This window comes from Petromyzon marinus, chromosome 74 (assembly GCF_048934315.1).
Source record: "Petromyzon marinus isolate PM22_M1 ecotype Great Lakes invasive population chromosome 74, UKy_Petmar_22M1.pri1.0, whole genome shotgun sequence".
Lineage (NCBI taxonomy): Eukaryota > Metazoa > Chordata > Hyperoartia > Petromyzontiformes > Petromyzontidae > Petromyzon > Petromyzon marinus.
This window is the reverse complement of record NC_133740.1, coordinates 12,103,017-12,385,516: the sequence shown is the minus strand read 5'-3', so window position 1 is coordinate 12,385,516 and position 282,500 is coordinate 12,103,017. Positions and strand designations below refer to the sequence as shown.

Below are 282,500 nucleotides of genomic sequence, written 5' to 3'. Positions count from 1 at the left end.
TCCCTCCACTCACACTCACTCACTCACACTCACACTCACTCACACTCACTCTCACTCACTCACACTCCCTCGCTCTCACTCACACTCACTCACACTCCCTCCCGCTGCACACACACACACAGGGCGCCCAGGTAGCCTCCAGCGCAGTCGGGGCAAGTGTCACTCACACTCACTCACACTCACACTCACTCACTCGCTCACACTCACACTCCCTCCACTCTCACTCCCTCGCTCTCACTCACACTCACTCACACTCACTCACACTCACTCCCTCACACTCACTCACACTCACTCTCACTCACTCTCACTCCCACTCACTCACACTCCCTCCACTCACACTCACTCTCACTCCCTCGCTCGCTCTCACTCACACTCCCTCTCACTCCCTCCCGCTGCACACACACACACAGGGCGCCCAGGTAGCCTACAGCGCAGTCGGGGCAAGTGTCACTCACACTCCCTCTCACTCCCTCGCTCTCACTCACACTCACTCACTCACTCACACTCCCTCGCTCACACTCACTCACACTCACTCACACTCCCTCCCGCTGCACACGCACACACAGGGCGCCCAGGTAGCCTCCAGCGCAGTCGGGGCAAGTGTCACTCTCACTCCCTCGCTCTCACTCACTCACACTCACACTCATTCACTCACACTCCCTCTCACTCCCTCGCTCTCACTCACACTCACTCCCTCGCTCTCACTCACTCACACTCCCTCGCTCGCTCTCACTCACACTCACTCCCTCACACTCCCTCACACTCCCTCGCTCTCTCTCACACTCACTCACACTCACTCACTCACACTCCCTCACACTCACTCACACTCCCTCCCGCTGCACACGCACACACAGGGCGCCCAGGTAGCCTCCAGCGCACTGTCGGGGCAAGTGTCACTCACACTCCCTCACACTCACTCACACTCACACTCATTCACTCACACTCATTCACTCACACTCCCTCTCACTCCCTCTCACTCCCTCTGACTCCCTCGCTCTCACTCACACTCACTCACACTCACTCACTCACTCTCACTCCCTCGCTCACTCACACTCACTCCCTCACACTCACTCACACTCCCTCCACTCACACTCCCTCACACTCACTCACACTCACTCACTCACACTCACTCACACTCACTCACACTCCCTCCCGCTGCACACGCACACACAGGGCGCCCAGGTAGCCTCCAGCGCACTGTCGGGGCAAGTGTCACTCTCACTCACTCTCACTCACTCACTCACACTCACTCTCACTCCCTCGCTCTCACTCACACTCACTCACACTCCCTCACACTCCCTCACACTCCCTCCACTCACACTCCCTCACACTCACTCACACTCACACTCCCTCACACTCCCTCCACTCACACTCCCTCACACTCACTCACACTCGCTCACACTCCCTCACACTCACTCACACTCACACTCACTCACACTCCCTCCCGCTGCACACGCACACAAAGGGCGCCCAGGTAGCCTCCAGCGCACTGTCGGGGCAAGTGCCGGCGGCACTCCCTCGTACTCCCTCGCTCTCACTCACACTCACACCCACACTCCCTCTCACTCCCTCACACTCCCTCCCTCACACTCCCTCCCCTCACACTCCCTCCCCTCACACTCCCTCCCCTCACACTCCCTCCCCTCACACTCCCTCCCCTCACACTCCCTCACGCTCCCTCACACTCCCTCACACTCCCTCACGCTCCCTCCCCTCGCACTCCCTCACGCTCCCTCCCCTCGCACTCCCTCACACTCCCTCCCCTCGCACTCCCTCCCACTCCCTCACACTCCCTCACACTCCCTCCCCTCACACTCCCTCCCCTCACACTCCCTCCCCTCGCACTCCCTCACACTCCCTCACACTCCCTCCCCTCATGCTCCCTCACACTCCCTCACACTCCCTCACACTCCCTCACACTCCCTCACACTCCCTCCCCTCACGCTCTCTCACACTCCCTCGCACTCCCTCACCGTGAGGCTCTGGGCTGAGACCCCACACTCCCTCCCCTCACACTCCCTCACACTCCCTCACACTCCCTCACACTCCCTCCCTCACACTCCCTCCCCTCACACTCCCTCACTCACACTCCCTCACTCACACTCCCTCACTCACACTCCCTCACTCACACTCCCTCCCTCACACTCCCTCCCCTCACACTCCCTCCCTCACACTCCCTCCCCTCACACTCCCTCACTCACACTCCCTCACTCACACTCCCTCACTCACACTCCCTCACTCACACTCCCTCCCCTCACACTCCCTCCCCTCACACTCCCTCCCCTCACACTCCCTCCCCTCACACTCCCTCCCCTCACACTCCCTCACACTCCCTCACACTCCCTCACACTCCCTCACGCTCCCTCACACTCCCTCACACTCCCTCACACTCCCTCCCCTCACACTCCCTCCCTCACACTCTCTCACACTCCCTCGCACTCCCTCGCACTCCCTCACCGTGAGGCTCTGGGCTGAGACCCCACTGCTGCAGGAGCCGCTGCCCGTGCAGGAACGGCTCCAGCGCCGCCTGCAGGTGCAGCAGCGCCGCCAGGAACAGCTCTCCTCCTCCACCCTCACGCTCCACCGCTCCACCCTCACGCTCCACCGCTCCACCCTCACGCTCCACCGCTCCACCCTCCTCGCCCAGACGGCGCCACAGCCCCGGCACCACTCGCTCCTACGGCCACGCACGCACCCCGTGGTAGCGGTAGCGGCACGGGCAGTGGTAGTAGTAGTGGTAGCAGTAGTAGTAGTGGCAGTGGTAGTAGTAGTGGTAGTAGCACGGGCAGTGGTAGTAGTAGTAGTAGTGGTAGCAGTAGTGGTAGTGGTAGTAGTAGTGGTAGTGGTAGCAGTAGTGGTAGCGGTAGTAGTAGTGGTAGTAGTAGTGGTAGCGGTAGTAGTAGTGGTAGTAGTAGCGGTAGCAGTAGTATTAGTAGCAGTGGTAGTAGTAGTGGTAGCGGTAGCAGTAGTAGTAGTGGCAGTGGTAGTAGTAGTGGTAGTGGTAGCAGTAGTGGTAGCGGTAGTAGTAGTGGTAGCAGTAGTAGTAGTGGCAGTGGTAGTAGTAGTGGTAGCAGTAGTAGTAGTGGTAGCGGTAGTAGCACGGGCAGTGGTAGTAGTAGTGGTAGTAGTAGTGGTAGTAGTAGTGGTAGCGGTAGTGGCAGTGGTAGTAGTAGTGGTAGCGGTAGTAGTAGTGGCAGTGGTAGTAGTAGTGGTAGCGGTAGTAGTAGTGGCAGTGGTAGTAGTAGTGGTAGCGGTAGCGGCACGGGCAGTGGTAGTAGTAGTGGTAGCGGTAGTAGTGGCAGTGGTAGTAGTAGTGGTAGTAGTAGTAGTAGTGGCAGTGGTAGTAGTAGTGGTAGCAGTAGTAGTCGTGGTAGCGGTAGTAGTAGTGGTAGCGGCACGGGCAGTGGTAGTAGTAGTGGTAGCAGTAGTAGTAGTGGCAGTGGTAGTAGTAGTGGTAGCGGTAGTAGTAGTGGCAGTGGTAGTAGTAGTGGTAGCAGTAGTAGTAGTGGTAGCAGTAGTAGTAGTGGCAGTGGTAGTAGTAGTGGTAGCAGTAGTAGTAGTGGCAGCCGTAGTAGTAGTGGTAGCGGTAGCGGCACGGGCAGTGGTAGTAGTAGTGATAGCAGTAGTAGTAGTGGCAGTGGTAGTAGTAGTGGTAGCAGTAGCGGTACGGGCAGCAGTATTAGTAGTGGCAGTGGTAGTAGTAGTGGTAGCAGTAGCAGCACGGGCAGTGGTAGTAGTAGTGGTAGCAGTAGTGGTAGTAGTAGTGGTAGTAGTAGTGGTAGCAGTAGTGGTACGGGCAGTGGTAGTAGTAGTGGTAGCAGTAGTGGTAGTAGTAGTGGTAGCAGTAGCAGCACGGGCAGTGGTAGTAGTAGTGGTAGCAGTAGTGGTAGTAGTAGTGGTAGCAGTAGTGGTACGGGCAGCAGTAGTAGTGGTAGCAGTAGCGGTACGGGCAGCAGTAGTAGTAGTGGTAGCAGTAGCGGTACGGGCAGCAGTAGTAGTGGTAGCGGTAGCAGCACGGGTAGCGGTAGTAGTAGCGGTACGGGCAGCAGTAGCGGAACGGGCAGAGGTAGCAGTAGCGGTACGGGCAGCAGTAGTAGTGGTAGTGGTAGCAGTAGCGGTACGGGCAGTAGTAGTAGTGGTAGTGGTAGCAGCACGGGTAGCGGTAGTAGTAGTGGTAGCGGTACGGGCAGCAGTAGTAGTGGTAGTGGTAGCAGTAGCGGTACGGGCAGTAGTAGTAGTGGTAGTGGTAGCAGCACGGGTAGCGGTAGTAGTAGTGGTAGCGGTACGGGCAGCAGTAGTAGTAGCGGTAGCAGTAGCGGCACGGGTAGCAGTAGCAGCACGGGCAGTGGTAGTAGTAGCGGAGCAGTAGCAGTATGGGCAGCAGTAGCGGAACGGGCGGTAGTAGCGGTAGCAGCACGGGCAGTAGAAGCAGCATGGGCAGCAGTAGCAGCACGGGCAGTAGAAGCAGCATGGGCAGTGGTAGTAGTAGTGGTAGCAGTAGCGGTACGGGCAGTGGTAGTAGTAGTGGTAGCAGTAGCAGCATGGGCAGTGGTAGTAGTAGTGGTAGCAGTAGCGGTACGGGCAGTGGTAGTAGTAGTGGTAGCAGTAGCAGCATGGGCAGTGGTAGTAGTAGTGGTAGCAGTAGCGGTACGGGCAGTGGTAGTAGTAGTGGTAGCAGTAGCAGCATGGGCAGTGGTAGTAGTAGTGGTAGCAGTAGCGGTACGGGCAGCAGTAGTAGTAGTGGTAGCAGTAGCGGTACGGGCAGCAGTAGTAGTGGTAGCGGTAGCAGTAGCGGTACGGGCAGCAGTAGTAGTGGTAGTGGTAGCAGTAGCAGCACGGGCAGTGGTAGTAGTAGTGGTAGCAGTAGCGGTACGGGCAGCAGTAGTAGTGGTAGTAGTAGCAGTAGCAGCACGGGCAGTAGCAGCAGCATGGGCAGCAGTAGCAGCACGGGCAGTGGTAGTAGTAGCAGTAGCAGCACGGGCAGTAGCAGCAGCATGGGCAGCAGTAAGCGGAACGGCGCACAATTGGAACGGTTTGTAAAATGTAACACAATAACGCAGTGCATTTAAATGCCCATACGGTCAGTGTTATACAACGCGTTATGGTTCAACAGCAAAGGGAAGCATAGTTCAACTCGCAGATAACAAATATTGTACATTTGAACCTACTGGGGGTGGGCACACCGGATGGTGCGAGGTTCATTAAAAAATAAAAATAAAAGATTTTTCGCAATCATTATTTATTTTCCACACCGAGTCGCAAACCCGATCAGAAAATCTTGCGGGGTGGCGGTGGTGCATCAAATTCGGTTCTCGTGATGCGGAAGCGGTCGGAAAACGAGCGTTTACACGAGCGGCCGAGCACGAATCTTCACAGTCTGTTGCCGTACAGCGGCGACCCAGCCAGCCGACGACGACTGGCCGGCTCCGTGTTCCAAAGGCGACGTTTATACGAGCGACCGGCTGAACACGAAGCTTGGGCCCTCATCTTTACCTCGTGGGTCTACAGCGGCAGCCGCTCAGTCAGCGGCAACAGCCGGTCCTCGTCAGCTGCGTCCGCAGCTGACGAGGACCGGCGGCGACACGCCGGGGCGGTGCGCCACCACCACCACCACCGCGTCCGTTTGCGCGCCTGCCGAACCAAACGGTTCCCCGCGGGTTCGGTTCGCAGGCGCGAGCGGCGGACGCTTTAATAAAAAAACACACAAACGTCTTCACGGAGGACTCGTCCGTAAGTCGGGGCGGCGGGGGGGGGGGCCTTCGTTAAAGTCGGGGACCGGCGGCTGCACCTGCAGGTGCTTCTGCAGCAGCTCCAGGAAGCAGGGCACCAGCAGCGACTCCACGCCGCTCGCTCGCAGCGCCGCCAGCGCCGCCTCCAGCTCGACGGGCGGGGAGCGCGGGTCAACAACCCCCGGCAGCAGCTACGATGGGGAGGGGCGCGTGACGTCACAAAGAGCGGGGTGGGGGTGACGTCACAAAGAGCGGGTGTGGGGGTGACGTCACAAAGAGCATGCTTCGTGCGGCGGCGGCGGCAGCGACGCGGCAAAGATCCCCTGCGTACTCTTTGGTTCTATTGGGTAAGGTCACTCCAGCGCTGTCCTCCAGACAGTCTCGTCCCTTCGCCTGATGAAGGCCGCTTGTGTTGTGGCCTGAAACGTCGCGATTCTTTGTTATTTTATTTTCACCTACGTGACTCTACCCAATAGAACCAAAGAGTATGGATCCTAGCAGTCACGAAAGCTCTAAATCTAGAATCCCCTGCGTAGCTCACGCAGGCTGCAGGGGAAAGTGCTGTTGGCGGAGAGCGGCGAGTTATCCACTGAGTATGTACGCACGGAGCGGGCAGGGGGGTTTAACCCAAACGCGTTCCCTTGCGTATGGGGGGGGGGGGGGGGGGGGTCTACTAACAATGTACGCATTGGAAACGAGGGGGGGGGGGTGAAGCCTCGATAATAATAATAATGCAGCCGGCGGTGGACTGTTTGCTTAAACACATTCATATTAGTAATCCTTGATCGTTTCTGCGTGGATTAAATATCGGCCGTTCTATGGAGGGGGTGGGGGGTGCATCAAGCGAACCTACACGGGGGGGGGGGGGTGGGTGGTGTAATAAGTCCGCGTGCCTACAGGGAGAGCGGGCGAGGGGTGAAGCTTTGACAGATATTTGCGATGGATGGCCCCACTAAGGTTGGTCTGGCTAGAGGTCTGGCTCGAGGCACCACAAGCGGTGAGGCCCAACGCTCTTTGCCAGCACCTATGAAGGCCCACATGTGGCACCTCTGAACAAGTGCGGTGGCTAGGAGATGTTAACTACCTCGCCTGGTGTACAGGAGGTCGTGGGTTCGGTTCCGACCCTGACGCCTGCTGCTGTGTATTTGGAGTTTGTGTCCCTCTCATCATCACGGTGGCTAGGAGATGTTAACTACCTCGCCTGGTGTACAGGAGGTCGTGGGTTTGATCCCGACCCTGACGATGCCTGCTGCTGTATATTGGGAGTTTGCGTGTCTCTCTCTCTCATCATCATCACGGTGGCTACGAGATGTTAACTACCTCGCCTGGTATACAGGAGGTTGTGGGTCCGATTCCGACCCTAACACCTGTTGCTGTATATTTAGAGTTTGCGTGTCTCTCTCATCATCATCACGGTGGCTACGAGATGTTAACTACCTCGCCTGGTGTGCAGGAGGTCGTGGGTTCGATTCTGACCCTAACACCTGTTGCTGTATATTCGGAGTTTGCGTAAAAGTAGCAGCATTATTGTACAGTAGCAGCAGTAACAGTAGCAGCATTAGTGTACAGTAGCAGCAGTATTAGTAGCAGTAACAGTAGCATGACTGTACAGTAGCAGCAGTATTAGTAGCAGTAACAGTAGCATTACTATACAGTAGTAGCAGTATTAGTAGCAGTAACAGTAGCATTACTATACAGTAGTAGCAGTATTAGTAGCAGTAACAGTAGCATTACTATACAGTAGTAGCAGTAACAGTAGCAGCATTACTGTACAGTAGCAGCAGTATTAGTAGCAATAACAGTAGCAGCAGTAGCATTACTGTACAGTAGTAGCAGTATTAGTAGCAGTAACAGTAGCAGCAGCAGTATTAGTAGCAGTAAGAGTAGCATTACTGTACAGTAGTAGCAGCAGTATTAGTAGCAGTAACAGTAGTAGCAGTATTAGTAGCAGTAACAGTAGCAGCAGTAGCACTACTGTACAGTAGTAGCAGTAACAGTAGCATTACTGTACAGTAGTAGCAGTAACAGCAGTAGCATTACTGTACAGTAGCAGCAGTATTAGTAGCAGTAAGAGTAGCAATACTGTACAGTAGTAGCAGTATTAGTAGCAGTAACAGTAGCAGTATTAGTAGCAGTAACAGTAGCAGAAGTAGCACTACTGTACAGTAGCAGCAGCAGTATTAGTAGCAGTAAGAGTAGCATTACTATACAGTAGCAGCAGCATTAGTATCAGTAACAGTAGCATTACTATACAGTAGCAGCAGTATTAGTAGCAGTAACAGCAGTAGCATGACTGTACAGTAGTAGCAGTAACAGTAGCATGACTGTACAGTAGTAGTAGCAGTAACAGTAGCATTACTGTACAGTAGTAGCAGCAGTATTAGTAACAGCATTACTGTACAGTAGTCGCAGCAGTAACAGCAGTAGTACGAGTAGCAGTACTGTACAGTAGTAGTAGCAGTAGTAGCAGTACTGTACAGCAGTAGTACCAGTAGACGGAGCACAACACAATCAGTGGGTTGCCACAATTTGGTACCGGTTGTATCGACCCCGAGAGCAACTGACGATGCTGATGGTGATCCCGCCCGCACGCACGCAAGCCCCGGGCTCACCGCTTCACGTGGCACCAGGGTGGTGAGGACGGAGCTCCAAGCCGCGCTCACCACGCCGGTGGAGTCCATGGTGGGGAGGGGAGACGGGGAGACACGCGGGGAGACACACAGGGAGGGGAGAAACACAGAGACAAGCCGGGAGAGAGAGACACAGAGACACAGAGAGTCGCGGCCTCCTCCTCGACTGGGAAGCCGCGAGGGCGGGAAATTCACACGCGGAAACCACGTGTAGGTCGCGCGGCCAATCACAGGCCACACCGCCGCCCCCGCCGCGGCGTCACGTTCACGCGAGCGGCCAATCGGGGGAGGCGTGACGTCACCCGGCGAGTGTAAACAGCTGAGACAGGGGCGCAGGCCCAGCAAGTGCCGGCTGATATTAATATTACTGTACACTATTACTGTACACTATCACTGTACACTATCACTGTACACTATTGCTGTACACTATCGCTGTACACTATTACTGTACACTATTACTATACATTACTGTACACGCTTACTGTACACTGTTACTATACACTATTACTGTACAGTGTACACTATTACTATACACTGTTTCTGTACACTATTACTGTACATTATTACTGTACACTATTATACACTTTTACTATACACTTACTATACATACTATTATAACTATTATAATTGTAACTATTATAATTATAACTATTATAATTATAACTATTATAACACATGATTACACTATTATGATTACACTATATTATAACACATTATTACTACACACTTATTATAACACACTATTATTACACCATTATTACCCTATTATTATTACACACTTTTATGTAACTTGCCCTGCTGCCTGTTTATTATATTTCCAAATCTTTGACGCTTATTCTCTTCGGATCTATGAAGCCACTAACGAGCTAAAATGTTGTAAACACACGCTCGTCATTGTATTCTGCGTGGCAATTCAAGATTTCATACTGGTAAGGAACCTCCTGGTTACACCAGCCCACAGAGGATGACGGGGAGGAGGCCGCGGGGTGACCAGCGGCTGGTCACCCTGTGGTGCCCTTATAAAACTCAACGTGTAACCTACTCACGCCGGCTTGTGCCCGCCCCTCCACCACGTGGTGCCGCCGCTGTTGACCCTGGCCATTGACCGAGCAACCCGACGTTCCTGCCAGCTCCCTCCGCAGGAGAATTGTGTTTTAAAGACCCGCCCGATCCTGGGGACTTTTTATTGCAGTATTTAAAATATACAGGGTGCTTCCATAAAATGTTAAAACATACTTGGAACTATCGTTTGCAATGGAAGAATACACTGTGACATTACGAAAAAATGTTATGTTAATAGCCTCAAAAAGTCAGTCCCCATTTGTTCGCCGTCGTTGTCAACCACGTGACGGGAATCTTCTCGAGGCACATTTCTCGTGATATTGTTGCAAATTCTCAGAAGTGTTTACAAGTTTCCGAAGCGCCCTGTGTTAGGATTATCCGGGCAAGAGCGAACCACTGTTATTGTCCGAGGAGGTTGGAGGGAGCGAGACAAATTTGAATCTTGAGATCGGAGGGAGCGTGTAGGGGCATCGAGAAATGAGAGGAGAGAGGTAGGGGGTGGGCAAAGACCGTGCAAAGCTTCGAAGACTTAAGGCGAGGATTTTCAAAAAGACAGCGGTGATAGCCAGTTAAGTTGTTGAAGGCGAGGAGAGCAGTGAGATGTGTAGGGAAAGGTTTATTACAGCGCATACGAGAGGGATGAGACGCGTAAGCAGGGAGACCGACCCGGAGCGAGTTGCAGTAACGAAGATGAGTTTGGCAAGCGGTCGTGGTGGTGGTGGTGATGGGGCGGATTTTCCCGATGTTGTGCAGATGGTAACGACGGCGTGTGAGAGTGGTCGTGGCGATGTGGGACGTGAAGCGAAGAGTGGAATCGAAGGTAACACCGAAAGTGAGGTTGGAAGAGTTTGGGAGGAAGTTCAGTGGGGGGGGGGGGGGGAAGAAACGGAGGGTGCAGGAGGAGGCGGGGGAGGAAGAAGGCACCGAGGTTTTGGAAGGATTTAGTGAAAGGAAGTTTTGGGTCATTCAGGCTCGTATGGAGACAAAATGACATGAGGGAAAGACCGGGGGTGAATGATTGGAAGGAGAAGGAAATTTGTGTGTCGTCAGCAAAGAGGTGATAGGAAATATCAAAGGGAGAAAGAATAGACTCTGGGGGGAGGATGTCTACGGAGAACAGTGCCGAGCCCTGGGGGACACTATCCGTGATGGAGGAGGAAGAGCAGCGGTGGAGACAGTCGATGAATGAATGGGAAGTTAGGAACGCATCGTAGAAAGAGGGGCGCATCTGACACCGAGGTTGGCGAGAATGAATAGGACGGACGGAGTGGTCGAGGGTGTCGAAGACAGATCGGGAGAGATGAGGAGGGATGATTGATCAGAGTTGGTGGCCAGGCGGTTGTGGATGTGATGGGAGGGCGGTTTCAGTGAAACGGAGAGGGCTGAACCCAGACTGGTGGATGGGATACGGCGAGTGGGAAGAGACGTCGGCTGAGAGACGGGCGTGCAACAAGCATTTAGAGATAGAATAAGTAATATTTAAACAAAAACTTTTTAAAAACACGCTTGAATGAAATGTACCGTACTAGTGATGGGAAGAACTCCACAACTCCATTAAGTGGCCCCGAAGCTTGCCACAACGTAAGGGGCCCGTGGTTATTTACAGCCGTTAGTTGAGCGTGGACAATTCGACCCAAGCCGAAACATAACATATAATAAAGATGGTTTTAAAATATATATTTTGTATTTTTAATGATAGAATATAGTATTGTCATCAGTATGACATAAGTATACCGAGTTTGCAGTCGATACCACATTGGGAAGTGGGTAAAAATTGAGTTACAAGATTTGAGGATACAACAACAGACAGTGAAATTTTTATGTAAAGCTTTCGTGACTGCAGTGATTCATATTCTTGGTTCTTTCGGTAAAGTCACGTTGAAGGGAAAAAATAAAATACTAAAATATATAAAATAAAATTCTCACGACGTTTCGACTGTAACACAAACAGTCATCATCAGGTGTGAAACCCAACGGCAAGAAACATTTTAAAGAAGTGGCGGTTTGTATTAATTCATTTTTAAACGTTAGCACCACGGACAGCGATTTGGCAGTTTGTTTAGAAGGACGAGTCCATCTATGTTCGGAAAAGAGGAGGGAGGAGACGAAAAATTAATGTATGCTGTCTAAAAGCCACCGTAAGCGTGAACAATCAATTAAGACCTGAAATGGTTTATCAAATCCTTCCTTGATTGTTCACGCTTACGGTGGCTTTCAGACAGCATACATTAATTTTTCGTCTCCCCCCTCCTCTTTTCCGAACATAGATGGACTCGTATTCTTAGCTCTTTCGGTAAAGTCACGTTGAAGGGTCGAAACGTCGTGAGAATTTTTATTGTTTAATATATTTTATTATTTTAGTTTCCCTTCAACGTGACTTTACCGAAAGAGCTAAGAATATGAATTACTGCAGTCACGAAAGCTTTAAATCAAAATATATATGGACTCGTCCTTCTAAACAAACTGTCAAATCGCTATCCGTGGTGCTAACGTTTAAAAATAAATAAATACAAACCACCACTTCTTTCAGATGTTTCTTGCCGTTGGTTTTCACACCTGATTACTGCTTGTGTTAGTCGAAACGTCGTGAGAATTTTATTGTTTTATATATATTTTATTGTTTCCCTCCAACGTGACTTTACCGAAAGAACCAAGAATATGAACACAGTGAGTTAAATAAAAGCGTGTAGTAATAATACAAAATAAAGCAAAGGAACGAGGGCAATAGTGCGTGGGGCATAAGGATCTCGAGAAGGCTTTTTTGAGGAGCGGGTTTTGTAAGGGTTGGGGAAGATGCCGGAAGAGAGGATAGAGTTCAAGAGAGGCGAGAGAAATGGAATAACAGCGGTGAGAATGGATGGGAGATGGGACACAGCGTTGGTGTACGGTGCTATTTCAGGAATATTTTGATATTTTTTTTCCTGTATTTTCTGTTTGCACAGTCACATAATCACTTTAAGATGTTTTCTTGTTCATGTTTTTTGTTTGTTGCGGTTGCACCCGATTCAAGAGCCGAATGGCTCACAGGGCTATACCAAATAAATGAACTACGAACTAAGGCAGAAGGGACACAGGGAGGAAAAGGTGGGGCAGGCTTTTGGAGACGGGTAGACGGCGAAATCAATAGTTCGCTCATAAAACCGCGTTGTCACGGGCCGCGTGTTCTGTGTTATATTATAACGGCACGCGTGCTCCCCCATTACATTTGTTCGGGGTTATAACGGAGCGCGCGTTGTGTGAAGAGTGTTCATCCCCTCGCGAAAGAACCACGTGAGAGCGACCGCGCGTCACGGCGCGAACACGTCCACGTGTCGAGCCAGGCACTTTGCCCTTAACGGGGTTTTCTACTCGCATGAAATCACTAATCGGACCTGTTTATTTGAACAAAGTGGTACACGAACATTCGGATATAAAATATCAACGTTGCTTCCGACCAAACACCCACGCACTGGCGGGGAAACAGCACGAAGCAAGACAGTATAGCGATGTCACCCACCCCTCACAATGTACAAAACATTTAAACAATATATATTTTAAAACTTTAGCCAACATATTTGTGTCATCTCTCTTAAGATTGACTTTTCAAGCAGAACACATCTTTGCGAAATATTTTTAACGGTCTTGCCCCTGTACACCTCGACACATCTTAATCACAAGGGGCTATATTTTGGTATTCCACGCAATTCTTCTAATAAATAGAGGTCGAGGATATCGTGGGAGCAGGTTTGCTTTGTTACACAGGCTGGTATCGTCTGCCAATTTGGGTCAATGTCGCAATGTGTTATTTTGTCCCAATTAAGTGATTGGGATTACTGAATTGAGGCGGGGTACAGAGTGGAGTCAGCCCATGATCTCCCTGGGATGGGTGAAACGAGGAGCACTTTGTGGGGAATTCAAGCCATCTTGCTCAAGCAAAGGCTCCCCCCCCCCCCCGGATCAAAAGGCTGTAAATGGCAGACAAGCACCAACGCGCCTTCAATCAAACAATGCTCATTCGAGCAGGAAATCACCTTTTTTATAATAATTGTTATTATATGATTTATCCTGGCAAAGAAATTGGGACACCATCTTGCCTGGGAAGGGGATGTGTGGTGGATAGAAAGCTGCCCAAGTTATAATATTTTTTTTTAAATGCATATTGATATACAAATAAAAGATATATGTAAAAAAATAAGATATTTACAAAAAAATAATTGTATGAGGTAGCACCTCATCTCTCTCTCTCTCTGGTACTATCTGCTGACCTCGGATGAGAGGGCCACCCTACTCACACAGGACTGCGTAAGCCGAGCGAAACGGCCGAGCGGTCAGCAAGTCGCGCGCAACTGAATCGCCCCAATGTCGGCGCAACCCCGTTGTGCAACAATTGTCCGACTGTCGCGCGAATTCTCGCTCGGATGCGGGCAAAGCAGTCGCGGGCGACTGACGATTTACACGCTGCGCCTATTGGCGATTTAGAAGCTGCGCTATTAACTTCGAGAGCCATTTCAGTTCTGCGCAATGACCTCTCAAGCGTGGACTGTGGCTTAAGGGACAAAGAGCCCAGTGGAGAGGGATCAGGTGAAAGCTCAGGACCGGCCTGGTAGGAGTAATTATAGTATGATAACACGGTTCGCTGTGGTCATGGAAAAACGCGGCATCGCTCGGCGTGGGGTTCACAATGGCCGCGTCGGAAGAGGCTGACGAGGACGCGGCAAGGCCGTTCGCTGGCCATACTTCACCGCGCCGGTCAACGTGGGACGGCGAGCCTAGACTTTGGAGGCACAGAAGCACAGTACAACAACAGGGCAAGAGCTGGGAGCACAAAACTGACTGGAGAAAAACCACAGGCAGTCGTAATTCGGGTCCCAACCCGGGAGGCTCAGCTGTGATGGCTTGCCGTCCCTGACACGGCCTCTCTGTACCCAGTTACACACACAGCTCACTCCGGGCCTTGAACCGAAGGTGCTCAATGGTGTTTGTGCAATCTCTGAAACAGCCATTGGGCCAACCGACCAAATCCATGCGGTAGCTTATATTTAACAAATTATGATTGAACATATTTTATGTTCAACATGGAAAGTAATTATACAATCCTGAGATGCAACTGGAATATTAATGTTACCCTATTCTCCAGATGATTCTCTGTGCGCGTGTCTGTGGTGTGTTAGTGGCGAGCAGTCGCGGTTAGCTACAATGTGTGGTTAACATCACCAACAGGGAGGAAAAGGCGGCCGGGCGTGTGTGGTGCTGGCCATCCACCCCCTCGTGTGCCGTGCCGATCTTTATAGATGCTCGCTAACAGCACGTGCCCCAACAGTCTGTTGAGGCTAAACGGGGGAATCTTTCACTTTTCAGCCAGAAGTATTTAAGTGCACCTGCGTGTGTGACCAGATTTGAAGTTTTCATGACACTGAGTCTTGATTTTTAGAGCGTCTTATGATCTGGATAATACGGTAAACGCCACAGGAACTTTTCTGACAATAACATTTGGAACGGAATTAAGGAAAATGCATTACACAAACCCTCGCCATCATCCCTCCCTGTACACATAAAGCCTTTTGTCCATCGACTGGCATGCGGGGGTCACTTGACCATACTTCACCACGCTGGTCACTGCAGATTGGTGAAGACAGGGAGCATACGTAAGCGAACAGTACAATGGATTTCGCTACTCTCTGCTTCCCACAATTTAGCCCTGCGCCAGGTACTCGCACGAAGCCGAGTCGACCTCGGGGAGGCCCACGAAGCAGTTCAGATAATCGTCACTGGTGGCGATCGTGAGGGGGTAAGAATCTAACTCGGGGTCACGGGGTTCGTAGCGCAGGGTGCTAACCACTGCGCCACCGCTCCCCACTCACGCCCTTTGTTCCCTTGATACACACGCGCGCAGGCAAATAAAACTCCTTGAAAACGGAACGGGCTCAATATGATCGCCGAGACTTTGCAGAGGCTGTTCTACACCAGGGGTAGGGAAACGTGCGGCCCGCGGGCCGTGTACAGCCCGCAAAATTATTTAGGTGTGGCCCTGCCAAGGCAAACCGCAGGCGGGACTCGAAATTCAATAAATCTAGGGAGCAAACCTGGAAAAGCAGTGGCGAGTAGCAACAACAATACCAGCTAACATCACCACACGCCTCGCCAAAGAGAAGCAGTTCCAGCCATCGCATTAGGGGCGAGTTCATTAAATGTTTGACCAAATATAACGCGGGCTAATTTTGCAAGTTGATAATTTTGCATGGCCCGCGAATGAGGTTATATAAATATCCAAATGGCCCTTGGCAGAAAAAAAAGGTTCCCCGCCCCTGTTAATGAGCGCCGTTGTTACAATGGCAACACTGTCGTCACGACGACATCGCCTGTGTGAGTGAGTGTACATTCTCTAACAGTGTGCTTACTACCAGGGTACTCACCATGACAGTGTTGTCTCTGACACCCAATCGCCCAGACTCATGCACTCACCAATTCAATCACACCGCGTGCGTTTATGCCGCTGTGTCTGTGTGTCTCTCTGTCTCCATGTCTGTGTTTGTAGCCTCCTATCCTACTACTCACCCACCCCTCACTCACCCACCCACCCACCCGCGCCCTCACTCACTCGGCCACCCCTTCTCTTATTCACCAACTCCCTCACCCACCCACTTACCCATTCCCCCCCCCCCCCTACTCTCACTCACCCAACCCCTAAACCCACTCACCCTCTCACTTGCCCACACAGCCCCTAACTCACCCAGGCACTTGTTCATTCACTCACCCACCCTACTCCCTCGCTCATTCCTCCACTCATTCACCCACCCACCCACTCACCACCGGCCCTCGCTAGGAGCACCCACAGTGGAAGTCCCCGTGCTCGGGGCGGTATGCCACGCACGCCATGTGGAACCAGGCGTCGCACGCGTCGCACTGCACCCAGTCCAGCGTCTCATCCTGCGGGCGCAGGCAGCGGCGCGCGGCGCAAGCCTCCCCACCCCCCACCGCGGCCACAGAGGCCACCGCGGCCACCGCCCCCTCGTCATCACTCTCCTCGTCCTCCTCTTCAACCGCGGCTCCACCGGCAAGGCCCCTCGCCGCGTTCCACACCGCACCGCGCACAGACGCGACCGCATCCTTTGCCGTGCTTTTTACAGCGTTCTTCACCGCCGCTCCGACAGGGCCCCTGGCGGCCGCTCCAGTTTTCTTTGAGGCCGCTGGGCTCTTTGCCGCTGCTGCTGCTGCTGCTGCTGCTGTGAGCGATGGTGGGGTCCTGCTGGAGAACGCTGGGCTCCAGCCGAGGGATACGGGCGGCGACTGGGCGAGTGGCTTGGGGATCCTGACGAGAGATGCCGGCGTCTTGGAGTAAGAACTTGGGGTCCTGGCGAGCGACGCCGGCGATGGCGCCGCCGCTGCCAGTGGAGAGGAGTTCTTCCTGGGGCGGCCCCGCGGTCTCCTGAGATGTCAGGGGTCAGTCACACGGTGCAGGGGTGAGCGAGTGAGTGGGTGCCGAGCGTGCGAGGAGGAGTGGGTGAGCACGTGAACGGTTGAGTGAAGGGTGGTTGCGCTGGGTGAGCAATTTTGAGAGTGAACAAACAAGCGTGTGAGTGAAAGGGGTGGGTGAACAGGTGAGTGCGGTGTTCCCAGCACGGCCATTATGAGCCAACCCCCCACCCTTACCCGGTTCCAGTGGTGCGCTGGCAGCTCCCAGCATTCCTCCTGGCGCCTCCACTTCCTCTGTGGGCTCCGCGCCCCCCCTGAGGTCTCCCCGCAGCCCCCCCAAATCCCGCTGTGCGCGACTCCATCAGGCGCCGCTCCCAACCCCGTCCCTCCATCGTCTCCTCCTCCTTCACCACCTCCTCCTCCTCCTCCTCGTCATTACCACTGGCACCGTCACCGTCGTCCACATCGTCATCGTCGTCGTCAGACGAGGAGCGAGACCGCGGCGACGGCGGCGGCGATGGCGATGACGACGGCGACGATCGTGATAATCCGTCCGAGAGGAGCCTCCGGGTCACCGTGACTTCTGGGCAGCGGAGGTCGCGGTGGGGTCGGCTCGCGGTGACCTCCGTGTCCAGGTCGCGCCGCACCGTGTGCACCGGCTTGCGCTGCCGCTTGCGGGTGGGCGCCAACAGGGGGTCTGTGTGTGCGGGGGATGGAGGTGGGAGGGCAGAGGAGGGGGGAGAGCGTTTAGAGTCAGGCGAGTGGTGTTAGGGTTACTGGTAGGAGAATGGAGTTGGTGTTTGGGATAGTGATAGTGTTAGTGATAATGTGTTTGAGTAGTGATAGTGTAAGGGGTGGTGCTAATGTGTTATGAGTAGTGATAGTGTTAGGGGTAGTGCTAATGTGTTGTGATAGTGTTAGGGGGTAGTGCTAATGTGTTATGAGTTGTGACTTTGTTATGGGCAGTGTTAATGTGTTATGACTAGTGATAGTGTTAGGGGTCGTATTAGGAGATGGTGGTAGTGATAGGAGTGGTGCGAGTGTGAGAGGCACTTATCGTGGTGATGGTGTTAGTGAAATGAGTTTGGAGTAGTGTCGTTAATAAGATGGCAGTGTTTGAGTTATGTAAGTGCTGGAGGTAGCGTTAGTGCTTGTATTGGAAGTAGTGTTTGTGTTAGGGGTCCTGTTAGTGCTACGCGTTAGTGTCAGAGGCAGTGTTAGTATGAAGGGACTGTGCCAGTAAGAGTGGTAGTGATAATAGTAGTGGTGTGTGTGAGGTAGTTGTAACGGTGGTGTTAGTGATAGGAATTAGGTGTCAGTGTATGGGTTATGTTAGTGTCAGCGCTAGGGGTAGTGTTCGTGCGCACAATTAGTGCTAGCGGCAGCGCTAGTGTCAGGCATTACGGTCAGCGAAAATGCTGGCGATAGGGGCGGTGGTGCCAGCAATGGTGCGAGTGTCGTGGCTCGAGGGCCGACGTCGGCAGTTCGTGGTTACGCACGGCGCAACCACGGCACGGCCGGGCACGCGGGCACCGGCGAATCGCACCGACCGACGCTGTGAATCTACGACCCTCGGCGGTTACCACTCGCGACCCCTCCAGTGAAACTGCCACTCACCGGACTCGGAAGCCGGCCGCTGCCGACGCTGCTGCTGCTGCTGCTGTTCCGTGCCGGCTGCGTCGGCGTGGCCGACCGGGTCAGTGGGAGTGGCGGCGGCGGCGGCGCCACCGTTGGTGCCGCGGCCCGGGTGGTAGGTGAGCGAGGACGCCTGAAGCTTGCTGATGCTGCCGATGGAGGTGAGGATGAGGGCGCGTGGAGGCGGTGCCGGTGTCGGTGTCACCGGCGTCGTTGGGGCCGGGGTCGTCGTGGCGGGAGGTGTGGCCGGTGCGGAGTGGCGGCGACGCGGCGGGCAGCTCGACATTGGGATCGCGTCGAAGTCGTCCGGCCTCACGTCCACCTGGGGTCAACACGAGGTGGACGGGAGGGGTGGGGAGAGGAGGTGAGGAGATGGGAGAGGTAGTAGGGGAGGAGATAGCTGGAGGTAGGGAGAAGGAAGGAGAGGTGTGGGGAGAGAGGTGAAGAGGTGGAGGAGGAGGAGGAGGAGGAGGGAGAATAATGAATGAGCAGGAGAGGGGAAAGTGGAGACGAGAAAGGACGGAAGCATAGGAGAGGAAAGTGAGGAGAGCAGGAGAGGGGAGACTGAACTTAGTAAAAACGGTTCAACATATACATACTGTATAGCGATATACCATGTTTGGTCTTCCATAATCCTATATCATTGTAACCGATATTAATCCTATACAACGATCATAAAGATCCCCCGTATAGCCTCAACAGGCTATTGGGGCAAGTGCTGTTAGGGAGTAGCAGCAGCGCCTATGAAGGCCGGCACATAGCACAAGGGGGTGGGTGTCCAGCACCTGGCCCGCCCGGCCGCCTTTGTCTCCCCAGTGGCGATGTTTACTGCACACCGCACCAGCTACTCATTTGATACAGAGTCGGCCTACGAGGAGGCTCGGGACCGGTTCTCAGATAATTAATCACCACTAGTGTTGATGGTGGTAGCCTTGAGCAGGAATCGAACTCGGGTCTTTGCCGGGTTTGCCGCGCAGCGTAGCGCTAATCGCTGCGCCACCGCTCCCCATTAATCCTATACACCCGTCGTCGCACACCACCGCCAGAGTACCGCGACGTGAACGCACGGCGAGATGAACGATGCGATCCGGCCGAGCATCAAGCGCTGCTCTTGTTTTCATCGCCAAGTTCGTGAATAAAAGTAACACGTGCTGTGGAGAGGCGGTGGTGGTTGTGTTCTTTCGGGGATGAGGAGGAGGAGGAGGAGGGGGAATCTCTGCACCTTCTGGAAGAGGAAGAGGAACTCTGAGTCTGCGCCACGAGCGTTTGTCTGAGCGGGGCCCAGCAACACAGTGTCTCCATCGTGCAGCTCCACCCGGTCCCCCCGCTCCACTCGCCGCTCGTTCACGCTCGTGCCTGCGCACGCAGAGACGCGCGGGGCAGGGACGCGGGGACACACGTAGAGAGAGGCACGTTAATCACTCGTACCGGTGCCTGCACACGACCGGAGAGGCGGGGACACGGGCAGAGGCACGGGGCACGCGCAGAGACATGGTGGGTCGCACAGAGACGCGGCGATCATTCGCACCGATGCCTGCACACAAACCGAGACACGGAAACGCAAGCCGAGACACGGCAGCACAAGCGGGAGACACGGCATGGTGGTGTTGGTGGTGTACACTCACGCTTGTACACACAGAGACACGGCGATCATTCACACCGATGCCTGCACACAAGTGGAGACACGGCAGCACCCAGGGACACAGCGATTATTTACACTCACGCTTGTACACACAGAGACACGAGCGCAGATGGAGAGATGACTGTGCAAGGGCTATATGGATTGATTACATGATGACATGTTCGTGACAGATGGTGATTACGTGGACAGCCCATGGATAAATTTCGATTTAAAGCTTTCGTGCCTGCAAGGATTCATCTTCTTTGGTTCTTTCGGTAAAGTCACCACGTAGAATGAGAATAAAATAATAAAATAACACAATAATATTCTCACGACGTTTCGGCCACAACACAAGCGGCCTTCATCAGGTGAAGGGGACGAGACTGTCTGGAGGACAGCGCTTGTGTTGTGGCCGAAACGTCGTGAGAATATTATTGTGTTATTTTATCAATTTATTATTTTATTCTCATTCTACGTGACTTTACCGAAGGAACCAAAGAAGATGAGCCCATGGATAATTGTGTGTTTTTTACTTGAAACGAACCACCTAGTGCTTCACTTTACTCAATTTGGAATCACACAGCAGCAATAATCAACCCCGACTGGCCGATTCTCCTCTACCCTGTGGTCTCTCAAGCTCTCGCCTGGTTGCACAGGAATCAACCTGAACTCGCCCATTCATTAATTCACTCACTCAAATCGTTCACCCACTCGCTCATGCAAACGAGGCTCCTCGACCCTGCCTCTCTCGAGAGAGAGAGAGCACTTACCTGGTTACAATAACATCAACCTGAACTTGCATTAGTCACTGACCAGGGCCGCGCCTGACCCGTGCCCTCCCCGTTTCGCCGAACCGTGCCTTAAAAAGAATAACATCGCCCACCCACGTTGTAATGCAGTCATTTGTGTGTGCTTTGAAGGACCGTTGCCCGAAACGTCGCCGGTTATATATTTACTCTGAACGTATTTTTTTTACACGTGTTGACGTAGTGTTGTCAGTGGTGGGATGCATTCGGCTTGCAATGCCACAGCATCAGCCATTATCAATCCACTGCTGGATGAACGCCTCCCCCCCACCATAGCATCAGCCATTATCAATCCACTGCTGGATTAACGCCTCCCCCCACCATAGCACCATCGATGATGAATCCACTGCTGGATCAACGTCTCCCCCCACCATAGCACCACCAATGATGAATCCACTGCTGGATGAACGCCTCCCCCCCACCATAGCACCACCAATGATGAATCCACTGCTGGTTGAACGCCTCCCCCCCCACCATCACAGCACCACCAATGATCAATCCACTGCTGGATGAACGCCTCCCCCCCCACCATCACAGCACCACCAATGATCAATCCACTACTGGATGAACGCCTCCCCCCACCACCATAGCACCATCCATGATCAATCCACTGCTGCATGAACGCCTCCCCCCACCATCACAGCACCATCCATGATCAATCCACTACTGGATGAACGCCTCCCCCCCACCATAGCACCACCAATGATCAATCCACTACTGGATGAACGCCTCCCCCCCACCATAGCACCACCAATGATCAATCCACTGCTGGAGGAACGCCTCCCCCCCCCACCATAGCACCACCAATGATCAATCCACTGCTGGATGAACGCCTCCCCCCACCATCACAGCACCACCAATGATCAATCCACTGCTGGATGAACGCCTCCCCCCACCACCATAGCACCATCCATGATCAATCCACTGCTGGATGAACGCCTCCCCCCACCACCATAGCACCACCAATGATCAATCCACTGCTGGATGAACGCCTCCCCCCACCATCACAGCACCACCAATGATCAATCCACTGCTGGATGAACGCCTCCCCCCACCACCATAGCACCATCCATGATCAATCCACTGCTGGATGAACGCCTCCCCCCACCACCATAGCACCACCAATGATCAATCCACTGCTGGATGAACGCCTCCCCCCACCATCACAGCACCACCAATGATCAATCCACTGCTGGATGAACGCCTCCCCCCACCATCATAGCACCACCAATGATCAATCCACTGCTGGATGAACCCCTCCCCCCACCACCATAGCACCACCAATGATGAATCCACTGCTGGATGAACGCCTCCCACCGCACCCCCATGGATGATGACGATGGTGACACACGCATACAAAGCTCCCCCGTGTAGCCTCTAACAGGCTGTAGGGGCAAGTGCTGTTAGTAGCGAGTAGCTCACACACAGACAAAGATCCCCCGTGTAGCCTCTAACAGGCTGTAGGGGCAAGTGCTGTTAGTAGCGAGTAGCAGCAGCAGCACCCTATGAAGGCTGCCGGCAACTGTGGTGACACGAGGGGGTGGGTGGCCAGAAACCACGGCCTTTTCTAACACACACACTGCACAAGGTTAACTCGTTTGAGGCCGAGTCGACCTAGGGGAGGACGCCCACAGGACCGGGTGGCGCTCGTAGCCGACTTCGTAGCGCAGCAGCGCTGAGCGCGACCCCACACGGCGCCCAACACCCCGCTGCTCACCGCTGGAGCTGTGGTCCGTGATGTAGACCCTGTACCTCCGTGACCCCGCTCCGCCACCGCCGCCGCGACCGTTGCCGCAGCGCTCGGCCGTGAGGGAGGCGTGGAGGCGGGACAGCAGCGCGGGCCGCGACGCCGAGCGAAGGCAAACGTGGACGCGGCCCTCCGCGCGGCCCAGATCCGCCGAGCAGCGCTCGCCGCCCGGCACGAACGTGTAGAGGTCGCGCACGCCGTGGCCAGACGCCGGCGCGCCGATGCGGAGCAGTTGGAAACACGGCTGAACGTTGGGGAACATCGTTTACCTCAGGCTTTTTTTTATATTTTTAAAATCTCCCTCAGGAGTTGTGTGTTTTTTTTAATTCGCCACCACTCTCAGGCCGCCATGACGGTTCGTCTTTGAAATTTGGCGGGAAAAAAGCCGGGGGTGGGGGGGGGGGAAAGGCCCCCGCGAGGGAGAGAAAACGCGCGGGAAACTTCGGCCGCGCGCGCCCAGGTGGGCAACTCGCGCTCCCATTGGTCCGCGCCACGCGCGAAGCCCCACCACCTCGGCGCCGATTGGTCGACTCGGTGTTGCCGAGGCGGGGGGTGAGGAAACGAGACGCGGGAAACGAGCGCGTGGGGTGAAGTTGCCCCCCCCGCCCCCCCCCCGGCCCCCCCCCGGCCATCTGCCGCTGTGATTGGATGAGAAGGTCCCAGGAGGGGCGGAGCAGTAAGTCGGTTTAAGTTCCCGCCACGGGAGGTTCATGGGGGGTGTGTGAGGGGTGCGTTTAAATAAGAATTAAAATAACATCCACCAACACCGTGGACTTATAACGTTACAACAAGAATGCACAGTATAATATAACTTACTATACAATGTAAGTTATTTTTGTTCAGTCAATAGCCCATCCGTGTGCGATGAAGAAGGGCCCATTGTCTATAATGCTCCTTGTAAGGTCACGGTATTATTTTTCTTTCAAATAATTGCGGCGGCTGATTGGTTGTAGAGGACCAGTGGGCGGGGAAATGTGTAGCCACTCCCTCCCCTTAGTGGGCAGGAAACGTTAAAAGCTCCACCCCACTTAACGCTGATTGGTTAGAGGGGGACAGTGAGCGTGGAAATGTGTAGCCACCCCCCCTCTCTTAGTGGGCGGAGAAAGTATTGAAGCTCCACCCACTTAACCGTGATTGGTTGACGAGTCATCGATTGACCCCGCCCCTCGCCCCTGATTGGCTCTCGGTAACATTGAAAATTCCCGATGCAGGCTGGCCAAGCTCTAGATCCACTCGGCCAGAAAACCCCATTTCAATCAAGCGTCACGTGACTACACCCTCTTCAGATTGATAAGTTTTTATTTCAATATTCAGTTTCTGATACATTTTTCAGTTTCCTTGCAATTTGTCTGCTGGTAATAAAACAAAACGTTCGTAATTAGTGAAAGATTAAACATTAAGAGTAAATAGGACAACGCTGCTAAATAACGTGTTAGTGTCTACGATAGAACAAGAGTCAAGTTTGAAGCCATGGACCACGTGAAATTAATCGGCCACGATCAATCTACTGCTGGATGAGGACCCTCCCCAAGTCACCACCACCACCATCAGCCACCATCAATCTACTGCTGGATGAGGAACCTCGGCGAGCGAGAATGGGGCCGTCCATAAATGACGTCACGCGATTTTGGAGATTTTTTACCCCGCCCCCCTCCTTCGTCACGCGGCGTCACAAAAAGTCAGACCCCCCCTCAAATATGACGTCACAAAGCTCTGCCCCCCCCCCCCCCCAAAAAATAAAACATGCTTCAAATCGATTTTAACTATTGTAGTGCGTATTTAATGTGGCGCTGCACTCCGATGTTGTAGGAGAAAACATTTATTTAAAAAGTTAATTTAATTAAGTAGAACGTGTTGTCTGTATTTATTTATAAAGTTGCGCGATTTGATGTGACGTCACATTTCTCAAACCCCCCCCCCGTCACGTCACACATCGTCACAAATGTCTGACCCCGCCCCCCTCCCCCTAGGTGCGTGACGTCATTTATGGACGGCCCCAATCCCGCGGGGCGAGCGAGAATTCCCGGCTCCTCCTACGCCGCCTCCTCCCGCAGCCAGTCCAGCAGCTGAGGCACAAAGTAGGTGATGACGATATCGGCACCTGCGGACACAACACAGCCAAAGATAAAGATCCCCCGTGTAGCCTCCGGCAGGACGCTGCCGGGGAAAGTGCCCGGCGGCGATGTTTTCGCACCGTAACCAGGTGAGGCTCATTTGAGGCTGAGCCGGCGTAGGGGTAGGCCCAGGACCGGTTCAGATAACCGTCGCTGGTGTGTGGCCGAGAGCGAGAATCGAACTCGGGCCACCGGATTCAGAGTGCGGCGCGCTAGCCAAGACACCGCTGCTCCCCACTCGCCCTGACTCACTCGCTCACTCGCTCACCCACTCACCCCCACTCACTCACTCACCCCCACTCACTCACTCGCTCACTCAACCCCACTCACTCGCCTACTCACCCCCACTCACTCACTCGCTCACTCACCCCCACTCGCTCACTCACTCACTCACCCCCACTCACTCACTCGCTCACTCACTCACCCCCACTCACTCGCTCGCTCACTTGCCCACTCACTCACCCCCACTCGCTCACTCACTCGCTCACTCACTCACTCACTCACCCCCACTCACTCGCTCGCTCGCTCGCTCACCCCCACTCACTCGCTCACTCACTCCCACTCACTCACCCCCACTCACTCGCTCACTCACTCCCACTCGCTCACTCCCACTCGCTCACCACCACTCACTCGCTCACTCACCCCCACTCGCTCACCCCCACTCACTCGCTCACTCACTCCCACTCGCTCACTCCCACTCGCTCACCACCACTCACTCGCTCACTCACCCCCACTCGCTCACCCCCACTCACTCGCTCACTCACTCCCACTCGCTCACTCCCACTCGCTCACCACCACTCACTCGCTCACTCACCCCCACTCGCTCACCCCCACTCACTCACCCCCACTCACTCACTCACCCCCACTCACTCGCTCACTCACCCCCACTCGCTCACTCCCACTCGCTCACCCCCACTCGCTCACCCCCACTCACTCACTCGCTCGCTCACCCCCACTTGCCCACCCCCACTCACTCACTCACTCGCTCGCTTACCCCCACTCACTTACTCGCTCGCTCACCCCCACTCGCTCACCCCCACTCACTCACTCACCCCCACTCACTCGCTCACTCACCCCCACTCGCTCACTCCCACTCGCTCACCCCCACCCCCACTCGCTCACCCCCACTCATTCACTTACTCGCTCGCTCACCCCCACTCGCCCACCCCCACTCACTCACTCACTCGCTCACCCCCACTCACTCACTCGTTCACCCCGCCCCCCCCCGGCTCCCCCCTGGCTCCTCACCGGCACGTGACAGGCAGGTGATCGCCTCCATGACGGCCGAGCGCAGCTGGAAGGCTCCGTGCGTGGCTGCGTGGTGCAGCATGGCGAACTCTCCCGACACGTGGTACACGGCCAGCGGAGTGTGCGGGTACTGCACGCAACACGCACGCACGCAGCACACACGCAACACGCACACACACACAGCACACACACAGCACACACACAACATGCACGCAGCACACACACACACGCAGCACGCACGCAACACGCAGCACACACACACGCAGCACGCACACACACACAGCACGCACGCAACACGCAGCACACACACACGCAGCACGCACACACACACAGCACGCACACACAGCACACACACACACGCAGCACACACGCAGCACGCACGCAGCACACAAACACACACAGCACACACGCACAACGCAAGCAAAGGTTGCCTTCAACGGACCGTCGGGGCAAGTGCCGTTTCGCGCGTAGCGGCGATGCCTCCTACGGAGGCCGGCACGGTGGGTTGGGTGGCACAGCGGGTTGGAGGCAGAGTACACACACACACACAGAGTACACACACACAGAGTACACACACACACAGAGTACACAGAGTACACACACACAGAGTACACACACACAGAGTACACACACACACAGAGTACACACACACACAGAGTACACACACAGAGTACACACACAGAGTACACACACACAGTGTACACACACACACACAGTGTACACACACAATGTACACACACACAGAGTAGACACACAGAGTACACACACACAGAGTACACACACACAGAGTACACACACAGAGTACACACACACACACAGAGTACACACACACAGAGTACACACACACAGAGTACACACACACACACAGTGTACACACACAGTGTACACACACAGTGTACACACACACAGAGTAGACACACAGAGTACACACACAGAGTACGCACACAGTGTACACACACACAGAGTACGCACACAGTGTACACACACACAGAGTACACACACACACACACAGAGTACACACACACAGAGTACGCACACACAGAGTACGCACACACAGAGTACGCACACAGTGTTCACACAGAGTACGCACACAGAGTACGCACACAGAGTACACACACACAGAGTACACACACACAGAGTACACACACACACACACAGAGTACACACACAGTGTACACACACACACAGTGTACACACACACAGTGTACACACACACACAGAGTACGCACACAGAGTACGCACACAGTGTACACACACACAGAGTACACACACACAGAGTACACACACACAGAGTACACACACACAGAGTACACACACAGAGTACGCACAGTGTACACACACAGAGTACACACACAGTGTACACACACAGAGTACAAACACAGAGTACGCACACAGAGTACGCACACAGAGTACGCACACAGAGTACGCACACAGAGTACACACACAGAGTACACACACACAGAGTACACACACACAGAGTACGCACACAGTGTACACACACAGAGTACACACACAGAGTACGCACAGTGTACACACACACAGAGTACACACACAGTGTACACACACAGAGTACAAACACAGAGTACACACACAGAGTACGCACACAGTGTACACACACACAGAGTACACACACAGAGTACACACACAGAGTACGCACACAGTGTACACACACAGTGTACACACACACAGAGTACACACACAGAGTACGCACACAGAGTACGCACACAGTGTACACACACACAGAGTACACACACACAGAGTACACACAGAGTACACACACACAGAGTACACACACACACACACAGAGTACACACACACAGAGTACGCACACACAGTGTACACACACACAGTGTACACACACACAGTGTACACACACAGAGTACGCACACATAGTACGCACACAGTGTACACACACACAGAGTACACACACAGAGTACACACACAGAGTACACACACACACAGTGTACACACACACAGAGTACACACACACACACAGTACACACACACAGAGTACACACACACAGTGTGTACACACACACAGTGTGTGTACACACACACACAGAGTACACACACACAGAGTACACACACACACAGAGTACACACACACACACACAGTGTACACACACACACACAGTGTACACACACACAGTGTACACACACACAGAGTACACACACAGTGTGTACACACACACACAGAGTACAAACACACACAGAGTACACACACACACAGAGTACACACACACACAGAGTACACACACACACAGAGTACACACACACAGAGTACACACACATAGTACACACACACAGAGTACACACACACACAGAGTACACACACAGAGTACGCACACAGTGTACACACACAGAGTACACACACACACAGAGTACACACACACACAGAGTACACACACACAGTGTACACACACACACATAGTACACACACACAGAGTACACACACACAGAGTACACACACACACACAGAGTACACACACACAGTACACACACACAGAGTACACACACACACGCAGAGTACACACACGCAGAGTATATATACACACACACACAGAGTACACACACACAGAGTATACACACACACACACACAGAGTACACACACACACCTTATCCTTGACCTCCCGGACGATGTCGATGTACGGGAGGCCGGGCTTCACCATCACCACATCGGCTCCTTCACGCACGTCACGCTCCTGCCACACAGCGGCACGACGCGTATACACACACACGTCACGTACACACACGTCACGTACACACACACACACACACGTCACGTACACACACGTCACGTACACACACACACGTCACGTACACACACACACGTCACGTACACACACACACACACGTCACGTACACACACACACACGTCACGTACACACACCTCACGTACACACACACACACGTACACACACACACACGTCACGTACACACACACACGTCACGTACACACACACACGTCACGTACACACACACACACGTCACGTACACACACACACACATCACGTACACACACACACGTCACGTACACACACACACGTCACGTACACACACACACACACGTCACGTACACACACACACGTCACGTACACACACACACACGTCACGTACACACACACACGTCACGTACACACACACGTCACGTATACACACGTCACGTACACACACACGTCACGTACACACACACGTCACATACACACACACGTCACGTACACACACACACGTCACGTACACACACACACGTCACGTACACACACGTCACGTACACACACGTCACGTACACACACGTCACGTACACACACGTCACGTACACACACACACACGTCACGTACACACACACACACGTCACGTACACACACACGTCACGTACACACACACACGTCACGTACACACACACACGTCACGTACACACACACACGTCACGTACACACACACACACGTCACGTACACACACACACGTCACGTACACACACACATCATGTACACACACACACGTCAAGTACACACACGTCACGTACACACACGTCACGTACACACACGTCACGTACACACACACACGTCACGTACACACACACACACACGTCACGTACACACACATCACGTACACACACACACACACACGACGTACACACACGTACACACACATCGTATACACACACACACACATCACGTATGCACACACATCACGTACGCACAGATGTAACGTACGTACACACACACATCACGTACACACACACACATCACGTACACACACACACACGTACACACACACGTCACGTACACTCACACACACACGTCACGTACGTACACACACACACAGACGGCACCGTGCGGCTCTGTAGCCGCGTGCGGTTCTCTAAGAGCCTCTCCGTGACGTTGCCCACCAAGGGACCGCCACCACCACCACCACCGCCGCCGTCATCCCGTCCGTCTTCCGTATTCACGTCGCATCGCGGCTCTTTGGAGCATTGTGAGGTTGGTTTTTCCGTCTCTCACTCGCCGAATTCGACAACGTTAATTCTCTTCTCGTTATTTCCGATTTGCCGACGGCTGCCCTGGCTCGGCTCGGCCTCGACCGAGGGCAGCCGGCGCCGTGCGCGCGTAGCAAGCGTCGCCGCCGGGGGGGGGGGGGGGAGACAAAGGCGGTCGGGCGGGCGTGGTGCTGGCCACCCACCCCCTGCTCGCCAACAGCACTTGCCCCGGCGGCGCGCGTTAGAGGCTACGCGTTGTCGTGGGTGGGTGGGGGGGGCCCTTTGTCTTTGTTGTCGTGCGGCTCACCACGGCCCTCAGGGCGAGGCCCCTGGCCCCGGGAGGAAGCTGGTAGCACTTCCGGTCTCCAAACGCCGGCGCCGACTTGGCGGCGTCCCTGAAAGACCACGAGGGATTCGTTAGCGTCCACGGTGGCTAGGAGATGTTGACTACCTCGCCTGGTACGCAGGAGGTCGTGGGTTCGATCCCGACCCTGACGATGCCTGCTGCTGCTGCTGTGTATTTGGAGTCTGCGTCTCTCTCTCATCATCATCACGGCGGCTATGAGATGTTGACTACCTCGCCTGGTAGCAGGAGGTTGTGGGTTCGATCCCGACCCTGACGACGCCTGCTGCTGCTGTGTATTTGGAGTCTGTGTCTCTCTCATCATCATCACGGTGGCTAGGAGATGTTAACTACCTCGCCTGGTATACAGGAGGTCGTGGGTTCGATCCCGACCCATGACACCTGCTGCTGTATATTTGGAGTCTGCGTGTCTCTCTCCCCGTGGCTGCGTGGATTTTTCTCCGGGTCCTCCGTTTTTTCCCTCCACGTTTAGAATCGACGTCACCACGCGTTTTAGCGTGCTTGGCTGCTGCTGTACATTTCCACGTGATGGTGATGATGATGATGATGATAAGAAGCCACTTTCGTTGAGCTGCCATTTGCGATGGCTTCTGAAAAAGGGCTACACAGCTCAGTGGACCCTTACCTGGTACAGTAAACAAAGTTAAAGGTTAACGTCCACTCTGATTGGCCAGAGACCACGAGAGATCGTTAGCGTCCACTCTGATTGGCCGGAGACCACGAGAGATCGTTAGCGTCCACTCTGATTGGCCGGAGACCACGACAGATCGTTAGCGTCCACTCTGATTGGCCAGAGACCACGACAGATCGTTAGCGTCCACTCTGATTGGCCGGAGACCACGAGAGATCGTTAGCGTCCACTCTGATTGGCCAGAGACCACGAGAGATAGTTAGCGTCCACTCTGATTGGCCGGAGACCACGAGAGATCGTTAGCGTCCACTCTGATTGGCCGGAGACCACGAGAGATCGTTAGCGTCCACTCTGATTGGCCGGAGACCACGATAGATCGTCAGCGTCCACTCTGATTGGCCGGAGACCACGAGAGATCGTCAGCATCCACTCTGATTGGCCGGAGACCACGAGAGATCGTCAGCGTCCACTCTGATTGGCCGGAGACCACGACAGATCGTTAGCATCCACTCTGATTGGCCGGAGACCTCAACAGATCGTTAGCGTCCACTCTGATTGGCCGGAGACCACGAGACATCGTTAGCGTCCACTCTGATTGGCCGGAGACCAAGAGAGATCGTCAGCGTCCACTCTGATTGGCCGGATACCACGAGAGATCGTTAGCGTCCACTCTGATTGGCCGGAGACCACGACAGATCGTTAGCGTCCACTTTGATTGGCCGGAGACCACGAGAGATCGTTAGCGTCCACTCTGATTGGCCGGAGACCACGAGAGATCGTTAGCGTCCACTCTGATTGGCCGGAGACCACGACAGATCGTCAGCGTCCACTCTGATTGGCCGGAGACCACGAGAGATCGTTAGCGTCCACTCTGATTGGCCGGAGACCACGACAGATCGTCAGCGTCCACTCTGATTGGCCGGAGACCACGACAGATCGTTAGCGTCCACTCTGATTGGACGGCGCGCGTTACGATTCCCACAAAACATCGCGCGAGCGATCGGGGGACTTCCCAGTGGGGTGCCGCGGCTGGGTTGGGACTCCAGCTCGTTCAGAATGCGGCTGCTCGAGTCTCTTACGCGCACACACTGTTGTGCGAGCCCACATCGCCGTCATCACCACTGTCATTGTCTCTCACACACACACACACCGGCTCTCTCGTCTGTGCAATGCCTACCGGTCAAGTGCCAATTCTGTCTGTCTTGTGGGTGAGTGAGCGGGTGAGTGGGTGTAAGTGTAAGTGGGTGAGTGGGTGGGTGAGTGGGTGGATGACTGAGTGGATGATTGAGTGGGTGAGTGGGTTAGTGAGTGAGTGGGTGGGTGAGTGACTAAGTGAGTGAGTGAGTGGGTGAGTGGGTTAGTGAGTGGGTGGGGGCGAGTGAGTGGGTGGGGGAGAGTGGTTGGGTGAGTGAGTGGGTGGGTGAGTGGGTGGGTGAGTGGGTGGGTGGGTGAGTGAGTAGGTGAGTGGGTGAGTGAGTGGGGGCGAGTGGTTGGGTGAGTGAGTGGGTGGTTGGGTGAGTGAGTGGGTGGGTGAGTGAGTGGGTGGGTGAGTGAGTGGTTGAGTGGGTGAGTGACTAAGTGAGTGAGTGGGGGCTAGTGGGTGAGTGAGTGACTGAGTGAGTGAGTGGATGAGTGAGTGGATGGGTGGGTGAGTGCGTGGGTGAGTGGGTGAGTGAGTGAGTGAGTGGAGGCTAGTGGGTGAGTGAGTGGATGAGTGAGTGGGTGAGTGAGTGGGTGAGTGGGTGAGTGAGTGAGTGAGTGGGGGCTAGTGGGTGAGTGAGTGGGAGCTAGTGGGTGAGTGAGTGGATGGGTGGTGAGTGAGTGGGTGAGTGACTGAGTGAGTGAGTAGGGGCTAGTGGGTGAGTGGGTGAGTGAGTGAGTGGGTGAGTGACTGAGTGAGTGAGTGGGGGCTAGTGGGTGAGTGAGTGGGTGAGTGACTGAGTGAGTGAGTGGGGGCTAGTGGGTGAGTGGATGGGTGAGTGGGTGAGTGGGGGCTAGTGGGTGAGTGAGTGGGTGAGTGGGTGAGTGGGGGCTAGTGGGTGAGTGGGTGAGTGAGTGAGTGGGTGAGTGAGTGGATGGGTGGGTGAGTGGATGGGTGGGTGAGTGAGTGGGTGAGTGACTGAGTGAGTGAGTGGAGGTTAGTGGGTGAGTGAGTGGGTGAGTGGGTGTAAGTGGGTGAGTGGGTGGGTGAGTGGGTGGGTGACTGAGTGGGTGACTGAGTGGGTGAGGGGGTGAGTGAGTGAGTGAGTGGGGGCTAGTGGGTGAGTGAGTGGGTGAGTGACTGAGTGAGTGAGTGGGGGCTAGTGGGTGAGTGGGTGAGTGGATGGGTGAGTGGGTGAGTGGGGGCTAGTGGGTGAGTGAGTGGGTGCGAGCGGGTGAGTGGGTAAATTGGCCCTGCTGCAATTTACCCACGATGCACCACTCACCGGAATGGGCCGTAAAAACAGGAAGCGAACTTGGCGCTGTAGCTCATGATGGAGACCTGCGATCGGATGGACAGAGAGAGGAATCGGGGGGGGGGGGGGGGGGTGGGGGGGTCAGTGTACCACGCCGCGCAGATGAGTTCCCATGGCAACCGCGAGTCGGCTGCGCAGAGGTTACCGTGGCAACCTGAATCGGCAAACGGCGGCTGAGCTGAACGCTGAGGCCAAGGATTTGGACTTGGTGCTCACCGGGTGAGCACGTGGGAGGCTAGCGTGGAGGAGACTCATTTGCAAGAATGAGTTGAGTGGGTGATTGGGTGGGTGGGTGGATGAGTGAGTGGATGGGTGAGTGAGTGGGTGAGTGAGTGGGTGGGTGATCGAGTGGGTGGGTGAGTGAGTGGGTTGGTGAGTGAATGGGTGGATGAGTGAGTGGGTGGGTGAGTCGGTTTGGTGAGTGAATGAATGAGTGGATGAGTGAGTGGGTGATCGAGTGGGTGGGTGAGTGTGGGTTTGGTGAGTGAATGAATGAGTGGATGAGTGAGTGGGTGATCGAGTGGGTGGGTGAGTGTGGGTTTGGTGAGTGAATGAATGAGTGGATGAGTGAGTGAATTAGTGGGTGGGTGAGTGTGGGTTTGGTGAGTGAATGAATGAGTGGATGAGTGAATTAGTGGGTGGGTGAGTGTGCATTTGGTGAGTGAATGAATGAGTGTATGAGTGAATGAATGAGTGGACGAGTGGGTGGGTGAGTGTGGGTTTGGTGAGTGAATGAATGAATGAGTGGATGAGTGAGTGAATTAGTGGGTGGGTGAGTGTGGGTTTGGTGAGTGAATGAATGAGTGGATGAGTGAGTGATTAGTGGGTGGGCGAGTGAGTGGGTTGGTGAGTGAACGAATGAGTGGATGATTGAGTGAGTGAATAAGTGGGTGGGCGAGTGAGTGGGTTGGTGAGTGAGTGGGTTTGGTGAGTGAATGAATGAGTGGATGATTGAGTGAATTAGTGGGTGGGTGAGTGGGTTTGGTGAGTGAATGAATGAGTGGATGATTGAGTGAATGAATTAGTGGGTGGGCGAGTGAGTGGGTTGGTGAGTGAACGAATGAGTGGATGAATGAACGAGTCAGTGGATGAATGAGTGAGTGAATGAGTTTGTGACAACATTGGGGTGAGTGTTAAGCGTTGTGGTCAGTGTTATTGTGAGTGATATAGTCGTGTTGAGTGTCAGTGTTCGGGTTAGACGGGGCTCATTTGCAAGAGTGGGTGGGTGGGTGAGCGAGTGGATTGGTGAGTGAATGAATGAGTGGGTGGGTGAGTGAGTCAATTCGTGCGTGGGTGGGTGAGTGAGTGGGTTGGTTGGTGAGTGAATGAATGAGTGGGTGAGTGAGTGAGTGAGTCAATTCGTGGGTGGGTGATTGAGTGAGTGGGTTGGTGAGTGAATGAATGAGTGGGTGGGTGAGTGAGTCAGTTAGTGGGTAGGTGATTGAGTGAGTGGGTTGGTGAGTGAGTGAGTGGGTTGGTGAGTGAATGAATGGATGAGTGAGTGAATTAATGGATGAGTGAGTGAGTCAATTAGTGGGTGGGTGATTGAGTGAGTGGGTTGGTGAGTGAGTGAATGAGTTGGTGAGTGAGTGAATGAGTGGGTGGGTGAGTGAATGAGTGGGTGAGTGAGTGAGTGAGTCAATTCGTGGGTGGGTGATTGAGTGAGTGGGTTGGTGAGTGAATGAATGAGTGGGTGGGTGAGTGAGTCAGTTAGTGGGTAGGTGATTGAGTGAGTGGGTTGGTGAGTGAGTGAGTGGGTTGGTGAGTGAATGAATGGATGAGTGAGTGAATTAATGGATGAGTGAGTGAGTCAATTAGTGGGTGGGTGATTGAGTGAGTGGGTTGGTGAGTGAGTGAATGAGTTGGTGAGTGAGTGAATGAGTGGGTGGGTGAGTGAATGAGTTGGTGAGTGAGTGAATGAGTGGGTGGGTGAGTGATTGAATGAGTCAGTGCCAACATCGGGGTTCGTGTTAAGCGCTGTGGCTCAGTGCTACAGCCGTGCCGAGTGTCAGCGTTAGGGCTAGACGGGGCTCCGGCACCTGATTGGCCATGCCGTTGTCGATGAGGATGCGCTTGATGGCTCCGATCCTGCCGTCCATCATGTCGCTCGGCGCAATCACCTGGCAGCCTGGCTCACAACATCCAGCAGCGGCACGGCACGGCACGGCACGGCGTCAACCGCGTCGACAGCCTCCTCCTCTTCGTGCCTCGGTCTGTCGAGCCGATGTGTGAGTGTGTGTGTCTGTGTGTCTGTGTGTGTGCGAGTGTGTGTCTGTGTGTGTGTGTGTCTGTGTGTGTGAGTGCGTGTGTCTGCGTGTGTGTGTGTCTGTGTGTGCGAGTGTGGCTGTGTGTGTGAGTGTGTCTGTGTGTGCGAGTGTGTGTCTGCGTGTGTGTCTGTGAGTGTGTGTCTGCGTGTGTGAGTGTGTGTCTGTGTGTGTGAGTGTGTGTCTGCGTGTGTGAGTGTGTGTCTGTGTGTACGAGTGTGTGTCTGCGTGTACGAGTGTGCGAGCGTGTGTCTGCGTGTGTGAGCGCGCGAGTGTGTCTGCGTGTGAGTGTGTGTCTGTGTCTGTGAGTGTGTGTCTGCGTGTGTGAGTGTGTGTCTGTGTCTGTGAGTGTGTGTCTGCGTGTGTGAGTGAGTGTCTGCGTGTGTGAGCGCGCGAGTGTGTCTGTGTGTACGTGTGTGAGCGTGCACGCTGCGTGCGTGTTTGGCAGGAGTCTCCCCTGTGAAGGAGGCACCGCTGTGGCCCGGAGGCTCCACTCACCGGCTTTGGCGTAAGCCAGCGCCACCTCAGCCAGACGCTGGCACGAAGCTTCGTTGTCCAGAGTCCCGTCCGCTCGCAGGATGCCTAGGTCACCCACGGCGCGCGGCACACGCATGGCACACGACACATGACACACGCACGGCACACACGTCACGGAGCGTGAGGAGCAGCGTGAGAGAGGCCTCTGTGGAGGAGGAGGCTCGTGAAGGACGCTACCGGGCAGTGCCAGGCTAGGTGCACTCTGATGCGACCGGGCGGTTGGAGGCAGTCGCCCTGCGGCAACAGCGGAGGGGGCGGAGGAGCGACGCTCACAACAACGAGCGGAGCGCCGGGCGGCTAAAATGCAGCGAGTTGCCACAGTATGGGGCACGGGTGGTGCATTATGCCAGCCATTACAGTCAGTCGACCCGCGGCAGCACGTGGATCTGTCCCGTGGTCCTCCTGCCCGCGGCGAGCCTTCCACACTTCATATCATGACCTCGAAGTGCACCTTCACCACCACTCAACGTGTAAGGCCGAGTGCGAGTGTCAAGTGGTGGCGCAGCGGTTAGCCCACAGCGACACGAACCCGGCGGCCCGAGTTCGAGTCCCGCTCACAGCCAACATCGGTGACAAATATCCGAACCGGTCCTGGGCCTCCCCGAGCCTCAAATGAGTAGCTGGTGCAGTCTGTGAACATCAGCACTGGGGAGACAAAGGCGGCCGGGCGTGACGAAGGCCAATCGCCCCTCGTGGGCCGTGCCAGCCTGCGTTGTTGATCGCCAGCAGCATTTGCTCAAACTGCCCGTTCAGGCGATACGGAGGAATTTTTGTCTTGATATACGAGTGTGTGTGTGTCCAAGTGCGTGTATGTGTGTGTGTTGGCACAGTAGGGGGCACAGCTGCTGTGCATCTGCCAATCATCTCAGTCAGTCGACCCATGGCACCTGGGTCTGTCCCGAGACCTCCTGCACCTAGCCTGGCACAGTAGGGGGCGATCCAACGTACGCACAGGAAACGGGGGGGGGGGGGGTGAAGCCTCGATAATAATTTGTCTACATTGGCCTTCAAATGAGTTAAGATAGTCTGGCGGTGGACTATCTGTTTGCTTAAAACACGTTCATATTATTAATCCTTGATCGGTTCTGCATGGATTAAATATCGTCCGTTCTATAGGATTCGGGGGGGGGGGGGCGGTGCGTCAAGCATACGTACGCAGGTGGGGGGTGTAAAAAGTACGCGTGTCTACAGGGACGGGGAGAGGGGTCAAGTTTTGACAGATTTTTGCGTACGTACTAAATGGATGGCCCCCTAGGGGGGTAGAGCTGGAGCTGCATCTGCCAGTCATCTCGGTCAGCCAACTGATGTCACCCGCTGGGTCTGTCCCGTGACCTCCTGCACCTAGCCTGGCACAGTGGTGCACCTGCCAGTGATCTCGGTCAGCCAACTAATGTCACCTGCTGGGTCTGTCCCGTGACCTCCTGCACCTAGCCTGGCACAGTGGTGCATCTGCCAGTCATCTCGGTCAGCCAACTAATGTCACCCGCTGGGTCTGTCCCGTGACCTCCTGCACCTAGCCTGGCACAGTGGTGCACCTGCCAGTCATCTCGGTCAGCCAACTAATGTCACCTGCTGGGTCTGTCCCGTGACCTCCTGCACCTAGCCTGGCACAGTGGTGCATCTGCCAGTCATCTCGGTCAGCCAACTAATGTCACCCGCTGGGTCTGTCCCGTGACCTCCTGCACCTAGCCTGGCACAGTGGTGCATCTGCCAGTCATCTCGGTCAGCCAACTAATGTCACCCGCTGGGTCTGTCCCGTGACCTCCTGCACCTAGCCTGGCACAGTGGTGAATCTGCCAGTCATCTCGGTCAGTCAACTGATGTCACCTGCTGGGTCTGTCCCGTGACCTCCTGCACCTAGCCTGGCACAGTGGTGCACCTGCCAGTCATCTCGGTCAGCCAACTAATGTCACCTGCTGGGTCTGTCCCGTGACCTCCTGCACCTAGCCTGGCACAGTGGTGCACCTGCCAGTCATCTCGGTCAGCCAACTAATGTCACCTGCTGGGTCTGTCCCGTGACCTCCTGCACCTAGCCTGGCACAGTGGTGCATCTGCCAGTCATCTCAGTCAACTAATGTCACCCGCTGGGTCTGTCCCGTGACCTCCTGCCAGCATCAGCGAGCCCTCGACATTTCGCGTGATGGCCTCAAAGTGCACCTAGCCTGGCACAGCAGTGCAACCGATGTCACCCGCTGGGTCTGTCCCGTGACCTCCTGCACCTAGCCTGGCACAGTGGCCGCGGTGACGCCACCGCCGCTTTTAATGGCGGCCGTCGTTGCCGTCGATGCGTCCACGTGCACGGAGAGAGCGATGGCGTCGTCGCTGATCCCGCTGTGCGGCGTCCAAGTCGTACCGCAGTGCCCGTGGCTGGTGTAGGGACACAGGCAGACGTCGCACGCCACCAGGAGGCCCGGGAAGAGGCCACGGAGCGCACGGGCGGCGAGGATGGCCGGGCAGGTGGGGCAGTCGGCGCTGGAGCCTCTGTCATCCTTCGCAAGACAAAGACAAAGGCGCCCCCCGTGGAGCCTGCAGCAGGCTGTTGGGGCAAAGCACCGTCAGCGAGCGCCTGGGAAGGCCGGCACCGCGGCTCGCGCACGAGGGGGTGGGTGGCCAGCACCACGCCCGGCCGCCTTTGTCTCCCCAGTGGCGATGTTTACGCATCGCACCAGGTAAGTCATTTGAGGTTGAGTCGACCTAGGAGAGGCCCAGTACCGGTTTATAGTCACTGGCGGCGGTGGCCGTAAGCGGGAATCGAACTCGGGACGCCGGGTTCGTAGCGCAGCGTAGCGCTAACCGCTACACCGCCGCTCCCCACATCCTTCACACACACAGACACAGGGGGGCACATACACAGGGTCTCGGAGGACACTCCAGAGGCTCACAGAGATACAGAGATACACAGAGGCTCACAGAGACACACAGAGATACACAGAGATACACAGAGGCCCACAGAGATACACAGAGATACACAGAGGCTCACAGAGATACACAAGAGGCTCACAGAGATACACAGAGATACACAGAGGCTCACTGAGATACACAGAGATACACAGATACACAGAGGCTCACAGAGATACAGAGGCTCACTGAGATACACAAAGATACACAGAGGCTCACTGAGATACACAGATGCTCACTGAGATACAAAGAGATACACAGAGACTCACAGAGATACACAGAGATACACAGAGGCTCAATGAGATACACAGAGGCTCACTGAGATACACAGAGATACACAGAGACTCACAGAGATACACAGAGGCTCACTGAGATACACAGAGGCTCACTGAGGCTCACAGAGATACACAGAGATAAACAGAGGCTCACAGAGATACACAGAGATAAACAGAGGCTCACAGAGATACACAGAGCCTCACTGAGATACACAGAGATACACAGAGGCTCACAGAGATACACAGAGATACACAGATACACAGAGGCTCACTGAGATACACAGAGGCTCACTGAGATACACAGAGATACACAGATACACAGAGGCTCACTGAGATACACAGAGGCTCACTGAGATACACAGAGATACACAGAGATACACAGAGGCTCACAGAGATACAGAGGCTCACTGAGATACACAGAGGCTCACTGAGATACACAGAGATACACAGAGATACATAAAGATACACAGAGGCTCACTGAGATACACAGAGGCTCACTGAGATACAAAGAGATAAACAGAGGCTCACAGAGATACACAGAGGCTCACAGAGATACACAGAGATACACAGAGGCTCACAGAGATACACAGAGATACACAGAGGCTCACAGAGATACACAGAGGCTCAATGAGATACACAGAGGCTCACTGAGATACACAGAGGCTCACAGAGATACACAGAGATACACAGAGGCTCACAGAGATACACAGAGGCTCAATGAGATACACAGAGGCTCACTGAGATACACAGAGATACACAGAGACTCACAGAGATACACAGAGGCTCACTGAGATACACAGAGGCTCACTGAGATACACAGAGGCTCACAGAGATACACAGAGATACACAGAGGCTCACAGAGATACACAGAGATACACAGAGGCTCACTGAGATACACAGAGGCTCACTGAGATACACAGAGGCTCACAGAGATACAGAGATACACAGAGGCTCACAGAGATACAGAGATACACAGAGGCTGACTGAGATACACAGAGGCTCACTGAGATACACAGAGGCTCACTGAGATACACAGAAGCTCAGAGATACACAGAGGCTCACTGAGCTACACAGAGGCTCACTGAGATACACAGAGATACACAGAGGCTCAGAGATACACAAAGATACACAGAGGCTCACTGAGATACACAGAGGCTCACTGAGATACAAAGAGATACACAGAGACTCACAGAGATACACAGAGATACACAGAGACTCACAGAGATACACAGAGGCTCACTGAGATACACAGAGGCTCACTGAGATACACAAAGATACACAGAGGCTCACTGAGATACACAAAGATACACAGAGGCTCACTGAGATACACAGAGGCTCACTGAGATACACAGAGATACACAGAGATACACAGAGGCTCACAGAGATACAGAGGCTCACTGAGATACACAGAGGCTCACTGAGATACACAGAGATACACAGAGATACACAAAGATACACAGAGGCTCACTGAGATACACAGAGGCTCACTGAGATACAAATAGATAAACAGAGGCTCACAGAGATACACAGAGGCTCACAGAGATACACAGAGATACACAGAGGCTCACAGAGATACACAGAGATACACAGAGGCTCACAGAGATACACAGAGGCTCAATGAGATACACAGAGGCTCACTGAGATACACAGAGGCTCACAGAGATACACAGAGATACACAGAGGCTCACAGAGATACACAGAGACTCACAGAGATACACAGAGGCTCACTGAGATACACAGAGGCTCACTGAGATACACAGAGTCTCACAGAGATACACAGAGATACACAGAGGCTCACAGAGATACACAGAGATACACAGAGGCTCACTGAGATACACAGAGGCTCACTGAGATACACAGAGGCTCACAGAGATACAGAGATACACAGAGGCTCACAGAGATACAGAGATACACAGAGGCTCACTGAGATACACAGAAGCTCACTGAGATACACAGAGGCTCACTGAGATACACAGAGGCTCACTGAGATACACAGAAGCTCAGAAATACACAGAGGCTCACTGAGCTACACAGAGGCTCACTGAGATACACAGAGATACACAGAGGCTCACAGAGATACACAAAGATACACAGAGGCTCACTGAGATACACAGAGGCTCACTGAGATACAAAGAGATACACAGAGACTCACAGAGATACACAGAGATACACAGAGACTCACAGAGATACACAGAGGCTCACTGAGATACACAGAGGCTCACTGAGATACACAAAGATACACAGAGGCTCACTGAGATACACAAAGATACACAGAGACTCACAGAGATACACAGAGACTCACAGAGATACACAGAGATACACAGAGGCTCACTGAGATACACGGAGCCTCCTAGGAGACTCACAGAGACTCACAGAGAATGCACTGAGAGAGAGAGACGAGACACCCAGACCCAGGCCCCGTGCCCAGGCGGTCACCTTGGGGAGCTTGGCAGGGACACCGAATATCAGCACGGCCTTGAGGCCGTTCTTGATGAGGGGTTCCAGCACAGGCCCCAGCCTGTTCACTCCATACCTGACGAAGACACCCGCCCCCCACCCCGCACAGCCTGCTCAGGAAGGCGACGTTCGCGAGCAGCACCCTCGGGGGGTGGCACACGGCGTGGGCGGGCGGGCGGGCGGGTGGCCGGCGTCCCGGTGTTTCACAGACGCACCGCACCGGCGGGACACTCGGTTTGGGGACGAGTCGAGCGAGAGGCGGTGCATGTCCTGGGTTGGATGATCGTCAGCGGCGGTGCGGGATGAAGCGAGTGCGGGGCCTGTAGCATTTGTTGTTATAAAGGTGCCCTAAAAAAACTGGCTTAAATATTTAAAAGCACGCATGTTGAACTTGCACAGTAAAGTAATTGTATTGTTTTTATTTGCTATACGGCCAGACAGTACGACAAGTCACCAACCTTAAACACACGGTCGTTCGTGAAAGTCGAAGGCGGTATAGTACTGTAGTAATAGAGCAAGTGCAGTATCACTGAACCGGAGTTGATAGCTTGAAAGCGTTTAGCGCGGGGCCCTTGAAAGTGCGGGGCCCGTAGCTACTACACGTGTAGTAGTAGCTACTACTAGCTACTACTACACGTGTAGTAGTAGTAGCTACTACACGTGTAGTAGTAGCTACTACTACACGTGTAGTAGTAGTAGCTACTACTACACGTGTAGTAGTAGTAGCTACTACTACACGTGTAGTAGTAGCTACTACTACACGTGTAGTAGTAGTAGCTACTACTACACGTGTAGTAGTAGTGTAGTAGTAGCTACTACTACACGTGTAGTAGTAGCTACTACTACTACTACACGTGTAGTAGTAGCTACTACTACACACTCATTAACACACACAGAGATACACACAGACAAAACACAGACACACACACAAAGACAAAGATCCCCCATATAGCCTTAACAGACTGTAGGGGCAAGTGCTGTTAGCGAGCACCTATGAAGGCCGGAACGGTACACGAGGGGGTGGGTGGCCAGCACCACGCCCGACCGCCTTTGTCTCCCTAGTGGAAATGTTTACACACCGCACCAGGTACTCATTTGAGGCTGAGTCGACCTAGGGGAGGCCCGGGACCGGTTCAGATAATCGTCACTGGTGTTGGCCGTGAGCGGGAATCGAACCCGGGTCGCCAGGTTCATAGTGCAGCGTAGCGCTAACCGCTACACTACCGCTCCCCACACACAGACACACAAGCACAGACACACACAGAGACACACACACAGACACACACACAGACACACACACACACACGTTCCACTCACCTGGCCAGCCCAGGTAAACTTGGAATGGGCTCAAGCCCATCAGCATCATCCCTGCGGGAGAGAGAAACATCACAACCTGAGTTCGATTCCTACTCGTGGCCACCGTCATTGGCGACGCTGTGACTTCGCTGCTGTTGAGCGACATCAGAGCTGGTCCTGGGCATCGCCTAGGTCGACTCAGCCCTAAATGAGCATCGTGTGTGATGTGGACACTTCAGCATGGGAGACTTGAAGGCGGTGACTGGGCGTGGTGCTGGCCACCCACCCCATTGTGCGCCGTGCCGGCCTTCATAGGCGCCGCTCGCTGACAGCACTTGCCCCGGACAGTGTTACAGGCTACACGGGGGATCTTTGTGTAGGGGGAGCGGTGGTACAGCGGTTAGCGTTACGCGACGCTACGAACCCGGCTATGACCCGAGTTCGATTCCCGCCTCGCAGCCAACACCGGTGACGATTATCTGAACCGGTCCTGGGCTTCCCCTCGGCCTCAAATGAGGAGTGACCTGGTGCGGTGTGCAGTAAAACATCGTCACCGAGGGGAGACAAAGGCGGCCGGGCGTGGTGCTGGCCACCCACCCCCTCGTGTGCCGCAGCACCGGCAGCCTTCACAGCACCTGCACCAACAGCCCGTGAAGGCTCTACACGGGGGGGGGGGGGTCTTTGTTTTGGGGAGCGGTGGCACAGTGGTCAGCTCGTGCTGCGCCATGAACCCAGCTATGGCCCCAGTTCGATCCCCACTCACGGCCACCACCACCAACACCACCACCAACACCAACACCACAACCACCAACACCACAACCACCAACACCACCAACACCACCAACACCACCACCATCAACACCACCACCACCATCAACACCACCACCAACACCACCACCAACACCACCACCAACACCACCACCACCAACACCACCAACACCACCACCAACACCACCAACACCACCACCACCAACAACACCAACACCACCACCAACACCACCAACACCACCACCACCAACAACACCAACACCACCACCAACACCACCAACACCACCACCACCAACAACACCAACACCACCACCAACACCACCAACAACACCACCACCACCACCAGTGGCAGTTACCCGAACCAGTCCTGGGCCTCCCTCTCGCTCGACTCAGCCCGGTGCGCTGTGCGGGGTGCGGGGTGCGGTAAACCTCGGCACTGGGGAGACAAAGGCGGCCGGGCGTGGTGCTGGCCACCCACCCCCTCGTGTGCCACAGCGCCGGCAGCCTTCATCGGTGCTCGTATTCGGCTGCCCCCAAGGTGACTGCCTGGGTTCGAGCCCTGGGTCTGGGCGTCTCTCTCAGTCAGTTCTCTTTGAAGCTCGAAATCTCTGCGAGTCTCCGTGAGTCTCTGCGAGCCTCTGCGAGCCTCTGAGTCTCAGTGAGCCGCTGCGAGCCTCTGCGAGCATCTGTGTATCTCTGCGAGCCTCTGCGAGCCTCTGCGAGCCTCAGTGAGTATCTGTGTATCTCTGCGAGCCTCTGCGAGCCTCTGTGAGTCTCAGTGAGTCTCTGTGAGTCTGTGTTTCTCTGCGAGCCTCTGTGAGTCTCAGTGAGCCTCTGCGAGCCTCTGTGAGTCTCAGTGAGCCTCTGCGAGCCTCTGTGAGTCTCAGTGAGCCTCTGTGGGCATCAGTGAGTATATGTGTATCTCTGCGAGCCTCTGCGAGCCTCTGCGAGTCTCAGTGAGCCTCTGTGAGTCTCAGTGAATCTCAGTGAGCCTATGTGAGCCTCTGTGAGTATCTGTGAGCCTCTGCGAGTCTCAGTGAGCATCTGTGAGCCTCTGTGAGTATCTGCGAGCATCTGTGTATCTCTGCGAGCCTCTGTGAGTCTCAGTGAGTCTCAGTGATTCTCTGTGAGTCTCAGTGAGCATCGGTGAGCCTCTGTGAGCCTCTGTGAGCCTCAGTGAGTATCTGTGTATCTCTGCGAGCCTCTGTGAGTCTCAGTGAGCCTCTGCGAGCCTCTGTGAGTCTCAGTGAGCCTCTGTGGGCCTCAGTATCTGTGTATCTCTGCGAGCCTCTGCGAGCCTCTGCGAGCCTCTGCGAGTCTCAGTGAGCCTCTGTGAGTCTCAGTGAGTCTCAGTGAGTCTCAGTGAGCCTCTGTGAGCCTCTGTGAGCCTCAGTGAGCCTATGTGAGTATCTGTGAGTATCTGTGAGCCTCTGCGAGCCTCTGCGAGTCTCAGTGAGCATCTGTGAGCCTCTGAGTATCTGCGAGCATCTGTGTATCTCTGCGAGCCTCTGTGAGTCTCAGTGAGTCTCTGTGAGCCTCTGTGAGCCTCAGTGAGTATCTGTGTATCTCTGCGAGCCTTTGTGAGTCTCAGTGTGTATCTGTGAGTATCTGTGAGTCTCTGTGAGGCTCAGTGAGTCTCAGTGAGTCTCTGTGAGTATCTGTGTATCTCAGTGAGTATCTGTGAGCCTCTGTGAGCATCTGTGAGCCTCTGCGAGTCTCAGTGAGTCTCTGTGAGTCTCAGTGAGTCTCTGTGAGCCTCTGTGAGCATCTGTGAGCATCTGTGAGCCTCTGTGAGTCTCTGTGAGTCTCAGTGAGTCTCAGTGAGTATCTGTGAGTATCTGTGTATCTCTGTGAGTATCTGTGAGTCTCAGTGAGTATCTGTGAGCCTCTGTGAGCATCTGTGAGCCTCTGTGAGTCTCTGTGAGTCTCAGTGAGTATCTGTGAGCCTCTGTGAGCATCTGTGAGCATCTGTGAGTCTCAGTGAGTCTCTGTGAGTCTCAGTGAGTCTCAGTGAGTATCTGTGTATCTCTGTGAGTATCTGTGAGTCTATGTGAGTCTCAGTGAGTCTCAGTGAGTATCTGTGAGCCTCTGTGAGTCTCTGTGAGTCTCTGTGAGTCTCAGTGTATCTCTGTGAGTATCTGTGTATCTCTGTGAGTATCTGTGAGCCTCTGTGAGTATCTGTGAGCATCTGTGAGCCTCTGTGAGTATCTGTGTATCTCTGTGAGCCTCTGTGAGCCTCTGTGAGCCTCTGTGAGTCTCGGTGAGTCTCTGTGAGTATCTGTGTATCTCTGTGAGTATCTGTGTATCTCTGTGAGTATCTGTGAGCCTCTGTGAGTATCTGTGAGTCTCTGTGAGTCTCAGTGAGCAGCTGTGAGCCTCTGTGAGTCTCTGTGAGTATCTGTGTATCTCTGTGAGTATCTGTGTATCTCTGTGAGTATCTGTGAGCCTCTGTGAGTATCTGTGTATCTCTGTGAGTATCTGTGTATCTCTGTGAGCCTCTGTGAGTCTCAGTGAGTCTCTGTGAGTCTCAGTGAGTATCTGTGTATCTCTGTGAGTATCTGTGTATCTATGTGAGTCTCAGTGAGTCTCAGTGAGTCTCAGTGTATCTCTGTGAGTATCTGTGAGCCTCTGTGAGTATCTGTGTGTCTCTGTGAGTATCTGTGTATCTCTGTGAGTATCTGTGTATCTCTGTGAGTATCTGTGAGTCTCAGTGAGTCTCTGCGAGTCTCAGTGAGTATCTGTGTATCTCTGTGAGTATCTGTGTATCTCTGTGAGTCTCAGTGAGTCTCTGTGAGTCTCAGTGAGTATCAGTGAGTCTCTGTGAGTATCTGTGTATCTCTGTGAGTATCTGTGTATCTCTGTGAGTATCTGTGTATCTCTGTGAGTATCTGTGAGTATCTGTGTATCTCTGTGAGTATCTGTGTATCTCTGTGAGTATCTGTGTATCTCTGTGAGTATCTGTGTATCTCTGTGAGTATCTGTGAGTCTCAGTGAGTCTCTGCGAGTCTCAGTGAGTATCTGTGAGTCTCAGTGAGTATCTGTGTATCTCTGTGAGTATCTGTGTATCTCTGTGAGTATCTGTGTATCTCAGTGAGTATCTGTGTATCTCTGTGAGTCTCAGTGAGTCTCAGTGAGTCTCTGTGAGTCTCAGTGAGTATCTGTGTATCTCTGTGAGTATCTGTGTATCTCTGTGAGTATCTGTGTATCTCTGTGAGTATCTGTGTATCTCAGTGAGTATCTGTGAGCCTCTGTGAGTCTCAGTGAGTCTCTGTGAGTCTCAGTGAGTCTCTGTGAGTCTCAGTGAGTATCTGTGTATCTCTGGGCCTTCATAGGGCGCTGCTGCTGCTCCTCGCTAACGGCACCTGGCCCCTCCCTCCCCCCAGCAGCCCGTCCAGAGGCTGCACGGAGGACGAAGAGCGGGTAGACGAGGTTGTCTTACGTGATGAAGAGTGCGTAGACGAGGTTGTCTTACGTGATGAAGATGGGGTAGACGAGGTTGTCTTACGTGATGAAGAGTGGGTAGACGAGGTTGTCTTACGTGATGAAGATCGGGTAGATGAGGTTGTGTTACGTGATGAAGAGTGGATAGACGAGGTTGTCTTACGTGATGAAGAGTGGGTAGACGAGGTTGTGTTACGTGATGAAGAGTGGATAGACGAGGTTGTCTTACGTGATGAAGAGTGGGTAGACGAGGTTGTCTTACGTGATGAAGAGCGGGTAGACGAGGTTGTGTTACGTGATGAAGAGTGGATAGACGAGGTTGTGTTACGTGATGAAGAGTGGGTAGACGAGGTTGTCTTACGTGATGAAGATCGGGTAGACGAGGTTGTCTTACGTGATGAAGAGCGGGTAGACGAGGTTGTGTTATGTGATGAAGAGTGGATAGACGAGGTTGTGTTACGTGATGAAGAGTGGGTAGACGAGGTTGTCTTACATAACGAAGAGTGGATAGACGAGGTTGTCTTACGTGATGAAGATCGGGTAGACGAGGTTGTGTTACGTGATGAAGAGTGGGTAGACGAGGTTGTCTTACGTGATGAAGAGTGGATAGACAAGGTTGTGTTACGTGATGAAGAGTGGGTAGACGAGGTTGTCTTACGTGATGAAGAGTGGGTAGACGAGGTTGTCTTACGTGATGAAGAGTGGGTAGACGAGGTTGTCTTACGTGATGAAGAGCGGGTAGACGAGGTTGTCTTACGTGATGAAGAGTGGATAGACGAGGTTGTGTTACGTGATGAAGAGTGGGTAGACGAGGTTGTCTTACGTGATGAAGAGCGGGAAGACGAGGTTGTCTTACGTGATGAAGAGTGGGTAGACGAGGTTGTCTTACGTGATGAAGAGTGGGTAGACGAGGTTGTCTTACGTGATGAAGAGTGGGTAGACGAGGTTGTCTTACGTGATGAAGAGTGGGTAGACGAGGTTGTCTTACGTGATGAAGAGTGGATAGACGAGGTTGTGTTACGTGATGAAGAGTGGGTAGACGAGGTTGTCTTACGTGATGAAGAGCGGGAAGACGAGGTTGTCTTACGTGATGAAGAGTGGGTAGACGAGGTTGTCTTACGTGATGAAGAGTGGGTAGACGAGGTTGTCTTACGTGATGAAGAGTGGGTAGACGAGGTTGTCTTACGTGATGAAGAGTGGGTAGACGAGGTTGTCTTACGTGATGAAGAGTGGGTAGACGAGGTTGTCTTACGTGATGAAGAGTGGGTAGACGAGGTAGTCTTACGTGATGAAGAGTGGGTAGACGAGGTAGTCTTACGTGATGAAGAGTGGGTAGACGAGGTTGTCTTACGTGATGAAGAGTGGGTAGACGAGGTAGTCTTACGTGATGAAGAGTGGGTAGACGAGGTTGTCTTACGTGATGAAGAGTGGGTAGACGAGGTAGTCTTACGTGATGAAGAGTGGGTAGACGAGGTAGTCTTACGTGATGAAGAGTGGGTAGACGAGGTTGTCTTACGTGATGAAGAGTGGGTAGACGAGGTTGTCTTACGTGATGAAGAGTGGGTAGACGAGGTTGTCTTACGTGATGAAGAGTGGGTAGACGAGGTTGTCTTACGTGATGAAGAGTGGGTAGACGAGGTTGTCTTACGTGATGAAGAGTGGGTAGACGAGGTTGTCTTACGTGATGAAGAGTGGGTAGACGAGGTTGTCTTACGTGATGAAGAGTGGGTAGACGAGGTTGTCTTACGTGATGAAGAGTGGGTAGACGAGGTTGTCTTACGTGATGAAGAGTGGGTAGACGAGGTTGTCTTACGTGATGAAGAGTGGGTAGACGAGGTTGTCTTACGTGATGAAGAGTGGGTAGACGAGGTTGTCTTACGTGATGAAGAGTGGGTAGACGAGGTTGTCTTACGTGATGAAGAGTGGGTAGACGAGGTTGTCGGCGCTGAAGGCGGCGCCATTCCCCTGCCAGCGCCGCAGCACGGTGTGGTGGTAGCCCCCGTGCAGCAGGGACCGGGGGTCCATCGCCTGAGCAGCAGCAGCAGCAGACACAGCAGCAGACAAAGCAGCAGCAGACACAGCAGCAGCAGACACAGCAGCAGACACAGCAGCAGCAGACACAGCAGCAGACACAGCAGCAGACACAGTAGCAGCAGACACAGCAGCAACAGCAGACACAGCAGACAGAGCAGCAGACACAGCAGCAGCAGCAGAGCAGACACAGCAGACACAGCAGCAGCAGACACAGCAGCAGCAGACACAGCAGCAGCAGACACAGCAGCAGACACAGCAGCAGCAGCAGACACAGCAGACACAGCAGCATACACAGCAGCAGTAGCAGACACAGCAGCAGACACAGCAGTAGCAGACACAGCAGCAGTAGCAGCAGACACAGCAGCAGACACAGCAGCAGACACAGCAGCAGTAGCAGCAGACACAGCAGCAGCAGACACAGCAGACACAGCAGACACAGCAGCAGACACAGCAGCAGCAGCAGACACAGCAGCAGACACAGCAGCAGCAGACACAGCAGCAGCAGACACAGCAGCAGCAGCAGACACAGCAGCAGCCACAACAGCAGACACAGCAGACACAACAGCAGTAGCAGACACAGCAGACACAGCAGCAGCAGACACAGCAGCAGACACAGCAGCAGCAGACACAGCAGCAGCAGACACAGCAGCAGCAGACACAGCAGCAGCAGACACAGCAGCAGACACAGCAGCAGCAGCAGACACAGCAGCAGCAGACACAGCAGCAGCAGACACAGCAGCAGACACAGCAGCAGCAGCAGACACAGCAGCAGCAGACACAGCAGCAGACAGAGCAGCAGCAGACACAGCAGCAGCAGACACAGCAGCAGTAGCAGCAGCAGCAGACACAGCAGACACAGCAGCAGCAGACACCGCAGCAGCAGATACAGCAGCAGCAGCAGACACAGCAGCAGACACAGCAGCAGCAGCAGACACAGCAGCAGCAGACACAGCAGCAGACACAGCAGACACAGCAGCAGACACAACAGCAGACACAGCAGACACAACAGCAGCAGCAGCAGACACAGAAGCAGACACAGCAGCAGCAGCAGACACAGCAGCAGCAGACACAGCAGCAGCAGCAGACACAGCAGCAGCAGACACAGCAGCAGACACAGCAGCAGCAGACACAGCAGCAGACACAGCAGCAGACACAGCAGCAGACACAGCAGCAGACACAGCAGCAGACACAGCAGCAGCAGACACAGCAGCAGCAGACACAGCAGCAGACACAGCAGACACAGCAGCAGACACAGCAGCAGACACAGCAGACACAGCAGCAGCAGACACAGCAGCAGACACAGCAGCAGCAGACACAGTGAGGCTCGCAACCGCACAGGGAGATGATGACGTGTGAATCAGAATCTGTGTTTATCCTGAAGAAATCCGATGAGCTATGAAGCTCTTTTTCACAGACGTCTAGTAGGGGCGGGTCAGAAAGTCACAGCAACAATACGAAAAAAATCGATAGAGGTGCAAAGTATAGGAAAGGTAAACAAATCAATAATAAGGGCCCGCTGAGCTATGCAGATTTTTTCAGAAGCGACCTGGCCACAAGAAATGTAAGTTCAACGAAGTGAGTGGCTTATCATGGTGCGGATATTTATAGCAGCAGGAGCCGAATACACACAAGCACAGCTAACGCCCGGGCAAAACGAGCGTCCTACTTACGAGCGTCTCACTTACGAGCGTCCCACCTACGAGCGTCCCACTTACGAACGTCTGACCTACCAACGTCCCACTTACGAGCGTCCGACTAACGAGCGTCGAGCTTACGAGCGATCCGTCAGGAGATGCCATCGCTTTAGAACCGCGGCGTTTCGGCTCACCTCACGAACTCTGTTGTTGCGTCAGAGAAAGCGGAGTCGTCTTCCCCTCTCTCTTTCCCCCCTGCTTTATCTACAACACGTATCTCTCTTATCTCTCTCTGTCTGTCTTATCTCCTCGTGCCAATACACTCATCCAGCATCACCAACACTCTGGGTCCGAGCCCTGGGTCTGGGTGTCTCTGTTGGTGAGTTCACAGTGGCCATGTCAGCGACACAGTGACCCTGGGTCTGGGTGTCTCTCAATGGGTTCACAGTGGCCATGTAAGAGACACTGAGTCATCTACACTGGGGACCTGGGTTAGAGACCTGGGTCTGGGTGTCTCTCTCAGTGGGTTCACAGTGGCCATGTAAGAGACACAGAGACCCTGGGTCTGGGTGTCTCTGTTGGTGAGTTCACAATGGCCATATCAGAGACACTGAGACCCTGGGTCTGGGTGTCTCTCTCAGTGGGTTCACAGTGGCCATGTCAGAGACACAGAGAGCCTGGGTTCGAGCCCTGGGTCTGGGTGTCTCTCTCAGTGGCCTCACAATGGCCATATCAGAGACACAGTGACCCTGGGTCTGAGTGTCTCTCTCTGTGGGTTCACAATGGCCATGTCAGAGACACAGAGACCCTGGGTCCGAGCCCTGGGTCTGGATGTCTCTCTCAGTGAGTTCATAATGGCCATGTCAGAGACACAGTGACCCTGGGTCTGGGTCTCTCTGTGGGTTCACAGTGGCCATGTCAGAGACACAGAGATCCTGGGTTCGAGCCCTGAGTCTGGGTGTCTCTCTCTCAGTGAGTTCACAGTGGCCATGTCAGAGACACAGAGACCCTGGGTTCGAGCCCTGGGTCTGGGTGTCTCTGTTGGTGAGTTCACAGTGTCCATGTCACAGACACAGATACCCTGGGTCTGGGTGTCTCTCTCTCTCAGTGGGTTCACAATGGTCGTGTCAGAGACACAGAGACCCTGGGTTCGAGCCCTGGGTCTGGGTGTCTCTCTCTCTCAGTGGGTTCACAGTGGCCATGTCAGAGACACATAGACCCTGGGTTCGAGCCCTGGGTCCTGGGTGTTCACAATGGCCATGCCAGGGACGCTGAGCCAGCACCGCTGAGATCCAGGATTAAAATTCCCCTCTCGCCTCGCGCGTGATTAATCCGTATCTGATGGGACCGCCGAGCAACAATGTCACAATAATAGCAACTGCCACAGTTACTCAACCTCGCTCGCTCGCCCCCGCGTGCTCACCCCCGCTCACCCACGGTGGTGGCGCCATCATCACCGGCCGTGGTCTATCCACTGCTGGATGAAGGCCTCCGCTAGGCACCGCCATCGTAATCACCGGCCGTGGTCTATCCACTGCTGGATGAAGGCCTCCGCTAGGCACCGCCATCGTAATCACCGGCCAGGCTTTATCCACTGTTGGATGAAGGCCTAAGCCGCCGCCGCCTGTTACGATGCACCCAGCTCGTTTACACGAGGCCGATATCCCCGAGCCAGTGGTGGAAATTCCACATTCCTATGACGGGGGAAAAGTCTCGGTGGGTTCACAATGGCCATGTGCAACACCATCACCACCACGATCCGTGAGCATCCCTTCGAGCGACGCCGTCACGATGGCGGTTACTTCAGGGGGGCTGAAGCTTGCCGGTGAGTACCGGCGAAGCGGAAGCCCGCGTCTTCCTTGACACTGCTGGAAGGTTTCGTTGTCCGACGTTCAAGGTGTGAGCCCGTGGTGCATCACGGCCGGGCGTGGTGCTGGCTGCTCCATCCCTGATGTGTCTCTTCAGTTTCAGTTATCTCCACATATGTATAAAAGGCAAAGTTGTGATTGTGTGTTGTCTGTTTAAAATGTTTAGCGTACTTCCCGACATGCAACAAACTTGAAATTTGCCATGTGGGTACTTTCCAGACTGTACACCATGCAACAATTATAAAAAAAAATACACTTTTAATGCATTTTTTTGCACGGCAATTGAGCTGTGACGTCAAATCTGTCACGTGACCCTCGCACGTGGAAGCGTAACGGATTGTAGCGTAGTGGTTAGCGCGCTGTCTGTGTGTGTGTCTGTGTGTGTGCCTGTGTGTGTCTGTGTGTATGTCTGTGTGTGTGTGTATGTCTGTGTGTTTGTGTGGGGGGAGCGGTAGTGTAGTGGTTAGCGCTACGCTGCGCTACGAACCCTGCGACCCGAGTTCGATTCCCGCTCACGGCCACCAGCGGTGACGATTATTTGAACCGCTCCTGGGCCTCCCCTAGGTCGACTCAGCCTCAAACGAGTAACTGCTGTGGTGTGTGAACATCGCCACTGGGGAGACAAAGGCGGCCGGGCGAAGCCGGGTCGTCTAACTAGTTAAGTATAACCCTGTGAGCCATGCGGCTCTTGACTCAGGTGCAACCACAACAAAACAAAAACATGAACGAGAAAACATCTTAAAGTAACTACACGCAACAGAAAAACCATAGGCGCTGCTACTCGCTAACAGCACTTGCCCGAACAGTCCATTAAGCCTACACGGGGGATCTTTGTCTGTGTAATGATGCATCGTGTGTGAGAGCAATGTCACCACCCACTCACTTCGCCACTCACTCACCTCGTCACCCACCAATTCCCTCACTCACCAACTCACTCACCCACCTACTCATTCACCTACTCACTCACTCACCTAGCCACCCACTCACTCACCAACTCACTCACTCACCTAGCCACCTACTCACTCACCAACTCTCACCCACCTAGCCACCCACTCACTCACCCACCTACTCATTCATCTACTCACTCACTCAGCCACCCACTAACCAACTCACTCACCCAGCATCTCATTAACTTAATCACTCACTCACCTAGCCAAAGATCCCCCATATAGCCTTAACAGACTGCTGTTAGCGAGCACCTATGAAGGCCAGAACGGTACACGAGGGGGTGGGTGGCCAGCACCACGCCCGACCGCCTTTGTCTCCCTAGTGGCAATGTTTACACACCACACAAGGTACTCATTTGAGGCTGAGTCGACCTAGGGGAGGCCCGGGACCGGTTCAGATAATCGTCACTGGTGTTGGCCGTGAGCGGGAATCGAACTCGGGTCGCCAGGTTCATAGCGCAGCGCGCTAACCGCTACACTACTCACCTATCCACTCACTCACCAACTCACTCACCCACCTACTCATTCACCTACTCACTCACTCACTCACCTAGCCACCCACTCACCAACTCACTCACCCACCATCTCATTAACTTAATCACTCACTCACCTAGCCACCCACTCACCAACTCACTCACCCACCTACTCATTCACCTACTCACTCACTCACCTAGCCACCCACTCACCAACTCACTCACCCACCATCTCATTAACTTAATCACTCACTCACCTAGCCACCCACTCACCAACTCACCAACTCACTCACCCACCTACTCATTCACCTACTCACTCACCTAGCCACCCACTCACCAACTCACTCACCCACCATCTCATTAACTTAATCACTCACTCACCTAGCCACCCACTCACTAACTCACTCACCCACCTACTCATTCACCTACTCACTCACTCACCTAGCCACCCACTCACCAACTCACTCACCCACCATCTCATTAACTTAATCACTCATTCACCTAGCCACCCACCAACTCACTCACCCACCTACTCATTCACTCACCTAGCCACCCACTCACTCACCAACTCACTCACCCACCTACTCATTCACCTACTCACTCACTCACCTAGCCACCCACTCACCAACTCACTCACCATCTCATTAACTTAATCACTCACCTAGCCACCCACTCACTCACCAACTCACTCACCCACCTACTCATTCACCTACTCAATCACTCACCTAGCCACCCACTCACCAACTCACTCACCCACCCACCATCTCATTAACTTAATCACTCACTCACCTAGCCACCCACTCACTCACCAACTCACTCACCCACCATCTCATTCACCTACTCACTCACCTAGCCACACACTCACCAAATCACTCACCCACTTACATAACCACTCACCAAATCACTCACCCACTTCCATAACCACTCACTCACCTGCTCACTCACCTGCTCACTCACACACCCATTCATTCGCCCATCCCTATACCTCTCATCACCTCCCCAAACGCCGAGATCAGCACGGCAAGTACAACGCACCTGGCACGGCGCTTACCTGGCTACAAGCTGTAGTAGCTGCTGTAGCTGTAGTAGCTGCTGTAGCTGTAGTAGCTGCTGTAGCTGTAGTAGCTGCTGTAGCTGTAGTAGCTGTAGTATAGTGGTAGCTGTAGTAGCTGCTGTAGCTGTAGTGTAGCTGTAGCTGCTGTAGCTGTAGTAGTGTTGTAGTATAGTAGTAGCTGCTGTAGCTGTAGTAGCTGCTGTAGCTGTAGTATAGTGGTAGCTGTAGCTGCTGTAGCTGTAGTATAGTAGTAGTTGTAGTGTATCTGTAGCAGCAGCTTCTATGACTAACTCGGAGTCAAATTCAACGCGAAGGGGGCCGCAGTCGGATGACGTCACCGGAGATGGGCGGTGGGCGGGGCCTCACCCCGCAGCCAATGGGAGCTCAGGAGCCCCCAGATCACGTGCGGCACAAGGAAACCTGCTTCACGACAATCGTCGCGACATGTGGAACCTGCTTTACGATAACCGTCGCGACATGCAGACCTGCTTCACGACAGCCCTCGCGACAGAGATATCTACTTTACGACAACTGTCGCGACACGCAGACCTGCTTTACGACAGCCCTCGCGACGCGCAAATCTGCTTTACGGCAGCAATAACTGCTTTACGACATTCATTTAAAGTTTTCGTGACTGCAGGAATTCATATTCTTGGTTCTTTCGGTAAAGTCACCACCACGTAGAAGGGAAACAATAAAATAATAATACAAAATAAAAAACAATAAAATTCTCACGACGTTTCGACTGCAACACGAGCAATCCATCATCAGGTGTGAAAACCACAGCAAGAAAATTTGAAAAAAGTGGCATGTTATTTTTTAACGTTAGCACCACGGAGAGCGATTTGGCAGTTTGTTCAGATGGACGAGTCCATCTGAACAAACTGCCAAATCGCTTCTAGATTTAAAGCTTTCGTGACTGCTAGGATCTATACTCTTTGGTTCTATTGGGTAAAGTCACGTAGGTAAAAAATAAAATAACAAAAATCACGACGTTTCGGCCACAACACAAGCTGCCTTCATCAGGTGAAGGGACGAGACTCCAGCGCTGTCCTCCAGACAGACGAGTCCATCTATTTTGATTTAAAGCTTTCGTGACTGCAGTAATTCATATTCTTAGTTTTTTCGGTAAAGTCACGTTGAAGAGAAACAACAAAATAACAAAATATATATAAAACAATAAAAAATTCTCACGACGTTTCGACCATAACTCAAACGGTCATCATCATCAGGTGATGACCGTTTGAGTTATGGTCGAAACGTCGTGAGAATTTTTTATTGTTTTATATATATTTTGTTATTTTGTTGTTTCTCTTCAACGTGACTTTACCGAAAAAACTAAGAATATGAGTCCATCTATGTTCGTCTCCCCCCCTCCTCTTTTCCGAACATAGATGGACTCGTCCATCTGAACAAACTGCCAAATCGCTCTCCGTAGTGCTAACGTTAAAAATAAACCGCCACTTTTTTTCAAATTTTCTTGCCGTGGTTTTCACACCTGATGATTGCTTATTGTGTTGCAGTCGAAACGTCGTGAGAATTTTATTGTTTTTTATATTTTGTATTATTTTATTGTTTTTTTTTTCTACGTGGTGGTGACTTTACCGAAAGAACCAAGAATATGAATCCCTGCGGTCACGAAAATTTTAAAACGAAACTCAACACAGCTGTTTTGTTGCCAGAGACAAGGGGCCGTCCGTAAATGACGTCACGCACCTAGGGGGCGGGGTCAGACATTTGTGACGATGTGTGACGTGGGGGGGTTTGAGAAATGTGACGTCACATCAAAATGCGCAACTTTATAAATAAATAGAGACAACGCGTTCTACTTAATGAAACAGACTTTTTAATAAATGTTTTCTCCTACAACATCAGAGTGCAGCGCCACATTAAATACGCACTATAATGACAATAGTTTAAAGCGATTTGAAGCCTGTTTTATTTTTGGGTGTGGGGGGGGGCAGAGCTTTGTGACGTCATATTTAAGGCGGGGGGGGGTCTGACTTTTTGTGACGTCGTGTGACGAAGGGGGGGGGTCAGAAATCGTCCAAAATCGCGTGACGTCATTTATGGACGGCCCCAAACATTATCATATTTTGGTACCGGCAAAGGAGGTCCCATGTTGTTGTTATTGTTGTTGTCTAGTTAGCCCATCTGTCCCCCCCCCTCCCCAAACAACAACATCCTCTTTACACAACGCCACTTTACTCCTCCATTTAACAACTGGCGTGGGGGATGGATGGCGAAGCACCATCCACCCCCCCCCCCCCCAAACCGCGGGGGCGTGAAGGAGGCCTTCATGCAGCAGTGGATCGAACAAGGCTGTGAACTTTTATTTTAGTCCATTCGACGATTCCGACAGCTGTTTAAACCGCCCCATTGTTGGGAGTCGCTCCACTGCCTTCCACAAAGACAAAACATCCCCTCCCTCCCCCCGTGTAGCCTTAACAGGCTGTAGGGGCAAGTGCTGTTAGCGAGCAGCACCTGTGAAGGCTACCGGCACTGTGGCACACGAGGGGGTTGGTGGCCAGCATCACGCCCGGCCGCCTTTGTCTCCCCCAGTGGCGATGTTTACTACACACAGCGCACCAGGTTATGAGGCTGAGTCGACCTCGGGGAGGCCCGGGACCGGTTCAGAGAATCGCTGTCACTGGTGTTGGACGTGAGCGGAAATATCGAACCCGGGTCGCCAGGTTCATAGCGCAGCGTAGCGCTGACAACTACACCACCTACTCACCTACCCACATAATCTCACACTCACCCACACAGCCACTCACCCACACAGCAACCACACTGCAGGTCACAATCATCATTCACTCATCCACACACTAACCACACTGCAAATCACAACAACCACCCACCCACCACACTGAAGGTCACAACATCCACTCACCCACCTACCCATCCTCTCACCCACTCACCCACCACACTGAAGGTCACAACATCCACTCACCCACCCACCCATCCTTTCACCCACCCACCCATCCTCTCACCCACCCACCACACTGAAGGTCAAAACATCCACTCACCCACCCACCCATCCACTCACCCACCCACCCATCCACTCACCCACCCACCCACCACACTGAAGGTCACAACATCCACTCACCCACCCACCCACTCACCCACCCACCCACCACACTGAAGGTCACAACATCTACTCACCCACCCACCCATCCACTCACCCACCCACCACACTGAAGGTCACAACATCCACTCACCCACCCACCCACCCACTTACCCACCCACCACACTGAAGGTCACAACATCCACTCACCCACCCACCCATCCACTCACCCACCCACCCACCACACTGAAGGTCACAACATCCACTCACCCACCCACCCATCCACTCACTCACCCACTCACCACACTGCAGGTCACAACATCCACTCACCCACCCACCCACCACACTGAAGGTCGCAACATCTACTCACCCACCCACCCATCCACTCACCCACCCACCACACTGAAGGTCACAACATCCACTCACCCACCCACCCACCACACTGAAGGTCACAACATCCACTCACCCACCCATCCACTCACTCACCCACCCACCACACTGAAGGTCACAACATCCACTCACCCACCCACCACACTGAAGGTCACAACATCCACTCACCCACCCACCCATCCACTCACCCACCCACCCACCACACTGAAGGTCACAACATCCACTCACCCACCCACCCATCCACTCACTCACCCACTCACCACACTGCAGGTCACAACATCCACTCACCCACCCACCACACTGAAGGTCACAACATCCACTCACCCACCCACCATCCACCCACCCACTCACCACACTGCAGGTCACAACATCCACTCACCCACCCACCCACCACCCACCCACTCACCACACTGCAGGTCACAACATCCACTCACCCACCCACCCACCCACTCACCACACTGAAGGTCACAACACCCACCCACCCATCCACTCACCCACTCACCACACTGCAGGTCACCTCACCTCTCTGCTTCTTCCCTCGCCCTGCTCTACTATCTAATTCCCTCCTCCCATCACCACCGTCTCGTCCTCCCACCCTCCCGCCAATCTCTTGTAACAACAACATCATCATATTATTGGATCTTTCGGTAAAGTCACATAGAAGAGAAAGAAAATTTGAAAATTTTCTTGCTGTGGTTTTCACACCTGATGATGATTGCTTCTTGTGTTGCAGTCGAAACGTCGTGAGAATTTTTTTATATTTGTATTATTTTATTGTTTCCCTATCTACGTGGTGGTGACTTTACCGAAACAACCAAGAATATGAATCCCTGCAGTCACGAAAGCTTTAAATCAAAACAACAACCTCGTTCAACACAAACGAGTTACACTCCTATCTGCGATCTGTTACAACCTCCATAACGGTGCTGTTTGTTGCTGGCCTTGGAGGCCCCCCCCACCCCACCCCCCGGTGCTCAGCAACTGTAACGCGAAACCTCCGACCGGCGTCGACGGAAGAGTAGGCCAAGGTCCTGCGCCGTCGTTTTGGCCGCCCCCTCCATTGGAATCCTCGACGGCTCACAACTCCTGCACCAGTACCCCGGGGGGTCGCCCGCCCCCCCGCACAGCCCCCTCCTCGTCGTCCTCGTCGCCCGCCCTCCTCCTCCTCGCCCGCTCCTCCTCCTCCCGCACGGCCCGCGCGAGGCCGGGCAGCTCCGCGCCCCGCTCGGCCGCCCACGCCAGCAGGAAGAGGCACTTCTTGTGGGCGCGGAAGCACGCGGACGACGAGGCGGTGGGCCCGGAGCCCTCCTGCCCCTCCGCCTCCCCCCCTCCCCCCCTCGGCGCTTCGCGAGGCCTCCCGCGAGACGGCGCCGACGCGGCGGTCGCGGTGCCGTCGGTGTCGGCGGCGGTGACGTCGGCGGCGACGTCGGCGGCGACGTCGGCGGTGACGTCGGCGGTGACGTCGGCGGACACGTCAGCCGCCGCCGCCGCCACCCCCTCCGCTCCCCCCGTCTCCCCCCCCGCCCTCCCCCGCCTCCTCATCTCTCTCCGCGCGCGCACGAACACCTCGCCGGCGTGCGACAGGGCGGCCAGCGCGTAGCGCCGGCGGTCTCCGCTCCTCGGCCCCTCCAGGATCCTCCGCACCGCGCCCAGGCAGCGCGACCACAGCGCCTCCCCGTCGCCGCCCTCCCCCGCCTCGCGCAGCAGCGCCGCCCGCGCCGCCGCCAGCGCCGCCGCCAGCGCCGCCGCCAGCGCCGCCGCCGGCGGCGCCGCCTCCCCGGCGCCGCCGCGGACGGCGCCCGCCGGGGGGTCGCAGAGCCGCAGGAGGAGCCCCGCAAAGTCGCGGGCCGGGGCGTCGTCGCCGCGGCGAGCGAGCAGCGCCGCCGCCGCGTAGGCCAGCAGCAGGCTGACGAGCGAGAGGGGGACGCAGGGGGCCGGCCCGCGGCTCGACAGCGAGCGCAGCGGGGGGATGAGCGCGGCCACCGGGGGGATCCGGGCGGTGCCCTCCTCCTCCTCCTCCTCGTCGTCCACCTCGTCCTCCTCGTCCTCCTCCTCCTCCTCGTCCTCCTCGTCCTCCTCGTCCTCCTCATCCTCGTCCTCGTCGTCGTCTTTCTCCGCCTCTGTCGACGCAGCGCGGCGAGCGGTCACGTTTGCGTTTAAGACGCAGCGGGGGGCTTGCGCCACCTCCGTCATTGGCGATCGAGGTTTAGATCCCGTAGGTGTATAAGAGAGCGCGTCGTGACCCTCCACCACCCGGCGCAGCCAAGCGGCGAGGAAGATTCGTCGCGCAAACAAAACGCGCCAACTGGTTTACTCCCGCCGGCCCGCCGGCGTGTCACGAAAGCCCCAGAGAGCAAGCAGTGCCTCGATTCGAAGCTTTCGTGGCTGCGGGAATCCACACGGGCAACCGATCCCCACACGTCGTGGGTCTATCATTGTTTCTACCCCCCATGCGACCTTACCGAAAGAACGAAACAGTTGGGGCGGCGGCGTGAACGTTTCGCCGGGCAATTACATCGGTCGGCATCATCACCGGGTCGATTTTGCCAGAATGCCCGCGACCCCCGTCGCTCCGCCCGTGACCCCCGTCGCTCCGCCCGTGACCCCCGTCGCTCCGCCCGTGACCCCCGTCGCTCCGCCCGTGACCCCCGTCGCTCCGCCCGTGACCCCCGTCGCTCCGCCCGTGACCCCCGTCGCTCCGCCAGCGACCCCCGTCGCTCCGCCCGTGACCCCCGTGGCTCCGCGTGACCGTGTCACTGTACCGTGTTCTGTGTCACAACGCGTAACGTGCGTGAGTGAGTGGGCCAGCGAGTGTGGTGCGAGTGTACATGTGGAACGCTTTGATGTCTGCCGGCCAAGTCGCACCCCTGTGAACAAGAACTACTTAGCTCAATGGGCTTTACACTCCTGAATTTCTCTTTAACCCCCGAGATGTATACAGAAGGTCGTGGGTTCGATCCCAACCCTGACGACGCCTGCTGCTGCTGCTGTATATTTCGAGTTTGCGGTGTCTCTCTCTCATCATCATTATCACGGTGGCTAGGAGATGTTAACTACCTCGCCTGGTAGGCAGGAGGTCGTGGGTTCGATCCCGGAGTTTCTGCTGTCTCCTTACCTGGTAAAATAAAATAGTTTAATGTTAGTTTAGTCTGTGGGTCTCTATGTATCTCTGTGGATCTCTATTCATCTCTCTGCATCTCTGTGGGTCTCTGCGTGTCCCTATGCGTTTGCAGTATTTGGCCTAAAATATGGCTCTAGATTTTGGTGTTATAATTTATTTACGTAGTTTATTGTTAAAAATTCGGTCACAGTCCCTATGATCACTGTTACATTGCATTTATGGCTTTTATTTTGGTGATTTCGCAAAGCTTTTTTGGTTTTGGCCATGTTTTTGTTTATTTAGTACGGAGTTAGACTGATGGCCTTAATCTTAGTTGTCTTGTGGTTGTTGTTGTTGTTGTTATTTGACTTGCATCCCACTGGGATTTTTGCACACAGCGTTGGTGTACGGTGCTATTTCAGGAATATTTTGCTGTTTTTTTCCTGGATTTTCTGATTGCACAGTCACACAAAGTCACTTTAAGATGTTTTCTTGTTCATGTTTTTGTGTTTGTTGCGGTTGCACCCGATTCAAGAGCCGAATGGCTCACAGGACTATACCAATATAAATGAAACTATGAAACTAACTATGGAACTATGAATTCCACACGATGATGGTGATGACAAACCACTTCGCCGGGCTATCATCTGTGGTGGCCCGGCCGCTTCTGAAAAAACAGCTACACACAGCAGCTCAGCGGGGCCTTACTCGGTAAAACAAAAAGTTGAAAGTTTAAATTCTTAATTCTTTACCTCTGCGTAGCTTCTGTCCCTTCTTCTCCTCTTCCTCCACCGCCGCCGCCGCGACGCCCGCGAGACGCTCGGCCCGGCGGCCGCGGTCTCCACGCTCCCACCACGGCCGCCAGGGTGGCGGCAGCGGCGGCGGCGGCGGCGACGACGACGCAGCGTGGGCCGAGTCCACGAAGTCGTGGAACTTCCTCCGCTCGGCGTCCGTGAGCCTCTCCCAGACGAGCCGCGAGTCCGTGTCGAGGTTCAGGCCCCGCAGTCTCACGGCGAGGCTGCTGGGGTCGTCGTCGTCGGTATCGTCGTCGGTATCGTCGTCGGCATCGTCGTCGTCGTCGTCAATATTGATTCCCACATTTGCGTGAGCAGTGGCGCCGTCGCCACCAATCGTGCCGATCTTCATCATCTCCTCTGCTTGCTCGTCAACATCATCACTGTCATCGCTGTCATCACCGCTCTTCTTTCTCTCGGCTTCCATCATCATCATCTTCTTCTTCTCCTCCGCGTCCCAATCTCCTTGCTGCTCCTCTTCCTCTTCTTCCTCCTCCTCCTGCTGCTGCTGCGTCCGGAGCCTCCTCAACATCCCAAGCATTCGCTCCACTCGCTCGGGCGACGAACAGGAGGAGGAGGAGGTGCGTGACGATGACGCCGGATCCGTCTCCCCTCCTCCTCCTCCCCCGCGAGTCATCTCGCCCAGGACGCAGCGGCGGTAGAAGTCCTCGCTGCAGGCCGCGTGGCTGGGCGCGCGGTAGCAGCGCGCGCTGCAGTAGCGCGCGTTGCAGCGCGGGCACGTGTAGGGCGGACGCCCCGCCACGCCGCACATGGCGCACGTGGCGCGCGCGGCGAACATGACGGGCGCGCGTCTCGCTTTACGACGGACTCGTTCCGCTTTGCGACGGGCGCCCGATCCGCTTTACGACGGGCTCGAGTTGCAGCTTTACGATGGGCGCGCGCGTTCCGCTTTACGACGAGCGCGCGTTCTGTCTGAATGTACGACGACGAACTTTGCCGAACCGTGCCCGGAGGTGCGGCGGACGCGTCTCTCTCCCGAGAGATGGCTCCAGAGGCCGCTCCTCCCACCCGCAGCAGCACTTGCCAGGGGCCTTGCTCCTACTACCCCCGCTGCCCCTACTACCCCCGCTGCCTCTACCCCTCCTCCTGCTCCTACTCCCGCTGCCCCAACTACCCCGCTGCCCCTACCCCTGCTCCTGCTCCTACCCCTGCTCCTCCTGCTCCTACCCCTGCTGCCCCTACCACTCCTCCTGCTCCTACCCCCGCTGCTCCTACCTCTGCTCCTCCTACTCCTGCCCCTACCCCTGCTGCCCCTACCACTCCTCCTGCTCCTACCCCTGCTGCCCCTACCACTCCTCCTGCTCCTACCCCCACTGCTCCTACCCCTGCTCCTCCTCCTCCGGCGTCTCAGACAATCGGCGACTGTCGATGCGAGCGAGGAGGCGGCGGCGGCTCGCCGCCTGCCGCCCGCGGTGCTGCGGTGGTGGAAGCGGCGAACTGCCGACCTGGAGCCGCTGGATCGGGCGAACAACCAACAACAACAATAAACAACAACAATAACAACCAACAACAATAACAACAATAACCAACAACAACAACAATAACAACCAACAACAACCAACAACAATAACAACCAACAACAATAACAACCAACAACAATAACAACCAATAACAACCAACAACAATAACAGCAGAGGCGGTGGTGGCGGGAGGAGACCGGTCCAGGAGGCTCCCCACGTGACACGGCGCACGTGCTTCCGGGTTTTTGCGACTGCGACGTGTGCCGTAAAGGCCACTAACTTTTCACTACCTTTACGGCAGCTGCTGTCGTAAAAAGAAGAAAAGTTACAAAGACAAAGGTACCCCGTGTAGCCTCGTAATTGACTGTTGGGTGGTGGGCAAAGTGCTGCGAGATTTTGATTTCGCGTTCCATCTCCTCCCCCCGGAGCCCCCCCTCCTAGCCGCCCCCTCTCTGGAATTTGACGGCACAGACCCCCCGGAACCAGGCGGAAGAGTGGTGCATTGTATAGTAGTGTAGTGTATAGTGTAGTGTATAGTGTAGTGTGTAGTGTATAGTGTAGTGTAGTATATAGTGTAGTGTATAGTGTAGTGTGTAGTGTATAGTGTAGTGTAGTATATAGTGTAGTGTATAGTGTAGTGTATAGTGTAGTGTAGTGTGTAGTGTATAGTGTATAGTGTAGTGTATAGTGTAGTGTATTGTGTAGTGTATAGTGTAGAGTATAGTGTAGCGTATAGTGTAGTGTATAGTGTAGTGTATAGTGTAGAGTATAGTGTAGTGTATAGTGTAGTGTATAGTGTAGTGTATAGTGTAGTGTATAGTGCAATGTATAGTGTAGTGTGTATAGTGTAGTGTATAGTGTGGTGTATAGTGTAGTGTGTAGTGTATAGTGTAGTGTGTAGTGTATAGTGTAGTGAATAGTGTAGTGTAGTGTATAGTGTAGTGTATAGTATAGTGTATAGTGCAGTGTGTATAGTGTAGTGTATAGTGTAGTGTATAGTGTAGTGTATAGTGTAGTGTATAGTGTAGTGTGTAGTGTAGTATGTAGTGTATAGTGTAGTGTATAGTGTAGTGTAGTGTATAGTATAATGTAGTGTATAGTGTAGTGTATAGTGTAGTGTGTATAGTGTAGTGTGTATAGTGTAGTGTATAGTGTAGTGTATAGTATAGTGTAGTGTATAGTGTAGTGTATAGTGTGTAGTGTATAGTGTAGTGTATAGTGTAGTGTGTAGTGTAGTGTGTAGTGTAGTGTATAGTGTAGTGTATAGTGTGGTGTATAGTGTAGTGTATAGTGTAGTGTATAGTGTAGTGTATAGTGTGGTGTAGAGTGTAGTGTAGTGTATAGTGTAGTGTATAGTGGAGTGTGTAGTGCAGTGTATAGTGTAGTGTATAGTGTAGTGTGTAGTGTATAGTGTAGTGTAGTGTGGAGTGTAGTGTGTAGTGTAGTGTGTAGTGTATAGTATAGTGTAGTATATAGTGTAGTGTATAGTGTAGTGTATAGTGTAGTATATAGTGCAGTGTATAGTGTAGTGTGTAGTGTATAGTGTAGTGTGTATTGTAGTGTATAGTAGTGTAGTGTATAGTGTAGTGTATAGTGTAGTGTGTAGTGTAGTGTTGAGTGTAGTGTATAGTATAGTGTGTAGTGTAGTGTATAGTGTAGTGTATAGTGTAGTGTATAGTGTAGTGTGTATTGTAGTGTATAGTAGTGTAGTGTCAAGTGTAGTGATAGTGTAGTGTATAGTGTAGTGTATAGTGTAGTGTAGTGTTGAGTGTAGTGTATAGTGTAGTGTGTAGTGTATAGTGTAGTGTGTAGTGCATTGTATAGTGTAGTGTATAGTGCAGTGTATAGTGCAGTTTATAGTAGTGTATAGTGCAGTGTATAGTGCAGTGTATAGTATAGTGTATAGTGCAGTGTGTAGTGTAGTGTGTAGTGCAGTGTATAGTGTAGTGTATAGTGTAATGTAGAGTATAGTGTAGTGCATAGTAGTGTAGTGTATAGTGTAGTGTCTGGCGTAGTGTATAGTGTATAGTGTAGTGTATAGTGCAGTGTATAGTGTAGTGTATAGTGCAGTGTATAGTGTAGAGTATAGTGCAGTGTATAGTGCAGTGTATAGTGTAGTGTTTTAGTGCAGTGTATAGTGTAGTGTGTAGTGCAGTGTATAGTGTAGTGTATAATGTAGTGTATAGTGTAGTGTATTGTGTAGTGTATAGTGTAGTATATAGTGTAGTGTATAGTGTGGTGTATAGTGTAGTGTATAGTGTAGTGTATAGTGTAGTGTGTAGTGTATAGTGTAGTGTAGTGTATAGTGTAGTGTATAGTGTAGTGTATAGTGTAGTGTGTAGTGTAGTGTATAGTGTAGTGTATAGTGTAGTGTAGTGTGTAGTGTATAGTGTAGTGTATAGTGTAGTGTATAGTGTAGTGTGTAGTGTATAGTGTAGTGTATAGTGTAGTGTATTATATTGTGTAGTGTATAGTGTAGAGTATAGTGTAGTGTATAGTGTAGAGTATAGTGTAGTGTATAGTGTAGTGTATAGTATATTGTAGTGTATAGTGTAGTGTATAGTGTAGTGTATAGTAGTGTATAGTGTAGTGTATAGTGTAGTGTATAGTGTAGTGTATAGTGCAATGTATAGTGTAGTGTGTATAGTGTAGTGTAGTGTATAGTGTAGTGTATAGTGTAGTGTGTAGTGTATAGTGTATAGTGTAGTGTATTGTGTAGTGTATTGTGTAGAGTATAGTGTAGTGTATAGTGTAGAGTATAGTGTAGTGTATAGTGTAGTGTATAGTATAGTGTAGTGTATAGTGTAGTGTATAGTAGTGTATAGTGTAGTGTATAGTGTATAGTATAGTGTAGTGTATAGTGTAGTGTATAGTGCAATGTATAGTGTAGTGTGTGTAGTGTAGTGTATAGTGTAGTGTATAGTGTAGTGTATAGTGTAGTGTATAGTGTAGTGTATAGTGTAGTGAATAGTGTAGTGTAGTGTATAGTGTAGTGTATAGTGTAGTGTATAGTGCAGTGTATAGTGTCGTGTGTATAGTGTAGTGTATAGTGTAGTGTATAGTGTAGTGTGTAGTGTATAGTGTAGTGTATAGTGTAGTGTGTAGTGTAGTGTAGTGTATAGTGTAGTGTATAGTGTAGTGTATAGTGTAGTGTATAGTGTATAGTATAATGTAGTGTATAGTGTAGTGTGTATAGTGTAGTGTATAGTGTAGTGTATAGTGTAGTGTATAGTATAGTGTATAGTGTAGTGTATAGTGTGTAGTTTATAGTGTAGTGTATAGTGTAGTGTAGTGTGTAGTGTAGTGTATAGTCTAGTGTATAGTGTGGTGTATAGTGTAGTGTATAGTGTAGTGTATAGTGTAGTGTGTATAGTGTAGTGTATAGTGTAGTGTATAGTGTGGTGTAGAGTGTAGTGTAGTGTATAGTGTATAGTGGAGTGTGTAGTGCAGTGCATAGTGTAGTGTATAGTGTAGTGTATAGTGTAGTGTGTAGTGTATAGTGTAGTGTGTATAGTGTAGTGTAGTGTGGAGTGTAGTGTGTAGTGTATAGTGTAGTGTGTAGTGTATAGTATAGTGTAGTATATAGTGTAGTGTATAGTGTAGTGTATAGTGTAGTATATAGTGCAGTGTATAGTGTAGTGTAGTGTGTAGTGTATAGTGTAGTGTGTATTGTAGTGTATAGTAGTGTAGTGTATAGTGTAGTGTAGTGTGTAGTGTTGAGTGTAGTGTATAGTATAGTGTATAGTGTAGTGTATAGTGTAGTGTGTAGTGTGTAGTGTAGTGTATAGTGTAGTGTGTATTGTAGTGTATAGTAGTGTAGTGTCAAGTGTAGTGTATAGTGTAGTGTATAGTGTAGTGTGTATTGTAGTGTATAGTAGTGTAGTGTATAGTGTAGTGATAGTGTAGTGTATAGTGTAGTGTATAGTGTAGTGTATTGTTGAGTGTAGTGTATAGTGTAGTGTGTAGTGTATAGTGTAGTGTATAGTGCAGTGTATAGTAGTGTATAGTGCAGTGTATAGTGTAGTGTATAGTGCAGTGTATAGTATAGTGTATAGTGCAGTGTGTAGTGTAGTGTGTAGTGCAGTGTATAGTGTAGTGTATAGTGTAGTGTAGAGTATAGTGTAGTGCATAGTAGTGTAGTGTATAGTGTAGTGTCTGGCGTAGTGTATAGTGTAGTGTATAGTGCAGTGTATAGTGTAGTGTATAGTGCAGTGTATAGTGTAGAGTATAGTGCAGTGTATAGTGCAGTGTATAGTGTAGTGTTTTAGTGCAGTGTATAGTGTAGTGTGTAGTGCAGTGTATAGTGTAGTGTATAATGTAGTGTATAGTGCAGTGTATAGTGTAGTGTATAGTGCAGTATGTAGTGTAGTGTGTAGTGCAGTGTATAGTCTAGTGTATAGTGTAGTGTAGAGTATAGTGTAGTGTATAGTGCAGTGTCTGGCGTAGTGTATAGTGTAGTGCATAGTAGTGTAGTGTGGTGTATAGTGTAGTGTCTGGCGTAGTGTATAGTGTAGTGTATAGTGTAGTGTATAGTGCAGTGTATAGTAGTGTATAGTGCAGTGTATGGGGCAGTGTATAGTGTAGAGTATAGTGCAGTGTATAGTAATGTAGTGTATAGTGTAGTGTATAGGGCAGTGTATAGTGTAGTGTATAGTGCAGTGTATAGTGCAGTGTATAGTGTAGTGTATAATGTAGTGTATAGTGTAGTGTATAGGGCAGTGTATAGTGTAGTGTATAGTGCAGTGTGTAGTGCAGTGTAGTGTATAGTGCAGTGTATAGTGTAGAGTATAGTGTAGTGTATATTGCAGTGTATAGTGTAGTGTAGAGTATAGTGCAGTGTCTGGCGTAGTGTATAGTGTAGTGCATAGTAGTGTAGTGTGGTGTATAGTGTAGTGTCTGGCGTAGTGTATAGTGTAGTGTATAGTGCAGTGTATAGTGGTGTATAGTGCAGTGTATGGGGCAGTGTATAGTGTAGAGTATAGTGCAGTGTATAGTAATGTAGTGTATAGTGTAGTGTATAGGGCAGTGTATAGTGTAGTGTATAGTGCAGTGTATAGTGCAGTGTATAGTGTAGTGTATAATGTAGTGTATAGTGTAGTGTATAGGGCAGTGTATAGTGTAGTGTATAGTGTAGTGTATAGTGCAATGTATAGTGTAGTGTGTATAGTGTAGTGTAGTGTATAGTGTAGTGTATAGTGTAGTGTATAGTGTAGTGTATAGTGTAGTGTATTGTATTGTGTAGTGTATTGTGTAGAGTATAGTGTAGTGTATAGTGTAGAGTATAGTGTAGTGTATAGTGTAGTGTATAGTATAGTGTAGTGTATAGTGTAGTGTATAGTGTAGTGTATAGTAGTGTATAGTGTAGTGTATAGTGTAGTGTATAGTGTAGTGTGTAGTGTATAGTGTAGTGTAGTGTATAGTGTAGTGTATAGTGTAGTGTATAGTGTAGTGAATAGTGTAGTGTATAGTGTAGTGTATAGTGTAGTGTATAGTGCAGTGTATAGTGTCGTGTGTATAGTGTAGTGTATAGTGTAGTGTATAGTGTAGTGTAGTGTATAGTGTAGTGTATAATGTAGTGTGTAGTGTAGTGTGTAGTGTATAGTGTAGTGTATAGTGTAGTGTATAGTGTAGTGTAGTGTATAGTGTAGTGTATAGTGTAGTGTATAGTGTATAGTATAATGTAGTGTATAGTGCAGTGTGTATAGTGTAGTGTATAGTGTAGTGTATAGTATAGTGTATAGTGTAGTGTATAGTGTGTAGTGTATAGTGTAGTGTATAGTGTAGTGTAGTGTATAGTGTAGTGTATAGTGTGGTGTATAGTGTAGTGTATAGTGTAGTGTGTATAGTGTAGTGTATAGTGTAGTGTATAGTGTGGTGTAGAGTGTAGTGTAGTGTATAGTGGAGTGTGTAGTGCAGTGTATAGTGTAGTGTATAGTGTAGTGTATAGTGTAGTGTGTAGTGTATAGTGTAGTGTGTATAGTGTAGTGTAGTGTGGAGTGTAGTGTGTAGTGTATAGTGTAGTGTGTAGTGTATAGTATAGTGTAGTGTATAGTGTAGTGTATAGTGTAGTGTATAGTGTAGTGTATAGTGCAGTGTATAGTGTAGTGTAGTGTGTAGTGTATAGTGTAGTGTGTATTGTAGTGTATAGTAGTGTAGTGTATAGTGTAGTGTATAGTGTAGTGTAGTGTGTAGTGTAGTGTATAGTGTAGTGTATAGTGTAGTGTATAGTGTAGTGTGTAGTGTATAGTGTAGTGTGTATAGTGTAGTGTAGTGTGGAGTGTAGTGTGTAGTGTATAGTGTAGTGTGTAGTGTATAGTATAGTGTAGTGTATAGTGTAGTGTATAGTGTAGTGTATAGTGTAGTGTATAGTGCAGTGTATAGTGTAGTGTGTAGTGTATAGTGTAGTGTGTATTGTAGTGTATAGTAGTGTAGTGTATAGTATAGTGTATAGTGTAGTGTAGTGTATAGTGTAGTGTATAGTGTAGTGTAGTGTATAGTGTAGTGTGTATTGTAGTGTATAGTAGTGTAGTGTCAAGTGTAGTGTATAGTGTGTAGTGTAGTGTATAGTGTAGTGTGTATTGTAGTGTATAGTAGTGTAGTGTCAAGTGTAGTGTATAGTGTAGTGATAGTGTAGTGTATAGTGTAGTGTATAGTGTAGTGTATTGTTGAGTGTAGTGTATAGTGTAGTGTGTAGTGTATAGTGTAGTGTATAGTGCAGTGTATAGTAGTGTATAGTGCAGTGTATAGTGTAGTGTATAGTGCAGTGTATAGTATAGTGTATAGTGCAGTGTGTAGTGTAGTGTGTAGTGCAGTGTATAGTGTAGTGTATAGTGTAGTGTAGAGTATAGTGTAGTGCATAGTAGTGTAGTGTATAGTGTAGTGTCTGGCGTAGTGTATAGTGTAGTGTATAGTGCAGTGTATAGTGTAGTGTATAGTGCAGTGTATAGTGTAGAGTATAGTGCAGTGTATAGTGCAGTGTATAGTGTAGTGTTTTAGTGCAGTGTATAGTGTAGTGTGTAGTGCAGTGTATAGTGTAGTGTATAATGTAGTGTATAGTGCAGTGTATAGTGTAGTGTATAGTGCAGTATGTAGTGTAGTGTGTAGTGCAGTGTATAGTCTAGTGTATAGTGTAGTGTAGAGTATAGTGTAGTGTATAGTGCAGTGTCTGGCGTAGTGTATAGTGTAGTGCATAGTAGTGTAGTGTGGTGTATAGTGTAGTGTCTGGCGTAGTGTATAGTGTAGTGTATAGTGTAGTGTATAGTGCAGTGTATAGTAGTGTATAGTGCAGTGTATGGGGCAGTGTATAGTGTAGAGTATAGTGCAGTGTATAGTAATGTAGTGTATAGTGTAGTGTATAGGGCAGTGTATAGTGTAGTGTATAGTGCAGTGTATAGTGCAGTGTATAGTGTAGTGTATAATGTAGTGTATAGTGTAGTGTATAGGGCAGTGTATAGTGTAGTGTATAGTGCAGTGTATAGTGCAGTGTGTAGTGCAGTGTAGTGTATAGTGCAGTGTATAGTGTAGTGTAGAGTATAGTGTAGTGTATATTGCAGTGTATAGTGTAGTGTAGAGTATAGTGTATAGTGCAGTGTCTGGCGTAGTGTATAGTGTAGTGCATAGTAGTGTAGTGTGGTGTATAGTGTAGTGTCTGGCGTAGTGTATAGTGTAGTGTATAGTGTAGTGTATAGTGCAGTGTATAGTAGTGTATAGTGCAGTGTATGGGGCAGTGTATAGTGTAGAGTATAGTGCAGTGTATAGTAATGTAGTGTATAGTGTAGTGTATAGGGCAGTGTATAGTGTAGTGTATAGTGCAGTGTATAGTGCAGTGTATAGTGTAGTGTATAGTGTAGTGTGTATAGTGTAGTGTATAGTGTAGTGTATAGTGTGGTGTAGAGTGTAGTGTATAGTGTATAGTGGAGTGTGTAGTGCAGTGCATAGTGTAGTGTATAGTGTAGTGTATAGTGTAGTGTGTAGTGTATAGTGTAGTGTGTATAGTGTAGTGTAGTGTGGAGTGTAGTGTGTAGTGTATAGTGTAGTGTGTAGTGTATAGTATAGTGTAGTATATAGTGTAGTGTATAGTGTAGTGTATAGTGTAGTATATAGTGCAGTGTATAGTGTAGTGTATAGTGTAGTGTGTAGTGTATAGTGTAGTGTGTATTGTAGTGTATAGTAGTGTAGTGTATAGTGTAGTGTAGTGTGTAGTGTTGAGTGTAGTGTATAGTATAGTGTATAGTGTAGTGTATAGTGTAGTGTATAGTGTAGTGTGTAGTGTAGTGTATAGTGTAGTGTGTATTGTAGTGTATAGTAGTGTTGTGTCAAGTGTAGTGTATAGTGTAGTGTATAGTGTAGTGTGTATTGTAGTGTATAGTAGTGTAGTGTATAGTGTAGTGATAGTGTAGTGTATAGTGTAGTGTATAGTGTAGTGTATTGTTGAGTGTAGTGTATAGTGTAGTGTGTAGTGTATAGTGTAGTGTATAGTGCAGTGTATAGTAGTGTGTAGTGCAGTGTATAGTGTAGTGTATAGTGTAGTGTAGAGTATAGTGTAGTGCATAGTAGTGTAGTGTATAGTGTAGTGTCTGGCGTAGTGTATAGTGTAGTGTATAGTGCAGTGTATAGTGTAGTGTATAGTGCAGTGTATAGTGTAGAGTATAGTGCAGTGTATAGTGCAGTGTATAGTGTAGTGTTTTAGTGCAGTGTATAGTGTAGTGTGTAGTGCAGTGTATAGTGTAGTGTATAATGTAGTGTATAGTGCAGTGTATAGTGTAGTGTATAGTGCAGTATGTAGTGTAGTGTGTAGTGCAGTGTATAGTCTAGTGTATAGTGTAGTGTAGAGTATAGTGTAGTGTATAGTGCAGTGTCTGGCGTAGTGTATAGTGTAGTGCATAGTAGTGTAGTGTGGTGTATAGTGTAGTTTCTGGCGTAGTGTATAGTGTAGTGTATAGTGCAGTGTATAGTAGTGTATAGTGCAGTGTATAGTGTAGAGTATAGTGCAGTGTATAGTAATGTAGTGTATAGTGTAGTGTATAGGGCAGTGTATAGTGTAGTGTATAGTGCAGTGTATAGTGCAGTGTATAGTGTAGTGTATAATGTAGTGTATAGTGTAGTGTATAGGGCAGTGTATAGTGTAGTGTATAGTGCAGTGTATAGTGCAGTGTGTAGTGCAGTGTAGTGTATAGTGCAGTGTATAGTGTAGTGTAGAGTATAGTGTAGTGTATATTGCAGTGTATAGTGTAGTGTAGAGTATAGTGCAGTGTCTGGCGTAGTGTATAGTGTAGTGCATAGTAGTGTAGTGTGGTGTATAGTGTAGTGTCTGGCGTAGTGTATAGTGTAGTGTATAGTGTAGTGTATAGTGCAGTGTATAGTGGTGTATAGTGCAGTGTATGGGGCAGTGTATAGTGTAGAGTATAGTGCAGTGTATAGTAATGTAGTGTATAGTGTAGTGTATAGGGCAGTGTTTAGTGTAGTGTATAGTGCAGTGTATAGTGCAGTGTATAGTGTAGTGTATAATGTAGTGTATAGTGTAGTGTATAGGGCAGTGTATAGTGTAGTGTATAGTGTAGTGTATAGTGCAATGTATAGTGTAGTGTGTATAGTGTAGTGTAGTGTATAGTGTAGTGTATAGTGTATTGTATTGTGTAGTGTATTGTGTAGAGTATAGTGTAGTGTATAGTGTAGAGTATAGTGTAGTGTATAGTGTAGTGTATAGTATAGTGTAGTGTATAGTGTAGTGTATAGTGTAGTGTATAGTAGTGTATAGTGTAGTGTATAGTGTAATGTATAGTGTATAGTATAGTGTAGTGTATAGTGTAGTGTATAGTGTAGTGTATAGTGCAATGTATAGTGTAGTGTGTGTAGTGTAGTGTATAGTGTAGTGTATAGTGTAGTGTATAGTGTAGTGTAGTGTATAGTGTAGTGTGTAGTGTATAGTGTAGTGTATAGTGTAGTGAATAGTGTAGTGTATAGTGTAGTGTATAGTGTAGTGTATAGTGCAGTGTATAGTGTCGTGTGTATAGTGTAGTGTATAGTGTAGTGTATAGTGTAGTGTAGTGTATAGTGTAGTGTATAGTGTAGTGTGTAGTGTAGTGTGTAGTGTATAGTGTAGTGTATAGTGTAGTGTATAGTGTAGTGTAGTGTATAGTGTAGTGTATAGTGTAGTGTATAGTGTATAGTATAATGTAGTGTATAGTGCAGTGTGTATAGTGTATAGTGTAGTGTATAGTATAGTGTATAGTGTAGTGTATAGTGTGTAGTGTATAGTGTAGTGTATAGTGTAGTGTAGTGTGTAGTGTAGTGTATAGTGTAGTGTATAGTGTGGTGTATAGTGTAGTGTATAGTGTAGTGTATAGTGTAGTGTGTATAGTGTAGTGTATAGTGTAGTATATAGTGTGGTGTAGAGTGTAGTGTAGTGTATAGTGTATAGTGGAGTGTGTAGTGCAGTGTATAGTGTAGTGTATAGTGTAGTGTATAGTGTAGTGTGTAGTGTATAGTGTAGTGTGTATAGTGTAGTGTAGTGTGGAGTGTAGTGTGTAGTGTATAGTGTAGTGTGAAGTGTATAGTATAGTGTAGTGTATAGTGTAGTGTATAGTGTAGTGTATAGTGTAGTGTATAGTGCAGTGTATAGTGTAGTGTAGTGTGTAGTGTATAGTGTAGTGTGTATTGTAGTGTATAGTAGTGTAGTGTATAGTGTAGTGTATAGTGTAGTGTAGTGTGTAGTGTTGAGTGTAGTGTATAGTATAGTGTATAGTGTAGTGTATAGTGTAGTGTATAGTGTAGTGTATAGTGTAGTGTGTAGTGTATAGTGTATTGTGTATTGTAGTGTATAGTAGTGTAGTGTCAAGTGTAGTGTATAGTGTAGTGTGTAGTGTAGTGTATAGTGTAGTGTGTATTGTAGTGTATAGTAGTGTAGTGTCAAGTGTAGTGTAGTGATAGTGTAGTGTATAGTGTAGTGTATAGTGTAGTGTATTGTTGAGTGTAGTGTATAGTGTAGTGTGTAGTGTATAGTGTAGTGTATAGTGCAGTGTAGAGTAGTGTATAGTGCAGTGTATAGTGTAGTGTATACTGCAGTGTATAGTATAGTGTATAGTGCAGTGTGTAGTGTAGTGTGTAGTGCAGTGTATAGTGTAGTGTATAGTGTAGTGTAGAGTATAGTGTAGTGCATAGTAGTGTAGTGTATAGTGTAGTGTCTGGCGTAGTGTATAGTGTAGTGTATAGTGCAGTGTATAGTGTAGTGTATAGTGCAGTGTATAGTGTAGAGTATAGTGCAGTGTATAGTGCAGTGTATAGTGTAGTGTTTTAGTGCAGTGTATAGTGTAGTGTGTAGTGCAGTGTATAGTGTAGTGTATAATGTAGTGTATAGTGCAGTGTATAGTGTAGTGTATAGTGCAGTATGTAGTGTAGTGTGTATTGCAGTGTATAGTCTAGTGTATAGTGTAGTGTAGAGTATAGTGTAGTGTATAGTGCAGTGTCTTGCGTAGTGTATAGTGTAGTGCATAGTAGTGTAGTGTGGTGTATAGTGTAGTGTCTGGCGTAGTGTATAGTGTAGTGTATAGTGCAGTGTATAGTAGTGTATAGTGCAGTGTATGGGGCAGTGTATAGTGTAGAGTATAGTGCAGTGTATAGTAATGTAGTGTATAGTGTAGTGTATAGGGCAGTGTATAGTGTAGTGTATAGTGCAGTGTATAGTGCAGTGTATAGTGTAGTGTATAATGTAGTGTATAGTGTAGTGTATAGGGCAGTGTATAGTGTAGTGTATAGTGCAGTGTATAGTGCAGTGTGTAGTGCAGTGTAGTGTATAGTGCAGTGTATAGTGTAGTGTAGAGTATAGTGTAGTGTATATTGCAGTGTATAGTGTAGTGTAGAGTATAGTGCAGTGTCTGGCGTAGTGTATAGTGTAGTGCATAGTAGTGTAGTGTGGTGTATAGTGTAGTGTCTGGCGTAGTGTATAGTGTAGTGTATAGTGTAGTGTATAGTGCAGTGTATAGTGGTGTATAGTGCAGTGTATGGGGCAGTGTATAGTGTAGAGTATAGTGCAGTGTATAGTAATGTAGTGTATAGTGTAGTGTATAGGGCAGTGTTTAGTGTAGTGTATAGTGCAGTGTATAGTGCAGTGTATAGTGTAGTGTATAATGTAGTGTATAGTGTAGTGTATAGGGCAGTGTATAGTGTAGTGTATAGTGTAGTGTATAGTGCAATGTATAGTGTAGTGTGTATAGTGTAGTGTAGTGTATAGTGTAGTGTATAGTGTATTGTATTGTGTAGTGTATTGTGTAGAGTATAGTGTAGTGTATAGTGTAGAGTATAGTGTAGTGTATAGTGTAGTGTATAGTATAGTGTAGTGTATAGTGTAGTGTATAGTGTAGTGTATAGTAGTGTATAGTGTAGTGTATAGTGTAATGTATAGTGTATAGTATAGTGTAGTGTATAGTGTAGTGTATAGTGTAGTGTATAGTGCAATGTATAGTGTAGTGTGTGTAGTGTAGTGTATAGTGTAGTGTATAGTGTAGTGTATAGTGTAGTGTAGTGTATAGTGTAGTGTGTAGTGTATAGTGTAGTGTATAGTGTAGTGAATAGTGTAGTGTATAGTGTAGTGTATAGTGTAGTGTATAGTGCAGTGTATAGTGTCGTGTGTATAGTGTAGTGTATAGTGTAGTGTATAGTGTAGTGTGTAGTGTAGTGTATAGTGTAGTGTATAGTGTAGTGTGTAGTGTAGTGTGTAGTGTATAGTGTAGTGTATAGTGTAGTGTATAGTGTAGTGTAGTGTATAGTGTAGTGTATAGTGTAGTGTATAGTGTATAGTATAATGTAGTGTATAGTGCAGTGTGTATAGTGTAGTGTATAGTGTAGTGTATAGTATAGTGTATAGTGTAGTGTATAGTGTGTAGTGTATAGTGTAGTGTATAGTGTAGTGTAGTGTGTAGTGTAGTGTATAGTGTAGTGTATAGTGTGGTGTATAGTGTAGTGTATAGTGTAGTGTATAGTGTAGTGTGTATAGTGTAGTGTATAGTGTAGTGTATAGTGTGGTGTAGAGTGTAGTGTAGTGTATAGTGTATAGTGGAGTGTGTAGTGCAGTATATAGTGTAGTGTATAGTGTAGTGTATAGTGTAGTGTGTAGTGTATAGTGTAGTGTGTATAGTGTAGTGTAGTGTGGAGTGTAGTGTGTAGTGTATAGTGTAGTGTGAAGTGTATAGTATAGTGTAGTGTATAGTGTAGTGTATAGTGTAGTGTATAGTGTAGTGTATAGTGCAGTGTATAGTGTAGTGTAGTGTGTAGTGTATAGTGTAGTGTGTATTGTAGTGTATAGTAGTGTAGTGTATAGTGTAGTGTATAGTGTAGTGTAGTGTGTAGTGTTGAGTGTAGTGTATAGTATAGTGTATAGTGTAGTGTATAGTGTAGTGTATAGTGTAGTGTATAGTGTAGTGTATAGTGTAGTGTATAGTGTAGTGTGTAGTGTATAGTGTATTGTGTATTGTAGTGTATAGTAGTGTAGTGTCAAGTGTAGTGTATAGTGTAGTGTGTAGTGTAGTGTATAGTGTAGTGTGTATTGTAGTGTATAGTAGTGTAGTGTCAAGTGTAGTGTAGTGATAGTGTAGTGTATAGTGTAGTGTATAGTGTAGTGTATTGTTGAGTGTAGTGTATAGTGTAGTGTGTAGTGTATAGTGTAGTGTATAGTGCAGTGTATAGTAGTGTATAGTGCAGTGTATAGTGTAGTGTATACTGCAGTGTATAGTATAGTGTATAGTGCAGTGTGTAGTGTAGTGTGTAGTGCAGTGTATAGTGTAGTGTATAGTGTAGTGTAGAGTATAGTGTAGTGCATAGTAGTGTAGTGTATAGTGTAGTGTCTGGCGTAGTGTATAGTGTAGTGTATAGTGCAGTGTATAGTGTAGTGTATAGTGCAGTGTATAGTGTAGAGTATAGTGCAGTGTATAGTGCAGTGTATAGTGTAGTGTTTTAGTGCAGTGTATAGTGTAGTGTGTAGTGCAGTGTATAGTGTAGTGTATAATGTAGTGTATAGTGCAGTGTATAGTGTAGTGTATAGTGCAGTATGTAGTGTAGTGTGTATTGCAGTGTATAGTCTAGTGTATAGTGTAGTGTAGAGTATAGTGTAGTGTATAGTGCAGTGTCTTGCGTAGTGTATAGTGTAGTACATAGTAGTGTAGTGTGGTGTATAGTGTAGTGTCTGGCGTAGTGTATAGTGTAGTGTATAGTGCAGTGTATAGTAGTGTATAGTGCAGTCTATGGGGCAGTGTATAGTGTAGAGTATAGTGCAGTGTATAGTAATGTAGTGTATAGTGTAGTGTATAGGGCAGTGTATAGTGTAGTGTATAGTGCAGTGTATAGTGCAGTGTATAGTGTAGTGTATAATGTAGTGTATAGTGTAGTGTATAGGGCAGTGTATAGTGTAGTGTATAGTGCAGTGTATAGTGCAGTGTGTAGTGCAGTGTAGTGTATAGTGCAGTGTATAGTGTAGTGTAGAGTATAGTGTAGTGTATATTGCAGTGTATAGTGTAGTGTAGAGTATAGTGCAGTGTCTGGCGTAGTGTATAGTGTAGTGCATAGTAGTGTAGTGTGGTGTATAGTGTAGTGTCTGGCGTAGTGTATAGTGTAGTGTATAGTGTAGTGTATAGTGCAGTGTATAGTGGTGTATAGTGCAGTGTATGGGGCAGTGTATAGTGTAGAGTATAGTGCAGTGTATAGTAATGTAGTGTATAGTGTAGTGTATAGGGCAGTGTTTAGTGTAGTGTATAGTGCAGTGTATAGTGCAGTGTATAGTGTAGTGTATAATGTAGTGTATAGTGTAGTGTATAGGGCAGTGTATAGTGTAGTGTATAGTGTAGTGTATAGTGCAATGTATAGTGTAGTGTGTATAGTGTAGTGTAGTGTATAGTGTAGTGTATAGTGTATTGTATTGTGTAGTGTATTGTGTAGAGTATAGTGTAGTGTATAGTGTAGAGTATAGTGTAGTGTATAGTGTAGTGTATAGTATAGTGTAGTGTATAGTGTAGTGTATAGTGTAGTGTATAGTAGTGTATAGTGTAGTGTATAGTGTAATGTATAGTGTATAGTATAGTGTAGTGTATAGTGTAGTGTATAGTGTAGTGTATAGTGCAATGTATAGTGTAGTGTGTGTAGTGTAGTGTATAGTGTAGTGTATAGTGTAGTGTATAGTGTAGTGTAGTGTATAGTGTAGTGTGTAGTGTATAGTGTAGTGTATAGTGTAGTGAATAGTGTAGTGTATAGTGTAGTGTATAGTGTAGTGTATAGTGCAGTGTATAGTGTCGTGTGTATAGTGTAGTGTATAGTGTAGTGTATAGTGTAGTGTGTAGTGTAGTGTATAGTGTAGTGTATAGTGTAGTGTGTAGTGTAGTGTGTAGTGTATAGTGTAGTGTATAGTGTAGTGTATAGTGTAGTGTAGTGTATAGTGTAGTGTATAGTGTAGTGTATAATGTATAGTATAATGTAGTGTATAGTGCAGTGTGTATAGTGTAGTGTATAGTGTAGTGTATAGTATAGTGTATAGTGTAGTGTATAGTGTGTAGTGTATAGTGTAGTGTATAGTGTAGTGTAGTGTGTAGTGTAGTGTATAGTGTAGTGTATAGTGTGGTGTATAGTGTAGTGTATAGTGTAGTGTATAGTGTAGTGTGTATAGTGTAGTGTATAGTGTAGTGTATAGTGTGGTGTAGAGTGTAGTGTAGTGTATAGTGTATAGTGGAGTGTGTAGTGCAGTGTATAGTGTAGTGTATAGTGTAGTGTATAGTGTAGTGTGTAGTGTATAGTGTAGTGTGTATAGTGTAGTGTAGTGTGGAGTGTAGTGTGTAGTGTATAGTGTAGTGTGAAGTGTATAGTATAGTGTAGTGTATAGTGTAGTGTATAGTGTAGTGTATAGTGTAGTGTATAGTGCAGTGTATAGTGTAGTGTAGTGTGTAGTGTATAGTGTAGTGTGTATTGTAGTGTATAGTAGTGTAGTGTATAGTGTAGTGTATAGTGTAGTGTAGTGTGTAGTGTTGAGTGTAGTGTATAGTATAGTGTATAGTGTAGTGTATAGTGTAGTGTATAGTGTAGTGTATAGTGTAGTGTGTAGTGTATAGTGTATTGTGTATTGTAGTGTATAGTAGTGTAGTGTCAAGTGTAGTGTATAGTGTAGTGTGTAGTGTAGTGTATAGTGTAGTGTGTATTGTAGTGTATAGTAGTGTAGTGTCAAGTGTAGTGTAGTGATAGTGTAGTGTATAGTGTAGTGTATAGTGTAGTGTATTGTTGAGTGTAGTGTATAGTGTAGTGTGTAGTGTATAGTGTAGTGTATAGTGCAGTGTAGAGTAGTGTATAGTGCAGTGTATAGTGTAGTGTATACTGCAGTGTATAGTATAGTGTATAGTGCAGTGTGTAGTGTAGTGTGTAGTGCAGTGTATAGTGTAGTGTATAGTGTAGTGAATAGTGTAGTGTATAGTGTAGTGTATAGTGTAGTGTATAGTGCAGTGTATAGTGTCGTGTGTATAGTGTAGTGTATAGTGTAGTGTATAGTGTAGTGTGTAGTGTAGTGTATAGTGTAGTGTATAGTGTAGTGTGTAGTGTAGTGTGTAGTGTATAGTGTAGTGTATAGTGTAGTGTATAGTGTAGTGTAGTGTATAGTGTAGTGTATAGTGTAGTGTATAGTGTATAGTATAATGTAGTGTATAGTGCAGTGTGTATAGTGTAGTGTATAGTGTAGTGTATAGTATAGTGTATAGTGTAGTGTATAGTGTGTAGTGTATAGTGTAGTGTATAGTGTAGTGTAGTGTGTAGTGTAGTGTATAGTGTAGTGTATAGTGTGGTGTATAGTGTAGTGTATAGTGTAGTGTATAGTGTAGTGTGTATAGTGTAGTGTATAGTGTAGTGTATAGTGTGGTGTAGAGTGTAGTGTAGTGTATAGTGTATAGTGGAGTGTGTAGTGCAGTGTATAGTGTAGTGTATAGTGTAGTGTATAGTGTAGTGTGTAGTGTATAGTGTAGTGTGTATAGTGTAGTGTAGTGTGGAGTGTATAGTGTAGTGTGAAGTGTATAGTATAGTGTAGTGTATAGTGTAGTGTATAGTGTAGTGTATAGTGTAGTGTATAGTGCAGTGTATAGTGTAGTGTAGTGTGTAGTGTATAGTGTAGTGTGTATTGTAGTGTATAGTAGTGTAGTGTATAGTGTAGTGTATAGTGTAGTGTAGTGTGTAGTGTTGAGTGTAGTGTATAGTATAGTGTATAGTGTAGTGTATAGTGTAGTGTATAGTGTAGTGTATAGTGTAGTGTGTAGTGTATAGTGTATTGTGTATTGTAGTGTATAGTAGTGTAGTGTCAAGTGTAGTGTATAGTGTAGTGTGTAGTGTAGTGTATAGTGTAGTGTGTATTGTAGTGTATAGTAGTGTAGTGTCAAGTGTAGTGTAGTGATAGTGTAGTGTATAGTGTAGTGTATAGTGTAGTGTATTGTTGAGTGTAGTGTATAGTGTAGTGTGTAGTGTATAGTGTAGTGTATAGTGCAGTGTAGAGTAGTGTATAGTGCAGTGTATAGTGTAGTGTATACTGCAGTGTATAGTATAGTGTATAGTGCAGTGTGTAGTGTAGTGTGTAGTGCAGTGTATAGTGTAGTGTATAGTGTAGTGTAGAGTATAGTGTAGTGCATAGTAGTGTAGTGTATAGTGTAGTGTCTGGCGTAGTGTATAGTGTAGTGTATAGTGCAGTGTATAGTGTAGTGTATAGTGCAGTGTATAGTGTAGAGTATAGTGCAGTGTATAGTGCAGTGTATAGTGTAGTGTTTTAGTGCAGTGTATAGTGTAGTGTGTAGTGCAGTGTATAGTGTAGTGTATAATGTAGTGTATAGTGCAGTGTATAGTGTAGTGTATAGTGCAGTATGTAGTGTAGTGTGTATTGCAGTGTATAGTCTAGTGTATAGTGTAGTGTAGAGTATAGTGTAGTGTATAGTGCAGTGTCTTGCGTAGTGTATAGTGTAGTGCATAGTAGTGTAGTGTGGTGTATAGTGTAGTGTCTGGCGTAGTGTATAGTGTAGTGTATAGTGCAGTGTATAGTAGTGTATAGTGCAGTGTATGGGGCAGTGTATAGTGTAGAGTATAGTGCAGTGTATAGTAATGTAGTGTATAGTGTAGTGTATAGGGCAGTGTATAGTGTAGTGTATAGTGCAGTGTATAGTGCAGTGTATAGTGTAGTGTATAATGTAGTGTATAGTGTAGTGTATAGGGCAGTGTATAGTGTAGTGTATAGTGCAGTGTATAGTGCAGTGTGTAGTGCAGTGTAGTGTATAGTGCAGTGTATAGTGTAGTGTAGAGTATAGTGTAGTGTATATTGCAGTGTATAGTGTAGTGTAGAGTATAGTGCAGTGTCTGGCGTAGTGTATAGTGTAGTGCATAGTAGTGTAGTGTGGTGTATAGTGTAGTGTCTGGCGTAGTGTATAGTGTAGTGTATAGTGTAGTGTATAGTGCAGTGTATAGTGGTGTATAGTGCAGTGTATGGGGCAGTGTATAGTGTAGAGTATAGTGCAGTGTATAGTAATGTAGTGTATAGTGTAGTGTATAGGGCAGTGTTTAGTGTAGTGTATAGTGCAGTGTATAGTGCAGTGTATAGTGTAGTGTATAATGTAGTGTATAGTGTAGTGTATAGGGCAGTGTATAGTGTAGTGTATAGTGTAGTGTATAGTGCAATGTATAGTGTAGTGTGTATAGTGTAGTGTAGTGTATAGTGTAGTGTATAGTGTATTGTATTGTGTAGTGTATTGTGTAGAGTATAGTGTAGTGTATAGTGTAGAGTATAGTGTAGTGTATAGTGTAGTGTATAGTATAGTGTAGTGTATAGTGTAGTGTATAGTGTAGTGTATAGTAGTGTATAGTGTAGTGTATAGTGTAATGTATAGTGTATAGTATAGTGTAGTGTATAGTGTAGTGTATAGTGTAGTGTATAGTGCAATGTATAGTGTAGTGTGTGTAGTGTAGTGTATAGTGTAGTGTATAGTGTAGTGTATAGTGTAGTGTAGTGTATAGTGTAGTGTGTAGTGTATAGTGTAGTGTATAGTGTAGTGAATAGTGTAGTGTATAGTGTAGTGTATAGTGTAGTGTATAGTGCAGTGTATAGTGTCGTGTGTATAGTGTAGTGTATAGTGTAGTGTATAGTGTAGTGTGTAGTGTAGTGTATAGTGTAGTGTATAGTGTAGTGTGTAGTGTAGTGTGTAGTGTATAGTGTAGTGTATAGTGTAGTGTATAGTGTAGTGTAGTGTATAGTGTAGTGTATAGTGTAGTGTATAGTGTATAGTATAATGTAGTGTATAGTGCAGTGTGTATAGTGTAGTGTATAGTGTAGTGTATAGTATAGTGTATAGTGTAGTGTATAGTGTGTAGTGTATAGTGTAGTGTATAGTGTAGTGTAGTGTGTAGTGTAGTGTATAGTGTAGTGTATAGTGTGGTGTATAGTGTAGTGTATAGTGTAGTGTATAGTGTAGTGTGTATAGTGTAGTGTATAGTGTAGTGTATAGTGTGGTGTAGAGTGTAGTGTAGTGTATAGTGTATAGTGGAGTGTGTAGTGCAGTGTATAGTGTAGTGTATAGTGTAGTGTATAGTGTAGTGTGTAGTGTATAGTGTAGTGTGTATAGTGTAGTGTAGTGTGGAGTGTAGTGTGTAGTGTATAGTGTAGTGTGAAGTGTATAGTATAGTGTAGTGTATAGTGTAGTGTATAGTGTAGTGTATAGTGTAGTGTATAGTGCAGTGTATAGTGTAGTGTAGTGTGTAGTGTATAGTGTAGTGTGTATTGTAGTGTATAGTAGTGTAGTGTATAGTGTAGTGTATAGTGTAGTGTAGTGTGTAGTGTTGAGTGTAGTGTATAGTATAGTGTATAGTGTAGTGTATAGTGTAGTGTATAGTGTAGTGTATAGTGTAGTGTGTAGTGTATAGTGTATTGTGTATTGTAGTGTATAGTAGTGTAGTGTCAAGTGTAGTGTATAGTGTAGTGTAGTGTATAGTGTAGTGTGTATTGTAGTGTATAGTAGTGTAGTGTCAAGTGTAGTGTAGTGATAGTGTAGTGTATAGTGTAGTGTATAGTGTAGTGTATTGTTGAGTGTAGTGTATAGTGTAGTGTGTAGTGTATAGTGTAGTGTATAGTGCAGTGTATAGTAGTGTATAGTGCAGTGTATAGTGTAGTGTATACTGCAGTGTATAGTATAGTGTATAGTGCAGTGTGTAGTGTAGTGTGTAGTGCAGTGTATAGTGTAGTGTATAGTGTAGTGTAGAGTATAGTGTAGTGCATAGTAGTGTAGTGTATAGTGTAGTGTCTGGCGTAGTGTATAGTGTAGTGTATAGTGCAGTGTATAGTGTAGTGTATAGTGCAGTGTATAGTGTAGAGTATAGTGCAGTGTATAGTGCAGTGTATAGTGTAGTGTTTTAGTGCAGTGTATAGTGTAGTGTGTAGTGCAGTGTATAGTGTAGTGTATAATGTAGTGTATAGTGCAGTGTATAGTGTAGTGTATAGTGCAGTATGTAGTGTAGTGTGTATTGCAGTGTATAGTCTAGTGTATAGTGTAGTGTAGAGTATAGTGTAGTGTATAGTGCAGTGTCTTGCGTAGTGTATAGTGTAGTGCATAGTAGTGTAGTGTGGTGTATAGTGTAGTGTCTGGCGTAGTGTATAGTGTAGTGTATAGTGCAGTGTATAGTGGTGTATAGTGCAGTGTATGGGGCAGTGTATAGTGTAGAGTATAGTGCAGTGTATAGTAATGTAGTGTATAGTGTAGTGTATAGGGCAGTGTTTAGTGTAGTGTATAGTGCAGTGTATAGTGCAGTGTATAGTGTAGTGTATAATGTAGTGTATAGTGTAGTGTATAGGGCAGTGTATAGTGTAGTGTATAGTGTAGTGTATAGTGCAATGTATAGTGTAGTGTGTATAGTGTAGTGTAGTGTATAGTGTAGTGTATAGTGTAGTGTATAGTGTAGTGTATTGTATTGTGTAGTGTATTGTGTAGAGTATAGTGTAGTGTATAGTGTAGAGTATAGTGTAGTGTATAGTGTAGTGTATAGTATAGTGTAGTGTATAGTGTAGTGTATAGTGTAGTGTATAGTAGTGTATAGTGTAGTGTATAGTGTAATGTATAGTGTAGTGTATAGTGTAGTGTATAGTGTAGTGTATAGTGCAATGTATAGTGTAGTGTGTGTAGTGTAGTGTATAGTGTAGTGTATAGTGTAGTGTATAGTGTAGTGTAGTGTATAGTGTAGTGTGTAGTGTATAGTGTAGTGTATAGTGTAGTGAATAGTGTAGTGTATAGTGTAGTGTATAGTGTAGTGTATAGTGCAGTGTATAGTGTCGTGTGTATAGTGTAGTGTATAGTGTAGTGTATAGTGTAGTGTGTAGTGTAGTGTATAGTGTAGTGTATAGTGTAGTGTGTAGTGTAGTGTGTAGTGTAGTGTATAGTGTAGTGTATAGTGTAGTGTAGTGTATAGTGTAGTGTATAGTGTAGTGTATAGTGTATAGTATAATGTAGTGTATAGTGCAGTGTGTATAGTGTAGTGTATAGTGTAGTGTATAGTATAGTGTATAGTGTAGTGTATAGTGTGTAGTGTATAGTGTAGTGTATAGTGTAGTGTATAGTGTATAGTGTAGTGTGTATAGTGTAGTGTAGTGTGGAGTGTAGTGTGTAGTGTATAGTGTAGTGTGTAGTGTATAGTATAGTGTAGTGTATAGTGTAGTGTATAGTGTAGTGTATAATGTAGTGTATAGTGCAGTGTATAGTGTAGTGTAGTGTGTAGTGTATAGTGTAGTGTGTATTGTAGTGTATAGTAGTGTAGTGTATAGTGTAGTGTATAGTGTAGTGTAGTGTGTAGTGTTGAGTGTAGTGTATAGTATAGTGTATAGTGTAGTGTATAGTGTAGTGTATAGTGTAGTGTATAGTGTAGTGTAGTGTATAGTGTATTGTAGTGTATAGTAGTGTAGTGTCAAGTGTAGTGTATAGTGTAGTGTGTAGTGTAGTGTATAGTGTAGTGTGTATTGTAGTGTATAGTAGTGTAGTGTCCAGTGTAGTGTATAGTGTAGTGATAGTGTAGTGTATAGTGTAGTGTATAGTGTAGTGTATTGTTGAGTGTAGTGTATAGTGTAGTGTGTAGTGTATAGTGTAGTGTATAGTGCAGTTTATAGTAGTGTATAGTGCAGTGTATAGTGTAGTGTATAGTGCAGTGTATAGTATAGTGTATAGTGCAGTGTGTAGTGTAGTGTGTAGTGCAGTGTATAGTGTAGTGTATAGTGTAGTGTAGAGTATAGTGTAGTGCATAGTAGTGTAGTGTATAGTGTAGTGTCTGGCGTAGTGTATAGTGTAGTGTATAGTGCAGTGTATAGTGTAGTGTATAGTGCAGTGTATAGTGTAGAGTATAGTGCAGTGTATAGTGCAGTGTATAGTGTAGTGTTTTAGTGCAGTGTATAGTGTAGTGTGTAGTGCAGTGTATAGTGTAGTGTATAATGTAGTGTATAGTGCAGTGTATAGTGTAGTGTATAGTGCAGTATGTAGTGTAGTGTGTAGTGCAGTGTATAGTCTAGTGTATAGTGTAGTGTAGAGTATAGTGTAGTGTATAGTGCAGTGTCTGGCGTAGTGTATAGTGTAGTGCATAGTAGTGTAGTGTGGTGTATAGTGTAGTGTCTGGCGTAGTGTATAGTGTAGTGTATAGTGTAGTGTATAGTGCAGTGTATAGTAGTGTATAGTGCAGTGTATGGGGCAGTGTATAGTGTAGAGTATAGTGCAGTGTATAGTAATGTAGTGTATAGTGTAGTGTATAGGGCAGTGTATAGTGTAGTGTATAGTGCAGTGTATAGTGCAGTGTATAGTGTAGTGTATAATGTAGTGTATAGTGTAGTGTATAGGGCAGTGTATAGTGTAGTGTATAGTGCAGTGTATAGTGCAGTGTGTAGTGCAGTGTAGTGTATAGTGCAGTGTATAGTGTAGTGTAGAGTATAGTGTAGTGTATAGTGTAGTGTGTAGTGTATAGTGTAGTGTATAGTGCAGTGTAGAGTAGTGTATAGTGCAGTGTATAGTGTAGTGTATACTGCAGTGTATAGTATAGTGTATAGTGCAGTGTGTAGTGTAGTGTGTAGTGCAGTGTATAGTGTAGTGTATAGTGTAGTGTAGAGTATAGTGTAGTGCATAGTAGTGTAGTGTATAGTGTAGTGTCTGGCGTAGTGTATAGTGTAGTGTATAGTGCAGTGTATAGTGTAGTGTATAGTGCAGTGTATAGTGTAGAGTATAGTGCAGTGTATAGTGCAGTGTATAGTGTAGTGTTTTAGTGCAGTGTATAGTGTAGTGTGTAGTGCAGTGTATAGTGTAGTGTATAATGTAGTGTATAGTGCAGTGTATAGTGTAGTGTATAGTGCAGTATGTAGTGTAGTGTGTATTGCAGTGTATAGTCTAGTGTATAGTGTAGTGTAGAGTATAGTGTAGTGTATAGTGCAGTGTCTTGCGTAGTGTATAGTGTAGTGCATAGTAGTGTAGTGTGGTGTATAGTGTAGTGTCTGGCGTAGTGTATAGTGTAGTGTATAGTGCAGTGTATAGTAGTGTATAGTGCAGTGTATGGGGCAGTGTATAGTGTAGAGTATAGTGCAGTGTATAGTAATGTAGTGTATAGTGTAGTGTATAGGGCAGTGTATAGTGTAGTGTATAGTGCAGTGTATAGTGCAGTGTATAGTGTAGTGTATAATGTAGTGTATAGTGTAGTGTATAGGGCAGTGTATAGTGTAGTGTATAGTGCAGTGTATAGTGCAGTGTGTAGTGCAGTGTAGTGTATAGTGCAGTGTATAGTGTAGTGTAGAGTATAGTGTAGTGTATATTGCAGTGTATAGTGTAGTGTAGAGTATAGTGCAGTGTCTGGCGTAGTGTATAGTGTAGTGCATAGTAGTGTAGTGTGGTGTATAGTGTAGTGTCTGGCGTAGTGTATAGTGTAGTGTATAGTGTAGTGTATAGTGCAGTGTATAGTGGTGTATAGTGCAGTGTATGGGGCAGTGTATAGTGTAGAGTATAGTGCAGTGTATAGTAATGTAGTGTATAGTGTAGTGTATAGGGCAGTGTTTAGTGTAGTGTATAGTGCAGTGTATAGTGCAGTGTATAGTGTAGTGTATAATGTAGTGTATAGTGTAGTGTATAGGGCAGTGTATAGTGTAGTGTATAGTGTAGTGTATAGTGCAATGTATAGTGTAGTGTGTATAGTGTAGTGTAGTGTATAGTGTAGTGTATAGTGTATTGTATTGTGTAGTGTATTGTGTAGAGTATAGTGTAGTGTATAGTGTAGAGTATAGTGTAGTGTATAGTGTAGTGTATAGTATAGTGTAGTGTATAGTGTAGTGTATAGTGTAGTGTATAGTAGTGTATAGTGTAGTGTATAGTGTAATGTATAGTGTATAGTATAGTGTAGTGTATAGTGTAGTGTATAGTGTAGTGTATAGTGCAATGTATAGTGTAGTGTGTGTAGTGTAGTGTATAGTGTAGTGTATAGTGTAGTGTATAGTGTAGTGTAGTGTATAGTGTAGTGTGTAGTGTATAGTGTAGTGTATAGTGTAGTGAATAGTGTAGTGTATAGTGTAGTGTATAGTGTAGTGTATAGTGCAGTGTATAGTGTCGTGTGTATAGTGTAGTGTATAGTGTAGTGTATAGTGTAGTGTGTAGTGTAGTGTATAGTGTAGTGTATAGTGTAGTGTGTAGTGTAGTGTGTAGTGTATAGTGTAGTGTATAGTGTAGTGTATAGTGTAGTGTAGTGTATAGTGTAGTGTATAGTGTAGTGTATAGTGTATAGTATAATGTAGTGTATAGTGCAGTGTGTATAGTGTAGTGTATAGTGTAGTGTATAGTATAGTGTATAGTGTAGTGTATAGTGTGTAGTGTATAGTGTAGTGTATAGTGTAGTGTAGTGTGTAGTGTAGTGTATAGTGTAGTGTATAGTGTGGTGTATAGTGTAGTGTATAGTGTAGTGTATAGTGTAGTGTGTATAGTGTAGTGTATAGTGTAGTGTATAGTGTGGTGTAGAGTGTAGTGTAGTGTATAGTGTATAGTGGAGTGTGTAGTGCAGTGTATAGTGTAGTGTATAGTGTAGTGTATAGTGTAGTGTGTAGTGTAGTGTATAGTGTAGTGTATAGTGCAGTGTATAGTGTAGTGTAGTGTGTAGTGTATAGTGTAGTGTGTATTGTAGTGTATAGTAGTGTAGTGTATAGTGTAGTGTATAGTGTAGTGTAGTGTGTAGTGTTGAGTGTAGTGTATAGTATAGTGTATAGTGTAGTGTATAGTGTAGTGTATAGTGTAGTGTATAGTGTAGTGTGTAGTGTATAGTGTATTGTGTATTGTAGTGTATAGTAGTGTAGTGTCAAGTGTAGTGTATAGTGTAGTGTAGTGTATAGTGTAGTGTGTATTGTAGTGTATAGTAGTGTAGTGTCAAGTGTAGTGTAGTGATAGTGTAGTGTATAGTGTAGTGTATAGTGTAGTGTATTGTTGAGTGTAGTGTATAGTGTAGTGTGTAGTGTATAGTGTAGTGTATAGTGCAGTGTATAGTAGTGTATAGTGCAGTGTATAGTGTAGTGTATACTGCAGTGTATAGTATAGTGTATAGTGCAGTGTGTAGTGTAGTGTGTAGTGCAGTGTATAGTGTAGTGTATAGTGTAGTGTAGAGTATAGTGTAGTGCATAGTAGTGTAGTGTATAGTGTAGTGTCTGGCGTAGTGTATAGTGTAGTGTATAGTGCAGTGTATAGTGTAGTGTATAGTGCAGTGTATAGTGTAGAGTATAGTGCAGTGTATAGTGCAGTGTATAGTGTAGTGTTTTAGTGCAGTGTATAGTGTAGTGTGTAGTGCAGTGTATAGTGTAGTGTATAATGTAGTGTATAGTGCAGTGTATAGTGTAGTGTATAGTGCAGTATGTAGTGTAGTGTGTATTGCAGTGTATAGTCTAGTGTATAGTGTAGTGTAGAGTATAGTGTAGTGTATAGTGCAGTGTCTTGCGTAGTGTATAGTGTAGTGCATAGTAGTGTAGTGTGGTGTATAGTGTAGTGTCTGGCGTAGTGTATAGTGTAGTGTATAGTGCAGTGTATAGTGGTGTATAGTGCAGTGTATGGGGCAGTGTATAGTGTAGAGTATAGTGCAGTGTATAGTAATGTAGTGTATAGTGTAGTGTATAGGGCAGTGTTTAGTGTAGTGTATAGTGCAGTGTATAGTGCAGTGTATAGTGTAGTGTATAATGTAGTGTATAGTGTAGTGTATAGGGCAGTGTATAGTGTAGTGTATAGTGTAGTGTATAGTGCAATGTATAGTGTAGTGTGTATAGTGTAGTGTAGTGTATAGTGTAGTGTATAGTGTAGTGTATAGTGTAGTGTATTGTATTGTGTAGTGTATTGTGTAGAGTATAGTGTAGTGTATAGTGTAGAGTATAGTGTAGTGTATAGTGTAGTGTATAGTATAGTGTAGTGTATAGTGTAGTGTATAGTGTAGTGTATAGTAGTGTATAGTGTAGTGTATAGTGTAATGTATAGTGTAGTGTATAGTGTAGTGTATAGTGTAGTGTATAGTGCAATGTATAGTGTAGTGTGTGTAGTGTAGTGTATAGTGTAGTGTATAGTGTAGTGTATAGTGTAGTGTAGTGTATAGTGTAGTGTGTAGTGTATAGTGTAGTGTATAGTGTAGTGAATAGTGTAGTGTATAGTGTAGTGTATAGTGTAGTGTATAGTGCAGTGTATAGTGTCGTGTGTATAGTGTAGTGTATAGTGTAGTGTATAGTGTAGTGTGTAGTGTAGTGTATAGTGTAGTGTGTAGTGTAGTGTGTAGTGTAGTGTATAGTGTAGTGTATAGTGTAGTGTAGTGTATAGTGTAGTGTATAGTGTAGTGTATAGTGTATAGTATAATGTAGTGTATAGTGCAGTGTGTATAGTGTAGTGTATAGTGTAGTGTATAGTATAGTGTATAGTGTAGTGTATAGTGTGTAGTGTATAGTGTAGTGTATAGTGTAGTGTATAGTGTATAGTGTAGTGTGTATAGTGTAGTGTAGTGTGGAGTGTAGTGTGTAGTGTATAGTGTAGTGTGTAGTGTATAGTATAGTGTAGTGTATAGTGTAGTGTATAGTGTAGTGTATAATGTAGTGTATAGTGCAGTGTATAGTGTAGTGTAGTGTGTAGTGTATAGTGTAGTGTGTATTGTAGTGTATAGTAGTGTAGTGTATAGTGTAGTGTATAGTGTAGTGTAGTGTGTAGTGTTGAGTGTAGTGTATAGTATAGTGTATAGTGTAGTGTATAGTGTAGTGTATAGTGTAGTGTATAGTGTAGTGTAGTGTATAGTGTATTGTAGTGTATAGTAGTGTAGTGTCAAGTGTAGTGTATAGTGTAGTGTGTAGTGTAGTGTATAGTGTAGTGTGTATTGTAGTGTATAGTAGTGTAGTGTCCAGTGTAGTGTATAGTGTAGTGATAGTGTAGTGTATAGTGTAGTGTATAGTGTAGTGTATTGTTGAGTGTAGTGTATAGTGTAGTGTGTAGTGTATAGTGTAGTGTATAGTGCAGTTTATAGTAGTGTATAGTGCAGTGTATAGTGTAGTGTATAGTGCAGTGTATAGTATAGTGTATAGTGCAGTGTGTAGTGTAGTGTGTAGTGCAGTGTATAGTGTAGTGTATAGTGTAGTGTAGAGTATAGTGTAGTGCATAGTAGTGTAGTGTATAGTGTAGTGTCTGGCGTAGTGTATAGTGTAGTGTATAGTGCAGTGTATAGTGTAGTGTATAGTGCAGTGTATAGTGTAGAGTATAGTGCAGTGTATAGTGCAGTGTATAGTGTAGTGTTTTAGTGCAGTGTATAGTGTAGTGTGTAGTGCAGTGTATAGTGTAGTGTATAATGTAGTGTATAGTGCAGTGTATAGTGTAGTGTATAGTGCAGTATGTAGTGTAGTGTGTAGTGCAGTGTATAGTCTAGTGTATAGTGTAGTGTAGAGTATAGTGTAGTGTATAGTGCAGTGTCTGGCGTAGTGTATAGTGTAGTGCATAGTAGTGTAGTGTGGTGTATAGTGTAGTGTCTGGCGTAGTGTATAGTGTAGTGTATAGTGTAGTGTATAGTGCAGTGTATAGTAGTGTATAGTGCAGTGTATGGGGCAGTGTATAGTGTAGAGTATAGTGCAGTGTATAGTAATGTAGTGTATAGTGTAGTGTATAGGGCAGTGTATAGTGTAGTGTATAGTGCAGTGTATAGTGCAGTGTATAGTGTAGTGTATAATGTAGTGTATAGTGTAGTGTATAGGGCAGTGTATAGTGTAGTGTATAGTGCAGTGTATAGTGCAGTGTGTAGTGCAGTGTAGTGTATAGTGCAGTGTATAGTGTAGTGTAGAGTATAGTGTAGTGTATATTGCAGTGTATAGTGTAGTGTAGAGTATAGTGTATAGTGCAGTGTCTGGCGTAGTGTATAGTGTAGTGCATAGTAGTGTAGTGTGGTGTATAGTGTAGTGTCTGGCGTAGTGTATAGTGTAGTGTATAGTGTAGTGTATAGTGCAGTGTATAGTAGTGTATAGTGCAGTGTATGGGGCAGTGTATAGTGTAGAGTATAGTGCAGTGTATAGTAATGTAGTGTATAGTGTAGTGTATAGGGCAGTGTATAGTGTAGTGTATAGTGCAGTGTATAGTGCAGTGTATAGTGTAGTGTATAATGTAGTGTATAGTGTAGTGTATAGGGCAGTGTATAGTGTAGTGTATAGTGCAGTGTATAGTGCAGTGTGTAGTGCAGTGTAGTGTATAGTGCAGTGTATAATGTAGTGTAGAGTATAGTGTTTAGTGTAGTGTATAGTGTAGTGTATAGTGTAGTGTATAGCGTAGTGTATAGTGTAGTGTGTAGTGTAGTGTATAGTGTAGTGTATGGTGTAGTGTATAGTGTCGTGTATAGTGTAGTGTATAGTGTAGTGTATAGTGTAGTGTATTTTATAGCGTAGAATATAGTGTTTAGTGTAGTGTATAGTGTAGTGTGTAGTGTAGTGTATACTGTAGTGTATGGTGTAGTGTATAGTGTCGTGTATAGTAGTGTATAGTGTAGTGTATAGTAGTGTAGTGTATAGTGCAGTGTACTGCGGTGAACTTCTTTCGCACCGTACGTAGCCAACCGCGCTGAAGCAGCTCTAAAGAAATGAGTTTCCAATGTAGTATAGTGGTATAGTTCACACTGGTGTAGTATATGGTACAGTAGTGTATAGTGGAGTGTATACACTAGTGTAGTGTATAGTAGTGTAGTGTGTGTTGAACTTCTTTCGCACCATACGTAGCCAACCGCGTTCAATCGGAGGTGTGCGGGGGGAGACCACAAACTAAACACAACAACAACAACAAGAAGCAGTCCTGGAGAAATGAGTTCTCAATCTGGATGATGTAAACGTGACGTAGCTCCAGTGGCTTCAGAATAAGGTCGTCTTGTGCAATGTTCAGCACAGTGCAGGCGTGCCTCTTATAACACTGCCTCTTATAACGCCGCCTGTTATAATACCGCCTGTTATAGTGATGCCTCTTATAACACCGCCTGTTGTAGTGATGTCTCTTATAACACCGCCTGTTGTAGTGATGTCTCTTATAACACCGCCTGTTATAACGCCGCCTGTTATAGTGATGCCTCTTATAACACCGCCTGTTATAACGCCGCCTGTTATAACACTGCCTCTTATAACGCCGCCTGTTTTAGTGATGCCTCTTATAACGCCGCCTGTTATAACAATGCCTCTTATAACGCCGCCTGCTATAACACCGCCTGTTAGTGATGCCTCTTATAATGCCGCCTGTTATAACACCGCCTGTTATAGTGATGCCTCTTATAACACCGCCTGTTGTAGTGATGTCTCTTATAACACCGCCTGTTATAGTGATGCCTCTTATAACACCGCCTGTTGTAGTGATGTCTCTTATAACACCGCCTGTTATAGTGATGCCTCTTATAACACCGCCTGTTGTAGTGATGCCTCTTATAACGCCGCCTGTTATGACACCGCCTGTTATAGTGATGTCTCTTATAACACCGCCTGTTGTAGTGATGTCTCCTATAACACCGCCTGTTATAGTGATGCCTCTTATAACACCGCCTGTTGTAGTGATGCTTCTTATAACGCCCCCTGTTATGACACCACCTGTTGTAGTGATGCCTCTTATAACACCGCCTGTTGTAGTGATGTCTCTTATAACACCGCCTGTTGTAGTGATGCCTCTTATAACACCGCCTGCTATAGTGATGCCTCTTATAACACCGCCTGTTGTAGTGATGCCTCTTATAACACTGCCTGTTGTAGTGATGTCTCTTATAACACCACCTGTTGTAGTGATGTCTCTTATAACACCGCCTGTTGTAGTGATGTCTCTTATAACACCGCCTGTTATAGCGATGTCTCTTATAACACCGCCTGTTGTAGTGATGCCTCTTATAACGCCGCCTGTTATAACGCCGCCTCTTATAACACTGCCTCTTATAATGCCGCCTGTTATAACACCGCCTGTTGTAGTGATGTCTCTTATAACACCGCCTGTTGTAGTGATGTCTCTTATAACACCGCCTGTTATAGCGATGTCTCTTATAATACCGCCTGTTATACTGACGCCTGTTATAACACCGCCTGTTGTAGTGATGCCTCTTATAACACCGCCTGTTATAGTGATGCCTCTTATAACACCGCCTGTTGTAGTGATGTCTCTTATAACACCGCCTGTTGTAGTGATGTCTCTTATAACACCGCCTGTTATAGTGATGCCTCTTATAACACCCCCTGTTGTAGTGATGTCTCTTATAACACCGCCTGTTGTAGTGATGTCTCTTATAACACCGCCTGTTGTAGTGATGTCTCTTATAACACCGCCTGTTGTAGTGATGCCTCTTATAACACCGCCTGTTGTAGTGATGCCTCTTATAACGCCGCCTGTTATACTGCCGCCTGTTATAACACCGCCTGTTGTAGTGATGTCTCTTATAACACCGCCTGTTGTAGTGATGTCTCTTATAACACCGCCTGTTGTAGTGATGTCTCTTATAACACCGCCTGTTGTAGTGATGTCTCTTATAACACCGCCTGTTGTAGTGATGTCTCTTATAACACCGCCTGTTGTAGTGATGCCTCTTATAACACCACCTGTTGTAGTGATCTCTTATAACACCGCCTGTTGTAGTGATGTCTCTTATAACACCGCCTGTTGTAGTGATGTCTCTTATAACACCGCCTGTTGTAGTGATGCCTCTTATAACACCGCCTGTTATAGTGATGCCTCTTATAACACCGCCTGTGGTAGTGATGCCTCTTATAACACCGCCTGTTGTAGTGATGCCTCTTATAACACCGCCTGTTGTAGTGATGTCTCTTATAACACCGCCTGTTGTAGTGATGCCTCTTATAACACCGCCTGTTGTAGTGATGTCTCTTATAACACCGCCTGTTGTAGTGATGTCTCTTATAACACCGCCTGTTGTAGTGATGTCTCTTATAACACCGCCTGTTATAGTGATGCCTCTTATAACACCGCCTGTTATACTGCCGCCTGTTATAACGGCCCGCACACTCAGTGCGGTATTCGAGCATCGTGGTTGTGTGACTTGGCCATTTTCTAGAGGCGTTCACTCCGGACTCACCCGAGTCACGTGATCCAGGGACTCACCCCGAGTCACGTGATCCAGGGACTCACCCCGAGTCACGTGATCCAGGGACTCACCCCGAGTCACGTGACCAAGGGACTCACCCCGAGTCACGTGACCCAGGGACTCACCCCGAGTCACGTGGCCAAGGGACTCACCCCGAGTCACGTCACCCAGGGACTCACCCCGAGTCACGTGACCCAGGGACTCACCCCGAGTCACGTGACCCAGGGACTCACCCAGAGTCACGTGACCAAGGGACTCACCCCGAGTCACGTGACCAAGGGACTCACCGTGGGTCACGAGCGAGAGCCGATTAGAACACGCTGCTGTTCCCGCTGCTGCTGTTCCCGCTGCTGCTGTTCCTGTTGTTCCTGCTGCTGCTGTGTTTGCTGCTGCTGTGTCTGCTGCTGCTGGTGTCTGCTGCTGCGTCTGCTGCTGCTGTCTGCTGCGTCTGCTGCTGCGGCTGGTGTCTGCTGCTGCTGTGTTTGCTGCTTGCTGCTGTTCCTGCTGCTGCTGTTCCCACTGCTGCTGTTCCCGCTGCTGTTCCTGCTGCTGCTGTTCCCGCTGCTGCTGTTCCTGCTGCTGTTCCTGCTGCTGTTCCTGCTGCTGTGTCTGCTGCTGCTGCTGTCTGCTGCTGCGTCTGCTGCTGCTGTGTCTGCTGCGTCTGCTTCTGCTGTCCCTGCTCCTGCTGCTGGTGTCTGCTCCTGTTCCTGCTGCTGTTCCCCTCCCCAACCTGCGGCGCTGGAGTGGGGGGTGGGGGGGCACAGAGGGGACTCAGGACTTCTGTTTCTCCAACTGACCGTCGATCCACCACCTCCCGCCTTACGATTTTGCGTGACATTTTTTTTGTTTTTAATCAAAAGTGCATACAAACAAGCAAACCACAACAACAACAAACACACGCTCAGCGATTATTGCTTTGTGATGACGAGTGACGATAAAAAAACCAACCTTAACCGACAATAGCGGGACTTAAAACAGAAATATTGGCACACAGCCCCACCCCCCTTCTTCTCTGCCCCTGTGTGCAAGTGAATTCACGTTGAATAAATACACCGCGGACGACGCGATGGTGGTGCTGGTGGAGGTCCTAGAGGGGGTCTTGGTGGGGGTCCTAGAGGGGTCTTGGTGGGGGGTCCTAGAGGGGGTCTTGGTGGGGTCTTGGTGGGGGTCTTGGTGGGGGTCCTAGAGGGGGTCTTGGTGGGGGTCCTAGAGGGGGTCCTAGAGGGGGTCTTGGTGGGGGTCCTAGAGGGGTCTTGGTGGGGGTCCTAGAGGGGTCTTGGTGGGGGTCTTGGTGGGGGGTCCTAGAGGGGGTCTTGGTGGGGGTCCTAGAGGGGGTCTTGGTGGGGGTCTTGGTGGGGGTCCTAGAGGGGGTCTTGGTGGGGGTCCTAGAGGGGGTCTTCGTGGGGGTCCCAGGCGCATGGCAGGCGCCTGGGAATTTCGAGATCGAGGGATGGAGGGACAGAGGGACGCAACTTGCGGGTTGGGAGGAGAAGCGCTCAGAGGTGTGAATGGGGAATAGGAGTTGGTGATGGGGTCCCACTGGGGGTCCCTGTGAGGGACGTCCCGCTGTGTAATGATGGAGTCCCACTGGGGGTCTCTGTGAGGGACGTCCCGCTGTGGAATGATGGGGTCCTACTGGGGTCCCTGTGAGGGACGTCCCGCTGTTTAATGATGGGGTCCCACTGGGGTCCCTGCGAGGGACGTCCTGCTGTGTAATGATGGGGTCCCACTGAGGATATCTGAGAGGGATGTCCCGCTGTGTAATGCTGGGGTCCCACTGGGGTCTCTGAGGGACGTCCCGCTGTGTAATGATGGGGTCCCACTGGGGGTCTCTGTGAGGGACGTCCTGCTGTGTAATGATGGGGTCCCACTGGGGGTCTCTGTGAGGGACGTCCCGCTGTGTAATGATGGGGTCCCACTGGTGGTCTCTGTGAGGGACGTCCCGCTGTTTAATGATGGGGTCCCACTGGGGTCCCTGCGAAGGACGTCCCCGCTGTGTAATGATGGGGTTCCACTGGAGGTCCCTGTGAGGGACGTCCCGCTGTGTAATGATGGGGTCCCACTGGGGGTCTATGTGAGGGACATCCCGCTGTGTAATGATGGGGTCCCACTGGGGGTCTCTATGAGGGACGTCCTGCTGTGTAATGATGGGGTCCCACTGGGGGTCTCTGTGGGGAACGTCCCGCTGTGTAATGATGGGGTCCCACTGGGGTCCCTGTGAGGGACGTCCCGCTGTGTAATGATGGGGTCGCACTGGGGTCCCTGTGAGCAACGCTTTCCCGTAACGTGGCGGGGTCTCAGAGCGCTTTAAAAATCTCATCTTGCGACGCCAATGTATGAATTTCATCTTCTCTCAACGCATTTGAAAGGGACACCCCCTCCCTCCGTCCCCCCCCCCCCTCTCAGTGGAAGCTGTCCCTGCGTGGCACAACGTTGGCCCGGCACTTCGTGTGCCAGTAGGAATTCGTCTGCCAGTAGGGGGCCGTCCATAAATGACGTCACGCAATTTTGGACGATTTTTTTATCCCCCTCCCCCCTCACCCTTCGTCACACGGCGTCAGAAAGTCAGACCCCCCCCTCAAATGACGTCAGAAAGCTCTGCCCCCCCCAAAAACATACATGCCTCAAATCGCTTTAAACTATTGTTGTCATTGTAGTGCGTATTTAATGAGGCGCTGCACTCTGATGTTGTAGGAGAAAACATTTATTAACAAGTCTATTTAATTAAGCAGAACGTGTTGTCTATATTTATTTATAAAGTTGCGCAATTTTTACGTGACGTCACATTTCTCAAACCCCCCCCCCCCACTCGTCACACATCGTCACAAATGTCTGACCCCGCCCCCCACCCCTCTAGGTGCGTGACGTCAATTATGGACGGCCCGCAACGTTTGGCGTCATGTGACCTTTGACGTCCACCGCGCGCGCAGCAGGCGGCGAGTAGCACGTGCAGCGCTTATTGCGATCACGACGACGACGGTACAGTGATGGGTGGGACGTGTGGTGTGGCCCGGTGCTGGATGGGTGGTGTGTGCCCCCCCCCCCACACTCACTCCCACTCCCCTGGGGGGGCACGCTAGGGGTAAGCAACGTGGAGGCAGCCCATGGAGAAGAGCCAAGGGGGTGGCGGTGCAGAGGAAGCGACCGACGGCTCCCAGCTCCCTGCACTGGGGGCGGCGGGGACCGCGCCTAGAACCCACCAGGACATCCGATTGGGCGGCAGGGAATACGCAGCGCCTTAACCCCCCACCACTACCCCCCCCCTTCCCCCCACCGCACAGACTCCTCGCACGGAGAGACACAGACTCACAGAGAGCGTCAGAGACTCACACAGAGAGACAGACTCACAGAGAGAGTCAGAGACTCACACAGAGAGACAGACTCACACAGAGAGACACAGACTCACAGAGAGAGTCAGAGACTCACACAGAGAGACACAGACTCACAGAGAGAGTCAGAGACTCACACAGAGAGACAGACTCACACAGAGACACAGACTGCTCACATAGAGAGACTCACACAGACTCACAGAGAGAGTCAGAAACTCACATAGAGAGACAGACTCACAGAGAGACACAGACTCACAGAGAGAGTCAGAGACTCACACAGAGAGACACAGACTCACAGAGAGAGTCAGAGACTCACACAGAGAGACACAGACTCACAGAGAGAGTCAGAGACTCACACAGAGAGACAGACTCACACAGAGAGACACAGACTCCTCGCACAGAGAGAGACAGACTCACACAGACTCACAGAGAGGGTCAGAGACTCACACAGAGAGACACAGACTCCTCGCACAGAGAGAGACAGACTCACACAGACTCACAGAGAGAGTCAGAGACTCACACAGAGAGACACAGACTCACACAGAGAAACACAGACTCACACAGAGAGACACAGACTCACACAGAGAGACACAGACTGCTCGCACGGAGAGCCACAGACCCAGAGAGTGACACAGACTCCTCGCATAGAGAGAGACAGACTCACACAGAGAAACACAGACTCACACAGACTGACACAGAGAGACACAGACTCACACAGAGAGACACAGACTCACACAGAGAGACAGACTCACACAGACTCACACAGAGAGACACAGACTCACACAGAGAGACACAGACTCACACAGAGAGACACAGACTCACACAGAGAGACACAGACTCACACACACTCACACAGAGAGACAGACTCACACAGCGAGCCATAGACTCACACAGAGAGACATAGACTTACACAGACTCACACAGAGAGACACAGACTCACACAGAGAGACACAGACTCACACAGCGAGCCATAGACTCACACAGAGAGATGCAGACTCACACAGACTCACACAGAGAGACACAGACTCACACAGAAAGAGACAGACTCGCACAGAGAGGCACAGACTCCTACAGAGAGACACAGACTCCTACAGAGAGACACAGACTCACACAGAGAGACACAGACTCACACAGAGAGACACAGACTCGCACAAGAGAGACACAGACTCACACAGAGAGACACAGACTCACACAGAGAGACACAGACTCACACAAGAGAGACACAGACTCACACAAGAGAGACACAGACTCACACAGAGAGACACAGACTCACACAAGAGAGACACAGACTCACAAGAGACAGACTCACACAGAGAGACACAGACTCACACAGACTTACACAGAGAGACACAGAGACACAGACTCACACAAGAGAGACACAGACTCACACAAGAGAGACACAGACTCACACAGAGAGACACAGACTCACACAAGAGAGACACAGACTCACACAAGAGAGACACAGACTCACACAGAGAGACACAGACTCACACAAGAGAGACACAGACTCACACAAGAGAGACACAGACTCACACAGAGAGACACAGACTCACACAAGAGAGACACAGACTCACACAAGAGAGACACAGACTCACACCCAAACCCAGAGCTTGAACCTGGAGGGCTCAGCCCGTGTTGGCTTAGTGTCTCTGACACGGCCATTGTGACCCCCCCCCCGCCCTCTGTGATAAGGCCACGTGATCGAGGGGCCCCCCTCCCATAGGGACCCTGCAGGAGACATCCCGACGAGAGAGAGGGGGGAGTTGGGGGGGGTCCCATGATGGAGAGGATTTGTCTCCGGCTCGGCGTCATTGGCCTGAGATGGCTGCGAGCGAGGAGGAATCCCAACTCGGGTCCCTGCGGGGGTCCCTGCGGGGGGTCCCCGTGAGGGGTCCCTGCGGGGGCTCCCTGCGGGGGTCCCTGCGGGGGGTCCCTGCGGGGCTCCCTGCGGGGGTCCCCGTGAGGGACGTCACCAGTCGAGGGAGTCGCGGCTCCTGGAGTAGCGGGGGCTGTTGTCGGAGTAGAACTGCGAGTACCAGCGGCGGTGGCGTGAGATGAGCGAGTCCTCCTTGACCAGCAAGGGCCTGGACACGTAACGCTTGTTGTTCCAGATCATCAGGTCGCGCTCGAACTGCGCACGGGGAGTGGGGGGGGGGCACGGGAGGGGGGTGAGGGGGGGCACGGGAGGGGGGTGGGGGGGGGGCACGGGAGGGGGGTGAGGGGGGGGCACGAGAGGGGGGTGAGGGGGGGCACGGGAGGGGGGTGAGGGGGGGCACGAGAGGGGGGTGAGGGGGGGCACAGGAGGGGGGTGAGGGGGGGCACGAGAGGGGGATGAGGGGGGGGACGAGAGGGGGGTGAGGGGGGGGCACGAGAGGGGGGTGAGGGGGGGGCACAGGAGGGGGGTGAGGGGGGGCACGAGAGGGGGATGAGGGGGGCCGGGCACGGACAGACACGCGGCAGATGAAGAGCCAAGCCACAAGGCGAGAACGATCCCCACCCACCACCCCCCACCACCGCCCCCCCCCCACCGTGAACCCGAATGACCTCCCGCCCCCCGCCCCCCCGCCCCCCCCACGGCACCTGCACGCACTCCAGGCGGAGCAGCATCTTGGGCACGAGTGCGGGCACGCGCCGAGCGTAGTAGATGGTGTGGGTCACCGTCTGCAGCAGCGGCTCCAGTGGTGTCACGCAGTGCAGGATGACTCCGCGGCCCAGCAGCTTGTGATCGAAGTTCATGAACACGAGGCCCGGTCCCACCTGCGGCGGCAGGGACGTCACCGGACGCCTTCGTCTCCCCGGCGTGCGACGTTTCGAAGACACGCGGCGCCACGTGCTCGTTGATGAGGCCTAGTCGAGCTAGGCGAGGCCCCGGGGGACCGTCTCGTCACTCGCCTGTCACTCGCCTGTCACTCACCTGTCACCTGTCACTCACCTGTCACCTGTCACTCACCTGTCACTCACCTGTCACCTGTCACTCACCTGTCACTCACCTGTCACCCGTCACTCACCTGTCACTCACCTGTCACTCACCCTTCTCACCTGTCACTCACCTGTCACTCACCTGTCACCCGTCACTCACCTGTCACCTGTCACTCACCTGTCACTCACCTGTCACTCACCTGTCACTCACCTGTCACCTGTCACTCACCTGTCACTCACCTGTCACCCGTCACTCACCTGTCACTCACCTGTCACTCACCCTTCTCACCTGTCACTCACATGTCACTCACCCTTCTCCCTCACCACTCACCTGTCACCTGTCACTCACCTGTCACTCGCCTGTCACTCACCTGTCACCCGTCACTCACCTGTCACTCACCTGTCACTCACCTGTCACTCACCTGTCACCCGTCACTCACCTGTCACCTGTCACTCACCTGTCACTCACCTGTCACTCACCTGTCACTCACCCTTCTCACCTGTCACTCACCTGTCACCTGTCACTCACCCTTCTCACCTGTCACCTGTCACTCACCCTTCTCCCTCGCCACTCACCTGTCACTCACCTGTCACCTGTCACTCACCTGTCACCTGTCACTCACCTGTCACTCACCCTTCTCACCTGTCACTCACCTGTCACTCACCTGTCACTCACCCTTCTCACCTGTCACTCAGCCTTCTCACCTGTCACCCACCTGTCACTCACCCTTCTCCCTCGCCACTCACCTGTCACTCACCCTTCTCACCTGTCACTCACCCTTCTCACCTGTCACTCACTTGTCACTCACCTGTCACTCACCCTTCTCACCTGTCACTCAGCCTTCTCACCTGTCACCCACCTGTCACTCACCCTTCTCCCTCGCCACTCACCTGTCACTCACCCTTCTCACCTGTCACTCAGCCTTCTCACCTGTCACTCACCTGTCACTCAGCCTTCTCACCTGTCACCCACCCTTCTCACCCTTCTCACCGGTCACTCACCTGTCACTCACCTGTCACTCACCCTTCTCCCTCGCCACTCACCTGTCACTCACCTGTCACCTGTCACTCACCTGTCACCTGTCACTCACCCTTCTCACCTGTCACTCAGCCTTCTCACCTGTCACCTGTCACTCACCCTTCTCACCTGTCACTCACCCTTCTCACCTGTCACTCAGCCTTCTCACCTGTCACTCAGCCTTCTCACCTGTCACCCACCCTTCTCACCCTTCTCACCTGTCACTCACCTGTCACCTGTCACTCACATGTCACTCACCTGTCACTCACCCTTCTCACCTGTCACTCACTTGTCACTCACCTGTCACTCACCCTTCTCACCTGTCACTCACCTGTCACCTGTCACTCACATGTCACTCACCTGTCACTCACCCTTCTCACCTGTCACTCACCTGTCACCTGTCACTCACCTGTCACTCACCCTTCTCCCTCGCCACTCACCTGTCACTCACCCTTCTCACCTGTCACTCACCTGTCACCTGTCACTCACCTGTCACTCACCCTTCTCACCTGTCACTCACTTGTCACTCACCTGTCACTCACCCTTCTCACCTGTCACTCAGCCTTCTCACCTGTCACCCACCTGTCACTCACCCTTCTCCCTCGCCACTCACCTGTCACTCAGCCTTCTCACCTGTCACTCAGCCTTCTCACCTGTCACCCACCCTTCTCACCCTTCTCACCGGTCACTCACCTGTCACTCACCTGTCACTCACTTGTCACTCACCCTTCTCCCTCGCCACTCACCTGTCACTCACCTGTCACTCACCCTTCTCCCTCGCCACTCACCTGTCACTCAGCCTTCTCACCTGTCACTCACCTGTCACTCACCCTTCTCACCTGTCACTCACCTGTCACCTGTCACTCACCCTTCTCACCTGTCACTCAGCCTTCTCACCTGTCACTCACCTGGCGAGCGACGACGTCAATGGTGGCGAGTGGCAGCTCGTGTCCCCAGACGCTGACGCGGTGGTGCAGCAGCATGCGGGAGCAGTGCAGGTTCGGCTCCACCTCGGGGCTCCACTGCACCTGTGGGGGCAGCACCTACGTCACACAGGTGATGTGGTGTAGGGGGCAGCACCTACGTCACACAGGTGTTGTGGTGTAGGGGGCAGCACCTACGTCACACAGGTGGTGTGGAGGGCAGCACCTACATCACACAGGTGGTGGTGTGGTGGGCAGCACCTACGTCACACAGGTGTTGTGGTGTAGGGGGCAGCACCTACGTCACACAGGTGGTGTGGAGGGCAGCACCTACGTCACACAGGTGGTGGTGTGGAGGGCAGCACCTACGTCACACAGGTGGTGTGGTGGACAGCACCTACGTCACACAGGTGGTGGTGTGGAGGGCAGCACCTACGTCACACAGGTGGTGGTGTGGAGGGCAGCACCTACGTCACACAGGTGGTGGTGTGGAGGGCAGCACCTACGTCACACAGGTGGTGGTGTGGAGGGCAGCACCTACGTCACACAGGTGGTGGTGTGGAGGGCAGCACCTACGTCACACAGGTGGTGGTGTAGGTGGCAGCACCTACGTCACACAGGTGGTGTGGGGGGCAGCACCTACGTCACACAGGTGGTGGTGTGGAGGGCAGCACCTACGTCACACAGGTGGTGGTGTAGGTGGCAGCACCTACGTCACACAGGTGGTGTGGGGGGCAGCACCTACGTCACACAGGTGGTGTGGGGGGCAGCACCTACGTCACACAGGTGGTGGTGTAGGTGGCAGCACCTACGTCACACAGGTGGTGTGGGGGGCAGCACCTACGTCACACAGGTGGTGTGGGGGGCAGCACCTACGTCACACAGGTGGTGAGGGCAGCACCTACGTCACACAGGTGGTGTGGAGGGCAGCACCTACGTCACACAGGTGGTGGTGTGGTGGGCAGCACCAACGTCACACAGGTGGTGGTGTGGTGGGCAGCACCTACGTCACACAGGTGGTGAGGGCAGCACCTGCGTCACACAGGTGGTGTGGGGGGCAGCACCTACGTCACACAGGTGGTGTGGGGGGCAGCACCTACGTCACACAGGTGGTGGTGTAGGGGGCAGCACCTACGTCACACAGGTGGTGAGGGCAGCACCTACGTCACACAGGTGGTGTGGTGTAGGGGGCAGCACCTACGTCACACAGGTGGTGTGGTGGGCTTCACCTACGTCCCACAGGTGCTTGGTGAAGCCCCAGCGGGGGGAGTTGGAGAAGCGCAGGTCGCTGCCGCTGAGGATGATGGGCGAGTGGAGGTGGTTGAGGTGCGCCACGTCGGCCGCGTTCTCTGGGATCTCCTGCGGGGGGGGTGGGGGGGGGGCGGGGGGGGGCAAGGGGGGGGCGGGGGGGGCCGAGGGGGGGCGGGGTGGGACAGCATCGCGCCGACGCAACGCACGATCCGTGTCAAGGACGAGCACAGTGCGATTGTGTGCGAGTGTGTGTGTGTATTAGTGTGTGTGTGAGTGTATTAGTGTGTGTGAGTGTGTGTGAGTGTATTAGTGTGTGTGAGTGTGTGTGAGTGTGTGAGTGTGTGTGAGTAACAACTAAGCTTGTGCCGGAGGCCCCGGGGGGCCAGGCGTCTATGACGTCTCCTGGCCAAACCCCAATTGGCGGAGCCAGGAGATTGAATACCTACCCTCGGGGCTACTCCAGAAACAACGAAAAGCCACTACGGGTGGCCACGTGGAATGTTCGAACGCTCACTGCAGAGGAGAGGCTGCCACTCCTCTGTCGGGAGCTGGACCGGTACCGCCTGGATCTATGCGGCATTCAGGAGGTCCGGTGGACCGGCTCTGGCTCCTGCCACCATGAGGGGTGGACAGTCCTCTACTCGGGGCAGCAGACTGCCAAACAACAGGGTGTGGGTCTTCTTTTGAACAAAAGAATGAAGGGGGCGTGGGAGCGTGGCGGTGAGGTGTGGGAAGCTGTAAGCCCCAGGCTACTTTGGGCTCGCCTTCCCATCAACCGGAGGCGAGGAATGGTGGTCGTGGTTACTTATGCCCCCACCGAAGATGAACATCCGTGGAGGGATGCAGGCAAAGCCGATGAGTCAGATGCCTTCTATGACCTCCTTTCACAGGTGCTGGCTAAAGTGGCCCCTCGGGATAGAGTCATCATGTTGGGTGACTTCAATGCCCGAGTTGGTCATGATACTGGCACCTGGTCTGGAGTGATTGGAGGGCATGGGCCAGATCAGCTCAATAACAACGGTAGGAGGCTGCTAGATTTTTGTGCAGCCCATGGGCTTGTAATTACCAACACGCTGTTCCGGCATCGGCGCATCCACACAACATCATGGATGCATGCCGGGTCCAAGCAAGAACATCTGCTGGACTACATAGTGACGGACCAGCGAATGCGAGCCCATGTCCTTGACACCAGGACCTACCGTGGAGCTGATCTGCCCTCTGACCATCGACTAGTCATCTGTAAGATGCGCCTGCCATTCTTCCACTCCGGTGGTGGGTGTACACCCAGGACCCCATTCCAACCTAAAGTGGCCTGGTCTCAGTTATCTGATGAAAGTTGCAAGCGAGAATTTCATCATCGCTTGCGGCTGGGATTGGCATCGTCCCCGACTCCTCCTGATGTCGAGGGTAAATGGGCGAGGTTTAGGACTGTGACTCATGCAGCTGCAATGGCTGCTTTGGGTACGCGGTCCAGACCTCCCCAGACACCCTGGATGACAGAGGAGTTGTTCAGGATGGTTGAGAAAAAGCGACAGGCCCACTGTCATCGGCTACAGAATCCCACGTCAGCAAATGAGGAGGCTTACTGCAGCCTTCGCTCGGAGGTTCGGAGAGCCGTGAGGCGCTGCAAGGATGGGTGGTGGTCGCGGGTTGCTGAGGAGATGGAGTCTGCCTCAGTGGCCCGTGATCACAAATCGCTATTTAACTCCATCAAAAAAGTAACCTGCAGCGCCACACCTATTACCATCATTAGGGGAAAAAACGGTGATCCAATTTCCGACCCCCAGGAACAGGTTCGCAGATTTGCTGAGCATTTCTGTGAGGTCCTGGGGGAGGGAAAATCCCACAGCCAGGAAAACATCGTGGCACAAAGTGAGGATGACCCTGCTGAGGCTGCGGTGCCTCAAATATTGGATGAAGTCACCCCCTGTGAGTGGCTGGCTGAGGTGCCATCTGCTGAGGAAGTATTGAAGGCGATACGGAGTCTGAGACCAGGAAAGGCGGCGGGCAGAGATGATCTCCCAAGCGAAATGCTGAGGGAGGGTGGCGTTTGTGCACAGACTGCCCTATATGACATCATAACAACAGTCTGGACCACTGGACGGGTTCCGCAGGATTGGAAGGATGCCCTGGTGGTCCCCCTTTTTAAGAAGGGGGACCGCACAGACTGTAACAACTACAGGGGCATCTCACTCCTCAGTGTGCCGGGAAAGGTCCTGGCAAGGATTATTCAGCATCGCCTTGCCAGGCACGCTGAGGAGAGGCTTGCGGAGCCCCAATGCGGTTTCAGGAAAGGGCGGTCCTGCACAGATGCCATATTTTCTGTCCGTCTGCTACAGCAGAGGTGTAGGGAATTCCAACAAGACCTACATCTCTGCTTTATTGACCTGGTCAAGGCCTATGATACCATCAGTAGGCCTGGGCTCTGGGTCGTTCTTCGTGCTTTTGGAGTACCTGACCCTCTGCTCACGATCATTAAGGACCTTCATGATGGTGAGCGGGCCCGGGTAAAACTACGTGGCCGGGAGTCAGAGCCATTCCCTGTACACCTTGGGGTGCGACAGGGATGTCCTCTGGCTCCCACATTATTTAACATCTATTTTGACCACGTAGTTCGTGAAGCCTTCAATAGCTGTACCGGGGGAATCTCCATATGGTACAGATATAATGGGAGGCTAATCGATGCCCGGGTGCGGTCAAGGGATGGCTCCCTATTGCTCAACCACGTTATGTATGCTGATGACTTGGTAATAGCTGCTCAGTCAGAGGAGGAGTTGGAGACGCTGCTGCTGAGACTGGAGCGTGCCACTAAGAGGTGGGGCCTTACCATCAGCCCCACCAAAACTAAGCACCTGCCTGGGTATTTTGTACCATCGGACACTCCACCCCCACAACTCCCAATCGGTGATGGGGCAGTTGTGGAGAGAGTGGAGAGTTTCCCATACCTGGGCAGTGTGCTTATGACTGGCTCCAGTTTAACAGCAGAGGTCTCACTCCGAATCAGTCGAGCGGCAATATCTTTTCATCGGTTGCGTAACGCTGTGTGGAAGCTACCTGGTCTGTCGCTCCGCACTAAGCTTCAGGTCTTCTCGGCCACGGTCATTCCCTCCCTTCTCTACGCTTGCGAAACGTGGACCCCCCTAATGGAACATCTTCGCCGGTTAGAAACATTTAGGCTGACCTGCCTACGATCCATCCTGGGTTTAACCAGACTGGATTGTGTGAGGAGCTCACAAATCCTTGAAAGATCTGGGCAGGGTCCCATCGGTGAGCTCCTCCGGCAGGCAAGGCTGCGATGGCTGGGTCATGTAGCCCGCATGCCCAGCCACCGCATGCCGAAACAGCTTTTGTTTGGCCGGATTGAGGGGGCTAAGCGGGCGCGGCACGGGCTAGAGAATGGATGGAGTGATGTGGTACAGGAGGACGTGGAGCTGAGTGGACTTGCCGATGACTGGTACCAGCGGTGTCAAGATCGGCCTCTGTGGAGGAGGCTCGTGAAGGATGCTACTGGGCAGTTGGAGGCAGTCGCCCTCCAACAACAACGGAGGGCGGAGGAGCGACGCTCACAACAGCGAGCGGAGCGCCGGGTGGCTAAAGCACAGCAGGTTGGCACAGTAGGGGGCACAGGTGGTGCATCAGCCAGTCATCTCAGTCAGTCGACCCGTGGCACCTGGGTCTGCCCCGTGACCTCCTGCCAGCGGGCGTTCGACACTTCACGTGGCCTCAGGGTGCACATAGCCTGGCACAAGCGTCGTGGTGACGTCACCGCCACTTAGTGGCGAATGGCGGTTGTTGTTGTTGTTGTGTGTGAGTGTATTAGTGTGTGTGAGTGTATTAGTGTGTGTGTGTATTAGTGTGTGTGTTAGTGTGTGTGTGTGTGTGCATTAGTGTGTGTGTGTGTGTCAGGCACGCTGAGGAGAGGCTTGCGGAGCCCCAATGCGGTTTCAGGAAAGGGCGGTCCTGCACAGATGCCATATTTTCTGTCCGTCTGCTACAGCAGAGGTGTAGGGAATTCCAACAAGACCTACATCTCTGCTTTATTGACCTGGTCAAGGCCTATGATACCATCAGTAGGCCTGGGCTCTGGGTCGTTCTTCGTGCTTTTGGAGTACCTGACCCTCTGCTCACGATCATTAAGGACCTTCATGATGGTGAGCGGGCCCGGGTAAAACTACGTGGCCGGGAGTCAGAGCCATTCCCTGTACACCTTGGGGTGCGACAGGGATGTCCTCTGGCTCCCACATTATTTAACATCTATTTTGACCACGTAGTTCGTGAAGCCTTCATTAGCTGTACCGGGGGAATCTCCATATGGTACAGATATAATGGGAGGCTAATCGATGCCTGGGTGCGGTCAAGGGATGGCTCCCTATTGCTCAACCACGTTATGTATGCTGATGACTTGGTAATAGCTGCTCAGTCAGAGGAGGAGTTGGAGACGCTGCTGCTGAGACTGGAGCGTGCCACTAAGAGGTGGGGCCTTACCATCAGCCCCACCAAAACTAAGCACCTGCCTGGGTATTTTGTACCATCGGACACTCCACCCCCACAACTCCCAATCGGTGATGGGGCAGTTGTGGAGAGAGTGGAGAGTTTCCCATACCTGGGCAGTGTGCTTATGACTGGCTCCAGTTTAACAGCAGAGGTCTCACTCCGAATCAGTCGAGCGGCAATATCTTTTCATCGGTTGCGTAACGCTGTGTGGAAGCTACCTGGTCTGTCGCTCCGCACTAAGCTTCAGGTCTTCTCGGCCACGGTCATTCCCTCCCTTCTCTACGCTTGCGAAACGTGGACCCCCCTAATGGAACATCTTCGCCGGTTAGAAACATTTAGGCTGGCCTGCCTACGATCCATCCTGGGTTTAACCAGACTGGATTGTGTGAGGAGCTCACAAATCCTTGAAAGATCTGGGCAGGGTCCCATCGGTGAGCTCCTCCGGCAGGCAAGGCTGCGATGGCTGGGTCATGTAGCCCGCATGCCCAGCCACCGCATGCCGAAACAGCTTTTGTTTGGCCGGATTGAGGGGGCTAAGCGGGCGCGGCACGGGCTAGAGAAGAGATGGAGTGATGTGGTACAGGAGGACGTGGAGCTGAGTGGACTTGCCGATGACTGGTACCAGCGGTGTCAAGATCGGCCTCTGTGGAGGAGGCTCGTGAAGGATGCTACTGGGCAGTTGGAGGCAGTCGCCATCCAACAACAACGGAGGGCGGAGGAGCGACGCTCACAACAGCGAGCGGAGCGCCGGGTGGCTAAAGCACAGCAGGTTGGCACAGTAGGGGGCACAGGTGGTGCATCAGCCAGTCATCTCAGTCAGTCGACCCGTGGCACCTGGGTCTGCCCAGTGACCTCCTGCCAGCGGGCGTTCGACACTTCACGTGGCCTCAGGGTGCACATAGCCTGGCACAAGCGTCGTGGTGACGTCACCGCCACTTAGTGGCGAATGGCGGTTGTTGTTGTTGTGTGTGAGTGTGTGTATTAGTGTGTGTGTGAGTGTATTAGTGTGTGTGAGTGTGTGTGAGTGTATTAGTGCGTGTGAGTGTGTGAGTGTGTGTGAGTGTGTGAGTGTGTGTGAGTGTATTAGTGTGTGTGAGTGTATTAGTGTGTGTGTGTATTAGTGTGTGTGTTAGTGTGTGTGTGTGTGCATTAGTGTGTGTGTGTGAGTGTGTGTATTAGTGTGTGTGTGAGTGTATTAGTGTGTGTGAGTGTGTGTGAGTGTATTAGTGTGTGTGAGTGTGTGAGTGTGTGTGAGTGTGTGAGTGTGTGTGAGTGTATTAGTGTGTGTGAGTGTATTAGTGTGTGTGTGTATTAGTGTGTGTGTTAGTGTGTGTGTGTGTGTGCATTAGTGTGTGTGTGTGAGTGTGTGTATTAGTGTGTGTGAGTGTATCAGTGTGTGAGTGTGTGTGAGTGTGTGTGAGTGTATTAGTGTGTGTGTGTGTGAGTGTGTGAGTGTGTATTAGTGTGTGTGAGTGTATTAGTGTGTGTGAGTGTGTGAGTGTATTAGTGTGTGTGAGTGTGTATTAGTGTGTGTGAGTGTGTGAATGTATTAGTGTGTGTGAGTGTGTGAGTGTATTAGTGTGTGTGAGTGTGTATTAGTGTGTGTGTGTGAGTGTATTAGTGTGTGTGAGTGTATGTGTGTGTGTGAGTGTATTAGTGTGTGTGAGTGTATTAGTGTGTGAGTGTATTAGTGTGTGAGAGTGTGTATTAGTGTGTGTGAGTGTGTGAGTGTATTAGTGTGTGTGAGTGTATTAGTGTGTGTGAGTGTGTATTAGTGTGTGTGAGTGTGTGAGTGTATTAGTGTGTGAGTGTATTAGTGTGTGAGTGTGTGTGAGTGTGTGTGAGTGTATTAGTGTGTGTGTGTGAGTGTGTGAGTGTGTATTAGTGTGTGTGAGTGTATTAGTGTGTGTGAGTGTATTAGTGTGTGTGAGTGTGTATTAGTGTGTGTGAGTGTGTGAGTGTATTAGTGTGTGTGAGTGTGTGAGTGTATTAGTGTGTGTGAGTGTGTATTAGTGTGTGTGTGTGAGTGTATTAGTGTGTGTGAGTGTATGTGTGTGTGAGTGTGTGAGTGTATTAGTGTGTGTGAGTGTATTAGTGTGTGTGAATGTGTGAGTGTATTAGTGTGTGTGAGTGTGTATTAGTGTGTGTGAGTGTGTGAGTGTATTAGTGTGTGTGAGTGTGTGAGTGTATTAGTGTGTGTGAGTGTGTATTAGTGTGTGTGAGTGTGTGAGTGTATTAGTGTGTGAGTGTATTAGTGTGTGTGAGTGTGTAATAGTGTGTGTGAGTGTGTGAGTGTATTAGTGTGTGTGAGTGTGTGAGTGTATTAGTGTGTGTGTGCGAGTGTGTGTGAGTGTGTGTATTAGTGTGTGTGTGTATTAGTGTGTGTTAGTGTGTGTATTAGTGTGTGTGTGTGAGTGTATTAGTGTGTGTGTGTATTAGTGTGTGTGTGTATTAGTGTGTGTGTGTGTATTAGTGTGTGTGTGAGTGTGTGTGTGTATTAGTATGTGTGTGTGTGTATTAGTGTGTGTGTGTATTAGTGTGTGTGAGTGTGTGAGTGTATTAGTGTGTGTGAGTGTGTATTAGTGTGTGAGTGTATTAGTGTGTGTGAGTGTGTGAGTGTATTAGTGTGTGTGTGTGCGAGTGTGTGTGAGTGTGTGTATTAGTGTGTGTGTGTATTAGTGTGTGTGAGTGTGTGTATTAGTGTGTGTGTGTGAGTGTATTAGTGTGTGTGTGTGTGTATTAGTGTGTGTGTGTGTGTATTAGTGTGTGTGTGTGAGTGTGTGTGTGTATTAGTGTGTGTGTGTGTGTATTAGTGTGTGTGTGTATTAGTGTGTGTGAGTGTGTGAGTGTATTAGTGTGTGTGAGTGTGTATTAGTGTGTGTGAGTGTGTGAGTGTATTAGTGTGTGTGAGTGTGTGAGTGTATTAGTGTGTGTGTGCGAGTGTGTGTGAGTGTGTGTATTAGTGTGTGTGTGTGTGTATTAGTGTGTGTGAGTGTGTGTATTAGTGTGTGTGTGTGTGAGTGTATTAGTGTGTGTGTGTGTATTAGTGTGTGTGTGTATTAGTGTGTGTGTGTGTATTAGTGTGTGTGTGAGTGTGTGTGTGTATTAGTGTGTGTGTGTATGTATTAGTGTGTGTGTGTATTAGTGTGTGTGAGTGTGTGAGTGTATTAGTGTGTGTGAGTGTGTATTAGTGTGTGTGAGTGTGTGAGTGTATTAGTGTGTGTGTGTATTAGTGTGTGTGTGAGTGTGTATTAGTGTGTGTGTGTGTGAGTGTGTCAGTGTGAGTGTATTAGTGTGTGTGTGAGTGTGTGAGTGTGTGTGAGTGTATTAGTGTGTGTGTGTGTGAGTGTGTGAGTGTGTATTAGTGTGTGTATGTGTGAGTGTATTAGTGTGTGTGGGTGAGTATATTAGTGTGTGTGTGTATTAGTGTGTGTGTGAGTGTATTAGTGTGTGTGGGTGAGTGTGTGAGTGTATTTGTGTGTGTGGGTGAGTGTGAGTGTATTGTCCGGCAAAACAACCCCCTACCTCCTCGCGGTGCCGGACGGGCAACTCTGTAGTGGACAGTGCTGTGGGGGGAGATCCAATTTTGATTGGCTCCTCCCCTCATGGCATATGTGTCCACCACAGGGAATAAACGGGGGCTCTGGACGGGTGCGAGGGGCTGGTAACCCCTCCACCTTCAATTAATTACCACTAAACCGCGAATTAAGTATATAACCAATAAGCTGGTGCCGGAGGCCCCAGGGGACCAGGCGTCTATGACGTCTCCTGGCCAAACCCCAATTGGCGGAGCCAGGAGATTGAATATATACCCTCGGGGCTCCTCCAGAAACAACGAAAAACCACTTCGTGTGGCCACGTGGAATGTTCGAACGCTCACTGCGGAGGAGAGGCTGCCACTCCTCTGTCGGGAGCTGGGCCGGTACCACCTGGATCTATGTGGCATTCAGGAGGTCCGGTGGACCGGTTCTGGCTCCTGCCACTTTGAGGGGTGGACAATTCTCTACTCGGGGCAGCAGACTGCCAAACAACAGGGTGTGGCTCTTCTTTTGAACAAAATAATGAAGGGGGCGTGGGAGCGTGGCGGTGAGGTGTGGGAAGCTGTAAGCCCCAGGCTACTTTGGGCTCGCCTTCCCATCAACTGGAGGCGAGGAATGGTGGTCGTGGTTACTTATGCCCCCACCGAAGATGAACATCCGAGGAGGGATGCAGGCAAAGCTGATGAGTCAGATGCCTTCTATGACCTGCTGTCACAGGTGCTGGCTAAAGTGGCCCATCGGGATAGAGTCATTATGTTGGGTGACTTCAATGCCCGAGTTGGTCATGATGCTGGCACCTGGTCTGGAGTAATTGGAGGGCATGGGCCAGATCAGCTCAATAACAACGGTATGAGGCTGTGCAGCCCATGGGCTTGTAATTACCAACACGCTGTTCCGGCATCGGTGCATCCACACAACATCATGGATGCATGCCGGGTCCAAGCAAGAACATCTGCTGGACTACATAGTGACGGACCAGCGGATGCGAGCCCATGTCCTTAACACCAGGACCTACCGTGGAGCTGATCTGCCCTCTGACCATCGACTAGTCATTAGTAAGATGCGCCTTCTTGCACTCCGGTGGTGGGTGTACACCCAGGACCCCATTCCAACCTAAAGTGGCCTGGTCTCAGTTATCTGATGAAAGTTGCAAGCGAGAATTTCATCATCGCTTGCGGCTGGAATTGGCATCGTCCCCGACTCCTCCTGATGTCGAGGGTAAATGGGCGAGGTTTAGGACTGTAACTCATGCAGCTGCAATGGCTGCTTTGGGTACGCGGTCCGGACCTCCCCAGAGACCCTGGCTGATAGAGGAGGTGTTCAGGATGGTTGAGAAAAAGCGACAGGCCCACTGTCATCGGCTACAGAATCCCACGTCAGAGAATGAGAAGGCTTACCGCAGCCTTCGCTCGGAGGTTCGGAGAGCCGTGAGGCGCTGCAAGGATGGGTGGTGGTCGCGGGTTGCTGAGGAGATGGAGTCTGCCTCAGTGGCCCATCATCACAAATCTCTATTTAACTCCATCAAAAAAGTAACCTGCAGCGCCACACCTATTACCATCATTTGGGGAAAAAACGGTGATCCAATCGCCGACCCCCAGGAACAGGTTTGCAGATTTGCTGAGCATTTCTGTGAGGTCCTGGGGGAGGGAAAATCCCTCAGCCAGGAAAACATCGTGGCACAAAGTGAGGATGACCCTGCTGAGGCTGCGGTGCCTCAAATATTGGAAGAAGTCACCCCCTGTGAGTGGCTGGCTGAGGTTCCATCTCTTGAGGAAGTACTGAAGGCGATCCGGAGTCTGAGACCAGGAAAGGCAGCGGGCAGAGATGATCTCCCAAGCGAAATGCTGAGGGAGGGTGGCGTTTGTGCACAGACTGCCCTATATGACATCATAACAACAGTCTGGACCACTGAACGGGTTCCGCAGTATTGGAAGGATGCCCTGGTGGTCCCCCTTTTTAAGAAGGGGGACCGCACAGACTGTAACAACTACAGGGGCTTCTCACTCCTCAGTGTGCCGGGAAAGGTCCTGGCAAGGATTATTCAACATCGCCTTGCCAGGCACGCTGAGGAGATGCTTGCGGAGCCCCAATGCGGTTTTAGGAAAGGGCAGTCTTGCACAGATGCCATATTTTCTGTCCGTCTGCTACAGCAGAGGTGTAGGAAATTCCAACAAGACCTACATCTCTGCTTTATTGACCTGGTCAAGGCCTATGATACCATCAGTAGGCCTGGGCTCTGGGTTGTTCTTCTTGCTTTTGGAGTACCTGACCCTCTGCTCACGATCATTAAGGACCTTCATGATGGTGAGCGGGCCCGGGTAAAACTACGTGGCCGGGAGTCAGAGCCATTCCCTGTACACCTTGGGGTGTAACAGGGATGTCCTCTGGCTCCCACATTATTTAACATCTATTTTGACCACGTAGTTCGTGAAGCCTTCAATAGCTGTATCGGGGGAATCTCCATATGGTACAGATATAATGGGAGGCTGATCGATGCCCGGGTGCGGTCAAGGGATGGCTCCCTATTGCTCAACCACGTTATGTATGCTGATGATTTCGTAATAGCTGCTCATTCAGAGGAGGAGTTGGAGACGCTGCTGCTGAGACTGGAGCGTGCCACTAAGAGGTGGGGCCTTACCATCAGCCCCACCGAAACTAAGCACCTGCCTGGGTATTTTGTACCATCAGACACTCCACCCCCACAACTCCCAATCGGTGATGGGGCAGTTGTGGAGCGAGTGGAGAGTTTCCCATACCTGGGCAGTGTGCTTATGACCGGCTCCAGTTTAACAGCAGAGGTCTCACTCCGAATCAGTCGAGCGGCAATATCTTTTCATCGGTTGCGTAACGCTGTGTGGAAGCTACCTGGTCTGTCGCTCTGCACTAAGCTTCAGGTCTTCTCGGCCATGGTCATTCCCTCCCTTCTCTACGCTTGCGAAACGTGGACCCCCCTAATGGAACATCTTCGCCGGTTAGAAACATTTAGGCTGGCCTGCCTACGATCCATCCTGGGTTTAACCAGACTGGATTGTGTGAGGAGCTCACAAATCCTTGAAAGATCTGGGCAGGGTCCCATCGGTGAGCTCCTCCGGCAGGCAAGGCTGCGATGGCTGGGTCATGTAGCCCGCATGCCCAGCCACCGCATGCCGAAACAGCTTTTGTTTGGCCGGATTGAGGGGGCTAAGCGGGCGCGGCACGGGCTAGAGAAGAGATGGAGTGATGTGGTACAGGAGGACGTGGAGCTGAGTGGACTTGCCGATGACTGGTACCAGCGGTGTCAAGATCGGCCTCTGTGGAGGAGGCTCGTGAAGGATGCTACTGGGCAGTTGGAGGCAGTCGCCCTCCAACAACAACGGAGGGCGGAGGAGCGACGCTCACAACAACGAGCGGAGCGCCGGGTGGCTAAAGCACAGCAGGTTGGCACAGTAGGGGGCACAGGTGGTGCATCAGCCAGTCATCTCAGTCAGTCGACCCGTGGCACCTGGGTCTGCCCAGTGACCTCCTGCCAGCGGGCGTTCGACACTTCACGTGGCCTCACGGTGCACATAGCCTGGCACAAGCGTCGTGGTGACGTCACCGCCACTTAGTGGCGAATGGCGGTTGTTGTTGACTGTGTGACTGTGTGTGTGACTGTGTGAGTGAGTGAGTGTGTGACTGTGTGACTGTGTGTGACTGTGTGTGTGACTGTGTGTGACTGTGTGTGTGACTGTGTGACTGTGTGTGTGACTTTGTGTGTGACTGTCTCCCCACCTGTATGTGCGCGTTGATGGTGTGTGACTGTGTGTGACTGTGTGTGTGAGTGTGTGTGACTGTGTGTGTGACTGTGTGTGTGACTGCGTCTCCCCACCTGTATCTGCGCGTTGATGGTGTGTGACTGTGTGTGGCTGTGTGTGACTGTGTGAGTGACTGTGTGTGTGACTGTGTGAGTGACTGTGTGTGTGACTGTGTGTGTGACTGTGTGACTGTGTGACTGTGTGTGTGTGAGTGTGTGTGTGACAGTGTGTGTGACTGTGTGTGTGACTGTGTGTGTGAGTGTATGTGACTGTGCGTGACTGTGTGTGTGACTGTGTGTGACAGTGTGTGTGACTGTGTGTGTGACTGTGAGTGTGACTGTGTGTGTGACTGTCTCCCCACCTGTATGTGCGCGTTGATGGTGTGTGACTGTGCGTGAGTGAGTGTGTGACTGTGTGTGTGAGTGTGTGTGAGTGTGTGTGAGTGTGTGTGACTGTGTGTGTGAGTTTGTGCGACTGTGTGTGTGACTGTGCGTGTGACTGTGTGTGACTGTGTGTGACTGTGACTGCGTCTCCCCACCTGTATGTGCGCGTTGATGGTGTGTGACTGTGTGTGTGACTGTGGGTGTGAGTGTGTGTGTGACTGTGTGTGTGACTGTGTGTGTGTCTGTGTGTGTGACTGTGTGTGCGACTGTGTGTGTGAGTGTGTGTGACTGTGCGTGTGACTGTGCGTGTGACTGTGTGACTGTGTGTGTGACTGTGTGTGTGACTGTGTGTGACTGTCTCCCCACCTGTATGTGCGCGTTGATGGTGTGTGACTCTGTGTGTGAGTGTGTGTGACTGTGTGACTGCGTGTGACTGTGTGTGTGTCTGTGTGTGTGTGACTGTGTGTGTGACTATGTGTGTGAGTGTGTGTGACTGTGCGTGTGACTGTGTATGTGACTGTGTGTGTGACTGTGTGACTGTGTGTGTGACTGTGTGTGTGACTGTGTGTGTGACTGTGTGTGTGACTGTGTGTGTGACTGTGTGTGACTGTGTGACTGTCTCCCCACCTGTATGTGCGCGTTGATGGTGTGTGACTGTCTGTGTGACTGTGTGTGTGAGTGTGTGTGTGAGTGTGTGTGACTGTGTGTGTGTCTGTGTGTGTGACTGTGTGTGACTGTGTATGTGAGTGTGTGTGACTGTGTGTGTGACTGTGTGTGTGACTGTGTGTGACTGTGTGTGACTGTGTGTGTGACTGTGTGTGTGACTGTGTGTGTGAGTGTGTGTGAGTGTGTGTGACTGTGTGTGTGCCTGTGTGTGTGTGACTGTGTGTGACTGTGTGTGACTGTGTTTGTGACTGTGTGTGACTGTGCGTGACTGTGTGTGTGACTGCGTCTCCCCACCTGTATGTGCGCATTGATGGTGTGTGACTGTGTATGTGAGTGTGTGTGACTGTATGTGACTGTGTATGTGAGTGTGTGTGACTGTGTGTGTGACTGTGTGTGTGACTGTCTCCCCACCTGTATGTGCGCGTTGATGGTGTGTGACTGTGTGTGTGACTGTGTGTGACTGTGTGTGTGACTGTCTCCCCACCTGTATGTGCGCGTTGATGGTGTGTGACTGTGCGTGAGTGAGTGTGTGACTGTGTGTGTGAGTGTGTGAGTGTGTGACTGTGTGTGACTGTGTGTGACTGTGTGTGTGACTGTGTGTGTGACTGTGTGTGACTGTGTGTGTGACTGTGCGTGACTGTGTGTGTGCCTGTGTGACTGTCTCCCCACCTGTATGTGCGCGTTGATGGTGTGTGACTGTGTGTGTGACTGTGTGTGTGAGTGTGTGTGTGTGACTGTCTGTGTGTGTGAGTGTGTGTGTGACTGTGTGTGACTGTGTGTGACTGTGTGTGTGAGTGTGTGTGACTGTGTGTGTGAGACTGTCTCCCCACCTGTATGTGCGCGTTGATGGTGTCTGACTGTGCGTGAGTGAGTGTGTGACTGTGTGTGTGACTGTGTGTGAGTGTGTGTGACTGTGTGTGTGACTGTGTGTGACTGTGTGTGTGACTGTGTGTGTGACTGTGTGTGAGTGTGTGTGACTGTGTGTGTGACTGTGTGTGTGACTGTGTGTGTGACTGTGTGTGTGACTGTCTCCCCACCTGTATGTGCGCGTTGATGGTGTGTGACTGTGTGTGACTGTGTGTGTGACTGTGTGTGTGACTGTGTGTGAGTGTGCAAAACAACCCCCTACCTCCTCGCGGTGCCGGACGGGCAACTCTGTCGTGGACAGCGCTGTGGGGGGAGATCCAATTTTGATTGGCTCCTCCCCTCATGGCATATGTGTCCACCACAGGGGCTAAACGGGGGCTCTGGACGGGTGCGAGGGGCTGGTAACCCCTCCACCTTCAATTAATTACCACGAAACTACGAATGAAATATGTAACAACTAAGCTTGTGCCGGAGGCCCCGGGGGGCCAGGCGTCTATGACGTCTCCTGGCCAAACCCCAATTGGCGGAGCCAGGAGATTGAATACCTACCCTCGGGGCTACTCCAGAAACAACGAAAAGCCACTACGGTTGGCCACGTGGAATGTTCGAACGCTCACTGCAGAGGAGAGGCTGCCACTCCTCTGTCGGGAGCTGGACCGGTACCGCCTGGATCTATGCGGCATTCAGGAGGTCCGGTGGACCGGCTCTGGCTCCTGCCACCATGAGGGGTGGACAGTCCTCTACTCGGGGCAGCAGACTGCCAAACAACAGGGTGTGGGTCTTCTTTTGAACAAAAGAATGAAGGGGGCGTGGGAGCGTGGCGGTGAGGTGTGGGAAGCTGTAAGCCCCAGGCTACTTTGGGCTCGCCTTCCCATCAACCGGAGGCGAGGAATGGTGGTCGTGGTTACTTATGCCCCCACCGAAGATGAACATCCGTGGAGGGATGCAGGCAAAGCCGATGAGTCAGATGCCTTCTATGACCTCCTGTCACAGGTGCTGGCTAAAGTGGCCCCTCGGGATAGAGTCATCATGTTGGGTGACTTCAATGCCCGAGTTGGTCATGATACTGGCACCTGGTCTGGAGTGATTGGAGGGCATGGGCCAGATCAGCTCAATAACAACGGTAGGAGGCTGCTAGATTTTTGTGCAGCCCATGGGCTTGTAATTACCAACACGCTGTTCCGGCATCGGCGCATCCACACAACATCATGGATGCATGCCGGGTCCAAGCAAGAACATCTGCTGGACTACATAGTGACGGACCAGCGAATGCGAGCCCATGTCCTTGACACCAGGACCTACCGTGGAGCTGATCTGCCCTCTGACCATCGACTAGTCATCTGTAAGATGCGCCTGCCATTCTTCCACTCCGGTGGTGGGTGTACACCCAGGACCCCATTCCAACCTAAAGTGGCCTGGTCTCAGTTATCTGATGAAAGTTGCAAGCGAGAATTTCATCATCGCTTGCGGCTGGGATTGGCATCGTCCCCGACTCCTCCTGATGTCGAGGGTAAATGGGCGAGGTTTAGGACTGTGACTCATGCAGCTGCAATGGCTGCTTTGGGTACGCGGTCCAGACCTCCCCAGACACCCTGGATGACAGAGGAGTTGTTCAGGATGGTTGAGAAAAAGCGACAGGCCCACTGTCATCGGCTACAGAATCCCACGTCAGAGAATGAGGAGGCTTACCGCAGCCTTCGCTCGGAGGTTCGGAGAGCCGTGAGGCGCTGCAAGGATGGGTGGTGGTCGCGGATTGCTGAGGAGATGGAGTCTGCCTCAGTGACCCGTGATCACAAATCTCTATTTAACTCCATCAAAAAAGTAACCTGCAGTGCCACACCTATTACCATCATTAGGGGAAAAAACGGTGATCCAATTTCTGACCCCCAGGAACAGGTTCGCAGATTTGCTGAGCATTTCTGTGAGGTCCTGGGGGAGGGAAAATCCCTCAGCCAGGAAAACATCGCGGCACAAAGTGAGGATGACCCTGCTGAGGCTGCGGTGCCTCAAATATTGGATGAAGTCACCCCCTGTGAGTGGCTGGCTGAGGTGCCATCTGCTGAGGAAGTATTGAAGGCGATCCGGAGTCTGAGACCAGGAAAGGCAGCGGGCAGAGATGATCTCCCAAGCGAAATGCTGAGGGAGGGTGGCGTTTGTGCACAGACTGCCCTATATGACATCATAACAACAGTCTGGACCACTGGACGGGTTCCGCAGGATTGGAAGGATGCCCTGGTGGTCCCCCTTTTTAAGAAGGGGGACCGCACAGACTGTAACAACTACAGGGGCATCTCACTCCTCAGTGTGCCGGGAAAGGTCCTGGCAAGGATTATTCAGCATCGCCTTGCCAGGCACGCTGAGGAGAGGCTTGCGGAGCCCCAATGCGGTTTCAGGAAAGGGCGGTCCTGCACAGATGCCATATTTTCTGTCCGTCTGCTACAGCAGAGGTGTAGGGAATTCCAACAAGACCTACATCTCTGCTTTATTGACCTGGTCAAGGCCTATGATACCATCAGTAGGCCTGGGCTCTGGGTCGTTCTTCGTGCTTTTGGAGTACCTGACCCTCTGCTCACGATCATTAAGGACCTTCATGATGGTGAGCGGGCCCGGGTAAAACTACGTGGCCGGGAGTCAGAGCCATTCCCTGTACACCTTGGGGTGCGACAGGGATGTCCTTTGGCTCCCACATTATTTAACATCTATTTTGACCACGTAGTTCGTGAAGCCTTCAATAGCTGTACCGGGGGAATCTCCATATGGTACAGATATAATGGGAGGCTAATCGATGCCCGGGTGCGGTCAAGGGATGGCTCCCTATTGCTCAACCACGTTATGTATGCTGATGACTTGGTAATAGCTGCTCAGTCAGAGGAGGAGTTGGAGACGCTGCTGCTGAGACTGGAGCATGCCACTAAGAGGTGGGGCCTTACCATCAGCCCCACCAAAACTAAGCACCTGCCTGGGTATTTTGTACCATCGGACACTCCACCACCACAACTCCCAATCGGTGATGGGGCAGTTGTGGAGAGAGTGGAGAGTTTCCCATACCTGGGCAGTGTGCTTATGACTGGCTCCAGTTTAACAGCAGAGGTCTCACTCCGAATCAGTCGAGCGGCAATATCTTTTCATCGGTTGCGTAACGCTGTGTGGAAGCTACCTGGTCTGTCGCTCCGCACTAAGCTTCAGGTCTTCTCGGCCACGGTCATTCCCTCCCTTCTCTATGCTTGCGAAACGTGGACCCCCCTAATGGAACATCTTCGCCGGTTAGAAACATTTAGGCTGGCCTGCCTACGATCCATCCTGGGTTTAACCAGACTGGATTGTGTGAGGAGCTCACAAATCCTTGAAAGATCTGGGCAGGGTCCCATCGGTGAGCTCCTCCGGCAGGCAAGGCTGCGATGGCTGGGTCATGTAGCCCGCATGCCCAGCCACCGCATGCCGAAACAGCTTTTGTTTGGCCGGATTGAGGGGGCTAAGCGGGCGCGGCACGGGCTAGAGAAGAGATGGAGTGATGTGGTACAGGAGGACGTGGAGCTGAGTGGACTTGCCGATGACTGGTACCAGCGGTGTCAAGATCGGCCTCTGTGGAGGAGGCTCGTGAAGGATGCTACTGGGCAGTTGGAGGCAGTCGCCCTCCAACAACAACGGAGGGCGGAGGAGCGACGCTCACAACAGCGAGCGGAGCGCCGGGTGGCTAAAGCACAGCAGGTTGGCACAGTAGGGGGCACAGGTGGTGCATCAGCCAGTCATCTCAGTCAGTCGACCCGTGGCACCTGGGTCTGCCCCGTGACCTCCTGCCAGCGGGCGTTCGACACTTCACGTGGCCTCAGGGTGCACATAGCCTGGCACAAGCGTCGTGGTGACGTCACCGCCACTTAGTGGCGAATGGCGGTTGTTGTTGTTGTTGTTGACTGTGTGTGAGTGTGTGTGACTGTGTGTGTGACTTTGTGTGTGACTGTGTGACTGTGTGTGTGACTGCGTCTCCCCACCTGTATGTGCGCGTTGATGGTGTGTGACTGTGTGTGTGACTGTGTGTGTGACTGTGCGTGAGTGAGTGTGTGACTGTGCGTGAGTGAGTGTGTGACTGTGTGTGTGACTGTGTGTGAGTGTGTGTGACTGTGTGTGTGACTGTGTGTGACTGTGTGTGACTGTGTGACTGTGTGTGTGACTGTGTGTGTGACTGTGTGACTGTGTGTGACTGTGTGACTGTGTGCGTGACTGTCTCCCCACCTGTATGTGCGCGTTGATGGTGTGTGACTGTGTGTGTGACTGTGTGACTGTGTGACTGTGTGTGTGACTGTGTGTGTGCCTGTGTGTGTGACTGTGTGACTGTGTGTGTGACTGTCTCCCCACCTGTATGTGCGCGTTGATGGTGTGCTCCGTGCGTCCTCTGTACCGCCACTCGCCGCTGGCAATCTCCTCCACCTGGGGCACCTCCCACGATGGCTCCACGCCGTCACAATGGAACCACGCGTAGACGCAGCCGTTGCGCTCACAGCTCGCCCAGCTGCGCACGCGCGCAAACTCCGGCACTGCACACGGGTGCAGCAGCAGTAGCAGCAGTAGTAGCAGCAGTAGAAGTAGCAGCAGTAGTAGTAGCAGTAGAAGTAGCAGCAGTAGTAGCAGCAGTAGTAGCAGCAGTAGTAGTAGCAGTAGAAGTAGCAGCAGTAGTAGCAGCAGCAGTAGCAGCAGTAGTAGTAGTAGCAGTAGTAGCAGCAGTAGTAGCAGTAGCAGCAGTAGTAGTAGTAGCAGTAGTAGCAGCAGTAGCAGTAGTAGCAGTAGCGGCAGCAGTAGCAGCAGCAGCAGTAGTAGCAGTAGTAGCAGCAGTAGTAGTAGCAGCAGTAGTAGTAGCAGCAGTAGTAGTAGCAGCAGCAGCGGCAGCAGTAGTGGCAGCAGTAGCAATAGTAATAGCAGAAGCAGTAGTAGTAGCAATAGTAGTGGCAGCAGTAGTAGCAGCAGTAGTAGTAGTAGCAGCAGCAGTAGTAGCAGTAGAAGTAGCGGTAGTAGCAGCAGTAGCAGCAGTAGAAGTAGCGGTAGTAGCAGTAGCAGCAGTAGAAGTGTCATTGTCAACATCATGGTTGTCATAATGATCATTGTCGTGATCACTCACTCACACCACCATCGCAGTTATTGTGATGGCGTTGATGACGATGGTAAAGATGATGGTAATGATGATGGTGGCAAGGACGATAGTGGCGATATGGACGATGTTGAAGATGGTGATGCTGAAGATATTGACGATGTTGATGTTGACGATGGTAATGTTGACGATGTTGATGTTGAAAATGTTGATGTTGGCGATGGTGATGTTGACGATGGTGATGATATTGACGATGGTAATGATGCTGACGATGTTGATGTTGACGATGGTGATGATGTTGACGATGGTGATGATGTTGACGATGGTGATGATGTTGAAGATGGTGATGATGTTGACAATGGTAATGTTGACGATGGTGATGTTGACGATGGTAATGATGTTGAAGATGGTGATGATGTTGACGATGGTAATGTTGACGATGGTAATGTTGACGATGGTAATGATGTTGAAGATGGTGATGATGTTGACGATGGTAATGTTGACGATGGTAATGTTGACGATGGTAATGTTGACGATGGTGATGATGTTGACGATGCTGATGATGTTGACGATGGTAATGTTGAAGATGGTTTCGATGGTAATGATGTTGACGATGGTGATGATGTTGACGATGGTGATGATGTTGACGATGGTGATGATGTTGACGATGGTAATGTTGAAGATGGTGATGTTGAGGACGATGGTGATGTTGAGGACGATGGTGACGATGTTGACGATGCTGAAGATGTTGACGATGGTGACGATGTTGACGATGGTGACGATGTTGACGATGGTGACGATGGTGACGATGGTGATGTTGACGATGGTGACGATGGTGACGATGGTGACGATGTTGACGATGGTGACGATGTTGACGATGTTGACGATGTTGACGATGGTGACGATGGTGACGATGTTGACGATGTTGACGATGTTGACGATGGTGACGATGCTGACGATGTTGACGATGGTGACGACGACGACGTTCACGACCGCGAGAGCGCCGCACCTCTTTTCGAGTAGGGAATGTGCACGCAGCGGCCGTCCTCGCCGCGGAACCTCCAGCCGTGGAAGGGGCACTCGAGGCAGTCGCCTCTCACCTGGCCTCCCACGGCCAGGTTGGCGCCCAGGTGCGGGCAGTAGGCATCCAGAACGCTCACCTGGCCCTGCTCGCTACGGAACACCGCCAGCTGCTCGCCTGCGCACCACGCCGAGACAAAGGCAAAGGGCCCCCCGGGTAGCCTTCAGCGGCGTGGAGGGGCAAGTGCGCTCAGTCCGCGGGTAGGGGCAAGCGCTGTCAGCAGCGAGCAGCAGCGGCAGTGCCTACGAAGGCTGCCGTGGCACACGTGCGTGCGTGCGTGCGGGTGGGTGGGTGGGTGGCCGGCACCGACACCCGTGTGACGGTGCGTTCCCGCACTTAGCCTCGACGGGTCCCGGGCCTCCCCTAGGCGGACTCGGCCTCAGAGCCGAGCACCTGAGTGCGGCGTGCGGCAAGCGCGGCCTGTCGGGGAGGCTGCGCTGGCTGGGTCATGGAGCCCGCATGCCCGGCCACCGCATGCCCGGCCACCGCATGCCCGGCAACTGCATGCCCGGCCACCGCATGCCCGGCCACCGCATGCCCGGCCACCGCATGCCCAGCCACCGCATGCCCGGCCACCGCATGCCCGGCCACCGCATGCCCGGCCACCGCATGCCCGGCCACCGCATGCCCGGCCACCGCATGCCGAAACAGCTTTTGTTCGGCCGGATTGAGGGGGCTAAGCGGGCGCAGCACGGGCTAGAGAAGAGATGGAGTGATGTGGTACAGGAGGACGTGGAGCTGAGTGGACTTGCCGATGACTGGTACCAGCGGTGTCAAGATCGGCCTCTGTGGAGGAGGCTCGTGAAGGACGCTACTGGGCAGTTGGAGGTAGTCGCCCTCCAACAACAACGGAGGGCGGAGGAGCGACGCTCAGAACAACGAGCGGAGCGCCGGGTGGCTAAAGCACAGCAGGTTGGCACAGTAGGGGGCACAGGTGGTGCATCAGCCAGTCATCTCAGTCAGTCGACCCGTGGCACCTGGGTCTGCCCCGTGACCTCCTGCCGGCGGGCGTTCGACACTTCACGTGGCCTCAGGGTGCACATAGCCTGGCACAAGCGTCGTGGTGACGTCACCGCCACTTAGTGGCGAATGGCGGTTTTTGTTGTATGTGTGTGTGTATGTGTGTGTGTATGTGTGTATGTATGTGTATGTGTTTATGTGTGTGTATGTATGTGTGTGTATGTGTGTATGTGTGTGTATGTGTGTGTGTATGTGTGTGTGTGCGTGCGTGCAATGCGGCTCGTGCAGCCATCACTCTCTCTGCCAAATAGTTGTTATGCTTCCCCGATGTGCTCATCACGGCCGAGATGCTCCACATTCCACACATACACACATACACACACATACACACATACACACACACACATACACACACACATACACACATACACAACAACCGCCATTCGCCACTGAGTGGTGGTGACATCACCACAACGCTTGTGCCAGGCTATGTGCACCCTGAGACCACGTGAAGTGTCGAACGCCCGCTGGCAGGAGGTGCTTTAGCCACCCGGCGCTCCGCTCGTTGTTGTGAGCGTCGCTCCTCCGCCCTCCGTTGTTGTTGAAGGGCGACTACCTCCAACTGCCCAGTAGCATCCTTCACGAGCCTCCTCCACAGAGGTCGATCTTGACACCACTGGTACCAGTCATCGGCAAGTCCACTCAGCTCCACGTCCTTCTGTACCACATCACTCCATCTCTTCTCTAGCCCGTGCCGCGCCCGCTTAGCCCCCTCGATCCGGCCGAACAAAAGCTGTTTTGGCATGCGGTGGCTGGGCATGCGGGCTACATGACCCAGCCATCGCAGCCTTGCCCGCCGGAGGAGCTCACCGATGGGACCTTGCCCAGATCTTTCGAGGATTTGTGAGCTCCTCACACAATCGAGTCTGGTTAAACACAGGATGGATCGTAGGTAGGCCAGCCTAAATGTTTTTAACCGGCGAAGATGTTCCATTAGGGGGGTCCACGTTTCGCAAGCGTAGAGAAGGGAGGGAATGACCGTGGCCGCGAAGACCTGAAGCTTAGTGCGGAGCAACAGACCAGGTAGCTTCCACACAGCGTTACGCAACCGATGAAAAGATATTGCCGCTCGACTGATTCGGAGTGAGACCTCTGCTGTTAAACTGGAGCCGGTCATAAGCACACTTCCCAAGTATGGGAAACTCTCCACTCTCTCCACAACTGCCCCATCACCAATTGGGAGTTGTGGGGGTGGAGTGTCCAATGGTACAAAATACCGAGGCAGGTGCTTAGTTTTGGTGGGGCTGATGGTAAGGCCCCATCTCTTAGTGGCACGCTCCAGTCTCAGCACCAGCGTCTCCAACTCCTCCTCTGAATGAGCAGCTATTACCAAATCATCGGCATACATAACGTGGTTGAGCAATAGGGAGCCATCCCTTGACCGCACCCGGGCATCGATCAGCCTCCCATTATATCTGTACCATATCGAGATTCCCCCGGTACAGCTATTGAAGGCTTCACGAACTACGTGGTCGAAATAGATGTTAAATAATGTGGGAGCCAGAGGACATCCCTGTCGCACCCGAAGGTGTACAGGGAATGGCTCTGACTCCCGGCTACGCAGTTTTACCCGGGCCCGCTCACCATCATGAAGGTCCTTAATGATCGTGAGCAGAGGGTCAGGGACTCCAAAAGCACGAAGAACAACCCAGAGCCACAGGCCTACTGATGGTATCATAGGCCTTGACCAGGTCAATAAAGCAGAGATGTAGGTCTTGCTGGAATTCCCTACACCTCTGCTGTAGCAGACGGACAGAAAATATGGCATCTGTGCAGGACCGCCCTTTCCTAAAACCGCATTGGGGCTCCGCAAGCCTCTCCTCAGCGTGCCTGGCACGGCGATGTTGAATAATCCATGCCAGGACCTTTCCCGGCACACTGAGGAGTGAGATGCCCCTGTAGTTGTTACAGTCTGTGCGGTCCCCCTTCTTAAAGAGGGGGACCACCAGGGCATCCTTCCAATCCTGCGGAACCCGTCCAGTGGTCCAGCCTCATACACACACACACACAGACACACACACATACATACACACACATACACACACATACAACAACAACCGCCATTCGTCACTAAGTGGCGGTGACGTCACCACGACGCTTGTGCCAGGACATGTGCATCTTGAGGCCACGTGGAGTGTCGAACGCCCGCCGGCAGGAGGTCACGGGGCAGACCCAGGTGCCACGGGTCGACTGACTGGGATGACTGGCTGATGCACTACCTGTGCCCCCTACTGTGCCAACCTGCTGTGCTTTAGCCACCCGATGCTCCGCTCGTTGTTGTGAGCGTTGCTCCTCCGCCCTCCGTTGTTGTTGGAGGGCGACTACCTCCAACTGCCCAGTTGCGTCCTTCACGAGCCTCCTCCACAGAGGCCGATCTTGACACCGCTGGTACCAGTCATCGGCAAGTCCACTCAGCTCCACGTCCTTCTGTACCACATCACTCCATCTCTTCTATAGCCCGTGCCATGCCCGTTTAGCCCCCTCGATCCGGCCGAACAAAAGCTGTTTCGGCATGCGGTGGCTGGGCATGCGGGCTACATGACCCAGCCATCGCAGCCTTGCCCGCCGGAAGAGCTCACCGATGGGACCTTGCCCAGATCTTTCAAGGATTTGTGAGCTCCTCACACAATCGAGTCTGGTTAAACCCAGGATGGATCGTAGGTAGGCCAGCCTAAATGTTTCTAACCAGCGAAGATGTTCCATTAGGGGGGTCCACGTTTCGCAAGCGTAGAGAAGGGAGGGAATGACCGTGGCCGCGAAGACCTGAAGCTTAGTGCGGAGCAACAGACCAGGTAGCTTCCACACAGCGTTACGCAACCAATGAAAAGATATTGCCGCTCGACTGATTCGGAGTGAGACCTCTGCTGTTAAACTGGAGCCGGTCATAAGCACACTTCCCAAGTATGGGAAACTCTCCACTCTCTCCACAACTGCCCCATCACCAATTGGGAGTTGTGGGGGTGGAGTGTCCAATGGTACAAAATACCCAGGCAGGTGCTTAGTTTTGGTGGGGCTGATGGTAAGGCCCCATCTCTTAGTGGCACGCTCCAGTCTCAGCACCAGCGTCTCCAACTCCTCCTCTGAATGAGCAGCTATTACCAAATCATCGGCATACATAACGTGGTTGAGCAATAGGGAGCCATCCCTTGACCGCACCCGGGCATCGATCAGCCTCCCATTATATCTGTACCATATCGAGATTCCCCCGGTACAGCTATTGAAGGCTTCACGAACTACGTGGTCGAAATAGATGTTAAATAATGTGGGAGCCAGAGGACATCCCTGTCGCACCCCAAGGTGTACAGGGAATGGCTCTGACTCCCGGCTACGCAGTTTTACCCGGGCCCGCTCACCATCATGAAGGTCCTTAATGATCGTGAGCAGAGGGTCAGGGACTCCAAAAGCACGAAGAACAACCCAGAGCCACAGGCCTACTGATGGTATCATAGGCCTTGACCAGGTCAATAAAGCAGAGATGTAGGTCTTGTTGGAATTCCCTACACCTCTGCTGTAGCAGACAGACAGAAAATATGGCATCTGTGCAGGACCGCCCTTTCCTGAAACCGCATTGGGGCTCCGCAAGCCTCTCCTCAGCGTGCCTGGCACGGTGATGTTGAATAATCCTTGCCAGGACCTTTCCTGGCACACTGAGGAGTGAGATGCCCCTGTAGTTGTTACAGTCTGTGCGGTCCCCCTTCTTAAAAAGGGGGACCACCAGAGCATCCTTCCAATCCTGCGGAACCCGTCCAGTGGTCCAGACTCATACACACACATACACACAACAATAACCGCCATTCGCCACTAAGTGGCGGTGACGTCACCACGACGCTTGTGCCAGGCTATACATACACACCACACACATACACACACATACACACACGCGCCTCCACACACACACACGCACCTCCACACACACGCACGCGTCCACACACACACACGCAAACACACACGCAAACACACACACACACGCCTCCACACACACACGCGCGTCCACACACACACACGTCCACACACACGTCCACACACACACGCCTCCACACACACACGCCTATGCATGCACATACGCACGCATGGCGACACACACACACGGACGGCGCGTGTGTGTGTGTGGGGAGCGGTGGTGTAGTAGCGGTGAGCGCTGCGCTACGATCCCGGCGACCCGAGTTCCCATCACCGCCACCACCATCACCACCACCATCATCATCACCACCATCATTATCACCACCATCATCATCACCATCATCACCACCATCATAATCACCACCATCACCATCATCATCACCACCATCACCACCACCATCACCATCACCACCATCACCACCATCACCACCATCACCACCACCATCACCACCATCACCACCATCATCACCACCACCATCACCACCATCACCACCAGCCATGGTAGATCCAATGCTGGATGAAGACCTCCCCTAGCCATCACCACCACCACCACCACCACCACCATCACCACCACCATCATCATCACCACCATCACCACCACCATCACCATCACCACCACCATCACCATCACCACCACCATCACCACCACCACCACCCATCACCATCACCACCATCACCACCACCACCACCACCCATCACCATCACCACCATCACCATCACCACCATCATCATCATCATCACCACCACCACCATCATCATCATCACCACCATCACCATCACCACCACCATCATCATCACCACCATCACCACCATCACCACCATCACCATCACCACCATCACCATCACCACCACCACCACCACCACCCATCACCATCACCACCACCATCATCATCATCATCACCACCACCACCACCATCACCACCATCACCACCACCACCACCACCATCACCACCATCACCACCACCATCACCACCACCATCACCACCACCATCACCACCACCACCACCACCCATCACCACCATCACCACCATCACCACCACCATCACCACCATCACCACCATCACCATCACCACCACCATCACCATCACCACCACCATCACCACCACCACCACCCATCACCACCATCACCACCACCATCACCACCATCACCACCATCACCACCACCATCACCACCATCACCACCACCATCACCACCATCACCACCACCATCACCACCAGCCATGGTAGATCCAATGCTGGATGAAGACCTCCCCTAGCCATCACCACCACCACCACCATCACCACCACCATCACCACCATCACCACCAGCCATGGTAGATCCAATGCTGGATGAAGACCTCCCCTAGCCATCACCACCACCATCACCACCACCATCACCACCACCACCATCACCACCATCACCACCATCACCACCACCACCACCATCACCACCACCATCACCACCATCACCACCACCATCATCATCACCACCACCACCATCACCACCACCACCATCACCACCACCATCACCACCACCATCACCACCACCACCATCACCACCACCACCACCATCACCACCACCATCACCACCACCATCACCACCATCACCACCACCATCATCATCACCACCACCACCACCATCACCACCATCACCACCACCACCACCATCACCACCACCATCACCATCACCACCACCATCACCATCACCACCACCATCACCATCACCACCATCACCACCATCACCACCACCACCATCACCACCACCACCCATCACCACCATCACCACCAGCCATGGTATCCCCAATGCTGGATGAAGACCATTGCGGCGATGCTGTCTCATCAGCGTGGGAGGGTACGTGGAGGTGGGAGTGGTGTCCGGGCGAGGAGATGAAAACGAGTTTCACGAGCAGCCCCCGTGTATGGGTGGCGACACATGCCGGCAGTGTTTGTGCTTCCTGGGAGGGGAGATGCGGGTGGACTTTAAAGCGAAACTATTTTAGTTTTATTTTACCAGGTTCAAGGTCCCACTGAGCTGCGTTGCTCACGGGGAGAGAGGCAGAGACTCCAAATATACAGCAGCAGCAGTAGTAGCAGTAGCAACAGCAGCAGTAGTAGTAGCAGCAGTAGCAGCAGCAGTAGCAGCAGCAGCTGCAGCAGTAGCAGCTGCAGCAGCAGCAGTAGCAGCTGCAGTAGTAGTAGCAACAGCAGCAGCAGTAGTAGCAACAGCAGCAGTAGCAGCAGCAGCTGCAGTAGCAGCAGCAGCAACAGCAGCAGTAGCAGCAGCAGCTGCAGTAGCAGCAGTAGCAACAGCAGCAGTAGCAGTAGCAGCAGGAGTAGCAGCAGCAGTAGCAGTAGGGTCGAGATCGAACCCACAACGTCCTGTAGACCAGGCGAGGGAGTCAACATCTCACAGCCACCGTGATGATGATGAGAGAGAGAGACTCCAAATATACAGCAGCAGCAACAGCAGGCGTCAGGGTCGGGATCGAACCCACGACCTGCTCCTGCACACCAGGCGAGGGAGTGTCTCTAACACGGCCATCGTGAACCCCTGAGACACACAGAGCCAGGGCTTGAACCTAGCAACTCATGGTGTCTGACAAGGCCATCGTGAACCCCTGAGACACACAGAGCCAGGGCTTGAACCTAGCTCCTCATGGTCTCTAACACGGCCATCGTGAATCCCTGAGACACACAGACCCAGGGCTTGAACCTAGCTCCTCATGGTGTCTGACACGGCCATCGTGAACCTCTGAGACACACAGAGCCAGGGCTTGAACCTAGCTACTCATGGTGTCTGCCATCGTGAACCCCTGAGACACACAGACACACAGAGTCAGGGCTTGAACCTAGCTCCTCATGGTCTCTGACACGGCCATCGTGAACCCCTGAGGCACACAGACCCAGGGCTTGAACCTAGCACCTCATGGTGTCTGACACGGCCATCGTGAACACCTGAGACACATAGACACACAGACCCAGGGCTTGAACCTAGCAACTCATGGTCTCTGACAAGGCCATCGTGAATCCCTGAGACACACAGAGCCAGGGCTTGAACCTAGCAACTCATGGTGTCTGACAAGGCCATCGTGAACCCCTGAGACACACAGACCCAGGGCTTGAACCTAGCTCCTCATGGTGTCTGACACGGCCATCGTGAACACCTGAGACACACAGACACACAGACCCAGGGCTTGAACCTAGCAACTCATGGTCTCTGACAAGGCCATCGTGAATCCCTGAGACACACAGAGCTAGGGCTTGAACCTAGCAACTCATGGTGTCTGACATCGTGAACCCCTGAGACACAGACCAAGGGCTTGAACCTAGCTCCTCATGGCCTCTGACATGGCCATCGTGAACCCCTGAAACACACAGACCCAGGGCTTGAACCTAGCAACTCATGGTCTCTGACAAGGCCATCGTGAATCCCTGAGACACACAGAGCCAGGGCTTGAACCTAGCGAATCATGGTGTCTGACATCGTGAACCCCTGAGACACACCGACACAGAGAGTCAGGGCTTGAACCTAGCTCCTCATGGTCTCTGACACGGCCATCGTGAACCCCTGAGACACACAGACCCGGGGCTTGAACCTAGCTCCTCATGGTCTCTGACACGGCCATCGTGAACCCCTGAGACACACAGTAGTAGCTACTGCTACTACATGTGTAGCAGTAGCTACTACATGTGTAGCAGTAGCTACTACACTACTACACGTATAGTAGTGTAGTAGCTACTACACTACACACGTGTAGTAGTTCCTACTACTACACGTGTGTAGTAGTTACTACACTACTACACGTGTAGTAGTGTAGTAGCTACTACACTACACACGTGTAGTAGTGTAGTAGCTACTACACTACACACGTGTAGTAGTGTAGTAGCTACTACACTACACACGTGTAGTAGCTACTACACATGTAGCTACTACACTACTACACGTGTAGTAGCTACTACACATGTGGCTACTACACTACACACGTGTAGTAGCTACTACACATGTAGCTACTACACTACTACACGTGTAGTAGCTACTACACATGTGGCTACTACACTACACACGTGTAGTAGCTACTACACATGTAGCTACTACACTACTACACGTGTAGTAGTGTAGTAGCTACTGCTACACATGTAGTAGCTACTACACATGTAGCTACTACACTACACACGTGTAGTAGCTACTACACATGTAGCTACTACACTACACACGTGTAGTAGTGTAGTAGCTACTGCTACACATGTAGTGTAGTAGCTACTACACATGTAGCTACTACACTACACATGTAGTGTAGTAGCTACTACACATGTAGCTACTACACTACACACGTGTAGTAGCTAATGGTGCTACCACGATAATCGGGAACTGATTCTGAACCTCCACCGCGAGTCACGTCCCCTGCCGTCTTTCTCGTCTGGTTTTTGGTTCGAGCAGCAGAGGAATGCGATGACGACGCCCGTTGTGTGGGGGGGGGAGTCAACAAGTGGTCAATCTACTGCTGTGTGAAGATCAACGTGGTGGTGGTGGTGATGGTGGTAGTGATGGTGGTGGTGATGATGGTGGTGGTGATGGTGGTGGTGGTGGTAGTGGTGGTGGTGATGTTGGTGGTGATGGTGGTGGTGATGGTGGTAGTGGTGGTGATGATGGTGGTGGTGGTGATGGTGGTGATGGTGGTGGTGATGGTGGCGGTGGTAATGGTGGTGATGGTGGTGGCGGTGATGGTGGTGGTGATGGTGGTGATGGTGGTGATGGTGGTGGTGGTAGTGATGGTGGTAGTGATGGTGGTGATGGTGGTGATGGTGGTAGTGGTAGTGATGGTGGTGATGTTGGTGGTGATGGTGATGATGGTGATGGTGGTGGTGGTGATGATGGTGATGGTGGTGGTGATGGTGGTGGTGATGGTGGTGATGGTGGTGATGGTGATGATGGTGGTGGTGATGGTAGTGATGGTGGTGATGGTGGTGGTGGTGGTGATGGTGGCGGTGATGGTGGCAGTGATAGTGGTGGTGGTGATGATGGTGGTGGTGGCGGTGGTGATGGTGGTGGTGGTGATGGTGATGATGGTGGTGATGGTGGTGGTGATGGTGATGATGAGGGGTGATGGTGGTGGAGGTGATGTTGGTGATGGTGGTGATGGTGGTGGTGGTGATGGTGATGATGTTGGTGATGGTGGTGGTGGTGATGGTGGTGGTGGTGGTAGTGATGGTGGTGATGATGTTGGTGATGGTGGTGATGGTGGTAGTGGTAGTGATGGTGGTGATGGTGGTGATGGTGGTGGTGATGGTGATGATGTTGGTGATGGTGGTGGTGGTGATGGTGGTGGTGATGGTGGTGGTGATGGTGATGGTGGTGATGGTGGTGATGGTGGTGGTGATGATGGTAGTGGTGATGGTGGTGGTGGTGATGGTAGTGGTGATGGTGGTGGTGATGGTGGTGGTGGTGATGGTGGTGATGGTGGCGGTGGTGGCGGTGGTGATGGTGGTGATGGTGGTGGCGGTGATGGTGGTGATGGTGGTGGTGATGGTGGTGATGGTGGTGGTGATGATGATGGTGGTGGTGATGGTAGTGGTGATGGTGGTGGTGGTGGTGATGGTGGTGATGGTGGTGATGGTGGCGGTGGTGGCGGTGATGGTGGTGGTGATGGTGGTGGTGGTGATGGTGGTGGTGATGGTAGTGATGGTGGTGATGTCCCCTCTACCCCTGCGTGTGTTCTCTAGTCCACGTGGCTCCTCTCTCTCTGTCTCTCAGTGTCATCACCACCACCGTGGTCTATCCACTACTTGATGAACATCAATGTGGTTGCTGGTGGTGATGTCTCCTCCTCTTAGTCTTTAGCACGCACCTCGGCATGTGCGTACCTATAGAGCGGCGGCGGCGTTCCCTGCCGTGAGCCACGGTCACCTGGTCGCCATGGCGACGACGCGCACGCGCGATGCGTGCGCGTCACCTGCGCACGTGCGGGTTCGCGCGTCAGCGCGCGCGCCGGGGCATGGGGCCGGTCCGTAGCCCGGCGCTAACCGCTGCGCCACCACTCCCCCCACTCCCCCTCTTTTTAAAAAAAAAATTCAGCTCGTGTCGACTGCGATGCCGTTAGCCGTGGGATCGCACGGAGATCCGTGGGATTTAGTGGGATCCGTGGGATTTAGTGGGATCCGTGGGATTTAGTAGGATCCGTGAGATTTAGTAGGATCCGTGAGATTTAGTGGGATCCGTGGGATCTGTGAGAATTAGTGGGATCCGTGGGATCTGTGGGATTTAGTGGGATCCGTGAGATTTAGTGGGATCCGTGGGATCTGTGGGATTTAGTGGGATCCGTGGGATTTAGTGGGATCCGTGGGATCCGTGGGATTTAGTGAGATCCGTGGGATCCGTGGGATCTGTGGGATCCGTGAGATTTAGTGGGATCCGTGAGATTTAGTGGGATCCGTGGGATCTGTGGGATTTAGTGAGATCCGTGGGGTTTAGTGAGATCCGTGGGATCCGTGAGATTTAGTGGGATCCGTGGGATCTGTGGGATTTAGTGGGATCCGTGAGATTTAGTGGGATCCGTGGGATCTGTGGGATTTAGTGGGATCCGTGAGATTTAGTGGGATCCGTGGGATCCGTGAGATTTAGTGGGATCCGTGGGATTTAGTGGGATTTAGTGGGATGGCACCATGGCCGCACGGTCTGCGCTGTCTCCGCTCGCTCTCCCCTTGGGAGGGGGGGGGGGTCACGGCCCCACGGCCGCTCCTCGCGTGTCAAAGGTCACAGCCAAGTGCCCAGCCTTCGCTAACAGCACTTGGCCCAACAGTCATTGTTCGGCTACCTGGGGGTGGGTGGGGCACCTTTACTTTTGCCCGACAGGGTTCCGTCTCCATGGCGATGTTGTCGGTTTGTGGAGCGCGTGCCCACCACCATCACCACACACACGTGGGGCACGCGCACACAAAGGCAAAGACCCCCCGTGTAGCCTCAGCGGACTGCCGGGGCAAGTGCTGTTATAGCGAGTTAGCAGCGCCTATGAAGGCGGGCACTGTGGCGCAGCGCCACGCCCGCCCGCCTTTGTCTCCCCCAGTGTGCGATGTTTAACACGCACCACAGTAGGTGGCTCGCCACGAACACGATCACCCAGCCAGCCCAAAACTCACCCAGACAGCCAGGGACTCACCCAGCCTGAGTCCCACCCAGCCCGGGTCCCACCCAGCCTGGGACTCACCCAGCCCGGGACTCACCCAGCCTGAGCCTCACCCAGCCCAGGACTCACCCAGCCCAGGACTCACCCAGCCTGAGTCTCAGACAGCCCGGGACTCACCCAGCCTGGGACTCACCCAGCCCGGGTCTCACCCAGCCCAGGACTCACCCAGCCTGAGTCTCACCCAGCCCGGGACTCACCCAGCCCAGGACTCACCCAGCCCGGGTCTCACCCAGCCCAGGACTCACCCAGCCTGAGTCTCACCCAGCCTGAGTCTCACCCAGCCCAGGACTCACCCAGCCTGAGTCTCACCCAGCCCGGGACTCACCCAGCCTGAGTCTCACCCAGCCCGGGTCTCACCCAGCCCAGGACTCACCCAGCCTGAGTCTCACCCAGCCCGGGACTCACCCAGCCCAGGACTCACCCAGCCCGGGACTCACCCAGCCTGGGTCCCACCCAGCCTGAGTCTCACCCAGCCGGGTCCCACCCAGCCTGGGACTCACCCAGCCCGGGACTCACCCAGCCCAGGACTCACCCAGCCTGAGTCTCACCCAGCCCAGGACTCACCCAGCCTGAGTCTCACCCAGCCCAGGACTCACCCAGCCAGCCTGGGACTCACCCAGCCTGGGTTTCACCCAGCCTGAGTCTCACCCAGCCTGGGACTCACCCAGCCTGGGTCTCGCGACATCGCAGAGCCGCGTGAGCATCGATCGTGAGTGAACGCCCCGAATCGGACCGTTCAACGGCGATCCGAAGCGAATCCACGCGCGGCCACTCCTGAAGGCGTCTGGTGCCGTATCGATTCTCGACATCACTTCGTCATTCCGTTGCAATCCCCTGAAATGCCATCCGAGAAGAAGAAGCAGAAGAAGAAGAAGAGGAGGAAGCAGGAGGTGTGGACAGTGTCCACGTCAGGGTCACGGGGCCTGCATCGCCGAGAGGCTGGGTTCGAGCCCTGGGGGCCGGGCGCCTGTCAGCGTCTGCGTCACGCATGCTTTCCCGCACGACCGCCACTCTCGCCTCACTTCCTTCTCTGCCCACGCAGTCCCCCGCAGCCCCCCCCCCCCAAGCCCCCCCACCGCTCGCCCCAAGCCCCCCAACGATGGCTCCCAAAACGAGGAAGGGGAAACGCGGAGGGAGCACGCACGGCGCGGATTCTGTGCCGCCGCAGCCGTCGACGGATGCCAAGCGTGGCGGCCGACTGCGGCTCCCCGGAGGGAGGGAGGAGCAGCAGGAGCAGCAGCAGGAGGAGCAGCAGCAGGAGCAGCAGCAGGAGCAGCAGGAGGAGCAGCAGGAGGATGAGCAGGAGGAGGGAGGAGGAAGCCGGTAGTGCAAACCACTCCGCTGGAATTACTCCATGTCAGTGGCAGCAGCATCGTCAGCATCATCATCAGCGGCAGCATCATCACTGGTGGCATCATCGCCCATCTGCCCACGGGCCGCCCCCACACTTGGCAAGAGCCCCTCCTGAAGAGCTACGATCCGCACTGCCGACCTCACAAGGCTCATCGATGGGGTTAAGCCCCCCAACCATGTTTGCAGGAAATAATGACATCTCGTATAGATGTAATGACAGCAGGTTGAACTTGCGGTGTGAGTGGACTAGTGGCCATGGGAGGTAATGACAGGGGAGTCAGCCTACAGTGCGAATGGACTAGTAGCCATGGGAAGGAATGACAGGGGAGCCAGCCTATAGTGCGAATGGACTAGTGGCCACGGGAAGTAATGACAGGGGAGCCAGCCTATAGTGTGAATAGACCAGTGGCCACGAGAGGTAATGACAGGGGAGTCAACCTACAGTGCAAAGGGACTAGTGGCCACGGGAAGTAATGACAGGGGAGTCAGCCTGCAGTATGAATGGACCGGCGGCTATGGGAGGTAATGACAGGGGAGTCAGCTTGCAGTACAAATGAACTGGTGGCTACGGGAGGTAATGACAGGGGAGTCAATCTGCAGTGCGAAGGGACTAGTGGCCACGGGAAGAAATGACAGGGGAGTCAGCCTGCAGTATGAATGGACTGGCGGCTACGGGAGGTAATGACAGGGGAGTCAGCCTGCAGTATGAATGAACTGGCGGCTACGGGAGGTAATGACAGGGGAGCCAGCCTGCAGTGCGAAGGGACTGGCGGCTACGGGAGGTAATGACAGGGGAGCCAGCCTGCAGTGCGAAGGGACTAGTGGCCACGGGAGGTAATGACAGGGGAGTCAGCCTGCAGTCTGAATGGACTAGTGGCCACGGGAGGTAATGACAGGGGAGTCAGCCTACAGTGCGAATGCTCTAGTAGCCATGGGAAGGAATGACAGGGGAGCCAGCCTATAGTCGAATGGACTAGTGGCCACGGGAAGTAATGACAGGGGAGCCAGCCTATAGTGCGAATAGACTAGTGGCCACGAGAGGTAATGACAGGGGAGTCAACCTACAGTGCAAAGGGACTAGTGGCCACGGGAAGTAATGACAGGGGAGTCAGCCTGCAGTCTGAATGGACTAGTAGCCACGGGAGGTAATGACAGGGGAGTCAGCTTGCAGTACGAATGGACTAGTGGCCACGGGAAGTAATGACAGGGGAGTCAGCTTGCAGTACGAATAGACTAGTGGCCACGGGAGGTAATGACAGGGGAGTCAGCCTACAGTGCAAATGGACTAGTAGCCATGGGAAGTAATGACAGGGGAGTCAGCTTGCAGTACGAATGGACTAGTGGCCACGGGAAGTATTGACAGGGGAGTCAGCTTGCAGTACGAATAGACTAGTGGCCACGGGAGGTAATGACAGGGGAGTCAACCTACAGTGCAAAGGGACTAGTGGCCACAGGAAGTAATGACAGGGGAGTCAGCCTGCAGTATGAATGGACTGGCGGCTACGGGAGGTAATGACAGGGGAGTCAGCCTACAGTACGAATGGACTAGTGGCCACGGGAAGTAATGACAGGGGAGTCAGCTTGCAGTACGAATGGACTAGTGGCCACGGGAAATAATGACAGGGGAGTCAGCCTGCAGTGCGAAGGGACTAGTGACCACGGGAGGTAATGACAGGGGAGTCAGCCTGCAGTATGAATGGACTGGCGGCTACGGGAGGTAATGACAGGGGAGTCAGCCTGCAGTGCGAAGGGATTGGCGGCTACGGGAGGTAATGACAGGGGAGTCAGCTTGCAGTACGAAGGGACTGGCGGCTACGGGAGGTAATGACAGGGGAGCCAACCTGCAGTGCGAAGGGACTAGTGGCCACGGGAGGTAATGACAGGGGAGTCAGCCTGCAGTATGAATGGACTGGCGGCTACGGGAGGTAATAACAGGGGAGTCAGCTTGCAGTACGAATGAACTGGCGACTACGGGAGGTAATGACAGGGGAGCCAGCCTGCAGTGCGAGTGGACTGGTGGCTACGAGAATGATCAAGAATAGAAGAGTGGTCAGGTGACGGAAGAGGACGGTGAAGTCAGCTGGTGGAGCGAGCGGTCTAGAATCAGCGAGAAGGTTCGGGAAGGGGGGGGCGTGGCCTCGGACCGTGTATAAGGGAGATGCGCGGGAGACTTGGGGCTGTTGCGTTGGAGTCTGCGCCAGTTCGAGTGAACGTGTCTCTACAATAAAGAGACCATCTCAAGACAAGTGTGTCAAGTCGTCATTACATAAACAAAGACAAAGATCCCCCCGTGTAGCCTTAACATGCTGTAGGGGCAAGTGCTGTTCGCGAGCACCTATAAAGGTCGGCACGGCACACGAGGGGGTGGGTGGCCAGCACCACGCCCAGCTGCCTTTGTTTCCCCAGTGGCGATAATGACACACCACACCAGGTACTCATTTGAGGCAGAGTCGACCTAGGGGAGGCCCAGGACCGGTTCAGATAATCGCCACCGGTGTTGGCCGTGAGCGGGAACCGAACCCCGGGTCGCCAGGTTCGTAGCGGTAGTGCAGCGCGCTAACCGCTGCACCACCGCTCCCCACACACACACACCTACACACACACCTACACACACACACCTACACACACACCTACACACACCTACACACACCTACACACACACCTACACACCTACACACAGACACACCTACACACAGACACACACCTACACACAGACACACCTACACACCTACACAACAACCGCCATTCGCCACTAAGTGGCGGTGACGTCACCACGACGCTTGTGCCAGGCTATGTGCACCGTGAGGCCACGTGAAGTGTCGAACGCCCGCTGGCAGGAGGTCACTGGGCAGACCCAGGTGCCACGGGTCGACTGACTGAGATGACTGGCTGATGCACCACCTGTGCCCCCTACTGTGCCAACCTGCTGTGCTTTAGCCACCCGGCGCTCCGCTCGTTGTTGTGAGCGTCGCTCCTCCGCCCTCCGTTGTTGTTGGAGGGCGACTGCCTCCAACTGCCCAGTAGCATCCTTCACGAGCCTCCTCCACAGAGGCCGATCTTGACACCGCTGGTACCAGCCATCGGCAAGTCCACTCAGCTCCACGTCCTCCCGCACCACATCACTCCATCTCTTCTCTAGCCCGTGCCACGCCCGCTTAGCCCCCCCAATCCGGCCAAACAAAAGCTGTTTCGGCAAGCGGTGGCTGGGCATGCGGGCTACATGACCCAGCCATCGCAGCCTTGCCTGCCGGAGGAGCTCACCGATGGGACCCTGCCCAGATCTTTCAAGGATTTGTGAGCTCCTCACACAATCCAGTCTGGTTAAACCCAGGATGGATCGTAGGCAGGCCAGCCTAAATGTTTCCAACCGGCGAAGATGTTCCATTAGGGGGGTCCACGTTTCGCAAGCGGAGAGAAGGGAGGGAATGACCGTGGCCGAGAAGACCTGAAGCTTAGTGCGGAGCGACAGACCAGGTAGCTTCCACACAGCGTTACGCAACCGATGAAAAGATATTGCCGCTCGACTGATTCGGAGTGAGACCTCTACACACCTACACACACCTACACACACACACCTACACACACACACCTACACACACACCTACACACACCTACACACACCTACACACAGACACTCCTCCTCGCGAGGGTCAAGGCTCTGTTCCCAGGGGGGGGGGGGGGAGTGGGGGGCGGCGCGGGTCTCGCGGCCGTGGAGTGACGGCGGCGACGCTTCGAGTGGCGCCCCTTGAGAAGTCGCCCCCGCAGCAGCCGCCCCGACCCCCGTGCCCGGCTCTGGCCGTTCAGCCTGGTTCCCAGCGAGTTGGCGAGCGGGCGAGGAGCGAGCGAGCGGGCGGGCGACAGGGTGAGCCAGGGGCTGAGTGAGCGAGCGAGCGACAGGGTGAGCCAGGGGCTGAGCCAGGGGCTGAGTGAGCGAGCGACAGGGTGAGCCAGGGGCTGAGCCAACGGCGGAGCGGACCGGAGCGGAGCGAGAACGACCGGGGCGCCGCCGGGGACGCCGGGCCGTCCGGAACTCACCGAGCAGCACCGCGGGCACCACCTGCCCGGGGGGCACGCGGCTCGAGTCGACGACGCGGTACCAGCCGTTGGGGTAGACGGGCGGCAGGTCGCCGCGCTGGCGCCGCCGGGCGACGTTGCGCGCCATCTCCTCCCGCGTCAGCCCCGCCTCGGGGGGCAGGTAGCCCGTGGCGTGCATCGCCCGCACCACCTCCAGCGGGCCGAACAGCAGCCGGTGCAGCCCGCGCAGCGCCAGCAGCGCCAGCAGCAGCGGCGGCAGCAGCGGCAGCAGCGGCAGCGCGCCGGCGAGGAGCGGGAGGAGCGGGGGGAGGGAGGGGGGGGCCCAGGGGAGCGCGTCGGAGATCAGGGACGCCAGCTCCATGCTGGAGCATGGGGGGGGGGAGGGGGGGGTGAGAGGGGGGGGGGTGAGAGGGGGGGTGAGAGGGGAGGGGGTGAGGGGGGGGTGAGAGGGGGGGTGAGAGGGGGGGTGAGAGGGGGGGTGAGAGGGGGAGTGAAAGGGGGGGTGAGAGGGGGGGAGAGGGGGGGTGAGAGGGGGGGTGAGAGGGGGGGGTGAGAGGGGGGGGTGAGAGGGGGGGGTGAGGGGGGGGTGAGAGGGGGGGGGGTCAGCGTTAATTGTGTAATTGTACTGTAGTGTAGATGTAATTGTACTGTAGTGTAGATGTAATTGTACTGTAGTGTAGATGTAATTGTACTGTAGTGTAGATGCAATTGTACTGTAGTGTAGATGCAATTGTACTGTAGTGTAGATGTAATTGTACTGTAGTGTAGATGTAATTGTACTGTAGTGTAGATGTAATTGTACTGTAGTGTAGATGTAATTGTACTGTAGTGTAGATGTAATTGTACTGTAGTGTAGATGTAATTGTACTGTAGTGTAGATGTAATTGTACGGTAGTGTAGATGTAATTGTACTGTAGTGTAGATGCTGAACTTCTTTCACACCACCGTACGTAGGCGACCGCGCTGACTGGAGGTGCGAGGGAGAAGGACAACAAACTAACAACCAACAACAACAAACTAAAAACAAACTAAAGACAAACTAAAGACAAACAACCAACTAAAAACAAACTAAAGACAAACTAAAGACAACAACAACAAACTAAAAACAAACTAAAGACAAACAACAACAACAACAAGTAGTATGATGTAATCGTCGCGGTGGTCTATCCACTGCTGGACGAAGATCAGTACGGCGACGGTGATGTCTCCGCTAACCCTGCGAGATGTTAACTCCCTCGCCTGGTATGCAGGAGGTCGTGGGTTCGATCCCAACCCTGACGCCTGCTGCTGCTGCTGCTGTATATTCGGAGTCTGCGTGTCTCTCTCTCTGATATCGGCCACTTCGGTGAGAGCTATTATTGTACGATGGCCAGGTGGCGATTCTGAAAAATAGCTACACAGCTATGCGGGGCCTTACTTGGTAAAATAAAATAAAAAATGCGTTTAGCTTTTAGTTTCGTAATGACATCGGTTTAATGGGTGGATGTTCATGCTTATGGCTATGCCATCCCCTCGGCTGAAAGTGTCTCATATCTGTTGTTCAGTATTTCACTTTCATTTGCTCACACGTCTAATCTCTCTCTCTCTCCCTTCTCGCTCTCTCTCGCCTCGCTTTTAAATCTCGAAGCCGACTTGGAGGCGTCTTCACGCGAGGATTGTAACTTTGTCTGTACACAGAGGCTCGGCGTATCGCCGGCGTGGGTCAGCGAGCGTCCCGGTCAGCTGTGCTGGGGGTCGCGGCTCAACCAACAGTTGTCAAAGCGGAGAGGCGGCGATAATTGTTTGCGTTTTGCGGAATTCGATTTTAAAAAAGAGAAAAGGGGGTGAAAGTAACGGTTTAAAAAACAAAAATTGAACTTCGACGTTTCAATATTTCAGATAGATCCCAGATACATCCAAGGTAGATACCAGAGACGGAGACATCCAGATAGACGCGTGTGTGTGTGTGCGTGCGTGTGTGTGCGTGCGTGCGCGTGTGTGTGCGTGCGTGTGTGTGCGTGTGTGTGTGTGCGTGTGTGTGTGCGTGTGTGTGTGTGTGCGTGCGTGTGTGTGTGCGTGTGTGTGTGTGTGCATGCGTGTGTGTGTGTGCGTGTGTGGGGGGAGCGGTGGTGTAGCGGTTAGCGCTACGCTGCGCTATGAACCTGGCGACCCGGGTTCGATTCCCGCTCCCGGCCAACACCAGTGACGATTATCTGAACCGGTCCCGGGCCTCCCCTAGGTCGACTCAGCCTCAAATGAGTACCTGGTGCGGTGTGTAAACATAGCCACTGGGGGAGACAAAGGCGGTCGGGCGTGGTGCTGGCCACCCACCCCCTCGTGTACCGTTCCGGCCTTCACAGGTGCTCGCTAACAGCACTTGCCCCTACAGTCTGTTACAGGCTATATGGGGGATCTTTGATCTTTGATCTTTGTGTGCGTGGGGAGCGGTGGCGCAACGGTTAGCCCACCCCTGAGAGTCATTCACCAGCCGGAGAAGCTCCTCGGGAGCTGTGCGCGCACCACCAGCGGCCTGGCACACGTGCAAGAGGCTCACCGCGACATCGCCGCAGGGGAGACAAAGGCGGACGGGCGTGGCGAACCACCCCCTCCCACGTGTGCCGCTCCGCCCTTCACTGGGCGCTGCTGCGCTAGGAGCACTTGCCCCGGCACGTCTGTGAGGGCTACATGGGTAACCTTTGTGTTTGCTAGTTGCACGCGCAGCGTCATTGACAGTCAAAGTTAACGATCCCCCCCCCCCACCTCCGTATCGCCCTAACGACGCCCGGCCGCCTTTGTCTCCCCAGTGGCGTTGTTCAGTCAGCTGCTACCGGGTTACTGATTCGAGGCCGAGTCGACCTAGGGGAGGCCGGTGCAGATAATCGTCGCCAGTGTTGGCCGTGAGCGGGAATCGAACCCGGGCGTGTACACACACACACGGGCGTGTGCACACACACACGTACACACACACACGTACACACACACACACACACTGTGTACACACACACTGTGTACACACACACTGTGTACACACACACTGTGTACACACACGTACACAAACACACACACGCGTACACGCACACACTGTGTACACACACATACGTACACACACACACGCGTACACACACACGTACACATACACTGTGTAGATATACACACACGTACACACACACGCGTACACATACACTGTGTAGATATACACACACGTACACACACACGCGTACACATACACTGTGTACACATATACACACACACACGTACACTCACACACGTACACACACACACGCGTACACACACACACACGTACACACGTACACACACACGCGTACACACACACGCGTACACACACCCGCGTACACACACACTGTGTACACACACACACGTACACACACACACACGTACACACACACACGTACACACACACACGCGTACACACACACACGCGTACACACACGTACACACACACACTGTGTACACACACGTACACACGTACACACACACCCGCGTACACACACAGTGTACACACACACGCGTACACACACACACGCGTACACACACACACGCGTACACACACACACACATGCGTACACACACACGCGTACACACTGTGTACACACACGTACACACACACGCGTACACACACACACGTACACAGTGTACACACACGTACACACACACACACACGTACACACACCCGCGTACACACACACACTGTTCACACACACACTGTGTTCACACACACACGCGTACACACACACGCGTACACACACACACGCGTACACACACACGTGCGCACACACACACACACACACGCACGTACACACATACACGTACACACGCTGTGTACACACACACTGTGTACACACACACACGCGCGTACACACACACACGCACGCGCGCGTACACACACACACGCACGCGCGCGTACACACACACACGCACGCGCGCGTACACACACACACGCACGCGCGCGTACACACACACACGCACGCGCGCGTACACACACACACGCACGCGCGCGTACACACACACACGCACGCGCGCGTACACACACACACGCACGCGCGCGTACACACACACACGCACGCGCGCGTACACACACACACGCACGCGCGCGTACACGCAAACAAAGATAAAGATCCCCGTATAGCCTAAACTAACTTTTTGGGCAAGTGCAGTTCGCGAGCAGCAGCAGCAGCAGCCATGAAGGCCGCCGCAGCTGCGGCACACGATGGGGGGGATGGGGTGACCAGCAACCACGCCCGGCCGCCTTTGTCTCCCTCGCGGCGATAGTGACACCACAGCACCAGGTTCACTCATTTCAGGTCGAGTCGACCTAGGGGAGGCCGGTGCAAATCGTTGCCATCATCGCTGCTGGTGGGTGGCCATGTGCGGGAATCGAACTTGGCTCTCTCTCTCTCTCTGCCAGGACTCGTTCTGTGGAGTCGCAGTGCTCCTAACACAACCGCTGCACCACCGCTCCCCCCACCGCTCCCCAACCGCTGCACCACGGCTGCACCACCGCTCCCCCCACCGCTGCACCACCGCTCCCCCACCGCTCCCCCCACCGCTGCACCACCGCTCCCCCACCACTCCCCCCACCGCTGCACCACCGCTCTCCCACCGCTGCACCACCGCTGCACCACTGCTCCCCACCGCTGCACCACAGCACACTCACCCCACCCTCACCCACCGCACACTCACTCACCCCACACTCACCCCACCCTCACCCACCCCACACTCACTCCACACTCACCCCACCCTCACCCACCCCACACTTACCCCACACTCACTCACCCCACACTCACCCCACACTCACCCCACCCTCACCCACCCCACACTTACCCCACACTCACTCATCCCACACTCACCCCACACTTACCCCACACTCACTCACCCCACACTTACCCCACACTCACTCACCCCACTCTCACCCCACACTCACCCACACTCACCCACCGCACACTCACCCCACACTCACTCACCCCACCCTCACCCCACACGTGTACAGCACTCACCTGAAGCGAGCCCAGGTTGGGGCACACGCCTGGACAGATGCAGCAGCGCTCTCACCTGTGGGTACAGGTGAGCCCAGGTGAGCCCAGGTGAGCATGCACAGACGGTGTGAGCTCGCCACCTCCCCCGCCTACCTCTATAACAACACCCATCCTGGGCTCACCTCGACCCGACTCACCCACTAACCCACCCACTCACTCACCCACTAACCCACCCACTCACTCACTCACCCACCCACCCACTCACTCACCCACCCACCCACCCAACCACTCACTCACCCACCCACCCACCCACTCACCCACTCACCCACTCACTCACCCACCCACCCAACCACTCACTCACCCACCCAACCACTCACTCACCCACCCAACCACTCACTCACTCACCCACCCAACCACTCACTCACCCACCCACCCAACCACTCACTCACCCACCCAACCACTCACTCACTCACCCACCCAACCACTCACTCACTCACCCACCCAACCACTCACTCACCCACCCAACCACTCACTCACCCACCCACCCACCCACTCACCCACCCACCCACTCACCCACCCACTCACTCACCCACCCAACCACTCACTCACCCACCCACCCACTCACCCACCCACCCACTCACCCACCCACCCACTCACCCACCCAACCACTCACTCACCCACCCACCCACTCACCCACTCACCCACCCACTCACCCACCCACTCACCCACTCACTCACCCACTCACCCACTCACCCACCCACCCACTCACCCACTCACTCACTTCACTCACCCACCCACCCCGCACCAAGTCTGGATCCGGTCAGACCGGTGTGGTAACTCTGCAGAGCAGGTTCAGCAGCCACAGCCTCCTACCGACTTGCCACTGCCGACTAGAATGTACAACACATACCACACACACACATACCTTAAACATCGCACACACATACACATAGCTTATACACAACACACACACATACCTTAAACATCGCACACACACACACACACATAGCTTATACACAACACACACCTTATACACAACACACGCACACCTTATACACAACACACACACACCTTATACACAACACATACACACACCTTATACACAACACACACACACCTTATACACAACACACACACCTTATACACAACACACACACCTTATACACAACACACACACACACCTTATACACAACACACACACACACACACCTTATACACAACACACACACACCTTATACACAACACACACACCTTATACACAACACACACACACAGCTTATACACAACACACACAGCTTATACACAACACACACAGCTTATACACAACACACACACCTTATACACAACACACACACACCGTATACACAACACACACACACCTTATACACAACACACACACACCTTATACACAACACACACACACCTTATACACAACACACACACACCTTATACACAACACACACACGCCTTATACACAACACACACGCCTTATACACAACACACACCTTATACACAACACACACACACCTTATACACAACACACACACCTTATACACAACACACACCTTATACACAACACACACCTTATACACAACACACACACCTTATACACAACACACACACACATTATACACAACACACACCTTATACACAACACACACACCTTATACACAACACACACACACCTTATACACAACACACACACCTTATACACAACACACACACCTTATACACAACACACACACACACTTTATACACAACACACACACACTTTATACACAACACACACACACTTTATACACAACACACACACACCTTATACATAACACACACACACACTTTATACACAACACACACACACTTTATACACAACACACACACACCTTATACACACCACACACACACCTTATACACAACACACACACACCTTTTACACAACACACACACACACACCTTATACACAACACACACACCTTATACACAACACACACACACACACCTTATACACAACACACACACCTTATACACAACACACACACCTTATACACAACACACACACCTTATACACAACACACACACACACCTTATACACAACACACACCTTATACACAACACACACACACCTTATACACAGCACACATACCTTATACACAACACACACCTTATACACAGCACATACACCATATACACAGCTTCTACATCACGCACACAGATTATACACAACACACACGTACCTTATACACAAGACACACATACCTTATACAACACACACACACCTTATACACAACACACACACAGCTTACAAACACACTTCCTGGCTTATGCACGCGACTTATAAATAGCTCACATACATTATGCATGTAATATTACACAAGCTTATGAGCACATACTTATACGTGTAACTTACATGTATAGCATACTGCAGCACTCACGTGGCTTGACACACACACACAGCTTACACACAGCATACACGCATGGCTTACACACACAGCTGACACACACAGCTTACACGCATGGCTTACACACACAGCTGACACACACAGCATACACGCATGGCTTACACACACAGCTGACACACACAGCATATACGCATGGCTTACACACACAGCTGACACACACAGCTTACACGCATGGCTTACACACACAGCTTACACGCATGGCTTACACACACAGCTGACACACACAGCATACACGCATGGCTTACACACACAGCTGACACACACAGCATACACGCATGGCTTACACACACAGCTGACACACACAGCTTACACACACACAGCTGACACACACACGGCTTACACACACAGCTGACACACACACAGCTGACACACACACGGCTTACACACACAGCTGACACACACACAGCATACACGCATGGCTTACACACACACAGCTTACACGCATGGCTTACACACACACAGCTGACACACACACGGCTTACACACACAGCTTACACACGCATGGCTTACACACACAGCTTACACGCATGGCTTACACACACAGCTTACACGCATGGCTTACACACACAGCTTACACGCATGGCTTACACACACAGCTGACACACACACAGCATACACGCATGGCTTACACACAGCATACACGCATGGCTTACACACACAGCTGACACGCATGGCTTACACACACAGCTGACACACACAGCTTACACGCATGGCTTACACACACAGCTGACACACACACGGCTTACACGCATGGCTTACACACACAGCTGACACACACACAGCTTACACGCATGGCTTACACACACAGCTTACACACACACGGCTTACACACAACATACACGCATGACTTACACACACAGCTGACACACACACAGCTTACACGCATGGCTTACACACACAGCTGACACACACACGGCTTACACACAGCATGCACGCATGGCTTACACACATGGCTAAAACACAAACATGGCTAGCATACATAACATACACGCATAGTATACACGCATGGCACACACGGCACGCACATGGCACACACACACACGCATGGCACACATGGTACACACACACACACATGGAACACACATGGTACACACACACATGGAACACACATGGCACACACGCATATGGTACACACACACGCATATGGTACACACACACGCATATGGTACACACACACGCATATGGTACACACGCATGGCACACACACACACGCACAAGGTACACACACACACGCACAAGGTACACACACACACGCACAAGGTACACACACACACGCACAAGGTACACACACATGGCACACACACACACACGGCACACACACACACATGGCACACACACACACACGGCACACACACACACATGGCACACACACACGGCACACACACACACACAAACACGGCACACACACACACACGGCACACACACACACGGCACACACACATGGCACACACACACATGGCACACACACACACATGGCACACACACACACGCACAAGGTACACACACACACACGCACAAGGTACACACACACGCATGGCACACACACACACGCACAAGGTACACACACACACGCACAAGGTACACACACACACGCACAAGGTACACACACATGGCACACACACACACACGGCACACACACACACATGGCACACACACACACACGGCACACACACACACATGGCACACACACACAAACACGGCACACACACACACACGGCACACACACACACGGCACACACACATGGCACACACACACATGGCACACACACACATGGCACACACACACATGGCACACACACGGCACACACATGGCACACACACATGGCACACACACACACACATGGCACACGCGCACATGGCTTACACGCGCACATGGCTTACACACACAGCATACAAGCGTGGCTTACACACACACACGTGGTGTACTCACGCATACATTCGATAAGTAGTTTACACACAAACACGCAAGCTGAGAAGGACGTAGCCCCCCCACCACCCAACCACCCCACCACACCACCACCACACACCCGCCAGGAGATGGAGCGATGACAATCGGATTGTGGCCCACACGCTGCACGGATTGTTATCCAGCGTGGCTGATGTAAAATGACGACGCTGGCGACTTTTTTGAACGGTGCCGAGGGCGGTGAAAGTTGCTGTGTTGCCCTCTCGCGGACACAGAGCGTAGATCTGCGTCCACAGCGCCACTGGGTCTGTGGCATTCAAAGGAAATGATCTGCATGGTGGCCCAAAAGTCAGGACACATAGGGGTTGTTGTTGTTATACAGGGTGGCCCAAAAGTCAGGACCCATAGGGGTTGCTGTTATACAGGGTGGCCCAAAAGTCAGGACACATAGGGGTTGTTGTTGTTATACAGGGTGGCCCAAAAGTCAGGACACATAGGGGTTGTTATTATACAGAGTGGCCCAAAAGTCAGGACACATGGGGGTTGTTGTTGTTATACAGGGTGGCCCAAAAGTCAGGACACATGGGGGTTGTTGTTGTTGTTATACAAGGTGGCCCAAAAGTCAGGACACATAGGGGTTGTTGTTGTTATACAGGGTGGCCCAAAAGTCAGGACACATAGGGGTTGTTGTTATACAGGGTGGCCCACAAGTCAGGACACATAGGGGTTGTTGTTGTACAGGGTGGCCCAAAAGTCAGGACACATAGGGGTTGTTGTTATACAGGGTGGCCCAAAAGTCAGGACACATGGGGGTTGTTGTTGTTATACAGGGTGGCCCAAAAGTCAGGACACATGGGGGTTGTTGTTGTTATACAGGGTGGCCCAAAAGTCAGGACACATAGGGGTTGTTGTTGTTATACAGGGTGGCCCAAAAGTCAGGACACATGGGGGTTGTTGTTGTTGTTGTTATACAGGGTGGCCCAAAAGTCAGGACACATAGGGGTTGTTGTTGTTGTTATACAGGGTGGCCCAAAAGTCAGGACACATAGGGGTTGTTGTTATACAGGGTGGCCCAAAAGTCAGGACACATAGGGTTGGCATGTGTCTCTGTGGAGGTCTATGTATAAGCCTATGTGTAAGTCTATGTGTCTATGTGTCCCTGTGTAAGTCTATGTGTAAGTCTCTGTGTCTATGTGTAAGTCTCTGTGTCTCTGTGTAAGTCTCTGTGTAAGTCTCTGTGTCTCTGTGTAAGTCTCTATGTGTCCATGTGTAAGTCTATGTGTCTATGTGTAAGTCTATGTGCAAGTCTCTATGTGTCCATGTGTAAGTCTATGTGTAAGTCTCTGTGTAAGTCTATGTGTCTATGTGTAAGTCTATGTGTAAGTCTCTGTCTCTGTGTAAGTCTCTGTGTAAGTCTCTGTGTCTCTGTGTAAGTCTCTGTGTAAATTTCTATGTAAGTCTATGTGTAAGTTTATGTGTAAGTCTATGTGTCTATGTGTAAGTCTATGTGTAAGTCTCTGTGTAAATCTATGTATAAATCTATGTGTAAGTCTATGTGTAAGTCTCTGTGTAAGTCTATGTATAAGTATATGTATCTATGTGTAAGTCTCTGTGTAAGTCTCTGTGTAAGTCTATGTGTAAGGCTATGTGTAAGTCTCTGTGTCTATGTGTCTCTGTGTAAGTCTCTGTGTAAGTCTCTGTGTAAGTCTATGTGTCTCTGTGTAAGTATCTGTGTAAGTCTATGTGTAAGTCTATGTGTAAGCCTATGTGTCTATATGTAAGTCTCTGTGTAAGTCTATGTGTAAGTCTATGTGTCTATGTGTCCATGTGTAAGTCTCTGTGTAAGTCTATGTGTAAGTCTCTGTGTCTATGTGTCTCTGTGTAAGTCTATGTGTAAGTCTCTGTATAAGTCTATGTGTCTATGTGTCCATGTGTAAGTCTCTGTGTAAGTCTATGTGTAAGTCTCTGTGTCTATGTGTCTCTGTGTAGGTATATGTGTAAGTCTCTGTGTAAGTCTATGTGTCTATGTGTCTCTGTGTAAGTCTATGTATAAGTCTATGTATAAGTCTATGTGTAAGTCTATGTGTCTCTGTGTAAGTATCTGTGTAAGTCTATGTGTAAGTCTCTGTGTCTATGTGTCTCTGTGTCTTTGTGTCTCTGTGTAAGTCTATGTGTCTCTGTGCAAGTCTATGTGTAAGTCTATGTGTCTATGTGTCTCTGTGTAAGTCTATGTGTCTATGTGTAGGTCTATGTGTAAGTCTCTGTGTCTATGTGTAAGTCTATGTGTCTCTGTGTAAGTCTCTGTGTAAGTCTATGTGTAAGTCTATGTGTCTCTGTGTAAGCCTCTGTGTAAGTCTATGTGTCTATGTGTAAGTCTATGTGTCTATGTGTAAGTCTCTGTGTAAGTATATGTGTCTACGTGTAAGTCTCTGTGTAAGTCTATGTGCAAGTCTATGTGTCTCTGTGTAAGTCTCTGTGTAAGTCTATATGTCTCTGTGTAAGTCTATGTGTCTATGTGTAAGTCTCTGTGTAAGTCTATGTGTAAGTCTATGTGTCTCTGTGTAAGTCTCTGTGTAAGTCTATGTGTAAGCATTGAACTGCCCATATAGGACTCACCACTGTGATCTCTACATTGGGTCAAACTTAACATCTCTTAATGTTCGACGGCTTGTGCACCAAATCTTATTTATTCACGATGTACTTACAAAAAATCCACAGACTACCTGCTGCTGGATCTCCTCTCTGTTTCAAAGAACAAATTTGACCTCAGGTCTTCGCTCATTTACCAGCTTCACATTCCTTATTGCCGTACAAAAACCGGAGGAAGGGCCTTTGCTATTGATGTCCCCAGGGTCTGGAATGCTATTGCCAATAAACTGCAACTTGAATCGCTACCTATGAGATCTTCACTCAAAACTGCTCTAGAGGAGTTGTACACCCCTAGCTGCCACTGCTATTCAGTGGCCTAAAATAAAATAAAATGTTTCGCTCCGGATGACGCTGCAAAGTATTAACTGTATTTTTATTTAGTGTGCTCATCTTAAAGGTGCATTGAAAAATGTGATACTCCGACTGATGCTCCTGTTGTTTGTGGAGTGACTTATGCAGCCAGCTATGGCTGCATTAGTTTTATGGTACATGTTGTTTATGTCGTGTATTGTGAAAATTCGGTCAAAGTCCCTGTGATCACTGTTACATTGCTTTTATGGCTTTATTTTGGTGATTTCGAAAAGTTTTTTGGGTTTGGCCATGTATGTTGTAGTACGGAGTTAGACTGATGGCCTTAAGCTAAGTTATCTTGTGGTTGTTGTTTGACTTGCACACAGCGTTGGTGTACGGTGCTTTTTTCAGGAATATTTTGCTGTTTTTTTTCCTGGATTTTTCTGTTTGCACAAAGTCACACAAAGTCACTTTAAGATGTTTTCTTGTTCGTATTTTTGTTTGTTGCGTTTGCACCCGATTCAAGAGCCGAATGGCTCACAGGGCTATACCAAATAAATGAAAACTTTAAAAAACTCCTTAAAAGTCTATGTGTCTCTGTGTAAGTCTCTATGTGTCTCTGCGTAAGTCTCTATGTGTCTCTGTGTAAGTCTCTATGTGTCTCTGTGTAAGTCGCTATGTGTCTCTGTGTAAGTCTCTATGTGTCTCTGTGTAAGTCGCTATGTGTCTCTGTGTAAGTCTCTGTGTCTCTGTGTAAGTCTCTATGTGTCTCTGTGTAAGTCTCTATGTGTCTCTCTGTAAGTCTCTATGTGTCTCTGTGTAAGTCGCTATGTGTCTCTGTGTAAGTATCTATGTGTCTCTGTGTAAGTCTCTATGTGTCTCTGTGTAAGTCTCTATGTGTCTCTGTGTAAGTATCTAAGTGTCTCTGTGTAAGTCGCTATGTGTCTCTGTGTAAGTCTCTATGTGTCTCTGTGTAAGTCGCTATGTGTCTCTGTGTAAGTCGCTAAGTGTCTCTGTGTAAGTCTCTATGTGTCTCTGTGTAAGTCTCTAAGTGTCTCTGTGTAAGTCTCTATGTGTCTCTGTGTAAGTCTCTATGTGTCTCTGTGTAAGTCTCTATGTGTCTCTGTGTAAGTCTCTATGTGTCTCTGTGTAAGTCTCTATGTGTCTCTGTGTAAGTCTCTATGTGTCTCTGTGTAAGTCTCTATGTGTCTCTGTGTAAGTCTCTAAGTGTCTCTGTGTAAGTCTCTATGTGTCTCTGTGTAAGTCTCTATGTGTCTCTGTGTAAGTCTCTATGTGTCTCTGTGTAAGTCTCTATGTGTCTCTGTGTAAGTCTCTATGTGTCTCTGTGTAAGTCTCTATGCGTCTATGTGTAAGTCTCTATGCGTCTCTGTGTAAGTCTCTAAGTGTCTCTGTGTAAGTCTCTATGTGTCTCTGTGTAAGTCTCTATGTGTCTCTGTGTAAGTCTCTATGTGTCTCTGTGTAAGTCTCTATGTGTCTCTGTGTAAGTCTCTATGTGTCTCTGTGTAAGTCGCTATGTGTCTCTGTGTAAGTCTCTATGTGTCTCTGTGTAAGTCTCTAAGTGTCTCTGTGTACGTCTCTATGTATCTCTGTGTAAGTCTCTATGAGTCTCTGTGTAAGTCGCTATGTGTCTCTGTGTAAGTCTCTATGTGTCTCTGTGTAAGTCTCTATGTGTCTCTGTGTAAGTCTCTATGCGTCTATGTGTAAGTCTCTATGCGTCTCTGTGTAAGTCTCTAAGTGTCTCTGTGTAAGTCTCTATGTGTCTCTGTGTAAGTCTCTATGTGTCTCTGTGTAAGTCTCTATGTGTCTCTGTGTAAGTCTCTATGTGTCTCTGTGTAAGTCTCTATGTGTCTCTGTGTAAGTCGCTATGTGTCTCTGTGTAAGTCTCTATGTGTCTCTGTGTAAGTCTCTAAGTGTCTCTGTGTACGTCTCTATGTGTCTCTGTGTAAGTCTCTATGTGTCTCTGTGTAAGTCTCTAAGTGTCTCTGTGTACGTCTCTATGTGTCTCTGTGTAAGTCTCTATGTGTCTCTGTGTAAGTCTCTAAGTGTCTCTGTGTACGTCTCTATGTGTCTCTGTGTAAGTCTCTATGTGTCTCTGTGTAAGTCTCTATGTGTCTCTGTGTAAGTCTCTGTGTAAGTATCCGTGTAAGCCAATCAACGCTCGCCTTACTTCTCAAACTCCACCCCCCCCCCACCTCACCCCACACACACCCACCGGCGACCACGCGAGCCAATCCGCAGCCGCCTCCCGTCTCCCCGCCGCCGACCAATGAGGGCGCGCCTCACTGTGCCCGGTGACCTTCCTCTGAGGCGATTTCGCTGGCTCCTTGCGGCTGGTGGCTGCTGAGGCGACCCCCCTCAGCTGACAATCGCACGGCCAATTAAGACGCAATTAAGAGACAATTAAGACGGCACCAGCGAGCATCTGACGGCGGCGATGTCCCTGCTGCAGGTGCCCTCGGCCGAGGAGCTGCGGGCGCCCGCTGTGAACGTCTCCTCGGCCGTTCTGAAGGCCGCGTCTCACCACCTCGGCTCGCACTGCGACCTCCACAACAAGGCAGGCCCGACCGTTCAAAGTCCATCACGGTTGTTGTTATTGTTGTCGTCTTGTATTTATGTACACGTTATATTTACTTGGGGTTGGTATGTGTCTCTGTGTAGGTCTATGTGTAAGTCTATGTGTAAGTCTCTGTGTCTATGTGTAAGTCTCTGTGTCTATGTGTCCCTGTGTAAGTCTATGTGTAAGTCTCTGTCTATGTGTATCACGGTTGTTGTTGTTGTTGTCTTGTATTAATGTACACGTTATATTTACTTGGGGTTGGTATGTGTCTCTGTAGGTCTATGTGTAAGTCTATTTGTCTATGTGTCCCTGTGTAAGTCTATGTGTAAGTCTCTGTGTCTATGTGTATCACGGTTGTTGTTGTATTGTATTCATGTACACGTTATATTTACTTGGGGTTGGTATGTGTCTCTGTGTAGGTCTGTGTAAGTCTATTTGTCTGTGTCCCTGTGTAAGTCTCTGTGTCTGTGTAAGTCGATGTGTAAGTCTATGTGTAAGTCTCTGTGTCTATGTGTATCACGGTTGTTGTTGTTGTCGTCTTGTATTCATGTACACGTTATATTTACTTGGGGTTGCGATTGTTGCTACGGCTGTGTGGCGTGTCGTGCCTTGTAATGACGATGGCAAGTGCCAGAAAGCATCTCCACTACTTGGCGAGTAAAGTTCATTACTTGAGTTGTTCTCCCCATATATTGACGTACACATTATATATAGAGAGACGTGGTGTTGTGATTATAGTTGTTACTGCGTTTGTGTGGTGTGTCGTGCTTTGACGTCTATGGTGGCATGCAAAATGCGTTGTAATAATGATGGCAAGTGTCAGACAGCATCGCTACAGCAAGGGAAGGCCTGCCGATTCAAGTTCATTCCTTCAATTCGCGTCTTATATTTACGTATACATTATATATTTATAGAGACGTGGTGTTGGAATTATCGTTGTTACTACCGTTGTGTGGAATGAATGCATTGTAATAATGATGGCAAGTGTCAGATAGCATCTTCAAAATAGTTCTTTATCATAGTGTTGTTGTATATTGACATACACACATGGTGTTGGAATTGGAGATGTTACTGCAGTTGTGTGGTGTGTAGTGCATTGATCTGGAACGGGTGGCATGCAGATTAATTAAAAGCATGATGGCAAGTGTCAGAATCTCCACAACAAGGTACAGTATAGATGATAGTTTATTATAATAGTTAAGTATAACGTATTACGTGTGTTACTACAGTTGTGCGGTGTGTAATGAATACATTGCTATACATGGTGGCATGCAAATGCATTGCAATAATGATGGCAAGTGTCAGATAAGACCTATCACAAGGTTTATAGTTATGATATGTAATATATTACAATTATAGTTATTACCGTTGTGTAGTCTACAATGCACGAGTGTATGTCTGATTCGTCTCCATATATAATGTATTTCAATATACAGCACGGTGACTGATAGGATTTGACTTATAGGACCACTGGAATAAGGCCTGTGACATTTATTCCGTCATAGGAGTTCATAGTGTGTGTGAGGCCGATCTTGACACCGCTGGTGCCAATGACCGGTACCAGCGGTATCAAGATTGGCCTCTATGGAGGAGGCTCATGAAGGATGCTGCTACTGGGCAGTTGGAGGTAGTCGCCCTCCAACAACAACGGAGGGCGGAGGAGCGACGCTCAAAACGTCGAGCGGAGCGCCGGGTAGCTAAAGCAAAGCAAGTTGGCACAGTAGGGGGCACAGGTGGTGCATCAGCCAGTCGTCTCAGTCAGTCGACCCGTGGCACCTGGGTCTGCATCGTGACCTCCTGCCAGCGGGCGTTCGACACTTCACGTGGCCTCAAGGTGCACATAGCCTGGCACAAGCGTTGTGGTGACGTCACCGCCACTTAGTGACGAATGGCGGTTGTTGTTGTACTGTGTGTGTCTGTGTTATACTGTGTGTGTTGTACTGTGTGTGTGGGGAGCGGTTGTATTGCGGTTAGAGCTACGCTGCGCTACAAACCCGGCCACCCAGGTTCGATTCCTGCTCACCGCCACTAACACCGATGGCGATTACATGAACTGGTCCTGGGCCTCCCCTAGGTCGACTCAGCCTCAAATGAGTACCTGGTGCGGTGTGTAAATATGGCCACTGGGGAGACAAAGGCGGCCGGGCTTGGTGTTGGCCACCCACCTCCTTGTGTGCCATGCCGACCTTCATAGGTGCTACCCGCAAACAGCACTTGCCCCAACAGTCTGTTTAGGCTATACGGTGGATCTTTGTCTTTGTGTGTGTTGATTTGTGTGGGGAACGGTAGTGGAGCGGCTAGCACGCTGCGCTATGAACCCAGCTAACCGAGTTCGATTCCTACTCACGGCCAACACCAATGACGGTTATCTGAACTGATCCCCTGGACCTCCCCTACGTCATCTGTCTGTGTCACGTGTGGTGTCTATGTCACGTATGGTGTCTGCGTCACGTGTGGTGTCTGCTCCACGTGTGGTGTCTGCGTCACGTGTGGTGTCTGCGTCACGTGTGGTGTCTGAGCCACGTGTGGTGTCTTCGTCACGTGTGGTGTCTTCGTCACGTGTGGTGTCTGCGTCACGTGTGGTGTCTGCGCCACGTGTGGTGTCTGCATCACGTGTGGTGTCTGCGTCACGTGTGGTGTCTGCGTCACGTGTGGTGTCTGCGTCACGTGTGATGTCTGCGTCACGTGTGGTGTCTGCGCCACGTGTGGTGTCTGCGTCACGTGTGGTGTCTGCGTCACGTGTGGTGTCTGCGTCACGTGTGGTGTCTTCGTCACGTGTGGTGTCTGCGTCACGTGTGGTGTCTGCGCCACGTGTGGTGTCTGCGTCACGTGTGGTGTCTGCGCCACGTGTGGTGTCTGCGTCACGTGTGGTGTCTTCGTCACGTGTGATGTCTGCGTCACGTGTGGTGTCTGCGCCACGTGTGGTGTCTGCGTCACGTGTGGTGTCTGCGTCACGTGTGGTGTCTGCGCCACGTGTGGTCTCTGCGTCACGTGTGGTGTCTGCGTCACGTGTGGCGTCTGCGTCACGTGTGACTTCTGCGTCACGTGTGGTGTCTGCGTCACGTGTGGTGTCTGCGTCACGTGTGGTGTCTGCGCCACGTGTGGTGTCTGCGCCACGTGTGGTGTCTGAGCCACGTGTGGTGTCTGCGTCACGTGTGGTGTCTGTCACGTGTGGTGTCTGTCACGTGTGGTGTCTGTGTCACGTGTGGTGTCTGAGCCACGTGTGGTGTCTGTGTCACGTGTGGTGTCTGCGTTACGTGTGGTGTCTGCGTCACGTGTGGTGTCTGCGTTACGTGTGGTGTCTGCGTCACGTGTGGTGTCTGCGCCACGTGTGGTGTGTCACGGGCTTATGGAGGAGGCCCGTGAAGGACGCTGCTACTGGGCAGAAGGAGGCAGTCGCCCTCCAGAAACAACGGAGGGCAGAGGAGCGACGCTCGCAACGAGCGGAGCCCCGGGCGGCTAAAATGCAGCAAGTTGGCACAGTTGTTGGTATGCATCCACCGCTCATCTCAGTCGGCCAACCCATGGCACCGGGGTCTCTCCCGAGACCACATGCACCTAGTCTGGCACAGTAGGGGGGTACAGCTGGTGGTGCACCTACCGCTCATCTCAGTCGGCCAACCCATGGCACCGGGGGTCTCTCCCGAGACCTCCTGTCAGCAGCGAGCCTTCGACACTTCACGTGGCCTCGAAGTGCACGTGCGCCTGGCGCGGGCGCCGTGGTTGACGCCACCTTCGCTTAGTGGCGAATGGCCGCGTGTTGGTTAAGGTATTGACCTGTGTCACGTGCGGTGTGTCACAGGAGTTCATGCTATGTCGCTGGGAGGAGAAAGACCCCCGGAAGTGTCTGGCCGAGGGGCGCAAGGTCACCAACTGCACGCTGGACTTCTTCAGGTGCCCCCCGTCTCTTGCGCAGCCCTTCCCGGTTCAGCGCGTCGGCTTTTCTCGACCGTTTATATCAAACCTCCCAGTCGTGCAGACCACGGGGTGGGAGCACACCGGCCAATTACGAGCCGCTGCTTCGTCATCTCGCTTGGCGCGCGAAATTCATTTCTCGCGCGTCTCTCGCACCGTACGTAGCCCAGCCGTGCTCATCGGAGGTGCGCGTGAATCCACGCATCTCGTGGGCCTTATGGGTCTGTGTATGTAAGCCCTTCGGGGGGGGCATGTCAACTCGCCGCGCTTGCGAAACACGCTGTGGTCGCATCTCGGTCGGTGCGAGTCCGCGAGTCTGTGGATCTCGAATGTTTACCTGGGGGGGAGGGGGGTGTCTGTGCGAGTCTCTGGTTAACATGCCGAGACCACGTGACAACCTGAGGCGCCACGGTGGCTGTGAGATGTTAACTACCTCGCCTGGTGCACAGGAGGTCGTGGGTTCGATCCCATCCCTGATGCCTGCTGCGGTATGTTCGGAGTTTGCGGTGTCCCTCTCCCTGTGGCCACGTGGATTTTTCTCCGGGTCCTCCGGATTTGTCCCTCCACATTTAGAATCATCATCGCCGATTTTCGAGTATTTATTTGGCATGATTAGCCCCTTCCATGGGCCGCTATCATTTGTGACGCCCTTGGCCACTTACGAAAAATAGCTCCATAGCAGCGCAGTGGGACTTAAACCTGGTCAAATAAACATAGTTAAATGTTAGTTTAGTCTGTGGGTCTCTGTAGCTCTGTGGATCACTGTTCATCTCTATGGGTCTCTGTGTGTCTCTATGGGTCTCTAGTCATCTCTATGGGTCTCTGTGTCTCTATGGGGCTCTATGTGTCTCTATGGGTCTCTAGTCATCTCTATATGTCTCTATGGGTCTCTGTGTCTCTATGGGTTTCTAGTCATCTCTATGTGTCTCTAAGTATATCTACGGGTCTCTACGGGTCTCTAGTCATCTCTAAGTATCTCTATGGGTCTCTATTGGTCTCTATGGGTCTTCATGGGTCCCTATGAGTCTCTTTGAGTCTTTAGTCATCTCTATGTATCTCTGTGTGTCTCTGTATCTCTATGGGTCTCTCGTCATTTGTATGGGTCTCTATGTATCTCTATGGGTCTCTATGGGTCGCTATGTATCTCTGGGTCTCTATGTATATCTGTATATCTATGGGTCTCTAGTCATCTCTGTGTGTCTCTATGTATCTCTATGGGTCTCTATGTATCTCTATGTATATCTATGTATATCTATAGGTCTCTAGTCATCTCTGTGTGTCTCTATGGGTCTGTATGTATCTCTATGGGTCTCTATGCGTTTAGAGTATTTGGCTACTGCTATGAATTTCCACGCGATGATGATGACGACGACGACAATGATGACGACGATAATGATGACGATGACGACGATGACGACGATGATGACGATGATGACGACGATGACGACGATGATGACGATGATGACGACGATGATGACGATGATGACGATGACGACGATGACGACGATGATGATGACGATGATGATGACGATGACGACGATGACGACGACGATGATAACGACGATTACGACGACGATGATGATGATGCTACTTCGTTGAGCCGCTATCATTTGTGACGGCCTTGGCCGCATCTGAAAAACAGCTCCATAGCAGCTCAGTGGGACCTTACCTGGTAGTAAAACAAAAAAAAATGTGTTTAGTTTTAGTTAAAATGGCTGCGGCAGTGCAGTTGAAACCCAAACCGGTACCTAGAGACGTGAGCGGTGTCCCGGCTCCGCTTCCCCGACCCTTTGAGCCGTGAGGCGAGCCTCTGCGAACGTCACGCCCTGTGTTCCACGCCCCCCTCCGCCGTTCAGGAAGATCAAGTCTCAGTGCGCGGAGCCGTTTGACGCGTACTGGGGATGCCTGGACGAGCGCGGGAATCAGGAGTTCCGTCACTGCCGCGTGCCGCAGCGCGCCTTCGACTCGTGCGTGCTCGACAAGCTCGGCTGGGTTCGCCCTGACCTGGGGGAGCTCTCCAAGGTGCGCGAGGGGGGGGAGCGGAGAGTGGGGGGGGGGAGAGTGGGGGGGAGAGAGAGTGGGAGGGGAGGGAGAGGGGGAGGGAGAGGGGGAGGGAGAGTTGGAGGGAGAGTGGGAGGGAGAGTGGGAGGGAGAGTGGGAGGGAGAGTGGGAGGAGGGGGGAGAGTGGGAGGGAGAGTGGGAGGGAGAGTGGGAGGGAGAGGAGGAGGGAGAGTGGGAGGGAGAGGAGGAGGGAGAGTGGGAGGGAGAGGAGGAGGGAGAGTGGGAGGGAGAGTGGGAGGGAGAGTGGGAGGGAGAGGAGGAGGGAGAGTGGGAGTGGGAGGGAGGGAAGAAGAGAGAGAGTGGGAGAAAAAGAATGGGTGAGAGGAAGAGAGTGGAGGGAGGGAGAGGGGGCACAGGTGGTGGTGCATCTGCCGGTCATCTCAGTCAGCCAACCCATGGCACCGGCTGGGTCTGTCTCGTGATTTCCCGCCAACGACCCTTCAACGCTCCCACGTGGCCTCAAAGTGTCCACCTGGCCTGGTACAGGCGCCGTGGTGGCGTCACCGCCACTTGGTGACCAGTGGCCGCGTGTTGGTGTTGCGAGAGAGAGAAAAAAATACATTGCAAACCTGCTCCCCTGCCGACAGACTCCTCATGCCCGCCATGCAAGGCAAGGCGCTGTGTTTGTTCACCTCCCTGCCGCTGTGTTTGTTCAACACGCGGCAGGGACAGCTGCCCCCGGGGGGCAGGGCGGGGGTGCCCCGTGGCAGGACTCCCGCAGGGTTCCTCGAGAACATTCAATCAATGGCTCTGCCCGCACGTCCGTCTGTAATGGGCGCGCGACGACTCTCGTAACGATGGTCGAACCCCTCCCTCTCCTCCCTCCCTCCCTCCCCCTCCCTCCCTCCCTCTCTCCCCCCTGCTCTCCCCACCTCCCCCACGCCGTCGTCTCCAGGTGACGAAGGTGAAGACGGAGCGACCGCTCCCTGACAACGTGCTGCAGTCTCGCACGCGCCCCCCCAAGAACGTCAAGGCCAGCGAGGCGGACCCCCTGGAGCCGCCCCGACGGACGGACACGCAGTTCTTCTTGTAGCGCCACCAATCGCCATGCACTCTGCCATACTTCATTTTACACGCACACCAACACACATCACTCGACACTACACACCCTGTGCGACACATAGCTCCCTACACTATACGTACTAAACTACACACGCACAGTGCAACACACGGCATTCTGTGCTACACACACACACAGCTTCCATCATCCCCTCCGATACGGCTTTCCCACTGGCCCCCAGTGTGCACCACTCGGCTGTTGTCTGGGTGGTTTTTCCACCGACTGTCTGCCGACACCGAACCGGAAACAAATCGCGCCGGTGCAGACGCTGTCGCCACCGCCACCGCCGCGGGTGGGGGGTGTGGGGCCAAGCAGGGCCAGGTGGACGGGCGGGGCTAATGACGCGGCGGTGCCGCCGCCAGCTCGGTACGCCAACTCGTTCGTCCTGTGTGCGTCGTCCTCGGCAACAGCAGCAGCAGCAGCAGCACGGCTCGGTTGCCGCGGTGGATAAACAAACCCGGCCGGCTCGGTTCTGCCAACGCCACCACCCACCACTCACCACCCACCACCCACCACCCACCGCCGCCCCTACCTTCTTCCTCCATCGTTAGAGAATCCGGCGCTCGAATCGCAATGGTGGCTGGCAGGCGGCGTGGACCTCGCTCGCTGCCGCCAAAAATGGAATAACGGCGCCATGGTTTATTTTTTTTTTCCGGGTGCGAGGGTGGCGGTGGTGGCGGTGCGAGGGTGCTGGTGGTGCGATGGATGGATAGGGCCTCGCGGTCCCAGTGTCCGTGCGTGTGGCACGCGTACACGCGTGCAATGTTGCCACACGCCCCATGAGTTTCATTAAAGACGAGGAGTCGATCCTCCTGGACGCGATGCTCATTGCGTGCTTGCGTGCGTACCTGTGTGCGTACCTGTGTGCGTGTGTGTGCGCCTGTGTGCGTGTGTGTGTGCACGTGTGCGTGCCTGTGCGCCTGTGTGCGTGTGGCTACCCAGTGGGGAGCGTTAGTCTAGCGCCAAGCGCTACGCTTTGCTACGAACCCGGCGACCCGGGTCCTATCCCCGCTCACGGCCGCCACCAACATCCGACGATCTGAACTGGTTCTGGGCCTCCGCTAGGTCGACTCGGCCTCAAATGAGCACCTGGTGCGGCGCGTGATAAAACATCGCCACTGGGGAGACAAAGGCGGCCGGGCGTGGTGCTGACCCTAGCGCGCCACAGTGCCGGCCTCCATAAGGTGCTCGTCAGCAACACTCGCCCCAGCAGCCCGCGAAGGCCCCACGGTGGACCTTCGCCTTGTGGCTGCCCAGGTGAAGGCGGCACATCGAGAAGGCTTGCTGGCTAGGGGGCCACGGAACCGGTAGTGGAGAGCGGCAGACGGCGCGCCGTCGATCGCCGCTTGCCGTCGATCGCCGCCGCTCCTCCGCCGTCCGTTGCTGCTGCTGTTGTTGTTGTGTGAAGGACCGCCGCCTCCTCGCTGCAAGGGTCGCGAGCATCTTTCACGAGCCGCCTCTGTTAGCGTCCCATCTCGACGCCGCTCTTCCGAATAATCGCGTCGGCCTCCCGTCTCTTCTCGAGCCTGCGCCGTGCACGTTGAGCCCCCCCCCCGCAAAACCGGGGGCTGTAAATGGTGGAGACCTTAGCGGGGGAACTCAAATGATTCGAACCCTGCCCCCCCCTACTGGATCTGTGGGTCTCTCTGTGGCAGCTGTCCCTGTGCATCAGTCTGCTGTGTGGTCTCGCCTAGGGGGCACCCCCAGTGGCAGCTGTCCCTGTGCATCAGTCTGCTGTGTGGTCTAGCCTAGGGGCACCCCCAGTGGCAGCTGTCCCTGTGCATCAGTCTGCTGTGTGGTCTCGCCTAGGGGCACTCCCAGTGGCAGCTGTCCCTGTGCATTAGTTTGCTGTGTGGTCTCGCCTAGGGGGCACTCCCAGTGGCAGCTGTCCCTGTGCATCAGTCTGCTGTGTGGTCTCGCCTAGGGGCACCCCCAGTGGCAGCTGTCCCTGTGCATCAGTCTGCTGTGTGGTCTAGCCTAGGGGCACCCCCAGTGGCAGCTGTCCCTGTGCATCAGTCTGCTGTGTGGTCTCGCCTAGGGGGCACTCCCAGTGGCAGCTGTCCCTGTGCATCAGTCTGCTGTGTGGTCTCGCCTAGGGGCATCCCCAGCGGCAGCTGTCCCTGTGCATTAGTTTGCTGTGTGGTCTCGCCTAGGGGTACCCCCAGTGGCAGCTGTCCCTGTGCATCAGTCTGCTGTGTGGTCTAGCCTAGGGGGCACCCCCAGTGGCAGCTGTCCCTGTGCATCAGTCTGCCAGTAGGAGGCGATGATTTAAGCTGTTTGTGACCCCAATTGATCAATAACACAATCCAGTACTTTAAAACAACAAAAACACATTTCCCCCTGGCCAAAACATGATAGCAAGCGCGTTGAGTTCATTTTTGCGTGTTTTTTTATTGTGGTCTTCCTATCGATAGAATATGCACCTCCGCCATAGTAACGTTCAATTCCCAAGCACGAACTTAGACAGCCTTTGGAGGTGACAAACAGCTTGAGCTGGTAAGCTCTGGCAACACAATGACGTCGCCGCACACTCGTAAGCCCCATACCAAGATGGCGACACGTCAAGCTGCGCGCCGCCATCTTGGGTAAGGATCTGAACTTGATCAATGCGCGCGTCTCCTCTACCCCGAGTGTGTCATCGAATGCACGTGCTCCTTTTATCCGCATCTCCCAGAGTGTAAGCCCCTTACCAAGATGGCGGCTCGCGAAGCTGCGTGCTGCCATCTTGGGTGAGGATGCATTGGCGCGTTACGTCACGGGTTGATTTGCAGGATTCAGCCCAACGAAGTCGCAGATAAGGTTTTAATTTAAACGAGTTACAATATTCGCGTCGACACTCGTAAAGTTCTATTTCACCTAAATAAAAACCGGAAAATAATGATTAGCCGTTCAGCTCTTGAAACTGCATAATTAAATACACACGAAAATCGCGCGTGTAACGGTACAGCGATACACATTTACGTAAGAGGACTTTATCTTTTATTGGTTTTAACATCGCGACATAAGCATTACAACGCACGAATATAAATCCACACAAAAGTTAACAGGCGAACGCCCCCGGGCCCACGCCTCCTCCTCCTCGTTAACAAAAAGCGCGCGAATCGCATCGGGCGGGCGGCGCGAATGGGTCAACCGCGTAAACAAAAGGCAGCTCAAAACAAAACAAACAAACAAAAACCACATTACACACTTTAACACGGCGCGCGCGATTTACCTGACAAACGAAAGCCTCTGCCTGCACCCGTTTTTTTTGTAAAAAAAAATAAAGAATAATTTTACCTCACGAATCCATCGCAACACCCACGGTACAGTAAGTAGCAGCTCAAGCTCGCCATTGCAAATCCCTTGAGTAATAACCAACCACTCGCGCACACGGCAACCAACAACCCTCGTCGTTCAGTCTCCCCCGGACACGGACGAGAGAGACGAAGATGAACTTGGACCAGACGCAAGCGCTGGTGGAGAGAGACGAGGAGGAGGAGGCGGGAGATAAGACGAAGAGGAGGAAGACGAGGAGGAGGAGGATGAGGGAGACCGCAGTGGCAGTCCTCAGAGTCTTAGGTCACGATTGCTTCTCAGAAACAGGTAAAACGACAACAAAACATCGCACGGCTACAAAGACGCGTAACTGTTGTTGTTATTATTGTTGTTGCTGATCCGTGTTATCGTCAACTAACGTCGTTGTGGCTAAAGCTTCTGCGAGTGCCGTCTCATTCCGCCACCTTAACGTCGTGGCAGCTAAAAAGACAAAAAAAATATCCCCCTCCCCCCCGTGTAGCCTCTGGCAGACTGTTGTGGCAAGTTGTTAGTACCGGCCGCCTTTGTCTCCCCCAGTGATGCGATGTTTACTACACACACACAGCAGCGCCGGGTAACTCATTTGAGGCTGAGTCGACCTAGGAGATGCCCAGGACCACGTTGAGATAGTCGCTGTTGGTGGTGTTGGCCGTGAGCGGGAATCGAACTCGGATGGTAGCTCGGATCGTCGGGCAGCGTAGCGCGCTAACCGTTGCGCCACCGCTCCCCCCACACACACGCGCGCGCGCGTTGTCAGGCGGCCAGTGCAGTGGATGGACTTGGCATCGGCACGGCAACGTGGAATTGTCGCCATCGACACGAAGTGAATGGAAGCGTGGTTGTTAATAATTAGAATGATACAGTATCGTAATGCGCACACTTCTATACACAATCACGCATGCCACGTACCCGCTTACTTTGTCTCGGCATGGGAATGTGGAATGTCCATTACTCAAGTCATTATGCATTTGAAGTGTAGTACTATGTTACCGTCAATAATATACTGTACACACTTGTATACTGTACTACAGCCGCGCACACAACCTATACAGTATGTGATCTCCCTCACCTGGTATGCAGGAGGTCGTGGGTTCGACCCTGACGCCTGCTGCTGTATATTTGGAGTTTGTGTCTCTCATCATCATCACGGTGGCTAGGAGATGTTAACTACCTCGCCTGGTATACAGGAGGTCGTGGGTTCGATCCCAACCCTGACGCCTGCTGCTGCTGTATATTTGGAGTTTGCGTGTCTCTCTCTCATCATCATCACGGTGGCTATGAGATGTTAACTACCTCGCCTGATAGGCAGGAGGTCGTGGGTTCGATCCTGACCCTGACCCCTGCTGTGTATTTGGAGTTTGCGTCTCTCATCATCGTCACGGTGGCAAGGAGATGTTAACTACCTCGCCTGGTATACAGGAGGTCGTGGGTTCGATCCCAACCCTGACGCTTGTTTTCATGTCTCTGCCCCTGGTCGCGTAGGATTTTTCTACGGGTTCCTCCGGGTTTTCCCTCCACATTTAGAAACATGCTTTTAGAGTATTTGTCTGCTATACATTTCCACAGAATAAGCCATTTTGAGCTATTATTTGTGAAAAATATATATAGCTCAGTGGACCTTACCTGGTAAAATAAAATGTATATACAAGGGTTCCTGTACTTTCCTGTTGATGTATTTGGCCCCGTCATGATAAGATGTGTCTCGTCTCATTTGTATGAAAAATAAGAATTAGGTTTTACCCTTTCTAGCAATAACACAGGTTGTTAAGATGCTCAAACACAATAATATAAATATTTTGCAAGGAATCAAGCACTGCATTAACCACACAGTATTTGTAGTTGAACATGCAAGCACACGCTGGTTATACTGTGTAGGAACCTCCTGGTTACACCACCAGCCCACAGGGGATTATTGTGTCCGTCCGTCCGTCGTGCATACAAAAATGGGAGGGGTGGGGCTGGGTGGAGAGGGGAGGGTGGGGAGGGGCTGGGTGGGGAGGGGCTGGGTGGGGAGGGGCTGGTCACCCCGTGGTGCCCTTATAAAACTCAACGTGTAACCTACTCACGCCGGCTTGTGCCCGCCCCTCACAGTCGGGCATATTGTGCTGAATGCACCACGTGGTGCCGCCGTTGACCCTGGCCATTGACCGAGCAACCCGACGTTCCTACCAGCTCCCTCCGCAGGAGAATGTGTTTTATGATGCATTGTCTTTGAAACTGAGACAGCAGCCTTCTTTCTGGCCTCGTCTCACCGCCAGTGTCATACCAGAGAACGCCAAAAGTTGAACGGTACAAGGACGATGCACGTGTCAGACCAGAAAGTGTAAAACCTATTCTTATTTTTCATACTTTGATACTGGCGAAAAGGTCCTGTGACGTCTCGTTTTTATTTTCTGTCTCGTTGGTATTGTGTGTCTCAATTGCCCTGCCTCATTGGTTCTGTCTCATTTGTATTCTCCCGAATTATGGCCGTCTCACCCTGCCTCTCTCATTCCCTCCGCCCACAAAATCGCTCCATTCACCAACACGTTCCCTCGCACTCGCGACGGCAATCGATCCTCTCGCCCACCACTCATCGGAATCTCGCTCGTCCGTCAACAATCTCTGCTCATTCGTGGTTGTCACGGAAGAACCACAAGTGCCTCGCCGAGGTACTTGTGGTTCATCGCGCAAACTCCGGTGACCATCGCAGGAGCAGCAGCGGCTTTTGGCTGACCGTCGAGCAAAGACGTGGACCGCATCGCGCGCTTTCAGATGCGCCTCTGCGGCCGTCTGGAACGCTCTTCCGATATCAGTACGTCGCTGGGAACTATGCACTTTAAAATCATCATCTAGGTTGACAAACTCCTTTCTTTAGAACTTCTCCGATTAGCGCGGTTGGCTACGTACGGTGCAAAAGAAGTCCGACATACAGACAGACGTACAATCGTTTTTCTCTCCCTCTCTCTCTCTCTTCCAACCTCAAGAGTTCCCCCTGTTCGCCGGCGAGACTGTGGTGGGGCGCGACCCGGGGTGCGGCGTCTGCGTGCCCGTCGCCTCTCTCTCCCGACGTCACGCCGCCTTCGAGGCCTCTCCCCCTCCTGACGGCGACGACGGCGGCGGCGGCCATGACGCCAGGGACGCTCGCGACGAGAGCCCGGCGTTCGTGCGAGACCTGGGCAGTCTGAACGGCACGAGGAGGGGCCGCCTGACCCTGCGGCCCCACGCCAGATACGAGATTCGCGACGGAGACGTCATCTCGTTTGGAGAAGTCCGGGCGATTTTCCGTACGAGCCGGACCGTCGCTGCCTCTGTCTCGAACAAGGAACCTACCGGAGAAGCTGCTGCTCATGATGATGAGTCTGCTGCTGCTGTTGCTGCTGCTGATGATGATGTTCACCCTGCTGCTGCTGCTGCTGCAGCGGGAGAAGATGAGACAGATTCCGACTTGGATATTTTTCCCGACGAATCTGACCGGACAAACGGGAGAGGGGAATCGATCGGCGAGGCGGAACGGGAAGGTGGGGAGAAAGAATCACGGAATTCCGAGAGAGAGGCAGAAGAGAGAGGGAAGATTCCAGAAGGAAGAGAGACAGAATCCAAGAATTCCAAGATTCCCCAACCGTCAACTGGCACCACTAATGATTTGTGGGCGGAGTTGGGGATCGAATCGGATGTGGGGAAGGGAGAGGAATCTGGGAAGGATTCATCATCAGCAGGAGTTGGGAATTCCTACACCGGGAATTCCGACACTGGGAATTCTGACACTGGGAATGTATCAGCAGGGATTCCTAAGGAAGGCCGGGGAAGGGGTCTGGTCATCGAGGATTCCTGGCTGGAAGAAGAGGAGGTGGGTTTGAGAATTTGGGAATTGGGTTGACTTTGGGTGCAATGATGTGTCTGGGTGTCTCTCTCAGTGGGTTCATAATGGCCGTGTCAGAGGCACTGAGCCAGCATTGCTGAGAACCTGGGTTCGAGCCCTGTGTCTGGGTGTCCCTCAGTGGGTTCATAATGGCCGTGTCAGAGACACTGAGCCAGCATTGCTGAGAACCTGGGTTCGAGCCCTGGGTCTGGGTGTCTCAGTGGGTTCATAATGGCCGTGTCAGAGACACTGAGCCAGCATTGCTGAGAACCTGGGTTCGAGCCCTGGGTCTGGGTGTCCCTCATTGCGTTCATGATGGCCGTGTCAGAGACACTAAGCCAGCATTGCTGAGAACCTGGGTTCGAACCCTGGGTCTGGGTGTCTCTCAGTGGGTTCATAATGGCCGTGTCAGAGACACTGAGCCAGCATTGCTGAGAACCTGGGTTCGAACCCTGGGTCTGGGTGTCTCTCTCATTGGGTTCATAATGGCCGTGTCAGAGACACTGAGCCAGCATTGCTGAGAACCTGGGTTCGAGCCCTGGGTCTGGGTGTCTCTCTCAGTGGGTTAATAATGGCCGTGTCAGAGACACTGAGCCAGCATTGCTGAGAACCTGGGTTCGAGGTCTGTGTCTCTCTCAGTGGGTTCATAATGGCTGTGTCAGAGGCACTGAGCCAGCATTTCTGAGAACCTGGGTTCGAGCCCTGGGTCTGGGTGTCTCTCTCAGTGGGTTCATAATGGCCGTGTCAGCGACACTGAGCCAGCATTTCTGAGAACCTGGGTTCGAGCCCTGGGTCTGGGTGTCTCTCAGTGGGTTCATAATGGCCCTGTCAGTGACACTGAGCCAGCATTGCTGAGAACCTGGGTTCGAGCCCTGGGTCTGGGTGTCCCTCATTGCGTTCATGATGGCCGTGTCAGAGACACTGAGCCAGCATTGCTGAGAACCTGGGTTCGAGCCCTGGGTCTGGGTGTTTCCCAGTGTTGTTGTTGTTCTGTGTAATTCCGTGCGTCATTATAGGGAGGGCATCGGCGGCAGCTGCCGCTGGAGGAGACGCGGAACTATGGGGGCGCTTTGGGTGGAGCGGCGCTGGTGCTGGGTGGAACCCCCGTGGTTCCCCCCCCACTGGGGAGATCGGGCGGAGGAGACGGGGGGCCACGCGTCATCGCCACCGGCTCCACCGGGAGCCCCTCCTGCTTGGAGCCGAGGAGGAGGAGGAGAGGGGCAGGTGAGGAGATGAGAAGGGAGCGGAGAGGAGGTTTGTAGGTAGAGGAAAAGAGGGGCAGACGAGAAGCGGAGAGAGGGTGGTAGAGGTGAGCGGAGGAGATGGGGAAGGAAAGAGGAGAGGGGTGGGACAAGAGAGAGGGTGCGGGAGGTGTTCGTGCGTGCCTGGGTATATATATGTGTGTGTGTGCGTGTTGCATTGTGTGTAGTGGGGAGCGATAGTGTAGCGGTTAGCGCGCTGCGCTATGAACCTGGCGACCCGGGTTCGATTCCTGCTCACGCCCAACACCAGTGACGATTATCTGAACCGGTCCCGGGCCTCCCTTAGGTTGACTCAGCCTCAAATGAGTACCTGGTGCGGTGTGTAGTAAACATTGCCACTGGGGAGACAAAGGCGGCCGGGCGTGGTGCTGGCCACCCACCCCCTCGTGTGCCACAGTGCCGGCCTTCATAGGCGCTGCTCCGCTTACAGCACTTGCCCCAAAAGTCTGTTAAAGCTTCTTTGGTTCTTTTAGTAAAGTCACAAAGAATGAGAATAAAATAATAAAATAAAATAAGACAATAAAATTCTCACGACGTTTCGGCCACAACACAAGTAGCCTTCATCAGGTGAAAGAACAGAACTGTCGGGACGACAGTGCTCCAATGAGCAGAGAATTTTATTGTCTTATTTTATTTTATTATTTTATTCTCATTCTACGTGACTTTACCGAAAGAACCAAAGAAGATGAATCCTTGCAGTCACGAAAGCTTTAAATCGAAATTTAAAAGTCTGTTAAAGCTATATGGGGGATTTTTGTCTTGTCTTGGTACGCTGTGAGGGGGAGCAGTAGTGTAGCGGTTAGCACGCTGCACGAGGAACCTGGCGACCCGAGTTCGATTCCCGCTTACGGCCACCAACTCCAGTGACGATTATCTGAAGCGGTCCTTGGCCTCCTCTAGATCAACTCAGCCTCGAATGAGTACCTGATGGGATGCGTTAAACACCGCTACTTTGGAGACAAAGCCAGTCGGGCGTGGTGCGGGCGCCCGCTCATTTGCTGTCTCGGCCTTCGTAGGTGCTCGTCGCTAACAGCACTTGCCCCGGACAGTCTGTTAAGGCTATACGGCGGATCTTTGTCTCTCTCTTGTACTATAATGCGTGCTGTGACATGTACGTGGTGTAACGTGGTGTGTGCGTTACGGTGTGGTGCCTGTGTGCGTCACGACGTGCGTGTGCTGTGATGTACCTTGTGCGTCGCGTGTAGGGCTGTATTGTAGCGTGTATGACGTGTGTTGTGACGTGTGCAGGTCGAACCATCGTTGATGAACAACTCTCTCCCTCCGACACCGTGGTCCCAGACAGGTTAAACCGCTCAACCGCTTGACCACCTAATACTAATAATAGTTCACATTCATAAGGTGCATTTCATCCGGGGGATCTCAGTGCGCCAAGCACGATATTAGGAAATATAAATGCAGTAAGACTCTCGAATATTTTCGCTAATGACGGGGAGGATGGCCGCGGATAATAATAATTAAAACAAAACATTTCCACAGATTCATATTCTTGGTTCTTTCGGTAAAGTCACGTCGAAGGGAAACAATAAAATAATAAAAATATAAAACAATGAAATTCTCACGACGTTTCGACTGCAACACAAGAAGCAATCATCACACCTGATGATGATTGCTTGTATTGCAGTTGCAGTCGAAACGTCGTGAGAATTGTATTGTTTTATATTTTTATTATTTTATTGTCTCCCTTCTACGTGACTTTACCGAAAGAACCAAGAATATGAATCCCTGCAGTCACGAAAGCTTTATATCAAAATTTATTTCCACGGATCTCTATGCCAAAAATGTACGATGAACTGTTCGATGATGCGCGTGCACAGTGATAACACTTCCCTGCTGCCACGCAGAAGACTCAGCCCACTACGTGGATGACAGCAGAGCCACGCCAGTCAACATCAATCAAACTCCGCCCACCGTTGATAATATATGCAACTACTGTGCTGTAGGGGCGATCGCATGGATTTTGGATTTAGCGGAGCACATATTTGTTCCGTTTAAACACGCGATCTTGTAATAAACATTTCCAAGAATAACAATGTATAGCCGTTTTTTTAGATGATTCATTTGGGCTTAAGGGAAAATCCACGAGTTATTAATTCATGTCGAAATCTCAGCGGTGCAGTTAATCCGCAAATCGGACAAACCGCACCTGCATAAATCGAGAGTCTAAGGTACTACAAAGTCCAGAGTGTACTGGTCATACGTGGGAAGTGTAGGCCTGCAGGCGAAACAAGGTGAGTCTTTAGAGAAGGGTGAGTGAGCTCGCCCGTCTAGCCACTGGTGGCCAGGGCATTCCGTGGTCTTGGCACAGCGCATTCAAAGGCCCGCGGTCACCCAAGGCGCAGAGGCTTAGTTCTCGGCACACGGGGCAGATGTAAATCGCCAGATCGGAGAAGCCGTGAGTTGTTGAATGTGAAATGGTTAAAGGCCGCTTAAGGCCTTGGAATGTTATCAGCAGCAGCAATACTTAAAATTGTACCCGAAATTTAACCTTACCACTCAAAGCCAGCCAACTACGCAACCACTAGACCGCCAACGACATTCAACTCCACAACTACTCAAATCATTTAGCCGCTTCAACCACTCAATGGCACAGTCACTCACCTACCCAACCTCTCAATCAGCCTCGCCACCACACGACCACTCAATCACATGGTCAGTCTCCTACCCAATCTCACAAACGCTCAACCACACACACGGTCACTCACCAACCGACTTGTTAAGTCATTCAAAGACACAACCTCTCAACGACGTGGCTTACTCGAAGCAACCACTCAACCACACAACCATTCAACCACACGGTCATTCGCCGAACCAGCAACGCATTGATTTATTCATCTTGCTACCATTGTTTCAACTGCTGTGCCAGGAGATGGAATAGAACCAGCGACCTCTGGATCACAGGTCACTGTAGTGAGCTATCACGCCAACTGCCAACTGAGTCTGCCCCGTGACCTTCTGGCAGCAGCGAGCATTTCACACTTCACGTGATAGCTTCGAGGTGTACCTAGCGTGGCACAAGCGCTTTGGTCACGTCACCGGCACAACGGTGACGAACGACGGTTGTTGTTGTGTGTGTGTGTGTGTCTACGTCGCTGTAGTGAGGAGGAGCTCGATGACTCTGGCCCACTGGTCCCAGCTCCCAGGAAGTGCTTGCGGCTCGACGTTTCATCTTCCGAGTCCGAGGCGGACTCCGCAAGAGGTGATCACCGTGCGCGCCCGCCCCGGTCTTCGCGAGACGCCGCCTCTCGTCGCGATCGCCGGTTAACGTCGTTCCGTCTCGAGGTTGAAAAAAAGTTAACTCTGTCCGTCCGTGTCTCCCTCTGTCTCGTGTGTAACGTGGGGGGGGTGGGAGGGTGGGACGGTGGGTTGTACACGAGTGAAATTCGTGTGTAATAACATTTCCCCACGGGCGCGAGGGGACATTAACTACCTCGCCTGCTATGCAGGAGGTCATGGATTGGATCGCGACCCTGACGCCTGCTGTATATTTGGAGTTTGCGTCTCTCTCTCCCTCTTCCCGTATTTGGCTGTAAATATTGTAGCTTGGCTCGCCAACACAACGGTGTGCTGTGCTAGTGACGAATTGGCCACGTTCTGTTTACGTGACAACCCTTACTAGTTGGCCGTGTCGGGTGGTGGCGGGTTTAACGACACATTCTATATATTCATCCGATCTAACCCACAAAAAAACCCCGTATTATCAGAGTATTTGGCTGCTATAAAAATTCCACGCGGTGACGAGCCTCTTCGTAGAGCTATCATTTGTGATAGCCCTACGGAGTTTGCTGGTGGGCGACTCCGCGTGGAGAATACCAGACACGTCGTCCGAAGGATCGTTGCGTTATCTCCGTGCGTAACGGACGTCACGATGGCTAGACTAGACCGCATAGCAGCAACCATCGCTCCCCGCCCTACCGGCAGACACGGGGTGACTGGGCACCTGGCCTGCGAGCAGGCGTTAGCCTGCCAGTAGGGGGGTGATGTTCACTATCTTATCAGGGAAGGATTCTGAGTCGCGTTGTTCCGCACAGGGACAGCTGCCACTGTGGTGGGGGGTGGGGGGGGGGAGGTGCCCTCTGTAGTGAGTAGAGATGTGAGGTGGAGCGCTGCGGGACTACGGCCCACGTCCGTGTGAAGGGCAGCGGGGGGGGCAGTGGGGGTGGCGGGTCTGGGGGGGGTGGGTGTGGTTGGGGGGGGTGTGGGGGTAGGGGCGGGTCTCTGGGGGGGGGGGTGTGGGGGAGTGTGGGGGGTCGGTCGGGCAGCTCCGTCATGAACCGGCCTTGATGGTTATCGCCGTCACGTTCCACAGACCAAACGGCCTCTCAGCCAATCCTCTTGGGACCCCAGGCGAATCTCACCAGGAGGTCGGACCAAGTCTTGGACGTCACTCCTCGCCACCGCCACCATCAGCAACAGCAGCAGCAGCAGCAAGAGTTGCAGAGTTCGGGAAGTGAGACTGATATTGAGGATTTGGAGGTGGAGGAGGAGCAAGGAGTTAGGGGAGAAGGAGGAGGAAGAAGTTGCCAAGCTGACGAAGGTGAATCCGTGGAATTGACAGCGAAACCTCCTCAACAAGCCCCAGAGTTTCACATGGACAGTGACACGGACATTGAAGAGGATGCTGGAGATGGCGGTGACAGCGGCGGTGGTGGCAGCGGTGGCAAAGGTAGGCGCCTACTTGTTGAGAACGCGCTTCTGGGAAGAGGCGGCCGGGTGGAACTGGGAGGGCAGAGACGGCTCTGAGCCGGCGCTGCTGAGAGCCTGAGTTCCAGTCCAGGTTTCAGCCACACAGCCACAGGGATTACAGTGGGGATTCATAGACTCACTCAGGAAGCCATAGACTCGCTCGGAGAGTCATAGACTCACTCGGAGAGCCATAGACTCATTTAGAGAGTCATAGACTCACACAGAGAGTCATAGACTCACACAGAGAGCCACAGACTCACACAGAGAGTCATAGACTCGCACAGAGAGTTATAGACTCACTCAGAGCCATAGACTCGCTCAGAGAGCCATAGACTCACTCATATAGCCATAGACCAGGGGTCTCAAACTCAACTTACCTGGGGGCCGCTGGAGGTAGAGTCTGGGTGAGGCTGGGCCGCATCAAGTATTCCAAAAAAAAGTACAACTGATCCAATCTTCTCAATTTTTATTAATAACAGTTCAGAACATGAACGGTTCTTCAGAACATAGGCTTCTCTTACCTACTCCTTTCTGCCAGAGACCTGACAGCGCTTCCTCTTCTTACACAGCTGAGCCACATTTGGCTTGAGGGAGGAAGCAATTGAGACCCTCAGTAAGTTTGGACCTGTACTTAGACTTATTAAAATTCATGGTGCAGAAGAGCTTTTCACACAGATATGTGCTCCCAAAATAGGCACATGGTCCGCTTGAACATCCTGGAAAGCTCAGGGAAGGTGGGGGGCAATTCTCTCAAAAAATTGTCCAAGCTTGTCTGCTTTTGCACTCACCTCCCTGAACTCGGCTTTGAGTTCAGAATTGCACTGCAGGTCAATTAGCTCCATTTGAAGCACAGGAGGGGCATCTTGCACATCGAAGGAGAAGGGGTCAGCAAAAATTTGAAAAGTGGCTCTGTGTGTCTTGAAGTCTGCAAACCTGTGATCAAATTCCTCCTGTAGCTTTACAATGGCATCAGCATACTTCTCACCACTGAATGGTGTGCCCGCGTCCATGAGTGCCTTGCATGCTGGGAAATGAGAGAGCTGGGCTTTCCATAACACAAGTTTTGTGGAGAATGCTCTGATTTTGTCATAGGCAGCACTGACAAGCTGCCCCTGGCCTTGTAACTTCTTGTTCAGTACATTCAGCTCCTGTGTGATGTCAACAAGAAAAGCTAAATTTCGATTTAAAGCTTTCGTGACTGCAAGGATTCATCTTATTTGGTTCTTTCGGTAAAGTCACGTAGAATGAGAATAAAATAATAAATTGATAAAATAAAATAACACAATAATATTCTCACGACGTTTCGGCCACAACACAAGCGGCCTTCATCAGGTGAAGGGGACGAGACTGTCTGGAGGACAGCGCTGGAGTGAGAAAGCCACGCTGAGATCATGACCTTTAAGCTCAGCGTGGCTTTCTCATTCCAGCGCTGTCCTCCAGGCAGTCTCGTCCCCTTCACCTGATGAAGGCCGCTTGTGTTGTGGCCGAAACGTTGTGAGAATATTATTGTGTTATTTTATTTTATCAATTTATTATTTTATTCTCATTCTACGTGACTTTACCGAAAGAACCAAAGAAGAAGAAAAGCTAAGTCCATGAGCCATTTGGGATCACTTAGCACAGGAACAGCCATCCCATCCTTCTCCATGAAGGCTTTCACTTCTGCTCTCAACTCAAAAAAACCTCTTCAAGACGTTTCCCCTGCTGAGTCAACGCACCTCGGTGAAGTAGAGCACATCCTCATATGCTGACTCTATGCCTCTAAAAAGGCGCGGAACTGCCGGTGCTTAAAGCCCCTGGATCTGATATGGTTGATGCATTTCACAACGACAGACATCACATTGTCAAACTTCAGGCATTTACTGCAAAGGGCCTGCTGATGGATGATGCAGTGCAGAGCAATGGCCTCCTCCACACCCTCCTCTTCAAGTTTTCTTTGAACAAGTGCTTTTTTTGAGCACTTCGTTTTCCTTATCATTATTAAATTTATCAATTGTGTTCTCTCACAGGTGTTTATACCTTTCACATTCGTAAATAAAGTGATCTGGATTTTCTTATTTTTGTTTACATCCTACATATCCTTCTGCTCTAACAAAATCTCTCTGGATACCATTGAGCTAACTCTGGTGTCCATGTTACTCCACCTGTCTTAATTCTTAACATCAAGTGCATCGTCTCATGTTTTATATCTTTAAATTTCTTGCTCTTTTTGATTAAATTGTTCTTGGTAAATTCGTTTTCTTTTGCGATTGCACGTATCTGTCCTTTTTCTTTGTCTTTGTTTCTCTTGTAATAATAATCTATAACTTCTTCTTTATAATATTCAGGTTCTAACCACCATTTGGCTTTTGTTTTTGCCACCCATCTCATGCTACTTGCTATCCATGTAATTATTTTCCCTTTCCTATTGCAACACTCGGTTGTCTTTATTAGGTCACTGATTACTCTTGTTGAGTCCGCCCACTTCCTAAGTCCTCTGTACCTTGCACTGGGTGACAGGATATATTTTCCTTCCACTTGGTGTCACTCCGGAATCACGTTTCAACCAAGTGACTAACGTTGCTAATGCGCTTTGGCTAACTTGTCAACAAACACCGGAAGCTGTCACGAGCCTGAGCTATGGAAAAATAATAATAATAAAATAAATTAAATTTGATGTCAAGTAGGGGGGCACAAAATATTGTTCCGCGGGCCGCAATTAGCCCGCGGGCCGCGAGTTTGAGACCCCTGCCATAGACTAACTCAGTAAGCAATAGACTCACTCAGGAAACCATAGACTTGCTCAGAGAGCCATAGACTCACATAGAGAGCCATAGACTCACACAGAGAGTCATAGACTCACACAGAAAGTCATATACTCACTCAGGAAACCATAGACTCACTCAGAGAGCCATAGACTCACACAGAGAGCCACAGACTTACTCAGAAAACCATAGACTCAGAGAGCCATAGACTCGCACAGAAAGTCATAGACTCACTCAGAGAGCCATAGACTCGCACAGAAAGTCATAGACTCACTCAGAGAGCCATAGACTCACACGGAGAGTCTTAGACTCACTCAGAGAGTCATAGACTCACACAGAGAGTCATAGACTCACACAGAGAGTCATAGACTCAGAGAGCCATAGACTCACTCAGAGAGCCATAGACTCCACAGAGAGTCATAGACTCACACAGAGAGTCATAGACTCACACAGAGAGTCATAGACTCACTCAGAGCCATAGACTCACTCAGAGAGCCATAGACTCACATATAGACTCACATGGAGACCCGTAGACTCACATAGACTGAGTTGTGATTTAACGGGGTTCCCAAGTACAGTGAGTTGATGGTCTCAGCACGGTCACCAGTGGCTGCACGAAAATACCGTCACTTCGGCTGGCTAAAAACACAGGCAAACACCTCAAGACAGCACCCTCTTGAAAAGGAGTCTCGGTGAGGCTTGGTGAGACTTTGACTGGCGAAATGAACGACACAATCCTGCCAAAGGAGGGAACGTGCCCGTTGCGGACGTTCACCACGTGGGGTGCCTCGGTGGCTAGGAGATGTTAACTCCCTCGCCTAGTATACAGGAGGTCGTGGTTTCGATCCTGACCCTGACGCCTGCTGTATATTTGGAGTTTGCGTGTCTCTCATCATCATCATCACGGTGGCTAGGAGATGTTAACTACCTCGCCTAGTATACAGGAGGTCGTGGTTTCGATCCTGACCCTGACGCCTGCTGTATATTTGGAGTTTGCGTGTCTCTCTCTCATCATGATCAGGGTGGCTAGGAGATGTTAACTCCCTCGCCTAGTATGAAGGAGGTCGTGGTTTCGATCCTGACCCTGACGCCTGCTGTATATTTGGAGTTTGCGTGTCTCTCTCTCATCATGATCACGGTGGCTAGGAGATGTTAACTACCACGCCTGGTATACAGGAGGTCGTGGTTTCGATCCTGACCCTGACGCGCTGCTGCTGTATATTTGGAGTTTGTGTGTCTCTCTCTCATCATGATCACGGTGGCTAGGAGATGTTAACTACCTCGCCTGGTATACAGGAGGTCGTGAGTTCGATCCTGACCCTGACGCCTGCTGCTGCTGTATATTTGGAGTTTGCGTGTCTCTCTCTCATCATGATCACGGTGGCTAGGAGATGTTAACTACCTCGCTTGGTATGCAGGAGGTCGTGGGTTCGATGCCGACCCTGACGCCTGCTGCTGCTGCTGTATATTTGTCTGCTGCTCATCTATATCTCTCTCTCTCTCCCTGTGGTCGCGTGGATTTTTCTCCGGTTCCCCCGGGTTTTTCCCTCCACATTTGGAATGAACATCACGTGCTTTTAGAGTAATTGGCTGCTATAAATCTCCACATGATGAGAAGCCACTGGATATCACAAATGCCTTGAGCTGGCATTTGTGGTATCCAGGTCACTTCTGAACAAGAGCTACATAGCAGCTCAGTGGGGCCTTGGCGATGGAGCTGTGATATAATCTCGCCTGTCCGTGCTGGACGGATTGTTGCAGAGAGAGACCGGTGACTGATATCGACAGATTGGGTAGTCATCCAGCAGTGGATAGGTCATGGCTCATGTATGCACATGTCTGTGTGGGTTTGTGTGCCATAGTAGGAGGCACAGATGGTGCATCGGCCAGTCATTTCAGTCAGTCAACCCATGGCACCTGGGGCTCACCCGTGACCCTCCTGCCAGTGAGCGTTCGACACCTCACGTGGCCATGAAGTGCACCTGGCCTGGCACAGGTGCCGTGGTGATGTCACCGCCACTTCGTGGCGAATGGCGGTTGTTATTTTTGTACTCAAATGAGTACTTGGTGCAATGTGTAAACGTCTTCACTGGGGAGACGAAGGCGGCCGGGCATGGTGCTGGCCAACCACCGCCATCGTGTACTGCGCCGGGCTCGATAGGTGCTGCTCCTCGCTAACAGCACTTGCCCCAAAAGTCTGTTAAAGCTATGTGGGGGATTTTTGTCTTGTCTTGGTACGCTGTGAGGGGGAGCAGTAGTGTAGCGGTTAACACGCTGCACGAGGAACCTGGCGACCCAAGTTCGATTCCCGCTTACGGCCACCAACTCCAGTGACGATTATCTGAAGCGGTCCTTGGCCTCCTCTAGATCAACTCAGCCTCAAATGAGTACCTGGTGCGATGTGTAAAACATCGCTACTCTTGAGACAAAGCCAGTCTGACGTGGTGCAGGCACCCCCTCAAAGGCTACACGGGGGGATCTTTGTCTTTGTGTCTGGGATGACGGTTCAGTGGCTCAAGCTATTGCTGGTGCTGCTGGTGCTGAGGACACGGATGAAGATGACGACAGCGAAGATGATGTTCATTTGCTTGGTGAGAGATCATACAAACTCCACTCATTCACTCTGTAGAACAGGGGGAGAATCATACAAACTCCACTCACTCACTCTGTAGAACAGGGGGAGAACACACAAACTCCACTCACTCACTCTGTAGAACAGGGGTAGAACACAAACTCCACTCACTCTGTAGAACAGGGGGAGAACACGCAAACTCCACACACTCGCTCTGTAGAACAGGGGGAGATCACACAAACTCCACTCACTCGCCCTGTAGAACAGGGGTAGAACACACAAACTCCACTCACTCACTCTGTAGAACAGGGGTAGAACACACAAACTCCACACACTCACTCTGTAGAACAGGGGGAGATGATACAAACTCCACTCACTCACTGTAGAACAGGGGGAGATCATACAAACTCCACTCACTCGCTCTGTAGAACAGGAGTAGAACACACAAACTCCACTCACTCACTCTGTAGAACAGGGGTAGAACACACAAACTCCACACACTTACTCTGTAGAACAGGGGTAGAACACACAAACTCCACCCACTCTGCAGAACAGGGGGAGATCACACAAACTCCACTCACTCGCTCTGTAGAACAGGGGTAGAACACACAAACTCCACTCACTCACTCTGTAGAACAGGGGTAGAACACACAAACTCCACACACTCACTCTGTAGAACAGGGAGAGATCATACAAACTCCACTCACTCGCTCTGTAGAACAGGGGTAGAACACACAAACTCCACTCACTCACTCTGTAGAACAGGGGTAGAACACACAAACTCCACACACTTACTCTGTAGAACAGGGGTAGAACACACAAACTCCACCCACTCTGCAGAACAGGGGGAGATCACACAAACTCCACTCACTCACTCTGTAGAACAGGGGTAGAACACACAAACTCCACTCACTCTCACTCTGTCGAACAGGGGGAGATCACACAAACTCCACTCACTCGCTCTGTAGAACAGGAGTAGAACACACAAACTCCACTCACTCTCACTCTGTAGAACAGGGGGAGATCACACAAACTCCACTCACTCTCACTCTGTAGAACAGGGGGAGATCACACAAACTCTACTCACTCACTCTGTAGAACAGGGGGAGATCACACAAACTCCACTCACTCACTCTGTAGAACAGGGGTAGATCACACAAACTCCACTCACTCTCACTCTGTAGAACAGGGGGAGATCACACAAACTCCACTCACTCGCTCTGTAGAACAGGAGTAGAACACACAAACTCCACTCACTCTCACTCTGTAGAAGAGGGGGAGATCACACAAACTCCACTCACTCACTTTGTAGAACAGGGGGAGATCACACAAACTCCACTCACTCGCTCTGTAGAACAGGGGTAGAACACACAAACTCCACTCACTCACTCTGTAGAACAGGGGTAGAACACACAAACTCCACACACTCACTCTGTAGAACAGGAGTAGAACACACAAACTCCACTCACTCTCACTCTGTAGTACAGGGGGAGATCACACAAACTCCACTCACTCTCACTCTGTAGAACAGGGGGAGATCACACAAACTCTACTCACTCACTCTGTAGAACAGGGGGAGATCACACAAACTCCACTCACTCACTCTGTAGAACAGGGGTAGATCACACAAACTCCACTCACTCTCACTCTGTAGAACAGGGGGAGATCACACAAACTCCACTCACTCACTCTGTAGAACAGGGGTAGAACACACAAACTCCACTCACTCGCTCTGTAGAACAGGAGTAGAACACACAAACTCCACTCACTCTCACTGTAGAACAGGGGGAGATCACACAAACTCCACTCACTCTCACTCTGTAGAACAGGGGGAGATCACACAAACTCCACTCACTCGCCCTGTAGAACAGGGGTAGAACACACAAACTCCACACACTCACTCTGTAGAACAGGGAGAGATCATACAAACTCCACTCACTTGCTCTGTAGAGCAGGGGTAGAACACACAAACTCCACCCACTCTGCAGAACAGGGGGAGATCATACAAACTCCACTCACTCACTCTGTAGAACAGGGGTAGAACACACAAACTCCACTCACTCTCACTCTGTAGAACAGGGGGAGATCACACAAACTCCACTCACTCTCACTCTGTAGAACAGGGGTAGAACACACAAACTCCACTCACTCGCTCTGTAGAACAGGAGTAGAACACACAAACTCCACTCACTCTCACTCTGTAGAACAGGGGGAGCTCACACAAACTCCACTCACTCTCACTCTGTAGAACAGGGGGAGATCACACAAACTCTACTCACTCACTCTGTAGAACAGGGGGAGATCACACAAACTCCACTCACTCGCCCTGTAGAACAGGGGTAGAACACACAAACTCCACTCACTCTGTAGAACAAGGTTAGAACACACAAACTCCACTCACTCTGTAGAACAGGGGGAGATCATACAAACTCCACTCACTCACTCTGTAGAACAGGGGGAGATCATACAAACTCCACTCACTCTCACTCTGTAGAACAGGGGGAGATCATACAAACTCCACTCACTCTGTAGAACAGGGGGAGATCACACAAACTCCACTCACTCTCACTCTGTAGAACAGGGGGAGATCACACAAACTCCACTCACTCCACACACCACCCAACCCCACACACTACGAGGGCTGTAGGGTGGTGGTGGCGGCAGCGCAGGGGTAACACTCGCGCCTCGCAGCAAGAAGGGGCCTGGGTTCGATACCTGACTGGGGCACCTTTCTGCCCCAGTCAGGTATCGCAGAGCGAGAGCGAGTGTGATCTCCCCTTGTTCTACAGAGTTAGTGGAGTTTGTGTGATCTCCCCCTGTTCTACAGAGTGAGTGAGTGGAGTTTGTGTGATCTCCCCCTGTTCTACTGAGTGAGTGGAGTTTGTGTGATCTCCCCCTGTTCTACAGAGTGAGTGGAGTTTGTGTGATCTCTCCCTGTTCTACAGAGTGAGTGAGTGGAGTTTGTGTGATCTCCCCCTGTTCTACAGAGTGAGTGGAGTTTGTGTGATCTCCCCCTGTTCTACAGAGTGAGTGAGTGGAGTTTGTGTGATCTCCCCCTGTTCTACAGAGTGAGTGGAGTTTGTGTGATCTCCCCCTGTTCTACAGAGTGAGTGAGTGGAGTTTGTGTGATCTCCCCCTGTTCTACAGAGTGAGTGGAGTTTGTGTGATCTCCCCCTGTTCTACAGAGTGAGTGAGTGGAGTTTGTGTGATCTCCCCCTGTTCTACAGAGTGAGTGGAGTTTGTGTGATCTCCCCCTGTTCTACAGAGTGAGTGAGTGGAGTTTGTGTGATCTCCCCCTGTTCTACAGAGTGAGTGGAGTTTGTGTGATCTCCCCCTGTTCTACAGAGTGAGTGAGTGGAGTTTGTGTGTTCTACCCCTGTTCTACAGAGTGAGTGGAGTTTGTGTGAGCTCCCCCTGTTCTAGTGAGTGATTGAGTGGAGTTTGTGTGATCTCCCCCTGTTCTACAGAGTGAGTGGAGTTTGTGTGATCTCCCCCTGTTCTACAGAGTGAGTGAGTGGAGTTTGTATGATCTCTCCCTGTTCTACAGAGTGAGTGAGTGGAGTTTGTGTGATCTCCCCCTGTTCTACAGAGTTAATGGAGTTTGTGTGATCTCCCCCTGTTCTATAGAGTGAGTGGAGTTTGTGTGATCTCCCCCTGTTCTACAGAGTGAGTGAATTCTGTGATCTCCCCCTGTTCTACAGAGTGAGTGAGTGGAGTTTGTGTGATCTCCCCCTGTTCTATAGAGTGAGTGAGTGGAGTTTGTGTGATCTCCCCCTGTTCTACAGAGTGAGTGGAGTTTGTGTGATATCCCCCTGTACTACAGAGTGAGTGAGTGGAGTTTGTATGATCTCCCCCTGTTCTACAGAGTGAGTGAGTGGAGTTTGTATGATCTCCCCCTGTTCTACAGAGTGAGTGAGTGGAGTTTGTATGATCTCCCCCTGTTCTACAGAGTGAGTGAGTGGAGTTTGTATGATCTCCCCTTGTTCTACAGAGTACGTGAGTGGAGTTTGTGTGATCTACCCCTGTTCTATAGAGTGGGTGAGTGGAGTTTGTATGATCTCCCCCTGGTCTTCAGAGTGAGTGTGAGTGGAGTTTGTGAGGTGTTGAATGAGTGCGTACAACAGCTTACTGCGCTACGTACCCAGCGTCCCGAGTTCAATTCCTGCTCACGGCCTTTGTCTCCCCAGTGGTGATGTTTACACCCCCCACCAGGTACTAATTTGAGGCTGAGTCGACCTAGGGAAGGCCCAGGGCCGGTTCAGATAATCTCCCGTGAGCAGGAATCGGATTCGTAGCACAGCGCGCTGACCACTCACTCGCACGACGTCACTCTGTGTGGTTGTTCTGTTGCTTCAGGTGGATGGACCCGCCAGCCGGGAGCTGGAGTGGAGACAGGGCTAGAAGCAGAATTGGGGGCAGTGCTTCACCAGGAGCTCTCCCCACAGAGCCTCTTAGACATGCCGACTCAGCAGTTCCCCTGCATCGATGAGGTGTGTGTGCGTCATCGCCACTCGGGGAGACAAAGGCGGCCGGGCCTGGCGTTGGCCACCCACCCCCTCCTCGTTGCGCTGTGTGCTGGACTTAGTAGGTGCTGCTCGCTAACAGCGCTCGCCCCGGTAGCTTCAGTAAGCTACATTGGTGGGTCTTCATCTTGCATGTGTATGTATGCGTGCTGTCACGGTCAGCGGTGGTGTTGGTGCATCTGCCAGTCACCTGGGTCTGTCCTATGATCTAACAGTGACCCTTTCATCTTCTTTGGTTCTTTTGGTAAAGTCACGTAGAATGAGAATAAAATAAATCAAATAAATAAGTGCTTTGAAGCACTGTCGTCCCGACAGTTCTGTTCTTTCACCTGAAGAAGGCCGCTTGTGTTGTGGCCGAAACGTCGTGAGAATTTTATTGTTATTTTATTTTATTCTCATTATACGTGACTTTACCGAAAGAACCAAAGAAGATGATTCCCTGCAGTCACGAAAGCTTTAAATCGAAATGTAAAGTGACCCTTTCACCATTCCACCTATTTTTAATATTTTTATTTTACCAGTTGTAAGGACCCCCACTGAGCTACGTAGCTCTTTTTATCAGAAGCGGCCTGGCCACAAATGATCGCTCGACGAAGCGGCTTATCATCCCGTGGAAATTTATAGCAGCCAAATACTCTAAAACGCGTGGTGCTGATTCTAAATGTGGCGGGGAAAACCGGAGGACCCGGAGAAAAATGCACGAGATCACGGGGAGAGAGAGAGAGAGAGACACCACAAATTCCAAATATATAGGTGCCAGGGTTGGGATCTGACCCACGACCTCCTCCATACCAGGCGTGGCAGTTAACATCTCGCCACAGCCCCGAGAGTGCACCCAGCCTGGCACAGGCAATGATTGGTGGCGCCCGCGTGTAATCCGGTGCTACGGAGGGGCAGCGAGGGTTGGTGGTTCACCACACAGACGGGCGCGGGAACTCCCTTCTACCCGTGGGCCTCGAGGAGGAGGCTTGCGCTGGCTCAGCAGGAGAAGGGCGGTACAGCAAAAGCGTGGACTCCCACCCCGTTACATCTTGTACGGGATGGAGCGGTCCCCCCCTTCCCCCCCGCGCTGTGGCTTCCTCCCGCGTGTAAGCGCTCGCTTGTTGGCCGGTAGCACGTCAGCGTATAGAGGACCGCGGAGTTTGGGGCAGTTGGTGGTAGCGCCGGCTCTTCACCGCGTGGCTGTCGTCCCGCTTGCCCGCGGTTCTTCCCCGCGCCTCCCCGAGTCGTTTTCTCTCTCTCTGCGAGAGCAAACGACTAACTGTGGCGGAATACGATTTGAAGTTTGAGTCGATTTGCAAGTTTAAATAATCATCATCCTTCTATTCTATTCCGGATTTATAGAGTGCCCTTTGTTAGGGCGCTTTGAGATGTAATTCGACGGCGTTCGGTGAGGAAGGTGACGGAATGGATGGAGGGACAGGGGCTGGGAATGGAGCTGATGTTGCTGGGGTAGGTAAGGCAGACTAAGGTGGAACGTGATGGCGAGCGAGGATGTCTGATGGGTGCGGCCTGGATGAGAGGCAGTGGGGTACGGGGCACGTGCGTGAAGTGGTTGAAATGGGCATGGGGTGACGATAGGTGGAGGGTGGTAGGGACAGGTGTGGTGGCCGGACAGTTGAGCCGATGGAGGAGAACAGTGCAGGGCTTGGGGGAAAGATATGGCTCGGTCCACATCGAAAGTGAGACGTGGGAGCCGGGTCAGGAATTAGGGTGGGGCTGGGCGTGAGTTAGAGGCGGGCAAGGAAACCGGTCGGGGTGGAAGGCAGTGGAAGAGAAAAATCAGTCGAGAAGAGAAAGGAGCTGAGGGCCGAGCGAAAGGTGGAAAGGCGAGGGTGACAGTCTGACGTGAAGTGGGAGTTTGTTCCACGGGGCAAGAAGAGAGATATAACGGAAGCGAGACTGGGCGCCAGGAGGTGATGGAACGGTGAGCAGATGGGAATATTGAGATCGAAGGGAGCGTGAAGGGACATAAATGAATGGGAGAAGAGAGTTAGGGTGGGGCACGACCGTGCAAAGCTTTGAATATTAGAGTGAGGAGTTAAGAAAGATGGACAGGAAGCCAGTGAAGTTGTTGAACGAGAGGAGGCTGCTCTTCTATCTTACAGTAACACGCTAATTTCTCACATTTACATTACTAGCCCCGGCCACTTCTTTATAACCCTCGAGTTACACCCAGCCTCAGCAGCAGGCCACGCTTTCCCAACTGATGACGGACGCTTGTGTGTGCGCCCGAAACGCCGTGATTTATTTTATTTTATACCTACGTGATGACTTTACCGAAAGAACCAATGAGTAGAGAGGAGAGCAGTGAGATGTGACGACATCGCATTTATTCCTCTATTTAAAACCGAAGCCGGAGGATTTCTCTACAACTCTGGCTGCACCGCCTGATGATGCCGGTTGCAAAACGTCACGGCACTGGAATTGTAAATGTTGTTAGTGGGTGGGTTTTACTCTCCGGCGTGCTGAACCAGTAAGTAATTGGCACGATTTGTTTACGTGACAAACCTTACCAGTTGGGTGGTGGCGGGTTTAACGACACATTTATATTTACGTGATCTAACCCAAAAAACCTGTATTGTGGATTATTGTTATTGTTGGCATTTGTCTGCTGCTGGTGCTGCGGTTGCTGTGGCTGATGCGTACATGTGTGTGTGTGTGTGTTGCAAGCGTGGCGGTTAGTGCTACGAACCCAGTGACTCGAGTCAAATTCCCACTCACGGCCAACATTCAGTGACGATTATCTTAACCGGTCCTGGGCCTCCCCTAGGTCGACTTGGCGTCAAATGAGTACAGTAAAACCTTGGATTGCGAGTAACTTGGTCTGCGAGTGTTTTGCAAGACGAGCAAAAAATGTTAAATAAATATTAATTTGATAAACGAGCCAGGGTCTTGCAATACGAGCAGTGTACGTGTACACGCTTTGTCTGCTGAGCGTCACGTGATCACAACTGATATACGAGTGCTTTGGATTACAAAAACACGTTTCCGGAACGAGTTATGCTCACAATCAAAGGTTTTGCTGTACCTGGTGCGGTGTGTGGTAAACATCGCCACTGGGGAGACAAAGACGGCCGGGCGTGGTGCTGGCCACCCACCCCCTCGTGTGCCGCAGTGCCGGCAGCCTTCATAGCTGCTGCTGCTACTCGCTAACCGCACTTGGCCCAACAGTCTGTTAAGGCTACACGGGGGATCTTTGTCTTTGTTGCAGGTGGAGACGCAGGCGTACGTATATCCCAGGCAAAGTCATTGGTGCTCCCTCTTTCCCAACTCTTCAGACTCTTCCACGCAGCCCTGCGGCACAGGTACATGGACAAACTCGATGGTGTTTGTCTCTCTGTCTGTGGAGGAGGCCCGTGAAGGACGCTGCTACTTGGCAGATGGAGGCAGTCGCCCTCCAGCAACAGCGGAGGGCAGAGGAGAGACGCTCACAACAACGAGCGGAGCGCCGGGTGGATAAAATACAGCAGGTTGGCACAGTAGGGGGCGCAGGTGGTGCATCGGCCAGTCATCTCATTCAGTCAACCCGTGGCACCTGGGTCAGTCCCGTGACCTGCCAGCGGGCGTTCGACATTTCACATGGCCTTAAAGTGCACATAGCCTGGCACAAGAGCTGTGGTGACACCACCACTTAGTGGCGAATAGCGGTTTTTGTTGTTGTTGGGGGTTCATAATGGCCATGTCCAGGATATTTCTGAGCCTGCACTGTTGAATTCTCGAAACCCTGCGTCTGGGTGTCTTAGCCGAACTAAAAACTAAACTACTTTTATTTTACCAGGTAAGGGCCCACTGAGCTATATAGCTCTTTTTCAGAAGCGATCTGGCCACAAATGATAGCGCAATTAAGTGGATTATCGCGTATACATTTACAGTAGCCAAATGGGAAGGGAAAAACCGGAGGACCCGGAGAAAAATCCCCGTGACCACGGGGAGAACATGCAAACTCCAAATAGACAGCAGGCGTCAGGTTCGGGATTGAAGTTAACATCTTGCCATCGCGACATCCTTAGGGGGTTCATCATGGCTATGTCAGGTTCACAATGGCCGTGTTCGATTCATAATGTCGGTGTTCGATTTATAATGGCCATGTTCGAGATGCTCACCCAGAACCGTTGAGAACCTGGGTTCGAGCCCTGGGTCTGGGTGTCTCTTATAAACTCTCAAACTTAAATTTCAGCAACTAATGCCCTATCTGTGCCTCCACACACACACACCCCAACATACTAACACACATACGTAAACACACACACCTCAACATACACATTCACACACGCACACATACACCCATTGTGGAACGATATCCACCACCCTTACACTGCCTACCAACGTTCCCACCCACAAAACCCATCCAGACTCCCCATCCCATCCACCGCCATCATCAGCATCACCACGATCAACATCATCAGCACTGCCAGTGGCATCAAGAACATCACCGTCATCATCATCGTCCCTCGACGAGACACAGCCGATGGAGCAGTACGCCGGCAACAAACGGCAAGCAACAGCTGCCATGTCTCCTGCCACCGGCGCCTGCCCGTTTGACGACAGCGAGCCCACGCAGCCGGTGGAGCGGTTATTCGGCGTCGGTAACGACCGCGAGATTTCGCCGGGCGCCAGCGGCGGTGGGGAGGTGGCGACGGCGTCGGCGGGGGGGCGCCGAGCGAGCAGAGGGCGCCTGTCCAAAAGCCGGAGGTCGACGGCGGAAGTCTCGGTGGAGGTGCCGCCTTTGGGGGCGAGGGGCGGCCGAGGCGTAGGGGGCGGCGCCGGGAGAGAGGACGCCGAGGAGGAGGTGGGCGGAGAGGCGCCGGTGGAGGCCGCGGATGAGACTCTCGGTCCGCAGGGTGAACTCTCGCGCGCTTTGAAGGAAGCGGGAGACGTCGGCAAGCCGTCGACGGAGGAGGCCGAAGGTGGCGGGTCGCCGGGCGGAGATTCTGGTGGCCCGGCGAATCTGAGAGACGATCGAGACGGCGCGGCGGCGCTGGCGGAGAAGAGAGACCGCGGAGAGGAGGAGTCGGCTGCAGGTGACGGTTTGATGAATGCGGAAGGCGGGAACTCGGCCTCGACCACGGAAAATCCCGAGGGTGCTGAGACCGTGAGCTCTGATGACGACGAGACGATAGACTTGGACGCCGAGTCGGAGAAGCGTGAAAGTGAGCTGACGGGAGGTGACGAGCCGCTCCGCTCCGACACCGGGCAGTCGACAGTCCCCCCCGCGGAAAGTTCAGAGGGGGGAGGAGAAGCCGGGGTAGGAGGAGGAGTGCCGGCGGAAACCACGGGCGAAACGCCATCCCTGAAAACGGAAAGGTCAGCGGAAGATCCAAAGCATGATGGAGACGGTGAAAAGATTGCCGCTGAGAAGGAAGATTCTCTGCCAAGCACCGCAGCCGAGTGCTCGTCGACCGCCGGGGGAGATCGCGGGCGCGAGGGCGCGTCCACGGAGATGGACGCCGCTTCGCTCGGTCCACGACGCGCGTCGGCAGCAGCGTCGACGGAAACCGGCGATGCTCGAGAGAAGTCGACCGAGAGGCAGGGTGCCTCCCTGCTGCCGCAAACCGCCGTTCCGCCGACTCCTGCTGCGGGCAGCGGAGAAGAGGTGCCGCCAGCGGAGAAGACGGCCGAATCATTGCAACCAGGGAGCCCGCCGTCTTCGAAGCGAGGAGGACGCCCTGGAGGGAAGTTGTCGGGCAAGAGAGGCGGCCCGCGGGAGCGCGAAACGGCGGAGGGCCCTGCGACGAGCGGAGCACGTGGAGGGTTGTCAGCGGTGGTTGTCGAGGAAGAGACTCGACGGCCCGAGGTCGAACGCCCGGGAACTTCGAAGAGACCCGGAAGGAAGTCGGCAAGGAAGCGGAACGACTTGGAAACGGCGGCGGCGGCGGCCTCCGGAGAGGCGAAGGGGAATTCCGACGTCCCGTCGACGGCGGTCGGGGCGGACACGCGGCACCCTGACGCCAGGCGCACGGAAACTCCGAGGAAACCTGGAAAGCCCTCGGCGAAGGCTAAAGGTGACTCGTTCGGGTCGGAGACTTCGGTGGCTCCGGTCGAGGGCAGGGGGCGCGACGAGCTGACAGCAGGGGTTGAGGAGGCCGCCCGAGCCGCCCAACTTGATCGCCCGGAAACCCTGAAGAAGGTCGGAAAGACGTCGACGGGAGAGAGACAGCCGGCGGCGGTGGCGGCGGCGGCGGCGGCGGCGGCGCCGGTTGAGGCGAGAGATGGCGGAGGTCCGCCGACGGAGGATGGAGAAGAAACGCGAGAGCGCCGCACGGAATGTCCGGAAAGTTCGAAGAAACTCGGGAGGGAGCGGTCGGCGGAGGATGGAGACGCCGCTCCGCCGGGAGAGGGCGAGCGCTCGGGAGACGCCGAGGAAGCGAGACTCGGCGGCGGCGCCGGTGGCGGTGACGACGGCGGCGGCGGCGGCGCCGACGGTGAATCGTCGGCCGAGCCTTCGACGCCCGCGGGGAGAAATGCGCCACGCCGTTCCGCCAGGACTCCGCGCACGGGACTGGGCGGCAGCAAGTCCGCGACCGCCAAGAGGGGCGTCACGGCCGCTCCGCCGCCAGAACCGGAAACACAACCAGAACCGCCAAGGTCGAGACGCCGGCGGAATTTGACAGCGGTGGTTAAGCGTCTGGCCATGGTGAGGAGGGGTTCCGAGCGTCCGGAGGATTTGACGAAAAGTCGAGACGACGGGGAGGAGATGGAGGAAGGTGCTCATGTGGACGCTGCTGGAACCGTTGAACCCCTGGCTGAAACATCGATCCAAAGGGGCGTTAAGACAGGTGGGTGTATGTATCGTGGGCGGATTATCTGTAAGTCTGTCTGTGTGCCTCTGTCGGGAGCGGTAGTGGTGGAGCGGTAGTGTGGTGGTTAGCGCCACGCTGCGCTACGAACCTGGTGACCCGGATTCGATTCCCGTTTAAGGCAAACATCAGTGACGATTATCTGAACCGGTCCTGGACCTCCCCTAGGTCGACTCAGCCTCAAATTAGTACCTGGTGCGATGTGTAAACATCGCCACTAGGGAGACAAAGGCGGCTGGGCGTGGTCGCTGGCCACCCACCCCCTCGTGTGCCGTGCCGGCCTTTTATGTGCTCGCAAACAGCACTTGCTCCTACAGTCTGTTAAGGCTGTACTGGGGATCTTTGTATCTGTGCCTCTGTGTGTCGACTCAGCCTCAAATGAGTACCTGGTGCAGTGTGGAATCATCGTCACTTGGGGACAAAGGCGGCCGGGCACGGTGTTGGCCACCCACCTCCTCGTGTGCCACAGTGCCAGCCTTCACAGGTGCTGCTGCTACTCGCTAACAGCACTTGGGCCTGCAGTCTGTTAAGGCTGTACTGGGGATCTTTGTATCTGTTTGTATTCGGGGTGGGGGTAGCGGTGGTGCAGTGGTTGGTGTGCCACGCTACAAACCCGGCGACCCAAATTCGACTCCGGTGCCAAATTTCTTCACCGGTCCTGAGACTCCTCTCGGTTGTCTCAGCCTTAAATGGTGCCAATGTATGAGACATCAGCACTGGGAAGACAAAGAGCGGCCGGGCGTTTTTCTGACCACATCACCCCTTCGTAGGTGCTCGCTAACAGCACTTGCCACAGCAACCTGTGTAGGCCACACTGGTCATCTTTGTCTTTTGCCATCCCCAGGTCACCCCTCGCCCAGCACTCGTGGGATTGGCCAAAGGAGGACAGCTGCCGGGAGGTCAAAGGTCGCGAGTTCAGAGGATGACGCCACAGAGCAGGGTGGACGGGTGGTGGAGGTGAGTGAGCGACCGCGGGGAGAGAGAGACGCAAACTCCAATTATACAGCAGCAGGCGTCAAGGTCGGGATCTAACCCACGACCTCCTATATATTATAAAGGCTAAAAGAGGAAAATTGTATAGAAATAAGTTGAATGGCGGATGAGGATAGGGCAGTAGATAGGATAGCGGATAAGGGAATTGGCCAATTGTGAAATTAGTGGATAAGAGGATGGCAGATAGCAGGATTTATGCTTTTTTGTTTTACAGGATGTCCCCATATCCAGCAGCATGGATCGGAAAACCCGAGCCAAGCAGAAAGCAGCGACGGCAACATCGGCGACAGTGGCGGTCGAGTCAAGCGGAGGGGCGGGAAGTGACGTCGCCAGAGCCCCAAGCGACGACAGGACAGGAAGTGACGTCGCCAAAGCCCCAAGCGACGACAGGACAGGAAGTGACGTCGCCAAAGCCCCAAGCGACGACAGGACAGGAAGTGACGTCGCCAAAGCCCCACGCGACGACAAGACAGGAAGTGACGTCGCCAGAGCCACAAGCGACGACAGGACAGGAAGTGACGTCGCCAAAGCCCCACGCGACGACAGGACAGGAAGTGACGTCGCCAGAACCCCACTCGACGACAGGACAGGAAGTGACGTCGCCAAGGCCCCACGCGACGACAGGACAGGAAGTGACGTCGCCAAAGCCGCAAGCGACGACAGGACAGGAAGTGACGTCGCCAGAACCCCACTTGACGACAGGACAGGAAGTGACGTCGCCAAAGCCCCACGCGACGACAGGACAGGAAGTGACGTCGCCAAGGCCCGAGGCAACGTGCGGCGTGGTAGAAATCCGCGGAGCAGCGCCGCCGCGGCAGGAGGTGACGCCGCAGACGCTCGCAGCGACGCCGTCGACACGGGAAGCAGCGGCGCCGGGACGGGAACAAACGGCGGCAGCGCTGGCAGCGGCGGCGTCGCCCGGACAGGACGCGGCGCGTCCTCGAAACCAAGTGCTGGCCGGGCAGAAAGCGCCGTCGCTGCGGGAGGAAGTGATGTCACAGCAACGGGAAGCGGCGTCGGCGATGCCGTGCGCTCGGGAAGCGTCGCCCCCGGGACGGGAAGCGAAGCGGCGGCGGCGGCGGCCACTCCACCGACCAGTAAGGTGGCCCAAGGGAGGGCTCGAGGCCGGGTGAAGGGCGCGGCGACGCCACAGAGGAGGAGGAGGAGGACGACGCGGGCCGGTGGCGACGATGGCGGCGGCGATGACGGCGGCGATGACGGCGGGGAAGACGAGACGAGTGCCGCGCTGGCGCGGGGTGAGGAGGTCCACCTCGTCGTCTGGCCGGACGATCCCAGAGGTCAGGGGGTCAGCGGCGGTCATCGAGGGTCGGCCGAGGTGGTGGAAGGGCAGCAGCGGCGACAGCGGGGGGCGGGGGGTGGCACACGGGGCAGGGGACGAGCACGGGCGGAGGAGGTGGCGGAGGAGGTGGCGGAGGAGGTGGCGGAGGAGGCGGTGGAGGAGGCGGTGGATAGCGGTGGTGGAGGTGCGGACGAGACAAAGGGAGTAGAAACAAGTGAGTCCCGTCGTCGTCGTCATCATCGCTGTTGTTTCCAGGAGCATCACCACGGCGGCGTCCCTGGTGTAGATAATAGTTGGTGAGACAAGAGATTAACACAGAATGGGTATTCTGAGCTCATGTTATGGTTCGTAGTCGATTTATTGCAGGGTTGGGCCGCATGAAGTGACGATCTTGCCAGATTTTTTTTGTCGGGACGCCCTCCACCAATCAAATTAAACCGTAACGCGGTGGGCAAGCGTTTAAAGACGTGGCGATTATGATTGTTTCAGCTCACTCACTGACCTACCCACTCAATCGCTCACCCACTCACCCACCCACTCACCCATTCACTCACTCACTTACTCACCCACTCACCCACTCACCCACTCACTCACCCACTCACCCATCCACTTAACCACCCACTCACTCACCCACTCATTTACCCACTCATGCATCCACTCACTCACCCACTCACTCACCCACTCACCCAACCACTCACTCACGTACCCACTCACCCACCCACCCACTCAATCACCCACACACCCACTCAGCCACTCAATCACTCACCCACTGACTCACTCACCTACTCACCCACTCAGCCACTTGGGCGGTGGAGGGTTCTCAAACATCACCGGATCGTCACGGAGTGGCTTAACTCCCCCCCACCCTCATCCCAAAAGATCACTTGTGAATCAAGTCTAAGATCTGTTTTTACGATCTCCCTGTCACAAGATGCGGAGAGCGGTGGGGACGGGGGAACCGCACCACAGGAGGAAGCCCGGCGGAGGCGGCGTGGTCGCCCACAGCAACAGCAGGTGGCCCCGCAGGAGGTGCCGCCCCCCTTGGCTGCCTCCCACAATGCCGCGGGGCAGGAAGAGGGTAGCAGTGATGTTGCCGCCGCCGCCGCTGCTACTGCTGCTGCCAGTGATGATGGAGACGCTGGCGATGGTGCGGGAGGTGCGACGATAGTAAGTGGAATCAGTACTGACGGTGCACAACAGTACTTAGTCCCAGGTTGGATTAGTACTGACGGTACACAAAAATACTTAGTACCAAGTTGGATTAGTACTGACGGTACACAACAGTACTTAGTCCCAGGTTGGATTAGTACTGACGGTACACAACAGTACTTAGTACCAAGTTGGAATCAGTACTGACGGTGCACAACAGTACTTAGTCCCAGGTTGGATTAGTACTGACGGTACACAAAAATACTTAGTACCAAGTTGGATTAGTACTGACGGTACACAACAGTACTTAGTCCCAGGTTGGATTAGTACTGACGGTACACAACAGTACTTAGTACCAAGTTGGAATCAGTACTGACGGTGCACAACAGTACTTAGTCCCAGGTTGGATTAGTACTGACGGTACACAACAGTACTTAGTACCAAGTTGGAATCAGTACTGACGGTACACAACAGTACTTAGTACCAAGTTGGAATCAGTACTGACGGTACACAACAGTCATTAGTCCCAGGCTGGATTAGTACTGACGGTACACAACAGTACTTAGTACCAAGTTGGATTAGTACTGACGGTGCACAACAGTACTTAGTCCCAGGTTGGATTAGTACTGACGGTACACAAAAATACTTAGTACCAAGTTGGATTAGTACTGACGGTACACAACAGTACCTAGTCCCAAGTTGGATTAGTACTGACAGTACACAACAGTACTTAGTACCAAGTGGATTAGTACTGACGGTTCACAACAGTACTTAGTCCCAGGTTGGATTAGTACTGACGGTACACAACAGTAATTAGTACCAAGTTGGATTAGTACTGACGGTACACAACAGTACTTAGTACCAAGTTGGATTAGTACTGACGGTACACAACAGTACTTAGTACCAAGTGGATTAGTACTGACGGTACGCAACAGTACTTAGTACCAAGTGGATTAGTACTGACGGTACACAACAGTATTTAGTCCCAGGTTGGATTAGTACTGACGGTTCACAACAGTACTTAGTCCCAGGTTGGATTGGTACTGAGGGTTCACAACAGTACTTAGTCCCAGGTTGGATTAGTACTGACGGTACACAACAGTACTTAGTCCCAGGTTGGATTAGTACTGATGGTACACAAAAATACTTAGTACCAAGTGGATTAGTACTGACGGTACATAACAGTACTTAGTACCAAGTGGATTAGTACTGACGGTACACAACAGTACTTAGTACCAAGTTGGATTAGTACTGACGGTACACAACAGTACTTAGTACGAAGTGGATTAGTACTGACGGTGCACACCAGTATTTAGTCCCAGGTTGGATTAGTACTGACGGTACACAACAGTCATTAGTCCCAGGTTGGATTAGTACTGACGGTACACAACAGTCATTAGTCCCAGGTTGGATTAGTACTGACGGTACACAACAGTCATTAGTCCCAGGTTGGATTAGTACTGACGGTTCACAACAGTACTTAGTACCAAGTGGATTAGTACTGACGGTACACAACAGTAATTAGTCCCAGGTTGGATTAGTACTGACGGTACACAACAGTGCTTAGTCCCAGGTTGGATTAGTACTGATGGTACACAACAGTCATTAGTCCCAAGTTGCATCATTAAACTAGTACAGTCAACAACATCCCACCTAAGCCCCCCCCCCCTCCCCACCCTTTCTCCCCCCCACCCCACACAGCCCCCCCTCACGCTGTCCACCCGGAAGAGACGTGGGGCCACGGAGCAGTTGACAGCGCCGCAGAAATCCCGTCGGAATTCCAGAAATTCGGGAACATCAGCAGCATCAGGAACGTCGCAAACCACCGACGCACCGGGAACGCCGCAGGGGCGAGGAGGGCCATCGGGAGTTTTGAGAACGCCGGAAATTCCGGAGAGGAGAGGAACGCCGCAGGGGCGAGCGGCATCGGGAAACTCGGGAACGCCGGGAACGCCGGGAACGCCGGGAATTACAGGAGGGCGAGGAACGCCGCGGTCTGCCCGCAATCCCAGGGGAGACGTTCCCAAGGTGAGATTCTCCCCGCGCGAGCGTGGAATGTGCGGAGGCTCGTATGTTTGTACAAATGTGTGTCGAAGTTCTTGTCGCACTGCACGTAACCAGCTGTGCTAATCGGAGGTGAGACTCGCTTTGTGCACTGGCTTGCTGGGTGTGCAACAGTCCAATTCACTCGGTGTGTGTGTGAGCGTGTGAGTGAGTGAGCGTGTGAGGCGGCGCCACGGTGGTGAGATGGATAGGAGATGTTGACTACCTCGCCTGGTATGCAGGCTCTCGTGGGTTCGATCCCGATCCTGACACCTGCTGCTGTATATTTGGAGTCTGTGTCTCTCTCTCTCATCATCATCATCACGGTGGCTAGGAGATGTTAACTCCCTCACCAGGTATACAGGAGGTCGTGGGTTCGATCACGACCCTGACACCTGCTGTATATTTGGAGTGTCCGTGTCTCTCTCCCCTGGGTGGCGTGGATTTTTCTCCGGGTTTTCCGGTTTTCCCCTCCCCCACATTTCCGAAGCATGCGTAAAGAGGATTTGTTCACGGGTGCGTTCACCCGTCTATCTGGCTGCTCTAAATGTCCACGTGATAAGCCGCTTCGTTGAGCTGTTATTTGTGACCGGGTCGCTTCTGAAAAAGAGCTACATAGCTCACTGGGCCTTACCTGGTAAAACTAAAAAGTTTGAAAACTAAAAAGTTTGAAAACTTAAACTAAACTTTTAGTGGGGTGTATAGTAAGCATCACCACTGGGGAGACAAAGGCGGCCGGGCGTGGTGCTGGCCACCCACCTCCTCGTGCGCTGTGCCGGCCTTCATAGGTGCTCGCTAACAGCACTTGCTCCCAAAAGTCTGTTCAGGCTACGAAGGGGCATCTTTGTTTTTGTATCCCTCTGTACGTGCATATCTGTTGCAGCGTTGGTGTACGGTGCTTTTTTCAGGAATATTTTGCCGTTTTTTCCTGGATTTTCTGTTTGCACAGTCACACATAGTCACTTTAAGATGTTTTCTTGTTCATGTTTTTGTTTTTTTGTTTGTTGCGGTTGCACCCGATTCAAGAGCCGAATGGCTCACAGGGCTATACCAAATTAATAAAACTGAAACGTCGTTAATTCGTTCCAGAAGGTGTAGGACTTATACCGAAAATGACGTCTACCAAACGCATTTTTCCCATAAGAAATAATTGAAAGGAAATAATCCGTTCCAGAGTATAAGAAATCATATTCTATATGGCATATTACACATTAATGCGGTTGTATAACATAATTTAGACTAGAATGCAAACATAAATTAAAATAACTGCATGAATGAATTGAAATAGAAATCGAATGTAACGTCGCTTTACTTTGCCGAGAGGAGTTGACGGCCTGCGAGGATGGCGGTGAGGAAGGGGGGGGGGAGGAGGAGGAGGAGGAGGCTGAGGAGCAGCACTTTGTTTCAGTCGTGAACGGGGTCCACGCGGGATCGCGACGACTCACCACGACCCATACGAGTTCTAGCAAGCGCCTCGTATCCCAAGACATTTTCGTCTCGCCAAAACACGACGTGTACCGAATTCGGCGTATTCCAAAGCGGTCCTATACACCGCGGTATGACTGTATCCCTATTGATCTCTCTCTGTGTATGTATCGCACCCCAACGACAGCGTAGCGCGGACGAGCGACACTCGCAACGACGAGCGGAGCGCAGTGCGGTTAAAACGCACCAAGCTCGCAAGGGGGGCACAGGTGGTGCGTCGGCCACTCATCTCAGTCAGTCGACCCGCGGCACCTGGGGTCTGTAGCGTGATCTCCTGCCAGCAGCGAACCTTCGACACTTGGCGTGGTCTCTGAGTGCACCTAGTCTGGCACGGCCACCGTGGTGATGTCGCCGTCACCTAGCGGCGAACGGCAGCTGTGGTTGTTGTATCTCTGTGTACGTAATTCTCCATTTGCACCCGCGTGTGTACGTACCTCTCCGTTTGTACCCACGCGTGCACGTGCGTACCGGCGTGTGCACTGCGTACCCGCGTGTGTACGTACCTCTCCGTTTGTACCCACGTGTGCACTGCGTACCCGCGTGTGCACGTACCTCTCCGTTTGTACCCACGCGTGCACTACTTACCCGCGTGTGCACTGCGTACCCGCGTGTGTACGTACCTCTCCGTTTGTACCCGCGTGTGCACTGCGTACCCGCGTGTGTACGTACCTCTCCGTTTGTACCCACGTGTGCACTGCGTACCCGGTGTGTAACCCACCTCTCCGCGCGTACCGGCGGCAGGTAGCGTTCACGGGAGTGGCGGAGCTGGAGGCGCTGGAGCAGCGTGTGCGGACGCTGGGCTGGGCCGTGAGCGCCAGCGCGCGCGACTGCTCCCACCTCGTCACCGACCGCGTGTGCCGCACCGTCAAGATGCTGTGCGCCGTCGCCAGAGGCGTGCCCGTCGTCACGCCGGCCTGGATCCAGCAGGTGCCGGGGTGGTAGCAGCGCGTTGGTGACGCTAGGGCCCCCTTCTTCCTGCGCCTCGCAGCAGGAAGGGAAGGCGCCTGGGTTTCATTACCTTACTGGGGCGTCTTTCTGTGGAGTTTGTGTGATCTCCCACTGTTCCACAGAGTAAGAGTGAGTGGAGTTTGTATGATTATCCCCCTGTTCTATAGAGTGAGTGAGTGGAGTTTGTGTGATCTCCCCCTGTTCTACAGAGTGAGTGGAGTTTGTGTGATCTCCCCCTGTTCTACAGAGTAAGAGTGAGTGGAGTTTGTGTGATCTCCCCCTGTTCTACAGAGTAAGAGTGAGTAGAGTTTGTGTGATCTCCCCCTGTTCTACAGAGTGAGTGAGTGGAGTTTGTATGATCTCCCCCTGTTCTACAGAGTGAGTGAGTGGAGTTTGTGTGATCTCCCCCTGTTCTACAGAGTGAGTGAGTGGAGTTTGTATGATCTCCCCCTGTTCTACAGAGTGAGTAAGTGGAGTTTGTGTGATCTCCCCCTGTTCTACAGAGTGAGTGAGTGGAGTTTGTGTGATCTCCCACTGTTCCACAGAGTAAGAGTGAGTGGAGTTTGTGTGATCTCCCCCTGTTCTACAGAGTGAGTATGTGGAGTTTGTATGATCTCCCCCTGTTCTACAGAGTGAGTGAGTGGAGTTTGTGTGATCTCCCCCTGTTCTACAGAGTAAGAGTGAGTGGAGTTTGTGTGATCTCCCCCTGTTCTACAGAGTAAGAGTGAGTAGAGTTTGTGTGATCTCCCCCTGTTCTACAGAGTGAGTGAGTGGAGTTTGTATGATCTCCCCCTGTTCTACAGAGTGAGTGAGTGGAGTTTGTGTGATCTCCCCCTGTTCTACAGAGTGAGTGAGTGGAGTTTGTATGATCTCCCCCTGTTCTACAGAGTGAGTAAGTGGAGTTTGTGTGATCTCCCCCTGTTCTACAGAGTGAGTGAGTGGAGTTTGTGTGATCTCCCACTGTTCCACAGAGTAAGAGTGAGTGGAGTTTGTGTGATCTCCCCCTGTTCTATAGAGTGAGTGAGTGGAGTTTGTGTGATCTCCCCCTGTTCTACAGAGTGAGTGAGTGGAGTTTGTGTGATCTCCCCCTGTTCTACAGAGTGAGTATGTGGAGTTTGTATGATCTCCCCCTGTTCTACAGAGTGAGTGAGTGGAGTTTGTGTGATCTCCCCCTGTTCTACAGAGTGAGTGAGTGGAGTTTGTGTGATCTCCCACTGTTCCACAGAGTAAGAGTGAGTAGAGTTTGTATGATTATCCCCCTGTTCTACACAGTGAGTGAGTGGAGTTTGTGTGATCTCCCCCTGTTATACAGAGTGAGTGAGTGGAGTTTGTGTGATCTCCCCCTGTTCTACAGAGTGAGTGGAGTTTGTGTGATCTCCCCCTGTTCTATAGAGTGAGTGAGTGGAGTTTGTGTGGTCTCCCCCTGTTCTACAGAGAGAGTGAGTGGTGTTTGTGTGTTCTACTCCTGTTCTACAGAGTGAGTGAGTGGAGTTTGTGTGGTCTCCCCCTGTTCTATAGAGTGAGTGAGTGGAGTTTGTGTGATCTCCCCCTGTTCTACAGAGAGAGTGAGTGGTGTTTGTGTGTTCTACTCCTGTTCTACAGAGTGAGTGAGTGGAGTTTGTGTGGTCTCCCCCTGTTCTACAGAGAGAGTGAGTGGTGTTTGTGTGTTCTACTCCTGTTCTACAGAGTGAGTGTGTGGAGTTTGTGTGGTCTCCCCCTGTTCTACAGAGTGAGTGGAGTTTGTGTGGTCTCCCCCTGTTCTACAGAGTGAGTGAATGGAGTTTGTATGATCTCCCCCTGTTCTACAGAGTGAGTGGAGTTTGTGTGATCTCCCCCTGTTCTACAGAGTGAGAGTGAGTGGAGTTTGTGTGGTCTCCCCCTGTTCTACAGAGTGAGTGAGTGGAGTTTGTGTGATCTCCCCCTGTTCTACAGAGTGAGAGTGAGTGGAGTTTGTGTGATCTCCCCCTGTTCTACAGAGTGAGAGTGAGTGGAGTTTGTGTGATCTCCCCCTGTTCTACAGAGTGAGAGTGAGTGGAGTTTGTGTGTTCTACTCCTGTTCTACAGAGCGAGTGAGTGGAGTTTGTGTGATCTCCCCCTGTTCTACAGAGTGAGTGAGTGGAGTTTGTGTGATCTCCCCCTGTTCTACAGAGTGAGTGAGTGGAGTGTGTATGATCTCTACCCCTGTTCTACAGAGTGAGTGAGTGGAGTTTGTGTGGTCTCCCCCTGTTCTACAGAGTGAGTGAGTGGAGTTTGTGTGATCTCCCCCTGTTCTACAGAGTGAGTGAGTGGAGTTTGTGTGATCTCCCCCTGTTCTACAGAGTGAGTGGAGTTTGTATGATCTCCCCCTGTTCTACAGAGTGAGTGGAGTTTGTGTGATCTCCCCCTCACGTTCTGTGCCGGTCTTCAAAGGTGCTCCAACTCGCTAACAGCTCATGCCCCAAAAGTTATGTTAACGGCTACACAGGGGACCTTTGTCGTTGTCAGTGTGAGCAGAGTGGCCGCGTGGTGGACAGCGACACGTTCATCGTGAGCGACGAGGAGCAAGAGGCCAAGTTCGACTTCCGGCTCAGAGAGTCTCTCGCTGCGGCGAGAGAGAGGCCGCTGTTCCACGTGGGTGACGCACGCACGCACGCACACACGTACACGTACACACACGTACACACACATACACACACGTACACACACGTACACACATGTACACACACATACACGCACGCACATACACACATACACACACACATACACACACACACATACACACACGTACACACACGTACACACACGTACACACACATACACACAGCACACACACACACATACACACACGTACACACATACACGTACACACACGTACACACACGTACACACACGTACACACACATACACGCACGCACATACACACATACACGCATACACACACGTACACATACGTACACACACGTACACACACGTACACACACGTACACACACACATACACGCATACACGCATACACACACATACACGCATACACACATACACACACACGTACACGCACGCACATACACACATACACGCATACACACACGTACACATACACACACACATACACGCATACACACACGTACACATACACACACATACACGCACGTACACACAAACACGCACGTACACACACATACACACACGCACACACACGCATACACACACATACACGCACACATACACGCACGCACACACACACACGCACACACGCATACACACACACAGACAACAACAACAACAACCGCCATTCGCCACTAAGTGGCGGTGACGTCACCATGACGCTTGTGCCAGGCTATGTGCACCCTGAGGCCACGTGAAGTGTCGAACGCCTGCTGGCAGGAGGTCACGGGGCAGACCCAGGTGCCACGGGTCGACTGACTGAGATGACTGGCTGATGCACCACCTGTGCCCCCTACTGTGCCAACCTGCTGTGCTTTAGCCACCCGGCGCTCCGCTCGTTGTTGTGAGCGTCGCTCCTCCGCCCTCCGTTGTTGTTGGAGGGCGACGACCTCCAACTGCCCAGTAGCATCCTTCACGAGCCTCCTCCACAGAGGCCGATCTTGACACCGCTGGTACCAGTCATCGGCAAGTCCACTCAGCTCCACGTCCTCCTGTACCACATCACTCCATCTCTTCTCTAGCCCGTGCCGCGCCCGCTTTGCCCCCTCAATCCGGCCGGACAAAAGCTGTTTCGGCATGCGGTGGCTGGGCATGCGGGCTACATGAGCAGCCTTGCCCGCCGGAGGAGCTCACCGATGGGACCTTGCCCAGATCTTTCAAGGATTTGTGAGCTCCTCACACAATCCAGTCTGGTTAAACCCAGGATGGATCGTAGACAGGCTAGCCTAAATGTTTCTAACCGGCGAAGATGTTCCATTAAGGGGGTCCACGTTTCGCAAGTGTAGAGAAGGAAGGGAATGACCGTGGCCGAGAAGACCTGAAGCTTAGTGCGGAGCGACAGACCAGGTAGCTTCCACACAGCGTTACGCAACCGATGAAAAGATATTGCCGCTCGATGCACACTTACACGCACATACACACATGCACGCTTACATGCACGTACACACACGCACGCTTACACGCACACACGTCGACACACGTACACACACGTACACACGCACGCTTACACGCACACACGCATGTACACACACGCACGCTTACACGTACACACACGTAGACACACGTACACACACGCACGCTTACACGCACACACGTACACACACGCACACTTACACGCACACACGCTTACACACACGCACGCTTACACGCACACACGCTTACACGCACGTACACACGCGCACGCTTACACGCACACACGCACGTACACACGTACACACACACTTACACGCGTGTGCACACGCTTAGATACACGCACACACACGTGCACACACGCCCGGTGCTCCGTTCATTGTTGTGAGCGTGGCTCCTCCACCCTCCCAAGTTCAGGTTGCTGGAGGGCGACCACCTCCAGCTGCCCAGTATCCTCACAGTGCACCTAGCCTGGCACTGCCCAGTAACGTCCTTGACGAACTTCCTCCACAGAGGCCGATCTTGACACCACCGTGCACTATTTAGAAATGTGCATATATAATTATTGTATAACGTTGTAACGTTCCTCTACAATGGAAGAGTGCATGTCCCCATGTTATTAAGCAATAAATAACTTTAAATGCACACATTGTGGTACAATTCAAGTACCTAAATTAATTATCACCACGCTCGAGTGCAGTGAATTTCCTCGGATTTGGGCGCCAAATTTGTACAGTGCAACACCTGTAAATACTGGCCTGTCCAGCTTGTATTGAACTCACCACTCTACACTGATAGTGATGTAGAGGCTCCCTGTGTGTACTGGCCTGTCCAGCTTGTATTGAACTCACCACTCTACACTGATAGTGATGTAGAGGCTCCCTGTGTGTACTGGCCTGTCCAGCTTGTATTGAACTCACCACTCTACACTGATAGTGGTGTAGAGGCTCCCTGTGTGTACTGGCCTGTCCAGCTTGTATTGAACTCACCACTCTACACTGATAGTGATGTAGAGGCTCCCTGTGTGTACTGGCCTGCCCAGCTTGAATTGAGCTCACCACTGTACACTGATAGTGGTGTAGAGGCTCCCTGTGTGTACTGGCCTGTCCAGCTTGTATTGAACTCACCACTCTACACTTATAGTGATGTAGAGGCTCCCTGTGTGTACTGGCCAGCCCAGCTTGAATTGAGCTCACCACTCTACACTAATAGTGGTGTAGAGGCTCCCTGTGTGTACTGGCCTGCCCGGCTTTTATTGAGCTCACCACTCTACACTGATAGTGGTGTAGAGGCTCCCTGTATGTACTGGCCTGCCCGGCTTTTATTGAGCTCACCACTCTACACTGATAGTGGTGTAGAGGCTCCCTGTATGTACTGGCCTGTCCAGCTTGTATTGAGCTCACCACTCTACACTGATAGTGGTGTAGAGGCTCCCTGTGTGTACTGGCCTGTCCAGCTTGTATTGAGCTCACCACTCTACACTAATAGTGGTGTAGAGGCTCCCTGTGTGTACTGGCCTGCCCGGCTTTTATTGAGCTCACCACTCTACACTGATAGTGGTGTAGAGGCTCCCTGTATGTACTGGCCTGCCCGGCTTTTATTGAGCTCACCACTCTACACTGATAGTGGTGTAGAGGCTCCCTGTATGTACTGGCTTGCCCAGCTTTTATTGAGCTCACCACTTTACACTGATAGTGGTGTAGAGGCTCCCTGTATGTACTGGCCTGCCCGGCTTTTATTGAGCTCACCACTCTACACTGATAGTGGTGTAGAGGCTCCCTGTGTGTACTGGCCAGCCCAGCTTGTATTGAGCTCACCACTCTACACTGATAGTGGTGTAGAGGCTCCCTGTATGTACTGGCTTGCCCAGCTTTTATTGAGCTCACCACTTTACACTGATAGTGGTGTAGAGGCTCCCTGTATGTACTGGCCTGCCCAGCTTGTATTGAGCTCACCACTCTACACTGATAGTGGTGTACAGGCTCCCTGTATGTGCTGGCCTGCTCAGCTTGTATTGAGCTCACCACTCTACACTGATAGTGGTGTAGAGGCTCCCTGTATGTACTGGCCTGCCCAGCTTGTATTGAGCTCACCACTCTACACTAATAGTGGTGTAGAGGCTCCCTGTGTGTACTGGCCTGTCCAGCTTGTATTGAGCTCACCACTCTACACTAATAGTGGTGTAGAGGCTCCCTGTATGTACTGGCCTGCCCGGCTTGTATTGAGCTCACCACTGTACTGGCCTGCCCGGCTTGTGCCTGCAGGGCTTCCGCGTGCACGTGACGGCCGGAGTGAAGCCGGAGCCGGTCCACATGCGCGACATCGTGGAGTGCGGCGGGGCCACCTGGCTACCCAAAGTGCCTCGCACTGCACAGGTACGGCAGCAGCGTGCGTGTGTGTACCCGTGTGCGTGTGTGTGTGTGTATACCCGTGTGCGTGCGTGTGTGTGTGTACCCGTGTGTGTGTGTACCCGTGTGTGTGTGTACCCGTGCGTGTGTGTGTGTACACGTGTGCGTGTGTGTGTGTGTACCCGTGTGTGTGCGTGTACCCGCACGCACGTCTGCGTGTACCCGCACGCGCGTGTGTGTGTGTACTCGTGTACGTGTGTGTGTACTCGTGTGTGTGTGTTTGTACCCGTGTATGTGTGTGTGTGTACCCGTGTGTGTGTGTGTACCCGTGTGTGTGTGTGTACCCGTGTGTGTGCGTGTACTCGCGTGCGTGTGCGTGTACTCGTGTGTGTGTTCCCGTGTGCGTGTTTGTGTACCCGTGTGCGTGTGTATCTGTATGTGTGTGTGTGTACCCGTGTGCGTGTGTGTGTGTGTACCCGTGTGTGTGCGTGTACCCGCGCGCATGTGCGTGTACCCGCGCGCATGTGCGTGTACTCGTGTGTGTGTACCCGTGTGCGTGTTTGTGTACCCGTGTGCGTGTGTATCTGTATGTGTGTGTGTACCCGTGTGTGTGTATCCATGCGTGTGTACCAGTGTGTGATTTAGGACAGCAGTAGTGTGGCAATTAGCGCGCTGATTCCCAATCACAGCCAACACCAGCGACGATTATCTGAACCGGGTGAAGACCTCTAGGTGGACTCAGCCCCTAATGAGTACTTGATGCGGTGTGCGAGTCAACGTCGCCGCCGGGGAAGCAAAGGCAGCCTGGTGCGGCGCTGGCCCACCCACCCCTCGTGTGCCGTGCCGGCCTACTCTGCTAACAGCGCTTGCCCCTACAATGTGTTAAGGCTATTCGGGGGATCTTTGTGTGTGTGTGTGTGTGTCTATCCGTGTGTGTGTATCCGTGTGTGTGTGTGTAACCGGCTCCAGTTTAACAGCAGAGGTCTCACTCCGAATCAGTCGAGCGGCAATATCTTTTCATCGGTTGCGTAACGCTGTGTGGAAGCTACCTGGTCTATCGCTCCGCACTAAGCCTCAGGTCTTCTCGGCCACGGTCATTCCCTCCCTTCTCTACGCTTGTGAAACGTGGACCCCCCTAATGGAACATCTTCGCCGGTTAGAAACATCTAGGCTGGACTGCCTACGATCCATCCTGGGTTTAACCAGACTGGATTGTGTGAGGAGCTCACAAATCCTTGAAAGATCTGGGCAAGGTCCCATCGGTGAGCTCCTCCGGCGGGCAAGGCTGCGTTGGCTGGGTCATGTAGCCCGCATGCCCAACCACCGCATGCCGAAACAGCTTTTGTTCGGCCGGATCGAGGGGGCTAAGCAGGCGCGGCATGGGCTAGAGAAGAGATGGAGTGATGTGGTACAGGAGGACGTGGAGCTGAGTGGACTTGCCGATGACTGGTACCAGCGGTGTCAAGATCGGCCTCTGTGGAGGAGGCTCGTGAAGGACGCTACTGGGCAGTTGGAGGCAGTCGCCCTCCAACAACAACGGAGGGCGGAGGAGTGACGCTCACAACAACGAGCGGAGCGCCGGGTGGCTAAAGCACAGCAGGTTGGCACAGTAGGGGGCACAGGTGGTGCATCAGCCAGTCATCTCAGTCAGTCGACCCGTGGCACCTGGGTCTGCCCCGTGACCTCCTGCCAGCGGGCGTTCGACACTCCACGTGGTAGCCTCAAGGTGCACATGTCCTGGCACAAGCGTCGTGGTGACGTCACTGCCACTTAGTGGCGAATGGCGGTTGTTGTTGTTGTTGTGTGTGTAACCCGTGCACGTTGCACGCACCCCGCACCAGGCCGGAGTGGTCGTGGTGTCGTGCGCCGAGGACTCGGCGCGTCTGCGCGGGTGTCCCGGCGTTGACGTCGTGAGCGCAGAGCTCATCCTCTCCGGCGTGCTCAGGCAGAGACTCGACATTGACGCTCACCGCCTCAACAGCAGCCACGTGAGAGCCGCAACTCGCCACCGTCCACCAGCGGTCCAACCGCACCGTTCACGCCACGTGGTGTCGCTTGGACGCGGTTCCGCTTAACACGCACGGCGCCCACTATTGAAGACCAATTCAGACACTATTGGTCGCCCCGTGCCCTTATAAATCTCAACGTGGATCCTATACACTACACTATACACTCACCGCTAGTACACTCGCCACTACTACACTCACCACTACTACACTCACCACTACTACACTCACTACTACTACACTCACCACTAGTACACTCACCACGAGTACACTCAACACTAGTACATTCACCACTACACTCACCACTAGTACACTCACCACTACTACACTCACCACTACTACACTCACCACTACACTCACTACTACTACACTCACCACTACTACACTCACCACTACTACACTCACCACTACACTCACTACTACTACACTCACCACTACTACACTCACCACTACTACACTCACTACTACACTCACCACTACACTCAACACTAGTACATTCACCACTACACTCACCACTACTACACTCACCACTAGTACACTCGCCACTACTACACTCACCACTACTACACTCACTACTACACTCACCACTACACTCAACACTAGTACATTCACCACTACACTCACCACTACTACACTCACCACTACACTCACCACTACTACACTCACCACTACACTCACTACTACTACACTCACCACTACTACACTCACCACAACACTCACTACTACTACACTCACCACTACTACACTCACCACAACACTCACCACTACTACACTCACCACTACTACACTCACCACTACTACACTCACTACTACTACACTCACTACTACTACACTCACCACTACTACACTCACTACTACTACACTCACCACTACTACACTCACCACTACTACACTCACTACTACTACACTATACACTCACCGCTAGTACACTCACCACTACTACACTCACCACTACTACACTCACCACTACTACACTCACTACTACTACACTCACTACTACTACACTCACCACTACACTCACCACTACTACACTCACCACTACACTCACTACTACTACACTCACCACTACTACACTCACCACTACTACACTCACCACGAGTACACTCAACACTACTACACTCACCACAACACTCACTACTACTACACTCACCACTACTACACTCACCACTACACTCACCACTAGTACACTCACTGCTACTACACTCACCACTACTACACTCATCACTACTACACTCACCACTAGTACACTCACCACTAGTACATTCACCACTACACTCACTACTACACTCACTACTACTACACTCACCACTACTACACTCACCACTACTACACTCACCACGAGTACACTCAACACTAGTACATTCACCACTACACTCACCACTAGTACACTCACCACTACTACACTCACCACTACTACACTCACCACTACTACACTCATCACTACTACACTCACCACTACTACACTCACCACGAGTACATTCACCACTACTACACTCATCACTAGTACACTCACCACTAGTACACTCACCGCTGCTACACTCACCACTACTACACTCACCACGAGTACACTCAACACTAGTACATTCACCACTACACTCACCACTACTACACTCACCACTAGTACACTCACACTACTACACTCACCACGAGCACACTCAACACTAGTACATTCACCACTACACTCACCACTAGTACACTCACCACTACTACACTCACCACTACTACACTCACCACTACTACACTCACCACTACTACACTCATCACTACTACACTCACCACTACTACACTCACCACGAGTACACTCACCACCACACTCCCTACTACTACAATCACCACTACTACACTCACCACGAGTACACTCACCACTACTACACTCACCACTACACTCACTACTACTACACTCACCACGAGTACACTCACCACTACACTCGCCACTACTACACTCACTACTGCTACACTATACACTCACCACTATACTCACCACTACTACACTCACCACTACTACACTCACCACTACACTCACTACTTACTACACTCACCACTACTACACTCACCACTACCACACTCTTCACTAGTACACTCACCGCTGCTACACTCACCACTACTACACTCACCACTACACTCACTACTACTACACTCACCACGAGTACACTCACCACTAGTACATTCACCACTACACTCACCACTACTACACTCACCACGAGTACACTCACCACTAGTACATTCACCACTACACTCACCACTACTACACTCACTACTACTACACTCACCACTACTACTACACTCACCACTACTACACTCACCACTACACTCACTACTACTGCACTCACCACTAGTACACTCACCACTACACTCACCACGACTACACTCACCACTACTACACTCACCACTAGTACTCTCACCACTAGTATACTCACCACTACTACACTCACCACTGCACTCACCACTACTACACTCACCACTAGTATGCTCACCACTACAATCACCTGTATTGAAACGGATGTACGCCCAATGGACCTGAAAACTCAATGTTCCTGTACAAGAATACAGGGTAAAGCGTGTGCATTGACAGCTGTGGATTTATACGTAAACGTATTCGGCGATTCACCGGCGGTGCACGGTGTTGACCAAGAAAAAAACACAGCACATTTTTGCGTGATATTATTTATTTTCCCGGTAAGAAAATCTCGCGGGGGGGTGGGGGGTGGTGGTCGTGGTGGTGGTGGCGCGTCAAATTCGGTTCTCGTGATGTGGAAGCGGTCGCAAGAGGAACGGTTATACGAGCGGCTGGCTGAAACGCACGAATCTTCACAGTCTGTTTGCCGTATAGCAGCGCCCAGCCCTGATGGCGATTGGCTGGCTCCGTGTTCCAAAGGCGGCAAGGTTTGGCTCCTCGTGCCCTAGATTTAGGCCGCAGTTCCTCCCTCCCCGATTCGTTTTTCGGAATCGTTTCTCGGCGGACGTCGGCACCACCGCCACCGCCACCGTGAGTCGTGATCTGCTGGTGTCACCGCCGCCGCAGCCGCCGCCAAGTTCCAGTGGGAAAGCGGCCGCCGCTGGTTCTAAGCGCGGCTTGCGATGGAGAGTCCTGCAGCTCCACTCGAGGGGCAACGGCGACACCGTCAGGACCGTCCTACCAGGACCACGCTCCGTTGTTGTGCTGCTGCCACCGGTGTGGCTACCGCCAATACTTCCGTATACAGCAAGACTCAACGACACTTTTGATTGGCTCTTGTCGGGTGGCGGGACTGTGTGTGTGTGTATACATATCTGGACGTGTTGTCGTTGCGGGGACAGGGAGACGAGGCGGACAGCTCGGACATCGATGGGGGCAGAGACGTGGACCAGCGCGGACGTAAGCGCGCCAGCGTGCCTGCCACGCGGGGAGCCCAGGTTTCCAAACGCCGGCGCTGAAGACGACGATGACGATGAGGTGGAGGGAGGTAGAGAAGGTGGACGATGAAGATGATCATGAGGAGATGGAGGAGAGGTGGATGATGATGGTGATGATGGGACCATTCTGCATGGGTGCGTGTGTCTGGGGTTGGATTGGGGAGCGGCGGTGCAGCGGTTAGCGCTGCGCTGTGTAACCCTGGCGGACCAAGTTCGATTCCCGCTCACCGCCAACACCAGTGACGATGCTCTGAACCGGTACCTGGGCCTCTCCCCTAGGTCGACTCGGCCTTCAATGAGTACCCGGTGCGGTGTGTAAACATCACCACAAAGTAGATGTAGGAGACCGGGCGTGGTGCCGGCCACCCACCCACCCCCTCGTGTACCGTGCCGGCCTTCATACGTGGAGTTTGTGTGTTGTTGCAAAATGGAACCTATTTTGGTGTTTGGGCATCTTAACACCTGTTTTATTGCCAGATAAAGTAAAACCTATCTTGATTTTTCATCAATTTTGATCCTGGCAAAAAGAGTCCCGTAGATGTAACTGCTCGACCCAAGATATAAGTGCACGGATTCTTGCATTGCCTTTGTTTCCGTTCACCGTTTGGCTTCTCGGTTCTAACACGGGTGGTGAGACGAGGCCATGGTGAAGGCTGGCGTCTCTGCTCTAGGCCAATCAGCGTCAAGGACGATGCAAATGTTATCAGAGCCATGTTTGTTTGCATGCTTTGTCAAGTTATTTTCCCCCTGTGCTACAGAGTGAGTGAGTGAGTGGAGTTTGTGTGATCTCCCCCTGTGCTACAGAGTGAGTGAGTGGAGTTTGTGTGAGCTCCCCCTGTTCTACAGAGTGAGTGAGTGGAGTTTGTGTGATCTCCCCCTGTGCTACAGAGTGAGTGAGTGGAGTTTGTGTGTTCTAGCCCTGTTCTACAGAGTGAGTGGAGTTTGTATGATCTCCCCCTGTTCTACAGAATGAGTGGAGTTTGTGTGATCTCCCCTTGTTCTACAGAGTGAGTGAGTGGAGTTTGTATTATCTCCCCCTGTTCTACAGAGTGAGTGAGTGGAGTCTTTGTGTTCTACCCCTGTTCTACAGAGTGAGTGAGTGGAGTTTGTGTGATCTCCCCCTGTTCTACAGAGTGAGTGGAGTTTGTGTGATCTCCCCCTGTTCTACAGAGTGAGTGAGTGGAGTTTGTGTGATCTCCCCCTGTTCTACAGAGTGAGTGAGTGGAGTTTGTGTGATCTCTTCTCCTGTTCTACAGAGTGAGTGGAGTTTGTGTGATCTCCCCCTGTTCTACAGAGTGAGTGAATGGAGTTTGTGTGATCTCTACTCCTGTTCTACAGAGTGAGTGGAGTTTGTGTGATCTCCCCCTGTTCTACAGAGTAGGTGAGTGGAGTTTGTGTGTTCTACTCCTGTTCTACAGAGTGAGTGAGTGGAGTTTGTGTGATCTCCCCCTGTTCTACAGAGTGAGTGGAGTTTGTGTGATCTCCCCCTGTTCTACAGAGTGAGTGAGTGGAGTTTGTGTGATCTCTACTCCTGTTCTACAGTGAGTGAGTGGAGTTTGTGTGATCTCTACTCCTGTTCTACAGAGTGAGTGGAGTTTGTGTGATCTCCCCCTGTGCTACAGAGTGAGTGAGTGGAGTTTGTGTGATCTCTACTCCTGTTCTACAGAGTGAGTGGAGTTTGTGTGATCTCCCCCTGTTCTACAGAGTGAGTGGAGTTTGTGTGATCTCCCCCTGTTCTACAGAGTGAGTGAGTGGAGTTTGTGTGATCTCCCCCTGTTCTACAGAGTGAGTGAGTGGAGTTTGTGTGTTCTACTCCTGTTCTACAGAGTGAGTGAGTGGAGTTTGTGTGATCTCCCCCTGTTCTACAGAGTGAGTGAGTGGAGTTTGTGTGATCTCCCCCTGTTCTACAGAGTGAGTGAGTGGAGTTTGTGTGATCTCTACTCCTGTTCTACAGTGAGTGAGTGGAGTTTGTGTGATCTCTACTCCTGTTCTAGAGAGTGAGTGGAGTTTGTGTGATCTCCCCCTGTGCTACAGAGTGAGTGAGTGGAGTTTGTGTGATCTCCCCCTGTTCTACAGAGTGAGTTGAGTTTGTGTGATCTCCCCCTGTTCTACAGAGTGAGTGAGTGGAGTTTGTGTGATCTCCCCCTGTTCTACAGAGTGAGTGAGTGGAGTTTGTGTGTTCTACTCCTGTTCTACAGAGTGAGTGAGTGGAGTTTGTGTGATCTCTACTCCTGTTCTACAGAGTGAGTGAGTGGAGTTTGTGTGATCTCTACTCCTGTTCTACAGAGTGAGTGGAGTTTGTGTGATCTCCCCCTGTTCTACAGAGTGAGTGGAGTTTGTGTGATCTCCCCCTGTTCTACAGAGTGAGTGAGTGGAGTTTGTGTGATCTCCCCCTGTTCTACAGAGTGAGTGTGAGTGGAGTTTGTGTGATCTCTACTCCTGTTCTACAGAGTGAGTGAGTGGAGTTCGTGTGATCTCCCCCTGTTCGACAGTGAGTGAGTGGAGTTTGTGTGTTCTCCCCCTGTTCTAGTGAGTGAGTGGAGTTTGTGTGATCTCCCCCTGTTCGACAGTGAGTGAGTGGAGTTTGTGTGATCTCCCCCCCCCCCCCCTACATACAATATAACTGGTTCTGTATTGGTCTAAAACGTCGCAGTGCTGAAAATATCACTCAGTTGGGATCACACGGTAGCAGTAGCAGCAGCAGCAGGGACATCGCTACCCCTACTGCATGAAGAACCTGGCAGGAGCCTCCCGAAGAAAAGAGTCTCAAGACTCCGGGTGAGGCTTTCCAGGGCTAAACAAGCGTAACAATAAATAATAATATTAACGTCACTGCCTGTGTCTTCGTGTATGTGGGAGCGGTGGTGTAGTGGGTTAGGGCGCCGCTCTACAAACCCGGCGACCCGAGTTCGGTTCCCCGCTCGGCCAACACCGGCGACGATGATCTGAATCGGTACCTGGGCCTCTCCCCCAGGTCGACTCGGCCTCCAATGAGTACCCGGTGCGGTGTGTAGTAAACATCGGCACTAGAGAGACAAAGGCGGCCGGGCGCGATGCTGGCCACCCACACCCTCGCGTGCCGTGCCGGCCTTAATAGGTGCTGCTCGTTAACGGCACTTGCCCCTACAGGTTTTTGAGGCTACATGGGAGAGCGGGGGGGTCTTTGTCTTTGTCCCAGGTCCGCATTGCGACGGACGTGGGACAGACATTATCTGTGTGCTGTAAATGATGATGATGATATTACTGTTATCTACACAAGGGTCCCCTCGACTGCACAAAACATCCGTGCTTTTAAGAGGTGCAGTGTCCGTGTCGCCACTATGTTCAACACGTATCATGGTATCGTCCCGGCCTATCCTGGCAGACGCACAAATTGCCCGCTTGCAGAGTCGGAAATCGAATTGGGATGTGTATTTATCACCACAGGAGGAATCCGATGAGCTATAAAGCTCTTTACGTAACATGTCCAGTAAGGTGGGGGGGGGGGGGGCATGGGGGTCAAACAAGTCGTCGCCGTTGTAATCGCTCCACTGCTGGATGACCACGATGTCGGCGTGTGGGCAGCTCAGCGGAGTCGAGAGGCCCGCGATTGGCCCTTGGGGGCCGTCCGTCAATGACGTCACGCACCTGGGGATGGGGGGGGGGTGTTTGAGAAACGTGACGTCACATCAGAACGCGCAACTTTAAATAAATATAGAATTGTTATAGCAACACTGATTGTTATAACAGCGCTTCCACGACATGATAGTGCAGCGCCACATTAAATACGCGCTTTACAATGACGATAGTTTAAAGCGGTTTTGAAGCGAGTTTTATTTTCAAAATGGAAATATGGTTTTGAGGGGGGGGGGGAGCGGGGCAGAGTTTTGTGACGTCATATTTGAGGGGGGAGGGGTCTAAAATCGCGTGACGTCATTTATGGACGGCCCCTTGGACGAGTGACCCACCACGAACATCGCGAGTGTCGTGAGGCACCGTGCTGGATTATCGTAGCAGCTACACAAGCAGCTACACAAGCAGCTACACAAGCAGCTCCACAAGCAGCTACACAAGCAGCTACACACACTACGGGCCCCGTGCTTTCAACTCCGGTTCAGTGATTCTGCACTTGCTTTATTACTGTAGGACTGTACCGCCTTCGACTTTGACGAACCACCGGGTGTTTAAGGTTTTCGATTTGTCGTACTATCTGGCTGTATAGCAAATGGAAAAAATACAATTGCCTGTGCAAGTAAGCAAAAAATTGTGTTTAAATATTTGCGTGCATTTATTTATTTAGGGGCCCTTTATAAGATATGTTGCAGGCCCCGCACTAGCTTCATCTAGCACTGGTTGGTCTAGATCAGTGGTTCTTAACCTGGGTTCGATCGAACCCCAGGGGTTCGGTGAGTCGATCTCAGGGGTTCGGCAGAGCCCCCGCCACGGAGGTCCGGACACACTTGAATTATTGTGTAAATTTGTGATGACACACACGGCCCGCTTGGCCATCACTGGCTGCAGATGATCATGCTACACTGCTTGGCCAATCAGCGCTGCGGGGAATTTAGTGCGTACTCAGTAGTCAACGTGTGACTTGTCGTACGTCGTGTGATTTCTTTAATATTTTATCCATACTAACTATGTCGGGCAAAAGAAGAAAGTGGTCGGACGAATATGTACAACATGGATTCTCATGTATCACGGAACGTGATGGGAGTGAGCGTCCTATCTGCATGATTTGCAACGCCAAGTTGAGCAACTCTAGTCTTGCACCGGCAACACTAAAGGAACACTTCTTGAAGCTGCATGGAGACGGGGAATACAAGAACACAACACTTGCTGAATTCAGGGTGAAGAGAGCCAGATTCGATGAAAGGGCCACTCTGCCTGCTCTTGGATTTGTACCTGTTAACAAACCGATCCTGACAGCATCGTACGAAGTTGCTTACCTGATCGCAAAGCAGGGCAAGCCACACACCATTGGTGAAATACTTGTGAAACCAGCTGCATTAAAGATGGCGAATCTGATACTCGGAACAGCGGCCGAAGGTAAATTATCCCAAATTCCCCTTTCAAATGACACCGTCAGTGACAGAATAGAAGACATGAGTAAAGACATCTTTGCTCAAGTAGTCGCGGATCTGATTTCAAGCCCGGCAAAATTCAGCCTTCAACTCGACGAAACCACAGACGTTTCTGATCTAAGCCAGCTTGCTGTTTTTGTACGCTATGTGAAAGACGACATGATAAAAGAAGAGTTTTTATTTTGTAAGCCTCTTACAACAACAACGAAGGCAGCCGATGTGAAGAAGCTTGTGGATGACTTCTTCAGAGACAACAATCTTTCATGGGATATGGTTTCTGCAGTTTGTACGGACGGAGCTCCAGTCATGCTGGGAAGAAAGTCTGGTTTTGGTGCGCTAGTAAAGGCCGATGCACCACACATCATTGTGACGCATTGTATTCTGCACAGGCATGCGTTGGCAACAAAAACCTTACCTCCAAAAATGGCAGAAGTATTAAAAACTGTGGTGGAATGTGTGAACTATGTGCGAAAAAGTGCTCTGAGGCACCGCATCTTCAGTGAGCTGTGTAAAGAAATGGGCTCTGAATTTGAGGTACTTCTGCTCCATTCTAATATTCGGTGGTTATCCCGGGGACAGGTGCTGAATCGTGTTTTTGCCATGCGTGTGGAATTAGCCCTGTTTTTGCAAGAGCACCAACACTGCCATGCAGATTGCTTCAAAAATCCTGAGTTCATTCTCATTTTAGCGTACATGGCTGATATATTCGCAGCTCTCAATCATCTCAATCAGCAGATGCAGGGTGGTGGAGTCAATATCATGGAAGCGGAAGAACACCTGAAGGCTTTTCAAAAAAAGCTACCGTTATGGAAACGACGAACAGAGAACAATAACTTCGCAAACTTCCCGCTTCTGGACGACTGTGCAAGTAAGATCGAAGATGTGTCTGGAATCGGAGATATTTCTGTATCCACGGAACTTAAGCAAACAATTGCCACGCACTTAGATGAGCTTGCAAAGTCTCTCGACGGATATTTCCCTACAAGAGAGTCATATCCAGCATGGGTGAGACAGCCGTTCACGTTTGCTGTTGAAACAGCAGATGTCAATGATGAATTCCTCGACGAAATCATTGAAATTCAGCAGAGCCAGGTTCAACAGCAACTCTTCAGAACAACAACGCTCTCAACGTTTTGGTGTCGACAAATGAACAAGTATCCAGTTATTGCTAAGAAAGCCCTGGATTTTTTTTATACCATTTGTTACAACATATCTTTGTGAGCAATCCTTTTCGAGGATGCTGGACATAAAACGAAGAAAAGGAACAGACTTTGCTGTGAAAATGACATGAGAGTGGCACTTGCCAAGGTGAAGCCACGCATATCTGAACTGATCTCTCAAAGGCAACAGCAGAAGTCACATTGATTTCCAGGTATGTAATTTGTTGTGAGTTTATGCATTGTGTTGGTTTTATTCTTTGAACAAGGTAATGTTCATGCACGGCTCATTTTGTGTACCAGTAAAAAACATATCTACGTCTTGAATTTGAAAAAAATCACATTTTATTTTTCACTAAAGAGGGGTTCGGTGAATGCGCATATGAAACTGGTGGGGTTCGGTACCTCCAACAAGGTTAAGAACCACTGGTCTAGATTTAAAGCTGTCGTGACTGCAAGGATCCATACTCTTTGGTTCTATTCGGTAAAGTCACTTGTGTTGTGGCCGAAACGTCGTGATTTTTTGTTGTTTTATTTTTTTACCTACGTGACTTTACCGAATAGAACCAAAGAGTACTGGTTAGTCTGCTTCGGGGGGGGGGGGGTAGCGGGGGGCTCCGTTGTAGGCAGCACAGGGCAAAGACAAAGATTTCGTAGCGTTGCACGTGTTGATGCTCGACTCTGTAATGAGAGTCAGGCTTCAAAGGGTCCAGTGTCACGCCTAGGCACTCCTCGGGACAGACTAACAGGGTCCAGTGTCAATTCCAGAGGCTTGTGGAGGCGCTCTAAGGCACCCTGAAAATTCCTGGTGCCCATTGTCAATGACAGGCTCACTGAGCCAGACTAAGGCACCATTAAGATCCTTAGGGCCCAGTGTTAGTGAATGAGGCTCACTGAGCCAGACTAAGGCACCCTGAAGGTTATTAGGGCCCAGTGTTAGTCATTGAGGCTCACTGAGCCAGACTAAGGCACCCTGAAGGTTATTAGGGCCCAGTGTTAGTGACTGAGGCTCACTGAGCCAGATTAAGGCACCATTAAGATCCTTAGGGCCCAGTGTTAGTGAATGAGGCTCACTGAGCCAGACTAAGGCACCCTGAAGGTTATTAGGGCCCAGTGTTAGTTACTGAGCCTCACTGAGCCAGACTAAGGCACTATTAAGATCCTTAGGGCCCAGTGTTAGTTACTGAGGCTCACTGAGCCAGGCTAAGGCACCCTGAAGGTTATTAGGGCCCAGTGTTAGTTACTGAGGCTCACTGAGCCAGGCTAAGGCACCCTGAAGGTTATTAGGGCCCAGTGTTAGTTACTGAGGCTCACTGAGCCAGGCTAAGGCACCCTGAAGGTTATTAGGGCCCAGTGTTAGTTACTGAGGCTCACTGAGCCAGGCTAAGGCACCATTAAGGTTATTAGGGCCCAGTGTTAGTGACTGAGGCTCACTGAGCCAGACTAAGGCACCCTGAAGGTTATTAGGGCCCAGTGTTAGTCATTGAGGCTCACTGGGTCACATGCAAGTTCTTCTTGCGTCTGCATCGGATAAGGTCGCTGTTCGGACCAAACCATTGAGTAAAGTGGGGGGGGGGGGGGGGGTCGTGCCATGTGTCTTCTAAAGATAACGGGAACACGGACGAAACCATTCGTTGATAATTATAGAGGGGGGGGGCAGGGGGAAGTGCATCGTGCCAAGGCAACTTAATGGACTCTTCCATTCGATACCGCAATGGAATAAAGAGGAACACGCGGGGTAGAGAACACAGACAAGGTAGGGACATCATCATCGCGTCGATCTTCACCCAGCAGTTGGATCGACCATCGTGATGATGATTAACACTGAGAGACAGAGGAGTTGATCGACCTGGCTATTAATTATTTAGTTTTGGCTATTTACTATTTTTGAGTGATTATAATTTTTTGCTTAATGCAGTATTTTTTTACCCCGAGCAATTCATTGCTATTGGACGTTGCTAAAAACTTATTCGATAAAAAAATATATATATGAAAAATATCTGATTTGTAACCACCACCCCCCCCCCCCCCCTGTCTCGTATTTTGTTAATGGTACAGTCCCGTGGCGGGGAGCGATGTCCGTTTACTCCGTTGATTAGAGCGCGGGCAATACCAAAGTGTGATTTCTGGAAGGGGGGGTGGGGTGAGAGAGAGGGGGCCCGTGGTGGGAGGTTTTGTGGTTTTGTAGTTTGAGCGGCTTGGGTTTGGGACCGTGAGATTTTGGGGATTTTATGAATTCGCGGAAGTTTCACCCCCCCACCCCCCCCCCCGTCAATGCCAAGCTCTCTTTTGGACGTGAAGGAGACAGACCCCAACTGCGTGTTCAACCAGCCATGAAAGCCTTCAGGTTAGTACATTTAATTAAATCACTTGTGTGTGTTTTTAAAAAAAACTATAAATACATTGTTTAAAATGATGAGCTCGCCTACAGGTTAATCCAGCGACTCACCCGCAAACTCACTAACTGAATGACCCGCTTACATCCAGCAATGTCACACACCAACTCATTCATCCACTCGCTCAACCACTCGCCGATTCACTCTCTCACCCATCCACATCGCTCACACGCCCACTCATTCATTCACTCATTCATTCACTCACTCATTCACTCACCGACTCCACCCACCCGTCAACCCACCGACTCACGTGTACATCCGCTGACCTATTCACTCACTCATTCACTCACTCATTCACTCACTCACTCACTCAACCACTCACTCATTCACTCATTCATTCACCCACCCACCCATTCACGCATCCACTCACCTACTAACCGACCCACTCACCCACCTGCTCACCGACCCACCCAACCACTCACCCATCTCGTCACTCACCCACCCACTCACCCCCCTACTCACACACAAGCGTGCGTCTCTCTCTCTCTCTGGCCCTCTGCTTCTCTGCACTTTGCAGATTTGGTTGCGCCGTGCCCTCGATGCGCCGCATGAGGCTGTGGCTGTGCGCTGTGGCCTGGTTCTCCTGTGGAGTCATCGTCATCCTCTTCGGCATCGTCTTCCCTCCCCACACCACCACCAGCAGCAGCAGCAAGTCACAACCAGGCCACATCGTCACACCAGATTCTCACCACCACCACACCACCATACCACCACCACACCACTAGCAGCACCACACCACCACCGCACCACCACCACCAGCACCACCACCACACCACCAGCACCACCACACCACCAGCACCACCACCGCACCACCAGCACCACCACTGCACCACCAGCACCACCATCACACCACCAGTAGCACCACCACCACCACACCAGCATCACCACCACACCACCACCAGCACCACCACACCACCACCACTAGCAGCACCACCACACCACCACCACACCACCACCAGCACCACCACCACACCAGCACCACCACCGCACCACCACCACACCACTAGCAGCACCAGATGCTCGGGGAGGGCTGCATCCATTCAATATTTTGTTTAGCCAGGCGACAGGACTCGAGAGAGACCAGGATTGAGGGGAGGGGGCATCAGTGTGCGAGTTGTGATGCGAATGTTGCTGCTGCTGTGTTGTCTAGCCTAGGGGCACCCCCAGTGGCAGCTGTCCCTGTGCATCAGTCTGCTGTGTGGTCTCGCCTAGGGGCATCCCCAGTGGCAGCTGTCTCTGTGCATCAGTGTGCTGTGTGGTCTCGTCTAGGGGCACCCCTAGTGGCAGCTGTCCCTGTACATCAGTCTGCTGTGTGGTCTAGCCTAGGGGCACCCCCAGTGGCAGCTGTCCCTGTGCATCAGTCTGCTGTGTGGTCTCGCCTAGGGGCACTCCCAGTGGCAGCTGTCCCTGTGCATCAGTATGCTGTGTGGTCTCGCCTAGGGGCACCCCCAGTGGCAGCTGTCCCTGTGCATCAGTATGCTGTGTGGTCTCGCCTAGGGGCACTCCCAGTGGCAGCTGTGCATCAGTCTGCTGTGTGGTCTAGCCTAGGGGCACCCCCAGTGGCAGCTGTCCCTGTGCATCAGTCTGCTGTGTGGTCTCGCCTAGGGGCACCCCCAGTGGCAGCTGTCCCTGTGCATCAGTCTGCCAGGAGCTTGCGAATGGCATCACAGGATTTCCCGTGTAGCCCGTAACAGACTGTTGGGGCGAGCGCTGTTAACGAGCAGCAGCTATGAAGGCTGCCGGCAATGTGAGCACACGAGGGGGGTGGGTGGCCAGCACCACGCCCGGCCGCCTTTGTCTCCCCCAGTGACGATGTTTACTGCGCACCGTACCGGGTTACTCATTTGAGGCTGAGTCGACCCAGGGGAGGAGATCCAGGGACCGGGTGAGATAATCGTCACCGGTGGTGTTGGCGGTGGCCCTGAGCGGGAGTCGAACTCGGACAGACAGACTCGCTCGCTCCATCTCCCCGTGTCCCGCCAACCCTGGCTCCCTCGCAACGCCAACCCTGCCGCCTTGCAGGCGCCGTTCACAACGGCCGACGTGATGCGAGGCTATCGCGGTCAACGTCACACGGCCCACGTGACCACCAGCACGTGGGCAGCAGCGGCAGCTACCGTAGCAGCAGCAGCAGCAGCAACAACAACAACTACAACAGCAGCAGCAACAACAACAACTACAGCAGCAACAACAGCAGCAGCAGCAGAAACTTCACTGTGTTGGCGTGGAGGTGGCCATTTACAAAGGGTGAGATTGGTTCCAGTGTCGGCGCTCTCCCCTAACGTCACGAGGTGTTGGCACGGCGCCGATTGGACACACAACACGAACGCGAATGTGTTGGAGGGGACGCCCATTTGTGCTGTGACGCAGGCGCACATTGGGCGTAGGAGTAACGCGATTCGGGGCCAACGGAGCTACGTCGCAGCGCCAGGCGGAATAAGCGGCGGTCGTAACGGCTGCCTGGGCTTAGCATCGTCATCGCCGTCATCGTCGTCATCGCCGTCATCGTCGTCGTCATCGTCGTCACCGTCGTCGTCATCGTCGTCGTCATCGTCGTCACCGTCATCGTCACCGTCGTCATTGTCGTCATCGTCGTCGTCGTCATCGTCGTCGTCATCGCCGTCATCGTCGTCGTCATCGTCGTCGTCATCGTCGTCACCGTCGTCGTCATCGTCACCGTCGTCATTGTCGTCACCGTCGTCATCGTCATCGCCGTCATCGTCGTCGTCATCGTCGTCGTCATCGTCGTCATCGTCGTCACCGTCGTCGTCATCGTCACCGTCGTCATTGTCGTCATCGTCGTCATCGTCGTCGTCGTCGTCACCGTCGTCATCGTCGTCACCGTCGTCATCGTCGTCACCGTCGTCATCGTCGTCGTCGTCACCGTCGTCATCGTCGTCACCGTCATCGTCGTCATCGCCGTCGTCATTGTCATCGTCGTCGTCATCGTTATCGCCGTCACCGTCGTCATCGTCACCGTCGTCATTGTCATCATCACCGTCATCGTCGTCATCGCCATCATCGTCGTCATCGTCATCGTCACCGTCGTCATTGTCATCGTCATCGTCGTCACCATCGTCATCGCCGTCACCGTCGTCATCGTCGTCGTCATCGTCACCGTCGTCATTGTCATCGTCACCGTCATCGTCGTCATCGCCGTCATCGTCGTCATCGTCATTGTCACCGTCGTCATTGTCATCGTCGTCACCGTCGTCATCGTCATCGATGTCATCGGCGTCATCGTTGTCGTCGTCATCGTCACTGTCATCATTGTCATCGTCACCGTCGTCATCGTCGTCGTCATCGTCATCATCATCATCGTCATCATCGTCATCACCGTCGCACGAGGCTTTGTGACGCTGCTGGGTGATGCTTCTAGACGCTACCCAGCACCACCACCACCACCACGCGTCTCTCAGTCTCTGCGTCACGACTTCTCACGGCGTCACCGCGGCCTCTGCGTCACCCCCCCCCCCCCCCCCCACGTCATAGAGCAGCGGCGCTCCACCGTCACTGCGGCCTCGCAACCCCATTGGTTCTCAATCTCCCCGTGTCCCTCGCCTTGTGTCTCTCTCCCTATCTCTCCCCCCGTGTTTCTCTCCCCGTGTCTCTCCCCGTGTGTCCCTCCCCGTGTGTCTCTCCGTGTCTCTCTCTCCGTGTGTCTCTCCCCGTGTCTCTCTCCCCGTGTCTCTCCCGTGTCTCTCTCCCCGTGTCTCTCCCCGTGTCTCTCCCCGTGTGTCCCTCCCCGTGTGTCTCTCCGTGTCTCTCTCTCCGTGTGTCTCTCCCCGTGTCTCTCTCCCCGTGTCTCTCCCGTGTCTCTCTCCCCGTGTCTCTCCCCGTGTCTCTCCCCGTGTCTCTCCCCGTGTCTCTCTCCCAGTGTGTCTCTCCCCGTGTGTCTCTCCCCCTATCTCTCCCCGTGTCTCTCTCCCCGTGTCTCTCTCCCCGTGTCTCTCTCCCCGTATCCCTCCCCGTGTCTCTCTCCCCGTGTGTCTCTCCCCGTGTCTCTCCCCGTGTCTCTCTCCCCGTGTCTCTCCCCCCGTGTCTCTCCCGCCGTATCTCTCCCCTGCGTCTCCGTGTGTCTCTCCCCCGCGTCTCTCTCCGTGTCTCTCCCCGTGTCTCTCTCCCCGTGTCTCTCTCCCCGTGTCTCTCCCCGTGTCCCTCCCCGTGTCTCTCTCCCCGTGTCTCTCCCCTTGTCCCTCCCCGTGTCCCTCCCCGTGTGTCTCTCCCCGTGTCTCTCTCCCCGTGTCTCTCCCCGTGTCTCTCTCCCCGTGTCTCTCTCCCCCTGTCTCTCCCCGTGTCTCTCTCCCCGTGTCTCTCTCCCCGTGTCCCTCGCCTTGTGTCTCTCTCCCTATCTCTCCCCCCGTGTTTCTCTCCCCGTGTCTCTCCCCGTGTGTCCCTCCCCGTGTGTCTCTCCGTGTCTCTCTCTCCGTGTGTCTCTCCCCGTGTCTCTCTCCCCGTGTCTCTCCCGTGTCTCTCTCCCCGTGTCTCTCCCCGTGTCTCTCCCCGTGTCTCTCTCCCAGTGTGTCTCTCCCCGTGTGTCTCTCCCCCTATCTCTCCCCCTGTCTCTCTCCCCGTGTCTCTCTCCCCGTGTCTCTCTCCCCGTATCCCTCCCCGTGTCTCTCTCCCCGTGTGTCTCTCCCCGTGTCTCTCTCCCCGTGTCTCTCCCCCCGTGTCTCTCCCGCCGTATCTCTCCCCTGCGTCTCCGTGTGTCTCTCCCCCGCGTCTCTCTCCGTGTCTCTCCCCGTGTCTCTCTCCCCGTGTCTCTCCCCGTGTCCCTCCCCGTGTCTCTCTCCCCGTGTCTCTCCCCTTGTCCCTCCCCGTGTCCCTCCCCGTGTGTCTCTCCCCGTGTCTCTCTCCCCGTGTCTCTCCCCGTGTCTCTCTCCCCGTGTCTCTCTCCCCGTGTGTCTCTCCCCCTGTCTCTCCCCGTGTCTCTCTCCCCGTGTCTCTCTCCCCGTGTCCCTCCCCGTGTCTCTCTCCCCGTGTGTCTCTCCCCGTGTCTCTCCCCGTGTCTCTCTCCCCGTGTCTCTCCCCGTGTGTCTCTCCCCGTGTGTCTCTCCCCGTGTGTCTCTCCCCGTGTCTCTTTCCGTGTGTCTCTCCCCGTGTCTCTCTCCCCGTGTCTCTCTCCCCGTGTCTCTCTCCCCGTGTGTCTCTCCCCGTGTGTCTATCCCCGTGTGTCTATCCCCGTCTCTCACTCCCCGTCTGTCTCTCCCCGTGTCTCTCTCCCCGTGTCTCTCCCCGTGTCCCTCTCCCCGCGTGTCTCTCCCCGTGTCTCTCTCCCCGTGTCTCTCTCCCCATGTCTCTCTCCCCGCGTGTCTCTCCCCGTGTGTCTCTCCCCATGTCTCTCCCCGCGTGTCTCTCCCCGTGTGTCTCTCCCCGTGTCTCTCTCCCCGCGTGTCTCTCCCCGTGTCTCTCTCCCCACGTGTCTCTCTCCGTGTCTCTCTCCCCGTGTCTCTCCCCGTGTCTCTCCTCGTGTCTCTCCCCGTGTCTCTCTCCCCGTGTCTCTCCCCGTGTCTCTCTCCCCGTGTGTCTCTCCCCGTGTCTCTCTCCCCGTGTCTCTCTCCGTGTCTCTCTCCCCGTGTCTCTCCCCGTGTCTCTCCCCGTGTCTCTCTCCCCCTGTCTCTCCCCGTGTCTCTCTCCCCGTGTCTCTCTCCATGTCTCTCTCCCCGTGTCTCTCCCCGTGTCTCTCTCCGTGTCTCTCTCCGTGTCTCTCTCCCCGTGTCTCTCCCCGTGTCTCTCTCCATGTGTCTCCCCGCGTGTCTCCCCCCCGCGTGTCGTCTGCCAGGAGCGAGTCCTCTGCGGGGTGATGAGTGCCTGCGTCTCGGCGTGTCCCCCGGCTGTCACCTGTCCCAGGACGCGCGTCTCCTCTCCTCGGCTGACGCGGTGGTGTTCCTGCACAGACACGTGCGTCGTGACCTGGCCAACCTCCCACACCGGTACGTCTCTCTCTCACACACACATACACAGGTACACACACACAGGTACACACACAGGTACACACACACAGGTACACACACACAGACACGTGCGTCGTGACCTGGCCAACCTCCCACACCGGTACGTCTCTCCCACACACACAGACACACACACACAGGTACACACACACAGGTACACACACACAGGTACACACACACACAGGTACACACACAGGTACACAAGCACAGGTACACACACAGGTACACACACAGACACACACACACAGGTACACACACACACACAGACACGTGCGTCGTGACCTGGCCAACCTCCCACACCGGTACGTCTCTCTCACACAGACACAGACACACACAGGTACACACACACACAGGTACACACACACAGGTACACACACACACAGAGTACACACACAGGTACACACACAGGTACACACACAGGTACACACACAGACACACACACACAGGTACACACACACACACAGACACGTGCGTCGTGACCTGGCCAACCTCCCACACCGGTACGTCTCTCCCACACACACAGACACACACACACAGGTACACACACACAGGTACACACACACAGGTACACACACACACACAGGTACACACACAGGTACACAAGCACAGGTACACACACAGGTACACACACAGACACACACACACAGGTACACACACACACACAGACACGTGCATCGTGACCTGGCCAACCTCCCACACCGGTACGTCTCTCTCACACAGACACACACACACACAGACACACACACGCACAGGTACACACACACAGGTACACACACACAGTACACACACACACAGGGGTACACACACACACGGGTACACACACACAGGTACACACACAGGTACACACACACACAGGTACACACACAGGTACACACACACACACACACAGGTACATGCACACAGGTACACACACACACAGATACACACACACACAGACACACACACACAGACAGGTACACACACACAGGTACACACACAGACACGTGCGTCGTGACCTGGCCAACCTCCCACACCGGTACGTCTCTCACACACACACACACACAGACACACAGGTACACACACACACAGGGGTACACACACACACGGGTACACACACACAGGTACACACACAGACACACACACAGGTACACACACAGACACGTGCGTCGTGACCTGGCCAACCTCCCACACCGGTACGTCTCTCTCACACAGACACACACACACAGACACACACAGGTACACACACACACACAGGTACACACATACACAGTACACACACAGACACACACACAGGTACACACACACAGGTACACACACACAGGTACACACACACACAGGTACACACACACACAGGTACACACACACAGGTACACACACACAGAGTACACACACAGGTACACACACAGACACACACACGGGTATACACACATACACGTGCGTCGTGATCTGGCCAACCTCCCACACCGGTACTTCTCTCTCACACACACACAGTACACACACATACACACACAGACACACACACAGGTGCACACACACAGGTACACACACAGGTACACACACACAGGTACACACACACACACAGTACACACACAGACACAACACACACACAGACACAACATTCGCCACTAAGTGGCGGTGACGTCACCACGACGCTTGTGCCAGGCCATGTGCACCTTGAGGCCACGTGAAGTGTTGAACGCCCGCTGGCAGGAGGTCACGGGGCAGACCCAGGTGCCACGGGTCGACTGACTGAGATGACTGAGATGACTGGCTGATGCACCACCTGTGCCCCCTACTGTGCCAACCTGCTATGCTTTAGCCACCCGGCGCTCCGCTCGTTGTTGTGAGCGTCGCTCCTCCGCCCTCCGTTGTTGTTGGAGGGCGACTGCCTCCAACTGCCCAGTAGCGTCCTTCACGAGCCTCCTCCACAGAGGCCGATCTTGACACCGCTGGTACCAGTCATCGACAAGTCCACTCAGCTCCACGTCCTCCTGTACCAGAACACTCCATCTCTTCTCTAGCCCGTGTCGCGCCCGTTTAGCCCCCTCAATCCGGCCGAACAAAAGCTGTTTCGCCATGCGGTGGCTGGGCATGCAGGCTACATGACCCAGCCAACGCAGCCTTGCCTGCCGGAGGAGCTCACCGATGGGACTTAGTCCACATCGTTCAAGGATTTGTGAGCTCCTCACACAATCCAGTCTGGTTAAACCCAGGATGGATCGTAGGCTGGCCAGCCTACATGTTTCTAACCGGCGAAGATGTTCCATTGGGGGGGTCCACGTTTCGCAAGCGTAGAGAAGGGAGGGAATGACCGTGACCGAGAAGGTGATGTTGATGTTGACGGTGATGTTGTTGGTGATGTTGATGGGGACAGGAAACGGCCTACGGGCCAGATCTGGGTGTGGGGCTGCATGGAGCCCCCTCCCTACGCTCACCTGCCCAGAGGTCTTCATACGGTCTTCAACTGGACACTTACCTACAGGTGCACACACACACACACATCTACACACACACAGCTACACACACACACACATCTACACACACACAGCTACACACACACAGCTACACACAACAACAACCGCCATTCGCCACTAAGTGGCGGTGACGTCACCACGACGCTTGTGCCAGGCTATGTGCACCCTGAGGCCACACACACACAGCTACACACACACACAGCTACACACACACAGGTACACACACACAGCTACACACACACACACAGCTACGCACACACACAGCTACACACACACAGCTACACACACACAGGTACACACACACACAGCTACACACACACACAGCTACTCACACACAGGTACACACACACACAGCTACACGCACACACACAGCTAGACACACACAGCTACACACACACACAGCTACACACACACACAGCTACACACAAAGATCCCCCATATAGCCTTAACAGACTGTAGGGGCAAGTGCTATGAAGGCCGGAACAGATGGAGATTAGTCCACACACGTGGGAGAAGGGAGTGAGATGGAACAGACGGAGATTAGTCCACCCACATGGTAGAAGGGAGTGAGATGGAACAGATGGAGATTAATCCACCCACGTGGTAGAAGGGAGTTAGATGGAACAGATGGAGATTAGTCCATGCACGGTGTAGAAGTGAGTGAGATGGAACAGATGGAGATTAGTCCACCCACGTGGTAGAAGTGAGTGAGATGGAACAGATGGAGATTAGTCCACCCACGTGGTAGAAGTGAGTGAGATGGAACAGATGGAGATTAGTCCATGCACGGTGTAGAAGTGAGTGAGATGTAACAGATGGAGATTAGTCCACACACGTGGTAGAAGTGAGTGAGATGGAACAGATGGAGATTAGTCCACCCACGTGGTAGAAGTGAGTGAGATGGAACAGATGGAGATTAGTGCACACACGTGGTAGAAGGGAGTGACAAGGAACAGATGGAGATTAGTCCACACACGGGTAGAAGGGAGTGAGATGGAACAGATGGAGATTAGTCCACACACGTTGTAGAAGGGAGTGAGATGGAACAGATGGAGATTAGTCCACACACGGTGTAGAAGTGAGTGAGATGGAACAGATGGAGATTAGTCCACCCACGTGGTAGAAGTGAGTGAGATGGAACAGATGGAGATTAGTGCACACACGTGGTAGAAGGGAGTGAGATGGAACAGATGGAGATTAGTCCACCCACGTGGTAGAAGGGAGTGAGATGGAACAGATGGAGATTAGTCCACACACGTGGTAGAAGTGAGTGAGATGGAACAGATGGAGATTAGTGCACACACGTGGTAGAAGGGAGTGAGATGGAACAGATGGAGATTAGTCCACACACGTGGTAGAAGGGAGTGAGATGGAACAGATGGAGATTAGTCCACACACGTGGTAGAAGGGAGTGAGATGGAACAGATGGAGATTAGTCCACCGACGTAGTAGAAGGGAGTGAGATGGAACAGATGGAGATTAGTCCACACACGTGGTAGAAGGGAGTGAGATGGAACAGATGGAGATTAGTCCACACACGTGGTAGAAGGGAGTGAGATGGAACATATGGAGATTAGTCCACACACGGTGTAGAAGGGAGTGAGATGGAACAAATGGAGATTAGTCCACCAACGTGGTAGAAGGGAGTGAGATGGAACAGATGGAGATTAGTCCACACACGGTGTAGAAGGGAGTGAGATGGAACAGATGGAGATTAGTCCACACACTGGTAGAAGTGGAGTGAGATGGAACAGATGGAGATTAGTCCACACACGTGGTAGAAGGGAGTGAGATGGAACAGTTGGAGATTAGTCCACACACGGTGTAGAAGGGAGTGAGATGGAACAGATGGAGATTATTCCACACATGTGCTAGAAGGGAGTGAGATGGAACAGATGGAGATTAGTCCACACACGGTGTAGAAGTGAGTGAGAAGGAACAGATTGAGATTAGTCCACACATGTAGTAGAAGGGAGTGAGATGGAACAGATGGAGATTAGTCCATCAACGTGGTAGAAGGGAGTGAGATGGAACAGATGGAGATTAGTCCACACACGGTGTAGAAGGGAGTGTGAAGGAATAGATGGAGATTAGTCCACACACGGGTAGAAGCGAGTGAGATGGAACAGATGGAGATTAGTCCACACACGTGGTAGAAGGGAGTGAGATGGAACAGATGGAGATTAGTCCACACACGTGGTAGAAGGGAGTGAGATGGAACAGATGGAGATTAGTCCACACACGTAGTAGAAGCGAGTGAGATGGAACAGATGGAGATTAGTCCACACACGTGGTAGAAGGGAGTGAGATGGAACAGATGGAGATTAGTCCACACACGTGGTACAAGGGAGTGAGATGGAACAGATGGAGATTAGTCCACACACGTGGTAGAAGGGAGTGAGATGGAACAGATGGAGATTAGTCCACACACGGTGTAGAAGGGAGTGAGATGGAACAGATGGAGATTAGTCCACACACGTGGTACAAGGGAGTGAGATGGAACAGATGGAGATTAGTCCACACACGTTTTAGAAGGGAGTGAGATGGAACAGATGGAGATTAGTCCACCCACGTGGTACAAGGGAGTGAGATGGAACAGATGGAGATTAGTCCACACACGTGCTAGAAGGGAGTGAGATGGAACAGATGGAGATTAGTCCACACACGTGGTAGAAGGGAGTGAGATGGAACAGATGGAGATTAGTCCACATACGGTGTAGAAGGGAGTGAGATGGAACAGATGGAGATTCGTCCACCCACGTGGTAGAAGGGAGTGAGATGGAACAGATGGAGATTAGTCCACACACGTGCTAGAAGGGAGTGAGATGGAACAGATGCAGATTAGTCCACACACGTGCTAGAAGGGAGTGACATGGAACAGATGGAGATTAGTCCACACACGTAGTAGAAGGGAGTGAGATGGAACAAATGGAGATTAGTCCACACACGGTGTAGAAGGGAGTGAGGTGGAACAGATGGAGATTAGTCCACACACGTGGTAGAAGGGAGTGAGATGGAACAGATGGAGATTAGTCCACACACGTGGTAGAAGGGAGTGAGATGGAACAGATGGAGATTAGTCCACACACGTGGTAGAAGGGAGTGAGATGGAACAGATGGAGATTAGTCCACACACGTGGTAGAAGGGAGTGAGATGGAACAGATGGAGATTAGTGCACACACGTGGTAGAAGGGAGTGAGATGGAACAGATGGAGATTAGTCCACACACGTGGTAGAAGGGAGTGAAATGGAACAGATGGAGATTAGTCCACACACGTGCTAGAAGGGAGTGAGATGGAACAGATGGAGATTAGTCCACACACGTGCTAGAAGAGAGTGAGATGGAACAGATGCAGATTAGTCCACACACGTGCTAGAAGGGAGTGACATGGAACAGATGGAGATTAGTCCACACACGTAGTAGAAGGGAGTGAGATGGAACAGATGGAGATTAGTCCACACACGGTGTAGAAGGGAGTGAGGTGGAACAGATGGAGGTTAGTCCACACACGTGGTAGAAGGGAGTGAGATGGAACAGATGGAGATTAGTCCACACACGTGGTAGAAGGGAGTGAGATGGAACAGATGGAGATTAGTCCACACACGTGGTAGAAGGGAGTGAGATGGAACAGATGGAGATTAGTCCACACACGTGGTAGAAGGGAGTGAGATGGAACAGATGGAGATTAGTGCACACACGTGGTAGAAGGGAGTGAGATGGAACAGATGGAGATTAGTCCACACACGTGGTAGAAGGGAGTGAAATGGAACAGATGGAGATTAGTCCACACACGTGGTAGAAGGGAGTGAGATGTAACAGATGGAGATTAGTCCACCCACGTGGTACAAGGGAGTGAGATGTAACAGATGGAGATTAGTCCACACACGTAGTAGAAGGGAGTGAGATGGAACAGATGGAGATTAGGCCACCCACGTGGTAGAAGGGAGTGAGATGGAACAGATGGAGATTAGTCCACACACGTGGTAGAAGGGAGTGAGATGGAACAGATGGAGATTAGTCCACCCACGTGGTACAAGGGAGTGAGATGGAACAGATGGAGATTAGTCCACACCGTGTAGAAGGGAGTGAGATGGAACAGATGGAGATGAGTCCACACACGTGGTAGAAGGGAGTAAGATGGAACCGATGGAGATTAGGCCACACACGTGGTAGAAGGGAGTGAGATGGAACAGATGGAGATTAGTCCACACATGTAGTAGAAGGGAGTGAGATGGAACAGATGGAGATTAGGCCACCCACGTGGTAGAAGGGAGTGAGATGGAACAGATGGAGATTAGTCCACACACGGTGTAGAAGGGAGTGAGATGGAACAGATGGAGATTAGTCCACACACGGTGTAGAAGTGAGTGAGAAGGAACAGATGGAGATTAGTCCACACACGTGGTAGAAGGGAGTGAGATGGAACAGATGGAGATTAGTCCACCCACGGTGTAGAAGAGAGTGAGATGGAACAGATGGAGATTAGTCCACCCACGTGGTAGAAGGGAGTGAGATGGAACAGATGGAGATTAGTCCACCGACGTAGTAGAAGGGAGTGAGATGGAACAGATGGAGATTAGTCCACACACGTGGTAGAAGGGAGTGAGATGGAACAGATGGAGATTAGTCCACACACGTGGTAGAAGGGAGTGAGATGGAACAGATGGAGATTAGTCCACACACGTGGTAGAAGGGAGTGAGAAGGAACAGATGGAGATTAGTCCACACACGTGGTAGAAGGGAGTGAGATAGAACAGATGGAGATTAATCCACATACGGTGTAGAAGGGAGTGAGATGGAACAGATGGAGGTTAGTCCACACACGTGGTAGAAGGGAGTGAGATGGAACAGATGGAGATTAGTCCACACACGGTGTAGAAGGGAGTGAGATGGAACAGATGGAGATTAGTCCACACACGTGGTAGAAGGGAGTGAGATGGAACAGCTGGAGATTAGTCCACACACGTGGTAGAAGGGAGTGAGATGGAACAGATGGAGATTAGTCCACACATTGTGTAGAAGGGAGTGAGATGGAACAGATGGAGATTAGTCCACACACGGTGTAAAAGGGAGTGAGATGGAACAGATGGAGCTTAGTCCACCCACGTGGTAGAAGGGAGTGAGATGGAACAGATGGAGATTAGTCCACACATTGTGTAGAAGGGAGTGAGATGGAACAGATGGAGATTAGTCCACACACGGTGTAGAAGGGAGTGAGATGGAACAGATGGAGATTAGTCCACACACGGTGTAGAAGGGAGTGAGATGGAACAGATGGAGATTAGTCCACACACGTGGTAGAAGTGAGTGAGATGGAACAGATGGAGATTAGTCCACACACGTGGTAGAAGGGAGTGAGATGGAACAGATGGAGATTAGTCCACACACGTGGTAGAAGGGAGTGAGATGGAACAGATGGAGATTAGTCCACACACGTGGTAGAAGGGAGTGAGATGGAGCAGATGGAGGTTAGTCCACACACGGTGTAGAAGGGAGTGAGATGGAACAGATGGAGATTAGTCCACACACGTGGTAGAAGGGAGTGAGATGGAACAGATGGAGATTAGTCCACACACGTGGTAGAAGGGACTGAGATGGAACAGATGGAGATTAGTCCACACACGTGGTAGAAGGGAGTGAGATGGAAGAGATGGAGATTAGTCCACACACGTGGTAGAAGGAAGTGAGATGGAACAGATGGAGATTAGTCCACACACGGTGTAGAAGGGAGTGAGATGGAACAGATGGAGATTAGTCCACACACGTGGTAGAAGGGAGTGAGATGGAACAGATGGAGATTAGTCCACACACGTGGTAGAAGGGAGTGAGATGGAACAGATGGAGATTAGTCCACACACGGTGTAGAAGGGAGTGAGATGGAACAGATGGAGATTAGTCCACACACGATGTAGAAGGGAGTGAGATGGAACAGATGGAGATTAGTCCACACACGGTGTAGAAGGGAGTGAGATGGAACAGATGGAGATTAGTCCACACACGGTGTAGAAGGGAGTGAGATGGAACAGATGGAGATTAGTCCACACACGGTGTAGAAGGGAGTGAGATGGAACAGATGGAGATTAGTCCACACACGGTGTAGAAGGGAGTGAGATGGAACAGATGGAGATTAGTCCACACACGGTGTAGAAGGGAGTGAGATGGAACAGATGGAGATTAGTCCACACACGGTGTAGAAGGTGAGTGAGATGGAACAGATGGAGATTAGTCCACACACGTGGTAGAAGGGAGTGAGATGGAACAGATGGAGATTAGTCCACACACGTGGTACAAAGGACTGAGATGGAACAGATGGAGATTAGTCCACACACGTGGTAGAAGGGAGTGAGATGGAACAGATGGAGATTAGTCCACACACGGTGTAGAAGGGAGTGAGATGGAACAGATGGAGATTAGTCCACACACGTGGTACAAGGGAGTGAGATGGAACAGATGGAGATTAGTCCACACACGTGGTAGAAGGGAGTGAGATGGAACAGATGGAGATTAGTCCACCCACGTGGTACAAGGGAGTGAGATGGAACAGATGGAGATTAGTCCACACACGTGCTAGAAGGGAGTGAGATGGAACAGATGGAGATTAGTCCACACACGTGGTAGAAGGGAGTGAGATGGAACAGATGGAGATTAGTCCACATACGGTGTAGAAGGGAGTGAGATGGAACAGATGGAGATTCGTCCACCCACGTGGTAGAAGGGAGTGAGATGGAACAGATGGAGATTAGTCCACACACGTGCTAGAAGGGAGTGAGATGGAACAGATGCAGATTAGTCCACACACGTGCTAGAAGGGAGTGACATGGAACAGATGGAGATTAGTCCACACACGTAGTAGAAGGGAGTGAGATGGAACAGATGGAGATTAGTCCACACACGGTGTAGAAGGGAGTGAGGTGGAACAGATGGAGATTAGTCCACACACGTGGTAGAAGGGAGTAAGATGGAACAGATGGAGATTAGTCCACACACGTGGTAGAAGGGAGTGAGATGGAACAGATGGAGATTAGTCCACACACGTGGTAGAAGGGAGTGAGATGGAACAGATGGAGATTAGTCCACACACGTGGTAGAAGGGAGTGAGATGGAACAGATGGAGATTAGTGCACACACGTGGTAGAAGGGAGTGAGATGGAACAGATGGAGATTAGTCCACACACGTGGTAGAAGGGAGTGAAATGGAACAGATGGAGATTAGTCCACACACGTGCTAGAAGGGAGTGAGATGGAACAGATGGAGATTAGTCCACACACGTGCTAGAAGGGAGTGAGATGGAACAGATGCAGATTAGTCCACACACGTGCTAGAAGGGAGTGACATGGAACAGATGGAGATTAGTCCACACACGTAGTAGAAGGGAGTGAGATGGAACAGATGGAGATTAGTCCACACACGGTGTAGAAGGGAGTGAGGTGGAACAGATGGAGGTTAGTCCACACACGTGGTAGAAGGGAGTGAGATGGAACAGATGGAGATTAGTCCACACACGTGGTAGAAGGGAGTGAGATGGAACAGATGGAGATTAGTCCACACACGTGGTAGAAGGGAGTGAGATGGAACAGATGGAGATTAGTCCACACACGTGGTAGAAGGGAGTGAGATGGAACAGATGGAGATTAGTGCACACACGTGGTAGAAGGGAGTGAGATGGAACAGATGGAGATTAGTCCACACACGTGGTAGAAGGGAGTGAAATGGAACAGATGGAGATTAGTCCACACACGTGGTAGAAGGGAGTGAGATGTAACAGATGGAGATTAGTCCACCCACGTGGTACAAGGGAGTGAGATGTAACAGATGGAGATTAGTCCACACACGTAGTAGAAGGGAGTGAGATGGAACAGATGGAGATTAGGCCACCCACGTGGTAGAAGGGAGTGAGATGGAACAGATGGAGATTAGTCCACACACGTGGTAGAAGGGAGTGAGATGGAACAGATGGAGATTAGTCCACCCACGTGGTACAAGGGAGTGAGATGGAACAGATGGAGATTAGTCCACACCGTGTAGAAGGGAGTGAGATGGAACAGATGGAGATGAGTCCACACACGTGGTAGAAGGGAGTGAGATGGAACCGATGGAGATTAGGCCACACACGTGGTAGAAGGGAGTGAGATGGAACAGATGGAGATTAGTCCACACATGTAGTAGAAGGGAGTGAGATGGAACAGATGGAGATTAGGCCACCCACGTGGTAGAAGGGAGTGAGATGGAACAGATGGAGATTAGTCCACACACGGTGTAGAAGGGAGTGAGATGGAACAGATGGAGATTAGTCCACACACGGTGTAGAAGTGAGTGAGAAGGAACAGATGGAGATTAGTCCACACACGTGGTAGAAGGGAGTGAGATGGAACAGATGGAGATTAGTCCACCCACGGTGTAGAAGAGAGTGAGATGGAACAGATGGAGATTAGTCCACCCACGTGGTAGAAGGGAGTGAGATGGAACAGATGGAGATTAGTCCACCGACGTAGTAGAAGGGAGTGAGATGGAACAGATGGAGATTAGTCCACACACGTGGTAGAAGGGAGTGAGATGGAACAGATGGAGATTAGTCCACACACGTGGTAGAAGGGAGTGAGATGGAACAGATGGAGATTAGTCCACACACGTGGTAGAAGGGAGTGAGAAGGAACAGATGGAGATTAGTCCACACACGTGGTAGAAGGGAGTGAGATAGAACAGATGGAGATTAGTCCACATACGGTGTAGAAGGGAGTGAGATGGAACAGATGGAGGTTAGTCCACACACGTGGTAGAAGGGAGTGAGATGGAACAGATGGAGATTAGTCCACACACGGTGTAGAAGGGAGTGAGATGGAACAGATGGAGATTAGTCCACACACGTGGTAGAAGGGAGTGAGATGGAACAGCTGGAGATTAGTCCACACACGTGGTAGAAGGGAGTGAGATGGAACAGATGGAGATTAGTCCACACATTGTGTAGAAGGGAGTGAGATGGAACAGATGGAGATTAGTCCACACACGGTGTAAAAGGGAGTGAGATGGAACAGATGGAGCTTAGTCCACCCACGTGGTAGAAGGGAGTGAGATGGAACAGATGGAGATTAGTCCACACATTGTGTAGAAGGGAGTGAGATGGAACAGATGGAGATTAGTCCACACACGGTGTAGAAGGGAGTGAGATGGAACAGATGGAGATTAGTCCACACACGGTGTAGAAGGGAGTGAGATGGAACAGATGGAGATTAGTCCACACACGTGGTAGAAGTGAGTGAGATGGAACAGATGGAGATTAGTCCACACACGTGGTAGAAGGGAGTGAGATGGAACAGATGGAGATTAGTCCACACACGTGGTAGAAGGGAGTGAGATGGAACAGATGGAGATTAGTCCACACACGTGGTAGAAGGGAGTGAGATGGAGCAGATGGAGGTTAGTCCACACACGGTGTAGAAGGGAGTGAGATGGAACAGATGGAGATTAGTCCACACACGTGGTAGAAGGGAGTGAGATGGAACAGATGGAGATTAGTCCACACACGTGGTAGAAGGGACTGAGATGGAACAGATGGAGATTAGTCCACACACGTGGTAGAAGGGAGTGAGATGGAACAGATGGAGATTAGTCCACACACGTGGTAGAAGGGAGTGAGATGGAACAGATGGAGATTAGTCCACACACGTGGTAGAAGGGAGTGAGATGGAACAGATGGAGATTAGTCCACACACGTGGTAGAAGGGAGTGAGATGGAGCAGATGGAGGTTAGTCCACACACGGTGTAGAAGGGAGTGAGATGGAACAGATGGAGATTAGTCCACACACGTGGTAGAAGGGAGTGAGATGGAACAGATGGAGATTAGTCCACACACGTGGTAGAAGGGACTGAGATGGAACAGATGGAGATTAGTCCACACACGTGGTAGAAGGGAGTGAGATGGAAGAGATGGAGATTAGTCCACACACGTGGTAGAAGGAAGTGAGATGGAACAGATGGAGATTAGTCCACACACGGTGTAGAAGGGAGTGAGATGGAACAGATGGAGATTAGTCCACACACGTGGTAGAAGGGAGTGAGATGGAACAGATGGAGATTAGTCCACCCACGTGGTAGAAGGGAGTGAGATGGAACAGATGGAGATTAGTCCACACACGTGGTAGAAGGGAGTGAGATGGAACAGATGGAGATTAGTCCACACACGGTGTAGAAGGGAGTGAGATGGAACAGATGGAGATTAGTCCACACACGATGTAGAAGGGAGTGAGATGGAACAGATGGAGATTAGTCCACACACGGTGTAGAAGGGAGTGAGATGGAACAGATGGAGATTAGTCCACACACGGTGTAGAAGGGAGTGAGATGGAACAGATGGAGATTAGTCCACACACGGTGTAGAAGGGAGTGAGATGGAACAGATGGAGATTAATCCACACACGTGGTAGAAGGGAGTGAGATGGAACAGATGGAGATTAGTCCACACACGGTGTAGAAGGGAGTGAGATGGAACAGATGGAGATTAATCCACACACGTGGTAGAAGGGAGTGAGATGGAACAGATGGAGATTAGTCCGCACACGTGGTAGAAGGGAGTGAGATGGAACAGATGGAGATTAGTCCACACACTTTGCAGGCCGGATTCGGATGTCCCAACCCCCTACGGGTGGCTCGAGCCCCGGGGGGAGGGGCAGGAGGGGGAGGAGCCTCCGTGTGGCTCCGCCCTCGAGTCGGCAGGAGCCGCCAACTGCAGCGCCTACGCCTGCTCCGGGTGGGTGGACCGCACCCAACACCAACATCAACACCACCACCATCAACATCAACACCATCACCAACAACAACATCAACACCACCACCATCAACATCAACACCACCACCACCAACATCAACACCACCACCACCAACATCAACACCACCACCATCAACATCAACACCACCACCATCAACATCAACACCACCACCACCAACACCACTACCACTACCACCATCAACATCAATACCACCAACAACATCAACACCACCACCACCAACATCAACACCATCACCAACACCACCACTAACATCAATATCAACCCCACCACCAACTCCACCACCTCCACCACCACTAACTCCACCACCTCCACCACCATCAACCCCACCACCAACTCCACCACATCCACCACCAACATCAACCCCACCACCACCTCCACCACTACCACCACCAACATCAACCCCACCACCATCTCTACCACCTCCACCACCAACATCAACCCCACCACCAACTCCACCACCACCAACATCAATCCCACCACCAACTCCACCACCTCCACCACCACCACCTCCACCACCTCCACCACCACCAAGTCCACCACCTCCACCACCAACATCAACCCCACCACCACCTCCACTACCACCAACTCCACCACCTCCACCACCACCACCTCCACTACCTCCACCACCTCCACCACCTCAACCTCCACCACTACCACCACCAACCCCACCACCACTACCACCACCACCACCACTGCCACCACCACCACCACCACCTCCACCACCTCAACCTCCACCACCTCCACCACCTCAACCTCCACCACTACCACCGCCACCACCACCACTGCCACCACCAACTCCACCGCCACCACCGACCCCACCACCAACTCCACCACTACCACCTCCTCCACCACCACCACCACTGCCACCACCAACTCCACCGCCACCACCGACCCCACCTTCTTCTCCCGCTCCCCCCAGTAAGAGCGAGCTGGTGGCCTGGGTCGTGTCCCACCGGGGCGCCGCCTCCGGCCGCGACGGCTACCATCGCGAGCTGGCACGGCACCTTCGCGTGGCCGTGTACGGCCGCGGCACGGCACGCACGGCCCTGCCGCCGGCCCCGGCACGCACGGCCCCGGCGCCGGCCCTGCCACCGGCACGCACGGCCCCGGCACGCACGGCCGTGCCCCCGGGCGATCCGCGGGCGGTCCTCTCGCGCTACCTCTTCTACCTGGCCTTCGAGAACTCCCGCTCGCGCCACTACGTCAGCGAGAAGCTGTGGGCCAACGCCCTCGGCTCGGCCGCCGTCCCCGTCGCGCTGGGCCCCCCTCGGGCCGACTACGAGCGGGCGCTGCCGCCCGGCGCCTTCCTGCACGTGGACGACTTCGCGTCGCCCCTCGAGCTGGCGCTGCGCCTGCGGGCGCTGGCGGCCGACGGGGCGGCGTACGGGCGCATGCACGCCTGGCGGCGGCGCTACCGGGCGCGGAGCGCTCGCGGCTGGGACGAGCGGCTGTGCGCCGTCTGCCGGAGGCTCCGGCGGGGCGGGGGAGCGGCGGAGGGGGCGGCGCCGAGGGGGGACCTGGCCGAGTGGTTCGCGGGGGGGGGTTGAAGGGGGTCTTCGGTGGGGGGTTCTCGCTGGGGTCTTCGGTGGGGTCTCGCTGGGGTCCCCGGTGGGGTCCCCGGTGGGGTCTCGCTGGGGTCCCCGGTGGGGTCCCCGCTGGGGTCTCGGTGGGGTCTCGCTAGGGTCTCGCTGGGGTCCCCAGTGGGGTCTCGGTGGGGTCCCCGTGGGGTCTTCGGTGGGGTCTCGCTGGGGTCCCCAGTGGGGTCCCCGGTGGGGTCCCCGCTGGGGTCTCGGTGGGGTCCCCGTGGGGTCTTCGGTGGGGTCTCGCTGGGGTCCCCAGTGGGGTCCCCGGTGGGGTCTCGGTGGGGTCCCCGGTGGGGTCCCCGTGGGGTCTCGCTGGGGTCCCCGGTGGGGTCCCCGTGGGGTCCCCGTGGGGTCTTCGGTGGGGTCTCGCTGGGGTCCCCAGTGGGGTCCCCGGTGGGGTCTCGCTGGGGTCTCGCTGGGGTCCCCGGTGGGGTCTCGCTGGGGTCTCGCTGGGGTCCCCAGTGGGGTCCCCGGTGGGGTCTCGCTGGGGTCTCACTGGGGTCCCCGGTGGGGTCTCGCTGGGGTCTCGCTGGGGTCCCCGGTGGGGTCCCCAGTGGGGTCCCCGGTGGGGTCTTCGGTGGGGTCTCGCTGGGGTCTCGCTGGGGTCCCCGGTGGGGTCCCCGTGGCGTCTCGCTGGGGTCCCCGTGGGGTCCCCCCCGGTGGGGTCCCCCCCTGTGCCGCGTTCGTTCCGGCGCCGGGGCTGAGGGCTCGCCCCTTGCCGCTTGAAATCAGGCGGCAAGGGGAGTCGGTAGGTGTGGAGGTTGCTTCAGAAGTAAGTGAGCGCTTAAACGCGACTGTCGTTTTTAGTGGAAACAAGAGACGGGGACCATAAGACGGTGTGGCGTGACGACAAGTAGCTTCAGAAAGTCAAAGAGTCTCCCGCGCGTTCACCGCCGCTGTGAACGCGTGGCCTGGAAGCTTCTCCCGGTGGCCTCCACAAGCCTAAGAGGCGGAACATTTCTCGCGACGTCGTTGCTGCAAATTCTCAGAAGTGTTCACAACTTTTTTTGTTGTTTTGAAGCACCCTGCGTTGAAGTCTTCCGTGGAGCCCGATCTCGTCAAGACGGCCGTCCCTCCTTCCTTGGGTCGGTTACCCCCCCACCACCACCACCACCTGGTTGTCCGGTTTCTGATTTTCATGCGCTACGCATTGGGAATCCTAGGGTGGAATGCACAATTATACATTTTAATTATTATTATTATTCATCAGCTCGCCTGGTATGCAGGAGGTTGTGGGTTCGATCCCGACCCTGACGATGCCTGCTGCTGTATATTTGGAGTCTGCGTCTCTCTCATCATCATCATCACGGTGGCTATGAGATGTTAACTACCTCGCCTCGTAGGCAGGAGATCATGGGTTAGATCCCGACCCTGACGCCTGCTGCTGTATATTTGGAGTCTGCGTGTCTCTCTCTCTCATCATCATCACGGTGGCTAGGAGATGTTGACTACCTCGCCTGGTGTGCAGGAGGTCGTGGGTTCGATCCCGACCCTGACGATGCCTGCTGCTGCTGCTGTGTATTTGGAGTCTGCTGTGTATTTGGAGTCTGCGGCTCTCTGCCTGTGGTCGCGTGGATTTTTCCCTCTGGGTCCACCAATTTCCCCCCTCCACATTTAGCACCACACGTTTAAAGTATTTGGCAGCGATACATTTACCACGTAAGCCACTTCTTCGTCAAGGTTCCATCCGTGCTAACCAGGTCGCTTCTGTAGCCGAGTGGGGCTTTAGTTGGTACGATAAAAAAATAGTTTATAGTTTCATTGCTGCGGTCTAGCAGAGGGGCATCCCCAGTGGCATCAGTCTGCCAGTAGTGGGGGGTGATGGTTGTGTGTGTGATCTCACGTGCACAGTCTGCCAGTAGGGTGGGGTGATGGTTGTGTGTGTGATCTCACGTGCACACAGTCTGCCAGTAGGGTGGGGGTGATGGTTGTGTGTGTGATCTTACGTGCACACATTCTGCCAGTAGGGTGGGGGGTGATGGTTGTGTGTGATCTCACGTGCACACAGTCTGTCAGTAGGGTGTGTGAGGGTTGTGTGTGTGATCTCACGTGCACACAGTCTGTCAGTAGGGTGGGGTGATGGTTGTGTGTGTGATCTCACGTGCACACAGTCTGCCAGTAGGGTGGGGTGATGGTTGTGTGTGTGATCTCACGTGCACACAGTCTGCCAGTAGAGTGGGGTGATGGTTGTGTGTGATCTCACGTGCACACAGTCTGTCAGTAGGGTGGGTGATGGTTGTGTGTGATCTCACGTGCACACAGTCTGTCAGTAGGGTGGGTGATGGTTGTGTGTGATCTCACGTGCACACAGTCTGCCAATAGGGTGGGGTGATGGTTGTGTGTGTGATCTCACGTGCACACAGTCTGGCAGTAGGGTGTGTGAGGGTTGTGTGTGTGATCTCACGTGCACAGTCTGCCAGTAAGGTGGGGGGGGGTGATGGTTGTGTGTGATCTCACGTGCACACAGTCTGCCAGTAGTGTGGGTGATGGTTGTGTGTGATCTCACGTGCACACAGTCTGCCAGTAGGTGGGGGGTGATGGTTGTGTGTGTGATCTCACGTGCACACAGTCTGCCAGTAGGGTGGTGTGTGATGGTTGTGTGTGTGATCTCACGTGCACACAGTCTGTCAGTAGGGTGGTGTGTGATGGTTGTGTGTGTGATCTCACGTGCACACAGTCTGGCAGTAGGGTGTGTGAGGGTTGTGTGTGTGATCTCACGTGCACAGTCTGCCAGTAAGGTGGGGGGGGTGATGGTTGTGTGTGATCTCACTTGCACACAGTCTGCCAGTAGGGTGGGGGGTGATGGTTGTGTGTGATCTCACGTGCACACAGTCTGCCAGTAGGGTGGGGGGTGATGGTTGTGTGTGATCTCACGTGCACACAGTCTGCCAGTAGGGTGGTGTGTGATGGTTGTGTGTGTGATCTCACGTGCACACAGTCTGCCAGTAGGGTGGTGTGTGATGGTTGTGTGTGATCTCACGTGCACACAGTCTGTCAGTAGGGTGGTGTGTGATGGTTGTGTGTGTGATCTCACGTGCACACAGTCTGTCAGTAGGGTGGTGTGTGATGGTTATGTGTGTGTGATCTCACGTGCACACAGTCTGTCAGTAGGGTGGGTGATGGTTGTGTGTGATCTCACGTGCACACAGTCTGTCAGTAGTGTGGGTGATGGTTGTGTGTGTGTGTGTGTGATCTCACGTGCACAGTCTGCCAGTAAGGTGGGGGGTGATGGTTGTGTGTGTGATCTCACGTGCACACAGTCTGGCAGTAGGGTGTGTGAGGGTTGTGTGTGTGATCTCACGTGCACAGTCTGCCAGTAAGGTGGGGGGGGGTGATGGTTGTGTGTGATCTCACTTGCACACAGTCTGCCAGTAGGGTGGGGGGTGATGGTTGTGTGTGATCTCACGTGCACACAGTCTGCCAGTAGGGTGGGGGGTGATGGTTGTGTGTGATCTCACGTGCACACAGTCTGTCAGTAGGGTGGTGTGTGATGGTTGTGTGTGTGATCTCACGTGCACACAGTCTGTCAGTAGGGTGGTGTGTGATGGTTATGTGTGTGTGATCTCACGTGCACACAGTCTGTCAGTAGGGTGGGTGATGGTTGTGTGTGATCTCACGTGCACACAGTCTGTCAGTAGTGTGGGTGATGGTTGTGTGTGTGTGTGTGATCTCACGTGCACAGTCTGCCAGTAAGGTGGGGGGTGATGGTTGTGTGTGTGATCTCACGTGCACAGTCTGCCAGTAGAGTGGGGTGATGGTTGTGTGTGTGATCTCACGTGCACAGTCTGCCAGTAGGGTGTGGGTGATGGTTGTGTGTGTGATCTCACGTGCACACAGTCTGTCAGTAGGGGGGGTGATGGTTGTGTGTGATCTCACGTGCACACAGTCTGTCAGTAGGGGGGGTGATGGTTGTGTGTGATCTCACGTGCACACAGTCTGTCAGTAGTGTGATGGTTGTGTGTGATCTCACGTGCACACAGTCTGTCAGTAGGGTGGTGTGTGATGGTTGTGTGTGTGATCTCACGTGCACACAGTCTGCCAGTAGGGTGTGTGATGGTTGTGTGTGTGATCTCACGTGCACACAGTCTGCCAGTAGGGTGGTGTGTGATGGTTGTGTGTGATCTCACGTGCACACAGTCTGCCAGTAGGATGGTGTGTGATGGTTGTGTGTGATCTCACGTGCACACAGTCTATCAGTAGGGTGGTGTGTGATGGTTTTGTGTGATCTCACGTGCACACAGTCTATCAGTAGGGTGGTGTGTGATGGTTGTGTGTGATCTCACGTGCACACAGTCTGTCAGTAGGATGGTGTTTGATGGTTGTGTGATCTCACGTGCACAGTCTGCCAGTAGTGTGGGTGATGGTTGTGTGTGATCTCACGTGCACACAGTCTGCCAGTAGTGTGTGTGATGGTTGTGTGTGTGATCTCACGTGCACACAGTCTGCCAGTAGTGTGGGGTGATGGTTGTGTGTGTGATCTCACGTGCGCACAGTCTGTCAGTAGGGTGGTGTGTGATGGTTGTGTGTGATCTCATGTGCACACAGTCTGCCAGTAGGGTGGTGTGTGATGGTTGTGTGTGATCTCACGTGCACGCAGTCTGTCAGTAGTGTGGGTGATGGTTGTGCGTGTGATCTTACGTGCACACAGTCTGTCAGTAGGGTGGTGTGTGATGGTTGTGTGTGATCTCACGTGCACACAGTCTATCAGTAGGGTGGTGTGTGATGGTTGTGTGTGATCTTACGTGCACACAGTCTGCCGTGGGGACGTCCCCACCACTTAGTGGCGAATGGAAGTTGTTGCCATCCAAACTGAGCCACTAATTGGTGATTTAAAAAAAATGTTTTTGTTTAAACACGCAAGCAAGAGCTTTCGCGACCGATATTAACCTTCGTTGTGACTTTTTATCCTTCCCCCGCGCCTCCGATGAGCACGGTTTCGCTGCGAGCCGTGTGAAAGAAGTTCAACGACACACGGTCCCCCCCCCCACCCACGCCCCGTAGAGCCTCAGAATGTTGGGCCAAGTGGTGTTAGCGAGTAGCAGCAGCAGCTGTGAAGGCTGCCGGCACTGTGGCACACGGGGGCCGTGGGTGGCCAGCGCCACGCCCGTCCGCCTTTCGTCTTCCCCCAGTGGAGATGTTTACAAACGCATTTGGGAGGCCGAGTCGACCCAGGGGAGACCCAGGACCGGGTTCAGATAATCGTGGTGGCCGCGAGCGGGAATCGAACCTCGCGTCGCCAGGTCTGTGGTGCAGCAGAGCGCTAACCGCTGCACCACCACTCCCAGTACACGCGGCGAATATTTTTTAAATGACAAATTTCCACCCTTGGACAAGCGGCGCGTTGAATTTTTTGTCGTTACCTTTCAAAAAAGTGTATTTATTTGGTTGTTCGTACTACAAAACGTAAAAACAGAGTACAGCATATAAAAAAGAACACCAAAATTAGAAACATTCTGCCGAATAAAAATCCATCGTTTTAAAAAAGAAATACCTTTTAAAAAAAGAAAATCTATCAAGAAATAAAAACGTGTATGCCAGCATGTCGCAAATAAAGACGAGAAAATGGGGGTTTGGGGGTGGTGGTGGTGGTTATGAAGGGGGCAGGAACACGCACACACACACACACAGGTGAGTGCCAGGTGGTGTGGAGCGACGGTGGGGTAGAGTGGGCTAACGCGAACCTCTCTTCAGAGACGTCCGTCCAGCGTGGAAGAGTTGGCAGGCAAAATAACCCCCACCCCCCCCCCCCGCCAATTACCGCGGTACCCCGATCTACGTGGGGGGGGGGGGCATTTTTTGTCGTATAAGTTTTAGAACAATACTTCAAAACATTCGGGCCTAATGCAAGATGGAAAAAATCAAATCATAAAAAACCCTATTCGAGTCTAATTAGGGGTTTTAAAGCATCCTCGGAAAATGTCTACACATCTGGGCTAAAATACAGCCTTTAAAAAGAATCCTTCAAAATAAATCCGAAAGATTTGGGCATAATACAGGCTTTAAAGCATCCATAAAAAACGAAGTTTTGACGATTTCCACAAACACACCGTCACCCATAGTTCACGCACAGAGAAAAGCATAAAACCTACACACGCCTCAAGGCCGCCGGGATGTAAAGACCATCTCCTAAACCACGCTGCGCCAAATTCACGGGCACGCGATGACCCAATCCTCAACTTTTACTCCAAAATAAAACAAAAAAATATCAAAAAAATCAGCGGCCATTATCTAGTCACTGCTGGATGAAGGCCTCCCTCCCCCCCCATAGCCATCGTCACCGCCGCCATCTCCCGCGGTCGAGCGACACAAAACACCGTGTCCCCGTCGATCCTGCACGCGGAGGAGATTTCGCTTCTCCATCTCCGCATCGGACGGCCCCATCCGCCCCAGGCGTTTTCCCCACCATTGGCTACCAGGTGGTCCACTCGTCTTGACCCACTGGGGAGTGGGGGGGCCTTTTATCTGTGGCCGTGACAGCGTTCCGGTCAAAGCCAAAAAAAACGAGTACGACTTCCCCGTCCCCCTCTTATCTCGCACGAAACATCTCATCATCGTCGTCGTCAGCGTATCTTCAGTCGTCCTCTCATCTCTACACATTTTTGGGTCGGATTTAAAAAAATCACCTCGATAAAACAAAAATCTCTCTCGTGTCATTACCTCTTCTTACGGTCATCTCCAAAATAATAACCTCCTCAGGACCCTGCAATGGGGCCAGGGCATCCTCCCCACTGATCAAAAGAGACGTCTGGAACATCATCGTGGTCAGATCTAGAAATATCTCCATGCCAGAATAGAGCGGCGTATTAATGCATCGTCTTCAGTCGTGTATCATCATCATCATCGTCGTCGCTAACCGGGCAAATGACAAAACCCAGGACTTTTAATGGTCCGTGAAGACTTCGGCAACGCCCTTGCCGCCACCTTCCTCAAAACAACGAGATGGATCGTGGCAAAACCAGGTCGGGTGGCATGAACCCCGAATGACAAAGTGCACCTCAAGTGCCCGCGTGATTAAGGCCACCCACCCCCTTTCTGAGAGTTGGGTCCGCCAGTCTGCCACGACCTCAACAGCTGCTGTCCCCACCATATCGTTATAACGATCGCAAAGTCAGAAAAAAAAGTAACTCTTCCTAGAAAATTTCGAAAGTCACGGATTAAAAACGTACAGAAAACATTTGACAGAGGCTCCCTAGACTAGCTACTCCAAAGTTCAACTAGGCCTCCGTTAACAGTACAGCTTTAAATTAGTCCGTAAAAAACACAGCTGCTGTTTATTTTATACCATATCGTTTGGACAAGTATTTGAATACTAAAGGACGTTTACAATAACATTTCCGTGTCGTATTTGAGGTAGGAGGTGAACCCACATTTTGAAGAATAAAAAGTTATGCCTGCACTTGATTTTTTTTAAAAAGATAAAGTACTTCATAGAGTTCTCTCACATCCAACAGAAGATCTAGAGCTAGTCTCAGACATTCATTGCAAAAGCTTCAGAAGTCAACGGGCACCGCCGTGGGTGTAAACAAGTTACTGTGCTACCAAGTTTAAAACCCGAACCTTCTTAGACATTAAAACGCCCTAGCCCATTCACACAAATCCCGTAGCCTTTTATTGTTGGGGTCCTTTAGTGTTTTTTGACATATATGTCACATCTTTCCTTGGGCAGAGTCTAGCCGCATTCCAGTCTTGCTTGCCTCTCTACACAACGAGACCCTACTAACTCCTTTCCTAGTCTCACCTGCTGCCCTCTGGCGTGAGGGCCGTGTTTCTTAGGTCACGGCTCAGCTCGGGCTCAAGTGAGCCACGCTTAAAAAGAGCCGACTATGACAATAATCACGGCCTCACTCAGGATTTGAAACGAGCCGAAACAGCCCCAAGGCCATGGCCAAGCCATTCACCGACACACCTTTGGAAGCAAATGAGCAGTGCAAGCCTGAGTGTTAGAGACCAGGGCCTGAGCTGGGCCACGGTAGAGACCAGGGCCTGAGCTGGGCCACGGTAGAGACCAGGGCCTGAGCTGGGCCGCGTTAGAGACCAGGGCCTGAGCTGGGCCGCGTTAGAGACCAGGGCCGGAGTTGGTCCGCGTTAGAGACCGGGGCCTGAGTTGGGCCGCGTTAGAGACCAGGGCCTGAGTTGGTCCGCGTTAGAGACCAGGGCCTGAGCTGGGCCGCGTTAGAGACCAGGGCCTGAGTTGGTCCGCGTTAGAGACCGGGGCCTGAGTTGGTCCGTGTTAGAGACCAGGGCCTGAGATGGGCCGTGTTAGAGACCAGGGCCTGAGTTGGTCCGCGTTAGAGACCAGGGCCTGAGTTGGTCCGTGTTAGAGACCAGGGCCTGAGATGGGCCGTGTTAGAGACCAGGGCCTGAGTTGGTCCGCGTTAGAGACCAGGGCCTGAGTTGGTCCGTGTTAGAGACCAGGGCCTGAGCTGGGCCGCGTTAGAGACCAGGGCCTGAGTTGGTCCGCGTTAGAGACCGGGGCCTGAGTTGGTCCGTGTTAGAGACCAGGGCCTGAGATGGGCCGTGTTAGAGACCAGGGCCTGAGTTGGTCCGTGTTAGAGACCAGGGCCTGAGCTGGGCCGCGTTAGAGACCAGGGCCTGAGTTGGTCCGCGTTAGAGACCGGGGCCTGAGTTGGTCCGTGTTAGAGACCAGGGCATGAGTTGGGCCACGGTAGAGACCGGGGCCTGAGCTGGTCCGCGTTAGAGACCAGGGCCTGAGTTGGTCCATGTTAGAGACCAGGGCATGACTAAGAAAAGCAGCCGAGAAGAGATAGGCTGCCGACAGATAGGCCGGATTCGCCAACCTGGCTCATCTGCCTCTTGACCTGCCTCTCTCACGGCGAGTTTAGCTCCTTAACGCCCAACGGACTCGAGATGTAGACAGGACATGCACTCAACTAGGCCCGAGCTTCGTCTCGCCTCGAAATTCTGGTGTAGGAGTAGGCAGGCTGCTGTGGAGATGGACCTGCCCACAAAAAGCTTGCCTTGAGAAAAATCCCGCTCCACTCCCACCTTGAGCCACCACAAAAGCCTTAGTCTTTCCTAGACCATTAAAGCCTCCCCAGTCTAGCAAAGGAGTCTCTCACTATACATCTAAAAATGGGACCTGTTCCTCCAGCCAGGTCTAAGAGTAACCAAGACAAACTTCAGCTAGACTCTGCCCATGGTCAGCCTAAGTGTCATTGAGGCCGGAACCGGCGAAGGAGCGCAGGCAAGTGTGAACCGCGGTCGGAAAGAGGTCACTGCCGTCACCGTTCCCGTCCCTCCCACCGTCGTCGCCGCCGCCGCCGTAGCCGCTGAACCCGTGGGCGTCGGCACCGCGAGGAGCGCCGGCGCTGCGCAGGCAAGACGAGGCGGACGTCTCCATCTTGCACACGCCGCCCTCGGCGTGGCACGCCGCAAAGGCTCCGTCGTAGGCCATCGCCGCCGCCGCCCCCACGGTTTCAACGCCGCCGGTGCTGCCGTCGGTGTCGATGTTGTCACGGGCAACGGCGACGGGCGCGGCAGCTCCAGGCCCATTTTGCCCATTGGCGTGAAACTGTGGCACGTTGTTGTCGGCGAGAGACGTGGAGGCCTTCCTGCATTTCTGACGCCGGTTGGAGAACCACAGACGCACCACCTTGCGTGTTTGGCGATTGTGGTGGGGGGGGTGGGGGGGGGGTACAGGAGAATGTGAGAGGCTTGGTTACCAGTGTGCGCGAGAGTGACGACCCAAAAGAAAATCGATATAGCAATTAAAAAAAGTTAAATCGGCACAAATTTACTGGCCCGACTAATGCCCGCTTAGCAGCTACCGGGAGGTGGGGGGGCTCTCCTAGGCTAGACCACATGGCAGCAATAATCACCCCCTACCGGCGGATTAGCTCCCACCGAGGTGGAAGGCGATGGACATGAGGTGGAAGGCGCGCGCTGCGCCATTTGCCGGGGAAATTTAAACTGAAAACTTTTTACATTACCAGGTGTAAGGCCCCACCGAGCTGTAAGGCCTCACAAGCAACCTGGCCATCACAAATGATGGCTCAACGAAGTTGGTGGCTTATCATCGCCACATGGATGTGGAAGGAACAAAAACTGCAGGACCCGGAGAAAAATCCACGCTACCATAGAGGGAACATGTAAACTCCAAATGTACAGCAGGCATCAGGGGTTGGGATCGAACCCACGACTTGTATACCAGGCGAGGTAGTTAACATCTGAGCCACCGTGACGCAAGACGACAATGGCTACGATTTGTTATTGTTACATCGTGTCAGAGGACTTCCAAATGGGCTGGTGAGCTCCATGTACAATGGCAGTAGCGGTGGTTGTGGTTGTTAGTGGCAGTGGGCGAGAGCGTGGTGGTGGTGGTGGTGTACCGTAATACCTCCATTAACAATGGCTCCGGGACCGCAGCTGCAGAACTACGCAGCTCGACACGGAGGGGTCCATCGCCATCCTAGGTAAAAACAAACATTTGAAAATAAGAAAGATGTAATAAGAATAATATTAGACACACACACACAGGGGGTCTTCAGAAACCACGAGAAGCGATTAAAGAGTGAAATTATAAAAACGCATCTCGCGCACCCTCGCCGCCCCCCACCCTCGCCGCCCCCCACCCCCCCAGCCCCCCACCCCCCCCCCCCCCCAGTCTTAGGGTTGGTCGTAGCGGTGACGAGTCGTCCCATAGACTTACACTGTTCTCAAGTTTGAGCTGTTGGGCGATGCTCGCGATGGCCGACATGTTGGGCTTGGAGCAGACGTTGTAGTAGGCTTCCAACTGCATGCGCGTGTAGCTGGCAAAGTAGGTGCGCTTCTTACGCATGCGGTACCCCACCTCGCGGGGCGTCTTGCCCTGGGGGGGGGGGGACGGGACAAACACCGTTACCCCAAAATTCGGCCGCCGTGTGCTCCAGATCGAGCGGTGTGCCACCTCCTCCCGGGGGCCCGTCCGGCCGCAGCGTTCTCAACAGCTGGGAGCGCCGGTGCTCCTGCCGCATAAAAGCGGGACCCCCGCGCCGCGGGGAACGGTGGATCCACGGTCGAGATTCCGCTTCTTTGGGGGGCGGTGCGACGGCGTCGTTGTCGAGCGATCCGGCGGCGACCGGCGACCGACCGCAGGGCCTCCGGTTGCCGCGGCCGAGACGACGACGAGTGGCCGTGTGCGTGCGTGCGTGGGTACGTAAGGTAGGTCCCTGGGTCCCTGGGTGCCTGGGTGCCTGGGTCCCTGGGTGCCTGGGTGCCTGGGTGCCTGGGTGCCTGGGTGCCTGTGGGCGCGTGACGTCACAGCCCGGGCGACGTTACCTCCTTGGCGTCGACGCCGCCGCTGACACCGACGCCGCCGACGCCGCCGCTGACGCCGACGCCACCGACGCCGCCGCTGCTGCCGCCGCTGCTGCCGACGCCGACGCTGCTGCTGACGCCACCACCGCCGACACCGACGCCGCCGACGCTGCTGCTGACGCCGCCACCGCCGACGCCGCCGCCGACGCTGCTGACGCCGCCGCTGCCGCCGTTGACCCCCACGTCGTCCATCCACAGCTTGAAGAGCGGCTGCAGCTTGCACAGGTTCCTCTGGCTCAGCTGCAACGCCTCGAAGCGGCAGATCGTCGTCTGGCTAAACACTCGGCCTGGGGGGGGGGGGTGGCAACGTGAACGGAGTTGAGGTTTTGTGGACTACGCGACACACGGAGAGAGGGAGGCACGGAACGAGACCCCCACCGTGACCCTCACCGTGACCCCCACCGTGACCCCCACCGTGACCCTCACCGCGTGAGACCCCCACCGCGACCCCCACCGTGACCCCCACCGTGACCCCCACCGTGACCCTCACCGCGTGAGACCCCCACCGTGACCCCCACCGCGTGAGACCCCCACCGCGACCCCCACCGTGACCCCCACCGCGTGAGACCCCCACCGCGACCCCCACCGTGACCCCCACCGTGACCCCCACCGTGACCCTCACCGCGTGAGACCCCCACCGTGACCCCCACCGCGTGAGACCCCCACCGCGACCCCCACCGTGACCCCCACCGCGTGAGACCCCCACCGCGTGAGACCCCCACCGCGTGAGACCCCCACCGCGTGAGACCCCCACCGCGACCCCCACCGTGACCCCCACCGCGTGAGACCCCCACCGCGTGAGACCCCCACCGCGTGAGACCCTCACCGCACAGCGAGCCGATGGAGAGGCCCATCTCGGCCTGCGTGAAGCCCAGGTTGACGCGCTTCACCTTGAGCTCCTTGGCGAATCGAGCCAGTTCATCGATGCTCATCAAGTTGTCCTGCCACGGGCGGGGGGGGGGGTGAGAAAAACCTCCATCAACCTCCACCACCACCACCATCACCACCACCAACGAGACGTCGTCTCACTCGGCCGACCCGCCACGGGCCGGCCGACCCAGGAGTCAGGTCGCCGCAGGGTTTCCAGCGCAGTGCGTTAACCGCTGTGACACCACTCCCCACCAATGCCCAGATTAATCGCCACACACACACACAGATGCCCCCATGAGGGTGGTGGTAGTGTGGCCGTCTTTGTCTCCCCTAGTGGCGATAAGTTTACTGCACACCGCACCAGGTACTCATTTGAGGCAGTCGACCTAGGGGAGGCCCAGGACCGGTTCAGATAATCGTCACTGGCGGTGTTGGCCGTGAGCGGGAATTGAACCCAGGTCGTCGGGTTCGTAGCGCAGCGCGCTAACCGCTACTACTCCTCTGCCCACAACACTACCACACAACAACAACAACCGCCATTCGCCACTAAGTGCCGGCGACGTCACCACGACGCTTGTGCCAGGCTATGTGCACCCTGAGGCCACGTGAAGTGTCGAACGTCCGCTGGCAGGAGGTCACGGGGCAGACCCAGGTGCCACGGGTCGACTGACTCAGATGACCGAGATGACCATACACACCACTACACACATACAAAGACAAAGATCCCCCGTATAGCCTTAACAGACTGTAGGGGCAAGTGCTGTTAGCGAGCACCTATGAAGGCCAGGACGGTACACGAGGGGGTGGGTGGCCAGCACCACGCCCGACCGCCTTTGTCTCCCCAGTGGCGATGTTTTTATCCACCGCACCAGGTACTCATTTGAGGCTGAGTCGACCTAGGGGAGGTCCAGGACCGGTTCAGATAATCGTCACTGGTGTTGGCCGTGAGTGGGAATCGAACCCGGGTCGCCGGGTTCATAGCGCAGCGTAGCGCTAACCGCTACACGCGCACACACACACACACCTGTACACACGCGCGCACACACACACCTGTACACACGCGCGCACACACACACCTGTACACACGCGCGCACACACACACCTGTACACACGTGTGCACACACACCTGTACACACGCGTGCACACACCTGTACGCGCACACACACACCTGTACACACACACACCTGTACACACGTACACACACACCTGTACACACACACACCTCTGTACACACACACACACACCTGTACACACGCGCGCACACACACACCTGTGCACACGCGCGCACACACACACCTGTACACACGCGCGCACACACACACCTGTACACACGCGCGCACACACACACCTGTACACACGCGCGCACACACACACCTGTGCACATGCGCGCACACACACACCTGTACACACGCGCGCACACACACACCTGTACACACGCGCGCACACACACACCTGTACACACGTGTGCACACACACCTGTACACACGCGTGCACACACCTGTACGCGCACACACACACCTGTACACACACACACCTGTACACACGTACACACACACCTGTACACACACACACACCTGTACACACACACACACCTGTACACACACACACCTGTACACACGTACACACACACCTGTACACACACACCTGTACACACACACACACCTGTACACACACACACCTGTACACACGTACACACACACACCTGTACACACACACACCTGTACACACACACCTGTACACACACACCTGTACACACGTACACACACCCCTGTACACACACACACACACCTGTACACACACACACACCTGTACACACACACACACCTGTACACACACACACACACCTGTACACACACACACACCTGTACACACACACACACCTGTACACACGGCTCCCCCGGGTCCTCACCTCTCCACCGCTCGAGTCGCAGCGCCCACGCCAGCTCGTGGTGGTGCTGGGCTCGCACGAGGAGCCCGCTCCGTCACTCTCGGGCGAGGACACCACCACCACCACCACATCCTCCAGCTGCCGCTGCAGCTCCTGCTGCTGCCTGCGCTTGAGCAGTTCGTGCTGCTCCTGCTGCCGGCGCAGCTCCTGGTACAGCTGCTGCTGGTGCTGTTGGTGCTGCTGAAAATTTAACTGCTGCTGCTCCTCCTGCTGCTGCTGCAGCTGCAGTGGCTGCTGCTGCTGCTGCTGCGGCGGATAATGATACCGCTGGGTGGGTTGAAGAGGAGACGTTTGGTCTGCGTCGAGTCCGTGTTGACCGGCGTGATATTGATGGTGTGGCTGATAATGCTGCTGCTGCTGCTGCTGCTGCATCATCATCGACGGAGCAGGCCACGGGTCTGGCGAAGCAGCAGACTCGACACCGCCGCTCGAAGCCGGCAGCCCCCACTTGCCGTCGGAACCGGCCTCGCCCATAGCACCGTGCCACTCGTAACCGGGCCGCTGTCCGTGGTGCGGTTGGTGAGGCAGCTGCTGCTGCTGCTGCTGCTGCTGTAGCAGGTGATGCATCAGCAGCTGCTGCTGCTGCTGCTGCTGCATCATCGCGCCGTGGCACTCGTCGTCGGATACGCTCACCACGATGTCGCCGCTGCTATCGTCGTCGTCGTCGTCGTCGTCGTCGACGATGACGACGACGCTCTCCTGGTAGCGGGAGGCCGCCGGCGGGGGCACCGGCAAGTTCTGCCAGCCGTGGTGGTGGTGGTGCGGCGGCTGGCAGGGCACGCTGGAGGCCAAGAAGCTCGCCGACGTGCCGGCCACGGCCAGGTCGTCGGCGGGAGACCCGGCGTCGCCCAGGCCGGAGGGGAACGGCGCGGCGTAGCCGATGGACCTCGGCGCGAGCTGCCTTTGCCGACGCTGCTGATGTTGCTGCTGATGCTGCTGCTGATGCTGCTGATGCAGATGCTGCTGATGCTGCTGATGAGCCAGCGTTTCATCCGTGGCCACGCCATTATTGTGAACGGTCGCCCGCGAGACAGCCGACGTGGCCACGGTGGACCCGTAGGTGGACGGATGCCGAGGAGGACCCTCTTGCTGCTGCTGCTGCTGCTGCTGGTGCTGCTGGTGGTGATACTCCTGCGGCTGCGGAGGGTAATAGTCTGGGATGTTGATAGTCGCGAACCAGTTGGTCCCCATCCTGTGTCCCAGAGGCGTGCCCGGTGCCGGCAGCGACGACGAGGAAGACGAGGAGGAAGAGGAGGAGGACGACAGCGACGAGTTGTTGAAAGCATCCATCATCTGACCGCCAGCGCCGGCGGTCTGCTCGTGCGGGGAGCGCTGCACGGAGACGCCCTGGTGGGGGCCGTAGGCGCGGAAGCGGTTGTCCAGAGAGGGCCCGGATTGAGGGATGTCCAGCGCGGACGTTTGGAGGGATTGGGTCTCCATGGCGGTCGTTTGGTGGGGCGAGGGGGAGAAGCCAAAAAATAATCTGCAAAGTTAGATTAGAAACAAGGCGATAAATTAAATGTTCAGATGGGGGTCCTCTGACGATTAGGAGGTGGCAATTTAAATCAGTATTTAAACAAACACAGGGTGGCCCAAAAGTCAGAACATAGGTCTATGATTATTATTATTATTATACAGGGTGGACCATAAACCAGGACACAGGGCTATGATTATTATTATTATTATACAGGGTGGCCCATAAGTCAGGACATAGGGCTATGATTATTATTATTATTATACAGGGTGCCCCATAAGTCAGGACATAGGGCTATGATTATTATTTTACAGGGTGCCCCATAAGTCAGGACATAGGGCTATGATTATTATTATTATTTTACAGGGTGGCCCATAAGTCAGGACATAGGGCTATGATTATTATTATTATACAGGGTGGCCCATAAGTTAGGACATAGAGCTATGATTATTATTATTATTATTCAGGGTGGCCCATAAGCCAGGCCATAGGGCTATGATTATTATTATTATTATTATACAGGGTGGCCCATAAACCAGGACATAGGGCTATGATGATTATTATTATACAGGGTGGCCCATAAGTCAGGACACAGGGCTATGATTATTATTATTATTATCCAGGGTGGCCCATAAGTCAGGACACAGGGCTATGATTATTATTATTATACAGGGTGGCCCAAAAGTCAGGACATAGGACTATGATTATTATTATACAGGGTGCCCCATAAGTCAGGACATAGGGCTATGATTATTATTCAGGGTAGCCCATAAGCCAGGACACAGGGCTATGATTATTATTATTTTACAGGGTGCCCCATAAGTCAGGACATAGGACTATGATTATTATTATTATACAGGGTGGCGCATAAGTCAGGACATAGGACTATGATTATTATTATTATACAGGGTGGCGCATAAGTCAGGACACATGGCTATGATTATTATTATTATACAGGGTGGCGCATAAGTCAGGACATAGGACTATGATTATTATTATACAGGGTGGCGCATAAGTCAGGACACATGGCTATGATTATTATTATTATACAGGGTGGCGCATAAGTCAGGACATAGGACTATGATTATTATTATTATTATACAGGGTGGCGCATAAGTCAGGACATAGGACTATGATTATTATTATCCAGGGTGGCCCATAAGTCAGGACATAGGGCTATGATTATTATTATCCAGGGTAGCCCATAAGGCAGGACATAGGGCTATGATTATTATACAGGGTGGCCCATAAGTTAGGACACCCTGAAGCAGTGTCACTGCCCGAAAACTTCACTTATTGAATATAATTTTGGAAGCCACACACACACACACGGAGTTATCGCTATTGACACGCCACGCATCGAGTTTTTGTTCAACTTAAGAAAAAAAAGCTATACACCAATAAAATAAGTTTCATTTTTTTTTATTACAAATAAATATTTAAACTACTGCAAAGTTTTAGAAAATTACATCAACGGATTCTAAAAGAGAAAAATACTAAGATGTGACCGGTGCCTGGGCCAAACGATCCGAATGTGAAAATATTTAGACTGCAGTTAGAAATCCGTTGAGCTATAAAGCTCTTCCCCCACCCCGCAGATGTCCAGTAGGGGGCGCGTGTCTCAGAACGTTACAACAGCAGAAAACAATTCTAGATTTAAAGCTTTCGTGACTGCAAGGATCCATACTCTTTGGTTCTATTCGGTAAAGTCACGTAGGTAAAAAATAAAACAACAAAAATCACGACGTTTCGGCCACAACACAAGCGGCCTTCATCAGGTGAAGGGATCAGGCTGTCTCGACAAGTACACCCGCACGTACACCACCTCTTTTCTAAAATCGGCCAATCAAATGCTAATTTTTTATGCTAATTCCTTTGTCAAGGCACCTTGTTTCCTCGCACACAACTTAAAGGTCCGCGGTCCGAGCGTGGCTCTGTTTCACTCCAGCGCTGTCCTCGAGACAGCCTGATCCCTTCACCTGATGAAGGCCGCTTGTGTTGTGGCCGAAACGTCGTGATTTTTGTTGTTTTTTTTACCTACGTGACTTTACCGAATAGATCCAAAGAGTAGCAGAAGACAATTTAAAAACCGCGACTACACCACCGCGCCCCCACAAACAAAAGTCAAAGATCCCCCGTATAGCCTGCAATAGACTGTTGGGGCAAGTGCTGTTAGCACAGCAGCTGTGAAGGCTACCGGCACTGTGGGACACGAGCGGGTGGGTGGCCAGCACCACGCCCGGCCGCCTTTGTCTCCCCGTGTGCCGACGTTTAACTACACACCGCTACGCCAGGTTACTCATTTGAGGCCGAGTCGACCTAGGGGAGGCACCAGGACCGGTTCAGATAATCGTCACCGATGTTGGCCGTGAGCGGGAATCGAACTCGGGTCGCCGGGTTTGTAGCGCAGCGTAGCGCTAACCCCTGCACTACCGCTCCCCACACACACACAAAGACAAAGATCCCCCATATAGCCTTAACAGACTGTAGGGGCAAGTGCTGTTAGCGAGCACCTATGAAGGCCGGAACGGTACACGAGGGGGTGGGAGGCCAGCACCACGCCCGACCGCCTTTGTCTCCCTAGTGGCAATGTTTACACATCGCACCAGGTACTCATTTGAGGCACACAGACACACGCACGTACACACACAGGCGCGTACGTGATTTCAGACGAGTGCTTAACGATTAATCGATTTCGACTCTAAATCGCAATTTCAAACAATGCCCTTAGCAAATGGCAAAGCCTGCGATTTTTGGCGATTTCAAAAGTCCTAGGACTTTATTGGAATTGTTTCATTTATTTATTATGACTGTATTTATTCAACTTAACAATTGTTCTACGTTTGATTGTTCTATTTCAATTAAAACATTTTATTAATTACATGTTGGAAGCAATTCATGTCTTTTAAGTTATCATCATTGCATTAGTATTCTTCAAATAGTGTATTCTTCAAATATAGAGTATTCTTCAGTAGTAGTAGGAATACTGCTGCCATTCCTACTACTACTGCTGATGCAACTACTACTGATGCCGCTATTCCTACTGCTGATGCTGATGCTACTGCTGCTGCTACTACTGCTGATGCTGCTACTACTGCTGATACTACTGCTGCTACTACTGCTGATACTACTGCTGCTACTACTACTGCTGATGCTGCTACTACTACTGCTGATACTACTGCTGCTACTACTACTGCTGATGCTACTGCTGCTGCTACTACTACTGCTGATACTACTGCTGCTGCTACTACTGCTGATGCTGCTACTACTGCTAATGCTGCTACTACTGCTACCACTGCTACTACTACTGCTGATGCTACTACTACTGCTGATGCTACTACTGCTGATGCTACTACTACTGCTGATGCTGCTGCTACTACTGCTGCTACTACTACTACTGCTGCTACTACTGCTACTACTGCTGCTACTACTACTGCTACTACTGCTACTACTACTGCTGCTACTACTGCTACTACTGCTGCTGCTACTACTGCTGCTACTGCTGCTAGTACTACTGCTACTACTACTGCTGCTACTGCTGCTACTACTACTGCTGCGGCTTCGTCTTCTTCTTCATCCCCACCGCCAGGTTCCATGCTCAGACGTGCAACGTCAACGGTTGGGGTGCGGGGCCCGCCGCTGCTGCTGCAGCCGCTTGAACTCTAACCGGGCTAACTGCGACATAAACAGTCTTCTTCACGTAGACACTAGTCTAGATTTGAAGCTTTCGTGACTGCAAAGATCCATACTCTTTGGTTCTATTCGGTAAAATCACGTAGGTAAAACAATAAAACAATAAAAAAAAATCACGACGTTTCGGCCACAACACAAGCGGCATTCATCTTGTGTTGTGGCCGGAACGTCGTGATTTTTTTTACGTGACTTCACCGAATAGAACCAAAGAGTATAGAGAGTATTCTTCTTCAAATCTAGAGTATTCTTCAAATCTAGAGTATTCGTCTTCAAATATAGAGTATTCTGATTTAAAGCTTTCGTGACTGCAGTAATTCATATTCTTAGTTCTTTCGGTAAAGTCACGTTGAAGGGAAACAACAAAATAATAAAATATATAAAACAATAAAAAAAATTATCACGACGTTTCGACCATAACACAAACGATCGTCTTCAGGTGTGTCGGTTTGCATAAATTTATTTGTAAACGGTGTTTCTATTTATTGATTTTTTATTTTTTTTAAACGTCAGCGCCACGCGCAGCGATTTGGCAGTTTATTTAGACGGACTAGTCCATCTATGTTCTGAAAAGAGGAGGGGGGGGGGACTAAATAAATAAATAAATACTGCGTTTGGAAATAAATAAATTTATGCAAACCGACACACCTGAAGACGACCGTTTGTGTTATGGTCGAAACGTCGTGAGAATGTTTTATTGTTTTATATATATTTTGTTATTTTGCTGTTTCCCTTCAACGTGACTTTACCGAAAGAACTAAAAATATAGAGTATTCTTCAAATCTAGAGTATTCTTCTTCAAATCTAGAGTATTCTTCTTCAAATCTAGAGTATTCTTCTTCAAATCTAGAGTATTCTTCGGTAAAAAAAAATATATAAAAAAAACTCACGTTTAGAATCGCAACATCAGGCAGGGAGAGCCTTTACCGAACACCCCTCCCTATAGAATATTAATTCCTACAGTCGCGAAAGCTTTCAGTCAAAATGCTAAAAAGAGCTTCTTAGCTCACCGGATTCCCTCCGGGTCATGAATATTCGGGCTGCGTTGGCAGTGGTGCACGCACAACAACAATAGCAGCAGCAGCAGCGTGCGGCCATTGCTTCGTCGTGGGCGACGGTTCGGGCATTAGGCCTCGTTCAGAAGTTAATCTGCACGCCCTAGGGACGCAGCTGTCCCTACGGGAAACGTTCAGTTCAAAGACAAAGGTCCCCCGTGTAGCCTGTGACAGACTGCTGGGGCAAGTGCCGTTAGCGAGTAGCAGCAGCAGCAGCTGTGAAGGCTGCAGGCGCTGTGGCACACGAGGGGGTGGGTGGCCAGCACCACGCACGGCCGCCTTTGTCTCCCCCACCCCCCAGTGGTGACGTCACACGGCAAAGCCGACGGGGGTTGGAGCGCTTCGACTGGACATGAAAAACTTCCACGCGGTGGTGGTGGTGATAATGGTGGTGGTTTAGTGTAGCGTGCGTAATGTAGTGTATAGTGCAGTGTATAGTGTAGCGTAATGTAGTGTATAGTGTAGCGTAATGTAGTGTATAGTGTAGCGTAATGTAGTGTATAGTGTAGCGTAATGTAGTGTATAGTGTAGCGTTATGTAGTGTATAGTGTAGCGTAATGCAGTGTATAGTGTAGCGTAATGCAGTGTATAGTGTAGCGTAATGCAGTGTATAGTGTAGCGTAATGCAGTGTATAGTGTAGCGTAATGCAGTGTATAGTGTAGCGTAATGTAGTGTATAGTGTAGTGTATAGTGTAGTGTATAGTGTAGCGTAATGTAGTGTATAGTGTAGCGTAATGTAGTGTATAGTGTAGCGTAATGTAGTGTATAGTGTAGCGTTATGAAGTGTATAGTGTAGCGTGATGTAGTGTATAGTGTAGCGTAATGTAGTGTATAGTGTAGTGTATAGTGTAGTGTATAGTGTAGCGTAATGTAGTGTATAGTGTAGCGTAATGTAGTGTATAGTGTAGCGTAATGTAGTGTATAGTGTAGCGTAATGTAGTGTATAGTGTAGCGTAATGTAGTGTATAGTGTAGCGTTATGTAGTGTATAGTATTCAAATCTAGAGTATTCTTCTTCAAATCTAGAGTATTCTTCGGTAAAAAAATATAAAAACCAAAAAAACCTCACGTTTAGAATCGCAACATCAGGCAGAGAGAGACTTTACCGAACACCCCTCCCTATAGAATATGAATTCCTGCAGTCGCGAAAGCTTTCAGTCAAAAGCTAAAAAGAGCTTCTTAGCTCACCAGATTCCCTCCGGGTCATGAATATTCGGGCTGCGTTGGCAGTGGTGCACGCACAACAACAATAGCAGCAGCAGCAGCGTGCGGCCATTGTCTTCGTCGTGGGCGACGGTTCGGGCATTAGGCCTCGTTTAGGAGTTAATCTGCACGCCCTAGGGACGCAGCTGTCCCTACGGGAAACGTTCAGTTCAAAGACAAAGGTCCCCCGTGTAGCCTGTGACAGACTGCTGGGGCAAGTGCCGTTAGCGAGTAGCAGCAGCAGCTATGAAGACTGCCGGCGCTGTGGCACACGAGGGGGTGGGTGGCCAGCACCACGCACGGCCGCCTTTGTCTCCCCCACCCCCCAGTGGTGACGTCACACAGCAAAGCCGACGAGGGTTGGAGCACTTCGACTGGACATGAAAAACTTCCACGCGGTGGTGGTGATAATGGTGGTGGTTTAGTGTAGCGTGCGTAATGTAGTGTATAGTGTAGCGTGCGCAATGTAGTGTATAGTGTAGTGTATAGTGTAGTGTATAGTGTAGCGTAATGTAGTGTATAGTGTAGCGTAATGTAGTGTATAGTGTAGCGTAATGTAGTGTATAGTGTAGCGTAATGTAGTGTATAGTGTAGTCTATAGTGTAGTGTATAGTGTAGCGTAATGTGTAGCGTAATGTAGTGTATAGTGTAGCGTAATGTAGTGTATAGTGTAGCGTAATGTAGTGTATAGTGTAGCGTTATGTAGTGTATAGTGTAGCGTAATGTATAGTGTAGCGTAATGTAGCGTATAGTGTAGCGCAATGTATAGTGTAGCGTAATGTAGTGTATAGTGTAGCGCAATGTAGTGTATAGTGTAGCGCAATGTAGTGTATAGTGTAGCGTAATGTAGTGTATAGTGTAGCGTAATGTAGTGTAACGTAGTGTATAGTGTAGCGTAACGTAGTGTATAGTGTAGCGTAATGTAGTGTATAGTGTAGCGTGCGAAATGTAGTGTATAGTGTGTCGTAATGTAGTGTATAGTGTGTCGTAATGTAGTGTATAGTGTGTCGTAATGTAGTGTATAGTGTGTCGTAATGTAGTGTATAGTGTATCGTAATGTAGTGTATAGCGTATCGTAATGTAGTGTATAGTGTAGCGTAATGTAGTGTATAGTGTAGCGTAATGTAGTGTATAGTGTAGCGTGCGCAATGTAGTGTATAGTGTAATGTAGTGTATAGTGTAGCGTAATGTAGTGTATAGTGTAGTGTATAGTGTAGTGTGCATGTTGACATTCTTTCGCACCCCAAGTAGCCAGACCGTGCAAATCGCTATCCGCGGGTTGTAAGAACGACGACACTAAACACAACAACAACCCACCCACCACACAACAACAACCCACCACAACAACAACAACCCACCACACAACAACAACCCACCACAACAACAACAACCCACCCACCACACAACAACCCACCCACCACCCACCACACAACAACCACCACCACCAAGCTCTACATTCAATCTCAGCGTTGCATGCGACTCCACGGGGTCACGTGACTTACCGTGAGCCCGTGACGAGTCGACTCCCTTCGCTCCACGTCCAACGCTGCAGGACCTGGCCTCGACACGGTAGGGGGGGGGCTACAGGTAGGGGGGGGGCTACAGGTAGGGGGGGGCTACAGGTAGGGGGGGGCTACAGGTAGGGAGGGGGCTACAGGTAGGGGGGGCTACAGGTAGGGGGGGCTACAGGTAGGGGGGGGGGGCTACAGGTAGGGAGGGGGCTACAGGTAGGGGGGGAGGCTGAACGGCGAATGGGGACCCACCCCTCCCTCCGCTGGCTACCTGATTTTTATAGCTCCCGTCGGCGAGATCTGATTGGTTGATTGCAATTTAAGGTGGGTGGGGCGGGCGGGCGGGGGGGGGCGCGCCGATGCTGTGATTTGATTGGCTGGCGTGGTTTTTATCTGCCCGGCGCAGGTGTGAGAGGGAGGGGGGTGGTGGTGGGAGGGTGGGGGGAGTCGTGGGTGCTGCGTTTTGATTGGTTGTTGGTGATTGATATCGGGGTGTCGGTGTGCAGGGAGGGAGGGGTTGAGAGGGGAGGGGTTGAGGGGGGAGGGGTTGAGGGGGGCGGGGGGTGAAGGGGAGGGGGTGAAGGGGGCGGGGCAAGGGGGCGGAGGGAGTATCTGTGGGGGGAGGGGCTGGGAGAGGGAGGGGGTGAAGGGGGCGGGGCGGGGTATCTGTGGGGGAGGGGCTGGAGGGGTCTCTGGCCATACTTCACCAGGGGAGGGAGTGGGTGGAAGGGGGATGGAGGGGGGCGGGGGTAGGGGTATTTGTGGGGGGAGGGGCTGGGAGAGGGAGGGGGGGAAGGGGGCGGGGCGGGGAATCTGTGGGACGAGGGGCGGGGCTGCTGTGGGGGGCGTCTGCGCAGTCGTTTGTCGCGCTGCGCGATTTGCCGGTGCCAGGGCCGGTGCCAGGGCCGGTGCCAGGGCCGGTGCCAGGGCCGGTGCCAGGGCCGGTGCCAGGGCCGGTGCCAGGGCCGGTGCCAGGGCCGGTGCCAGGGCCGGTGCCAGGGCCGGTGCCAGGGCCGGTGCCAGGGCCGGTGCCAGGGCCGGTGCCAGGGCCGGTGCCAGGGCCGGTGCCAGGGCCGGTGCCAGGGCCGGTGCCAGGGCCGGTGCCAGGGCCGGTGCCAGGGCCGGTGCCAGGGCCGGTGCCAGGGCCGGTGCCAGGGCCGGTGCCAGGGCCGGTGCCAGGGCCGGTGCCAGGGCCGGTGCCAGGGCCGGTGCCAGGGCCGGTGCCAGGGCCGGTGCCAGGGCCGGTGCCAGGGCCGGTGCCAGGGCCGGTGCCAGGGCCGGTGCCAGGGCCGGTGCCAGGGCCGGTGCCAGGGCCGGTGCCAGGGCCGGTGCCAGGGCCGGTGCCAGGGCCGGTGCCAGGGCCGGTGCCAGGGCCGGTGCCAGGGCCGGTGCCAGGGCCGGTGCCAGGGCCGGTGCCAGGGCCGGTGCCAGGGCCGGTGCCAGGGCCGGTGCCAGGGCCGGTGCCAGGGCCGGTGCCAGGGCCGGTGCCAGGGCCGGTGCCAGGGCCGGTGCCAGGGCCGGTGCCAGGGCCGGTGCCAGGGCCGGTGCCAGGGCCGGTGCCAGGGCCGGTGCCAGGGCCGGTGCCAGGGCCGGTGCCAGGGCCGGTGCCAGGGCCGGTGCCAGGGCCGGTGCCAGGGCCGGTGCCAGGGCCGGTGCCAGGGCCGGTGCCAGGGCCGGTGCCAGGGCCGGTGCCAGGGCCGGTGCCAGGGCCGGTGCCAGGGCCGGTGCCAGGGCCGGTGCCAGGGCCGGTGCCAGGGCCGGTGCCAGGGCCGGTGCCAGGGCACGTGGCGTGCCCCTTCGCAGGGCCATCGGCTCTCTCTCTCTCTCTGCCTCGGTCGCTTCGGGGTGGATTTCCACACAGCGCTCTCGAGGATGTATCCGACTTTACTCTTTGCTCCTGTCGGTAAAGTCACGATGGGTAGAAAATAAAATAAATGATGCAGCCTCAGCCGCAGCAGCAGCATGCCACGCTTTCCCACCTGATGGCGGACGCTGGTGTTGCGCCCGAAACGTCGTGATTTATTTTATTTTTCTCCCTACGTGACTTTACCGAAATAACCAAAGAGCATTGATTCCTGCAGTCACGAAAACTTCAAATCAAGTCGAGGTGCACCTCCTTGTAGCCTGTCGGCTCCATCTCTTCCCCCTGCCCTGCCGTGACCCCCCACCCTCCACCATTCTATATCTGAGTCAATTATCTTGACATTAAATGATGTTTAAGAGTTAAGGTTTTTTTTTCTTTTGTTTAAACGGCTGCCCGCAAAAGGTGGGCAGCCAAAGAGCCGCCACCGGGAGAGACAAAGACGGCCGGGCGTGGGGGTTGGTGGCCACCCCCACGGTCCCCACCCCCTCTGTGTGTGCCACAGTTGCCGGCAGCCTTCGTAAGCTGCTGCTGCTGCTACTCGCTACTAACAGCACTTGCCCCTACAGTCTGTTAGAGGCTACACGGGGGGCCTTTGTCTGTGTCTACCTTCATAGGTGCTGCTGCTACTCGCTACTAACAGCACTTGCCCCTGCAGCCTGTTAGAGGCTACACGGGGGGCCTTTGTCTGTGTCTACCTTCATAGGTGCTGCTGCTACTCGCTACTAACAGCACTTGCCCCTGCAGCCTGTTAGAGGCTACACGGGGGGCCTTTGTCTGTGTCTACCTTCATAGGTGGCGCTGCTACTCACTACCAACAGCACTTGCCCCTACAGTCTGTTAGAGGCTACACGGGGGATCTTTGTCTTTGTGTCTACCTTCATAGGTGCTGCTGCTGCTCGCTACTAACAGCACTTGCCCCTACAGTCTGTTAGAGGCTACACGGGGGGCCTTTGTCTGTGTCTACCTTCATAGGTGCTGCTGCTACTCGCTACTAACAGCACTTGCCCCTGCAGGTCTGTTAGAGGCTACACGGGGGACCTTTGTCTGTGTCTACCTTCACAGGTGCTGCTGCTCGCTACTAACAGCACTTGCCCCTACAGCCTGTTTATAGCCTGTTAGAGGCTACACCGGGGTTCTTTGTCTGTGTCTACCTTCACAGGTGCTGCTGCTACTCGCTACTAACAGCACTTGCCCCTGCAGGTCTGTTAGAGGCTACACGGGGGATCTTTGTCTGTGTCTACCTTCATAGGTTCTGCTGCTACTCGCTACTAACAGCACTTACCCCACCAGTCTGTTAGAGGCTACACGGGGGGCCTTTGTCTGTGTCTACCTTCATAGGTGCTGCTGCTACTCGCTACTAACAGCACTTGCCCCTACAGCCTGTTAGAGGCTACACGGGGGATCTTTGTCTGTGTCTACCTTCATAGGTGCTGCTGCTACTCGCTACTAACAGCACTTGCCCCTACAGCCTGTTAGAGGCTACACGGGGGATCTTTGTCTGTGTCTACCTTCATAGGTGCTGCTGCTACTCGCTACTAACAGCACTTGCCCCTACAGCATGTTAGAGGCTACACGGGGGGCCTTTGTCTGTGTCTACCTTCATAGGTGCTGCTGCTACTCGCTGCTAACAGCACTTGCCCCTACAGCCTGTTAGAGGCTACACGGGGGGCCTTTGTCTGTGTCTACCTTCATAGGTGCTGCTGCTACTCGCTGCTAACAGCACTTGCCCCTACAGCATGTTAGAGGCTACACGGGGGATCTTTGTCTGTGTCTACCTTCATAGGTGCTGCTGCTACTCGCTACTAACAGCACTTGGCCCTGCAGGTCTGTTAGAGGCTACACGGGGGATCTTTGTCTGTGTCTACCTTCACAGGTGCTGCTGCTACTCGCTACTAACAGCACTTGCCCCTGCAAAGGGGGGCAGGAGGGGAGGGCTGCGTGAGTGAATGTGAATGTGAGATCGACACGGGAATGTTGCTTCACAATTCCGGCTATCGCCTGACGAAGCTGGCTGCTGGCTGCTGCTGTCGTTGTTGTTGTCGTTGTTGTCGTTGTTGTCGTTGTTGTTGTTGTCGTTGTTGTTGTCGTTGTTGTAATCACCAGCGGAAACGTGACAGTAACTCGGATTGTGAATGTTGCAGTGGAGTTTACTCTCCAACACACGACCGCTGGGTGCTGAGCTATTACACTACACTATACACTAGACTATACACTACACTATACACTACACTACACACTATACTATACACTACACTATACACTACACTATACACTACACTATACACTACACTACTATACACGACACTATACACTACACTACTATACACTACACTATACACTACACTATACACTACACACTATACTACACACTACACTATACACCACACTATACACTGCACTATACACTATACACCACACTATACACTACACTATACACTACACTATACACCACACTATACACTACACTACTATACACTACACTATACACTACACTACTATACACTACACTATACACTACACTACTATACACTATACACTACACTACTATACACTACACTATACACTACACTATACATCTGTAGAGAGCCCAGCGCGTTCCATCGCCACCAAGACAAAGAGCCCCCGTGTAGCCTGTAAGAAGCCGTCGGGGCAAGTGCTGTGAGCGAGCGGTAGCCTTTGAAGGGGGTGGCCAGCACCACGCCCGGCCGCCTTTGTCTCCCCAGTGGCGATGTTTACTGCGCACCACACCAGGTACTCATTTGAGGCTAAGTCGACCTAGGGGAGAGGCCCAGGACCGGTTTCAAATATGCGTCACTGGTGGTGTTGGCTGTGAACGGGAATCAAACCCGGGTCGCTGGGTTTGTAGCGCGGTGCGCTAAGCGCTACACCGCCACCACCGCCGCCATCCCCACCACCCCCACCACCATCCCCACCACCACCACAACCACCCCCACCACCACCACTCCCACCACCGCCACCACCACCACCACCGCCACCACCACCACCACCGCCACCACCACCACCCCCATCCCCACCACCACAACCACCCCCACCACCACCACCCCCACCACCACCACCACTCCCACCACTCCCACCACCCCCACCACCACCACCACTCCCACCACCACCACTCACACCACCACCACCGCCGCCCCCACCACCACCACTCCCACCACCCCCAATGAACACGGTTGGCTACAAATGTGTGACATTTGAGACGAAAAGCAATGCGATACGCGTGCCATGAGGAAGGCCCATTGCCCGAACCGTCGTCTATTATATATGGTTTCCTATTAAGAACCCCAGACAAAGACCCCACGTGTAGCCTCTAAGAGAATGTTAGGTCACGTGCTCTTAGCGAGTGCAGCACACGAGGGGGGTTGTGTGGCAAGCAACCACGCCCGGCCGCCTTTGTCTCCCCAGTGGCGACGTTTACCACACATCGCACGGGCTCTACTCAGTGTCTGAAGCAGACGGTGCTGGATACAGCAGTCACACTGGCAAATGCGATTAGTGACTTTAATTCTGACTCGTGCAGTAGCGTCGACAGTCCACTGCCAATGCGGAATTTGTTTTGAGGGGCTTTGTGTTGTCTCGGTGCGGTTCGAGCCTGTTTTTTTTATTTACTGATGTTTTTGTTTGTGCAGTTTGAACCTCTACACTTGAAGTCTTTTGTGTTTATTCAAGGGGTGACGCGGTGCCTCTGATATGTTAATTACCTCGCGGGGACGCGCAGCAGGTCGTGGGTCCGATCCCGACCCTGACGATGCCTGCTGCTGCCTATTTGGAGTGTGCGTGTCTCTCTCATCATTATCATCATCATCATCACGGTGGCTATGAGATGTTAACTACCTCGCCTGGTACACAGGAGGTCGTGGGTCCAATTCCGACCCTGACGATGCCTGCTGCTGCCTATTTGGAGTGTACGTGTCTCTCTCATCATCATCATCATCACGGTGGCTATGAGATGTTAACTACCTCGCCTGGTACACAGGAGGTCGTGGGTCCGATCCCGACCCTGACGATGCCTGCTGCTGCCTATTTGGAGTGTGCGTGTCTCTCTCATCATCATCATCACGGTGGCTATGAGATGTTGACTACCTCGCCTGGTACACAGGAGTTCGTGGGTCCAATCCCGACCCTGACGATGCCTGCTGCTGCCTATTTAGAGTGTGTGTGTCTCTCTCATCATTATCATCATTATCATCACGGTGGCTATGAGATGTTAACTACCTCGCCTGGTACACAGGAGGTCGTGGGTCCGATCCCTACCCTGACGACGCCTGCTGCTGCTGTATTTGGAGTGTGCGTGTCTCTCTCATCATTATCATCATCATCACGGTGGCTATGAGATGTTGACTACCTCGCTTGGTCTACAGGAGTTCGGGGTAGAACCCCGACCCTGACGATGCCTGCTGCTGCTGCTGGATATTTTGAGTTTGCGTGTCTCTCTCTCCGTGGTCGTGTGTTTTTCAGTTTTTTCAGTTTAATTTATTAGGATTTACCCTGAGAGCCATTCGGCTCTTGATTTGGGTGCAACGCAACAAACAATAAAATTACAAGATACACCTAAAATTCATTGTACACAAATCTAAACATCACGTACGTAAACAATGCAATCCTACAGAAAAAGCACCACCCGTCCACGCTGCGTACAAAAAGTGCAAAAAATTCCATTTCGATGTTTGATCCCAATAACAATCATAATACAATACATATCGAAATAAATCTATACTAAATAAAAAAAAACATCGGGCCAAACCAAGCCCCTCTGAAACTTACTGAAACAATGCTACATAAACAACGTAGCAGTTTTCCCAACAAATGTGATTAAAAGTTTTACGATAGCGACACACACAACACGCATCACTAAACCTAGCATCATCCTTCGCTAGCTGCATGTCAATCCATAACAGCCGGATTAACAATAGCAGTAGCAGCGCACTATAATCAAAATACACAATAAGTTCATACGTCGGTCAGCTATAGCAGTGGCAGTTTTGGTTGTACGACTCCTCTAGATAATTTTTGAGTGATCGTCTTGTTGGTAACGATCCAAGCCGGAGTTTATTTGCGATAGCATTCCAGACCCTGGGGGCATCTACAGCAAAAGCCCTTTCTCCAGAATTTGTACGGCAATTAGGAATGCGAAGCTGGTAAATGAGCGAGTATCTCAGCTCACATTTGTTTTCCGAAACAGTAAGGAGATCCAGCAGGTAATCTGCGGCTCGTAAATAAATAATATCTGATGCATAAGACGTCGATCATTAAGAGATGTTAAGTTTGACCCAATGTAGAGGTCGCAGTGGTGAGTCATATATGGGCAGTTCAATGCAAATCTTAAGGCCGAGTGATAAATTGAGTTTAAACTTCTTCAGAACAGTACTGGGGGCTGATTATGACAAACGAGTTGTACTACCCGGCTTCGCCCGGGACTTGGATTCACCACACCCAGCCGCCTTTGTCTCCCCAGTGGCGATCTTCACACACCACAGCAGTTACTCGTTTGAGGCTGAGTCGACCTAGGGGAGGCCCAGGACCGGTTCAAATAATCGTCACTGGTGGTGGCCGTGAGCGCGAATCGAACTCGGGTCGCCGGGTTCGTAGCGCAGCGTAGCGCTAACCACTACACTACCGCTCCCCCCACACAGACACACACACAGACACACACAGACACAACAACAACAACAACCGCCATTCGCCACTAAGTGGCGGTGACGTCACCACGACGCTTGTGCCAGGCTATGTGCACCCTGAGGCCACGTGAAGTGTCGAACGCCCGCTGGCAGGAGGTCACGGGGCAGACCCAGGTGCCACGGGTCGACTGACTGAGATGACTGGCTGATGCACCACCTGTGCCCCCTACTGTGCCAACCTGCTGTGCTTTAGCCACCCGGCGCTCCGCTCGTTGTTCTGAGCGTCGCTCCTCCACCCTCCGTTGTTGTTGGAGGGCAACTGCCTCCAACTGCCCAGTAGCATCCTTCACGAGGCTCCTCCACAGAGGCCGATCTTGACACCGCTGGTACCAGTCATCGGCAAGTCCACTCAGCTCCACGTCCTCCTGTACCACATCACTCCATCTCTTCTCTAGCCCGTGCCGCGCCCGCTTAGCCCCCTCAATCCGGCCGAACAAAAGCTGTTTCGCATGCGGTGGCTGGGCGCTAACCACGACACTACAATGCGTTACTCTTCCACATGCGACGGTCACGTGACAGATTTTACGTAGCAGCTCACTTGCCGTGTAAAAAATATAAGCATTATTGATCCCCCCCCCCTAAAAAAAGTGTATTTTTTTAAATATAATTGTTGCATGGTGTACAGTCTGGAAAGTACCCACATGGCAAATTTCCAGTTTGTTGCATGTCGGGAAAGTACGCTAAACATTTTAAACAGACAACACACAATCACAACTTTGCCTTTTATATACATATGGAGATGTCGCAGTAATCAAGTAGAGGCATTATGGTAGCTTTGATCAATTCCAAACGGAACATCGGTGGGAAAGAAAAAAAACAAGCGTGGATATTTTCTCCGGGGGCCCTCCGCCTTTTCACCTCCACATTTAGCAGCAATAGTCCAGATGACTGAATAATATTTGCGCTGCCGTATACATTTACGCGCTGTGAATCCGCTTTACCGGGCCATCATTTGTGTGGCCAGGTGGCTTCTTAAAAACATGCGACGCTCAGAGCTCAGTGGGTCTTACCTGGCAACATGAAATCGTTTCGCAGTATTTGTTTATATTTGTCTATATTTGTATTGATGTGTTTTCATCTTTACTCTCTACTTTGCGCTCCTGCCGTGTTTTTTGTGTGTGGAGCTGTTTTGTTGTTGTTGTTGTCACGTTATGACCCCGTGCCGCCTGCTGGACATCTGTGAGTTAAAGAAGCTTTGCAGCTCATCGGATTTCCTCCTGCGGTATCAAAACTGATTTGAGGCTGAGACGACCTCGGGGAGACTCAGGCCCGGTTCGGATCACCCCTCCCACCAGGGTTGACGACGATGATGGTGGTGGTGGTGGTGGAGGTGGTGGTGGTGGTTGCGGCGGTGGTGGCGGTGGAGGTGGTGGTGGCGGTGGTGGAGGTGGTAGTGGTGGTGAAATCGGGCTCCTAATTAGCGCAGCGCAAGAGGCGCCCTGACCACGCACACACAGCGCACGCACACACAAACGCACACACACACGCACACACACGCACGTGCACACACACACGCACACACACACACGTGCACACACACACGCACACACACACACGCACACACACAGCGCGCAACTCACGCGCCACTCGTGTGCCCTAATTGATGGGTGGGGTGGGGTGGGGGGAGATGAAGCGATTCAAACCCAAATGTCTTCCTAATCACACACAGCGGGGTGCGAGCACGAGGCGCAGGGGGGGGGGGTGTAGCAGGGGGGGGGGGGCGCCCCGCTGGACGATGTCCCACACCGCGGCTCCGTCTATCGCCCCCGCGATCTCAGCGCCCTCCTTTGAAAGTGAAACGGAGGTCGACGACAACGGCCGAGGCCGACGACCCCAGCGGCCGTCGCGACAAAAGAATAAGAACAACAAACCACTCGGAGCTCCACGGGATGGAAATGCGAAGCGCCACGGGTGGCGGTGGCGACCCCATCCCCCCATCCCTCTTCAAATGCGCGCTCCGCTCTGTGCAGGCGCCTCGGAATTGACCGTCAGTGGCACTCGTAGATTGTGTCGTGCCGTTTGGACTGCACCCCCCCCACTCACTCACTACCCACTCACTACCCACTCACTACCCACTCACCACCCACTCACTACCCACTCACTACCCACTCACTACCAACTCACTACCCACTCACTACCAACTCACTACCCACTCACTACTCACTCACTACCCACTCACTACCCACTCACTACCAACTCACCACCCACTCACCACCCACTCACCACCCACTCACTACCCACTCACCACCCACTCACTACCCACTCACCACCCACTCACCACCCACTCACTACCCACTCACTACCCACTCACTACCCACTCACTACCCACTCACTACCCACTCACCACCCACTCACCACCCACTCACTACCCACTCACTACCCACTCACTACCAACTCACTACCCACTCACTACCCACTCACTACCCACTCACTACCAACTCACTACCCACTCACTACCCACTCACCACCCACTCACTACCCACTCACTACCCACTCACCACCCACTCACTACCCACTCACTACCCACTCACCACCCACTCACTACCCACTCACTACCCACTCACTACCCACTCACTACCAACTCACTACCCACTCACTACCCACTCACCACCCACTCACTACCCACTCACTACCCACTCACTACCCACTCACTACCAACTCACTACCCACTCACTACCCACTCACCACCCACTCACTACCCACTCACCACCCACTCACCACCCACTCACTACCCACTCACTACCCACTCACCACCCACTCACTACCCACTCACCACCCACTCACCACCCACTCACCACCCACTCACTACCCACTCACCACCCACTCACCACCCACTCACCACCCACTCACTACCAACTCACTACCCACTCACTACCCACTCACCACCCACTCACTACCCACTCACCACCCACTCACTACCCAGTCACCACCCACTCACCACCCACTCACCACCCACTCACTACCCACTCACCACCCACTCACTACCCACTCACTACCCACTCACTACCCACTCACTACCCACTCACTACCAACTCACTACCCACTCACTACCCACTCACCACCCACTCACTACCCACTCACCACCCACTCACCACCCACTCACTACCCACTCACTACCCACTCACCACCCACTCACTACCCACTCACCACCCACTCACCACCCACTCACCACCCACTCACTACCCACTCACCACCCACTCACCACCCACTCACCACCCACTCACTACCAACTCACTACCCACTCACTACCCACTCACCACCCACTCACTACCCACTCACCACCCACTCACTACCCAGTCACCACCCACTCACCACCCACTCACCACCCACTCACTACCCACTCACCACCCACTCACCACCCACTCACTACCAACTCACTACCCACTCACTACCCACTCACCACCCACTCACTACCCACTCACTACCCACTCACCACCCACTCACTACCCACTCACCACCCACTCACCACCCACTCACTACCCACTCACCACCCACTCACCACCCACTCACTACCCACTCACCACCCACTCACCACCCACTCACCACCCACTCACCACCCACTCACTACCCACTCACCACCCACTCACCACCCACTCACCACCCACTCACTACCCACTCACCACCCACTCACTACCCACTCACCACCCACTCACTACCCACTCACCACCCACTCACTACCCACTCACTACCCACTCACCACCCACTCACTACCCACTCACTACCCACTCACCACCCACTCACTACCCACTCACCACCCACTCACCACCCACTCACCACCCACTCACTACCCACTCACTACCCACTCACCACCCACTCACTACCCACTCACCACCCACTCACCACCCACTCACCACCCACTCACCACCCACTCACTACCCACTCACCACCCACTCACCACCCACTCACCACCCACTCACTACCAACTCACTACCCACTCACTACCCACTCACCACCCACTCACTACCCACTCACCACCCACTCACTACCCAGTCACCACCCACTCACCACCCACTCACCACCCACTCACTACCCACTCACCACCCACTCACCACCCACTCACTACCAACTCACTACCCACTCACTACCCACTCACCACCCACTCACTACCCACTCACTACCCACTCACCACCCACTCACTACCCACTCACCACCCACTCACCACCCACTCACTACCCACTCACCACCCACTCACCACCCACTCACTACCCACTCACCACCCACTCACCACCCACTCACCACCCACTCACCACCCACTCACTACCCACTCACCACCCACTCACCACCCACTCACCACCCACTCACTACCCACTCACCACCCACTCACTACCCACTCACCACCCACTCACTACCCACTCACCACCCACTCACTACCCACTCACTACCCACTCACCACCCACTCACTACCCACTCACTACCCACTCACCACCCACTCACTACCCACTCACCACCCACTCACCACCCACTCACCACCCACTCACTACCCACTCACTACCCACTCACCACCCACTCACTACCCACTCACCACCCACTCACCACCCACTCACTACCCACTCTCTCCACCTGCCTCTTCCCCATCTCTCTCCCCATTTCTCTCTCCATCTCTCGCTCTCTCCCCATCTCTCTCTCGCTCTCCCCCCCCCCCCCCATCACTCTCCCATCTCTCTCCCCATCTCTCTCCACCTGCCTCTTCCCCATCTCTCTCTCCCCATCTCTCTCCCCAACTCTCTCCCCATCTCTCTCCCCAACTCTCTCCCCAACTCTCTCCCCAACTCTCTCCATCTCTCTCTCCATCTCTCTCCCATCTTTCTCCCCATCTCTCCCCATCTCTCTCCACCTGCCTCTTCCCTATCTCTCTCCCCATCTCTCTCCCCATCTCTCTCCCCATCTTTCTCCATCTCTCTCTCCATCTCTCTCCCATCTTTCTCCCCATCTCTCTCGGAAATAAAAGTTGTTTAAAAGTCAAAGTCTCTCCCCATCTCTCTCCCCATCTCTCCCCATCTCTTCCCCAACTCTCTCTCGCTCTCTCCCCCCATCTCTCTCCCCATCTCTCTCTCGCTCTCTCCTCCCATCTCTCTCCCCATCTCTCTCCCCATCTCTTTCCATCTCTCCCCAACTCTCTCCCCATCTCTCTCGGAAATAAAAGTTGTTCAAAAGTCAAAGTCTCTCCCCATCTCTCCCCACCCTCCCCCTCTCTCTCTCTTCAGAGAGTCGCGTGAAGTTCCGGGAAGTTTGTTTGTTTGTTCGAGATCGCTCCCCGCGAGACGTTAAACTACCACCGTGCCCCGAGGCTCACTTCGTGGCTGTGTTTGATGACACTAAGAGGGCCGAGCCAATGCCAGCCCTCCCCTCCTCCCCTCCCATCGCCTGCTGGGGACCTCTCGTCCAGGGTCCGGGCCCAACCGAGAGGATACCGCGGGCTAGAGCAGGCAGCGTTTGTTGCTAGAAATTGGCCCGAAATAAATAAATAAATAAGCCGTTAATATTCAAACACATACTTTTTTTTACTTGCAGAGTAAAGTCATTCATTGTGGGGTTTTTTTCATTTGCTATACGGCCAGATAGTACGACAAATCGCTAAGCTTAAACACCCAGTTGTTCGTAAAAGTCACAGGCGGTATAGTACTATAGTAATAGAGCAAGTGCAGAATTATTGAACCGGAGTTGATAGCTTGAAAGCGTTTAGCGCGGGGCCCTTGAAAGTGCGGGGCCCGTAGCTACTACATTTATAGTAGTAGCTACTACTACACGTGTAGTAGCTACTACTACACACGTTACTACACGTGTAGCAATGTAGTTACTACTACACGTGTAGCTGCTACTACTACACGTGTAGCTGCTACTACTACACGTGTAGCTGCTACTACTACACGTGTAGCTGCTACTACTACACGTGTAGCTGCTACTACTACACGTGTAGCTGCTACTACTACACGTGTAGCTGCTACTACTACACGTGTAGCTGCTACTACTACACGTGTAGCTGCTACTACTACACGTGTAGCTGCTACTACTACACGTGTAGCTGCTACTACTACACGTGTAGCTGCTACTACTACACGTGTAGCTGCTACTACTACACGTGTAGCTGCTACTACTACACGTGTAGCTGCTACTACTACACGTGTAGCTGCTACTACTACACGTGTAGCTGCTACTACTACACGTGTAGTAGTAGTAGCTGCTACACGTGTAGTAGCTACTACTACTACACGCAGTAGCTGCTACTACACACGTAGCTGCTACTACACACGTGTAGTAGTAGCGACTACACACACACGTGTGTGTAGTAGCTACTTGTGCTACTGGGATAATAAGACACTACTTGCCACTAGCAAAATATAAAAATACGTCCCGAATAGAGTTTTTTTCTGGGATAGATCGCGATCTAACCACAAAGAGAAAGATCCCCCGTAGGGGCAAGTGCTGTTAGCCAGCACCTATGAAGGCACACAAGGGGGTGGGTGGCCAGCACCACGCCCGGCCGCCTTTGTCTCCCTAGTGGCGATGTTTACACATCGCACCAGGTACTCATTTGAGGCTGAGTCGACCTAGGGGAGGCCCAGGACTGGTTCAGATAATCGTCACTGGGTGTCGGCCGTGAGCGGGAATCGAACCCGGGTCGCCAGGTTCATAGCGCAGCGTGGTAACCACTACACTACCGCTCCCACACGCACACACACAGACATACACACAGACACACACACACAGACACACACAGAGACACACACACAGATACACACAGATACACACACAGACACACACAGATACACACACAGACACACACCTGTGCCCCCTACTGTGCCAACCTGCTGTGCTTTAGCCACCCGGCGCTCCGCTCGTTGTTGTGAGCGTCGCTCCTCCGCCCTACGTTGTTGTTGGAGGGCGACTGCCTCCAACTGCCCAGTAGCGTCCTTCACGAGCCTCCTCCATAGAGGCCGATCTTGACACCGCTGGTACCAGTCATCGGCAATTCCACTCAGCTCCACGTCCTCCTGTACAACAACAACAACAACAACCGCCATTCGCCACTAAGTGGCGGTGACGTCACCACGACGCTTGTGCCAGGCTATGTGCACCCTGAGGCCACGTGAAGTGTCGAACGCCCGCTGGCAGGAGGTCACGGGGCAGACCCAGGTGCCACGGGTCGACTGACTGAGATGACTGGCTGATGCACCACCTGTGCCCCCTACTGTGCCAACCTGCTGTGCTTTAGCCACCCGGCGCTCCGCTCGCTGTTGTGAGCGTCGCTCCTCCGCCCTCCGTTGTTGTTGGAGGGCGACTGCCTCCAACTGCCCAGTAGCATCCTTCACGAGCCTCCTCCACAGAGGCCGATCTTGACACCGCTGGTACCAGTCATCGGCAAGTCCACTCAGCTCCACGTCCTCCTGTACCACGTCACTCCATCTCTTCTCTAGCCCGTGCCGCGCCCGCTTAGCCCCCTCAATCCGGCCAAACAAAAGCTGTTTCGGCATGCGGTGGCTGGGCATGCGGGCTACATGACCCAGCCATCGCAGCCTTGCCTGCCGGAGGAGCTCACCGATGGGACCCTGCCCAGATCTTTCAAGGATTTGTGAGCTCCTCACACAATCCAGTCTGGTTAAACCCAGGATGGATCGTAGGCAGGCCAGCCTAAATGTTTCTAACCGGCGAAGATGTTCCATTAGGGGGGTCCACGTTTCGCAAGCGTAGAGAAGGGAGGGAATGACCGTGGCCGAGAAGACCTGAATCTTAGTGCGGAGCGACAGACCAGGTAGCTTCCACACAGCGTTACGCAACCGATGAAAAGATATTGCCGCTTGACTGATTCGGAGTGAGACCTCTGCTGTTAAACTGGAGCCAGTCATAAGCACACTGCCCAGGTATGGGAAACTCTCCACTCTCTCCACAACTGCCCCATCACCGATTGGGAGTTGTGGGGGTGGAGTGTCCGATGGTACAAAATACCCAGGCAGGTGCTTAGTTTTGGTGGGGCTGATGGTAAGGCCCCACCTCTTAGTGGCACGCTCCAGTCTCAGCAGCAGCGTCTCCAACTCCTCCTCTGACTGAGCAGCTATTACCAAGTCATCAGCATACATAACGTGGTTGAGCAATAGGGAGCCATCCCTTGACCGCACCCGGGCATCGATTAGCCTCCCATTATATCTGTACCATATGGAGATTCCCCCGGTACAGCTATTGAAGGCTTCACGAACTACGTGGTCAAAATAGATGTTAAATAATGTGGGAGCCAGAGGACATCCCTGTCGCACCCCAAGGTGTACAGGGAATGGCTCTGACTCCCGGCCACGTAGTTTTACCCGGGCCCGCTCACCATCATGAAGGTCCTTAATGATCGTGAGCAGAGGGTCAGGTACTCCAAAAGCACGAAGAACGACCCAGAGCCCAGGCCTACTGATGGTATCATAGGCCTTGACCAGGTCAATAAAGCAGAGATGTAGGTCTTGTTGGAATTCCCTACACCTCTGCTGTAGCAGACGGACAGAAAATATGGCATCTGTGCAGGACCGCCCTTTCCTGAAACCGCATTGGGGCTCCGCAAGCCTCTCCTCAGCGTGCCTGGCAAG

General features: G+C 52.2%; 9 protein-coding genes and 2 long non-coding RNA genes across 17 annotated transcripts in view; 4 read left to right on the top strand and 7 right to left on the bottom strand.

The window, feature by feature from the left end:
* ANAPC2 (anaphase promoting complex subunit 2) overlaps nucleotides 1–8,587 on the bottom strand; it is a 41,916-nt gene extending 33,329 nt beyond the window's left edge. Inside the window, exons 1-3 of the mRNA XM_076056157.1 lie at nucleotides 8,342–8,587; nucleotides 5,789–5,920; nucleotides 2,458–2,677 (exon numbers count right to left, since the gene is read on the bottom strand). Coding sequence (XP_075912272.1) covers nucleotides 2,458–2,677; nucleotides 5,789–5,920; nucleotides 8,342–8,410 — 421 coding nt within the window. The 5' untranslated portion in view covers nucleotides 8,411–8,587. The remainder of the gene's footprint in view (nucleotides 1–2,457; nucleotides 2,678–5,788; nucleotides 5,921–8,341) is intronic.
* A 7,483-nt stretch (nucleotides 8,588–16,070) lies between these two features.
* TCF19 (transcription factor 19) lies at nucleotides 16,071–23,235 on the bottom strand. Its single transcript, XM_032979595.2, has 5 exons — nucleotides 22,593–23,235; nucleotides 19,671–19,804; nucleotides 18,431–18,770; nucleotides 17,051–17,510; nucleotides 16,071–16,826 (listed from the first exon to the last, which is right to left on the bottom strand). The coding sequence occupies exons 1-5, from the start codon at nucleotides 22,882–22,884 to the stop codon at nucleotides 16,220–16,222; spliced, it is 1,833 nt and encodes a 610-aa protein (XP_032835486.1). The 5' UTR covers nucleotides 22,885–23,235; the 3' UTR covers nucleotides 16,071–16,219.
* Nucleotides 23,236–23,903: 668 nt separating this feature from the next.
* ALAD (aminolevulinate dehydratase) lies at nucleotides 23,904–55,759 on the bottom strand. 3 transcript variants are annotated; one of them, XM_032979567.2, is made up of 13 exons: nucleotides 55,357–55,759; nucleotides 52,851–52,992; nucleotides 49,262–49,377; nucleotides 43,162–43,212; nucleotides 41,824–41,920; nucleotides 38,568–38,703; nucleotides 36,176–36,259; nucleotides 35,453–35,541; nucleotides 33,384–33,439; nucleotides 30,270–30,357; nucleotides 28,601–28,687; nucleotides 25,985–26,114; nucleotides 23,904–24,723 (listed from the first exon to the last, which is right to left on the bottom strand). In XM_032979567.2, exons 3-13 carry the CDS (start codon nucleotides 49,372–49,374, stop codon nucleotides 24,656–24,658), a joined length of 999 nt encoding a protein of 332 aa, XP_032835458.1. In that variant the 5' UTR covers nucleotides 49,375–49,377; nucleotides 52,851–52,992; nucleotides 55,357–55,759; the 3' UTR covers nucleotides 23,904–24,655. The 3 variants fall into 3 exon arrangements, with proteins under 3 accessions (XP_032835458.1, XP_032835457.1, XP_075912269.1); XM_032979566.2 differs by lacking the exon at nucleotides 52,851–52,992 and having other exon boundaries at nucleotides 55,357–55,411; nucleotides 55,457–55,757; XM_076056154.1 differs by lacking the exons at nucleotides 52,851–52,992; nucleotides 55,357–55,759 and adding an exon at nucleotides 52,451–52,822.
* Nucleotides 37,024–38,561, bottom strand: LOC142907096 (uncharacterized). The gene is made up of 2 exons (XR_012930799.1): nucleotides 38,296–38,561; nucleotides 37,024–38,213 (listed from the first exon to the last, which is right to left on the bottom strand). It is a non-coding gene; the product is annotated as an uncharacterized LOC142907096 (long non-coding RNA).
* A 4,134-nt stretch (nucleotides 55,760–59,893) lies between the features above and the next one.
* ZNHIT2 (zinc finger HIT-type containing 2) lies at nucleotides 59,894–63,808 on the bottom strand. Its single transcript, XM_076056202.1, has 4 exons — nucleotides 62,669–63,808; nucleotides 60,377–60,936; nucleotides 59,987–60,313; nucleotides 59,894–59,902 (listed from the first exon to the last, which is right to left on the bottom strand). Exons 1-4 carry the CDS (start codon nucleotides 63,507–63,509, stop codon nucleotides 59,894–59,896), a joined length of 1,737 nt encoding a protein of 578 aa, XP_075912317.1. The 5' UTR covers nucleotides 63,510–63,808.
* Nucleotides 63,809–98,415: 34,607 nt separating this feature from the next.
* Nucleotides 98,416–152,201, bottom strand: LOC116957437 (cholesterol 7-desaturase nvd-like). Of its 4 annotated transcripts, none has more exons than XM_076056151.1 (10): nucleotides 152,026–152,200; nucleotides 148,330–148,429; nucleotides 147,561–147,615; nucleotides 142,567–142,928; nucleotides 125,027–125,215; nucleotides 123,291–123,469; nucleotides 105,198–105,323; nucleotides 103,950–104,069; nucleotides 101,685–101,861; nucleotides 98,416–101,235 (listed from the first exon to the last, which is right to left on the bottom strand). In XM_076056151.1, the coding sequence occupies exons 4-10, from the start codon at nucleotides 142,925–142,927 to the stop codon at nucleotides 101,074–101,076; spliced, it is 1,314 nt and encodes a 437-aa protein (XP_075912266.1). In that variant the 5' UTR covers nucleotide 142,928; nucleotides 147,561–147,615; nucleotides 148,330–148,429; nucleotides 152,026–152,200; the 3' UTR covers nucleotides 98,416–101,073. The 4 variants fall into 4 exon arrangements, with proteins under 4 accessions (XP_075912266.1, XP_075912267.1, XP_075912268.1 ...); XM_076056152.1 differs by having other exon boundaries at nucleotides 148,345–148,429; XM_076056153.1 differs by lacking the exons at nucleotides 147,561–147,615; nucleotides 148,330–148,429 and having other exon boundaries at nucleotides 152,026–152,201.
* Nucleotides 152,202–157,130: 4,929 nt separating this feature from the next.
* On the top strand, nucleotides 157,131–165,280 carry NDUFA8 (NADH:ubiquinone oxidoreductase subunit A8). Its single transcript, XM_032979591.2, has 4 exons — nucleotides 157,131–157,419; nucleotides 161,225–161,316; nucleotides 163,194–163,359; nucleotides 164,294–165,280. The coding sequence occupies exons 1-4, from the start codon at nucleotides 157,300–157,302 to the stop codon at nucleotides 164,429–164,431; spliced, it is 516 nt and encodes a 171-aa protein (XP_032835482.1). The 5' UTR covers nucleotides 157,131–157,299; the 3' UTR covers nucleotides 164,432–165,280.
* Nucleotides 165,281–165,411: 131 nt separating this feature from the next.
* LOC116957415 (uncharacterized) lies at nucleotides 165,412–218,172 on the top strand. The gene is made up of 19 exons (XM_076056200.1): nucleotides 165,412–168,043; nucleotides 170,722–171,584; nucleotides 172,613–172,820; nucleotides 174,107–174,161; nucleotides 175,975–176,075; nucleotides 177,186–177,542; nucleotides 182,817–182,897; nucleotides 187,235–187,368; nucleotides 190,616–190,709; nucleotides 191,757–194,180; nucleotides 195,046–195,158; nucleotides 195,409–196,708; nucleotides 197,426–197,661; nucleotides 199,345–199,671; nucleotides 201,913–202,098; nucleotides 204,604–204,729; nucleotides 208,436–208,546; nucleotides 210,361–210,507; nucleotides 213,823–218,172. The coding sequence occupies exons 1-19, from the start codon at nucleotides 167,890–167,892 to the stop codon at nucleotides 213,937–213,939; spliced, it is 7,134 nt and encodes a 2,377-aa protein (XP_075912315.1). The 5' UTR covers nucleotides 165,412–167,889; the 3' UTR covers nucleotides 213,940–218,172.
* On the top strand, nucleotides 213,948–243,273 carry FUT7 (fucosyltransferase 7). Its single transcript, XM_076056199.1, has 6 exons — nucleotides 213,948–214,053; nucleotides 224,461–224,781; nucleotides 228,317–228,467; nucleotides 230,839–230,946; nucleotides 241,552–241,686; nucleotides 242,646–243,273. The coding sequence occupies exons 1-6, from the start codon at nucleotides 213,948–213,950 to the stop codon at nucleotides 243,271–243,273; spliced, it is 1,449 nt and encodes a 482-aa protein (XP_075912314.1).
* Nucleotides 243,274–245,233: 1,960 nt separating this feature from the next.
* On the top strand, nucleotides 245,234–248,191 carry LOC142907095 (uncharacterized). The gene is made up of 2 exons (XR_012930798.1): nucleotides 245,234–245,836; nucleotides 247,458–248,191. It is a non-coding gene; the product is annotated as an uncharacterized LOC142907095 (long non-coding RNA).
* Nucleotides 248,192–252,418: 4,227 nt separating this feature from the next.
* Nucleotides 252,419–266,525, bottom strand: LOC116957417 (uncharacterized). Of its 2 annotated transcripts, none has more exons than XM_076056149.1 (7): nucleotides 266,368–266,525; nucleotides 257,405–258,926; nucleotides 255,452–255,566; nucleotides 254,587–254,912; nucleotides 253,979–254,137; nucleotides 253,667–253,738; nucleotides 252,419–252,889 (listed from the first exon to the last, which is right to left on the bottom strand). In XM_076056149.1, exons 2-7 carry the CDS (start codon nucleotides 258,881–258,883, stop codon nucleotides 252,476–252,478), a joined length of 2,565 nt encoding a protein of 854 aa, XP_075912264.1. In that variant the 5' UTR covers nucleotides 258,884–258,926; nucleotides 266,368–266,525; the 3' UTR covers nucleotides 252,419–252,475. The 2 variants fall into 2 exon arrangements, with proteins under 2 accessions (XP_075912264.1, XP_075912263.1); XM_076056148.1 differs by having other exon boundaries at nucleotides 252,419–252,922; nucleotides 266,368–266,523.
* Between the last annotated feature and the right edge of the window lie 15,975 nt (nucleotides 266,526–282,500).

Excerpts from the sequence above, each read along its gene's own strand:
- TCF19 (XM_032979595.2), bottom strand. The coding sequence starts at position 22,884 with ATGTTCCCCAACGTTCAGCCGTGTTTCCAACTGCTCCGCATCGGCGCG. Across the intron at positions 19,805-22,592 it reads CACGGACCACAGCTCCAGCG|GCACGAGCGTGAACGAGCGG; the intron begins GTGAGCAGCGGG and ends CTGCGTGCGCAG. Across the intron at positions 17,511-18,430 it reads GCGGCCGGCTTCCGAGTCCG|ACCCCCTGTTGGCGCCCACC; the intron begins GTGAGTGGCAGT and ends CCGCACACACAG.
- ALAD (XM_076056154.1), bottom strand. The coding sequence starts at position 52,585 with ATGGCGGTGCCTAGCGGAGGCCTTCATCCAGCAGTGGATAGACCACGG. Across the intron at positions 28,688-30,269 it reads GCCTCGCCCTGAGGGCCGTG|GAGCGTGACGTGCGTGAAGG; the intron begins GTGAGCCGCACG and ends GCTGTGTGGCAG. Across the intron at positions 26,115-28,600 it reads TCCGGGAGGTCAAGGATAAG|TACCCGCACACTCCGCTGGC; the intron begins GTGTGTGTGTGT and ends TGTTGCGTGCAG.
- ZNHIT2 (XM_076056202.1), bottom strand. The coding sequence starts at position 63,509 with ATGTTCGCCGCGCGCGCCACGTGCGCCATGTGCGGCGTGGCGGGGCGT. Across the intron at positions 60,937-62,668 it reads GGGACAGAAGCTACGCAGAG|AGGCGGAGAAAGACGACGAC; the intron begins GTAAAGAATTAA and ends CTGCGTCGACAG. Across the intron at positions 60,314-60,376 it reads CGCACGCCGGCGAGGTGTTC|GGGGTGGCGGCGGCGGCGGC; the intron begins GTGCGCGCGCGG and ends GGGGGAGCGGAG.
- LOC116957437 (XM_076056150.1), bottom strand. The coding sequence starts at position 147,655 with ATGCTCACCTGGGCTCACCTGGGCTCACCTGTACCCACAGGTGAGAGC. Across the intron at positions 104,070-105,197 it reads TCACCAAGCACCTGTGGGAC|GTGCAGTGGAGCCCCGAGGT; the intron begins GTAGGTGAAGCC and ends CTGCCCCCACAG. Across the intron at positions 101,236-101,684 it reads TCCGCCTGGAGTGCGTGCAG|TTCGAGCGCGACCTGATGAT; the intron begins GTGCCGTGGGGG and ends CCCCGTGCGCAG.
- NDUFA8 (XM_032979591.2), top strand. The coding sequence starts at position 157,300 with ATGTCCCTGCTGCAGGTGCCCTCGGCCGAGGAGCTGCGGGCGCCCGCT. Across the intron at positions 157,420-161,224 it reads ACTGCGACCTCCACAACAAG|GAGTTCATGCTATGTCGCTG; the intron begins GCAGGCCCGACC and ends GGTGTGTCACAG. Across the intron at positions 161,317-163,193 it reads TGCACGCTGGACTTCTTCAG|GAAGATCAAGTCTCAGTGCG; the intron begins GTGCCCCCCGTC and ends TCCGCCGTTCAG.
- LOC116957415 (XM_076056200.1), top strand. The coding sequence starts at position 167,890 with ATGAACTTGGACCAGACGCAAGCGCTGGTGGAGAGAGACGAGGAGGAG. Across the intron at positions 182,898-187,234 it reads AGATGATGTTCATTTGCTTG|GTGGATGGACCCGCCAGCCG; the intron begins GTGAGAGATCAT and ends CTGTTGCTTCAG. Across the intron at positions 210,508-213,822 it reads ACCGCCTCAACAGCAGCCAC|GGAGACGAGGCGGACAGCTC; the intron begins GTGAGAGCCGCA and ends TTGCGGGGACAG.
- FUT7 (XM_076056199.1), top strand. The coding sequence starts at position 213,948 with ATGACGATGAGGTGGAGGGAGGTAGAGAAGGTGGACGATGAAGATGAT. Across the intron at positions 224,782-228,316 it reads GAGGTGGCCATTTACAAAGG|GAGCGAGTCCTCTGCGGGGT; the intron begins GTGAGATTGGTT and ends GTCGTCTGCCAG. Across the intron at positions 228,468-230,838 it reads CTGGCCAACCTCCCACACCG|GAAACGGCCTACGGGCCAGA; the intron begins GTACGTCTCTCT and ends TGATGGGGACAG.
- LOC116957417 (XM_076056148.1), bottom strand. The coding sequence starts at position 258,883 with ATGGAGACCCAATCCCTCCAAACGTCCGCGCTGGACATCCCTCAATCC. Across the intron at positions 254,913-255,451 it reads CTCCATCGGCTCGCTGTGCG|GCCGAGTGTTTAGCCAGACG; the intron begins GTGAGGGTCTCA and ends CCCCCCCCCCAG. Across the intron at positions 253,739-253,978 it reads AGCTCAAACTTGAGAACAGT|GATGGCGATGGACCCCTCCG; the intron begins GTAAGTCTATGG and ends GTTTTTACCTAG.